The sequence below is a fragment of the Ascaphus truei genome, unplaced genomic scaffold, assembly GCF_040206685.1.
Source record: "Ascaphus truei isolate aAscTru1 unplaced genomic scaffold, aAscTru1.hap1 HAP1_SCAFFOLD_653, whole genome shotgun sequence".
Classification (NCBI taxonomy): domain Eukaryota; kingdom Metazoa; phylum Chordata; class Amphibia; order Anura; family Ascaphidae; genus Ascaphus; species Ascaphus truei.
In genome coordinates, this window is record NW_027456986.1 from 1 (window position 1) to 214,966 (window position 214,966).

General features: G+C 55.5%; 2 protein-coding genes across 2 annotated transcripts; one reads left to right on the forward strand and one right to left on the reverse strand.

Annotated features, from left to right (window-relative positions):
- The first annotated feature begins 12,661 nt into the window (after nt 1-12,661).
- On the forward strand, nt 12,662-86,164 carry LOC142485861 (uncharacterized). Its single transcript, XM_075584573.1, has 7 exons — nt 12,662-12,818; nt 31,982-32,131; nt 77,151-77,287; nt 79,071-79,189; nt 80,122-80,211; nt 83,439-83,559; nt 84,509-86,164. The coding sequence occupies exons 1-7, from the start codon at nt 12,785-12,787 to the stop codon at nt 84,764-84,766; spliced, it is 909 nt and encodes a 302-aa protein (XP_075440688.1). The 5' UTR covers nt 12,662-12,784; the 3' UTR covers nt 84,767-86,164.
- A 10,984-nt stretch (nt 86,165-97,148) lies between these two features.
- On the reverse strand, nt 97,149-211,070 carry LOC142485860 (cadherin-related family member 5-like). The gene is made up of 14 exons (XM_075584572.1): nt 211,014-211,070; nt 208,252-208,344; nt 175,246-175,332; nt 169,964-170,074; nt 132,901-133,071; nt 131,189-131,279; nt 129,113-129,219; nt 124,214-124,414; nt 121,714-121,845; nt 117,067-117,145; nt 115,898-116,091; nt 111,625-111,645; nt 109,018-109,282; nt 97,149-97,665 (listed from the first exon to the last, which is right to left on the reverse strand). Exons 1-14 carry the CDS (start codon nt 211,068-211,070, stop codon nt 97,274-97,276), a joined length of 2,001 nt encoding a protein of 666 aa, XP_075440687.1. The 3' UTR covers nt 97,149-97,273.
- Between the last annotated feature and the right edge of the window lie 3,896 nt (nt 211,071-214,966).

A 214,966-nucleotide genomic window follows, 5' to 3' on the forward strand; every position in this document is an offset into this window, starting at 1 on the left:
GCGTCGCTCTCTCTCTGTGTCCCCCGAAGCGTCGCTCTCTCCTGTGTCCCCCGAAGCGTCGCTCTCTCTGTGTCCCCCGAAGCGTCGCTCTCTCTGTGTCCCCGAAGCGTCGCTCTCTCTCTGTGTCCCCCGAAGCGTCGCTCTCTCCTGTGTCCCCCGAAGCGTCGCTCTCTCTGTGTCCCCCGAAGCGTCGCTCTCTCTGTGTCCCCCGAAGCGTCGCTCTCTCCTGTGTCCCCCGAAGCGTCGCTCTCTCTGTGTCCCCCGAAGCGTCGCTCTCTCCTGTGTCCCCCGAAGCGTCGCTCTCTCTGTGTCCCCCGAAGCGTCGCTCTCTCTGTGTCCCCCGAAGCGTCGCTCTCTCTCTGTGTCCCCCGAAGCGTCGCTCTCTCTGTGTCCCCCGAAGCGTCGCTCTCTCCTGTGTCCCCCGAAGCGTCGCTCTCTCTGTGTCCCCGAAGCGTCGCTCTCTCCTGTGTCCCCCGAAGCGTCGCTCTCTCTGTGTCCCCCGAAGCGTCGCTCTCTCTGTGTCCCCCGAAGCGTCGCTCTCTCTCTGTGTCCCCCGAAGCGTCGCTCTCTCTGTGTCCCCCGAAGCGTCGCTCTCTCCTGTGTCCCCCGAAGCGTCGCTCTCTCTGTGTCCCCCGAAGCGTCGCTCTCTCCTGTGTCCCCCGAAGCGTCGCTCTCTCTGTGTCCCCCGAAGCGTCGCTCTCTCCTGTGTCCCCCGAAGCGTCGCTCTCTCTCTGTGTCCCCCGAAGCGTCGCTCTCTCCTGTGTCCCCCGAAGCGTCGCTCTCTCTCTGTGTCCCCCGAAGCGTCGCTCTCTCTGTGTCCCCGAAGCGTCGCTCTCTCCCTGTGTCCCCCGAAGCGTCGCTCTCTCTGTGTCCCCCGAAGCGTCGCTCTCTCCTGTGTCCCCCGAAGCGTCGCTCTCTCTCTGTGTCCCCCGAAGCGTCGCTCTCTCCTGTGTCCCCCGAAGCGTCGCTCTCTCCTGTGTCCCCCGAAGCGTCGCTCTCTCTGTGTCCCCCGAAGCGTCGCTCTCTGGTCCCCGAAGCGTCGCTCTCCTGTGTCCCCCGAAGCGTCGCTCTCTCTGTGTCCCCCGAAGCGTCGCTCTCTCTCTGTGTCCCCCGAAGCGTCGCTCTCTCTGTGTCCCCCGAAGCGTCGCTCTCTCCTGTGTCCCCCGAAGCGTCGCTCTCTCCTGTGTCCCCCGAAGCGTCGCTCTCTCTGTGTCCCCCGAAGCGTCGCTCTCTCTGTGTCCCCCGAAGCGTCGCTCTCTCTGTGTCCCCGAGGTCGCTCTCCTGTGTCCCCCGAAGCGTCGCTCTCTCCTGTGTCCCCCGAAGCGTCGCTCTCTCTCTGTGTCCCCCGAAGCGTCGCTCTCTCTGTGTCCCCCGAAGCGTCGCTCTCTCTGTGTCCCCCGAAGCGTCGCTCTCTCTCTGTGTCCCCCGAAGCGTCGCTCTCTCTGTGTCCCCCGAAGCGTCGCTCTCTCTGTGTCCCCCGAAGCGTCGCTCTCTCTCTGTGTCCCCCGAAGCGTCGCTCTCTCTCTGTGTCCCCCGAAGCGTCGCTCTCTCTGTGTCCCCCGAAGCGTCGCTCTCTCTCTGTGTCCCCCGAAGCGTCGCTCTCTCTGTGTCCCCCGAAGCGTCGCTCTCATCTGTGTCCCCCGAAGCGTCGCTCTCTCTCTGTGTCCCCCGAAGCGTCGCTCTCTCTGTGTCCCCCGAAGCGTCGCTCTCTCTGTGTCCCCCGAAGCGTCGCTCTCTCTCTGTGTCCCCCGAAGCGTCGCTCTCTCTGTGTCCCCCGAAGCGTCGCTCTCTCCCTGTGTCCCCCGAAGCGTCGCTCTCTCTGTGTCCCCCGAAGCGTCGCTCTCTCTGTGTCCCCCGAAGCGTCGCTCTCTCTGTGTCCCCGAAGCGTCGCTCTCTCTCTGTGTCCCCCGAAGCGTCGCTCTCTCTGTGTCCCCCGAAGCGTCGCTCTCTCCTGTGTCCCCCGAAGCGTCGCTCTCTCTCTGTGTCCCCCGAAGCGTCGCTCTCTCTGTGTCCCCCGAAGCGTCGCTCTCTCTCTGTGTCCCCCGAAGCGTCGCTCTCTCCTGTGTCCCCCGAAGCGTCGCTCTCTCTGTGTCCCCCGAAGCGTCGCTCTCTCTGTGTCCCCCGAAGCGTCGCTCTCCTCTGTGTCCCCCGAAGCGTCGCTCTCTCTCTGTGTCCCCCGAAGCGTCGCTCTCTCTGTGTCCCCCGAAGCGTCGCTCTCTCTCTGTGTCCCCCGAAGCGTCGCTCTCCTCTGTGTCCCCCGAAGCGTCGCTCTCTCCCTGTGTCCCCCGAAGCGTCGCTCTCTCTCTGTGTCCCCCGAAGCGTCGCTCTCTCTGTGTCCCCCGAAGCGTCGCTCTCTCTGTGTCCCCCGAAGCGTCGCTCTCTCTGTGTCCCCCGAAGCGTCGCTCTCTCTGTGTCCCCCGAAGCGTCGCTCTCTCTGTGTCCCCCGAAGCGTCGCTCTCTCCTGTGTCCCCCGAAGCGTCGCTCTCCCTGTGTCCCCGAAGCGTCGCTCTCCTGTGTCCCCCGAAGCGTCGCTCTCTCTCTGTGTCCCCCGAAGCGTCGCTCTCTCTCTGTGTCCCCCGAAGCGTCGCTCTCTCTCTGTGTCCCCCGAAGCGTCGCTCTCTCTGTGTCCCCCGAAGCGTCGCTCTCTCCCTGTGTCCCCGAAGCGTCGCTCTCTCTCTGTGTCCCCCGAAGCGTCGCTCTCTCCTGTGTCCCCCGAAGCGTCGCTCTCTCCTGTGTCCCCCGAAGCGTCGCTCTCTCTCTGTGTCCCCCGAAGCGTCGCTCTCCTCTGTGTCCCCCGAAGCGTCGCTCTCTCCTGTGTCCCCCGAAGCGTCGCTCTCCTCTGTGTCCCCCGAAGCGTCGCTCTCTCTGTGTCCCCCGAAGCGTCGCTCTCTCCTGTGTCCCCCGAAGCGTCGCTCTCTCTGTGTCCCCCGAAGCGTCGCTCTCTCCTGTGTCCCCCGAAGCGTCGCTCTCTCCTGTGTCCCCCGAAGCGTCGCTCTCTCCTGTGTCCCCCGAAGCGTCGCTCTCTCTGTGTCCCCCGAAGCGTCGCTCTCTCTGTGTCCCCCGAAGCGTCGCTCTCTCTCTGTGTCCCCCGAAGCGTCGCTCTCTCTGTGTCCCCCGAAGCGTCGCTCTCTCTGTGTCCCCCGAAGCGTCGCTCTCTCCTGTGTCCCCCGAAGCGTCGCTCTCTCTGTGTCCCCCGAAGCGTCGCTCTCTCTCTGTGTCCCCCGAAGCGTCGCTCTCTCTGTGTCCCCCGAAGCGTCGCTCTCTCTGTGTCCCCCGAAGCGTCGCTCTCTCCCTGTGTCCCCCGAAGCGTCGCTCTCTCTCTGTGTCCCCCGAAGCGTCGCTCTCTCCTGTGTCCCCCGAAGCGTCGCTCTCTCTCTGTGTCCCCCGAAGCGTCGCTCTCTCTGTGTCCCCCGAAGCGTCGCTCTCTCTGTGTCCCCCGAAGCGTCGCTCTCTCTGTGTCCCCCGAAGCGTCGCTCTCTCTGTGTCCCCCGAAGCGTCGCTCTCCCTGTGTCCCCCGAAGCGTCGCTCTCTCTCTGTGTCCCCCGAAGCGTCGCTCTCTCCTGTGTCCCCCGAAGCGTCGCTCTCTCTCTGTGTCCCCCGAAGCGTCGCTCTCTCTGTGTCCCCCGAAGCGTCGCTCTCTCCCTGTGTCCCCCGAAGCGTCGCTCTCTCTCTGTGTCCCCCGAAGCGTCGCTCTCTCTCTGTGTCCCCCGAAGCGTCGCTCTCTCCTGTGTCCCCGAAGCGTCGCTCTCTCTGTGTCCCCCGAAGCGTCGCTCTCTCTGTGTCCCCCGAAGCGTCGCTCTCTCTCTGTGTCCCCCGAAGCGTCGCTCTCTCCCTGTGTCCCCCGAAGCGTCGCTCTCTCCCTGTGTCCCCCGAAGCGTCGCTCTCTCTGTGTCCCCCGAAGCGTCGCTCTCTCTGTGTCCCCGAAGCGTCGCTCTCTCTCTGTGTCCCCCGAAGCGTCGCTCTCTCTGTGTCCCCCGAAGCGTCGCTCTCTCTGTGTCCCCCGAAGCGTCGCTCTCTCTGTGTCCCCCGAAGCGTCGCTCTCTCTGTGTCCCCCGAAGCGTCGCTCTCTCCTGTGTCCCCCGAAGCGTCGCTCTCTCTGTGTCCCCCGAAGCGTCGCTCTCCTGTGTCCCCGAAGCGTCGCTCTCTCTGTGTCCCCCGAAGCGTCGCTCTCTCTGTGTCCCCGAAGCGTCGCTCTCCTGTGTCCCCCGAAGCGTCGCTCTCTCTGTGTCCCCCGAAGCGTCGCTCTCTCTGTGTCCCCCGAAGCGTCGCTCTCCCTGTGTCCCCGAAGCGTCGCTCTCTCTGTGTCCCCCGAAGCGTCGCTCTCCCTGTGTCCCCCGAAGCGTCGCTCTCTCTGTGTCCCCCGAAGCGTCGCTCTCTCTCTGTGTCCCCCGAAGCGTCGCTCTCTCCCTGTGTCCCCCGAAGCGTCGCTCTCTCTCTGTGTCCCCCGAAGCGTCGCTCTCTCTGTGTCCCCCGAAGCGTCGCTCTCTCCTGTGTCCCCCGAAGCGTCGCTCTCTCTCTGTGTCCCCCGAAGCGTCGCTCTCTCTCTGTGTCCCCCGAAGCGTCGCTCTCTCTGTGTCCCCCGAAGCGTCGCTCTCTCTGTGTCCCCCGAAGCGTCGCTCTCTCCCTGTGTCCCCCGAAGCGTCGCTCTCTCTCTGTGTCCCCGAAGCGTCGCTCTCTCTGTGTCCCCGAAGCGTCGCTCTCTCCTGTGTCCCCCGAAGCGTCGCTCTCTCCTGTGTCCCCGAAGCGTCGCTCTCTCTCTGTGTCCCCCGAAGCGTCGCTCTCTCTCTGTGTCCCCCGAAGCGTCGCTCTCTCCTGTGTCCCCCGAAGCGTCGCTCTCTCCTGTGTCCCCCGAAGCGTCGCTCTCTCTCTGTGTCCCCGAAGCGTCGCTCTCTCTGTGTCCCCCGAAGCGTCGCTCTCTCCCTGTGTCCCCCGAAGCGTCGCTCTCTCTCTGTGTCCCCCGAAGCGTCGCTCTCTCTGTGTCCCCCGAAGCGTCGCTCTCTCCTGTGTCCCCCGAAGCGTCGCTCTCTCCCTGTGTCCCCCGAAGCGTCGCTCTCTCCCTGTGTCCCCCGAAGCGTCGCTCTCTCTCTGTGTCCCCCGAAGCGTCGCTCTCTCTGTGTCCCCCGAAGCGTCGCTCTCTCCCTGTGTCCCCCGAAGCGTCGCTCTCTCTGTGTCCCCCGAAGCGTCGCTCTCTCTCTGTGTCCCCCGAAGCGTCGCTCTCTCTGTGTCCCCGAAGCGTCGCTCTCTCTGTGTCCCCCGAAGCGTCGCTCTCTCCTGTGTCCCCCGAAGCGTCGCTCTCTCTGTGTCCCCCGAAGCGTCGCTCTCTCTGTGTCCCCGAAGCGTCGCTCTCTCCCTGTGTCCCCCGAAGCGTCGCTCTCTCCCTGTGTCCCCCGAAGCGTCGCTCTCTCTGTGTCCCCCGAAGCGTCGCTCTCTCTCTGTGTCCCCCGAAGCGTCGCTCTCCCTGTGTCCCCCGAAGCGTCGCTCTCTCCTGTGTCCCCCGAAGCGTCGCTCTCTCTCTGTGTCCCCCGAAGCGTCGCTCTCTCTGTGTCCCCCGAAGCGTCGCTCTCTCTGTGTCCCCCGAAGCGTCGCTCTCTCTGTGTCCCCCGAAGCGTCGCTCTCTCCCTGTGTCCCCCGAAGCGTCGCTCTCTCTGTGTCCCCCGAAGCGTCGCTCTCTCTGTGTCCCCCGAAGCGTCGCTCTCTCCTGTGTCCCCCGAAGCGTCGCTCTCTCTGTGTCCCCCGAAGCGTCGCTCTCTCTGTGTCCCCCGAAGCGTCGCTCTCTCTGTGTCCCCCGAAGCGTCGCTCTCTCTCTGTGTCCCCCGAAGCGTCGCTCTCTCTGTGTCCCCCGAAGCGTCGCTCTCTCCTGTGTCCCCCGAAGCGTCGCTCTCTCTCTGTGTCCCCCGAAGCGTCGCTCTCCCTGTGTCCCCCGAAGCGTCGCTCTCTCTGTGTCCCCCGAAGCGTCGCTCTCTCTCTGTGTCCCCGAAGCGTCGCTCTCTCTGTGTCCCCCGAAGCGTCGCTCTCTCTGTGTCCCCCGAAGCGTCGCTCTCTCTCTGTGTCCCCCGAAGCGTCGCTCTCTCTCTGTGTCCCCCGAAGCGTCGCTCTCTCTGTGTCCCCCGAAGCGTCGCTCTCTCTCTGTGTCCCCGAAGCGTCGCTCTCTCTCTGTGTCCCCCGAAGCGTCGCTCTCTCCTGTGTCCCCCGAAGCGTCGCTCTCTCTGTGTCCCCCGAAGCGTCGCTCTCTCCTGTGTCCCCCGAAGCGTCGCTCTCTCTGTGTCCCCCGAAGCGTCGCTCTCTCCTGTGTCCCCCGAAGCGTCGCTCTCTCTGTGTCCCCCGAAGCGTCGCTCTCCCTGTGTCCCCCGAAGCGTCGCTCTCTCCTGTGTCCCCCGAAGCGTCGCTCTCTCCTGTGTCCCCCGAAGCGTCGCTCTCTCCTGTGTCCCCCGAAGCGTCGCTCTCTCTCTGTGTCCCCCGAAGCGTCGCTCTCTCTCTGTGTCCCCCGAAGCGTCGCTCTCTCTCTGTGTCCCCCGAAGCGTCGCTCTCTCCTGTGTCCCCCGAAGCGTCGCTCTCTCCTGTGTCCCCCGAAGCGTCGCTCTCTCTGTGTCCCCCGAAGCGTCGCTCTCTCTCTGTGTCCCCCGAAGCGTCGCTCTCTCTCTGTGTCCCCCGAAGCGTCGCTCTCTCTGTGTCCCCCGAAGCGTCGCTCTCTCCCTGTGTCCCCCGAAGCGTCGCTCTCTCTCTGTGTCCCCCGAAGCGTCGCTCTCTCTGTGTCCCCGAAGCGTCGCTCTCTCTCTGTGTCCCCCGAAGCGTCGCTCTCTCTGTGTCCCCCGAAGCGTCGCTCTCTCTGTGTCCCCCGAAGCGTCGCTCTCTCTGTGTCCCCCGAAGCGTCGCTCTCTCTGTGTCCCCCGAAGCGTCGCTCTCTCTCCCTGTGTCCCCCGAAGCGTCGCTCTCTCTGTGTCCCCGAAGCGTCGCTCTCTCTCTGTGTCCCCCGAAGCGTCGCTCTCTCTGTGTCCCCCGAAGCGTCGCTCTCCCTGTGTCCCCCGAAGCGTCGCTCTCTCTGTGTGTCCCCCGAAGCGTCGCTCTCTCTCTGTGTCCCCCGAAGCGTCGCTCTCTCTGTGTCCCCCGAAGCGTCGCTCTCTCTGTGTCCCCCGAAGCGTCGCTCTCTCTGTGTCCCCGAAGCGTCGCTCTCTCCTGTGTCCCCCGAAGCGTCGCTCTCTCTGTGTCCCCCGAAGCGTCGCTCTCTCTGTGTCCCCCGAAGCGTCGCTCTCTCCCTGTGTCCCCCGAAGCGTCGCTCTCTCTGTGTCCCCCGAAGCGTCGCTCTCTCTCTGTGTCCCCCGAAGCGTCGCTCTCTCTGTGTCCCCCGATGCGTCGCTCTCTCTGTGTCCCCCGAAGCGTCGCTCTCTCTGTGTCCCCCGAAGCGTCGCTCTCTCTGTGTCCCCCGAAGCGTCGCTCTCTCTGTGTCCCCCGAAGCGTCGCTCTCTCTGTGTCCCCCGAAGCGTCGCTCTCTCCCTGTGTCCCCCGAAGCGTCGCTCTCTCTCTGTGTCCCCCGAAGCGTCGCTCTCTCTGTGTCCCCCGAAGCGTCGCTCTCTCTGTGTCCCCCGAAGCGTCGCTCTCTCCTGTGTCCCCCGAAGCGTCGCTCTCTCTCTGTGTCCCCCGAAGCGTCGCTCTCTCCTGTGTCCCCCGAAGCGTCGCTCTCTCTGTGTCCCCCGAAGCGTCGCTCTCTCTCTGTGTCCCCCGAAGCGTCGCTCTCTCTGTGTCCCCCGAAGCGTCGCTCTCTCTGTGTCCCCGAAGCGTCGCTCTCTCCTGTGTCCCCCGAAGCGTCGCTCTCTCTCTGTGTCCCCCGAAGCGTCGCTCTCTCTGTGTCCCCCGAAGCGTCGCTCTCTCTGTGTCCCCCGAAGCGTCGCTCTCTCCCTGTGTCCCCCGAAGCGTCGCTCTCTCTGTGTCCCCCGAAGCGTCGCTCTCTCCCTGTGTCCCCCGAAGCGTCGCTCTCTCTGTGTCCCCCGAAGCGTCGCTCTCTCTCTGTGTCCCCCGAAGCGTCGCTCTCTCTGTGTCCCCCGAAGCGTCGCTCTCTCTCTGTGTCCCCCGAAGCGTCGCTCTCTCTGTGTCCCCCGAAGCGTCGCTCTCTCCTGTGTCCCCCGAAGCGTCGCTCTCTCCTGTGTCCCCCGAAGCGTCGCTCTCTCTCTGTGTCCCCCGAAGCGTCGCTCTCTCCTGTGTCCCCCGAAGCGTCGCTCTCTCTCTGTGTCCCCCGAAGCGTCGCTCTCTCCTGTGTCCCCCGAAGCGTCGCTCTCTCCCTGTGTCCCCCGAAGCGTCGCTCTCTCTCTGTGTCCCCCGAAGCGTCGCTCTCTCTGTGTCCCCCGAAGCGTCGCTCTCTCTCCTGTGTCCCCCGAAGCGTCGCTCTCTCTGTGTCCCCCGAAGCGTCGCTCTCTCTGTGTCCCCCGAAGCGTCGCTCTCTCTGTGTCCCCCGAAGCGTCGCTCTCCCTGTGTCCCCCGAAGCGTCGCTCTCTCTGTGTGTCCCCCGAAGCGTCGCTCTCTCTGTGTCCCCCGAAGCGTCGCTCTCTCTGTGTCCCCCGAAGCGTCGCTCTCTCTGTGTCCCCCGAAGCGTCGCTCTCTCCTGTGTCCCCCGAAGCGTCGCTCTCCCTGTGTCCCCCGAAGCGTCGCTCTCTCCCTGTGTCCCCCGAAGCGTCGCTCTCTCCTGTGTCCCCCGAAGCGTCGCTCTCTCTCTGTGTCCCCCGAAGCGTCGCTCTCTCCTGTGTCCCCCGAAGCGTCGCTCTCTCTGTGTCCCCCGAAGCGTCGCTCTCTCTGTGTCCCCCGAAGCGTCGCTCTCTCTGTGTCCCCCGAAGCGTCGCTCTCTCCCTGTGTCCCCCGAAGCGTCGCTCTCTCCCTGTGTCCCCCGAAGCGTCGCTCTCTCCTGTGTCCCCCGAAGCGTCGCTCTCTCTGTGTCCCCCGAAGCGTCGCTCTCTCCCTGTGTCCCCCGAAGCGTCGCTCTCCCTGTGTCCCCCGAAGCGTCGCTCTCTCCTGTGTCCCCCGAAGCGTCGCTCTCTCTGTGTCCCCCGAAGCGTCGCTCTCTCCTGTGTCCCCCGAAGCGTCGCTCTCTCTGTGTCCCCCGAAGCGTCGCTCTCTCTCTGTGTCCCCCGAAGCGTCGCTCTCTCTGTGTCCCCCGAAGCGTCGCTCTCTCTGTGTCCCCCGAAGCGTCGCTCTCTCTGTGTCCCCCGAAGCGTCGCTCTCTCTGTGTCCCCCGAAGCGTCGCTCTCTCTCCTGTGTCCCCCGAAGCGTCGCTCTCTCCCTGTGTCCCCCGAAGCGTCGCTCTCTCTCTGTGTCCCCCGAAGCGTCGCTCTCTCTCTGTGTCCCCCGAAGCGTCGCTCTCTCCCTGTGTCCCCCGAAGTGTCGCTCTCTCTGTGTCCCCCGAAGCGTCGCTCTCTCTCTGTGTCCCCCGAAGCGTCGCTCTCTCTGTGTCCCCCGAAGCGTCGCTCTCTCTCTGTGTCCCCCGAAGTGTCGCTCTCTCTGTGTCCCCCGAAGCGTCGCTCTCCCTGTGTCCCCCGAAGCGTCGCTCTCTCCCTGTGTCCCCCGAAGCGTCGCTCTCTCCCTGTGTCCCCCGAAGCGTCGCTCTCTCCCTGTGTCCCCCGAAGCGTCGCTCTCTCTCTGTGTCCCCCGAAGCGTCGCTCTCTCTCTGTGTCCCCCGAAGCGTCGCTCTCTCCTGTGTCCCCCGAAGCGTCGCTCTCCCTGTGTCCCCCGAAGCGTCGCTCTCTCCCTGTGTCCCCCGAAGCGTCGCTCTCTCTCTGTGTCCCCCGAAGCGTCGCTCTCTCTGTGTCCCCCGAAGCGTCGCTCTCTCCCTGTGTCCCCCGAAGCGTCGCTCTCTCTCTGTGTCCCCCGAAGCGTCGCTCTCCCTGTGTCCCCCGAAGCGTCGCTCTCTCCCTGTGTCCCCCGAAGCGTCGCTCTCCCTGTGTCCCCCGAAGCGTCGCTCTCTCTCTGTGTCCCCCGAAGCGTCGCTCTCTCTGTGTCCCCCGAAGCGTCGCTCTCTCTGTGTCCCCCGAAGCGTCGCTCTCTCCCTGTGTCCCCCGAAGCGTCGCGCTCTCCCTGTGTCCCCCGAAGCGTCGCTCTCCTGTGTCCCCCGAAGCGTCGCTCTCTCTCTGTGTCCCCCGAAGCGTCGCTCTCTCTGTGTCCCCCGAAGCGTCGCTCTCCCTGTGTCCCCCGAAGCGTCGCTCTCTCTCTGTGTCCCCGAAGCGTCGCTCTCTCTCTGTGTCCCCCGAAGCGTCGCTCTCTCTGTGTCCCCCGAAGCGTCGCTCTCTCCCTGTGTCCCCCGAAGCGTCGCTCTCTCTCTGTGTCCCCCGAAGCGTCGCTCTCTCTGTGTCCCCCGAAGCGTCGCTCTCTCTCTGTGTCCCCCGAAGCGTCGCTCTCTCTGTGTCCCCCGAAGCGTCGCTCTCTCTGTGTCCCCCGAAGCGTCGCTCTCTCTGTGTCCCCCGAAGCGTCGCTCTCCCTGTGTCCCCCGAAGCGTCGCTCTCCCTGTGTCCCCCGAAGCGTCGCTCTCTCTGTGTCCCCCGAAGCGTCGCGCTCTCTCTGTGTCCCCCGAAGCGTCGCTCTCTCTGTGTCCCCCGAAGCGTCGCTCTCTCTCTGTGTCCCCCGAAGCGTCGCTCTCTCTGTGTCCCCCGAAGCGTCGCTCTCTCTGTGTCCCCCGAAGCGTCGCTCTCTCTGTGTCCCCCGAAGCATCGCTCTCTCTGTGTCCCCCGAAGCGTCGCTCTCTCTCTGTGTCCCCCGAAGCGTCGCTCTCTCTGTGTCCCCCGAAGCGTCGCTCTCCCTGTGTCCCCCGAAGCGTCGCTCTCTCTCTGTGTCCCCCGAAGCGTCGCTCTCCCTGTGTGTCCCCCGAAGCGTCGCTCTCCCTGTGTGTCCCCCGAAGCGTCGCTCTCCCTGTGTGTCCCCCGAAGCGTCGCTCTCTCTGTGTGTCCCCCGAAGCGTCGCTCTCTCTGTGTGTCCCCCGAAGCGTCGCTCTCTCTGTGTGTCCCCCGAAGCGTCGCTCTCTCTGTGTCCCCCGATGCGTCGCTCTCTCTGTGTCCCCCGAAGCGTCGCTCTCTCCCTGTGTCCCCCGAAGCGTCGCTCTCTCCCTGTGTCCCCCGATGCGTCGCTCTCTCTCTGTGTCCCCCGAAGCGTCGCTCTCTCTGTGTCCCCCGAAGCGTCGCTCTCCCTGTGTCCCCCGAAGCGTCGCTCTCTCCCTGTGTCCCCCGAAGCGTCGCTCTCTCTGTGTCCCCCGAAGCGTCGCTCTCTCTGTGTCCCCCGAAGCGTCGCTCTCTCCCTGTGTCCCCCGAAGCGTCGCTCTCTCTGTGTCCCCCGAAGCGTCGCTCTCTCTCTGTGTCCCCCGAAGCGTCGCTCTCTCTCTGTGTCCCCCGAAGCGTCGCTCTCTCTCTGTGTCCCCCGATGCGTCGCTCTCCCTGTGTCCCCCGAAGCGTCGCTCTCTCTGTGTCCCCCGAAGCGTCGCTCTCTCCCTGTGTCCCCCGAAGCGTCGCTCTCTCCCTGTGTCCCCCGATGCGTCGCTCTCTCTGTGTCCCCCGAAGCGTCGCTCTCTCCCTGTGTCCCCCGAAGCATCGCTCTCTCCCTGTGTCCCCCGATGCGTCGCTCTCTCTCTGTGTCCCCCGAAGCGTCGCTCTCTCTGTGTCCCCCGAAGCGTCGCTCTCCCTGTGTCCCCCGATGCGTCGCTCTCTCTGTGTCCCCCGAAGCGTCGCTCTCTCTGTGTCCCCCGAAGCGTCGCTCTCTCTGTGTCCCCCGAAGTGTCGCTCTCTCTGTGTCCCCCGAAGCGTCGCTCTCTCTGTGTGTCCCCCGAAGCGTCGCTCTCTCTGTGTGTCCCCCGAAGCGTCGCTCTCTCTGTGTGTCCCCCGAAGCGTCGCTCTCTCCCTGTGTCCCCCGAAGCGTCGCTCTCTCTGTGTCCCCCGAAGCGTCGCTCTCTCTGTGTCCCCCGAAGCGTCGCTCTCCCTGTGTCCCCCGATGCGTCGCTCTCTCTGTGTCCCCCGAAGCGTCGCTCTCCCTGTGTCCCCCGAAGCGTCGCTCTCTCCCTGTGTCCCCCGAAGCGTCGCTCTCTCTCTGTGTCCCCCGAAGTGTCGCTCTCTCTGTGTCCCCCGAAGCGTCGCTCTCTCTGTGTGTCCCCCGAAGCGTCGCTCTCTCTGTGTCCCCCGAAGCGTCGCTCTCTCCCTGTGTCCCCCGAAGCGTCGCTCTCTCTGTGTCCCCCGAAGCGTCGCTCTCTCTCTGTGTCCCCCGAAGCGTCGCTCTCTCTGTGTCCCCCGAAGCGTCGCTCTCTCTGTGTCCCCCGAAGCGTCGCTCTCTCCCTGTGTCCCCCGAAGCGTCGCTCTCTCCCTGTGTCCCCCGAAGCGTCGCTCTCTCTGTGTCCCCCGAAGCGTCGCTCTCCCTGTGTCCCCCGAAGCGTCGCTCTCTCTGTGTCCCCCGAAGCGTCGCTCTCCCTGTGTCCCCCGATGCGTCGCTCTCTCTGTGTCCCCCGAAGCGTCGCTCTCTCTGTGTCCCCCGAAGCGTCGCTCTCCCTGTGTCCCCCGATGCGTCGCTCTCTCTGTGTCCCCCGAAGCGTCGCTCTCTCTCTGTGTCCCCCGAAGCGTCGCTCTCTCTGTGTCCCCCGAAGCGTCGCTCTCTCTGTGTCCCCCGAAGCGTCTCTCTGTGTCCCCCGATGCGTCGCTCTCTCTGTGTCCCCCGATGCGTCGCTCTCTTTTTGATTTCCCCAGACTGTCCCCCGACCGTATTCTCTTATTTTGCAGCTTCGCCTGAAAATGAAGGACCCGGAAAATCTGTGCGGAGCCTCGGGAGAGGATCCATGTACAAGATGAGTGAGCCAGAGCAGGGCCAGGGTGAGCAGCGTGACCGACACAGGGACTCTGCCACATGGCATGATACACACACACGCACACACACACACACGCGCGCACACGCACACGCGCACACACACGCGCGCGCACACACGCGCACACACGCACACACACGCACACACACGCGCACACACACACACACGCCTTCGAGTCTGACCCGATGATTAGGGGTGCCCAAACGGGTGGGGTACGAGATTTTCTGCAGGGGCGCGGCTTTGACAGGGCCCCTTGCGCTCTTCCCGGGGCCCCCGCGCTCTTCTCGGGGCCCCCGCGCTCTTCCCCAAGGCATTTTAAATGAAATGCCGGGGGACCGTGAGAGGCCTCTGTAACGCACCTTAATTCAGCCGGCTTCGGGCGACGTGTCGCCATGGCAACGCGGCGTCAAATGACGTCGCAGGGTCACTTCACGTGACATCATACGACCCTGCGGCATCATTTGACGCCGGCAGAAAGGTAAGGAGGTGGCGCGAGTGCTGGGGGAGAGCAGGCTGGGGGCGCAGCACCGAAAGTGTGCGCAACCGGCATTAGATGGTAGGGTGACACAAGGGAACTACGGTCTATTAAGTGCAGGGTGACAGTGAAGCAAAGGGAACCTTTAAAGACAGGCTACACCCCAAAAATGTAAGCGCGACATGGCTATCACACCCTGTGTCACTGCAGGGCCCCGGGACATGGCTATCACACACCGTGTCACTGCAGGGCCCCGGGACATGGCTATCACACACCGTGTCACTGCAGGGCCCCGGGACATGGCTATCACACCCTGTGTCACTGCAGGGCCCCCGGGACATAGCTATCACACCCTGTGTCACTGCAGGGCCCCCGGGACATAGCTATCACACCCTGTGTCACTGCAGGGGCCCCGGGACATGGCTATCACACCCTGTGTCACTTGCAGGGCCCCGGGACATGGCTATCACACCCTGTGTCACTGCAGGGCCCCCGGGACATGGCTATCACACCCTGTGTCACTGCAGGGCCGCGGGGACATGGCTATCACACCCTGTGTCACAGCAGGGCCCCGGGACATGGCTATCACACCCTGTGTCACTGCAGGGCCCCGGGACATAGCTATCACACCCTGTGTCACTGCAGGGCCCCGGGACATGGCTATCACACCCTGTGTCACTGCAGGGCCCCCGGGACATGGCTATCACACCCTGTGTCACTGCAGGGCCCCGGGACATGGCTATCACACCCTGTGTCACTGCAGGGCCCCCGGGACATGGCTATCACACCCTGTGTCACTGCAGGGCCGCGGGACATAGCTATCACACCCTGTGTCACTGCAGGGGCCCCGGGACATGGCTATCACACCCAGTGTCACTGCAGGGCCTCCGGGACATGGCTATCACACCCTGTGTCACTGCAGGGCCCCCGGGACATGGCTATCACACCCTGTGTCACTGCAGGGCCCCCGGGACATGGCTATCACACACTGTGTCACTGCAGGGCCCCCGGGACATGGCTATCACACCCTGTGTCACAGCAGGGGCCCCCGGGACATGGCTATCACACCCTGTGTCACTGCAGGGGCCCCGGGACATGGCTATCACACCTTGTGTGACTGCAGGGCCCCCGGGACATGGCTATCACACCCTGTGTCACTGCAGGGCCCGGGACATGGCTATCACACCCTGTGTCACTGCAGGGGCCCCGGGACATGGCTATCACACCCTGTGTCACAGCAGGGGCCCCGGGACATAGCTATCACACCCTGTGTCACAGCAGGGGCCCCCGGGACATAGCTATCACACCCTGTGTCACTGCAGGGGCCCCGGGACATGGCTATCACACCCTGTGTCACAGCAGGGGCCCCCGGGACATGGCTATCACACCCTGTGTCACTGCAGGGGCCCCGGGACATGGCTATCACACCCTGTGTCACTGCAGGGCCCCGGGACATGGCTATCACACCCTGTGTCACTGCAGGGCCCCGGGACAGAGCTATCACACCCTGTGTCACAGCAGGGGCCCCGGGACATGGCTATCACACCCTATGTCACTGCAGGGGCCCCGGGACATAGCTATCACACCCTGTGTCACAGCAGGGGCCCCGGGACATGGCTATCACACCCCTGTGTCACAGCAGGGGCCCCGGGACATGGCTATCACACCCTGTGTCACAGCAGGGGCCCCGGGACATGGCTATCACACCCTGTGTCACTGCAGGGGCCCCGGGACATAGCTATCACACCCTGTGTCACAGCAGGGGCCCCGGGACATGGCTATCACACCCTGTGTCACTGCAGGGCCCCCGGGACATAGCTATCACACCCTGTGTCACTGCAGGGGCCCCGGGACATGGCTATCACACCCTGTGTCACTGCAGGGGCCCCGGGACATGGCTATCACACCCTGTGTCACTGCAGGGGCCCCGGGACATAGCTATCACACCCTGTGTCACAGCAGGGGCCCCGGGACATGGCTATCACACCCTGTGTCACTGCAGGGGCCCCGGGACATAGCTATCACACCCTGTGTCACTGCAGGGCCCCGGGACATGGCTATCACACCCTGTGTCACTGCAGGGGCCCCGGGACATAGCTATCACACCCTGTGTCACTGCAGGGCCCCCGGGACATGGCTATCACACCCTGTGTCACTGCAGGGCCCCGGGACATGGCTATCACACCCTGTGTCACTGCAGGGCCCCGGGACATAGCTATCACACCCTGTGTCACTGCAGGGCCCCGGGACATAGCTATCACACCCTGTGTCACTGCAGGGCCCCGGGACATAGCTATCACACCCTGTGTCACTGCAGGGCCCCGGGACATAGCTATCACACCCTGTGTCACTGCAGGGCCCCGGGACATAGCTATCACACCCTGTGTCACTGCAGGGCCCCGGGACATAGCTATCACACCTTGTGTCACTGCAGGGCCACGGGACATGGCTATCACACCCTGTGTCACTGCAGGGCCCCGGGACATAGCTATCACACCTTGTGTCACTGCAGGGCCCCGGGACATGGCTATCACACCCTGTGTCACTGCAGGGCCCCGGGACATAGCTATCACACCCTGTGTCACTGCAGGGGCCCCGGGACATGGCTATCACACCCTGTGTCACTGCAGGGCCCCGGGACATGGCTATCACACCCTGTGTCACTGCAGGGGCCCCGGGACAGAGCTATCACACCCTGTGTCACTGCAGGGGCCCCGGGACAGAGCTATCACACCCTGTGTCACTGCAGGGCCCCGGGACATAGCTATCACACCCTGTGTCACTGCAGGGGCCCCGGGACATGGCTATCACACCCTGTGTCACTGCAGGGCCCCGGGACATAGCTATCACACCCTGTGTCACAGCAGGGGCCCCGGGACATGGCTATCACACCCTGTGTCACTGCAGGGCCCCCGGGACATAGCTATCACACCCTGTGTCACTGCAGGGGCCCCGGGACATGGCTATCACACCCTGTGTCTCTGCAGGGCCCCGGGACATGGCTATCACACCCTGTGTCACTGCAGGGCCCCGGGACACAGCAATCACACCCTGTGTCACTGCAGGGCCCCCGAGACATGGCTATCACACCCTGTATCACTGCAGGGCCCCGGGACATAGCTATCACACCCTGTGTCACTGCAGGGGCCCCGGGACATGGCTATCACACCCTGTGTCACTGCAGGGCCCCGGGACATAGCTATCACACCCTGTGTCACTGTAGGGCCCCCGGGACATGGCTATCACACCCTGTGTCACTGCAGGGCCCCGGGACATGGCTATCACACCCTGTGTCACTGCAGGGGCCCCGGGACATGGCTATCACACCCTGTGTCACTGCAGGGCCCCGGGACATGGCTATCACACCCTGTGTCACTGCAGGGCCCCGGGACATAGCTATCACACCCTGTGTCACTGCAGGGGCCCCGGGACATGGCTATCACACCCTGTGTCACTGCAGGGCCCCGGGACATGGCTATCACACCCTGTGTCACTGCAGGGGCCCCGGGACATGGCTATCACACCCTGTGTCACTGCAGGGGCCCCGGGACATGGCTATCACACCCTGTGTCACTGCAGGGCCCCGGGACATGGCTATCACACCCTGTGTCACTGTAGGGCCCCCGGGACATGGCTATCACACCCTGTGTCACTGCAGGGGCCCCGGGACATAGCTATCACACCCTGTGTCACTGCAGGGGCCCCGGGACATAGCTATCACACCCTGTGTCACTGCAGGGCCCCGGGACATGGCTATCACACCCTGTGTCACTGCAGGGGCCCCGGGACATGGCTATCACACCCTGTGTCACTGCAGGGGCCCCGGGACATGGCTATCACACCCTGTGTCACTGCAGGGCCACGGGACATGGCTATCACACCCTGTGTCACTGCAGGGGCCCCCGGGACATAGCTATCACACCCTGTGTCACTGCAGGGCCCCGGGACATAGCTATCACACCCTGTGTCACTGCAGGGCCCCGGGACATGGCTATCACACCCTGTGTCACTGCAGGGGCCCCAGGACATAGCTATCACACCCTGTGTCACTGCAGGGGCCCCGGGACATGGCTATCACACCCTGTGTCACTGCAGGGGCCCCGGGACATAGCTATCACACCCTGTGTCACTGCAGGGCCACGGGACATAGCTATCACACCCTGTGTCACTGCAGGGCCCCGGGACATGGCTATCACACACCGTGTCACTGCAGGGCCCCAGGACATGGCTATCACACCCTGTGTCACTGCAGGGGCCCCGGGACATAGCTATCACACCCTGTGTCACTGCAGGGGCCCCGGGACATAGCTATCACACCCTGTGTCACTGCAGGGGCCCGGGACATGGCTATCACACCCTGTGTCACTGCAGGGGCCCCGGGACATGGCTATCACACCCTGTGTCACTGCAGGGGCCCCGGGACATGGCTATCACACCCTGTGTCACTGCAGGGGCCCCGGGACATAGCTATCACACCCTGTGTCACTGCAGGGGCCCCGGGACATGGCTATCACACCCTGTGTCACTGCAGGGCCCCGGGACATGGCTATCACACCCTGTGTCACTGCAGGGCCCCGGGACATGGCTATCACACCCTGTGTCACTGCAGGGGCCCTGGGACATAGCTATCACACCCTGTGTCACTGCAGGGCCCCGGGACATAGCTATCACACCCTGTGTCACTGCAGGGGCCCCGGGACATAGCTATCACACCCTGTGTCACTGCAGGGCCCCGGGACATAGCTATCACACCCTGTGTCACTGCAGGGGCCCCGGGACATGGCTATCACACCCTGTGTCACTGCAGGGGCCCCGGGACATAGCTATCACACCCTGTGTCACTGCAGGGCCCCGGGACATGGCTATCACACCCTGTGTCACTGCAGGGCCCCGGGACATAGCTATCACACCCTGTGTCACAGCAGGGGCCCCGGGACATGGCTATCACACCCTATGTCACTGCAGGGGCCCCGGGACATAGCTATCACACCCTGTGTCACAGCAGGGGCCCCGGGACATGGCTATCACACCCTGTGTCACAGCAGGGGCCCCGGGACATGGCTATCACACCCTGTGTCACAGCAGGGGCCCCGGGACATGGCTATCACACCCTGTGTCACTGCAGGGGCCCCGGGACATAGCTATCACACCCTGTGTCACAGCAGGGGCCCCGGGACATGGCTATCACACCCTGTGTCACTGCAGGGCCCCCGGGACATAGCTATCACACCCTGTGTCACTGCAGGGGCCCCGGGACATGGCTATCACACCCTGTGTCACTGCAGGGGCCCCGGGACATGGCTATCACACCCTGTGTCACTGCAGGGGCCCCGGGACATAGCTATCACACCCTGTGTCACAGCAGGGGCCCCGGGACATGGCTATCACACCCTGTGTCACTGCAGGGGCCCCGGGACATAGCTATCACACCCTGTGTCACTGCAGGGCCCCGGGACATGGCTATCACACCCTGTGTCACTGCAGGGGCCCCGGGACATAGCTATCACACCCTGTGTCACTGCAGGGGCCCCCGGGACATGGCTATCACACCCTGTGTCACTGCAGGGGCCCCGGGACATGGCTATCACACCCTGTGTCACTGCAGGGCCCCGGGACATAGCTATCACACCCTGTGTCACTGCAGGGCCCCGGGACATAGCTATCACACCCTGTGTCACTGCAGGGCCCCGGGACATAGCTATCACACCCTGTGTCACTGCAGGGCCCCGGGACATAGCTATCACACCTTGTGTCACTGCAGGGCCACGGGACATGGCTATCACACCCTGTGTCACTGCAGGGCCCCGGGACATAGCTATCACACCTTGTGTCACTGCAGGGCCCCGGGACATGGCTATCACACCCTGTGTCACTGCAGGGCCCCGGGACATAGCTATCACACCCTGTGTCACTGCAGGGGCCCCGGGACATGGCTATCACACCCTGTGTCACTGCAGGGCCCCGGGACATGGCTATCACACCCTGTGTCACTGCAGGGGCCCCGGGACAGAGCTATCACACCCTGTGTCACTGCAGGGCCCCGGGACATAGCTATCACACCCTGTGTCACTGCAGGGGCCCCGGGACATGGCTATCACACCCTGTGTCACTGCAGGGCCCCGGGACATAGCTATCACACCCTGTGTCACAGCAGGGGCCCCGGGACATGGCTATCACACCCTGTGTCACTGCAGGGCCCCCGGGACATAGCTATCACACCCTGTGTCACTGCAGGGGCCCCGGGACATGGCTATCACACCCTGTGTCTCTGCAGGGCCCCGGGACATGGCTATCACACCCTGTGTCACTGCAGGGCCCCGGGACACAGCAATCACACCCTGTGTCACTGCAGGGCCCCCGAGACATGGCTATCACACCCTGTATCACTGCAGGGCCCCGGGACATAGCTATCACACCCTGTGTCACTGCAGGGGCCCCGGGACATGGCTATCACACCCTGTGTCACTGCAGGGCCCCGGGACATAGCTATCACACCCTGTGTCACTGTAGGGCCCCCGGGACATGGCTATCACACCCTGTGTCACTGCAGGGCCCCGGGACATGGCTATCACACCCTGTGTCACTGCAGGGGCCCCGGGACATGGCTATCACACCCTGTGTCACTGCAGGGCCCCGGGACATGGCTATCACACCCTGTGTCACTGCAGGGCCCCGGGACATAGCTATCACACCCTGTGTCACTGCAGGGGCCCCGGGACATGGCTATCACACCCTGTGTCACTGCAGGGCCCCGGGACATGGCTATCACACCCTGTGTCACTGCAGGGGCCCCGGGACATGGCTATCACACCCTGTGTCATTGCAGGGGCCCCGGGACATGGCTATCACACCCTGTGTCACTGCAGGGCCCCGGGACATGGCTATCACACCCTGTGTCACTGTAGGGCCCCCGGGACATGGCTATCACACCCTGTGTCACTGCAGGGGCCCCGGGACATAGCTATCACACCCTGTGTCACTGCAGGGGCCCCGGGACATAGCTATCACACCCTGTGTCACTGCAGGGCCCCGGGACATGGCTATCACACCCTGTGTCACTGCAGGGGCCCCGGGACATGGCTATCACACCCTGTGTCACTGCAGGGGCCCCGGGACATGGCTATCACACCCTGTGTCACTGCAGGGCCACGGGACATGGCTATCACACCCTGTGTCACTGCAGGGGCCCCCGGGACATAGCTATCACACCCTGTGTCACTGCAGGGCCCCGGGACATAGCTATCACACCCTGTGTCACTGCAGGGCCCCGGGACATGGCTATCACACCCTGTGTCACTGCAGGGGCCCCAGGACATAGCTATCACACCCTGTGTCACTGCAGGGGCCCCGGGACATGGCTATCACACCCTGTGTCACTGCAGGGGCCCCGGGACATAGCTATCACACCCTGTGTCACTGCAGGGCCCCCGGGACATAGCTATCACACCTTGTGTCACTGCAGGGGCCCCGGGACATGGCTATCACACCCTGTGTCACTGCAGGGCCCCCGGGACATGGCTATCACACCCTGTGTCACTGCAGGGGCCCCGGGACATGGCTATCACACCCTGTCACTGCAGGGACCCGGGACATAGCTATCACACCCTGTGTCATTGCAGGGCCCCCGGGACATGGCTCTGACACCCTGTGTCACTGCAGGGGCCCCGGGACATGGCTATCACACCCTGTCACTGCAGGGCCCCCGGGACATGGCTATCACACCCTGTGTCACTGCAGGGGCCCCGGGACATGGCTATCACACCCTGTGTCACTGCAGGGCCCCGGGACATAGCTATCACACCCTGTGTCACTGCAGGGGCCCCGGGACATGGCTATCACACCCTGTGTCACTGCAGGGCCCCGGGACATGGCTATCACACCCTGAGGCCTGGCGCTGCAGGGCCCCGGGACATGGCTATCACACCCTGTGTCACTGCAGGGCCCCGGGACATGGCTATCACACCCTGTGTCACTGCAGGGGCCCCGGGACATGGCTATCACACCCTGTGTCACTGCAGGGCCCCGGGACATGGCTATCACACCCTGTGTCACTGCAGGGGCCCCGGGACATGGCTATCACACCCTGTGTCACTGCAGGGCCCCGGGACATGGCTATCACACACTGTGTCACTGCAGGGCCCCGGGACATGGTTATCACACCCAGTGTCACTGCAGGGGCCCCAGTACATAGCTATCACACCCTGTGTCACTGCAGGGGCCCCGGGACATGGCTATCACACCCTGTGTCACTGCAGGGGCCCCGGGACATAGCTATCACACCCTGTGTCACTGCAGGGCCACCGGACATAGCTATCACACCCTGTGTCACTGCAGGGCCCCGGGACATGGCTATCACACACCGTGTCACTGCAGGGCCCCAGGACATGGCTATCACACCCTGTGTCACTGCAGGGGCCCCGGGACATAGCTATCACACCCTGTGTCACTGCAGGGGCCCCGGGACATAGCTATCACACCCTGTGTCACTGCAGGGGCCCGGGACATGGCTATCACACCCTGTGTCACTGCAGGGGCCCCGGGACATGGCTATCACACCCTGTGTCACTGCAGGGGCCCCGGGACATGGCTATCACACCCTGTGTCACTGCAGGGGCCCCGGGACATAGCTATCACACCCTGTGTCACTGCAGGGCCCCGGGACATGGCTATCACACCCTGTGTCACTGCAGGGGCCCCGGGACATGGCTATCACACCCTGTGTCACTGCAGGGCCCCGGGACATGGCTATCACACCCTGTGTCACTGCAGGGCCCCGGGACATGGCTATCACACCCTGTGTCACTGCAGGGGCCCCGGGACATAGCTATCACACCCTGTGTCACTGCAGGGCCCCGGGACATAGCTATCACACCCTGTGTCACTGCAGGGGCCCCGGGACATAGCTATCACACCCTGTGTCACTGCAGGGCCCCGGGACATAGCTATCACACCCTGTGTCACTGCAGGGGCCCCGGGACATAGCTATCACACCCTGTGTCACAGCAGGGGCCCCGGGACATGGCTATCACACCCTATGTCACTGCAGGGGCCCCGGGACATAGCTATCACACCCTGTGTCACAGCAGGGGCCCCGGGACATGGCTATCACACCCTGTGTCACAGCAGGGGCCCCGGGACATGGCTATCACACCCTGTGTCACAGCAGGGGCCCCGGGACATGGCTATCACACCCTGTGTCACTGCAGGGGCCCCGGGACATAGCTATCACACCCTGTGTCACAGCAGGGGCCCCGGGACATGGCTATCACACCCTGTGTCACTGCAGGGCCCCCGGGACATAGCTATCACACCCTGTGTCACTGCAGGGGCCCCGGGACATGGCTATCACACCCTGTGTCACTGCAGGGGCCCCGGGACATGGCTATCACACCCTGTGTCACTGCAGGGGCCCCGGGACATAGCTATCACACCCTGTGTCACAGCAGGGGCCCCGGGACATGGCTATCACACCCTGTGTCACTGCAGGGGCCCCGGGACATAGCTATCACACCCTGTGTCACTGCAGGGCCCCGGGACATGGCTATCACACCCTGTGTCACTGCAGGGGCCCCGGGACATAGCTATCACACCCTGTGTCACTGCAGGGCCCCCGGGACATGGCTATCACACCCTGTGTCACTGCAGGGCCCCGGGACATGGCTATCACACCCTGTGTCACTGCAGGGCCCCGGGACATAGCTATCACACCCTGTGTCACTGCAGGGCCCCGGGACATAGCTATCACACCCTGTGTCACTGCAGGGCCCCGGGACATAGCTATCACACCCTGTGTCACTGCAGGGCCCCGGGACATAGCTATCACACCTTGTGTCACTGCAGGGCCACGGGACATGGCTATCACACCCTGTGTCACTGCAGGGCCCCGGGACATAGCTATCACACCTTGTGTCACTGCAGGGCCCCGGGACATGGCTATCACACCCTGTGTCACTGCAGGGCCCCGGGACATAGCTATCACACCCTGTGTCACTGCAGGGGCCCCGGGACATGGCTATCACACCCTGTGTCACTGCAGGGCCCCGGGACATGGCTATCACACCCTGTGTCACTGCAGGGGCCCCGGGACAGAGCTATCACACCCTGTGTCACTGCAGGGCCCCGGGACATAGCTATCACACCCTGTGTCACTGCAGGGGCCCCGGGACATGGCTATCACACCCTGTGTCACTGCAGGGCCCCGGGACATAGCTATCACACCCTGTGTCACAGCAGGGGCCCCGGGACATGGCTATCACACCCTGTGTCACTGCAGGGCCCCCGGGACATAGCTATCACACCCTGTGTCACTGCAGGGGCCCCGGGACATGGCTATCACACCCTGTGTCTCTGCAGGGCCCCGGGACATGGCTATCACACCCTGTGTCACTGCAGGGCCCCGGGACACAGCAATCACACCCTGTGTCACTGCAGGGCCCCCGAGACATGGCTATCACACCCTGTATCACTGCAGGGCCCCGGGACATAGCTATCACACCCTGTGTCACTGCAGGGGCCCCGGGACATGGCTATCACACCCTGTGTCACTGCAGGGCCCCGGGACATAGCTATCACACCCTGTGTCACTGTAGGGCCCCCGGGACATGGCTATCACACCCTGTGTCACTGCAGGGCCCCGGGACATGGCTATCACACCCTGTGTCACTGCAGGGGCCCCGGGACATGGCTATCACACCCTGTGTCACTGCAGGGCCCCGGGACATGGCTATCACACCCTGTGTCACTGCAGGGCCCCGGGACATAGCTATCACACCCTGTGTCACTGCAGGGGCCCCGGGACATGGCTATCACACCCTGTGTCACTGCAGGGCCCCGGGACATGGCTATCACACCCTGTGTCACTGCAGGGGCCCCGGGACATGGCTATCACACCCTGTGTCATTGCAGGGGCCCCGGGACATGGCTATCACACCCTGTGTCACTGCAGGGCCCCGGGACATGGCTATCACACCCTGTGTCACTGTAGGGCCCCCGGGACATGGCTATCACACCCTGTGTCACTGCAGGGGCCCCGGGACATAGCTATCACACCCTGTGTCACTGCAGGGGCCCCGGGACATAGCTATCACACCCTGTGTCACTGCAGGGCCCCGGGACATGGCTATCACACCCTGTGTCACTGCAGGGGCCCCGGGACATGGCTATCACACCCTGTGTCACTGCAGGGGCCCCGGGACATGGCTATCACACCCTGTGTCACTGCAGGGCCACGGGACATGGCTATCACACCCTGTGTCACTGCAGGGGCCCCCGGGACATAGCTATCACACCCTGTGTCACTGCAGGGCCCCGGGACATAGCTATCACACCCTGTGTCACTGCAGGGCCCCGGGACATGGCTATCACACCCTGTGTCACTGCAGGGGCCCCAGGACATAGCTATCACACCCTGTGTCACTGCAGGGGCCCCGGGACATGGCTATCACACCCTGTGTCACTGCAGGGGCCCCGGGACATAGCTATCACACCCTGTGTCACTGCAGGGCCCCCGGGACATAGCTATCACACCTTGTGTCACTGCAGGGGCCCCGGGACATGGCTATCACACCCTGTGTCACTGCAGGGCCCCCGGGACATGGCTATCACACCCTGTGTCACTGCAGGGGCCCCGGGACATGGCTATCACACCCTGTCACTGCAGGGACCCGGGACATAGCTATCACACCCTGTGTCATTGCAGGGCCCCCGGGACATGGCTCTGACACCCTGTGTCACTGCAGGGGCCCCGGGACATGGCTATCACACCCTGTCACTGCAGGGCCCCCGGGACATGGCTATCACACCCTGTGTCACTGCAGGGGCCCCGGGACATGGCTATCACACCCTGTGTCACTGCAGGGCCCCGGGACATAGCTATCACACCCTGTGTCACTGCAGGGGCCCCGGGACATGGCTATCACACCCTGTGTCACTGCAGGGCCCCGGGACATGGCTATCACACCCTGAGGCCTGGCGCTGCAGGGCCCCGGGACATGGCTATCACACCCTGTGTCACTGCAGGGCCCCGGGACATGGCTATCACACCCTGTGTCACTGCAGGGGCCCCGGGACATGGCTATCACACCCTGTGTCACTGCAGGGCCCCGGGACATGGCTATCACACCCTGTGTCACTGCAGGGGCCCCGGGACATGGCTATCACACCCTGTGTCACTGCAGGGCCCCGGGACATGGCTATCACACACTGTGTCACTGCAGGGCCCCGGGACATGGTTATCACACCCAGTGTCACTGCAGGGGCCCCAGTACATAGCTATCACACCCTGTGTCACTGCAGGGGCCCCGGGACATGGCTATCACACCCTGTGTCACTGCAGGGGCCCCGGGACATAGCTATCACACCCTGTGTCACTGCAGGGCCACCGGACATAGCTATCACACCCTGTGTCACTGCAGGGCCCCGGGACATGGCTATCACACACCGTGTCACTGCAGGGCCCCAGGACATGGCTATCACACCCTGTGTCACTGCAGGGGCCCCGGGACATAGCTATCACACCCTGTGTCACTGCAGGGGCCCCGGGACATAGCTATCACACCCTGTGTCACTGCAGGGGCCCGGGACATGGCTATCACACCCTGTGTCACTGCAGGGGCCCCGGGACATGGCTATCACACCCTGTGTCACTGCAGGGGCCCCGGGACATGGCTATCACACCCTGTGTCACTGCAGGGGCCCCGGGACATAGCTATCACACCCTGTGTCACTGCAGGGCCCCGGGACATGGCTATCACACCCTGTGTCACTGCAGGGGCCCCGGGACATGGCTATCACACCCTGTGTCACTGCAGGGCCCCGGGACATGGCTATCACACCCTGTGTCACTGCAGGGCCCCGGGACATGGCTATCACACCCTGTGTCACTGCAGGGGCCCCGGGACATAGCTATCACACCCTGTGTCACTGCAGGGCCCCGGGACATAGCTATCACACCCTGTGTCACTGCAGGGGCCCCGGGACATAGCTATCACACCCTGTGTCACTGCAGGGCCCCGGGACATAGCTATCACACCCTGTGTCACTGCAGGGGCCCCGGGACATGGCTATCACACCCTGTGTCACTGCAGGGGCCCCGGGACATAGCTATCACACCCTGTGTCACTGCAGGGCCCCCGGGACATAGCTATCACACCCTGTGTCACTGCAGGGCCCCGGGACATGGCTATCACACCCTGTGTCACTGCAGGGCCCCGGGACATAGTTATCACACCCTGTGTCACTGCAGGGCCCCCGGGACATAGCTATCACACCTTGTGTCACTGCAGGGGCCCCGGGACATGGCTATCACACCCTGTGTCACTGCAGGGCCCCCGGGACATGGCTATCACACCCTGTGTCACTGCAGGGGCCCCGGGACATGGCTATCACACCCTGTCACTGCAGGGACCCGGGACATAGCTATCACACCCTGTGTCATTGCAGGGCCCCCGGGACATGGCTCTGACACCCTGTGTCACTGCAGGGGCCCCGGGACATGGCTATCACACCCTGTCACTGCAGGGCCCCCGGGACATGGCTATCACACCCTGTGTCACTGCAGGGGCCCCCGGACATGGCTATCACACCCTGTGTCACTGCAGGGCCCCGGGACATAGCTATCACACCCTGTGTCACTGCAGGGGCCCCGGGACATGGCTATCACACCCTGTGTCACTGCAGGGCCCCGGGACATGGCTATCACACCCTGAGGCCTGGCGCTGCAGGGCCCCGGGACATGGCTATCACACCCTGTGTCACTGCAGGGCCCCGGGACATGGCTATCACACCCTGTGTCACTGCAGGGCCCCGGGACATGGCTATCACACCCTGTGTCACTGCAGGGGCCCCGGGACATGGCTATCACACCCTGTGTCACTGCAGGGGCCCCAGGACATGGCTATCACACCCTGTGTCACTGCAGGGCCCCGGGACATAGCTATCACACCCTGTGTCACTGCAGGGGCCCCGGGACATGGCTATCACACCCTGTGTCACTGCAGGGCCCCGGGACATGGCTATCACACCCTGTGTCACTGCAGGGGCCCCGGGACATAGCTATCACACCCTGTGTCACTGCAGGGCCCCGGGACATGGCTATCACACCCTGTGTCACTGCAGGGCCCCGGGACATAGCTATCACACCCTGTGTCACTGCAGGGCCCCCGGGACATAGCTATCACACCCTGTGTCACTGCAGGGCCCCGGGACATGGCTATCACACCCTGTGTCACAGCAGGGCCCCGGGACATGGCTATCACACCCTGTGTCTCTGCAGGGCCCCGGGACATGGCTATCACACCCTGTGTCACTGCAGGGGCCCCGGGACATGGCTATCACACCCTGTGTCACTGCAGGGGCCCCGGGACATGGCTATCACACCCTGTGTCACTGCAGGGCCCCGGGACATGGCTATCACACACTGTGTCACTGCAGGGCCCCCGGGACATAGCTATCACACCCTGTGTCACTGCAGGGGCCCCGGGACATGGCTATCACACCCTGTGTCACTGCAGGGCCCCGGGACATGGCTATCACACCCTGAGGCCTGGCGCTGCAGGGCCCCGGGACATGGCTATCACACCCTGTGTCACTGCAGGGCCCCGGGACATGGCTATCACACCCTGTGTCACTGCAGGGGCCCCGGGACATGGCTATCACACCCTGTGTCACTGCAGGGCCCCGGGACATGGCTATCACACCCTGTGTCACTGCAGGGGCCCCGGGACATGGCTATCACACCCTGTGTCACTGCAGGGCCCCGGGACATGGCTATCACACACTGTGTCACTGCAGGGCCCCGGGACATGGTTATCACACCCAGTGTCACTGCAGGGGCCCCAGTACATAGCTATCACACCCTGTGTCACTGCAGGGGCCCCGGGACATGGCTATCACACCCTGTGTCACTGCAGGGGCCCCGGGACATAGCTATCACACCCTGTGTCACTGCAGGGCCACCGGACATAGCTATCACACCCTGTGTCACTGCAGGGCCCCGGGACATGGCTATCACACACCGTGTCACTGCAGGGCCCCAGGACATGGCTATCACACCCTGTGTCACTGCAGGGGCCCCGGGACATAGCTATCACACCCTGTGTCACTGCAGGGGCCCCGGGACATAGCTATCACACCCTGTGTCACTGCAGGGGCCCGGGACATGGCTATCACACCCTGTGTCACTGCAGGGGCCCCGGGACATGGCTATCACACCCTGTGTCACTGCAGGGGCCCCGGGACATGGCTATCACACCCTGTGTCACTGCAGGGGCCCCGGGACATAGCTATCACACCCTGTGTCACTGCAGGGCCCCGGGACATGGCTATCACACCCTGTGTCACTGCAGGGGCCCCGGGACATGGCTATCACACCCTGTGTCACTGCAGGGCCCCGGGACATGGCTATCACACCCTGTGTCACTGCAGGGCCCCGGGACATGGCTATCACACCCTGTGTCACTGCAGGGGCCCCGGGACATAGCTATCACACCCTGTGTCACTGCAGGGCCCCGGGACATAGCTATCACACCCTGTGTCACTGCAGGGGCCCCGGGACATAGCTATCACACCCTGTGTCACTGCAGGGCCCCGGGACATAGCTATCACACCCTGTGTCACTGCAGGGGCCCCGGGACATGGCTATCACACCCTGTGTCACTGCAGGGGCCCCGGGACATAGCTATCACACCCTGTGTCACTGCAGGGCCCCCGGGACATAGCTATCACACCCTGTGTCACTGCAGGGCCCCGGGACATGGCTATCACACCCTGTGTCACTGCAGGGCCCCGGGACATAGTTATCACACCCTGTGTCACTGCAGGGCCCCCGGGACATAGCTATCACACCTTGTGTCACTGCAGGGGCCCCGGGACATGGCTATCACACCCTGTGTCACTGCAGGGCCCCCGGGACATGGCTATCACACCCTGTGTCACTGCAGGGGCCCCGGGACATGGCTATCACACCCTGTCACTGCAGGGACCCGGGACATAGCTATCACACCCTGTGTCATTGCAGGGCCCCCGGGACATGGCTCTGACACCCTGTGTCACTGCAGGGGCCCCGGGACATGGCTATCACACCCTGTCACTGCAGGGCCCCCGGGACATGGCTATCACACCCTGTGTCACTGCAGGGGCCCCCGGACATGGCTATCACACCCTGTGTCACTGCAGGGCCCCGGGACATAGCTATCACACCCTGTGTCACTGCAGGGGCCCCGGGACATGGCTATCACACCCTGTGTCACTGCAGGGCCCCGGGACATGGCTATCACACCCTGAGGCCTGGCGCTGCAGGGCCCCGGGACATGGCTATCACACCCTGTGTCACTGCAGGGCCCCGGGACATGGCTATCACACCCTGTGTCACTGCAGGGCCCCGGGACATGGCTATCACACCCTGTGTCACTGCAGGGGCCCCGGGACATGGCTATCACACCCTGTGTCACTGCAGGGGCCCCAGGACATGGCTATCACACCCTGTGTCACTGCAGGGCCCCGGGACATAGCTATCACACCCTGTGTCACTGCAGGGGCCCCGGGACATGGCTATCACACCCTGTGTCACTGCAGGGCCCCGGGACATGGCTATCACACCCTGTGTCACTGCAGGGGCCCCGGGACATAGCTATCACACCCTGTGTCACTGCAGGGCCCCGGGACATGGCTATCACACCCTGTGTCACTGCAGGGCCCCGGGACATAGCTATCACACCCTGTGTCACTGCAGGGCCCCCGGGACATAGCTATCACACCCTGTGTCACTGCAGGGCCCCGGGACATGGCTATCACACCCTGTGTCACAGCAGGGCCCCGGGACATGGCTATCACACCCTGTGTCTCTGCAGGGCCCCGGGACATGGCTATCACACCCTGTGTCACTGCAGGGGCCCCGGGACATGGCTATCACACCCTGTGTCACTGCAGGGGCCCCGGGACATGGCTATCACACCCTGTGTCACTGCAGGGCCCCGGGACATGGCTATCACACACTGTGTCACTGCAGGGCCCCCGGGACATAGCTATCACACCCTGTGTCACTACAGGGCCCCCGGGACATGGCTATCACACCCTGTGTCACTGCAGGGCCCCGGGACATGGCTATCAAACCCTGTGTCACTGCAGGGCCCCGGGACATAGCTATCACACCCTGTGTCACTGCAGGGCCCCCAGGACATGGCTATCACACCCTGTGTCACTGCAGGGCCCCGGGACATGGCTATCACACCCTGTGTCACTGCAGGGCCCCGGGACATAGCTATCACACCATGTGTCACTGCAGGGCCCCGGGACATGGCTATCACACCCTGTGTCACTGCAGGGGCCCCGGGACATGGCTATCACACACTGTGTCACTGCAGGGGCCCCGGGACATGGCTATCACACCCTGTGTCACTGCAGGGGCCCCAGGACATGGCTATCACACCCTGTGTCACTGCAGGGCCCCGGGACATAGCTATCACACCCTGTGTCACTGCAGGGGCCCCGGGACATGGCTATCACACCCTGTGTCACTGCAGGGGCCCCGGGACATGGCTATCACACCCTGTGTCACTGCAGGGCCCCGGGACATGGCTATCACACCCTGTGTCACTGCAGGGGACCGGGACATAGCTATCACACCCTGTGTCACTGCAGGGGCCCCGGGACATAGCTATCACACCCTGTGTCACTGCAGGGCCCCGGGAATGGCTATCACACCCTGAGGCCTGGCGCTGCAGGGTCTGCGTGGCGTCACTATGAGGTTTCTTTCTGCGCTCTTGTGGAACGTAGTGCGTGATCTGACCTCACAAACCTCCTCCTTCCGTTCCCATCATCTGTGACATCACGATCATGTGACATCGCCCGAGGAGTGGTCACATGATCACAATATACTAGAGGGACTGTGGCACTCCGGTACTTAAAGTGTTAATTAGGCTGTAGCTGCCCCTCGTGTCACAGCGTGAGACAGACACAGACTGACCGATTTCCCCCCCCCCTGTCCCTCCCCCCCCCCCCCTTCTCCCCTCTCTCCCCCTGTCCCTGTCCCCCTCCCCCCCTCCATCCCCCTCCCTTCCCCTCCCCCCCTCCCTCCCCCTCCCCCTGTCCCCCTCCCTCCCCCTCCCCCTGTCCCCCTCCCTCCCCCTCCCCCTGTCCTCCTCCTTTGCAGAATTACATTGTGGCTGACGGGATCCCTCATGCCACGGTGAGACACTGACGGGATCCCTCATGCCACGGTGAGACACTGACGGGATCCCTCATGCCACGGTGAGACACTGACGGGATCCCTCATGCCACGGTGAGACACTGACGGGATCCCTCATGCCACGGTGAGACACTGACGGGATCCCTCATGCCACGGTGAGACACTGACGGGATCCCTCATGCCACGGTGAGACACTGACGGGATCCCTCATGCCACGGTGAGACACTGACGGGATCCCTCATGCCACGGTGAGACACTGACGGGATCCCTCATGCCACGGTGAGACACTGACGGGATCCCTCATGCCACGGTGAGACACTGACGGGATCCCTCATGCCACGGTGAGACACTGACGGGATCCCTCATGCCACGGTGAGACACTGACGGGATCCCTCATGCCACGGTGAGACCCTGACGCTGAGAGAGAGGGCCACTGGGGGGAGGCCTGGTGGCAACGAGTCTGAAGTAATGTACAGCCCATCACCTCCTCCCTCCATGTTTCTCATTGCAGATTTCTCGTCCTGGGGGAGGCCGGCTAAGGAAAAGGACAGCCCCCGGCGGGGTGTGCCGCCTCCTGCCAGCAGCATGGCGCTGTACGATAGTGTCTCTCCTCCGGACAGCGCACGGCTCGCCACAGGAAGCGGAGCCGGGAACAGAACGGGTACGTTCCTCGCTCCTGGGTGTGGGGGCGCAGCTTTGTAACGAGCTGCGCCAGGCGCAGGAGGCGGACATACATAGACCCCAATGAGTTACAGCTACAAAGTGACTCACGCTGTGAGTGCGCACTTACATGTCATTACCCAGAATCCTTCGCTGCAGTGGACGCAGTGTATGCTTGGAGATAATGGGGAAAGGCAGGTTTGCTGACGTGTCTGAAACATGTGACTGTGCTCACTCGTGGGGTTTGTGTTGCACACTGTACGGGGGAGGATGTGTGTCACTTTTGTTACCCACCGTAACATTTGTACTGTTTGCCTGGCAGGCAATGTATTACAGCCGCAGAGCGCAGCGCAGGAGGAAAGGGATCATTCGCACTGTATTTACGCTACGTTTGCCTGGCAGGCAATGTATTACAGCCGCAGAGCGCAGGAGGAAAGGGATCATTAGCACTGTATTTACGCTACGTTTGCCTGGCAGGCAATGTATTACAGCCGCAGAGCGCAGCGCAGGAGGAAAGGGATCATTCGCACTGTATTTACGCTACGTTTGCCTGGCAGGCAATGTATTACACCCGCAGAGCGCAGCGCAGGAGGAAAGGGATCATTCGCACTGTATTTACGCTACGTTTGCCTGGCAGGCAATGTATTACACCCGCAGAGCGCAGCGCAGGAGGAAAGGGATCATTAGCACTGTATTTATGCTACGTTTGCCTGGCAGGCAATGTATTACACCCGCAGAGCGCAGGAGGAAAGGGATCATTCGCACTGTATTTACACTACGTTTGCCTGGCAGGCAATGTATTACATCCGCAGAGCGCAGGAGGAAAGGGATCATTAGCACTGTATTTACACTACGTTTGCCTGGCAGGCAATGTATTACATCCGCAGAGCGCAGCGCAGGAGGAAAGGGATCATTAGCACTGTATTTACGCTACGTTTGCCTGGCAGGCAATGTATTACACCCGCAGAGCGCAGGAGGAAAGGGATCATTAGCACTGTATTTACACTACGTTTGCCTGGCAGGCAATGTATTACACCCGCAGAGCGCAGGAGGAAAGGGATCATTAGCACTGTATTTACACTACGTTTGCCTGGCAGGCAATGTATTACATCCTCAGAGCGCAGGAGGAAAGGGATCATTCGCACTGTATTTACGCTACGTTTGCCTGGCAGGCAATGTATTACAGCCGCAGAGCGCAGGAGGAAAGGGATCATTCGCACTGTATTTACGCTACGTTTGCCTGGCAGGCAATGTATTACACCCGCAGAGCGCAGCGCAGGAGGAAAGGGATCATTAGCACTGTATTTACGCTACGTTTGCCTGGCAGGCAATGTATTACTCCCGCAGAGCGCAGCGCAGGAGGAAAGGGATCACACGCACTGTATTTACGCTACGTTTGCCTGGCAGGCCATGTATTACATCCGCAGAGCGCAGCGCAGGAGGAAAGGGATCATTAGCACTGTATTTACGCTACGTTTGCCTGGCAGGCAATGTATTACACCCGCAGAGCGCAGGAGGAAAGGGATCATTAGCACTGTATTTACGCTACGTTTGCCTGGCAGGCAATGTATTACACCCGCAGAGCGCAGCGCAGGAGGAAAGGGATCATTAGCACTGTATTTACGCTACGTTTGCCTGGCAGGCAATGTATTACACCCGCAGAGCGCAGGAGGAAAGGGATCATTCGCACTGTATTTACGCTACGTTTGCCTGGCAGGCAATGTATTACAGCCGCAGAGCGCAGGAGGAAAGGGATCATTCGCACTGTATTTACGCTACGTTTGCCTGGCAGGCAATGTATTACACCCGCAGAGCGCAGCGCAGGAGGAAAGGGATCATTAGCACTGTATTTACACTACGTTTGCCTGGCAGGCAATGTATTACAGCCGCAGAGCGCAGGAGGAAAGGGATCATTCGCACTGTATTTACGCTACGTTTGCCTGGCAGGCAATGTATTACACCCGCAGAGCGCAGGAGGAAAGGGATCATTAGCACTGTATTTACGCTACGTTTGCCTGGCAGGCAATGTATTACACCCGCAGAGCGCAGCGCAGGAGGAAAGGGATCATTAGCACTGTATTTACGCTACGTTTGCCTGGCAGGCAATGTATTACACCCGCAGAGCGCAGCGCAGGAGGAAAGGGATCATTAGCACTGTATTTACGCTACGTTTGCCTGGCAGGCAATGTATTACATCCGCAGAGCGCAGCGCAGGAGGAAAGGGATCATTAGCACTGTATTTACGCTACGTTTGCCTGGCAGGCAATGTATTACATCCGCAGAGCGCAGAAGGAAAGGGATCATTAGCACTGTATTTACACTACGTTTGCCTGGCAGGCAATGTATTACACCCGCAGAGCGCAGCGCAGGAGGAAAGGGATCATTCTCACTGTATTTACACTACGTTTGCCTGGCAGGCAATGTATTACACCCGCAGAGCGCAGAAGGAAAGGGATCATTCGCACTGTATTTACACTACGTTTGCCTGGCTGGCAATGTATTACACCCGCAGAGCGCAGCGCAGGAGGAAAGGGATCATTAGCACTGTATTTACACTACGTTTGCCTGGCAGGCAATGTATTACATCCGCAGAGCGCAGAAGGAAAGGGATCATTAGCACTGTATTTACACTACGTTTGCCTGGCTGGCAATGTATTACACCCGCAGAGCGCAGCGCAGGAGGAAAGGGATCATTAGCACTGTATTTACACTACGTTTGCCTGGCAGGCAATGTATTACACCCGCAGAGCGCAGCGCAGGAGGAAAGGGATCATTAGCACTGTATTTACGCTACGTTTGCCTGGCAGGCAATGTATTACATCCGCAGAGCGCAGCGCAGGAGGAAAGGGATCATTAGCACTGTATTTACGCTACGTTTGCCTGGCAGGCAATGTATTACACCCGCAGAGCGCAGGAGGAAAGGGATCATTAGCACTGTATTTACGCTACGTTTGCCTGGCAGGCAATGTATTACATCCGAAGAGCGCAGCGCAGGAGGAAAGGGATCATTAGCACTGTATTTACGCTACGTTTGCCTGGCAGGCAATGTATTACATCCGCAGAGCGCAGCGCAGGAGGAAAGGGATCATTAGCACTGTATTTACACTACGTTTGCCTGGCAGGCAATGTATTACACCCGCAGAGCGCAGGAGGAAAGGGATCATTAGCACTGTATTTACGCTACGTTTGCCTGGCAGGCAATGTATTACACCCGCAGAGCGCAGCGCAGGAGGAAAGGGATCATTAGCACTGTATTAACGCTACGTTTGCCTGGCAGGCAATGTATTACACCCGCAGAGCGCAGCGCAGGAGGAAAGGGATCATTAGCACTGTATTTACGCTACGTTTGCCTGGCAGGCAATGTATTACACCCGCAGAGCGCAGCGCAGGAGGAAAGGGATCATTCGCACTGTATTTACACTACGTTTGCCTGGCAGGCAATGTATTACACCCGCAGAGCGCAGGAGGAAAGGGATCATTCGCACTGTATTTACACTACGTTTGCCTGGCAGGCAATGTATTACACCCGCAGAGCGCAGCGCGGGAGGAAAGGGATCATTAGCACTGTATTTACGCTACGTTTGCCTGGCAGGCAATGTATTACAGCCGCAGAGCGCAGGAGGAAAGGGATCATTCGCACTGTATTTACACTACGTTTGCCTGGCAGGCAATGTATTACACCCACAGAGCGCAGGAGGAAAGGGATCATTAGCACTGTATTTACGCTACGTTTGCCTGGCAGGCAATGTATTACATCCGCAGAGCGCAGAAGGAAAGGGATCATTAGCACTGTATTTACACTACGTTTGCCTGGCAGGCAATGTATTACACCCGCAGAGCGCAGGAGGAAAGGGATCATTAGCACTGTATTTACGCTACGTTTGCCTGGCAGGCAATGTATTACATCCGCAGAGCGCAGGAGGAAAGGGATCATTAGCACTGTATTTACACTACGTTTGCCTGGCTGGCAATGTATTACACCCGCAGAGCGCAGCGCAGGAGGAAAGGGATCATTAGCACTGTATTTACACTACGTTTGCCTGGCAGGCAATGTATTACATCCGCAGAGCGCAGCGCAGGAGGAAAGGGATCATTAGCACTGTATTTACGCTACGTTTGCCTGGCAGGCAATGTATTACACCCGCAGAGCGCAGGAGGAAAGGGATCATTCGCACTGTATTTACACTACGTTTGCCTGGCAGGCAATGTATTACAGCCGCAGAGCGCAGCGCAGGAGGAAAGGGATGATTCGCACTGTATTTACACTACGTTTGCCTGGCAGGCAATGTATTACATCCGCAGAGCGCAGCGCAGGAGGAAAGGGATCATTAGCACTGTATTTACGCTACGTTTGCCTGGCAGGCAATGTATTACACCCGCAGAGCGCAGCGCGGGAGGAAAGGGATCATTAGCACTGTATTTACACTACGTTTGCCTGGCAGGCAATGTATTACATCCGCAGAGCGCAGGAGGAAAGGGATCATTCGCACTGTATTTACGCTACGTTTGCCTGGCAGGCAATGTATTACACCCGCAGAGCGCAGGAGGAAAGGGATCATTAGCACTGTATTTACACTACGTTTGCCTGGCAGGCAATGTATTACACCCGCAGAGCGCAGCGCAGGAGGAAAGGGATCATTAGCACTGTATTTACACTACGTTTGCCTGGCAGGCAATGTATTACAGCCGCAGAGCGCAGCGCGGGAGGAAAGGGATCATTAGCACTGTATTTACACTACGTTTGCCTGGCAGGCAATGTATTACACCCGCAGAGCGCAGGAGGAAAGGGATCATTAGCACTGTATTTACGCTACGTTTGCCTGGCAGGCAATGTATTACATCCGCAGAGCGCAGCGCAGGAGGAAAGGGATCATTAGCACTGTATTTACGCTACGTTTGCCTGGCAGGCAATGTATTACATCCGCAGAGCGCAGGAGGAAAGGGATCATTAGCACTGTATTTACTCTACGTTTGCCTGGCAGGCAATGTATTACACCCGCAGAGCGCAGGAGGAAAGGGATCATTAGCACTGTATTTACGCTACGTTTGCCTGGCAGGCAATGTATTACACCCGCAGAGCGCAGCGCAGGAGGAAAGGGATCATTAGCACTGTATTTACACTACGTTTGCCTGGCAGGCAATGTATTACACCCGCAGAGCGCAGGAGGAAAGGGATCATTAGCACTGTATTTACACTACGTTTGCCTGGCAGGCAATGTATTACACCCGCAGAGCGCAGGAGGAAAGGGATCATTAGCACTGTATTTATGCTACGTTTGCCTGGCAGGCAATGTATTACACCCGCAGAGCGCAGCGCAGGAGGAAAGGGATCATTCGCACTGTATTTACGCTACGTTTGCCTGGCAGGCAATGTATTACAGCCGCAGAGCGCAGCGCAGGAGGAAAGGGATCATTAGCACTGTATTTACGCTACGTTTGCCTGGCAGGCAATGTATTACACCCGCAGAGCGCAGCGCAGGAGGAAAGGGATCATTAGCACTGTATTTACGCTACGTTTGCCTGGCAGGCAATGTATTACACCCGCAGAGCGCAGCGCAGGAGGAAAGGGATCATTAGCACTGTATTTACGCTACGTTTGCCTGGCAGGCCATGTATTACACCCGCAGAGCGCAGGAGGAAAGGGATCATTAGCACTGTATTTACGCTACGTTTGCCTGGCAGGCAATGTATTACACCCGCAGAGCGCAGCGCAGGAGGAAAGGGATCATTCGCACTGTATTTACGCTACGTTTGCCTGGCAGGCAATGTATTACACCCGCAGAGCGCAGGAGGAAAGGGATCATTAGCACTGTATTTACACTACGTTTGCCTGGCAGGCAATGTATTACACCCGCAGAGCGCAGGAGGAAAGGGATCATTAGCACTGTATTTACGCTACGTTTGCCTGGCAGGCAATGTATTACACCCGCAGAGCGCAGCGCAGGAGGAAAGGGATCATTCGCACTGTATTTACGCTACGTTTGCCTGGCAGGCAATGTATTACACCCGCAGAGCGCAGGAGGAAAGGGATCATTCGCACTGTATTTACGCTACGTTTGCCTGGCAGGCAATGTATTACACCCGCAGAGCGCAGGAGGAAAGGGATCATTAGCACTGTATTTATGCTACGTTTGCCTGGCAGGCAATGTATTACACCCGCAGAGCGCAGGAGGAAAGGGATCATTCGCACTGTATTTACGCTACGTTTGCCTGGCAGGCAATGTATTACACCCGCAGAGCGCAGCGCAGGAGGAAAGGGATCACACGCACTGTATTTACGCTACGTTTGCCTGGCAGGCAATGTATTACACCCGCAGAGCGCAGGAGGAAAGGGATCATTAGCACTGTATTTACACTATGTTTGCCTGGCAGGCAATGTATTACAGCCGCAGAGCGCAGCGCAGGAGGAAAGGGATCATTAGCACTGTATTTACGCTACGTTTGCCTGGCAGGCAATGTATTACACCCGCAGAGCGCAGCGCAGGAGGAAAGGGATCATTAGCACTGTATTTACACTACGTTTGCCTGGCTGGCAATGTATTACAGCCGCAGAGCGCAGGAGGAAAGGGATCATTAGCACTGTATTTACACTACGTTTGCCTGGAAGGCAATGTATTACACCCGCAGAGCGCAGCGCAGGAGGAAAGGGATCATTAGCACTGTATTTACACTACGTTTGCCTGGCTGGCAATGTATTACAGCCGCAGAGCGCAGGAGGAAAGGGATCATTAGCACTGTATTTACACTACGTTTGCCTGGAAGGCAATGTATTACACCCGCAGAGCGCAGCGCAGGAGGAAAGGGATCATTAGCACTGTATTTACACTACGTTTGCCTGGCTGGCAATGTATTACAGCCGCAGAGCGCAGGAGGAAAGGGATCATTAGCACTGTATTTACACTACGTTTGCCTGGCAGGCAATGTATTACAGCCGCAGAGCGCAGGAGGAAAGGGATCATTAGCACTGTATTTACACTACGTTTGCCTGGCTGGCAATGTATTACACCCGCAGAGCGCAGGAGTAAAGGGATCATTAGCACTGTATTTACACTATGTTTGCCTGGCAGGCAATGTATTACATCCGCAGAGCGCAGCGCAGGAGGAAAGGGATCATTAGCACTGTATTTACACTACGTTTGCCTGGCAGGCAATGTATTACACCCGCAGAGCGCAGCGCAGGAGGAAAGGGATCATTCGCACTGTATTTACGCTACGTTTGCCTGGCAGGCAATGTATTACACCCGCAGAGCGCAGCGCAGGAGGAAAGGGATCATTAGCACTGTATTTACACTACGTTTGCCTGGCAGGCAATGTATTACACCCGCAGAGCGCAGGAGGAAAGGGATCATTCGCACTGTATTTACACTACGTTTGCCTGGCAGGCAATGTATTACACCCGCAGAGCGCAGCGCAGGAGGAAAGGGATCATTAGCACTGTATTTACACTACGTTTGCCTGGCAGGCCATGTATTACACCCGCAGAGCGCAGCGCAGGAGGAAAGGGATCATTAGCACTGTATTTACGCTACGTTTGCATGGCAGGCAATGTATTACACCCGCAGAGCGCAGGAGGAAAGGGATCATTAGCACTGTATTTACACTACGTTTGCCTGGCAGGCAATGTATTACACCCGCAGAGCGCAGGAGGAAAGGGATCATTAGCACTGTATTTACGCTACGTTTGCCTGGCAGGCAATGTATTACACCCGCAGAGCGCAGGAGGAAAGGGATCATTAGCACTGTATTTACACTACGTTTGCCTGGCAGGCAATGTATTACACCCGCAGAGCGCAGCGCAGGAGGAAAGGGATGATTAGCACTGTATTTACGCTACGTTTGCCTGGCAGGCAATGTATTACATCCGCAGAGCGCAGCGCAGGAGGAAAGGGATCATTAGCACTGTATTTACGCTACGTTTGCCTGGCAGGCAATGTATTACACCCGCAGAGCGCAGCGCAGGAGGAAAGGGATCATTAGCACTGTATTTACGCTACGTTTGCCTGGCAGGCAATGTATTACACCCGCAGAGCGCAGCGCAGGAGGAAAGGGATCATTAGCACTGTATTTACACTACGTTTGCCTGGCAGGCAATGTATTACACCCGCAGAGCGCAGGAGGAAAGGGATCATTAGCACTGTATTTACACTACGTTTGCCTGGCAGGCAATGTATTACACCCGCAGAGCGCAGCGCAGGAGGAAAGGGATGATTAGCACTGTATTTACGCTACGTTTGCCTGGCAGGCAATGTATTACACCCGCAGAGCGCAGGAGGAAAGGGATCATTAGCACTGTATTTACACTATGTTTGCCTGGCAGGCAATGTATTACATCCGCAGAGCGCAGCGCAGGAGGAAAGGGATCATTAGCACTGTATTTACGCTACGTTTGCCTGGCAGGCCATGTATTACACCCGCAGAGCGCAGCGCAGGAGGAAAGGGATCATTAGCACTGTATTTACGCTACGTTTGCCTGGCAGGCAATGTATTACACCCGCAGAGCGCAGCGCAGGAGGAAAGGGATCATTAGCACTGTATTTACACTACGTTTGCCTGGCAGGCAATGTATTTCACCCGCAGAGCGCAGCGCAGGAGGAAAGGGATCATTAGCACTGTATTTACACTACGTTTGCCTGGCAGGCAATGTATTACACCCGCAGAGCGCAGGAGGAAAGGGATCATTAGCACTGTATTTACACTACGTTTGCCTGGCAGGCAATGTATTACAGCCGCAGAGCGCAGGAGGAAAGGGATCATTAGCACTGTATTTACGCTACGTTTGCCTGGCAGGCCATGTATTACACCCGCAGAGCGCAGGAGGAAAGGGATCATTAGCACTGTATTTACGCTACGTTTGCCTGGCAGGCAATGTATTACACCCGCAGAGCGCAGCGCAGGAGGAAAGGGATCATTAGCACTGTATTTACACTACGTTTGCCTGGCAGGCAATGTATTACATCCGCAGAGCGCAGCGCAGGAGGAAAGGGATCATTAGCACTGTATTTACGCTACGTTTGCCTGGCAGGCAATGTATTACACCCGCAGAGCGCAGCGCAGGAGGAAAGGGATCATTAGCACTGTATTTACACTACGTTTGCCTGGCAGGCAATGTATTTCACCCGCAGAGCGCAGCGCAGGAGGAAAGGGATCATTAGCACTGTATTTACGCTACGTTTGCCTGGCAGGCAATGTATTACATCCGCAGAGCGCAGGAGGAAAGGGATCATTAGCACTGTATTTACACTACGTTTGCCTGGCAGGCAATGTATTACACCCGCAGAGCGCAGGAGGAAAGGGATCATTAGCACTGTATTTACACTACGTTTGCCTGGCAGGCAATGTATTACATCCGCAGAGCGCAGCGCAGGAGGAAAGAGATCATTAGCACTGTATTTACGCTACGTTTGCCTGGCAGGCAATGTATTACATCCGCAGAGCGCAGCGCAGGAGGAAAGGGATCATTAGCACTGTATTTACACTACGTTTGCCTGGCAGGCCATGTATTACACCCGCAGAGCGCAGCGCAGGAGGAAAGGGATCATTAGCACTGTATTTACGCTACGTTTGCCTGGCAGGCCATGTATTACATCCGCAGAGCGCAGCGCAGGAGGAAAGGGATCATTAGCACTGTATTTACACTACGTTTGCCTGGCAGGCAATGTATTACACCCGCAGAGCGCAGGAGGAAAGGGATCATTAGCACTGTATTTACGCTACGTTTGCCTGGCAGGCAATGTATTACACCCGCAGAGCGCAGCGCGGGAGGAAAGGGATCATTCGCACTGTATTTACACTACGTTTGCCTGGCAGGCCATGTATTACACCCGCAGAGCGCAGGAGGAAAGGGTTCATTAGCACTGTATTTACGCTACGTTTGCCTGGCAGGCAATGTATTACACCCGCAGAGCGCAGCGCGGGAGGAAAGGGATCATTCGCACTGTATTTACACTACGTTTGCCTGGCAGGCAATGTATTACACCCGCAGAGCGCAGGAGGAAAGGGATCATTAGCACTGTATTTACACTACGTTTGCCTGGCAGGCAATGTATTACATCCGCAGAGCGCAGCGCAGGAGGAAAGGGATCATTAGCACTGTATTTACACTACGTTTGCCTGGCAGGCAATGTATTACACCCGCAGAGCGCAGGAGGAAAGGGATCATTCGCACTGTATTTACGCTACGTTTGCCTGGCAGGCAATGTATTACATCCGCAGAGCGCAGGAGGAAAGGGATCATTAGCACTGTATTTACGCTACGTTTGCCTGGCAGGCAATGTATTACACCCGCAGAGCGCAGGAGGAAAGGGATCATTAGCACTGTATTTACGCTACGTTTGCCTGGCAGGCAATGTATTACATCCGCAGAGCGCAGGAGGAAAGGGATCATTCGCACTGTATTTACGCTACGTTTGCCTGGCAGGCAATGTATTACACCCGCAGAGCGCAGGAGGAAAGGGATCATTAGCACTGTATTTACGCTACGTTTGCCTGGCAGGCAATGTATTACACCCGCAGAGCGCAGCGCAGGAGGAAAGGGATCATTAGCACTGTATTTACACTACGTTTGCCTGGCAGGCAATGTATTACACCCGCAGAGCGCAGGAGGAAAGGGATCATTCGCACTGTATTTACACTACGTTTGCCTGGCAGGCAATGTATTACATCCGCAGAGCGCAGCGCAGGAGGAAAGGGATCATTAGCACTGTATTTACGCTACGTTTGCCTGGCAGGCAATGTATTACACCCGCAGAGCGCAGGAGGAAAGGGATCATTAGCACTGTATTTACGCTACGTTTGCCTGGCAGGCAATGTATTACACCCGCAGAGCGCAGCGCAGGAGGAAAGGGATCATTCGCACTGTATTTACACTACGTTTGCCTGGCAGGCAATGTATTACACCCGCAGAGCGCAGGAGGAAAGGGATCATTCGCACTGTATTTACGCTACGTTTGCCTGGCAGGCAATGTATTACACCCGCAGAGCGCAGCGCAGGAGGAAAGGGATCATTAGCACTGTATTTACGCTACGTTTGCCTGGCAGGCAATGTATTACAGCCGCAGAGCGCAGGAGGAAAGGGATCATTCGCACTGTATTTACGCTACGTTTGCCTGGCAGGCAATGTATTACACCCGCAGAGCGCAGCGCAGGAGGAAAGGGATCATTAGCACTGTATTTACGCTACGTTTGCCTGGCAGGCAATGTATTACACCCGCAGAGCGCAGCGCAGGAGGAAAGGGATCATTCGCACTGTATTTACGCTACGTTTGCCTGGCAGGCAATGTATTACACCCGCAGAGCGCAGGAGGAAAGGGATCATTCGCACTGTATTTACACTACGTTTGCCTGGCAGGCAATGTATTACACCCGCAGAGCGCAGCGCAGGAGGAAAGGGATCATTAGCACTGTATTTACGCTACGTTTGCCTGGCAGGCAATGTATTACAGCCGCAGAGCGCAGCGCAGGAGGAAAGGGATCATTCGCACTGTATTTACGCTATGTTTGCCTGGCAGGCAATGTATTACACCCGCAGAGCGCAGGAGGAAAGGGATCATTCGCACTGTATTTACACTACGTTTGCCTGGCAGGCAATGTATTACAGCCGCAGAGCGCAGCGCAGGAGAAAAGGGATCATTAGCACTGTATTTACGCTACGTTTGCCTGGCAGGCAATGTATTACACCCGCAGAGCGCAGGAGGAAAGGGATCATTAGCACTGTATTTACGCTACGTTTGCCTGGCAGGCAATGTATTACACCCGCAGAGCGCAGCGCAGGAGGAAAGGGATCATTAGCACTGTATTTACGCTACGTTTGCCTGGCAGGCCATGTATTACACCCGCAGAGCCCAGGAGGAAAGGGATCATTAGCACTGTATTTACGCTACGTTTGCCTGGCAGGCAATGTATTACACCCGCAGAGCGCAGCGCAGGAGGAAAGGGATCATTCGCACTGTATTTACGCTACGTTTGCCTGGCAGGCAATGTATTACACCCGCAGAGCGCAGCGCAGGAGGAAAGGGATCATTAGCACTGTATTTACGCTACGTTTGCCTGGCAGGCAATGTATTACAGCCGCAGAGCGCAGGAGGAAAGGGATCATTAGCACTGTATTTACGCTACGTTTGCCTGGCAGGCAATGTATTACACCCGCAGAGCGCAGCGCAGGAGGAAAGGGATCATTAGCACTGTATTTACACTACGTTTGCCTGGCAGGCAATGTATTACACCCGCAGAGCGCAGGAGGAAAGGGATCATTAGCACTGTATTTACACTACGTTTGCCTGGCAGGCAATGTATTACACCCGCAGAGCGCAGCGCAGGAGGAAAGGGATCATTAGCACTGTATTTACGCTACGTTTGCCTGGCAGGCAATGTATTACACCCGCAGAGCGCAGCGCAGGAGGAAAGGGATCATTAGCACTGTATTTACGCTACGTTTGCCTGGCAGGCAATGTATTACACCCGCAGAGCGCAGCGCAGGAGGAAAGGGATCATTAGCACTGTATTTACGCTACGTTTGCCTGGCAGGCAATGTATTACACCCGCAGAGCGCAGCGCAGGAGGAAAGGGATCATTCGCACTGTATTTACGCTACGTTTGCCTGGCAGGCAATGTATTACACCCGCAGAGCGCAGGAGGAAAGGGATCATTCGCACTGTATTTACACTACGTTTGCCTGGCTGGCAATGTATTACACCCGCAGAGCGCAGGAGGAAAGGGATCATTCGCACTGTATTTACGCTACGTTTGCCTGGCAGGCAATGTATTACACCCGCAGAGCGCAGCGCAGGAGGAAAGGGATCAGACGCACTGTATTTACGCTACGTTTGCCTGGCAGGCAATGTATTACACCCACAGAGCGCAGGAGGAAAGGGATCATTAGCACTGTATTTACACTACGTTTGCCTGGCAGGCAATGTATTACACCCGCAGAGCGCAGCGCAGGAGGAAAGGGATCATTAGCACTGTATTTACACTACGTTTGCCTGGCAGGCAATGTATTACAGCCGCAGAGCGCAGCGCAGGAGAAAAGGGATCATTAGCACTGTATTTACGCTACGTTTGCCTGGCAGGCAATGTATTACACCCGCAGAGCGCAGGAGGAAAGGGATCATTAGCACTGTATTTACACTACGTTTGCCTGGCAGGCAATGTATTACAGCCGCAGAGCGCAGCGCAGGAGGAAAGGGATCATTAGCACTGTATTTCACTACGTTTGCCTGGCAGGCAATGTATTACACCCGCAGAGCGCAGGAGGAAAGGGATCATTAGCACTGTATTTACACTACGTTTGCCTGGCAGGCAATGTATTACATCCGCAGAGCGCAGCGCAGCGCAGGAGGAAAGGGATCATTAGCACTGTATTTACACTACGTTTGCCTGGCAGGCAATGTATTACACCCGCAGAGCGCAGCGCAGGAGGAAAGGGATCATTCGCACTGTATTTACGCTACGTTTGCCTGGCAGGCAATGTATTACACCCGCAGAGCGCAGCGCAGGAGGAAAGGGATGATTCGCACTGTATTTACACTACGTTTGCCTGGCAGGCCATGTATTACACCCGCAGAGCGCAGGAGGAAAGGGATCATTCGCACTGTATTTACGCTACGTTTGCCTGGCAGGCAATGTATTACACCCGCAGAGCGCAGCGCAGGAGGAAAGGGATCAGACGCACTGTATTTACGCTACGTTTGCCTGGCAGGCAATGTATTACAATCCGCAGAGCGCAGGAGGAAAGGGATCATTAGCACTGTATTTACGCTACGTTTGCCTGGCAGGCAATGTATTACATCCGCAGAGCGCAGCGCAGGAGGAAAGGGATCATTAGCACTGTATTTACGCTACGTTTGCCTGGCAGGCAATGTATTACACCCGCAGAGCGCAGCGCAGGAGGAAAGGGATCATTAGCACTGTATTTACACTACGTTTGCCTGGCAGGCAATGTATTACACCCGCAGAGCGCAGGAGGAAAGGGATCATTAGCACTGTATTTACGCTACGTTTGCCTGGCAGGCAATGTATTACATCCGCAGAGCGCAGCGCAGGAGGAAAGGGATCACACGCACTGTATTTACGCTACGTTTGCCTGGCAGGCAATGTATTACATCCGCAGAGCGCAGCGCAGGAGGAAAGGGATCACACGCACTGTATTTACGCTACGTTTGCCTGGCAGGCAATGTATTACATCCGCAGAGCGCAGCGCAGGAGGAAAGGGATCATTAGCACTGTATTTACACTACGTTTGCCTGGCAGGCAATGTATTACACCCGCAGAGCGCAGCGCAGGAGGAAAGGGATCATTAGCACTGTATTTACACTACGTTTGCCTGGCAGGCAATGTATTACACCCGCAGAGCGCAGGAGGAAAGGGATCATTCGCACTGTATTTACGCTACGTTTGCCTGGCAGGCAATGTATTACATCCGCAGAGCGCAGGAGGAAAGGGATCATTCGCACTGTATTTACGCTACGTTTGCCTGGCAGGCAATGTATTACACCCGCAGAGCGCAGCGCAGGAGGAAAGGGATCACGTGCACTGTATTTACGCTACGTTTGCCTGGCAGGCAATGTATTACATCCGCAGAGCGCAGCGCAGGAGGAAAGGGATCATTAGCACTGTATTTACGCTACGTTTGCCTCGCAGGCAATGTATTACATCCGCAGAGCGCAGCGCAGGAGGAAAGGGATCATTAGCACTGTATTTACGCTACGTTTGCCTGGCAGGCAATGTATTACATCCGCAGAGCGCAGGAGGAAAGGGATCATTAGCACTGTATTTACGCTACGTTTGCCTGGCAGGCAATGTATTACATCCGCAGAGCGCAGGAGGAAAGGGATCATTAGCACTGTATTTACGCTACGTTTGCCTGGCAGGCAATGTATTACACCCGCAGAGCGCAGGAGGAAAGGGATCATTAGCACTGTATTTACGCTACGTTTGCCTGGCAGGCAATGTATTACACCCGCAGAGCGCAGGAGGAAAGGGATCATTAGCACTGTATTTACGCTACGTTTGCCTGGCAGGCAATGTATTACACCCGCAGAGCGCAGCGCAGGAGGAAAGGGATCATTAGCACTGTATTTACGCTACGTTTGCCTGGCAGGCAATGTATTACACCCGCAGAGCGCAGCGCAGGAGGAAAGGGATCATTAGCACTGTATTTACGCTACGTTTGCCTGGCAGGCCATGTATTACACCCGCAGAGCGCAGGAGGAAAGGGATCATTAGCACTGTATTTACACTACGTTTGCCTGGCAGGCGATGTATTACACCCGCAGAGCGCAGGAGGAAAGGGATCATTAGCACTGTATTTACACTACGTTTGCCTGGCAGGCGATGTATTACACCCGCAGAGCGCAGGAGGAAAGGGATCATTCGCACTGTATTTACGCTACGTTTGCCTGGCAGGCCATGTATTACACCCGCAGAGCGCAGCGCAGGAGGAAAGGGATCACACGCACTGTATTTACGCTACGTTTGCCTGGCAGGCAATGTATTACACCCGCAGAGCGCAGCGCAGGAGGAAAGGGATCATTAGCACTGTATTTACACTATGTTTGCCTGGCAGGCAATGTATTACACCCGCAGAGCGCAGCGCAGGAGGAAAGGGATCATTAGCACTGTATTTACGCTACGTTTGCCTGGCAGGCAATGTATTACACCCGCAGAGCGCAGCGCAGGAGGAAAGGGATCATTCGCACTGTATTTACGCTACGTTTGCCTGGCTGGCAATGTATTACATCCGCAGAGCGCAGCGCAGGAGGAAAGGGATCATTAGCACTGTATTTACGCTACGTTTGCCTGGCAGGCAATGTATTACACCCGCAGAGCGCAGCGCAGGAGGAAAGGGATCATTAGCACTGTATTTACGCTACGTTTGCCTGGCAGGCAATGTATTACATCCGCAGAGCGCAGGAGGAAAGGGATGATTAGCACTGTATTTACGCTACGTTTGCCTGGCAGGCAATGTATTACACCCGCAGAGCGCAGCGCAGGAGGAAAGCGATCATTCGCACTGTATTTACACTACGTTTGCCTGGCAGGCAATGTATTACATCCGCAGAGCGCAGCGCAGGAGGAAAGGGATCATTAGCACTGTATTTACACTACGTTTGCCTGGCAGGCAATGTATTACACCCGCAGAGCGCAGCGCAGGAGGAAAGCGATCATTCGCACTGTATTTACACTACGTTTGCCTGGCAGGCAATGTATTACATCCGCAGAGCGCAGCGCAGGAGGAAAGGGATCATTAGCACTGTATTTACACTACGTTTGCCTGGCAGGCAATGTATTACATCCGCAGAGCGCAGGAGGAAAGGGATGATTAGCACTGTATTTACGCTACGTTTGCCTGGCAGGCCATGTATTACACCCGCAGAGCGCAGGAGGAAAGGGATCACACGCACTGTATTTACGCTACGTTTGCCTGGCAGGCCATGTATTACACCCGCAGAGCGCAGCGCAGGAGGAAAGGGATCATTAGCACTGTATTTACGCTACGTTTGCCTGGCAGGCAATGTATTACAGCCGCAGAGCGCAGGAGGAAAGGGATCATTCGCACTGTATTTACGCTACGTTTGCCTGGCAGGCAATGTATTACACCCGCAGAGCGCAGCGCAGGAGGAAAGGGATCATTAGCACTGTATTTACGCTACGTTTGCCTGGCAGGCAATGTATTACACCCGCAGAGCGCAGCGCAGGAGGAAAGGGATCATTCGCACTGTATTTACGCTACGTTTGCCTGGCAGGCCATGTATTACACCCGCAGAGCGCAGGAGGAAAGGGATCATTAGCACTGTATTTACGCTACGTTTGCCTGGCAGGCAATGTATTACATCCGCAGAGCGCAGCGCAGGAGGAAAGGGATCATTAGCACTGTATTTACGCTACGTTTGCCTGGCAGGCAATGTATTACAGCCGCAGAACGCAGCGCAGGAGGAAAGGGATCATTAGCACTGTATTTACACTATGTTTGCCTGGCAGGCAATGTATTACACCCGCAGAGCGCAGGAGGAAAGGGATCATTAGCACTGTATTTACGCTACGTTTGCCTGGCAGGCAATGTATTACACCCGCAGAGCGCAGCGCAGGAGGAAAGGGATCATTCGCACTGTATTTACACTACGTTTGCCTGGCAGGCAATGTATTACACCCGCAGAGCGCAGGAGGAAAGGGATCATTAGCACTGTATTTACGCTACGTTTGCCTGGCAGGCAATGTATTACACCCGCAGAGCGCAGCGCAGGAGGAAAGGGATCATTCGCACTGTATTTACGCTACGTTTGCCTGGCAGGCAATGTATTACACCCGCAGAGCGCAGGAGGAAAGGGATCATTAGCACTGTATTTACGCTACGTTTGCCTGGCAGGCAATGTATTACACCCGCAGAGCGCAGCGCAGGAGGAAAGGGATCACACGCACTGTATTTACGCTACGTTTGCCTGGCAGGCAATGTATTACACCCGCAGAGCGCAGGAGGAAAGGGATCATTAGCACTGTATTTACACTACGTTTGCCTGGCAGGCAATGTATTACACCCGCAGAGCGCAGCGCAGGAGGAAAGGGATAATTCGCACTGTATTTACGCTACGTTTGCCTGGCAGGCAATGTATTACACCCGCAGAGCGCAGGAGGAAAGGGATCATTCGCACTGTATTTACGCTACGTTTGCCTGGCAGGCGATGTATTACACCCGCAGAGCGCAGGAGGAAAGGATCAGTAGCACTGTATTTACGCTACGTTTGCCTGGCAGGCAATGTATTACACCCGCAGAGCGCAGCGCAGGAGGAAAGGGATCACACGCACTGTATTTACGCTACGTTTGCCTGGCAGGCAATGTATTACACCCGCAGAGCGCAGGAGGAAAGGGATCATTAGCACTGTATTTACGCTACGTTTGCCTGGCAGGCAATGTATTACATCCGCAGAGCGCAGGAGGAAAGGGATCATTAGCACTGTATTTACGCTACGTTTGCCTGGCAGGCAATGGTTTACATCCGCAGAGCGCAGGAGGAAAGGGATCATTAGCACTGTATTTACGCTACGTTTGCCTGGCAGGCAATGTATTACACCCGCAGAGCGCAGGAGGAAAGGGATCATTAGCACTGTATTTACACTACGTTTGCCTGGCAGGCAATGTATTACACCCGCAGAGCGCAGCGCAGGAGGAAAGGGATCATTCGCACTGTATTTACGCTACGTTTGCCTGGCAGGCAATGTATTACACCCGCAGAGCGCAGCGCAGGAGGAAAGGGATCATTAGCACTGTATTTACGCTACGTTTGCCTGGCAGGCAATGTATTACACCCGCAGAGCGCAGCGCAGGAGGAAAGGGATCATTCGCACTGTATTTACACTACGTTTGCCTGGCAGGCAATGTATTACACCCGCAGAGCGCAGGAGGAAAGGGATCATTAGCACTGTATTTACGCTACGTTTGCCTGGCAGGCAATGTATTACATCCGCAGAGCGCAGCGCAGGAGGAAAGGGATCACACGCACTGTATTTACACTACGTTTGCCTGGCAGGCAATGTATTACACCCGCAGAGCGCAGGAGGAAAGGGATCATTAGCACTGTATTTACGCTACGTTTGCCTGGCAGGCAATGTATTACATCCGCAGAGCGCAGCGCAGGAGGAAAGGGATCACACGCACTGTATTTACACTACGTTTGCCTGGCAGGCAATGTATTACATCCGCAGAGCGCAGCGCAGGAGGAAAGGGATCACACGCACTGTATTTACACTACGTTTGCCTGGCAGGCAATGTATTACACCCGCAGAGCGCAGGAGGAAAGGGATCATTAGCACTGTATTTACGCTACGTTTGCCTGGCAGGCAATGTATTACACCCGCAGAGCGCAGCGCAGGAGGAAAGGGATCATTCGTACTGTATTTACACTACGTTTGCCTGGCAGGCAATGTATTACACCCGCAGAGCGCAGGAGGAAAGGGATCATTAGCACTGTATTTACACTACGTTTGCCTGGCAGGCAATGTATTACATCCGCAGAGCGCAGGAGGAAAGGGATCATTAGCACTGTATTTACGCTACGTTTGCCTGGCAGGCCATGTATTACACCCACAGAGCGCAGGAGGAAAGGGATCATTAGCACTGTATTTACGCTACGTTTGCCTGGCAGGCAATGTATTACATCCGCAGAGCGCAGGAGGAAAGGGATCATTAGCACTGTATTTACACTACGTTTGCCTGGCAGGCAATGTATTACACCCGCAGAGCGCAGCGCAGGAGGAAAGGGATCATTAGCACTGTATTTACGCTACGTTTGCCTGGCAGGCAATGTATTACACCCGCAGAGCGCAGGAGGAAAGGGATCATTAGCACTGTATTTACGCTACGTTTGCCTGGCAGGCAATGTATTACACCCGCAGAGCGCAGCGCAGGAGGAAAGGGATCATTAGCACTGTATTTACGCTACGTTTGCCTGGCAGGCAATGTATTACAGCCGCAGAGCGCAGCGCAGGAGGAAAGGGATCATTAGCACTGTATTTACGCTACGTTTGCCTGGCAGGCAATGTATTACACCCGCAGAGCGCAGGAGGAAAGGGATCATTAGCACTGTATTTACGCTACGTTTGCCTGGCAGGCAATGTATTACACCCGCAGAGCGCAGCGCAGGAGGAAAGGGATCATTAGCACTGTATTTACGCTACGTTTGCCTGGCAGGCAATGTATTACAGCCGCAGAGCGCAGGAGGAAAGGGATCATTCGCACTGTATTTACGCTACGTTTGCCTGGCAGGCAATGTATTACACCCGCAGAGCGCAGCGCAGGAGGAAAGGGATCATTCGCACTGTATTTACACTACGTTTGCCTGGCAGGCAATGTATTACACCCGCAGAGCGCAGGAGGAAAGGGATCATTCGCACTGTATTTACACTACGTTTGCCTGGCAGGCAATGTATTACACCCGCAGAGCGCAGCGCAGGAGGAAAGGGATAATTCGCACTGTATTTACGCTACGTTTGCCTGGCAGGCAATGTATTACACCCGCAGAGCGCAGGAGGAAAGGGATCATTAGCACTGTATTTACGCTACGTTTGCCTGGCAGGCAATGTATTACACCCGCAGAGCGCAGGAGGAAAGGGATCATTAGCACTGTATTTACGCTACGTTTGCCTGGCAGGCAATGTATTACATCCTCAGAGCGCAGGAGGAAAGGGATCATTAGCACTGTATTTACGCTACGTTTGCCTGGCAGGCAATGTATTACATCCGCAGAGCGCAGCGCAGGAGGAAAGGGATCATTCGCACTGTATTTACGCTACGTTTGCCTGGCAGGCAATGTATTACACCCGCAGAGCGCAGCGCAGGAGGAAAGGGATCATTAGCACTGTATTTACACTACGTTTGCCTGGCAGGCAATGTATTACACCCGCAGAGCGCAGCGCAGGAGGAAAGGGATCATTAGCACTGTATTTACGCTACGTTTGCCTGGCAGGCAATGTATTACATCCGCAGAGCGCAGCGCAGGAGGAAAGGGATCATTAGCACTGTATTTACGCTACGTTTGCCTGGCAGGCAATGTATTACACCCGCAGAGCGCAGGAGGAAAGGGATCATTAGCACTGTATTTACGCTACGTTTGCCTGGCAGGCAATGTATTACACCCGCAGAGCGCAGCGCATGAGGAAAGGGATCATTAGCACTGTATTTACACTACGGTTGCCTGGCAGGCAATGTATTACATCCGCAGAGCGCAGGAGGAAAGGGATCATTCGCACTGTATTTACACTACGTTTGCCTGGCAGGCAATGTATTACATCCGCAGAGCGCAGGAGGAAAGGGATCATTCGCACTGTATTTACGCTACGTTTGCCTGGCAGGCAATGTATTACATCCGCAGAGCGCAGGAGGAAAGGGATCATTCGCACTGTATTTACACTACGTTTGCATGGCAGGCAATGTATTACATCCGCAGAGCGCAGGAGGAAAGGGATCATTCGCACTGTATTTACACTACGTTTGCCTGGCAGGCAATGTATTACATCCGCAGAGCGCAGGAGGAAAGGGATCATTCGCACTGTATTTACACTACGTTTGCCTGGCAGGCAATGTATTACACCCGCAGAGCGCAGCGCAGGAGGAAAGGGATCATTAGCACTGTATTTACACTACGTTTGCCTGGCAGGCAATGTATTACATCCGCAGAGCGCAGCGCAGGAGGAAAGGGATCATTAGCACTGTATTTACACTACGTTTGCCTGGCAGGCAATGTATTACACCCGCAGAGCGCAGGAGGAAAGGGATCATTAGCACTGTATTTACACTACGTTTGCCTGGCAGGCAATGTATTACAGCCGCAGAGCGCAGCGCAGGAGGAAAGGGATCATTCGCACTGTATTTACACTACGTTTGCCTGGCAGGCAATGTATTACATCCGCAGAGCGCAGCGCAGGAGGAAAGGGATCATTAGCACTGTATTTACGCTACGTTTGCCTGGCAGGCAATGTATTACACCCGCAGAGCGCAGCGCAGGAGGAAAGGGATCATTCGCACTGTATTTACGCTACGTTTGCCTGGCAGGCAATGTATTACACCCGCAGAGCGCAGGAGGAAAGGGATCATTAGCACTGTATTTACACTACGTTTGCCTGGCAGGCAATGTATTACACCCGCAGAGCGCAGGAGGAAAGGGATCATTAGCACTGTATTTACTCTACGTTTGCCTGGCAGGCAATGTATTACACCCGCAGAGCGCAGCGCAGGAGGAAAGGGATCATTCGCACTGTATTTACGCTACGTTTGCCTGGCAGGCAATGTATTACAGCCGCAGAGCGCAGGAGGAAAGGGATCATTAGCACTGTATTTACGCTACGTTTGCCTGGCAGGCAATGTATTACACCCGCAGAGCGCAGGAGGAAAGGGATCATTAGCACTGTATTTACGCTACGTTTGCCTGGCAGGCAATGTATTACATCCGCAGAGCGCAGCGCAGGAGGAAAGGGATCATTAGCACTGTATTTACGCTACGTTTGCCTGGCAGGCAATGTATTACACCCGCAGAGCGCAGCGCAGGAGGAAAGGGATCATTAGCACTGTATTTACACTACGTTTGCCTGGCAGGCAATGTATTACATCCGCAGAGCGCAGCGCAGGAGGAAAGGGATCATTAGCACTGTATTTACGCTACGTTTGCCTGGCAGGCAATGTATTACACCCGCAGAGCGCAGCGCAGGAGGAAAGGGATGATTAGCACTGTATTTATGCTACGTTTGCCTGGCAGGCAATGTATTACATCCGCAGAGCGCAGCGCAGGAGGAAAGGGATCATTAGCACTGTATTTACGCTACGTTTGCCTGGCAGGCAATGTATTACAGCCGCAGAGCGCAGGAGGAAAGGGATCATTAGCACTGTATTTACGCTACGTTTGCCTGGCAGGCAATGTATTACATCCGCAGAGCGCAGCGCAGGAGGAAAGGGATGATTAGCACTGTATTTATGCTACGTTTGCCTGGCAGGCAATGTATTACATCCGCAGAGCGCAGCGCAGGAGGAAAGGGATCATTAGCACTGTATTTACGCTACGTTTGCCTGGCAGGCAATGTATTACATCCGCAGAGCGCAGCGCAGGAGGAAAGGGATCATTAGCACTGTATTTACGCTACGTTTGCCTGGCAGGCAATGTATTACAGCCGCAGAGCGCAGGAGGAAAGGGATAATTAGCACTGTATTTACGCTACGTTTGCCTGGCAGGCAATGTATTACACCCGCAGAGCGCAGCGCAGGAGGAAAGGGATCATTCGCACTGTATTTACACTACGTTTGCCTGGCAGGCAATGTATTACATCCGCAGAGCGCAGCGCAGGAGGAAAGGGATCATTAGCACTGTATTTACGCTACGTTTGCCTGGCAGGCAATGTATTACATCCGCAGAGCGCAGCGCAGGAGGAAAGGGATCATTAGCACTGTATTTACGCTACGTTTGCCTGGCAGGCAATGTATTACAGCCGCAGAGCGCAGGAGGAAAGGGATCATTAGCACTGTATTTACGCTACGTTTGCCTGGCAGGCAATGTATTACACCCGCAGAGCGCAGGAGGAAAGGGATCATTCGCACTGTATTTACACTACGTTTGCCTGGCAGGCAATGTATTACATCCGCAGAGCGCAGCGCAGGAGGAAAGGGATCATTCGCACTGTATTTACACTACGTTTGCCTGGCAGGCAATGTATTACATCCGCAGAGCGCAGGAGGAAAGGGATAATTTGCACTGTATTTACGCTACGTTTGCCTGGCAGGCAATGTATTACACCCGCAGAGCGCAGCGCAGGAGGAAAGGGATCATTCGCACTGTATTTACACTACGTTTGCCTGGCAGGCAATGTATTACACCCGCAGAGCGCAGCGCAGGAGGAAAGGGATCATTAGCACTGTATTTACACTACGTTTGCCTGGCAGGCAATGTATTACACCCGCAGAGCGCAGCGCAGGAGGAAAGGGATCATTAGCACTGTATTTACACTACGTTTGCCTGGCAGGCAATGTATTACACCCGCAGAGCGCAGGAGGAAAGGGATCATTAGCACTGTATTTACACTACGTTTGCCTGGCAGGCAATGTATTACACCCGCAGAGCGCAGGAGGAAAGGGATCATTAGCACTGTATTTACGCTACGTTTGCCTGGCAGGCAATGTATTACATCCGCAGAGCGCAGCGCAGGAGGAAAGGGATCATTAGCACTGTATTTACGCTACGTTTGCCTGGCAGGCAATGTATTACAGCCGCAGAGCGCAGGAGGAAAGGGATAATTAGCACTGTATTTACGCTACGTTTGCCTGGCAGGCAATGTATTACACCCGCAGAGCGCAGCGCAGGAGGAAAGGGATCATTAGCACTGTATTTACACTACGTTTGCCTGGCAGGCAATGTATTACACCCGCAGAGCACAGCGCAGGAGGAAAGGGATCATTAGCACTGTATTTACGCTACGTTTGCCTGGCAGGCAATGTATTACATCCGCAGAGCGCAGCGCAGGAGGAAAGGGATCATTAGCACTGTATTTACGCTACGTTTGCCTGGCAGGCAATGTATTACAGCCGCAGAGCGCAGGAGGAAAGGGATCATTAGCACTGTATTTACGCTACGTTTGCCTGGCAGGCAATGTATTACACCCGCAGAGCGCAGCGCAGGAGGAAAGGGATCATTCGCACTGTATTTACACTACGTTTGCCTGGCAGGCAATGTGATACATCCGCAGAGCGCAGGAGGAAAGGGATCATTAGCACTGTATTTACACTACGTTTGCCTGGCAGGCAATGTATTACACCCGCAGAGCGCAGCGCAGGAGGAAAGGGATCATTAGCACTGTATTTACTCTACGTTTGCCTGGCAGGCAATGTATTACACCCGCAGAGCGCAGCGCAGGAGGAAAGGGATCATTCGCACTGTATTTACGCTACGTTTGCCTGGCAGGCAATGTATTACACCCGCAGAGCGCAGGAGGAAAGGGATCATTAGCACTGTATTTACGCTACGTTTGCCTGGCAGGCAATGTATTACACCCGCAGAGCGCAGCGCAGGAGGAAAGGGATCATTAGCACTGTATTTACGCTACGTTTGCCTGGCAGGCAATGTATTACACCCGCAGAGCGCAGGAGGAAAGGGATCATTAGCACTGTATTTACACTACGTTTGCCTGGCAGGCCATGTATTACACCCGCAGAGCGCAGCGCAGGAGGAAAGGGATCATTAGCACTGTATTTACGCTACGTTTGCCTGGCAGGCAATGTATTACACCCGCAGAGCGCAGCGCAGGAGGAAAGGGATCATTAGCACTGTATTTACACTACGGTTGCCTGGCAGGCAATGTATTACACCCGCAGAGCGCAGGAGGAAAGGGATCATTAGCACTGTATTTACACTACGTTTGCCTGGCAGGCAATGTATTACACCCGCAGAGCGCAGGAGGAAAGGGATCATTCGCACTGTATTTACACTACGTTTGCCTGGCAGGCAATGTATTACACCCGCAGAGCGCAGCGCAGGAGGAAAGGGATCATTAGCACTGTATTTATGCTACGTTTGCCTGGCAGGCAATGTATTACATCCGCAGAGCGCAGCGCAGGAGGAAAGAGATCATTAGCACTGTATTTACGCTACGTTTGCCTGGCAGGCAATGTATTACACCCGCAGAGCGCAGGAGGAAAGGGATCATTAGCACTGTATTTATGCTACGTTTGCCTGGCAGGCAATGTATTACACCCGCAGAGCGCAGCGCAGGAGGAAAGGGATCATTAGCACTGTATTTACGCTACGTTTGCCTGGCAGGCAATGTATTACACCCGCAGAGCGCAGGAGGAAAGGGATCATTCGCACTGTATTTACACTACGTTTGCCTGGCAGGCAATGTATTACACCCGCAGAGCGCAGGAGGAAAGGGATCATTAGCACTGTATTTACGCTACGTTTGCCTGGCAGGCAATGTATTACACCCGCAGAGCGCAGCGCAGGAGGAAAGGGATCATTAGCACTGTATTTACACTACGTTTGCCTGGCAGGCAATGTATTACACCCGCAGAGCGCAGGAGGAAAGGGATCATTCGCACTGTATTTACACTACGTTTGCCTGGCAGGCAATGTATTACACCCGCAGAGCGCAGGAGGAAAGGGATCATTAGCACTGTATTTACGCTACGTTTGCCTGGCAGGCAATGTATTACACCCGCAGAGCGCAGCGCAGGAGGAAAGGGATCATTAGCACTGTATTTACGCTACGTTTGCCTGGCAGGCAATGTATTACAGCCGCAGAGCGCAGGAGGAAAGGGATCATTCGCACTGTATTTACGCTACGTTTGCCTGGCAGGCAATGTATTACACCCGCAGAGCGCAGGTGGAAAGGGATCATTAGCACTGTATTTACGCTACGTTTGCCTGGCAGGCAATGTATTACACCCGCAGAGCGCAGCGCAGGAGGAAAGGGATCATTAGCACTGTATTTACGCTACGTTTGCCTGGCAGGCAATGTGATACATCCGCAGAGCGCAGCGCAGGAGGAAAGGGATCATTAGCACTGTATTTACGCTACGTTTGCCTGGCAGGCAATGTATTACACCCGCAGAGCGCAGCGCAGGAGGAAAGGGATCATTAGCACTGTATTTACGCTACGTTTGCCTGGCAGGCAATGTATTACACCCGCAGAGCGCAGCGCAGGAGGAAAGGGATCATTAGCACTGTATTTATGCTACGTTTGCCTGGCAGGCAATGTGATACATCCGCAGAGCGCAGCGCAGGAGGAAAGGGATCATTCGCACTGTATTTACACTACGTTTGCCTGGCAGGCAATGTATTACACCCGCAGAGCGCAGGAGGAAAGGGATCATTAGCACTGTATTTACACTACGTTTGCCTGGCAGGCAATGTATTACACCCGCAGAGCGCAGGAGGAAAGGGATCATTAGCACTGTATTTACGCTACGTTTGCCTGGCAGGCAATGTATTACACCCGCAGAGCGCAGCGCAGGAGGAAAGGGATCATTAGCACTGTATTTACGCTACGTTTGCCTGGCAGGCAATGTATTACACCCGCAGAGCGCAGGAGGAAAGGGATCATTAGCACTGTATTTACGCTACGTTTGCCTGGCAGGCAATGTATTACACCCGCAGAGCGCAGGAGGAAAGGGATCATTAGCACTGTATTTACGCTACGTTTGCCTGGCAGGCAATGTATTACAGCCGCAGAGCGCAGCGCAGGAGGAAAGGGATCATTAGCACTGTATTTACGCTACGTTTGCCTGGCAGGCAATGTATTACACCCGCAGAGCGCAGCGCAGGAGGAAAGGGATCATTAGCACTGTATTTACACTACGTTTGCCTGGCAGGCAATGTATTACACCCGCAGAGCGCAGGAGGAAAGGGATCATTAGCACTGTATTTACGCTACGTTTGCCTGGCAGGCAATGGTTTACATCCGCAGAGCGCAGGAGGAAAGGGATCATTAGCACTGTATTTACGCTACGTTTGCCTGGCAGGCAATGTATTACACCCGCAGAGCGCAGCGCAGGAGGAAAGGGATCATTAGCACTGTATTTACGCTACGTTTGCCTGGCAGGCAATGTATTACACCCGCAGAGCGCAGCGCAGGAGGAAAGGGATCATTCGCACTATATTTACACTACGTTTGCCTGGCAGGCAATGTATTACATCCGCAGAGCGCATCGCAGGAGGAAAGGGATCATTAGCACTGTATTTACACTACGTTTGCCTGGCAGGCAATGTATTACATCCGCAGAGCGCATCGCAGGAGGAAAGGGATCATTAGCACTGTATTTACGCTACGTTTGCCTGGCAGGCAATGTATTACATCCGCAGAGCGCATCGCAGGAGGAAAGGGATCATTAGCACTGTATTTACACTACGTTTGCCTGGCAGGCAATGTATTACACCCGCAGAGCGCAGGAGGAAAGGGATCATTAGCACTGTATTTACGCTACGTTTGCCTGGCAGGCAATGTATTACATCCGCAGAGCGCAGCGCAGGAGGAAAGGGATCATTCGCACTGTATTTACACTACGTTTGCCTGGCAGGCCATGTATTACATCCGCAGAGCGCAGGAGGAAAGGGATCATTAGCACTGTATTTATGCTACGTTTGCCTGGCAGGCAATGTATTACACCCGCAGAGCGCAGCGCAGGAGGAAAGGGATCATTAGCACTGTATTTACGCTACGTTTGCCTGGCAGGCAATGTATTACACCCGCAGAGCGCAGGAGGAAAGGGATCATTAGCACTGTATTTACGCTACGTTTGCCTGGCAGGCAATGTATTACACCCGCAGAGCGCAGGAGGAAAGGGATCATTCGCACTGTATTTACGCTACGTTTGCCTGGCAGGCAATGTATTACATCCGCAGAGCGCAGCGCAGGAGGAAAGGGATCATTAGCACTGTATTTACGCTACGTTTGCCTGGCAGGCAATGTATTACACCCGCAGAGCGCAGGAGGAAAGAGATCATTAGCACTGTATTTACGCTACGTTTGCCTGGCAGGCAATGTATTACATCCGCAGAGCGCAGCGCAGGAGGAAAGGGATCATTAGCACTGTATTTACACTACGTTTGCCTGGCAGGCAATGTATTACACCCGCAGAGCGCAGCGCATGAGGAAAGGGATCATTAGCACTGTATTTACGCTACGGTTGCCTGGCAGGCAATGTATTACATCCGCAGAGCGCAGGAGGAAAGGGATCATTCGCACTGTATTTACGCTACGTTTGCCTGGCAGGCAATGTATTACACCCGCAGAGCGCAGCGCAGGAGGAAAGGGATCATTAGCACTGTATTTACACTACGTTTGCCTGGCAGGCAATGTATTACACCCGCAGAGCGCAGCGCAGGAGGAAAGGGATCATTCTCACTGTATTTACACTATGTTTGCCTGGCAGGCAATGTATTACACCCGCAGAGCGCAGCGCAGGAGGAAAGGGATCATTCGCACTGTATTTACGCTACGTTTGCCTGGCAGGCAATGTATTACATCCGCAGAGCGCAGGAGGAAAGGGATCATTCGCACTGTATTTACGCTACGTTTGCCTGGCAGGCCATGTATTACATCCGCAGAGCGCAGGAGGAAAGGGATCATTAGCACTGTATTTACGCTACGTTTGCCTGGCAGGCAATGTATTACACCCGCAGAGCGCAGCGCAGGAGGAAAGGGATCATTAGCACTGTATTTACACTACGTTTGCCTGGCAGGCAATGTATTACACCCGCAGAGCGCAGCGCAGGAGGAAAGGGATCATTAGCACTGTATTTACGCTACGTTTGCCTGGCAGGCAATGTATTACATCCGCAGAGCGCAGCGCAGGAGGAAAGGGATCATTAGCACTGTATTTACGCTACGTTTGCCTGGCAGGCAATGTATTACAGCCGCAGAGCGCAGGAGGAAAGGGATAATTAGCACTGTATTTACGCTACGTTTGCCTGGCAGGCAATGTATTACACCCGCAGAGCGCAGCGCAGGAGGAAAGGGATCATTCGCACTGTATTTACACTACGTTTGCCTGGCAGGCAATGTATTACACCCGCAGAGCGCAGCGCAGGAGGAAAGGGATCATTAGCACTGTATTTACGCTACGTTTGCCTGGCAGGCAATGTATTACATCCGCAGAGCGCAGCGCAGGAGGAAAGGGATCATTAGCACTGTATTTACACTACGTTTGCCTGGCAGGCAATGTATTACAGGCGCAGAACGCAGCGCAGGAGGAAAGGGATCATTCGCACTGTATTTACGCTACGTTTGCCTGGCAGGCAATGTATTACAGCCGCAGAACGCAGCGCAGGAGGAAAGGGATCATTAGCACTGTATTTACGCTACGTTTGCCTGGCAGGCAATGTATTACACCCGCAGAGCGCAGCGCAGGAGGAAAGGGATCATTAGCACTGTATTTACACTACGTTTGCCTGGCAGGCAATGTATTACACCCGCAGAGCGCAGGAGGAAAGGGATAATTCGCACTGTATTTACACTACGTTTGCCTGGCAGGCAATGTATTACACCCGCAGAGCGCAGCGCAGGAGGAAAGGGATCATTCGCACTGTATTTACACTACGTTTGCCTGGCAGGCAATGTATTACATCCGCAGAGCGCAGGAGGAAAGGGATAATTCGCACTGTATTTACGCTACGTTTGCCTGGCAGGCAATGTATTACACCCGCAGAGCGCAGGAGGAAAGGGATCATTAGCACTGTATTTACACTACGTTTGCCTGGCAGGCAATGTATTACACCCGCAGAGCGCAGCGCAGAAGGAAAGGGATCATTCGCACTGTATTTACACTACGTTTGCCTGGCAGGCAATGTATTACACCCGCAGAGCGCAGCGCAGGAGGAAAGGGATCATTAGCACTGTATTTACGCTACGTTTGCCTGGCAGGCAATGTATTACACCCGCAGAGCGCAGCGCAGGAGGAAAGGGATCATTAGCACTGTATTTACACTACGTTTGCCTGGCAGGCAATGTATTACACCCGCAGAGCGCAGCGCAGGAGGAAAGGGATCATTAGCACTGTATTTACGCTACGTTTGCCTGGCAGGCCATGTATTACACCCGCAGAGCGCAGGAGGAAAGGGATCATTAGCACTGTATTTACACTACGTTTGCCTGGCAGGCAATGTATTACACCCGCAGAGCGCAGCGCAGGAGGAAAGGGATCATTAGCACTGTATTTACACTACGTTTGCCTGGCAGGCAATGTATTACACCCGCAGAGCGCAGCGCAGGAGGAAAGGGATCATTAGCACTGTATTTACGCTACGTTTGCCTGGCAGGCAATGTATTACACCCGCAGAGCGCAGGAGGAAAGGGATCATTAGCACTGTATTTACGCTACGTTTGCCTGGCAGGCAATGTATTACACCCGCAGAGCGCAGGAGGAAAGGGATCATTCGCACTGTATTTACACTACGTTTGCCTGGCAGGCAATGTATTACACCCGCAGAGCGCAGCGCAGGAGGAAAGGGATCATTCGCACTGTATTTACACTACGTTTGCCTGGCAGGCAATGTATTACACCCGCAGAGCGCAGCGCAGGAGGAAAGGGATCATTAGCACTGTATTTACACTACGTTTGCCTGGCAGGCAATGTATTACACCCGCAGAGCACAGCGCAGGAGGAAAGGGATCATTCGCACTGTATTTACACTACGTTTGCCTGGCAGGCAATGTATTACACCCGCAGAGCGCAGCGCAGGAGGAAAGGGATCATTAGCACTGTATTTACACTACGTTTGCATGGCAGGCAATGTATTACATCCGCAGAGCGCAGGAGGAAAGGGATCATTAGCACTGTATTTACGCTACGTTTGCATGGCAGGCAATGTATTACATCCGCAGAGCGCAGGAGGAAAGGGATCATTCGCACTGTATTTACACTACGTTTGCATGGCAGGCAATGTATTACATCCGCAGAGCGCAGGAGGAAAGGGATCATTCGCACTGTATTTACACTACGTTTGCATGGCAGGCAATGTATTACATCCGCAGAGCGCAGGAGGAAAGGGATCATTCGCACTGTATTTACACTACGTTTGCCTGGCAGGCAATGTATTACATCCGCAGAGCGCAGGAGGAAAGGGATAATTAGCACTGTATTTACGCTACGTTTGCCTGGCAGGCAATGTATTACACCCGCAGAGCGCAGCGCAGGAGGAAAGGGATCATTCGCACTGTATTTACACTACGTTTGCCTGGCAGGCAATGTATTACATCCGCAGAGCGCAGCGCAGGAGGAAAGGGATCATTAGCACTGTATTTACGCTACGTTTGCCTGGCAGGCAATGTATTACAGCCGCAGAGCGCAGGAGGAAAGGGATCATTAGCACTGTATTTACGCTACGTTTGCCTGGCAGGCAATGTATTACACCCGCAGAGCGCAGCGCAGGAGGAAAGGGATCATTCGCACTGTATTTACACTACGTTTGCCTGGCAGGCAATGTATTACACCCTCAGAGCGCAGGAGGAAAGGGATCATTAGCACTGTATTTACACTACGTTTGCCTGGCAGGCGATGTATTACATCCGCAGAGCGCAGGAGGAAAGGGATAATTCGCACTGTATTTACGCTACGTTTGCCTGGCAGGCCATGTATTACACCCGCAGAGCGCAGCGCAGGAGGAAAGGGATCATTCGCACTGTATTTACGCTACGTTTGCCTGGCAGGCAATGTATTACACCCGCAGAGCGCAGGAGGAAAGGGATCATTAGCACTGTATTTACGCTACGTTTGCCTGGCAGGCAATGTATTACACCCGCAGAGCGCAGCGCAGGAGGAAAGGGATCATTAGCACTGTATTTACGCTACGTTTGCCTGGCAGGCAATGTATTACATCCGCAGAGCGCAGCGCAGGAGGAAAGGGATCATTAGCACTGTATTTACACTACGTTTGCCTGGCAGGCAATGTATTACACCCGCAGAGCGCAGGAGGAAAGGGATCATTAGCACTGTATTTACACTACGTTTGCCTGGCAGGCAATGTATTACACCCGCAGAGCGCAGCGCAGGAGGAAAGGGATCATTAGCACTGTATTTACGCTACGTTTGCCTGGCAGGCAATGTATTACACCCGCAGAGCGCAGCGCAGGAGGAAAGGGATCATTAGCACTGTATTTACACTACGGTTGCCTGGCTGGCAATGTATTACACCCGCAGAGCGCAGCGCAGGAGGAAAGGGATCATTAGCACTGTATTTACACTACGTTTGCCTGGCAGGCAATGTATTACATCCGCAGAGCGCAGCGCAGGAGGAAAGGGATCATTAGCACTGTATTTACACTACGTTTGCCTGGCAGGCAATGTATTACACCCGCAGAGCGCAGGAGGAAAGGGATCATTCGCACTGTATTTACACTACGTTTGCCTGGCAGGCAATGTATTACACCCGCAGAGCGCAGCGCAGGAGGAAAGGGATCATTAGCACTGTATTTACACTACGTTTGCCTGGCAGGCAATGTATTACACCCGCAGAGCACAGCGCAGGAGGAAAGGGATCATTCGCACTGTATTTACACTACGTTTGCCTGGCAGGCAATGTATTACACCCGCAGAGCGCAGGAGGAAAGGGATCATTAGCACTGTATTTACACTACGTTTGCCTGGCAGGCAATGTATTACACCCGCAGAGCGCAGCGCAGGAGGAAAGGGATCATTCGCACTGTATTTACACTACGTTTGCCTGGCAGGCAATGTATTACACCCGCAGAGCGCAGGAGGAAAGGGATCATTAGCACTGTATTTACGCTACGTTTGCCTGGCAGGCAATGTATTACATCCGCAGAGCGCAGCGCAGGAGGAAAGGGATCATTAGCACTGTATTTACACTACGTTTGCCTGGCAGGCAATGTATTACACCCGCAGAGCGCAGCGCAGGAGGAAAGGGATCATTCGCACTGTATTTACGCTACGTTTGCCTGGCAGGCAATGTATTACACCCGCAGAGCGCAGCGCAGGAGGAAAGGGATCATTAGCACTGTATTTACACTACGTTTGCCTGGCAGGCCATGTATTACACCCGCAGAGCGCAGGAGGAAAGGGATCATTAGCACTGTATTTACACTACGTTTGCCTGGCAGGCAATGTATTACACCCGCAGAGCGCAGCGCAGGAGGAAAGGGATCATTAGCACTGTATTTACACTACGTTTGCCTGGCAGGCAATGTATTACATCCGCAGAGCGCAGCGCAGGAGGAAAGGGATCATTCGCACTGTATTTACACTACGTTTGCCTGGCAGGCAATGTATTACACCCGCAGAGCGCAGCGCAGGAGGAAAGGGATCATTAGCACTGTATTTACACTACGTTTGCATGGCAGGCAATGTATTACACCCGCAGAGCGCAGGAGGAAAGGGATCATTAGCACTGTATTTACACTACGTTTGCCTGGCAGGCAATGTATTACACCCGCAGAGCGCAGCGCAGGAGGAAAGGGATCATTAGCACTGTATTTACACTACGTTTGCATGGCAGGCAATGTATTACACCCGCAGAGCGCAGCGCAGGAGGAAAGGGATCATTCGCACTGTATTTACACTACGTTTGCCTGGCAGGCAATGTATTACACCCGCAGAGCGCAGCGCAGGAGGAAAGGGATCATTCGCACTGTATTTACACTACGTTTGCCTGGCAGGCAATGTATTACACCCGCAGAGCGCAGCGCAGGAGGAAAGGGATCATTCGCACTGTATTTACGCTACGTTTGCCTGGCAGGCAATGTATTACAGCCGCAGAGCGCAGCGCAGGAGGAAAGGGATCATTAGCACTGTATTTACGCTACGTTTGCCTGGCAGGCAATGTATTACACCCGCAGAGCGCAGGAGGAAAGGGATCATTAGCACTGTATTTACGCTACGTTTGCATGGCAGGCAATGTATTACACCCGCAGAGCGCAGCGCAGGAGGAAAGGGATCATTCGCACTGTATTTACACTACGTTTGCCTGGCAGGCAATGTATTACACCCGCAGAGCGCAGCGCAGGAGGAAAGGGATCATTCGCACTGTATTTACACTACGTTTGCCTGGCAGGCAATGTATTACACCCGCAGAGCGCAGCGCAGGAGGAAAGGGATCATTCGCACTGTATTTACGCTACGTTTGCCTGGCAGGCAATGTATTACACCCGCAGAGCGCAGGAGGAAAGGGATCATTAGCACTGTATTTACACTACGTTTGCCTGGCAGGCAATGTATTACACCCGCAGAGCGCAGGAGGAAAGGGATCATTAGCACTGTATTTACACTACGTTTGCCTGGCAGGCAATGTATTACACCCGCAGAGCGCAGGAGGAAAGGGATCATTAGCACTGTATTTACACTACGTTTGCCTGGCAGGCAATGTATTACACCCGCAGAGCGCAGCGCAGGAGGAAAGGGATCACACGCACTGTATTTACGCTACGTTTGCCTGGCAGGCAATGTATTACACCCGCAGAGCGCAGGAGGAAAGGGATGATTCGCACTGTATTTACACTACGTTTGCCTGGCAGGCAATGTATTACACCCGCAGAGCGCAGCGCAGGAGGAAAGGGATCATTAGCACTGTATTTACGCTACGTTTGCCTGGCAGGCAATGTATTACACCCGCAGAGCGCAGCGCAGGAGGAAAGGGATCATTAGCACTGTATTTACGCTACGTTTGCCTGGCAGGCAATGTATTACACCCGCAGAGCGCAGCGCAGGAGGAAAGGGATCATTAGCACTGTATTTACGCTACGTTTGCCTGGCAGGCGATGTATTACACCCGCAGAGCGCAGGAGGAAAGGGATCATTCGCACTGTATTTACACTACGTTTGCCTGGCAGGCAATGTATTACACCCGCAGAGCGCAGCGCAGGAGGAAAGGGATCATTAGCACTGTATTTACACTACGTTTGCCTGGCAGGCAATGTATTACACCCGCAGAGCGCAGCGCAGGAGGAAAGGGATCATTCTCACTGTATTTACGCTACGTTTGCCTGGCAGGCAATGTATTACACCCGCAGAGCGCAGGAGGAAAGGGATCATTAGCACTGTATTTACACTACGTTTGCCTGGCAGGCAATGTATTACACCCGCAGAGCGCAGGAGGAAAGGGATCATTAGCACTGTATTTACGCTACGTTTGCCTGGCAGGCAATGTATTACACCCGCAGAGCGCAGGAGGAAAGGGATCATTAGCACTGTATTTACACTACGTTTGCCTGGCAGGCAATGTATTACACCCGCAGAGCGCAGCGCAGGAGGAAAGGGATCATTAGCACTGTATTTACACTACGTTTGCCTGGCAGGCAATGTATTACACCCGCAGAGCGCAGGAGGAAAGGGATCATTAGCACTGTATTTACGCTACGTTTGCCTGGCAGGCAATGTATTACACCCGCAGAGCGCAGCGCAGGAGGAAAGGGATCATTAGCACTGTATTTACGCTACGTTTGCCTGGCAGGCAATGTATTACACCCGCAGAGCGCAGCGCAGGAGGAAAGGGATCATTAGCACTGTATTTACACTACGTTTGCCTGGCAGGCAATGTATTACACCCGCAGAGCGCAGCGCAGGAGGAAAGGGATCATTAGCACTGTATTTACACTACGTTTGCCTGGCAGGCAATGTATTACATCCGCAGAGCGCAGCGCAGGAGGAAAGGGATCATTAGCACTGTATTTACGCTACGTTTGCCTGGCAGGCCATGTATTACAGCCGCAGAGCGCAGGAGGAAAGGGATCATTAGCACTGTATTTACGCTACGTTTGCCTGGCAGGCAATGTATTACATCCGCAGAGCGCAGCGCAGGAGGAAAGGGATCATTCGCACTGTATTTACGCTACGTTTGCCTGGCAGGCAATGTATTACACCCGCAGAGCGCAGGAGGAAAGGGATCATTAGCACTGTATTTACGCTACGTTTGCCTGGCAGGCAATGTATTACATCCGCAGAGCGCAGCGCAGGAGGAAAGGGATCATTAGCACTGTATTTACACTACGTTTGCCTGGCAGGCAATGTATTACACCCGCAGAGCGCAGCGCAGGAGGAAAGGGATCATTAGCACTGTATTTACGCTACGTTTGCCTGGCAGGCAATGTATTACACCCGCAGAGCGCAGCGCAGGAGGAAAGGGATCATTCGCACTGTATTTACGCTACGTTTGCCTGGCAGGCAATGTATTACACCCGCAGAGCGCAGGAGGAAAGGGATCATTCGCACTGTATTTACGCTACGTTTGCCTGGCAGGCAATGTATTACACCCGCAGAGCGCAGGAGGAAAGGGATCATTAGCACTGTATTTACACTACGTTTGCCTGGCAGGCAATGTATTACATCCGCAGAGCGCAGGAGGAAAGGGATCATTAGCACTGTATTTACGCTACGTTTGCCTGGCAGGCAATGTATTACACCCGCAGAGCGCAGCGCAGGAGGAAAGGGATCACACGCACTGTATTTACGCTACGTTTGCCTGGCAGGCAATGTATTACACCCGCAGAGCGCAGGAGGAAAGGGATCATTAGCACTGTATTTACACTACGTTTGCCTGGCAGGCCATGTATTACACCCGCAGAGCGCAGGAGGAAAGGGATCATTAGCACTGTATTTACACTACGTTTGCCTGGCAGGCAATGTATTACATCCGCAGAGCGCAGCGCAGGAGGAAAGGGATCATTAGCACTGTATTTACGCTACGTTTGCCTGGCAGGCAATGTATTACACCCGCAGAGCGCAGGAGGAAAGGGATCATTCGCACTGTATTTACACTACGTTTGCCTGGCAGGCAATGTATTACACCCGCAGAGCGCAGGAGGAAAGGGATCATTCGCACTGTATTTACGCTACGTTTGCCTGGCAGGCAATGTATTACACCCGCAGAGCGCAGGAGGAAAGGGATCATTCGCACTGTATTTACGCTACGTTTGCCTGGCAGGCAATGTATTACACCCGCAGAGCGCAGTGCAGGAGGAAAGGGATCATTAGCACTGTATTTACGCTACGTTTGCCTGGCAGGCAATGTATTACACCCGCAGAGCGCAGGAGGAAAGGGATCATTAGCACTGTATTTACACTACGTTTGCCTGGCAGGCAATGTATTACACCCGCAGAGTGCAGCGCAGGAGGAAAGGGATCATTAGCACTGTATTTACGCTACGTTTGCCTGGCAGGCAATGTATTACATCCGCAGAGCGCAGCGCAGGAGGAAAGGGATCATTCGCACTGTATTTACGCTACGTTTGCCTGGCAGGCAATGTATTACACCCGCAGAGCGCAGCGCAGGAGGAAAGGGATCACACGCACTGTATTTACGCTACGTTTGCCTGGCAGGCCATGTATTACAGCCGCAGAGCGCAGCGCAGGAGGAAAGGGATCATTCGCACTGTATTTACACTACGTTTGCCTGGCAGGCAATGTATTACACCCGCAGAGCGCAGGAGGAAAGGGATCATTAGCACTGTATTTACGCTACGTTTGCCTGGCAGGCAATGTATTACATCCGCAGAGCACAGCGCAGGAGGAAAGGGATCATTCGCACTGTATTTACACTACGTTTGCCTGGCAGGCAATGTATTACACCCGCAGAGCGCAGGAGGAAAGGGATCATTCGCACTGTATTTACACTACGTTTGCCTGGCAGGCAATGTATTACACCCGCAGAGCGCAGCGCAGGAGGAAAGGGATCATTAGCACTGTATTTACGCTACGTTTGCCTGGCAGGCAATGTATTACATCCGCAGAGCGCAGCGCAGGAGGAAAGGGATCATTCGCACTGTATTTACACTATGTTTGCCTGGCAGGCAATGTATTACAGCCGCAGAGCGCAGGAGGAAAGGGATCACACGCACTGTATTTACGCTACGTTTGCCTGGCAGGCAATGTATTACACCCGCAGAGCGCAGCGCAGGAGGAAAGGGATCATTAGCACTGTATTTACACTACGTTTGCCTGGCAGGCAATGTATTACACCCGCAGAGCGCAGGAGGAAAGGGATCATTAGCACTGTATTTACACTACATTTGCCTGGCAGGCAATGTATTACACCCGCAGAGCGCAGGAGGAAAGGGATCATTAGCACTGTATTTACACTACGTTTGCCTGGCAGGCAATGTATTACACCCGCAGAGCGCAGCGCAGGAGGAAAGGGATCATTAGCACTGTATTTACACTACGTTTGCCTGGCAGGCCATGTATTACACCCGCAGAGCGCAGGAGGAAAGGGATCATTAGCACTGTATTTACGCTACGTTTGCCTGGCAGGCAATGTATTACATCCGCAGAGCGCATCGCAGGAGGAAAGGGATCATTAGCACTGTATTTACGCTACGTTTGCCTGGCAGGCAATGTATTACACCCGCAGAGCGCAGGAGGAAAGGGATCATTCGCACTGTACTGCACCGACACACTTTATTCGAGCAAATACCCAGTATGTACCTGGCAGATACCTGGAATGCGCCGCTCCTCACCTCAGACAAGCCCCGTTGCGTTTGCCTTCCCAGCCTGGGTTCATGCCTGGCTGATGGGCGGCTGATCTGTTAAATGATAATGATTAGGATTTAATAGGCTGCAATGCTTCGCGTGTCTACCAGATGGCATAAATTCATGAATTGTAATGCAGTATATATATATATATACTGTGCAGTATTGCAGCCAGCGGGAATAAAATGCTTCAATCCATGCTTGGAAAATACCTCAATGCACTCGGGCAGAAAACAGTCACAAACCTCAATACACCCGGGTATACCCGAATTCGTGGGACTAGCCGAGCTCGAATAAAGTGTGTCACCAGTGTATTTACACTACGTTTGCCTGGCAGGCAATGTATTACACCCGCAGAGCGCAGCGCAGGAGGAAAGGGATCATTAGCACTGTATTTACGCTACGTTTGCCTGGCAGGCAATGTATTACACCCGCAGAGCGCAGCGCAGGAGGAAAGGGATCATTCGCACTGTATTTACACTACGTTTGCCTGGCAGGCAATGTATTACACCCGCAGAGCGCAGGAGGAAAGGGATCATTCGCACTGTATTTACGCTACGTTTGCCTGGCAGGCAATGTATTACATCCGCAGAGCGCAGCGCAGGAGGAAAGGGATCACACGCACTGTATTTACGCTACGTTTGCCTGGCAGGCAATGTATTACACCCGCAGAGCGCAGGAGGAAAGGGATCATTAGCACTGTATTTACACTACGTTTGCCTGGCAGGCAATGTATTACACCCGCAGAGCGCAGCGCAGGAGGAAAGGGATCATTCGCACTGTATTTACACTACGTTTGCCTGGCAGGCAATGTATTACACCCGCAGAGCGCAGGAGGAAAGGGATCATTAGCACTGTATTTACACTACGTTTGCCTGGCAGGCAATGTATTACACCCGCAGAGCGCAGCGCAGGAGGAAAGGGATCATTCGCACTGTATTTACGCTACGTTTGCCTGGCAGGCAATGTATTACACCCGCAGAGCGCAGGAGGAAAGGGATCATTCGCACTGTATTTACACTACGTTTGCCTGGCAGGCAATGTATTACACCCGCAGAGCGCAGCGCGGGAGGAAAGGGATCATTAGCACTGTATTTACACTACGTTTGCCTGGCAGGCAATGTATTACACCCGCAGAGCGCAGGAGGAAAGGGATCATTAGCACTGTATTTACACTACGTTTGCCTGGCAGGCAATGTATTACACCCGCAGAGCGCAGGAGGAAAGGGATCATTAGCACTGTATTTACGCTACGTTTGCCTGGCAGGCAATGTATTACATCCGCAGACCGCAGCGCAGGAGGAAAGGGATCATTAGCACTGTATTTACGCTACGTTTGCCTGGCAGGCAATGTATTACACCCGCAGAGCGCAGCGCAGGAGTAAAGGGATCATTAGCACTGTATTTACACTACGTTTGCCTGGCAGGCAATGTATTCCATCCGCAGAACGCAGCGCAGGAGGAAAGGGATCATTAGCACTGTATTTACGCTACGTTTGCCTGGCAGGCAATGTATTACACCCGCAGAGCGCAGGAGGAAAGGGATCATTAGCACTGTATTTACGCTACGTTTGCCTGGCAGGCAATGTATTACACCCGCAGAGCGCAGCGCAGGAGGAAAGGGATCATTAACACTGTATTTACACTACGTTTGCCTGGCAGGCAATGTATTCCATCCGCAGAACGCAGCGCAGGAGGAAAGGGATCATTAGCACTGTATTTACACTACGTTTGCCTGGCAGGCAATGTATTACACCCGCAGAGCGCAGCGCAGGAGTAAAGGGATCATTAGCACTGTATTTACACTACGTTTGCCTGGCAGGCAATGTATTACACCCGCAGAGCGCAGGAGGAAAGGGATCATTCGCACTGTATTTACGCTACGTTTGCCTGGCAGGCAATGTATTACACCCGCAGAGCGCAGCGCAGGAGGAAAGGGATCATTAGCACTGTATTTACACTACGTTTGCCTGGCAGGCAATGTATTACACCCGCAGAGCGCAGGAGGAAAGGGATCATTAGCACTGTATTTACACTACGTTTGCCTGGCAGGCAATGTATTACACCCGCAGAGCGCAGCGCAGGAGGAAAGGGATCATTAGCACTGTATTTACACTACGTTTGCCTGGCAGGCAATGTATTACACCCGCAGAGCGCAGCGCAGGAGGAAAGGGATCATTCGCACTGTATTTACACTACGTTTGCCTGGCAGGCAATGTATTACACCCGCAGAGCGCAGCGCAGGAGGAAAGGGATCATTAGCACTGTATTTACGCTACGTTTGCCTGGCAGGCAATGTATTACACCCGCAGAGCGCAGGAGGAAAGGGATCATTAGCACTGTATTTACACTACGTTTGCCTGGCAGGCAATGTATTACACCCGCAGAGCGCAGCGCAGGAGGAAAGGGATCATTCGCACTGTATTTACGCTACGTTTGCCTGGCAGGCAATGTATTACAGCCGCAGAGCGCAGCGCAGGAGGAAAGGGATCATTAGCACTGTATTTACGCTACGTTTGCATGACAGGCAATGTATTACACCCGCAGAGCGCAGGAGGAAAGGGATCATTAGCACTGTATTTACGCTACGTTTGCCTGGCAGGCAATGTATTACACCCGCAGAGCGCAGGAGGAAAGGGATCATTCGCACTGTATTTACGCTACGTTTGCCTGGCAGGCCATGTATTACACCCGCAGAGCGCAGCGCAGGAGGAAAGGGATCATTAGCACTGTATTTACGCTACGTTTGCCTGGCAGGCAATGTATTACTCCCGCAGAGCGCAGCGCAGGAGGAAAGGGATCATTAGCACTGTATTTACGCTACGTTTGCCTGGCAGGCAATGTATTACATCCGCAGAGCGCAGAAGGAAAGGGATCATTCGCACTGTATTTACACTACGTTTGCCTGGCAGGCAATGTATTACACCCGCAGAGCGCAGCGCAGGAGGAAAGGGATCATTAGCACTGTATTTACACTACGTTTGCCTGGCAGGCAATGTATTACACCCGCAGAGCGCAGGAGGAAAGGGATCATTAGCACTGTATTTACACTACGTTTGCCTGGCAGGCAATGTATTACACCCGCAGAGCGCAGGAGGAAAGGGATCATTAGCACTGTATTTACACTACGTTTGCCTGGCAGGCAATGTATTACACCCGCAGAGCGCAGGAGGAAAGGGATCATTCGCACTGTATTTACACTACGTTTGCCTGGCAGGCAATGTATTACACCCGCAGAGCGCAGCGCAGGAGGAAAGGGATCATTAGCACTGTATTTACACTACGTTTGCCTGGCAGGCAATGTATTACACCCGCAGAGCGCAGGAGGAAAGGGATCATTAGCACTGTATTTACGCTACGTTTGCCTGGCAGGCAATGTATTACTCCCGCAGAGCGCAGCGCAGGAGGAAAGGGATCATTAGCACTGTATTTACGCTACGTTTGCCTGGCAGGCAATGTATTACACCCGCAGAGCGCAGGAGGAAAGGGATCATTAGCACTGTATTTACACTACGTTTGCCTGGCTGGCAATGTATTACACCCGCAGAGCGCAGCGCAGGAGGAAAGGGATCATTAGCACTGTATTTACACTACGTTTGCCTGGCAGGCAATGTATTACACCCGCAGAGCGCAGGAGGAAAGGGATCATTAGCACTGTATTTACACTACGTTTGCCTGGCAGGCAATGTATTACACCCGCAGAGCGCAGGAGGAAAGGGATCATTAGCACTGTATTTACACTACGTTTGCCTGGCAGGCAATGTATTACACCCGCAGAGCGCAGGAGGAAAGGGATCATTCGCACTGTATTTACACTACGTTTGCCTGGCAGGCAATGTATTACACCCGCAGAGCGCAGCGCAGGAGGAAAGGGATCATTAGCACTGTATTTACACTACGTTTGCCTGGCAGGCAATGTATTACACCCGCAGAGCGCAGGAGGAAAGGGATCATTAGCACTGTATTTACGCTACGTTTGCCTGGCAGGCAATGTATTACACCCGCAGAGCGCAGGAGGAAAGGGATCATTAGCACTGTATTTACGCTACGTTTGCCTGGCAGGCAATGTATTACACCCGCAGAGCGCAGGAGGAAAGGGATAATTCGCACTGTATTTACGCTACGTTTGCCTGGCAGGCAATGTATTACATCCGCAGAGCGCAGCGCAGGAGGAAAGGGATCATTAGCACTGTATTTATGCTACGTTTGCCTGGCAGGCAATGTATTACATCCGCAGAGCGCAGCGCAGGAGGAAAGGGATCATTCGCACTGTATTTACGCTACGTTTGCCTGGCAGGCAATGTATTACACCCGCAGAGCGCAGCGCAGGAGGAAAGGGATCATTCGCACTGTATTTACACTACGTTTGCCTGGCAGGCAATGTATTACATCCGCAGAGCGCAGCGCAGGAGGAAAGGGATCATTCGCACTGTATTTACACTATGTTTGCCTGGCAGGCAATGTATTACATCCGCAGAGCGCAGCGCAGGAGGAAAGGGATCATTAGCACTGTATTTACGCTACGTTTGCCTGGCAGGCAATGTATTACATCCGCAGAGCGCAGCGCAGGAGGAAAGGGATCATTAGCACTGTATTTACACTACGTTTGCCTGGCAGGCAATGTATTACACCCGCAGAGCGCAGCGCAGGAGGAAAGAGATCACGTGCACTGTATTTACGCTACGTTTGCCTGGATACATAGAACCTGTAGGGTTCGAGTTATTACCACTTTCCTCTCCACCTTCTCCCTGAATCTTTACCCCAAGAGTGCGCCCTCTTCCAGGCTCACCCGCTCCCGGGAAGGGGACGCCCTGATCCGACCCGCTCCCGGGAAGGGGACGCCCTGGTCCCACCCGCTCCCGGGAAGGGGACGTCCTGGTCCCACCCGCTCCCGGGAAGGGGACGCCCTGATCCCACCCGCTCCCGGGAAGAGGACGTCCTGATCCCAGCCGCTCCCGGGAAGGGGACGTCCTGATCCCACCCGCTCCCGGGAAGGGGACGTCCTGATCCCACCCGCTCCCGGGAAGGGGACGCCCTGATCCCACCCGCTCCCGGGAAGGGGACGCCCTGGTCCCACCCGCTTCTGGGAAGGGGACGTCCTGGTCCCACCCGCTCCCGGGAAGGGGACGCCCTGATCCCACCCGCTCCCGGGAAGGGGACGCCCTGATCCCAACCGCTCCCGGGAAGGGGACGCCCTGATCCCACCCGCTCCCGGGAAGGGGACGCCCTGATCCCACCCGCTCCCGGGAAGGGGACGCCCTGATCCCACCCGCTCCCGGGAAGGGGCCGCCCTTATCCCACCCGCTCCCGGGAAGGGGACGCCCTGATCCCACCCGCTCCCGGGAAGGGGACGCCCTGATCCCACCCGCTCCCGGGAAGGGGACGCCCTGATCCCACCCGCTCCCGGGAAGGGGACGCCCTGATCCCACCCGCTCCCGGGAAGGGGACGCCCTGATCCCACACGCTCCCGGGAAGGGGACGTCCTGATCCCACCCGCTCCCGGAATGGGGACGTCCTGATCCCACCCGCTCCCGGGAAGGGGACGTCCTGATCCCACCCGCTCCCGGGAAGTGGACGTCCTGATCCCACCCGCTCCCGGGAAGGGGACGTCCTGATCCCACCCGCTCCCGGGAAGGGGACGGCCTGATCCCACCCGCTCCCGGGAAGGGGACGCCCTGATCCCACCCGCTGCCAGGAAGGGGACGTCCTGGTTCCACCCGCTCCCGGGAAGGGGACGCCCTGATCCCACCCGCTCCCGGGAAGGGGACGCCCTAGTCCCACACGCTCCCGGGAAGGGGACGGCCTGGTCCCACCCGCTCCCGGGAAGGGGATGCCCTGGTCCCACCCGCTCCCGGGAAGGGGACGCCCTGGTCCCACCCGCTCCCGGGAAGGGGACGCTCTGATCCCACCCGCTCCCGGGTTGTACATGCCAACGTTTCCATTAATTCATCCAATTGTAGCCATCCGTCTCCCAGCAGAGGCGCCCTCCGTCTCCCAGCAGAGGCGCCCTCCGTCTCCCAGCAGAGGCGCCCTCCGTCTCCCAGCAGAGGCGCCCTCCGTCTCCCAGCAGAGGCGCCCTCCGTCTCCCAGCAGAGGCGCCCTCCGTCTCCCAGCAGAGGCGCCCTCCGTCTCCCAGCAGAGGCGCCCTCCGTCTCCCAGCAGAGGCGCCCTCCGTCTCCCAGCAGAGGCGCCCTCCGTCTCCCAGCAGAGGCGCCCTCCGTCTCCCAGCAGAGGCGCCCTCCGTCTCCCAGCAGAGGCGCCCTCCGTCTCACAGCAGAGGCGCCCTCCGTCTCCCAGCAGAGGCGCTCTCCGTCTCCCAGCAGAGGCGCCCTCCGTCTCACAGCAGAGGCGTCCTCCGTCTCCCAGCAGAGGCGCCCTCCGTCTCCCAGCAGAGGCGCCCTCCGTCTCCCAGCAGAGGCGCCCTCCGTCTCCCAGCAGAGGCGCCCTCCGTCTCCCAGCAGAGGCGCCCTCCGTCTCCCAGCAGAAGGGGTGTTTAAGTGGGTGTTTGTGGGAAACTTGCGGGGCACCCTTTGCTACTCTCTCCGAACTCCCTCTTTAGATCTCCTCTTGTCTCCTCCAGAGATGCAGAGCACAGAGAGGCAGCTCACAGGTCAGAGCGAGAGGCGGGCCGGCGGGTGTCCTCAGAGAGCACCGGGGGTGGGAAGAATAAAGACGGACCATGAACTGGCCGCGGAGCAGCAAGAGGAAGTGAAAGCGGTAAGTGCGACCCGTCGCCACGCCCATGTCAAGTGCATCTCCCATCCAAGAGACGGCAAGCAAGGCATTGTGGGTAGTTGTCACGGCCAGAGGCTGATGTAAAAGAATTATCTGATGTCATGCCACAAGGACCAAAGTCTCTGAGATTTGGGGATTCTGGTCTCGAAAATGGTTGGGGGGGGAGGGATGGGGTGGATACATAAAATAAAAGGGGGTAGCTGTGGGAGGGGAACAGCACAATAGTGAATCGACATTTCTTGATACTTTGCATAGTTTTAACTTGGTAAGCGTGAGCGTTTTGGGACACCTTCTAAGTTTGTAGTGGGAACCATGACTGGGGAATAATTGCATGAAAATGTTTTAGGGGACGTTACGGGGAGGAGCGAGGGAAACTCCTGGCCTGTCCCTAGCGAAGGCATATAATTGGTCCTAAGGGGCTACAGGCTCAGGATCTTCAACTGCATTGCCGCCCCTCTTTTGTACTCGTCACCTGGTGGCTGTTCCGGGATGGGGAATGGGGGTGGGGCGGAAGGAAAAAACAAAAACTGGGGGGGGGGGGGGGGGGGGTTACCGGAAAAGAAAAAAGAGTGAGAATGGGTGTGTCTTCAAAGAGACAGTCCTAATGCTCACCTGAGATAGTTAGGTGAATAAGTTAGACACAGAAAAAAACCAGGTGGGTATTAACCCCTCTGTTATCAACTGTGTCCACCGGCGCTCTTACTAGCAGAATTGATATATATATACATACATACATTAGCACATAAAAAGGAAGGGATTAACACAGTGAAATAAAAGGAGAACAATTACTAAAAAAGACAAATTAATACTTAATACTTCGAAGAATTTCACAAATTGTTTTCCCAAATATAGAGTCCAATCTTGATTGAAAAAAATGGGTATGCAGCTTCTTTACATCTGGAACCAACCTCGGGACCGGGAGAAACTAGAGACAGGGGAAACAAAAAAGAAAAAAGCGCAAGGCCCAATCTTAGTACCGAAGTGCCTGTACCAACTACATTTTTGTGAGTGTTTATAACCGTTTTTAATTGTTTATAAACATGACTATACTACTCTATGGGCCTTGCGCTTTTTTCTTTTTTGTTTCCCCTAATGCTCACCTGCCCTTGCAAACAAAATCTGGGGTGAGGGGTAACAAAAAAGAACAAGGGAAACTGTCTCCAAGGACACAGACATGGTTGGGGGTAGTGGCCAAGACTCAGATGGGCTGTCTCCCAAAGCTCCAACCCCGGGGCTTCTTTGGGCCCTGGGCTCATTGTAAAGATGAGGCTAAACTGTATCGTGGGGGTAAACTTCGCTAGTAAGCCATTAGTCACCTTATATTAACTCGAACCCGAAAACCTAAGTTAATATAACTTAATATAACAACAGATAGTACTTTCGCGTTTACGCTCGCAAAACCCAACTTTTGGGTACAACCTCAAATTAACTGAAGAGGGAGGGGGTGGTGTGAAGAGAGGGGGCGAGTGTGGTGTGAAGAGGGGGGGAGTGTGGTGTGAAGAGAGGGGGCGAGTGTGGTGTGAAGAGGGGGGGGGAGTGTGGTGTGAAGAGGGGGCGAGTGTGGTGTGAAGAGAGGGGGCGAGTGCGGGGAAGGGAGTGTGGTGTGAAGAGGGGGGGAGTGTGAAGGGAAGGGGAGCGGAAGGGATATGAAAGGAGGTGGGAATGCGGTTCGAGTCCAGCAGTATATCGGCCTCCTGCTAATGAGAAGGTTATTGTGTTAGTATTGTGTGTCTCTGCTATTCTCTCATTGTCACTTCTATAACAGCCCAAATACACTAATTATGGCGGGAACACGGACTCGGTGTACGTGGATATTGAACAAGTGTGGGAGAAAGACCCCAAAGTGAGCGTCGTCACTGAAGTGGCGTGCTATAAGGATGACCTGTAAGTAAGCCCAGTGTAAGCTCTGCTAGGGTGCTGTGTGCGTATCTATCTACAGTGTGTATATAAATAAGTGTGTGTGTGTGTGTGTGTGTGTGTGTGTGTGTACACAGATGAATTGCTCTTCCCTTACAAAGTGAGACAGACATTATGGCAATCTGTACGGGTCAGAGGCAATACATTATGGGAATCGGTTAGGGTGAGAGGCAATGCATTATGGGAATCGGTTTGGGTGAGAGGCAATGCATTATGGGAAATGATTAGGGTGAGAGCCAATGCTTTAGTGGAATTGGCTCGGGTGGGAGGCAATGCATTATGGGAATCTGTTAGGGTGGGAGGCAATGCATTATGGGAATCTGTTAGGGTGACAGCCAATGCATTATGGGAAACAGTTAAGGTGACAGCCAATGCATTAGAGGGAACGATTAGGGTGAGAACCAACTAATTATGGGAATTGGTTTGGGTCCGAGGCCGTGCATTATTGAAAACAGTTAAAACGAGAGCCAATGCATTATGGGAAATGGTTAAGGTAAAAGCCAATGCATTATGGGAAATGTTTAAGGTGAGCCAATGTATTATGGGAAATGGTTAAGGTGAGCCAATGTGTTATGGGAATCTGTTTGGGTCAGAGACAAGGAGGTGTATTTTTACGATGAGATCTAGTGATCCTAGTCTCAAAAACATGGTATTTTATAGGACGTGTGTGTGTGTGTGTGTGTACAGTATGTATGTATGTATGTATCCAAAAAAACAAATCAGAGAGGGGTGTGGCGTGAGGGACACGGAGCTTGGCGTGAGGGACACGGAGCTTGGCGTGAGGGATGCGGGGCTTGACATGACGGACGCGGTGCTTGGCGTGACATGCGCGGTGCTTGGCATGATGGACGCGGCGTTTTTGGCCTGACGACCCCCTGTGTTTGGCCTCTATCTTGCAGGCACATGTATCAGTTTGACTACGGGCACAAGCACTATTACCAGGCACGCAAGGATCTGAACAAAGCCTTCATGGAGAAACTGGCAGACAGGTGAGACTCTTACACCGACACTATGCCCGTCCCGCCAGGAGCAGGGGGCCACATCCTCCCCAAACCCCAGTGACTGCGGAGGCCCAGCAGCAGTGAGGTTAAGTGACAGGGACATCCACGTCTCTCCCAGCATCTCCCGAACCTCACAGCACCTCTTGCAGTAAGCTGAGAAGCTGCTCCCCCGGGGAGAGGTGGCTATCATTAGCGATGGGTAATGGCCGTTCAGTTTGCATGTGAGCAGCCATTATAATGCTGACACTACTGCCACTTAGCACATAACCCTATAAGGGTATCACAGATCCTCAATGAGGGTTTATTACACCATGCCTGGGATAGGGAAGTACAGAGCCAGAAACCCATTCAAGGACAACTTCTTTTTGTCCACCACATTCACGAAGAGCTCGTATAATCCTTACAAGGGAAAAGAAACGTGTCCCATCCCCCACTTCTAGTGAATGTATCCTTTCTTCCTTTGCTGGGGAGGATATAGAGACTCTGTGTGTGTGCATGTGTATATATGCATGTATGTATTTATTTATATAGCGCCATTAATGTGCATAGCGCGTCACAGCAGTAATACACGGGACAATCATATAAATAACAAATAATACAAATCACATAATGGGGAGAAGCACTTCAGGCATAAAAGTAACATTTATGAAAAGGAGTCCCTGCCCCGAAGAGCTTACAATCTATTTGGTTGGTAGGAGGAACATACAGAGACAGTAGGAGGGCGTTCTGGTAAGTGCGTCTGCAGGGGGCCAAGCTTTATGTATCGGGTGTATAGTATCAGCCATGGAGCTACTCATATGCTTCCTTAAGGAGGTGTGTTTTAAGGTGTGTTTTAAGGTGGATAGAGAGGGTGCAAGTCGGGTACTGAGGGGAAGGGCATTCCAGAGGTGTGGGGCAGTCAGTGAGAAAGGTTTAAGGCGGGAGAGAGCTTTAGATACAAAGGGGGAAGAGAGAAGACATCCTTGAGCAGAACCACCCATCCATACACAATATCCAGTAGATGGCAGTATTCCCATATGTGAATATACTGCACCTGACCCTACAGCAACCACACAGGATTTTATACACACTTTGTATATACATCACAGAGTTTGCATCATTGTTAAATAAAATGGTATTTTTTTCTATGAGTTCACTGGGAGTTGTGCTACTATTTGGTAGCCTGAGTAATATACTCGGAGATGTAATACATTCTCTACGTCCTATATTATATACACAAGCTGAATGACGGCATACAGTATATACGGGAATCTCGTGCGTCTCCCTAACTGGGGGAACATTTATGTGCTCTCAGTCTATTCATGTTCCGTTTGCACCTCAGTATCACTCCTGCCCTATATGATTATTAGGTTGAGCGCTAGGACACTTGTCTGTCTAATAGATTGTAGGGGAGACAGGTGAGAGGCAGGAAGGCCGGACAGCAGGAGGTTACAGTAATCAAGACGGGAGAGAATGAGGGCCCGAGTCAGAGTTTTAGCAGTCGAGTAACAGAGGAAAGGGCGTATCTTTGTTATATTGCGGAGGAAAAAGCGACAGGTTTTCAATATGTTTTGAATGTGAGGGGAGAGAGGAGTAGAGTGTGACCCCTAGGCAGCGTGCTTGGGCTACTGGGTGAATGATCGTAGTTCCAACAGTAATGTGGAAGGAGGCAGTGGGGCCAGGTTTGGGAGGCAGTATGAGGAGCTCTGTTTTTGCCATGTTAAGTTTAAGTCGGCGGATGGCCATCCAGGATGATATCGCAGAGAGACATTCAGAAACTTTGGTCTGTTCAGCAGGTGTGAGGTCAGGGGTAGAAAAGTAAATTTGTGTGTCGTCAGCATAGAGGTGATATCTAAACCCAAGAGATGTGATTAGGTCACCTAGAGAGAGTGTGTACAGAGAAAAGAGAAGAGGTCCCAGGACAGAGCCCTGGGGTACCCCCACAGAGAGATCAATAGAGGAGGAGGAGGTGTTAGCAGAAGAGACACTGAAAGTACGATGGGAGAGGTAGGATGAGATCCAGGATAGAGCTTTGTTATGGATACCAAGAGTATGGAGAATGTGAAGGAGAAGAGGGTGGTCCACTGTGTCAAATGCTGCAGAGAGGTCGAGTAATATGAGCAGAGTGTAGTGACCTCTGTCTTTGGCAGCATGGAGGTCATTAGATATTTTAGTGAGGGCTGTTTCAGCGGAGTGAGCAGTGCGGAAGCCAGATTCTAGAGGGTCCAGGAGAGAATAGGTGGTGAGAGAATGGAGCAAGCGAGAGAATAGAAGACGTTCAAGGAGTTTAGAGGCAAAAGGCAGGAGGGAGACAGGTCGATAGTTAGAAAGACAGGCAGGGTCAAGCTTGCTGTGTTTGAGTAATGGTATGACTGTTGCATGTTTGAAGGAGGAGGGAAAGGTTCCAGAGTAGAGGGAGTTGTTAAAAATGTGTGAGAGTGTAGGGATTATAGTAGGAGCAAGAGGTTTTAGGAGATGGGAGGGAATGGGGTCAAGAGGGCAAGTGGTAGAGGGAGAAGAGGCGATTAGCAGTGACACATCCTCCTCTGTGACAGGTGAAAAGGAGTTGAGGAAGGCAGGAGGAGAGTTAGGAAGTGGTGTGTGATGGGAGGAAGAAACAGAGGGGATGTCCTGACGTACGGATTCCACCTTTTCCTTGAAATAGTCGGCAAAGTCCTGAGGTGAGATGGAGTCCCTCTTGCAAAGAGCTTACAATCTAATGTTTGTGACTGAGCAATAAACCCATATTTACTAAGCAGTGCTATTCCACAAGACACATTACCGTCTATTGAAGTTATTGGGCTGTAAGTGTCTTCAGGTCACTTGCTCAAGGTCACGAGGAGAACGGACAATGGGCTTGGGACCGGCTTCACCTACTTCCCGGGCAGGTTTTCTTAGTACCACCGATCCGTGCTTCCCGTTACTGTATATGGTCCATGTTGTGAACTTTCTAAGCTTTAATCTCACCCCAAATCACTTCCCCTGTGGGCGCACCCTTACATTTACTGGTTAGGGATCTTCACCTAAGTGAGCTATGTGGGCGAGTTTACTACAACAAAACATATCTCACGTAACACGTTCATTGCTAAAATGGTGTCAGAGATGCTCCATGCCCCAGTGCAGCTGCCTCATTGCAAAGCCAGTATATGTTGGTAAGTGGCATTGAGGCTGTAACCCCTTCAGTGCCAGAGATGTATGCAGCATTGTGACGAGTCCGATCTCTGCCGTCCTCGCAGCGCGGAGAAGACGATTCTGCGTGGCTGGCGAGAAGTTTTCGGGGTTCTCCGTATCCTGGCCAGCCTGGTCACCATCTTCCTGGTGGAGCTGCTCTGCTTCCTCAGCAAACACATCTTCCAGGTGGGAGGGTGGGGGGAGTGGGGGAGGGTGGGTGGGGAGGGTAGAGCGAGTGGGGGAGGGTGGAGCGGGCACGCAACGGGTTTAATGAGGGTGAGGGACCTCACTGCGTGTCGTAACCCTTTTAAGCTGTTTGCCATGCGTTGCCCCGCCGCTCTGGCAGCGATGGATCAAGTAGAAGCAGACCTGAGTGAAGGGGAGACCTTACTGGGGGGGAGAGACCTGATGGGGGTGGGGAAACCAGATGCGGATAGACCTGATGAGAGACCTGACGGGTGGGTGGGGGAGACCAGATAGGGATAGACCTGACGAGAAGCCTGACTGGGGGGGAGAGACTAGACTGGGGGAAGAAACCTGACGGGGGGGAGGGGAGAGAGAGACCTGATGGGGGTGGGGAGAGACAGACCTGATCGGGATAGATGGGGGGAGAGACCTGGGGGGGGCGGGGGAGGTGGGAGAGAGACCTGACGGGGGGAGAGAGAGACCTGATGGGGGTGGGGGAGAGACAGACCTGACTCGGGGAGAGACCAGACTAGGGGGGAGAGACCTGACTGGGATAGATCGGGGGAGAGACCTGAGGGGGAGACAGACTTGACGGTGGGGGAGACCTGACAGGGGAGGGAGAGAGACCTGATTGGTGGGGAGGTAGGGAGTCTGGGAAAAGACCTGATGGGGCCAGATGGGGAGAGACCTTACAGGGAGAGATAGAGAAGCTGAAACCTATGACAATGAGACCGCTGACCAATAAGATTTGGCGGCCATGTTTCTCCCAGGAGGGAACTTTAAACCCGGTATTTTGGGAACCGGGTCCCCAGCGCTGAAAGTATCACGAGAACCCGTCGGTACCAAATATGTCACAAACCAAGACGTTCCCGGGCTGCCGCATTAAGAGTGAGGTGGTTCTCAGTAAGTACGTTCTCCCTGTGACGTGTGGTGTTGGCTTCTCTCGCAGGTGCTGGTGGTGGGCTTGCTGACCGTGACGGGGGACCACGTGGTGAAGCCTCTGCTGGTCGCCTTGTTTAACAGCTTCCTGCAGCCTCTGCTCATCTTCCTGCTCAACCTGTTGTCCAGCGTGCGCAGCCTGTGTCTCCCCCTGCTGGACATTCTGCGAGGGCTCACTCAACAGCTGGCCGCGGTTCTGGGCGCGCTCCGACTGGTGGAGGTGCACACGGGCCGAGCTTCCTCCGCTCCCCGCGCACAGGAAGTGTGAGGGAGGGTGGATCCCCCATCTACTGGAACCTCGCTGCCAGCCACAAGTCAATGCTCCGCAACATAAAGCAGTGACGAGTATGAAACGGTCTACCTTTCCAATGTCAAAAAAGAATGTAGGGTAATCAACGCCTCAACGGCACCAAGAACCGCACCTGATGTAGTACCTCTCACTTATTTGGAGACGGCACCAAGAACCGCACCTGGTGTGGTACCTCTCACTTATTTGGAGACGGCACCAAGAACCGCAGCTGGTGTGGTACCTCTCACTTATTTGGAGACGGCACCAAGAACCGCACCTGGTGTGGTACCTCTCACTTATTTGGAGACGGCACCATGAATCGCGGCTGATTTGGTAACTGACACTTGTTTGGCGTCCGTGTCACTGATTTCTAGGATCCGTCACCGACACAAAGCCGCGCTTTCCATTGAAATGTAACGGTTTTGGTCCTTGGAGGGAACGTGGTTTGTGTCCATCACTTTCTCCTAGGTATAGTAATCTAGTTCCGCGTGGCCAGGATAGAGAATAAGTCAGAGGGCCACATTTTAGAAAGACGTTATTCTGGGATTTGGTAAGTGGAACAGGCTCCTATAAAGGTGGAACCAATATTCTACTTACAAAAAGAATACTTTTGCTGAAACCTTTTCTCCGCGTCACAGGCTGTTTTCGGGGTTCTCCGTATCCTGGCCGGCCTGGTCACCATCTTCCTGGTGGAGCTGCTCTGCTTCCTCAGCGCGTGTATACTGCGCAGAACCTCACAGCGCTCCGTGCTGCTTTTAATGAACACGCAGGGTTATTTTCGCCCCTGCAGTGCTGGAGTGGTGTTATTTTCGCCCCTGCAGTGCTGGAGTGGTGTTATTTTCGCCCCTGCAGTGCTGGAGTGGTGTTATTTTCGCCCCTGCAGTGCTGGAGTGGTGTTATTTTCGCCCCTGCAGTGCTGGAGTGGTGTTATTTTCGCCCCTGCAGTGCTGGAGTGGTGTTATTTTCGCCCCTGCAGTGCTGGAGTGGTGTTATTTTCTCCCCTGCAGTGCTGGAGTGGTGTTATTTTTTATTCATTTAACTTGTTTTTTTATCAGATTTGTATTTTTTTAATTCTATTCCAATAAAGATCGTGTGAAAGTGTTTATTACAGACCCAGCTATAGCATGATAAATACAAGTATTTTATATACATCGTCTGACTTGTGGGTTTCAGTTATCTCGTCTCTCGTCTCTCTCCTCTGTTTAAGCTGAAATGGGATTGGTCAAACCAGGCTCCTATGTGGAACCTGTATGTCTTCGGCCCGTGGTTTCATAGGTGACCAGGGGATCCCTGAGACCATCTTTGTTTTACTTTTCAACACCAAATCGTTTTATTTTGTCATATATTTCTATTTTTACATAAAAAAAATATCATTAAAGGTTATACTAAGGTATCAATTGTATATTATCTAGAAAGACAAATGTATTGGGAAATATAAGCTCCATAGTGGCAATAGTATTTGTCCGTAAGTAGGAGGAAAGGGGTTGTCGTTAACAGCACATTTTGAAGGTGTTCCACAAAGTCGCCATATATTTGGGTAGGGTTCACGGGTCTTGGTAGGTTGAAAATCACAGGACATCCTGGCACAGTAATGGCTGCTAGACTCTGGTAACCGATCCAGTCACCTCTAGGGCTGGATATCTGGGTGCGGGACATGCATACCGAGCACAGCCCCACCCCCGAGTTTAATGGGGATTGGGAAGAGATATGGAGTCTGGCACCTCTAGGGTTGGATATCTGGGTGCCGGGACATGCATACAGAGCACAGCCCCACCCCCGAGTTTAATGGGGATTGGGAAGAGATATGGAGTCTGGCATTTCCTAGTGTTGGACAACTATGGGGAAGTGTGGAAATAAGATGAGTGTGACGGCGCCACTTGATCACTGTGTGATCAAGAACCAATTCAAACCATAAGGTGGTCTCTGTACTTATCCAATGCAGTGTGTGTGCAGCGCAATGCAGTGTGTGTGCAGCGCAATGCAGTGTGTGTGCAGCGCAATGCAGTGTGTGTGCAGCGCAATGCAGTGTGTGTGCAGCGCAATGCAGTGTGTGTGCAGCGCAATGCAGTGTGTGTGCAGCGCAATGCAGTGTGTGTGCAGCGCAATGCAGTGTGTGTGCAGTGTGTGCAGCGCAATGCAGCGTGTGTGCAGCGCAATGCAGTGCGTGTGCAGCGCAATGCAGTGTGTGTGCAGCGCAATGCAGTATGTGTGCAGCGCAATGCAGCGTGTGTGCATCGCAATGCAGTGTGTGTGCAGCGCACAGCAAAGAGAGAGAGAGGAGCAGGTCTGGCAAAAAAATAATCTCTTTAATGGGAGGCCATAAAATAGGGGGTTGCAGCCCTCCTACGCGTTTCGTGCAGGTTATGCACTTTATCAAGAAGTGTCACACATGATACACAGACCGTTTAAATACAGCTGACTGCCGTTTTGGCGCCAAAACGAATGATGTCACTAATCATCATAAACCAATGGGCTTCGCCTCCCCAGCATACGCGCCGCAAAATCCGGTCGCAGGGAGAGCCCCCGCCCACACAGCCCAAATAACTCTCAGCCCCAGGGAGCCCACACTCACCCGTCGCTTGTGGTGATCACAGCCATGTTCTGCAAGGGACTCCCCTCCGTCCCGTCGCAGCGCGCATGCGTGGACAGACGAGGCACTACCAGTAACCTCCCAAACTCATCAGCATGCGCGCACATATCCACACAGCACAACCGCATGGTAGCCTGATGAATGGAGAATGCGCGCGCAGCTCCCCAGCATCAGGAGCCAATAGGAAATAGCAATAGAAAACAGCCTCTAGGGAGGAAAGTGGAGCACAGCGCAGGGACAAACAGCAGGAACCAGCACACCATAGGTTAAAAAACTCCTTTAATGGTCGACAAGGGGAGACACCATAAGAAGAACCAACCACCCACTCTGACGCGTTTCGGGCAAAGCCCTTTGTCAAAGAGTATACCCCAATCGCAATAAACACACACTTATGTACCTATACTTTAATTACCTAAATTAATCGCATCCTCCGGTGTTGGTGACGTCAGCCGGACCAGCCGAACATCTCGCGAGACTACCTGTCTAGCCGGACCAGCCGAACATCTCGCGAGACTACCTGTCTAGCCGGACCAGCCGAACATCTCGCGAGACTACCTGTCTAGCCGGACCAGCCGAACATCTCGCGAGACTACCTGTCTAGCCGGACCAGCCGAACATCTCGCGAGAATACCTGTCTAGCCGGAGCCCCAGGAGACAAACCAAAATTAAATTCTTTCAAATATACAATGTCTAACGCATTTATCTAACGCATTTATCTAACGCATTAATCTAACGCATTAATCTAAAGCATTAATCTAAAGCATTAATCTAACGCATTTATCTAACGCATTTATCTAAAGCATTAATCTAACGCATTAATCTAAAGCATTTATCTTACGCATTAATCTAAAGCATTTATCTTACGCATTTATCTTACGCATTTATCTAACGCATTTATCTAACGCATTTATCTAACGCATTTATCTAACGCATTTATCTAACGCATTTATCTAAAGCATTTATCTAACGCATTTATCTAACGCATTTATCTAACGCATTTATCTAACGCATTTATCTAACGCATTTATCTAAAGCATTTATCTAACGCATTTATCTAACGCATTTATCTAACGCATTTATCTAACGCATTTATCTAGAGCATTTATCTAGAGCATTTATCTAGAGCATTTATCTAGAGCATTTATCTAACGCATTTATCTAACGCATTTATCTAACGCATTTATCTAGAGCATTTATCTAACGCATTTATCTAACGCATTTATCTAACGCATTTATCTAACGCATTTATCTAACGCATTTATCTAACGCATTTATCTAGAGCATTTATCTAGAGCATTTATCCAGAGCATTTATCTAGAGCATTTATCTAGAGCATTTATCTAGAGCATTTATCTAACGCATTTATCTAAAGCATTGTTGAATCCTTTGCTACATTCCTTCATGTGATACTAGGATGTGGAATCCTAATATATAAACCAATACTGATATGCCATATCCTAATAATTATACATCTTTGTTCTGAAGGATTCAACAATGCTTTAGATAAATGCTTTACTTTAGATAAATGCTTTACTTTAGATAAATGCTTTAGATTAATGCTTTACTTTAGATAAATGCTTTAGATTAATGCGTTAGATAAATGCTTTAGACATTGTATATTTGAAAGAATTTAATTTTGAAATCTAGTTATCAGGGTTTTGATTTCAGCTATTTCCATTTTCTTCATCTAAATGATAATGCTATGGACATTAATATTCCCTTTCCTTCTTTTAGGTTACATACTCATATTAACGTTTAGGAATATATCATGTCATGAGTATTATTGGGGTCATGTACTTCTGTATCGTTAAGAGGCTTGCGCATGTGTTTTTATGCGTATGTATAGCTATACATTTTTTAACATATATATTTTTAATGTATCTAAGTAGTTATTCACGCTATGTATTCTTTTGCTGACCGCTGTGTGTCTTGTTGTTTTATTATGGCTATTGCTATTTCCTATTGGCTCCTGATGCTGGGGAGCTGTGCGCGCATTTTCCATTCATCAGAACATGGCTGTGATAACCACAAGCGACGGGTGAGTGTGGGCTCCCTGGGGCTGTGAGTTTTTTGGGCTGTGTGGGCGGGGGCTCTCCCTGCGACCGGATTTTGCGGCGCGTATGCTGGGGAGGCGATGCCCATTGGTTTATGATGATTAGTGACATCATTCGTTTTGGTGCCAAAACGGCAGTCAGCTGTATTTAAACGATCTGTGTATCATGTGTGACACTTCTTGATAAAGTGCATAACCTGCACGAAACGCGTAGGAGGGCTGCAACCCCCTATTTTATGGCCTCCCATTAAAGAGATTATTTTTTTGCCAGACCTGCTCCTCTCTCTCTCTTTGCTGTGCGCTGCACACTCTGCATTGCGCTGCACACTCTGCATTGCGCTGCACACTCTGCATTGCGCTGCACACTCTGCATTGCGCTGCACACTCTGCATTGCGCTGCACACTGCATTGCGCTGCACACTCTGCATTGCGCTGCACACTGCATTGCGCTGCACACACTGCATTGCGCTGTACACACACACTGCATTGCGCTGCACACACTGCATTGCGCTGCACACACACACTGCATTGCGCTGCACACACGCTGCATTGCGCTGCACACACGCTGCATTGCGCTGCACACACGCTGCATTGCGCTGCACACACTTCATTGCGCTGCACACGCGCTGCATTGCGCTGCACACCCGCTGCACACCCGCTGCATTGCGCTGCACACGCGCTGCATTGCGCTGCACACGCTCTGCATTGCGCTGCACACGCGCTGCATTGCGCTGCACACCCGCTGCATTGCGCTGCACACGCGCTGCATAGCGCTGCACACGCGCTGCATTGCGCTGCACACGCGCTGCATTGTATTCTCCTGATCTGGACACAGCTGCACGCTTTGGGGAGAGCTGCTGGGGACTTGTGAGTACATATACCTGGGGCCAACCCAATGAGGAGGGGGGAAGTGTCTCTGCATGCTACCCCCACCTTCAGGGTGTTCTAGAGCCCGTCTATAGGTTTAGGACTGTGATTGCCATTATTACATTATTTACCCAGCATGCTCTTTCCCTTTCAATGAATGGACACATTTTAAATAGGTTCAGGTGCTTGAGCACCCCGACCCCCAATTCACATGGGTCTCTGTACATAGAACCAGTGTCCGGGGTCCAGAGAGCTCCGCAGGGTGTAGGATCAGGGAATCTGGAGAAAGGCAAAAAACCTACATAGTGTAATACTGTGTGACTAACATATATCTACTATACTGTAGAAATAAGTAGTATAAGCAGAGTCATAGATGGACAAATAGCCGAGCACAAATCTGCTATACTGATATAGACAGGTGAGTAAAAATATACTGTATATATATATATATATATTGCAGCTGCTGGCACTGCCGTCCGGTGACGTGTTGTGTCTTGGGACAGAATGCCTATCGGAGTGTCTGCTGCGCGGGACGTCTCGCGAACAAAGCGGATTTGGACTGACAATACTCAGTCCTGTTACCGTACCCACGGGCCCAAACCAGTTTCCTCGCGATGAAAACAGCCGCGATAAAGATTCCGTCCTCGGCTAGATTAAGACAGAACGGTGTCGCTAATCACACCCCTAAAGATGCAACTGTGGTTGCGCACTCATCTGTGCAAGGGAAAAAGGCACAAGACGACGCGTTCGCGAACTGCAAAGAGAAAACCACAAAACACTGGGGTATTGGAGTTTAGGGATCCTAAACCAGCCCCAAATGACCCCTCTACAAATAAGGGAGTCATACTTTTTGCGGGTAAGCCCCTGAGGGATAAGGAAGCCGAAGGCCGGGGTCCCCCGGGGCGGAAGAAGCTTCCAGACAACGCTACTGCAGTAGAGATACCCCCACCAGATATCACGGAGGACTTCCCCACTCATTGAAGGAATCGTCAGCTTAGAAAAGGTGATACGTCAAGAAACTGAGGCCCAAGACGACAAGTCTAACGACTACCAATCAGAGACGCCACGGGGGTCAATCAGAGACGCCACGGGGGTCAATCAGAGACGCCACGGGGGTCAATCAGAGACGCCACGGGGGTCAGAGACCGACTACCAATCAGAGACGCCACGGGGGTCAATCAGAGACGCCACGGGGGTCAGAGACCGACTACCAATCAGAGACGCCACGGGGGTCAGAGACCGACTACCAATCAGAGACGCCACGGGGGTCAGAGACCGACTACCAATCAGAGACGCCACGGGGGTCAGAGACCGACTACCAATCAGAGACACCACGGGGGTCAATCAGAGACGCCACGGGGGTCAGAGACCGACTACCAATCAGAGACGCCACGGGGGTCAATCAGAGACGCCACGGGGGTCAATCAGAGACCGACTGCCAATCAGAGACGCCACGGGGGTCAATCAGAGACCGACTACCAATCAGAGACGCCACGGGGGTCAATCAGAGACCGACTACCAATCAGAGACGCCACGGGGGTCAATCAGAGACCGACTACCAATCAGAGACGCCACGGGGGTCAATCAGAGACCGACTACCAATCAGAGACGCCACGGGGGTCAGAGACCGACTACCAATCAGAGACGCCACGGGGGTCAGAGACCGACTACCAATCAGAGACGCCACGGGGGGTCAATCAGAGACCGACTGCCAATCAGAGACGCCACGGGGGTCAGAGACCGACTACCAATCAGAGACGCCACGGGGGTCAATCAGAGACGCCACGGGGGTCAGAGACCGACTACCAATCAGAGTGGGCAAAAACTCTGCCCAGTTTGCACCACCCGCGGTCATTGATACTGAACCAGATGCAGGTGGTCTCAGGGAAGAAAGGAACACCTAATGCATGGAAATACTGGTGCCCCCCCCTCCCTCTTCCCCCCCCCTCCCTCTTCCCCCCCCTCCCTCTTCCCCCCCCCTCCCTCTTCCCACCCCCCTTCCTCTTCCCCCCCCCCTCCCTCTCCCCCCCTCCCTCTTCCCCCCCCCCTCTTCCCCCCCTCCCTCCCTCTTCCCCCCCTCCCTCTTCCCCCCCTCCCTCCCTCTTCCCCCCCCTCCCTCTTCCCCCTCCTCCCTCTTCCCCCCTCCCTCCCTCTTCCCCCCCCTCCCTCTTCCCCCTCTATTCCCTCCTCCCTCCCCTCAATCCTACCCCCCCCCCTCCCTGTATCCCGCGGGGACGGAATGCGGACGCAATAAAAACACATCAGTTCCTAGTAAGATCCAGCGGTCCCAATGAGGGAAATGCCGGGGCGCTGCTCCCAAACACGGGACGTTTTATTATTCTCGCCTCTGCGACGCGCCGGTTACATTCCCTGGACCTGCTGTGCGGGACGGAGACGGTAAATAACTCACCCGTGTTATCGGTTTACGTGGAATTATTCCGTGTCCTCGGTAAAGTAACTAATACCGGCTCCGTGGCATCCTGTGGGGAATGGCCGTTTCCCTTTTCCCCGGATCCGCCAAATTGAAACATAAATATCTCGGTGTATCGGTGGCCGCTACGTAATTACATCGCAAACCCTGGACAACACTTCACCGCTAGTTTTGGGGACTTACAAACAGATTGATCATCAAACGACACGAGGTAAAAGTTATAAAATCCCTCGAACGCTTTAGGTTGCTGCGGAAATGTTAAAAAACCATAACATGAAAACGGGTATCATTGAGCACCCTTTAACTCCATGTAACCTATTAAACATGTCACTGTCCCGCGGTGACGCTGCTCCCGGGAGGGACTGACCCTTTCTGAGTGAGGTGGGACAGCAGAGAGAGAGAGGCCACCAGGGCAACATTTAACTAAGCAGCTGCCCCAACCCAGGGAGCCCAGGACCCGAAACTGCCCCTCCCGTAGGATGTAGGGCCCTAGTTCAGGGCAGTTGGGGAATAATAAGTGTGACGTTATATTGGAGAAAGGAGGACACTTTCACCAATCAGCCCTCAGCGATCAAAACCCGCGCCCCCTCGTGCCTGAGCCCCCCGTATGTGAGGTGCAGACGTGGGCGCTGTGTGAGACCCTTTGACTATTTTTGCTAGCAAACTGGCATCAACCCTGGCCCCTGATTTTATAGGGGGAGGAAGTCTTAAAGTAGCACAACTCCTGGTGGGGAGGGGGGGGTGGCCAGTGTCAGTCTGTCTGTCCCGCTCTATCTCCAGTCCTCAAGGGCCACCAACAGGCCAGGTATTAGGGATATCCCTGCTTCAGCACAGGTGGCTCAATCGTTGACTGACCAGCACCAGCAGGTATATCCTGAATATCTGGCCTGCTGGTGGCCCTCGGGGACTGGAGTTGCCGACCGGGTTTGCACCCCATTCATGTTATACATCGCCGGGATCTTCTTCACCGGGACTCGCCGGGAAAATGATCGTATTTTCACATTTCTGTAATTTAACGGTTTATGTTTCTACGCTCCAATCACCGCGCCAGGCTTATTCCCTCACCGGGCCGTGCTTATTCCCTCACCGGGCCGTGCTTATTCCCTCGCCCATCACCAGGCCGTGCTTATTCCCTCACCGGGCCGTACTTATTCCTTCGCCCATCACCGGGCCGTGCTTCTTACCTCACCCATCACCGGGCCGTGCTTATTCCCTCACCCATCACTGGGCCGTGCTTATTCCCTCGCCCATCACTGGGCCTTGCTAATTGCCTCGCCCATCACCGGGCCGTGCTTATTCCATCACCGGGCCGTGCTTATTCCCTCACCGGGCCGTGCTTATTCCCTCACCGGGCCGTGCTTATTCCCTCGCCCATCACCAGGCCGTGCTTATTCCCTCACCGGGCCGGGCTTATTCCCTCACCGGGCCGGGCTTATTCCCTCGCCCATCACCAGGCCGTGCTTATTCCCTCACCAGGCCGTGCTTATTTCCTCACCCATCACCGGGCCGTGCTTATTTCCTCACCCATCACCAGGCCGTGCTTATTTCCTCACCCATCACCGGGCCGTGCTTATTCCCTCGCCCATCACCAGGCCGTGCTTATTCCCTGGCCTTACCGGGCCGTGCTTATTACCTCACCGGGCCGTGCTTATTCCCTCGCCCATCACCGGGCCGTGCTTATTCCCTGGCCTTACCGGGCCGTGCTTATTACCTCACCGGGCCGTGCTTATTCCCTGGCCTCACCGGGCCGTGCTTATTCCCTGGCCTCACCGGGCCGTGCTTATTCCCTCACCCATCACCGGGCCGTGCTTATTCCCTCACCCATCACCGGACCGTGCTTATTCCCTCACCATCACCGGGCCGTGCTTATTCCCTCGCCCATCACCACGCCGTGCTTATTCCCTCGCCCATCACCACGCCGTGCTTATTCCCTCGCCAATCACAGCGCCGTGCTTCTTCCCTCACCCATCACCGAGCCGTGCTTATTCCCTCGCCCATCACCGGGCTGTGCTTATTCCCTCGCCCATCACCGGGCCGTGCTTATTCCCTCACCCATCACCGGCCGTGTTTATTCCCTCACCATCACCGGGCTGTGCTTATTCCCTCGCCCATCACCGCGCAGTGCTTCTTCCCTCGCCCATCACCACGCCGTGCTTATTCCCTCACCATCACCGGGCCGTGCTTATTCCCTCACCCATCACCGGGCCGTGCTTATTCCCTCACCCATCACCGGGCCGTGCTTATTCCCTCGCCCATCACCACGCCGTGCTTATTCCCTCGCCCATCACCACGCCGTGCTTATTCCCTCGCCAATCACCGCGCCGTGCTTCTTCCCTCGCCCATCACCGCGCCGTGCTTATTCCCTCGCCCATCACCGGGCCGTGCTTATTCCCTCGCCCATCACCGGGCCGTGCTTATTCCCTCGCCCATCACCGGGCTGTGCTTATTCCCTCGCCCATCACCGGGCCGTGCTTATTCCCTCACCCATCACCGGCCGTGTTTATTCCCTCGCTATCACCGGCCGTGTTTATTCCCTCACCATCACCGGGCTGTGCTTATTCCCTCGCCCATCACCGCGCATTGCTTCTTCCCTCGCCCATCACCACGCCGTGCTTATTCCCTCACCATCACCGGGCCGTGCTTATTCCCTCGCCCATCACCGGGCCGTGCTTATTCCCTCACCCATCACCGGGCCGTGCTTATTCCCTCGCCCATCACCGGCCGTGTTTATTCCCTCACCATCACCGGGCTGTGCTTATTCCCTCGCCAATCACCGCGCCGTGCTTCTTCCCTCACCCATCACCGGGCCGTGCTTATTCCCTCGCCCATCACCGGGCCGTGCTTATTCCCTCGCTATTACCGGCCGTGCTTATTCCCTCACCCATCACCGGGCCGTGCTTATTCCCTCGCTATCACCGGCCGTGCTTCTTCCCTCGCCCATCACCGGCCGTGTTTATTCCCTCACCATCACCGGGCTGTGCTTATTCCCTCGCCCATCACCGCGCAGTGCTTCTTCCCTCGCCCATCACCACGCCGTGCTTATTCCCTCACCATCACCGGGCCGTGCTTATTCCCTCGCCCATCACCGGGCCGTGCTTATTCCCTCGCCCATCACCGGGCCGTGCTTATTCCCTCGCCCATCACCGGGCCGTGCTTATTCCCTCGCCCATCACCGGGCCGTGCTTATTCCCTCGCCCATCACCGGGCCGTGCTTATTCCCTCACCCATCACCGGCCGTGCTTATTCCCTCACCCATCACCGGGCCGTGTTTATTCCCTCACCCATCACCGCACAGTGCTTCTTCCCTCGCCCATCACCGGGCCGTGCGTATTCCCTCGCCCATCACCGGCCGTGCTTCTTCCCTCGCCCATCACCGGGCCGTGCTTATTCCCTGGCCTTACCAGGCCGTGCTTATTCCCTGGCCTCACCGGGCCGTGCTTATTCCCTGGCCTCACCGGGCCGTGCTTATTCCCTCACCCATCACCGGGCCGTGCTTATTCCCTCACCCATCACCGGGCCGTGCTTATTCCCTCGCCCATCACCGGGCCGTGCTTATTCCCTCGCCCATCACCACGCCGTGCTTATTCCCTCGCCCATCACCACGCCGTGCTTATTCCCTCGCCCATCACCACGCCGTGCTTATTCCCTCACCATCACCAGGCCGTGCTTATTCCCTCGCCCATCACCACGCCGTGCTTATTCCCTCGCCCATCACCACGCCGTGCTTATTCCCTCGCCCATCACCACGCCGTGCTTATTCCCTCACCATCACCGGGCCGTGCTTATTCCCTCGCCCATCACCGGGCCGTGCTTATTCCCTCACCCATCACCGGGCCGTGCTTATTCCCTCACCCATCACCGGCCGTGCTTATTCCCTCACCCATCACCGGCCGTGCTTCTTCCCTCGCCCATCACCGGGCCGTGCTTATTCCCTCGCCCATCACCGGGCCGGGCTTATTCCCTCGCCCATCACCGGGCCGTACTTCTTCCCTCGCCCATCACCGCGCCGTGCTTATTCCCTCGCCCAGTGCTTATTCCCTCGCCCACCCTCGGCCCGTGCTTATTCCCTCGCCCACCCTCGGCCCGTGCTTATTCCCTCACCATCATCGGCCCGTGCTTGTTCCAGCTCCCACCTCCTATAAATAACAGCAACGCTACAATAAAAAGCAGGTACCGCGCTTCATCACTAATAAATTCTACAAACGACAGGTTGCATCCGAAGTTAATATCCCTTGTGTCGATCTCGCGGGCCGCGCTAATCCAACACAGGCGGTGATTACCAGCAACGATATGGTGGGGAGGGGGGCGCGGGAAACCTGGAAGTAGTCCATCTCCTACATCAGTCCCTATACTGGTATGGAGGAAGGTTGAAGGGGAATAAAACTCACAATAGTCCAACTCCTGCAGTGCCTTATATCTGTGAGTAGGTTTGTACCATGAAGCTGGACACTGTCGGCAAATATTTAATAAATACACGTACAAGGACACATCAATCGTATAAACATGAATTGGGGGGGGGGGACTGAGTGCCAAGGCATGAAGGGGTTAACATTCTATGGAGTCCTCCAGTAGCTGCATGAGTGATCCAGGCGTGATAACCCCGCTTCCCATCGGAGGGCACTGCCCGTCCTGCTCGCCTTCTGGCTCCACCACCTCCTCATTCACCTCTACCACGATGGGCAACCTAGAGAGAAGAGGGGGGTCTGGCCACAGCCCCGGTCCGTCCTGTCTGTCTGCAGCCTCCCTGCTGGGGTCGGGGGTCAGGGGCTGGTCGCTGTCGGGTTGGGAGGTGCTGATCGCTGCCAGGGGGGGCCTCCCAGGGGGGCTGTCCCCTTCTTCTTTGGTTATTATGGCCTGGGTGAGCCCCCCCGTTGTTGACTGGAGCTCAGTAGCTGCTGCCTCCTCGTGGGGACGTGGCATGGGCTTCACAAGCTCCGCTACATGGAAGAGAAGAGGCAGGATGTATATGGTACAAACAGGGGGGGGGCTAGCCCCACTTCCACAGGAGACATGACAGACCTGTAACCCACCCACTGACCCTCCCATCGGTGGGGGAAATGGACAGGAAGGACCCAAGTCTGTCTCTCCCACTGCAGGGCGATCGGGTCACAGACGAGAGGAACCCACGGCCCTATTTAGTGCTGCAGGTGACGGATAGAAAGGACCGGTGACTAATGGTACTTGTTCCTCCCAGCGCGGTTATGGTTAGTGAAGTCCCTACCACCCCCTGGGCACAGAAGGGACATATAACACATCATGTCCACCTCACTACACACTGCCACCGGGAGTTGGACAGAAGGGACTTATACCACATCATGTCCACCTCACTACACAATGCCACCGGGAGTAGGACAGAAGGGACTTATACCACATCATGTCCACCTCACTACACAATGCCACCGGGAGTTGGACAGAAGGGACTTATACCACATCATGTCCACCTCACTACACAATGCCACCGGGAGTAGGACAGAAGGGACTTATACCACATCATGTCCACCTCACTACACAATGCCACCGGGAGTTGGACAGAAGGGACTTATACCACATCATGTCTGTCCACCTCACTACACAATGCCACCGGGAGTTGGACAGAAGGGACTTATACCACATCATGTCCACCTCACTAAACAATGCCACCGGGAGTTGGACAGAAGGGACTTATAACACATCATGTCCACCTCACTACACAATGCCACCGGGAGTAGGACAGAAAGGACTTATAACACATCATGTCCACCTCACTACACAATGCCACCGGGAGTAGGACAGAAGGGACTTATACCACATCATGTCCACCTCACTACACACTGCCACCGGGAGTAGGACAGAAGGGACTTATACCACATCATGTCCACCTCACTACACAATGCCACCGGGAGTAGGACAGAAGGGACTTATAACACATCATGTCCACCTCACTACACAATGCCACCGGGAGTTGGACAGAAGGGACTTATAACACATCATGTCCACCTCACTACACAATGCCACCGGGAGTTGGACAGAAGGGACTTATACCACATCATGTCCACCTCACTACACAATGCCACCGGGAGTAGGACAGAAGGGACTTATACCACATCATGTCCACCTCACTACACACTGCCACCGGGAGTAGGACAGAAGGGACTTATACCACATCATGTCCACCTCACTACACAATGCCACCGGGAGTTGGACAGAAGGGACTTATACCACATCATGTCCACCTCACTACACAATGCCACCGGGAGTAGGACAGAAGGGACTTATAACACATCATGTCCACCTCACTACACAATGCCACCGGGAGTAGGACAGAAGGGACTTATACCACATCATGTCCACCTCACTACACAATGCCACCGGGAGTTGGACAGAAGGGACCTTCCACCCATGGAGTCTGTCCCGGCCATTTCCTGACTATTTCTCCTGTACGGAGAGGAGAAGAACAGTGTTAAAGAGGGAAGATGGCCTGAAACCTTCAAGGGGTTAAATAATAAGGTTACCCGCCTCCTCCCTGCTGTTCCTGCACAGTAGTTACCTGCCCCCTCCCTGCTGTTCCTGCACAGTAGTTACCCGCCTCCTCCCTGCTGTTCCTGCACAGTAGTTACCTGCCCCCTCCCTACTGTTCCTGCACAGTAGTTACCTGCCCCCTCCCTGCTGTTCCTGCACAGTAGTTACCTGCCCCCTCCCTGCTGTTCCTGCACAGTAGTTACCTGCCTCCTCCCTGCTGTTCCTGCACAGTAGTTACCCGCCTCCTCCCTAATGTTCCTGCACAGTAGTTACCCGCCTCCTCGCTGCTGTTCCTGCACAGTAGTTACCTGCCCCCTCCCTGCTGTTCCTGCACAGTAGTTACCCGCCTCCTCCCTGTGTTCCTGCACAGTAGTTACCTCCCTCCTCCCTGCACAGTAGTTACCTGCCTCCTCCCTGCACAGTAGTTACCTGCCTCCTCCCTGCTGTTCCTGCACAGTAGTTACCTGCCTCCTCCCTGCTGTTCCTGCACAGTAGTTACCTGCCTCCTCCCTGCTGTTCCTGCACAGTAGTTACCTGCCTCCTCCCTGCTGTTCCTGCACAGTAGTTACCTGCCTCCTCCCTGCTGTTCCTGCACAGTAGTTACCTGCCCCCTCCCTGCTGTTCCTGCACAGTAGTTACCTGCCTCCTCCCTGCTGTTCCTGCACAGTAGTTACCTGCCCCCTCCCTGCTGTTCCTGCACAGTAGTTACCTGCCCCCTCCCTGCTGTTCCTGCACAGTAGTTACCTGCCTCCTCCCTACTGTTCCTGCACAGTAGTTACCCGCCTCCTCCCTAATGTTCCTGCACAGTAGTTACCTGCCTCCTCCCTGCTGTTCCTGCACAGTAGTTACCTGCCCCCTCCCTGCTGTTCCTGCACAGTAGTTACCCGCCTCCTCCCTGTGGTCCTGCACAGTAGTTACCTCCCTCCTCCCTGCACAGTAGTTACCTGCCTCCTCCCTGCACAGTAGTTACCTGCCTCCTCCCTGCACAGTAGTTACCTGCCTCCTCTCTGCTGTTCCTGCACAGTAGTTACCTGCCTCCTCCCTGCTGTTACTGCACAGTAGTTACCTGCCTCCTCCCTGCTGTTCCTGCACAGTAGTTACCTGCCTCCTCCCTGCTGTTCCTGCACAGTAGTTACCTGCCCCCTCCCTGCTGTTCCTGCACAGTAGTTACCCGCCCCCTCCCTGCGGTTCCTGCACAGTAGTTACCTGCCCCCTCTCTGCTGTTCCTGCACAGTAGTTACCTGCCTCCTCCCTGCTGTTCCTGCACAGTAATTACCCCCCTCCTCCCTGCTGTTCCTGCACAGTAGTTACCTTCCCCCTCCCTGCTGTTCCTGCACAGTAGTTACCTGCCTCCTCCCTGCTGTTCCTGCACAGTAGTTACCTGCCTCCTCCCTGCTGTTCCTGCACAGTAGTTACCTGCCCCCTCCCTGCTGTTCCTGCACAGTAGTTACCCGCCTCCTCCCTGTGTTCCTGCACAGTAGTTACCTCCCTCCTCCCTGCACAGTAGTTACCTGCCTCCTCCCTGCACAGTAGTTACCTGCCTCCTCCCTGCTGTTCCTGCACAGTAGTTACCTGCCTCCTCCCTGCTGTTCCTGCACAGTAGTTACCTGCCTCCTCCCTGCTGTTCCTGCACAGTAGTTACCTGCCTCCTCCCTGCTGTTCCTGCACAGTAGTTACCTGCCCCCTCCCTGCTGTTCCTGCACAATAATTACCCGCCCCCTCCCTGCGGTTCCTGCACAGTAGTTACCCGCCCCCTCCCTGCTGTTCATGCACAGTAGTTACCTGCCTCCTCCCTGCTGTTCCTGCACAGTAATTACCCCCCTCCTCCCTGCTGTTCCTGCACAGTAGTTACCTGCCCCCTCCCTGCTGTTCCTGCACAGTAGTTACCTGCCTCCTCCCTGCTGTTCCTGCACAGTAGTTACCTGCCCCCTCCCTGCTGTTCCTGCACAGTAGTTACCTGCCTCCTCCCTGCTTTTCCTGCACAGTAGTTACCTGCCCCCTCCCTGCTGTTCCTGCACAGTAGTTACCTGCCCCCTCCCTGCTGTTCCTGCACAGTAGTTACCTGCCTCCTCCCTGCTGTTCCTGCACAGTAGTTACCCGCCTCCTCCCTAATGTTCCTGCACAGTAGTTACCCGCCTCCTCCCTGCTGTTCCTGCACAGTAGTTACCTGCCCCCTCCCTGCTGTTCCTGCACAGTAGTTACCCGCCTCCTCCCTGTGTTCCTGCACAGTAGTTACCTCCCTCCTCCCTGCACAGTAGTTACCTGCCTCCTCCCTGCACAGTAGTTACCTGCCTCCTCCCTGCACAGTAGTTACCTGCCTCCTCCCTGCTGTTCCTGCACAGTAGTTACCTGCCTCCTCCCTGCTGTTACTGCACAGTAGTTACCTGCCTCCTCACTGCTGTTCCTGCACAGTAGTTACCTGCCTCCTCCCTGCTGTTCCTGCACAGTAGTTACCTGCCTCCTCCCTGCTGTTCCTGCACAGTAGTTACCTGCCCCCTCCCTGCTGTTCCTGCACAGTAGTTACCCGCCCCCTCCCTGCGGTTCCTGCACAGTAGTTACCTGCCCCCTCCCTGCTGTTCCTGCACAGTAGTTACCTGCCTCCTCCCTGCTGTTCCTGCACAGTAATTACCCCCCTCCTCCCTGCTGTTCCTGCACAATAGTTACCTGCCCCCTCCCTGCTGTTCCTGCACAGTAGTTACCTGCCTCCTCCCTGCTGTTCCTGCACAGTAGTTACCTGCCCCCTCCCTGCTGTTCCTGCACAGTAGTTACCTGCCTCCTCCCTGCTGTTCCTGCACAGTAGTTACCTGCCCCCTCCCTGCTGCTCCTGCACAGTAGTTACCTGCCTCCTCCCTGCTGTTCCTGCACAGTAGTTACCTGCCCCCTCCCTGCTGTTCCTGCACATTAGTTACCTGCCTCCTCCCTGCTGTTCCTGCACAGTAGTTACCTGCCTCCTCCCTGCTGTTCCTGCACAGTAGTTACCTGCCTCCTCCCTGCTGTTCCTGCACAGTAGTTACCTGCCCCCTCCCTGCTGTTCCTGCACAGTAGTTACCTGCCCCCTCCCTGCTGTTCCTGCACAGTAGTTACCTGCCTCCTCCCTGCTGTTCCTGCACAGTAGTTACCTGCCCCCTCCCTGCTGTTCCTGCACAGTAGTTACCTGCCTCCTCCCTGCTGTTCCTGCACAGTAGTTACCTGCCTCCTCCCTGCTGTTCCTGCACAGTAGTTACCTGCCTCCTCCCTGCTGTTCCTGCACAGTAGTTACCTGCCTCCTCCCTGCTGTTCCTGCACAGTAGTTACCTGCCCCCTCCCTGCTGTTCCTGCACAGTAGTTACCTGCCTCCTCCCTGCTGTTCCTGCACAGTAGTTACCCGCCTCCTCCCTAATGTTCCTGCACAGTAGTTACCCGCCTCCTCCCTGCTGTTCCTGCACAGTAGTTACCTGCCCCCTCCCTGCTGTTCCTGCACAGTAGTTACCCGCCTCCTCCCTGTGTTCCTGCACAGTAGTTACCTCCCTCCTCCCTGCACAGTAGTTACCTGCCTCCTCCCTGCACAGTAGTTACCTGCCTCCTCCCTGCTGTTCCTGCACAGTAGTTACCTGCCTCCTCCCTGCTGTTCCTGCACAGTAGTTACCTGCCTCCTCCCTGCTGTTCCTGCACAGTAGTTACCTGCCTCCTCCCTGCTGTTCCTGCACAGTAGTTACCTGCCTCCTCCCTGCTGTTCCTGCACAGTAGTTACCTGCCCCCTCCCTGCTGTTCCTGCACAGTAGTTACCTGCCTCCTCCCTGCTGTTCCTGCACAGTAGTTACCTGCCCCCTCCCTGCTGTTCCTGCACAGTAGTTACCTGCCCCCTCCCTGCTGTTCCTGCACAGTAGTTACCTGCCTCCTCCCTACTGTTCCTGCACAGTAGTTACCCGCCTCCTCCCTAATGTTCCTGCACAGTAGTTACCTGCCTCCTCCCTGCTGTTCCTGCACAGTAGTTACCTGCCCCCTCCCTGCTGTTCCTGCACAGTAGTTACCCGCCTCCTCCCTGTGGTCCTGCACAGTAGTTACCTCCCTCCTCCCTGCACAGTAGTTACCTGCCTCCTCCCTGCACAGTAGTTACCTGCCTCCTCCCTGCACAGTAGTTACCTGCCTCCTCTCTGCTGTTCCTGCACAGTAGTTACCTGCCTCCTCCCTGCTGTTACTGCACAGTAGTTACCTGCCTCCTCCCTGCTGTTCCTGCACAGTAGTTACCTGCCTCCTCCCTGCTGTTCCTGCACAGTAGTTACCTGCCCCCTCCCTGCTGTTCCTGCACAGTAGTTACCCGCCCCCTCCCTGCGGTTCCTGCACAGTAGTTACCTGCCCCCTCTCTGCTGTTCCTGCACAGTAGTTACCTGCCTCCTCCCTGCTGTTCCTGCACAGTAATTACCCCCCTCCTCCCTGCTGTTCCTGCACAGTAGTTACCTTCCCCCTCCCTGCTGTTCCTGCACAGTAGTTACCTGCCTCCTCCCTGCTGTTCCTGCACAGTAGTTACCTGCCTCCTCCCTGCTGTTCCTGCACAGTAGTTACCTGCCCCCTCCCTGCTGTTCCTGCACAGTAGTTACCCGCCTCCTCCCTGTGTTCCTGCACAGTAGTTACCTCCCTCCTCCCTGCACAGTAGTTACCTGCCTCCTCCCTGCACAGTAGTTACCTGCCTCCTCCCTGCTGTTCCTGCACAGTAGTTACCTGCCTCCTCCCTGCTGTTCCTGCACAGTAGTTACCTGCCTCCTCCCTGCTGTTCCTGCACAGTAGTTACCTGCCTCCTCCCTGCTGTTCCTGCACAGTAGTTACCTGCCCCCTCCCTGCTGTTCCTGCACAATAATTACCCGCCCCCTCCCTGCGGTTCCTGCACAGTAGTTACCCGCCCCCTCCCTGCTGTTCATGCACAGTAGTTACCTGCCTCCTCCCTGCTGTTCCTGCACAGTAATTACCCCCCTCCTCCCTGCTGTTCCTGCACAGTAGTTACCTGCCCCCTCCCTGCTGTTCCTGCACAGTAGTTACCTGCCTCCTCCCTGCTGTTCCTGCACAGTAGTTACCTGCCCCCTCCCTGCTGTTCCTGCACAGTAGTTACCTGCCTCCTCCCTGCTTTTCCTGCACAGTAGTTACCTGCCCCCTCCCTGCTGTTCCTGCACAGTAGTTACCTGCCCCCTCCCTGCTGTTCCTGCACAGTAGTTACCTGCCTCCTCCCTGCTGTTCCTGCACAGTAGTTACCCGCCTCCTCCCTAATGTTCCTGCACAGTAGTTACCCGCCTCCTCCCTGCTGTTCCTGCACAGTAGTTACCTGCCCCCTCCCTGCTGTTCCTGCACAGTAGTTACCCGCCTCCTCCCTGTGTTCCTGCACAGTAGTTACCTCCCTCCTCCCTGCACAGTAGTTACCTGCCTCCTCCCTGCACAGTAGTTACCTGCCTCCTCCCTGCACAGTAGTTACCTGCCTCCTCCCTGCTGTTCCTGCACAGTAGTTACCTGCCTCCTCCCTGCTGTTACTGCACAGTAGTTACCTGCCTCCTCCCTGCTGTTCCTGCACAGTAGTTACCTGCCTCCTCACTGCTGTTCCTGCACAGTAGTTACCTGCCTCCTCCCTGCTGTTCCTGCACAGTAGTTACCTGCCTCCTCCCTGCTGTTCCTGCACAGTAGTTACCTGCCCCCTCCCTGCTGTTCCTGCACAGTAGTTACCCGCCCCCTCCCTGCGGTTCCTGCACAGTAGTTACCTGCCCCCTCCCTGCTGTTCCTGCACAGTAGTTACCTGCCTCCTCCCTGCTGTTCCTGCACAGTAATTACCCCCCTCCTCCCTGCTGTTCCTGCACAATAGTTACCTGCCCCCTCCCTGCTGTTCCTGCACAGTAGTTACCTGCCTCCTCCCTGCTGTTCCTGCACAGTAGTTACCTGCCCCCTCCCTGCTGTTCCTGCACAGTAGTTACCTGCCTCCTCCCTGCTGTTCCTGCACAGTAGTTACCTGCCCCCTCCCTGCTGCTCCTGCACAGTAGTTACCTGCCTCCTCCCTGCTGTTCCTGCACAGTAGTTACCTGCCCCCTCCCTGCTGTTCCTGCACATTAGTTACCTGCCTCCTCCCTGCTGTTCCTGCACAGTAGTTACCTGCCTCCTCCCTGCTGTTCCTGCACAGTAGTTACCTGCCTCCTCCCTGCTGTTCCTGCACAGTAGTTACCTGCCCCCTCCCTGCTGTTCCTGCACAGTAGTTACCTGCCCCCTCCCTGCTGTTCCTGCACAGTAGTTACCTGCCTCCTCCCTGCTGTTCCTGCACAGTAGTTACCTGCCCCCTCCCTGCTGTTCCTGCACAGTAGTTACCTGCCTCCTCCCTGCTGTTCCTGCACAGTAGTTACCTGCCTCCTCCCTGCTGTTCCTGCACAGTAGTTACCTGCCTCCTCCCTGCTGTTCCTGCACAGTAGTTACCTGCCTCCTCCCTGCTGTTCCTGCACAGTAGTTACCTGCCCCCTCCCTGCTGTTCCTGCACAGTAGTTACCTGCCTCCTCCCTGCTGTTCCTGCACAGTAGTTACCCGCCTCCTCCCTAATGTTCCTGCACAGTAGTTACCCGCCTCCTCCCTGCTGTTCCTGCACAGTAGTTACCTGCCCCCTCCCTGCTGTTCCTGCACAGTAGTTACCCGCCTCCTCCCTGTGTTCCTGCACAGTAGTTACCTCCCTCCTCCCTGCACAGTAGTTACCTGCCTCCTCCCTGCACAGTAGTTACCTGCCTCCTCCCTGCTGTTCCTGCACAGTAGTTACCTGCCTCCTCCCTGCTGTTCCTGCACAGTAGTTACCTGCCTCCTCCCTGCTGTTCCTGCACAGTAGTTACCTGCCTCCTCCCTGCTGTTCCTGCACAGTAGTTACCTGCCTCCTCCCTGCTGTTCCTGCACAGTAGTTACCTGCCCCCTCCCTGCTGTTCCTGCACAGTAGTTACCTGCCTCCTCCCTGCTGTTCCTGCACAGTAGTTACCTGCCCCCTCCCTGCTGTTCCTGCACAGTAGTTACCTGCCCCCTCCCTGCTGTTCCTGCACAGTAGTTACCTGCCTCCTCCCTACTGTTCCTGCACAGTAGTTACCCGCCTCCTCCCTAATGTTCCTGCACAGTAGTTACCTGCCTCCTCCCTGCTGTTCCTGCACAGTAGTTACCTGCCCCCTCCCTGCTGTTCCTGCACAGTAGTTACCCGCCTCCTCCCTGTGGTCCTGCACAGTAGTTACCTCCCTCCTCCCTGCACAGTAGTTACCTGCCTCCTCCCTGCACAGTAGTTACCTGCCTCCTCCCTGCACAGTAGTTACCTGCCTCCTCTCTGCTGTTCCTGCACAGTAGTTACCTGCCTCCTCCCTGCTGTTACTGCACAGTAGTTACCTGCCTCCTCCCTGCTGTTCCTGCACAGTAGTTACCTGCCTCCTCCCTGCTGTTCCTGCACAGTAGTTACCTGCCCCCTCCCTGCTGTTCCTGCACAGTAGTTACCCGCCCCCTCCCTGCGGTTCCTGCACAGTAGTTACCTGCCCCCTCTCTGCTGTTCCTGCACAGTAGTTACCTGCCTCCTCCCTGCTGTTCCTGCACAGTAATTACCCCCCTCCTCCCTGCTGTTCCTGCACAGTAGTTACCTTCCCCCTCCCTGCTGTTCCTGCACAGTAGTTACCTGCCTCCTCCCTGCTGTTCCTGCACAGTAGTTACCTGCCTCCTCCCTGCTGTTCCTGCACAGTAGTTACCTGCCCCCTCCCTGCTGTTCCTGCACAGTAGTTACCCGCCTCCTCCCTGTGTTCCTGCACAGTAGTTACCTCCCTCCTCCCTGCACAGTAGTTACCTGCCTCCTCCCTGCACAGTAGTTACCTGCCTCCTCCCTGCTGTTCCTGCACAGTAGTTACCTGCCTCCTCCCTGCTGTTCCTGCACAGTAGTTACCTGCCTCCTCCCTGCTGTTCCTGCACAGTAGTTACCTGCCTCCTCCCTGCTGTTCCTGCACAGTAGTTACCTGCCCCCTCCCTGCTGTTCCTGCACAATAATTACCCGCCCCCTCCCTGCGGTTCCTGCACAGTAGTTACCCGCCCCCTCCCTGCTGTTCATGCACAGTAGTTACCTGCCTCCTCCCTGCTGTTCCTGCACAGTAATTACCCCCCTCCTCCCTGCTGTTCCTGCACAGTAGTTACCTGCCCCCTCCCTGCTGTTCCTGCACAGTAGTTACCTGCCTCCTCCCTGCTGTTCCTGCACAGTAGTTACCTGCCCCCTCCCTGCTGTTCCTGCACAGTAGTTACCTGCCTCCTCCCTGCTTTTCCTGCACAGTAGTTACCTGCCCCCTCCCTGCTGTTCCTGCACAGTAGTTACCTGCCCCCTCCCTGCTGTTCCTGCACAGTAGTTACCTGCCTCCTCCCTGCTGTTCCTGCACAGTAGTTACCCGCCTCCTCCCTAATGTTCCTGCACAGTAGTTACCCGCCTCCTCCCTGCTGTTCCTGCACAGTAGTTACCTGCCCCCTCCCTGCTGTTCCTGCACAGTAGTTACCCGCCTCCTCCCTGTGTTCCTGCACAGTAGTTACCTGCCTCCTCCCTGCACAGTAGTTACCTGCCTCCTCCCTGCACAGTAGTTACCTGCCTCCTCCCTGCACAGTAGTTACCTGCCTCCTCCCTGCTGTTCCTGCACAGTAGTTACCTGCCTCCTCCCTGCTGTTACTGCACAGTAGTTACCTGCCTCCTCACTGCTGTTCCTGCACAGTAGTTACCTGCCTCCTCCCTGCTGTTCCTGCACAGTAGTTACCTGCCTCCTCCCTGCTGTTCCTGCACAGTAGTTACCTGCCCCCTCCCTGCTGTTCCTGCACAGTAGTTACCCGCCCCCTCCCTGCGGTTCCTGCACAGTAGTTACCTGCCCCCTCCCTGCTGTTCCTGCACAGTAGTTACCTGCCTCCTCCCTGCTGTTCCTGCACAGTAATTACCCCCCTCCTCCCTGCTGTTCCTGCACAATAGTTACCTGCCCCCTCCCTGCTGTTCCTGCACAGTAGTTACCTGCCTCCTCCCTGCTGTTCCTGCACAGTAATTACCCCCCTCCTCCCTGCTGTTCCTGCACAATAGTTACCTGCCCCCTCCCTGCTGTTCCTGCACAGTAGTTACCTGCCTCCTCCCTGCTGTTCCTGCACAGTAGTTACCTGCCCCCTCCCTGCTGTTCCTGCACAGTAGTTACCTGCCTCCTCCCTGCTGTTCCTGCACAGTAGTTACCTGCCCCCTCCCTGCTGCTCCTGCACAGTAGTTACCTGCCTCCTCCCTGCTGTTCCTGCACAGTAGTTACCTGCCCCCTCCCTGCTGTTCCTGCACATTAGTTACCTGCCTCCTCCCTGCTGTTCCTGCACAGTAGTTACCTGCCTCCTCCCTGCTGTTCCTGCACAGTAGTTACCTGCCTCCTCCCTGCTGTTCCTGCACAGTAGTTACCTGCCCCCTCCCTGCTGTTCCTGCACAGTAGTTACCTGCCCCCTCCCTGCTGTTCCTGCACAGTAGTTACCTGCCTCCTCCCTGCTGTTCCTGCACAGTAGTTACCTGCCCCCTCCCTGCTGTTCCTGCACAGTAGTTACCTGCCTCCTCCCTGCTGTTCCTGCACAGTAGTTACCTGCCTCCTCCCTGCTGTTCCTGCACAGTAGTTACCTGCCCCCTCCCTGCTGTTCCTGCACAGTAGTTACCTGCCTCCTCCCTGCTGTTCCTGCACAGTAGTTACCTGCCTCCTCCCTGCTGTTCCTGCACAGTAGTTACCTGCCTCCTCCCTGCTGTTCCTGCACAGTAGTTACCTGCCTCCTCCTTGCTGTTCCTGCACAGTAGTTACCTGCCTCCTCCCTGCTGTTCCTGCACACAGACCTTCCTGCACATTGGTTCCCGGGGGAGATCACAGCCACCGCTGGCGCCTTCTTGTGCTGCTTCCCTGGCTGCCCGTCCACCTTGCTCGGCTCCTTGGCGCTGCTCTGTCCGCTGGGCGGGGGGGTTACAGCCCCCCTCTCCTGGCTGGCGCTCTCGTCTCCGGGGGTCTCACTGAACCCCGCGTTTTGGTAGCATTGCTCCTGCGGGTGCTGGGCAGGTTTGCCTGGGTTCACCTGGCAAGGAGAGGATATTTCCCATAACTGCCCCTTCCAGAGCCGAAGGAGGAGTACTGAGAGTACCAGGGGAGGAGTACGGAGAGTACCAGGAGGGGAGTACTGAGAGTACCAGGAGGGGAGTACTGAGAGTACCAGGGTAGGAGTACGGAGAGTACCAGGAGGGGAGTACTGAGAGTACCAGGAGGGGAGTACGGAGAGTACCAGGAGGGGAGTACTGAGAGTACCAGGGGAGGAGTACGGAGAGTACCAGGAGGGGAGTACTGAGAGTACCAGGAGGGGAGTACGGAGAGTACCAGGAGGGGAGTACTGAGAGTACCAGGAGGGGAGTACTGAGAGTACCAGGAGGGGAGTACTGAGAGTACCAGGAGGGACAGAGACACGGGGAAATATAGGACGTTTCACAGGGAGGTCGGCGACAGACGGACAGACAGACAGACAGACAGAACAGGGGGTTACGGGACACAGAAGTGATGGCGGTTTATGGGCCGGGTGGTTCTTCTCTGCCGCCAGGTTCTAAGGTTCTAGGTTTTTCTGCATGGAGAATCCGATCGGTAAATTCCAATAAGTGGAATCTTTATTCTTCAAAACAGGACTTTTTGGGGATCCAACCCCCAAAGCTTCAGCACATTTCCCTGGCACCGAGGGGCACAGTCCCAGCTTCAGCAAGGGGGGGGGGGGGGGGGCTCAACTCTAGTCTCCAAGCCGCACCCCCCGCCTCCAACAGGTCAGGTTTCCAGGATATCAATACCAGTCCCTGCTTCAGCACAGGTGGCCCAATCAGAGAATCGGTCATCGACTGAGCCTCTAATTGAGCCACCTGTGCTGAAGCTGGGATATCCTGAAACCTGACCTGTTGGGGGATACTGAAATCCAGTCCTCAAGCCCCCCATCTTCTACAGAGCCCCTCATACTATACTCCCCCCTACTCCCCCTCATACTATACTCCCCCCTACTCCCCCTCATACTATACTCCCCCCTACACTATACTCCCCCCTACTCCCCCTCATACTATACTCCCCCCTACTCCCCCTCATACTATACTCCCCCCTACTCCCCCTCATACTATACTCCCCCCTACTCCCCTCATACTATACTCCCCCCTACTCCCCCTCATACTATACTCCCCCCTACTCCCCCTCATACTATACTCCCCCCTACTCCCCCTCATACTATACTCCCCCCTACTCCCCCTCATACTATACTCCCCCCTACTCCCCCTCATATTATACTCCCCCCTACTCCCCCTCATACTATACTCCCCCTCATACTATACTCCCCCTCATACTATACTGCCCCCTACTCCCCTCATACTATACTCCCCCCTACTCCCCCTCATACTATACTCCCCCCTACTCCCCCTCATACTATACTCCCCCCTACTCCCCCTCATACTATACTCCCCCCTACTCCCCCTCATACTATACTCCCCCTCATACTATACCCCCCCTCATACTATACTCCCCCCTACTGCCCCTCATACTATACTCCCCCCTACTCCCCCTCATACTATACTCCCCCCTACTCCCCCTCATACTATACTCCCCCTACTCCCCCTCATACTATACTCCCCCTCATACTATACTCCCCCCTACTCCCCCTCATACTATACTCCCCCCTACTCCCCCTCATACTATACTCCCCCCTACACTATACTGCCCCCTACTCCCCCTCATACTATACTCCCCCCTACACTATACTCCCCCCTACTCCCCCTCATACTATACTCCCTCCTACTCCCCCTCATACTATACTCCCCCCTACTCCCCCTCATACTATACTCCCCCCTACTCCCCTCATACTGTACTCTCCCCTACTCCCCCTCATACTATACTCCCCCTACTCCCCCTCATACTATACTCCCCCCTACTCTCCCTCATACTATACTCCCCCCTACTCCCCCTCATACTATACTCCCCCCTACTCCCCCTCATACTATACTCCCCCTCATACTATACTCCCCCTCATACTATACTCCCCCCTACTCCCCCTCATACTATACTCCCCCCTACTCCCCCTCATACTATACTCCCCCTCATACTATACTCCCCCCTACTCCCCCTCATACTATACTCCCCCTCATACTATACTCCCCCCTACTCCCCCTCATACTATACTCCCCCTCATCTTTCTACATTATAAGGAAAAGAGCCATGGACTACCCCCAAACTGTCTTCTACCGACGTATTCCCAGATCGCTGTGCTTCCCTCTGCCCCCCCTCTTCTACCCCCTCTCCTCTCCTGTCCTTTACCCCCATCACCCCTCCCCCCCTCTCTTCTACCCCCTCTCCTCTCACCCCTTTACCCCCGTCACCCCTCCCCCATCTTCTCCTCCCACTCACCGGCTGGAACCACTTCAAACTCTGAGGCAGCAACAGGGGAAAGAAGAGTGAGAGGCAGAGTCAGCAGGGCGCGGGGTCAGCAGGGCGCGGGGTCAGCAGGGCGCGGGGTCAGCTGGGCGCGGGGTCAGCAGGGCGCGGGGTCAGCAGGGCGCGGGGTCAGCAGGGCGCGGGGTCAGCTGGGCGCGGGGTCAGCTGAGCGCGGGGTCAGCAGGGCGCGGGGTCAGCAGGGCGCGGGGTCAGCAGGGCGCGGGGTCAGCTGGGCGCGGGGTCAGCTGGGCGCGGGGTCAGCTGAGCGCGGGGTCAGCAGGGCGCGGGGTCAGCTGGGCACGGGGTCAGCTGGGGTCGGGGTCAGCAGGGCACGGGGTCAGCTGGGCGCGGGGTCAGCAGGGCGCGGGGTCAGCAGGGCGCGGGGTCAGCTGGGCGCGGGGTCAGCAGGGTGCGGGGTCAGCAGGGTGCGGGGTCAGCAGGGCACGGGGTCAGCAGGGCGCGGAGTCAGCTGGGCGCGGGGTCAGCAGGGTGCGGGGTTAGCAGGGCGCGGGGTCAGCTGAGCGCGGTCAGTGCATAACATGGAGACATTTCATGCAGTGAACTGACCCCAGATAACACGACGCCCACAGGAAACAAAGTGTTGCAGTGTTATATAGTTACATAGTTACGTAGTTACGTAGTTACGTAGTTACGTAGTTACATAGTAGATGAGGTTGAAAAAAGACGTACAGTACGTCCATCAAGTTCAACCGATGCTAAATTTAGACAACAAATACTTTATCCTATATCTATACTTACTTATTGATCCAGAGGAAGGCAAACAAAAAACCCCATTAAGGGGAAAAATTAATTCCTTCCTGACTCCAAGAATTGGCAATCGGATTAATCCCTGGATCAACATCCTTCCCATGTATACTTATTTGGTATATCCCTGTATACCTTTCCCATCTAAAAAGATATCCAACCTTTTTTTTTAACAAATCTATTGTATCTGCCATCAGTCTCCATGGGTAAGAGGGGGATGGAGAGAGAAATGGATAGAGAGACAGAGCAGAGAGGGGGAGTGTACACTGTGTGCGCAGGTAATGTGCAGAGAGCGTGCACTGCAGAAGTAATACTCGGGGGGGTATGCAGAGTGAGCACTGAGGGAGTAACACTCGGGGAGCGTGCAGAGTGAGCACTGTGGGAGTAATACTCGGGGAGCGTGCAGAGTGAGCACTGCAGAAGTAATACTCGGGGAATATGCAGAGTGAGCACTGTGGGAGTAACACTCGGGGAGCGTGCAGAGTGAGCACTGTGGGAGTAATACTCGGGGAATATGCAGAGTGAGCACTGTGGGAGTAATACTCGGGGAGCATGTAGAGTGAGCACTGTGGGAGTAATACTCGGGGAGCGTGTAGAGTGAGCACTGTGGGAGTAACACTCGGGAGCGTGCAGAGTGAGCACTGTGGGAGTAACACTCGGGGAGCGTGCAGAGTGAGCTCTGTGGGAGTAATACTCGGGGGTATGCAGAGTGAGCACTGTGGGAGTAACACTCGGGAGTATGCAGAGTGAGCACTGTGGGAGTAACACTAGGGGAGCATGCAGAGTGAGCACTGTGGGAGTAATAGTCGGGGAGTATGCAGAGTGAGCACTGTGGGAGTAACACTCGGGGAATATGCAGAGTGAGCACTGTGGGATTAACACTCGGGGAATATGCAGAGTGAGCACTGTGGGAGTAACACTCGGGGAGCATGCAGAGTGAGTACTGTGGGAGTAACACTCGGGGAGCATGTAGAGTGAGCACTTTGGGAGTAATACTCAGGGAATATGCAGAGTGCACTGTGGGAGTAATAGTCGGGAATATGTAGATTGAGCACTGTGGGAGTAACACTCGGGGATCGTGCAGAGTGAGCACTGTGGGAGTAACACTCGGGGAGCATGCAGAGGGAGCACTGTGGGAGTAACACTCGGGAGTATGCAGAGTGAGCACTGTGGGAGTAACACTAGGGGAGCATGCAGAGTGAGCACTGTGGAAGTAATAGTCGGGGAGTATGCAGAGTGAGCACTGTGGGAGTAATACTCGGGGAGCGTGTAGAGTGAGCACTGTGGGAGTAACACTCGGGAGCGTGCAGAGTGAGCACTGTGGGAGTAAAACTCGGGGAGCGTGCAGAGAGCTCTGTGGGAGTAATACTCGGGGGTATGCAGAGTGAGCACTGTGGGAGTAACACTCGGGAGTATGCAGAGTGAGCACTGTGGGAGTAACACTAGGGGAGCATGCAGAGTGAGCACTGTGGGAGTAATAGTCGGGGAGTATGCAGAGTGAGCACTGTGGGAGTAACACTCGGGGAATATGCAGAGTGAGCACTGTGGGATTAACACTCGGGGAATATGCAGAGTGAGCACTGTGGGAGTAACACTCGGGGGTGTGCAGAGTGAGCACTGTGGGAGTAACACTCGGGGAGTATGCTGCAGAGTGAGCACTGTGGGAGTAACACTCGGGGAGCATGCAGAGTGAGTACTGTGGGAGTAACACTCGGGGAGCATGCAGAGTGAGTACTGTGGGAGTAACACTCGGGGAGCATCTAGAGTGAGCACTTTGGGAGTAATACTCAGGGAATATGCAGAGTGTGCACTGTGGGAGTAATAGTCGGGAATATGTAGAGTGAGCACTGTGGGAGTAACACTCGGGGATCGTGCAGAGTGAGCACTGTGGGAGTAACACTCGGGGAGCATGCAGAGGGAGCACTGTGGGAGTAACACTCAGGGAATATGCAGAGTGTGCACTGTGGGAGTAACACTCGGGGAGCGTGCAGAGTGAGCACTGTGGGAGTAATACTTAGGGAATATGCAGAGTGAGCACTGTGGGAGTAACACTCGGGGATCGTGCAGAGTGAGCACTGTGGGAGTAATACTCGGGGAGCATGCAGAGTGAGCACTGTGGGAGTAAAACTCGGGGAGCGTGCAGAGTGAGCACTGTGGGAGTAACATTCGGGGAGTATGCAGAGTGAGCACTGTGGGAGTAACACTCGGGGAGCATGCAGAGTGAGCACTGTGGGATTAACACTCGGGGAGCGTGCAGAGTGAGCACTGTGGGAGTAATACTCGGGGAGCATGCAGAGTGAGCACTGTGGGAGTAAAACTCGGGGAGCGTGCAGAGTGAGCACTGTGGGAGTAATACTCGGGGAGCATGCAGAGTGAGCACTGTGGGAGTAAAACTCGGGGAGCGTGCAGAGTGAGCACTGTGGGAGTAACATTCGGGGAGTATGCAGAGTGAGCACTGTGGGAGTAACACTCGGGGAGCATGCAGAGTGAGCACAGTGGGAGTAACACTCGGGGAGTATGCAGAGTGAGCACTGTGGGAGTAACACTCGGGGAGCATGCAGAGTGAGCACTGTGGGAGTAATACTCGGGGAGAGTGCAGAGTGAGCACTGTGGGAGTAATACTCGGGGAGCGTGCAGAGTGAGCACTGTGGGAGTAATACTCAGGGAGCGTGCAGAGTGAGCACTGTGGGCGTAACACTGGGGGGAGCATGCAGAGTGAGCACTGTGGGAGTAACACTCGGGGAGTGTGTGGAGTGAGCACTGTGTGAGTAACACTCGGGGAGCATGCAGAGTGAGCACTGTGGGAGTAATACTCAGGGAGCGTGCAGAGTGAGCACTGTGGGCGTAACACTGGGGGGAGCATGCAGAGTGAGCACTGTGGGAGTAACACTCGGGGAGTGTGTGGAGTGAGCACTGTGGGAGTAACACTCGGGGAGCATGCAGAGTGAGCACTGTGGGAGTAACACTCGGGGAGCGTGCAGAGTGAGCACTGTGGGAGTAACTCTCAGGGAGCGTGCAGAGTGAGCACTGTGGGAGTAACACTCGGGGAGCATGTAGAGTGAGCACTGTGGGAGTAACACTCGGGGAGCGTGTGGAGTGAGCACTGTGGGAGTAACACTCGGGGAGCATGCAGAGTGAGCACTGTGGGAGTAACACTCGGGGAGCGTGCAGAGTGAGCACTGTGGGAGTAACACTCGGGGAGCGTGTGGAGTGAGCACTGTGGGAGTAACACTCGGGGAGCATGCAGAGTGAGCACTGTGGGAGTAACACTCGGGGAGCGTGCAGAGTGAGCACTGTGGGAGTAACTCTCGGGGAGCGTGTAGAGTGAGCACTGTGGGAGTAACACTCGGGGGGCGTGCAGAGTGAGCACTGTGGGAGTAACACTGGGGGAGCATGCAGAGTGAGCACTGTGGGAGTAACACTCAGGGAGCATGCAGAGTGAGCACTGTGGGAGTAACACTCGGGGAGCATGCAGCTTTACCACACTAGGATGCTTCTCAGTCATTAGTGATGTCTGACTCAGCTGTTGCTGCTGCTGACGATGACTCTTCACGGCTCGAATAAAGAGAAACAGCAGAACCCCCACCAAGAAAGAGAGGGCGCCCAGCCCCCCCACCACAACGGGGACATCTAGCAGAGTTAGCATGGCTCGCGGCTCGGAGGGGTCCAGAGGAGCTGAGAACACACAGGAGAGGAATAACCTGTGAGAGGAAGGGATGCATCCGAGTAACAATACAACAGCAGAGAGATGAGATACCCAGAGTCAGAGAGGAGGGTACAGCAGAGTATTGGAGATACCCAGAGTCAGAGAGGAGGGTACAGCAGAGAGAAGGAGACACCCAGAGTCAGAGAGGGGGGTACAGCAGAGAGATGGAGATACCCAGAGTCAGAGGGTACAGCAGAGAGATGGAGACACCCAGAGTCAGAGAGGGGGGTACAGCAGAGAGATGGAGATATCCAGAGTCAGAGAGGAGGGTACAGCAGAGAGATGGAGACACCCAGAGTCAGAGAGGGGGGTACAGCAGAGAGATGGAGATACCCAGAGTCAGAGAGGGGGGTACAGCAGAGAGATGGAGATACCCAGAGTCAGAGAGGAGGGTACAGCAGAGAGGAGATACCCAGAGGCAGAGAGGAGGGTACAGCAGAGAGATGGAGATACCCAGAGTCAGAGAGGAGGGTACAGCAGAGAGATGGAGATACCGAGGGTACAGCAGAGAGATGGAGATACCCAGAGTCAGAGAGGAGGGTACAGCAGAGAGATGGAGATACCCAGAGTCAGGGAGGAGGGTACAGCAGAGAGATGGAGATTCCGAGGGTACAGCAGAGAAAATGTAGAGAAAAATGATTGAGCTACACAGAGTGTGAGGAAGAAGGCAGTAGAGCTAGAAAGGGGATAATAAACTATATAAATTTCAGTGTTGGGGGAGGTAGGAGGTAGATATCTGGGGTGGGGCAGGTAGGGTGCTGGGTTGGAATACCTTCTATTTATGGGTGGGGAGGAGCCAGGTGGTAGGATTTTGGTTTCCAATAAGTAGGAAATAGGTTGGGAAGAGGCTGGAGGATGTTTGGCTTGTACATTACTCGGCTGAACATACCGATGATATATCCTCATACATTCTTGTTTAAAGGTTGACCCAACCCATTCCGTACCTGCTTGCCCAGGAGCCAGGACTTTCACACTCACTGTACAGTTTGCCGTTTCCCCAGATTCTTCGTCTCTTGCAATGACCTATGTCCAACACATCGAAAACAGGAACATAAATGGGACAGGGGATAAAGGCTGGAAACATACAAAGAGACATCCAGTTTGTCCCTTCCACTGGAGGGTGACAAAGATAGACCTTCCCAGTCTGTCCCTTCTACCATAGGGTGACAGAGACAGGTCCATCCACTCTGTCCCTCCACAACACTTCTCACCCCAAAGGCATCTCTCTAAGAAGAGAGGCTTCCCGATATGTCTTCACTGCCGCTGTCCACCAAGCCAGAGTGGAAGGGGTTATGAGGACAAGAGCCACTTCAGAAACCCTGGAGTCCATCAGTCGTTGCCCCTGCATGTCTGATTGAGGTACCGTGTGTTACCATGCTGCTTCTTTCATTTCCACAAAGAAACTCTGGGACATATTACCGGAGTCCCCCAAAGGCTTCAGCCAAAGGACAGCCAAAGGGTGTCACCGAATTCTGCCATTTGGTAATGTTATAGCTGCTCTATTGCCTCTGAAACTCACAAACCCGCTCATCCCCTGTACACAATGTTTGAACCTACCCTGCCTATAGATTGTAAGCTCCATGAGGCAGGACCTATTCTAACACATTGCAGGCCTATCCTACCTCTCCCAACACAGCACATTGCAGGCCTGTCCTATCTCTCCTAACACAGCACAGTGCAGCCTGTCCTACCTCTCCTAGCACAGCACATTGCAGGCCTATACTACCTTTAACATTGCACATTGCAGGTCTATCCTACCTCTCCTAACACAGCACATTACAGGCCTATCCTACCTCTTCTAACACAGCACATTGCAGGCCTATCCTACCTCTCCTAACACAACACATTGCAGGCCTATCCTACCTCTCCTAACACAGCACATTGCAGGCCTATCCTACCTCTCCTAACACAGCACATTGCAGGCCTATCCTACCTCTTATAACACAGCACATTGCAGGTCTATCCTACCTCTCCTAACACAGCACATTGCAGGCCTATCCTACCTCTCCTAACACAGCACATTACAGGCCTATCCTACCTCTCCTAACACAGCACATTGCAGGCCTGTCCTACCTCTCCTAACACAGCACATTGCAGGCCTATCCTACCTCTCCTAACACAGCACATTGCAGGCCTATCCTACCTCTCCTAACACAGCACATTGCAGGCCTATCCTACCTCTCCTAACACAGCACATTGCAGGCCTATCCTACCTCTCCTAACACAGCACATTGCAGGCCTATCCTACCTCTCCTAACACAGCACATTGCAGGCCTATCCTACCTCTCCTAACAGCACATTGCAGGCCTATCCTACCTCTTCTAACATAGCACATTGCAGGCCTGTCCTACCTCTCCTAACACAGCACATTGCAGGCCTATCCTACCTCTCCTAACACAGCACATTGCAGGCCTATCCTACCTCTCATAACACAGCACATTGCAGGCCTATCCTACCTCTCCTAACACAGCACATTGCAGGCCTATCCTACCTCTCATAACACAGCACATTGCAGGCCTATCCTACCTCTCCTAACACAGCACATTGCAGGCCTATCCTACCTCTTCTAACACAGCACTTTGCGGGCCTATCCTACCTCTCCTAACACAGCACTTTGCAGGCCTGTTCTACCTCTCCTAACACAGCACATTGCAGGCCTGTCCTACCTCTCCTAACACAGCACATTGCAGGCCTGTCCTACCTCTTCTAACACAGCACTTTGCAGGCCTATCCTACCTCTCCTAACAGCACATTGCAGTCCTATCCTACCTCTTCTAACATAGCACATTGCAGGCCTGTCCTACCTCTCCTAACACAGCACATTGCAGGCCTATCCTACCTCTCCTAACACAGCACATTGCAGGCCTATCCTACCTCTCATAACACAGCACATTGCAGGCCTATCCTACCTCTCCTAACACAGCACATTGCAGGCCTATCCTACCTCTCATAACACAGCACATTGCAGGCCTATCCTACCTCTCCTAACACAGCACATTGCAGGCCTATCCTACCTCTTCTAACACAGCACTTTGCGGGCCTATCCTACCTCTCCTAACACAGCACTTTGCAGGCCTGTTCTACCTCTCCTAACACAGCACATTGCAGGCCTATCCTACCTCTTCTAACATAGCACATTGCAGGCCTGTCCTACCTCTCCTAACACAGCACATTGCAGGCCTATCCTACCTCTCCTAACACAGCACATTGCAGGCCTGTCCTACCTCTTCTAACACAGCACTTTGCAGGCCTATCCTACCTCTCCTAACAGCACATTGCAGTCCTATCCTACCTCTTCTAACATAGCACATTGCAGGCCTGTCCTACCTCTCCTAACACAGCACATTGCAGGCCTATCCTACCTCTCCTAACACAGCACATTGCAGGCCTATCCTACCTCTCATAACACAGCACATTGCAGGCCTATCCTACCTCTCCTAACACAGCACATTGCAGGCCTATCCTACCTCTCCTAACACAGCACATTGCAGGCCTATCCTACCTCTCCTAACACAGCACATTGCAGGCCTATCCTACCTCTTCTAACACAGCACTTTGCGGGCCTATCCTACCTCTCCTAACACAGCACATTGCAGGCCTATCCTACCTCTCCTAACACAGCACATTGCAGGCCTATTCTACCTCTCCTAACACAACACATTGCAGGCCTATCCTACCTCTCCTAACACAGCACATTGCAGGCCTATCCTACCTCTCCTAACACAGCACATTGCAGGCCTCTCCTAACACAGCACATTGCAGGCCTATCCTACCTCCCCTAACACAGCACATTGCAGGCCTCTCCTAACACAGCACATTGCAGGCCTATCCTACCTCTCCTAACACAGCACATTGCAGGCCTATCCTACCTCTCATAACACAGCACTTTGCAGGCCTGTCCTACCTCTTCTAACACAGCACATTGCAGGCCTATCCTACCTCTCCTAACACAGCACATTGCAGGCCTATCCTACTGTACCTCTTCTAACATAGCACATTGCAGGCCTGTCCTAGCTCTCCTAACACAGCACATTGCAGGCCTATCCTACCTCTCCTAACACAGCACATTGCAGGCCTATCCTACCTCTCCTAACACAGCACATTGAAGGCCTATCCTACCTCTCATAACACAGCACATTGCAGGTCTATCCTACCTCTCTTAACATAGCACATTGCAGGCCTATCCTACCTCTCCTAACACAGCACATTGCAGGCCTATCCTACCTCTCCTAACACAGCACATTGCAGGCCTATCCTACCCCTCCTAACACAGCACATTGCAGGTCTATCCTACCTCTCCTAACACAGCACATTGCAGTCCTATCCTACCTCTCCTAACACAGCACATTGCAGGTCTATCCTACCTCTCCTAACACAGCACATTGCAGGCCTATCCTACCTCTCCTAACACAGCACATTGCAGGCCTATCCTACCTCTCATAACACAGCACATTGCAGGTCTATCCTACCTCTCTTAACATAGCACATTGCAGGCCTATCCTACCTCTCCTAACACAGCACATTGCAGGCCTATCCTACCTCTCCTAACACAGCACATTGCAGGCCTATCCTACCCCTCCTAACACAGCACATTGCAGGTCTATCCTACCTCTCCTAACACAGCACATTGCTGTCCTATCCTACCTCTCCTAACACAGCACATTGCAGGTCTATCCTACCTCTCCTAACACAGCACATTGCAGGCCTATCCTACCTCTCTTAACACAGCACATTGCAGGCCTATCCTACCCCTCCTAACACAGCACATTGCAGGTCTATCCTACCTCTCCTAACACAGCACATTGCAGTCCTATCCTACCTCTCCTAACACAGCACATTGCAGGTCTATCCTACCTCTCCTAACACAGCACATTGCAGGCCTATCCTACCTCTCCTAACACAGCACATTGCAGGCCTATCCTACCTCTCCTAACACAGGAGAGGTAGGATAGGCCTGCAATATGCTGTGTTAGGAGAGGTAGGATAGGCCTGCAATGTGCTGTGTTAGGAGAGGTAGGATAGCCCTGCAATATGCTAACACAGCACATTGCAGGCCTATCCTACCTCTCCTAACACAGCACATTGCAGGCCTGTCGTACCTCTCCTAACATAGCACATTGCAGCCTATCCTACCTCTCCTAACACAGCACATTGCAGCCTATCCTATCTCCTCTAACACAATGTTAAGCCTGTCTGTAAATGTTACTTTCGCCCACAATCATATCTCTGACGGTCCATGAAATGTCTGTAAACTGAATGTGTAACCTTTCCTCATTTAATGCTACCATTTATTATTATAACTCTGGCTTTTCCTGTCCGTTATGTAACAAAATAATTGTATTTAATGGTAGTTCTCAAACTGACTGTAAAGTATAGCGATGCCCGCTTACGTGGAGGCCTGTATTTACTTACAATACATAAATGATGATGATGATGATGAAGTGCAGGGTGACTGTGACTTATAAGAATTGCGCCATCACTGACAGCTGATTGGCTCTTACCTGCAGGAAGTAGTGTTCTAATGCCTGCAGCTGATTGGCTCTTACCTGCAGGAAGTAGTGTTCCAATGCCTGCAGCTGATTGGCTCTTACCTGCAGGAAGTAGTGTTCCAATGCCTGCAGCTGATTGGCTCTGGCTATGAGCAGACCGCTCTGCGTGATCTGGAAGAGTTGGCTGTGATTGGACAGGGAGTTCAGAATCAGGCGGATCTGGGGGTTGGAACTCTGAAACCAGCAAGAGAAAAAGAGAGCGCAGATAAAGGGGATGAGAGTGAGGGAGATACCAAGCGAAACAGAGAGAAGGAGAGAGACATACAGTACTCAGGAGAGAGAGCGACATACAGAACTCAGGAGAGAGAGAGAGAGACATACAGTACTCAGGAGAGAGAGAGACATACAAAACTCAGGAGAGAGAGAGAGAGACATACAGTACTCAGGAGAGAGATACATACAGTACTCAGGAGAGAGAGAGAGAGAGAGAGATAAATACAGTACTCAGGAGAGAGAGAGAGACATATAGTACTCAGAAGGAACGAGAGAGACATACAGTACTCTGAAGGAGAGAGCGACATACAGTACTCCGAAGGAGAGAGAGCGACATACAGTACTCCGAAGGAGAGAGAGCGACATACAGTACTCAGGAGAGAGAGAGACATACAGTACTTAGAAGAAGAGAGAGGGACACAGTACTCAGAAGGAGAGAGAGATAGACATACAGTACTCAGGAGAGAGCGACATAGAGTACTCAGGAGAGAGAGCAACATGCAGTACTCAGAAGGAGAGAGCGACATACAGTACTCCGAAGGAGAGAGCGACATACAGTACTCCGAAGGAGAGAGAGCGACATACAGTACTCCGAAGGAGAGAGAGCGACATACAGTACTCCGAAGGAGAGAGAGCGACATACAGTACTCAGGAGAGAGAGCGACATACAGTACTCAGAAGGAGAAAGCGACATCCAGTACTCAGAAGGAGAGAGAGCGACATACAGTACTCAGGAGAGAGAGCGACATCCAGTACTCAGAAGGAGAGAGAGCGACATACAATACTCAGAAGGAGAGAGAGCGACATCCAGTACTCAGGAGAGAGAGCGACATACAGTACTCAGAAGGAGAGAGAGCGACATACAGTACTCAGGAGAGAGTGACATACAGTACTCAGAAGGAGAGAGAGCGACATACAGTACTCAGAAGGAGAGAGAGCGACATACAGTACTCAGAAGGAGAGAGAGCGACATATAGTACTCAGAAGGAGAGAGAGCGACATCCAGTACTCAGGAGAGAGAGCGACATACAGTACTCAGAAGGAGAGAGAGCGACATACAATACTCAGAAGGAGAGAGAGCGACATACAGTACTCAGAAGGAGAGAGAGCGACATCCAGTACTCAGGAGAGAGAGCGACATACAGTACTCAGAAGGAGAGAGAGCGACATACAATACTCAGAAGGAGAGAGAGCGACATACAGTACTCAGAAGGAGAGAGAGCGACATCCAGTACTCAGGAGAGAGAGCGACATCCAGTACTCAGGAGAGAGAGCGACATACAGTACTCAGGAGAGAGTGACATACAGTACTCAGAAGGAGAGAGAGCGACATACAATACTCAGGAGAGAGAGCGACATCCAGTACTCAGAAGGAGAGTGAGCGACATACAGTACTCAGGAGAGAGAGCGACATCCAGTACTCAGAAGGAGAGAGAGCGACATCCAGTACTCAGAAGGAGAGAGAGCGACATACAGTACTCAGAAGGAGAGAGAGTGACATACAGTACTCAGAAGGAGAGAGAGCGACATCCAGTACTCAGAAGGAGAGAGAGCGACATACAGTACTCAGAAGGAGAGAGAGTGACATACAGTACTCAGAAGGAGAGAGAGCGACATCCAGTACTCAGAAGGAGAGAGCGACATATAGTACTCAGAAGGAGAGAGAGTGACATACAGTACTCAGGAGAGAGAGTGACATCCAGTACTCAGAAGGAGAGAGAGCGACATACAGTACTCAGGAGAGAGAGCGACATACAGTACTCAGGAGAGAGAGCGACATACAGTACTCAGGAGAGAGAGCGACATACAGTACTCAGAAGGAGAGAGAGCGACATACAGTACTCAGAAGGAGAGCGAGTGAATGAGAGAAAGAAAGAGACCTTTCAGATGTAGTAAGACTCGCCCCCCCGCAGCGCCCCGGGGGTCCATGCTTCCGAACGGGACCCCCGGCAGCGTTACGCCTCCGGTGCCCGACCACCGCGGTCACGTGACGGCAGGTAGCGGTGGCACCGGAGGAGACTGCAAGATTTGCTACATCTGTATGAAGAGACAGCGGTGACAGAGACATTCAGATCAGAGGATTAGTGAGCGGAGAGACACGGCAGCATGGCTCCAGTGCAGGGGCGGCCATCTGCAGTCCTCAAGGGCCACCACCTGGTCAAGTATTAGGGATATCCCTGCTTCAGCACAGCTGGTGCAGTCTGAGCCACTGTCTGAGCCACCTGTGCTGAAGCAGGGATATCCTGAAACCCTGACCCTGGGTTGGTGGCCCTTGAGGACAGGAGTTGCCCCAGAGTGACAAAGCGGAATGAGTAGGCATCTCCCTCACGTTCGGGAAGTCTCTGTCAGAAGGTGTGAGTGAGAGCACTCGGCCATTGTACGTGCTGACGAGGGCCGCAGGACTCGGATTTTCCTGCACAAAGGCCTGGTACTGGGCAGATCCAAAGTGTGGAGCGTGCTGATTGGCTGCCAGGACTCGGACACCGACCTCAGCTACGGAGAACTTCCTGGGGTCACCGACCTGCGAGGCCTGGGTTGGGGGGGACATAGCAGGGAGATATACCACGGTGCGATCCCAATGTCATATCAGAACCAACAACAGAACAAATCCAACATCTGGACCAAGACTAGGACCCAAACAATACCAGGATGGTCACCAGAACCAACCCAATATCATAATCGAACGCACACAACATTACAATCAAGATTAGGACCCACCCAATATCAAGATGGACAAGAGCAGAACCAACCCAACATTGGGACCAAGTCTAGAACCCCCCAATGTTAGTATCAGGACTGACCCCAGAATATATCAGAACTGATTCCACATCAATAAAAATAAATAAATAAAAAAACTGACCCCAGTCATATACTTACACCCCCAGTCATATACTGACCCCCAGTCATATACTGACACCCCCAGTCATATACTGACACCCGAGTCATATACTGACACCCCCAGTCATATACTGACCCCCCAGTCATATACTGACCCCCCAGTCATATACTGACCCCCAGTCATATATTAACACCCCCAGTCATATACTGACCCCCAGTCATCTACTGACCCCCCCAGTCATCTACTGACACCCCCAGTCATATACTGACACCCCCAGTCATATACTGACTCCCCCAGTCATATACTGAAACCCCCAGTCATATACTGACTCACCCAGTCATATACTGACACCCCAGTCATATACTGACCCCCCCAGTCATATACTGACCCCCCCAGTCATATACTGACTCCCCCCAGTCATATACTGACACCCCAGTCATATACTGACCCCCAGTCATATACTGACCCCCAGTCATATACTGACACCACCAGTCATATACTGACACCCCCAGTCATATACTCACACCCCCAGTCATATACTGACCCCCCAGTCATATACTGACACCCCATTCATATACTGACACTCAGTCATATACTGACACCACCAGTCATATACTGACACCCCCAGTCATATACTGACACCCCCAGTCATATACTGACCCCCCAGTCATATACTGACCCCCAGTCATATACTGACCCCCCAGTCATATACTGACCCCCCAGTCATATACTGACCCCCCCAGTCATATACTGACACCCCCAGTCATATACTGACCCCCCCAGTCATATACTGACCCCCAGTCATATACTAACACCCCCAGTCATATACTGACCCCCCAGTCCTATACTGACTCCCCCAGTCATATACTGACTCCCCCAGTCATATACTGACTCCCCCAGTCATATACTGACACCCCCAGTCATATACTGACCTCCAGTCATATACTGACCCCCAGTCATATACTGACACCCCAGTCATATACTGAAACCCCCAGTCATATACTGACACCCCCAGTCATATACTGACACCCCCAGTCATATACTGACCTCCAGTCATATACTGACACCCCCAGTCATATACTGATCCCCCCAGTCATATACTGACCCCCAGTCATATACTGACCCCCAGTCATATACTGACCCCCCAGCCATATACTGACCCCATCATATACTGACCCCCAGTCATATACTGACACCCCCAGTCATATACTGACTCCCCCAGTCATATACTGACACCCCAGTCATATACTGACACCCCCAGTCATATACTGACCCCCAGTCATATACTAACACCCCAGTCATATACTGACACCCCCAGCCATATACTGACCCCCCAGTCATATACTGACACCCCCAGTCATATACTGACACCCCCAGTCATATACTGACCTCCCCCAGTCATATACTGACACGCCCAGTCATACACTGACCCCCAGTCATATACTGACCCCCAGTCATATACTGACACCCCAGTCATATACTGACCCCTCCAGTCATATACTGACCCCCCCAGTCATATACTGACCCCCCAGTCATATACTGACCCCCCCAGTCATATACTGACACCCCAGTCATATACTGACTCCCCCAGTCATATACTGTCCCCCCAGTCATATACTGACACCCCAGTCATATACGGACACCCCCAGTCATATACTGACCCCCCCAGTCATATACTGACACCCCAGTCATATACTGACACCCCAGTCATATACTGTCACCCCAGTCATATACTGTCCCCCCAGTCATATACTGACACACCCAGTCATATACTGACACCCCCAGTAATATACTGTCCCCCAGTCATATACTGTCCCCCCAGTCATATACTGACACCCCCAGTCATATGCTGACCCCCAGTCATATACTGACACCCCCAGTCATATACTGACACCCCCACTCATATACTGACCCCCAGTCATACACTGACACCCCCAGTCATATACTGACACCCCCAGTCATATACTGTCCCCCCAGTCATATACTGACACTCAGTCATATACTGACCCCCAGTCATATACTGACTCACCCAGTCATATACTGACCCCCCAGTCATATACTGACCCCCAGTCATAAACTGACACCCCCAGTCATAAACTGACACCCCCAGTCATATACTGACTCCCCCAGTCATATACTGACCCCCCCAGTCATATACTGACGCCCCAGTCATATACTGACCCCCCAGTCATATACTGACCCCCCAGTCATATACTGACACCCCCAGTCATATACTGACCCCCCCAGTCATATACTGACACCCCCAGTCATATACTGTCCCCCAGTCATATACTGACTCCCCCAGTCATATACTGTCCCCCAGTCATATACTGACACCCCGTCATATACTGACACCCCCAGTCATATACTGACCCCCCAGTCATATACTGACCCCCAGTCATATACTGACACTCCAGTCATATACTGTCCCCCCAGTCATATACTGACTCCCCCAGTCATATACTGTCCCCCCAGTCATATACTGACACCCCGTCATATACTGACCCCCCAGTCATATACTGACCCCCCAGTCATACACTGACCCCGTCATATACTGACCCCCCCAGTCATATACTGACACCCCCAGTCATATACTGTCCCCCCAGTCATATACTGACTCCCCCAGTCATACACTGACACCCCCAGTCATATACTGACCCCCCAGTCATATACTGACTCCAAGTCATATACTGACACCCCGTCATATACTGACTCCCCCAGTCATATACTCTACTAGTCTCCAGTCATATACAGACCCCCAGTCATATACTGACCCCCCAGTCATATACTGACTCCCCCAGTCATATACTGACACCCCCAGTCATATACTGACACCCCAGTCATATACTGTCCCCCCAGTCATATACTGACTCCCAGTCATATACTGACCCCCCCAGTCATATACTGACACCCCGTCATATACTGACACCCCCAGTCATATACTGACACCCCCAGTCATATACTGACCCGTCATATACTGACCCCCAGTCATATACTGACTCCCCCAGTCATATACTGTCCCCCAGTCATTTACTGACACCCCGTCATTTACTGACACCCCAGTCATATACTGACCCCCCAGTCATATACTGACCCCCCAGTCATATACTGACACTCCAGTCATATACTGTCCCCCCAGTCATATACTGACTCCCCCAGTCATATACTGTCCCCCCAGTCATATACTGACACCCCGTCATATACTGACCCCCTAGTCATATACTGACACCCCAGTCATATACTGACCCCCAGTCATACACTGACCCCATCATATACTGCCCCCCCAGTCATATACTGACACCCCCAGTCATATACTGTCCCCCCAGTCATATACTGACTCCCCCAGTCATACACTGACACCCCCAGTCATACACTGACACCCCCAGTCATATACTGACCCCCCAGTCATATACTGACCCCGTCATATACTGACCCCCAGTCATATACTGACACCCCGTCATATACTGACTCCCCCAGTCATATACTCTACTAGTCTCCAGTCATATACAGACCCCCAGTCATATACTGACCCCCCAGTCATATACTGACTCCCCCAGTCATATACTGACACCCCCAGTCATATACTGACACCCCCAGTCATATACTGTCCCCCCAGTCATATACTGTCCCCCCAGTCATATACTGTCCCCCCAGTCATATACTAACTCCCAGTCATATACTGACACCCCCAGTCATATACTGACACCCCGTCATATACTGACTCCCAGTCATATACTGACAACCCCAGTCATATACTGACCCCGTCATATACTGACCCCCCAGTCATATACTGACACCCCCAGTCATATACTGACACCCCCAGTCATATACTGACTCCCAGTCATATACTGACCCCCCCAGTCATATACTGACACCCCCAGTCATATACTGACTCCCAGTCATATACTGACCCCCCCCAGTCATATACTGACACCCCCAGTCATATACTGACTCCCAGTCATATACTGACTCCCAGTCATATACTGACACCCCGTCATATACTGACTCCCAGTCATATACTGACAACCCCAGTCATATACTGACCCCAGTCATATACTGACCCCGTCATATACTGACCCCCCAGTCATATACTGACACCCCCAGTCATATACTGACACCCCCAGTCATATACTGACACCCCCAGTCATATACTGACTCCCAGTCATATACTGACCCCCCCAGTCATATACTGACACCCCCAGTCATATACTGACTCCCAGTCATATACTGACACCCCCAGTCATATATTGACCCCAGTCATATACTGACCCCCCAGTCATATACTGACCCCCCCAGTCATATACGCTACTAGTCTCCAGGCATATACTGACCCCTACAGGTTCCAGAACTGAAAGCAGCACTAATGATCTACCCAGTGTGAGTATTCACCATGACCCTGAGGGTGAGGATGGAGGCGCCGAGTCTGCTCCCCACGGACGGTGTCAGGGTGACACAGCCCGTCACATTGTCTATCTGGAACCGCTCACTGTCAGGACCTGAATAGAAGAAAAGGAAAGCTGAGGAACAACAACACAAACACACACACACACACACACATATATACAAACAAACACACAAACAAATATACAAATACACACACACACATACATACATACATACATACATATATACACTCACACACACACACACACACACACACACACACACACACACACACATATATACAAATACACACACACACACACACACACATATATACAAATACACACACACATACAGTACACATACATACATAAATATACACAAACACACACACACACACATATATACAAACAAACACACACGTGCGCATGCACGAACACACACACAAATATACAAATACACACACACATACATATACACACAAACACACACACACACACACACACACACACACACACACACACACACACACACACACACACACACACACACACACACACACACACACATATATGTAGCAGGCTCCCCCCACCCCCCCAACTACTATTCTGCCAATGGGCTGGCGGTAAACCCTTGTACTATCAGGTTGCCAGTAGTTGGTATGGGGTTTCCCCCTTCACTGGTGCTGCCCCTGAGTGTCAGAGGAGGCGGGTACAGCAGGTTTGAGATTGCCCAATCCTGGGACAGACCTGGTGCCCACCTCCTGGCTGTACTTAATGGCAGACACTGCCCAGCCTCTGCCGTGTCTTCCCCCACTTGAGGAAGGCAGGTCACACATTGGAGAGGCTGCATATTGGGCCTGCTCTATTCCTCTTCCCTGCGGGGAGGAGTGAGTGTGATCATACGTCTGCCTCCGCTAGGGAGGTGGGGAAGAGCTAGGACGGCTGCGGGTGCCCTTGGCCTGTAGTGACGGTCCAGGGACCATCATCCAGTGATAGCTGACCTGACAGACTGTATCCGGCAGAAGACTGCTGATTAACTGTTACTGCAGAGTGTAGTAATAAACCCGTTCCTGTTTTGCAATATACCTCCTGCCTGGTGCGTGACCTTACTGGGGGGAGAGGTAATAAGTTATAGCGCGGGAGATCACCTTCAGCTCCTGGAGCCCACGATTTATACATAATAATACCTATTACACATTTACATCCCGGGCAACGCCGGGTCTCTCAGCTAGTATATATATATATACAAACACATGCGCACACACACTCATACACACAGCTCTGTCACTGCACCACAACCCTACAATAGGAGTTATAGGGAGCGTTTATATGGGGTAATAGGAGGAGTTATAGGGAGCGTTTATATGGGGTAATAGGAGGAGTTATAGGGAGCGTTTATATGAGGTAATAGGAGGAGTTATAGGGAGTGGTTATATGAGGTAATAGGAGGAGTTATAGGGAGTGGTTACATGGGGTAATAGGAGGAGTTATAGGGAGTGGTTATATGGGGTAATAGGAGGAGTTATAGGGAGTGGTTATATGAGGAAATAGGAGGAGTTATAGGAGTGGTTATATGGGGAAATAGGAGGAGTTATAGGGAGAGGTTATATGGGGAAATAGGAGGAGTTATTGAGAGCCATTATTTGGTGTAATAGGAGGAGTTATAGGGAGGGGTTATATGGGGTAATGGGAGGAGTTATAGGGAGCAGTTATAATGGAGAAATAGGAGGAGTTAAAGGGAACAGTTATATGGGGAAATAGGAGGAGTTATATGGGATATATAGGTGGAGATATAGGGAGTAGGTATATGAGAGGTATAGGAGGAGCTATAGTGTGTGGGTATACTGGATGTATAGGAGGAGATATAGGGAGTGGGTATATGGGATATATAGGGGGTGGGTTTATGGGATACATAGGGAGGTCGTATATGGGATATATAAGGAGTGGGTATATGGGATATATATAGAGTGGGTATATGGGATATATAGGGAGTGGGTATATGGGTTATATAGAGAGTGGGTATATGGGTATATAGGTGCTGTGCAGTATCTCCTGGCTGTTAGTTTGCTTTTCCTTGTACCTGACAGTAGAGAGTAGGCGATTGGGGCCATTATTCCTCTGTCACCGTCCTCAGCAAAGATCGGCCCCGGAGAGAACACCAGATGCCCCATCTAGCAGAGGAGAGAGGAGCCAGGGGACGTGTCACCGTGAGAGGTATCAGAGGTGAGGGTGGCAGAGCCAGGTGATGTGTCACCGTGAGAGGTATCAGAGGTGAGGGTGGCAGAGCCAGGTGATGTGTCACCGTGAGAGGTATCAGAGGTGAGGGTGGCAGAGCCAGGTGATGTGTCACCGTGAGAGGTATCAGAGGTGAGGGTGGCAGAGCCAGGTGATGTGTCACCGTGAGAGGTATCAGAGGTGAGGGTGGCAGAGCCAGGTGATGTGTCACCGTGAGAGGTATCAGAGGTGAGGGTGGCAGAGCCAGGTGATGTGTCACCGTGAGAGATATCATAGGTGAGGGTGGCAGAGCCAGGTGATGTGTCACCGTGAGAGGTATCAGAGGTGAGGGTGGCAGAGCCATGTGACGTGTCACTAATTAGATAGGAGGCCGTTCAGCGAGTGCTGTAAGGAATGGGTTAATTTAAAATATTCGAACAAATAAGTCAGGACAATACCAGTGAACAGGTCCCAGTGTCACTCTGCGGCAGGGGGGACAGCGTGTGACATTAGTGTCTCTGTCCCTGAGTCTGTCATATCGATATGATGACCACAGCCGCTACCCATTACAGACTACTGGTAATTGCCCTGATATCCATCCTCCTGTAAGGGAGTCAAGGAGTTAAACTCCCTGTACAGGGCAGGAGTCTGTACTGGTGTCGGGTTTATTGCAGGTGAGGAGTTAAACTCCCTGTACAGGGCAGGAGTCTGTACTGGTGTCGGGTTTATTGCAGGTGAGGAGTTAAACTCCCTGTACAGGGCAGGAGACTGTACTGGTGTCGGGTTTATTGCAGGTGAGGAGTTAAACTCCCTTTACAGGGCAGGAGTCTGTACTGGTGTCGGGTTTATTGCAGGTGATGAGTAAAACTCCTGATTGAACAGGGGATAAAAGGCAGGAAGTAGCTGCTTTTCAGAGTCTGTTGAAGAACACAGATAACAGAGCTCCTGCCCGCAGGGATCCAGGCTTGTTCAGAGGGTTTTGCCTGGCAACAGTGGGGAACCAAAAGCCCCACACAGCAGAGAAGCCTGCGTGGATAGGGCAAAAGACTTACTGGGAGCAGTAGGACTTCACCGTCTGCATCTTAAAGTGCCTGGAGAAATCGGAGATGCCGGACCAGAACGCACAGATAAGACTTTCTATATTGTTCCCTGGTCTTTGTACTGTTATATATGTTATGGGGTTGGTAACCAGCTTAGCTAGCGGCCCAGTTAGAAAGGGCCGGAGTAATGTTTATTTAGTTTCCCTAAAGGGAATAGGTGTTTCATTTATGATTTATGTTTTGCCTTAAAGGGGCAGAAGCCCCAATGTTTTAGTTGTTTTTGTGGAGAATAAAACCTCATTATGGTTTACCCAGAAATGCATGTGTGGACTCTTATCTGGCCTCGCCTACAGGCCGCTCCGTCACACCTCCATATAACCAGGATATCACCCCTCTGACCCCTCACCTCACTCCCGTCCTGTTACGCCCTCTGCTGTATTATAGCGCCTCCCCCGCTGTATTATAGTGCCCCCCGCTGTATTATAATGCCCATGTTTTATTATCCCCTCCCCCACCCCCTGTGCTTTGGGATACCTACCTGCTCCTCGCCCTCTGTGATATTCGCCAGGTAAGTGGGACTCACGCAGACACGGAGACCGTCGTGTGACATGAAGTGACACGGAAGGAACTGCGGATATTGGTCATCGCCGTCCAGCACGCTGACCCGGACCCTCGCCGAGGTGCGCTGACGCTCCCTGGTGGTCATCTCCTAAGAGTCATACACAGCACTGACATATGAGGCAACCGTATATCCACATACAGTGCTGGGCGCAGTGTTATACTCAGTCACACTCACTGACCGTGACACGCAGCTAGGTAAAAGGTTTCTTTAATAAAGATTTTGTCCTCATACTGCACAGGAAAGCGGCTATTAACCCCGCTTGTTTTATCTCCGCTAACAGAGTACTTTATTAATAAGAAATGAGTCCAAAACCAATATTAATATGGCTGCCACCCCCTCCCATTCAGGCTGTGTGATCCCTTTTATTCCACACTGCTTCATTTGGGACAAGAATGGTTCAGTGGTGAAATTAGTAAACCTCAAAGACGAGATAATATTTCTGATAATACCCTTTGAAGTCCGCATGGAAAGTCTCTCTGTGCTGCTTGGTGGAGCGGAGGAAGTTAGAATAACTAGCAGGAGTCACCAGCTAATTTTTTTAATTAAAATGTAAACTGAAATGAAAGACGGCGAGGGAATAACGGCCTCCTCACCGCGAGGGAATAACGGCCTCCTCACCGCGAGGGAATAACGGCCTCCTCACCGCGAGGGAATAACGGCCTCCTCTCCGCGAGGGAATAACGGTCTCCTCCCCGCGAGGGAATAACGGTCTCCTCTCCGCGAGGGAATAACGGCCTCCTCTCCGCGAGGGAATAACGGCCTCCTCACCGCGAGGGAATAACGGCCTCCTCACCGCGAGGGAATAACGGTCTCCTCACCGCGAGGGAATAACGGCCTCCTCGCCGCGAGGGAATAACGGCCTCCTCGCCGCGAGGGAATAACGGTCTCCTCCCCGCGAGGGAATAACGGCCTCCTCACCGCGAGGGAATAACGGCCTCCTCGCCGCGAGGGAATAACGGCCTCCTCGCCGCGAGGGAATAACGGCCTCCTCGCCGCGAGGGAATAACGGCCTCCTCTCCGCGAGGGAATAACGGTCTCCTCCCCGCGAGGGAATAACGGTCTCCTCACCGCGAGGGAATAACGGCCTCCTCGCCGCGAGGGAATAACGGTCTCCTCACCGCGAGGGAATAACGGCCTCCTCACCGCGAGGGAATAACGGCCTCCTCACCGCGAGGGAATAACGGCCTCCTCTCCGCGAGGGAATAACAGTCTCCTCTCCGCGAGGGAATAACGGCCTCCTCACCGCGAGGGAATAACGGCCTCCTCACCGCGAGGGAATAACGGCCTCCTCTCCGCGAGGGAATAACGGTCTCCTCTCCGCGAGGGAATAACGGTCTCCTCCCCGCGAGGGAATAACGGCCTCCTCACCGCGAGGGAATAACGGTCTCCTCACCGCGAGGGAATAACGGCCTCCTCCCCGCGAGGGAATAACGGTCTCCTCTCCGCGAGGGAATAACGGCCTCCTCTCCGCGAGGGAATAACGGCCTCCTCACCGCGAGGGAATAACGGCCTCCTCACCGCGAGGGAATAACGGTCTCCTCCCCGCGAGGGAATAACGGTCTCCTCACCGCGAGGGAATAACGGTCTCCTCACCGCGAGGGAATAACGGCCTCCTCGCCGCGAGGGAATAACGGCCTCCTCACCGCGAGGGAATAACGGTCTCCTCACCGCGAGGGAATAACGGCCTCCTCCCCGCGAGGGAATAACGGTCTCCTCACCGCGAGGGAATAACGGCCTCCTCACCGCGAGGGAATAACGGTCTCCTCCCCGCGAGGGAATAACGGCCTCCTCGCCGCGAGGGAATAACGGCCTCCTCGCCGCGAGGGAATAACGGCCTCCTTCCCGCGAGGGAATAACGGCCTCCTCACTGCGAGGGAATAACGGCCTCCTCACCGCGAGGGAATAACGGCCTCCTCCCCGCGAGGGAATAACGGCCTCCTCGCCGCGAGGGAATAACGGCCTCCTCCCCGCGAGGGAATAACGGCCTCCTCACCGCGAGGGAATAACGGCCTCCTCCCCGCGAGGGAATAACGGCCTCCTCTCCGCGAGGGAATAACGGTCTCCTCTCCGCGAGGGAATAACGGTCTCCTCCCCGCGAGGGAATAACGGCCCGCTCACCGCGAGGGAATAACGGCCTCCTCACCGCGAGGGAATAACGGTCTCCTCACCGCGAGGGAATAACGGCCTCCTCTCCGCGAGGGAATAACGGTCTCCTCACCGCGAGGGAATAACGGTCTCCTCGCCGCGAGGGAATAACGGTCTCCTCCCCGCGAGGGAATAATGGTCTCCTCGCCGCGAGGGAATAACGGTCTCCTCCCCGCGAGGGAATAACGGCCCGCTCACCGCGAGGGAATAACGGCCTCCTCACCGCGAGGGAATAACGGTCTCCTCTCCGCGAGGGAATAACGGCCTCCTCGCCGCGAGGGAATAACGGCCTCCTCGCCGCGAGGGAATAACGGCCTCCTCACCGCGAGGGAATAACGGCCTCCTCTCCGCGAGGGAATAACGGCCTCCTCACCGCGAGGGAATAACGGTCTCCTCACCGCGAGGGAATAACGGCCTCCTCACCGCGAGGGAATAACGGCCTCCTCACCGCGAGGGAATAACGGTCTCCTCTCCGCGAGGGAATAACGGCCTCCTCCCCGCGAGGGAATAACGGTCTCCTCACCGCGAGGGAATAACGGCCTCCTCACCGCGAGGGAATAACGGTCTCCTCTCCGCGAGGGAATAACGGTCTCCTCCCCGCGAGGGAATAACGGCCCGCTCACCGCGAGGGAATAACGGCCTCCTCACCGCGAGGGAATAACGGTCTCCTCACCGCGAGGGAATAACGGCCTCCTCTCCGCGAGGGAATAACGGTCTCCTCACCGCGAGGGAATAACGGTCTCCTCGCCGCGAGGGAATAACGGTCTCCTCCCCGCGAGGGAATAACGGTCTCCTCGCCGCGAGGGAATAACGGTCTCCTCCCCGCGAGGGAATAACGGCCCGCTCACCGCGAGTGTATAACGGCCTCCTCACCGCGAGGGAATAACGGTCTCCTCTCCGCGAGGGAATAACGGCCTCCTCGCCGCGAGGGAATAACGGCCTCCTCACCGCGAGGGAATAACGGCCTCCTCTCCGCGAGGGAATAACGGCCTCCTCACCGTGAGGGAATAACGGTCTCCTCACCGCGAGGGAATAACGGCCTCCTCACCGCGAGGGAATAACGGCCTCCTCACCGCGAGGGAATAACGGTCTCCTCTCCGCGAGGGAATAACGGCCTCCTCCCCGCGAGGGAATAACGGTCTCCTCACCGCGAGGGAATAACGGCCTCCTCACCGCGAGGGAATAACGGTCTCCTCCCCGCGAGGGAATAACGGCCTCCTCTCCGCGAGGGAATAACGGCCTCCTCTCCGCGAGGGAATAACGGCCTCCTCTCCGCGAGGGAATAACGGCCTCCTCGCCGCGAGGGAATAACGGCCTCCTCTCCGCGAGGGAATAACGGCCTCCTCCCCGCGAGGGAATAACGGTCTCCTCACCGCGAGGGAATAACGGCCTCCTCACCGCGAGGGAATAACGGTCTCCTCCCCGCGAGGGAATAACGGCCTCCTCTCCGCGAGGGAATAACGGCCTCCTCGCCGCGAGGGAATAACGGCCTCCTCTCCGCGAGGGAATAACGGTCTCCTCACCGCGAGGGAATAACGGTCTCCTCCCCGCGAGGGAATAACGGCCTCCTCGCCGCGAGGGAATAACGGCCTCCTCGCCGCGAGGGAATAACGGCCTCCTCGCTGCGAGGGAATAACGGCCTCCTCCCCGCGAGGGAATAACGGCCTCCTCACCGCGAGGGAATAACGGCCTCCTCACCGCGAGGGAATAACGGCCTCCTCACCGCGAGGGAATAACGGCCTCCTCGCCGCGAGGGAATAACGGCCTTCTCACCGCGAGGGAATAACGGCCTCCTCCCCGCGAGGGAATAACGGCCTCCTCACCGCGAGGGAATAACGGCCTCCTCACCGCGAGGGAATAACGGCCTCCTCTCCGCGAGGGAATAACGGTCTCCTCGCCGCGAGGGAATAACGGCCTCCTCACCGCGAGGGAATAACGGCCTCCTCGCCGCGAGGGAATAACGGCCTCCTCACCGCGAGGGAATAACGGCCTCCTCACCGCGAGGGAATAACGGCCTCCTCACCGCGAGGGAATAACGGTCTCCTCTCCGCGAGGGAATAACGGCCTCCTCGCCGCGAGGGAATAACGGTCTCCTCTCCGCGAGGGAATAACGGCCTCCTCGCCGCGAGGGAATAACGGCCTCCTCACCGCGAGGGAATAACGGTCTCCTCCCCGCGAGGGAATAACGGCCTCCTCGCCGCGAGGGAATAACGGCCTCCTCCCCGCGAGGGAATAACGGCCTCCTCACCGCGAGGGAATAACGGCCTCCTCACCGCGAGGGAATAACGGCCTCCTCACCGCGAGGGAATAACGGCCTCCTCACCGCGAGGGAATAACGGCCTCCTCTCCGGGAGGGAATAACGGCCTCCTCACCGCGAGGGAATAACGGGCTCCTCACCGCGAGGGAATAACGGTCTCCTCTCCACGAGGAAATAACGGCCTCCTCGCCGCGAGGGAATAACGGCCTCCTCACCGCGAGGGAATAACGGCCTCCTCGCCGCGAGGGAATAACAGCCTCCTCACCGCGAGGGAATAACGGCCTCCTCGCCGCGAGGGAATAACGGCCTCCTCACCGCGAGGGAATAACGACCTCCTCACCGCGAGGGAATAACGGCCTCCTCACCGCGAGGGAATAACGGCCTCCTCGCCGCGAGGGAATAACGGCCTCCTCACCGCGAGGGAATAAGGGCCTCCTCTCCGCGAGGGAATAACGGCCTCCTCACCGCGAGGGAATAACGGTCTCCTCTCCGCGAGGGAATAACGGTCTCCTCGCCGCGAGGGAATAACGGCCTCCTCTCCGCGAGGGAATAACAGTCTCCTCACCGCGAGGGAATAACGGTCTCCTCACCGTGAGGGAATAACGGTCTCCTCTCCGCGAGGGAATAACGGCCCGCTCACCGCGAGGGAATAACGGCCTCCTCACCGCGAGGGAATAACGGTCTCCTCGCCGCGAGGGAATAACGGCCTCCTCTCCGCGAGGGAATAACGGTCTCCTCACCGCGAGGGAATAACGGTCTCCTCCCCGCGAGGGAATAACGGCCTCCTCGCCGCGAGGGAATAACGGCCTCCTCGCCGCGAGGGAATAACGGCCTCCTCGCCGCGAGGGAATAACGGCCTCCTCCCCGCGAGGGAATAACGGCCTCCTCACCGCGAGGGAATAACGGCCTCCTCACCGCGAGGGAATAACGGCCTCCTCACCGCGAGGGAATAACGGCCTCCTCGCCGCGAGGGAATAACGGCCTTCTCGCCGCGAGGGAATAACGGCCTCCTCCCCGCGAGGGAATAACGGCCTCCTCACCGCGAGGGAATAACGGCCTCCTCACCGCGAGGGAATAACGGCCTCCTCTCCGCGAGGGAATAACGGTCTCCTCGCCGCGAGGGAATAACGGCCTCCTCACCGCGAGGGAATAATGGTCTCCTCACCGCGAGGGAATAACGGTCTCCTCACCGCGAGGGAATAACGGCCTCCTCTCCGCGAGGGAATAACGGTCTCCTCACCGCGAGGGAATAACGGTCTCCTCACCGCGAGGGAATAACGGCCTCCTCACCGCGAGGGAATAACGGTCTCCTCACCGCGAGGGAATAACGGTCTCCTCCCCGCGAGGGAATAACGGCCTCCTCACCGCGAGGGAATAACGGTCTCCTCACCGCGAGGGAATAACAGTCTCCTCACCGCGAGGGAATAACGGTCTCCTCACCGCGAGGGAATAACGGTCTCCTCTCCGCGAGGGAATAACGGCCCCGCTCACCGCGAGGGAATAACGGCCTCCTCGCCGCGAGGGAATAACGGTCTCCTCTCCGCGAGGGAATAACGGCCTCCTCGCCGCGAGGGAATAACGGCCTCCTCACGGCGAGGGAATAACGGTCTCCTCCCCGCGAGGGAATAACGGCCTCCTCGCCGCGAGGGAATAACGGCCTCCTCCCCGCGAGGGAATAACGGCCTCCTCACCGCGAGGGAATAACGGCCTCCTCACCGCGAGGGAATAACGGCCTCCTCACCGCGAGGGAATAACGGCCTCCTCACCGCGAGGGAATAACGGCCTCCTCGCCGCGAGGGAATAACGGCCTCCTCTCCGGGAGGGAATAACGGCCTCCTCACCGCGAGGGAATAACGGGCTCCTCACCGCGAGGGAATAACGGTCTCCTCTCCACGAGGGAATAACGGCCTCCTCGCCGCGAGGGAATAACGGCCTCCTCACCGCGAGGGAATAACGGCCTCCTCGCCGCGAGGGAATAACAGCCTCCTCACCGCGAGGGAATAACGGCCTCCTCGCCGCGAGGGAATAACGGCCTCCTCACCGCGAGGGAATAACGGCCTCCTCACCGCGAGGGAATAACGGCCTCCTCACCGCGAGGGAATAACGGCCTCCTCGCCGCGAGGGAATAACGGCCTCCTCACCGCGAGGGAATAACGGCCTCCTCTCCGCGAGGGAATAACGGCCTCCTCACCGCGAGGGAATAACGGTCTCCTCTCCGCGAGGGAATAACGGTCTCCTCGCCGCGAGGGAATAACGGCCTCCTCACCGCGAGGGAATAACGGCCTCCTCTCCGCGAGGGAATAACAGTCTCCTCACCGCGAGGGAATAACGGTCTCCTCACCGCGAGGGAATAACGGTCTCCTCTCCGCGAGGGAATAACGGCCCCGCTCACCGCGAGGGAATAACGGCCTCCTCACCGCGAGGGAATAACGGTCTCCTCGCCGCGAGGGAATAACGGCCTCCTCTCCGCGAGGGAATAACGGTCTCCTCACCGCGAGGGAATAACGGTCTCCTCCCCGCGAGGGAATAACGGCCTCCTCGCCGCGAGGGAATAACGGCCTCCTCGCCGCGAGGGAATAACGGCCTCCTCGCCGCGAGGGAATAACGGCCTCCTCCCCGCGAGGGAATAACGGCCTCCTCACCGCGAGGGAATAACGGCCTCCTCACCGCGAGGGAATAACGGCCTCCTCACCGCGAGGGAATAACGGCCTCCTCGCCGCGAGGGAATAACGGCCTTCTCGCCGCGAGGGAATAACGGCCTCCTCCCCGCGAGGGAATAACGGCCTCCTCACCGCGAGGGAATAACGGCCTCCTCACCGCGAGGGAATAACGGCCTCCTCTCCGCGAGGGAATAACGGTCTCCTCGCCGCGAGGGAATAACGGCCTCCTCACCGCGAGGGAATAACGGTCTCCTCACCGCGAGGGAATAACGGTCTCCTCACCGCGAGGGAATAACGGCCTCCTCTCCGCGAGGGAATAACGGTCTCCTCACCGCGAGGGAATAACGGTCTCCTCACCGCGAGGGAATAACGGCCTCCTCACCGCGAGGGAATAACGGTCTCCTCACCGCGAGGGAATAACGGTCTCCTCCCCGCGAGGGAATAACGGTCTCCTCCCCGCGAGGGAATAACGGTCTCCTCGCCGCGAGGGAATAACGGCCTCCTCACCGCGAGGGAATAACGGTCTCCTCACCGCGAGGGAATAACGGCCTCCTCCCCGCGAGGGAATAACGGTCTCCTCACCGCGAGGGAATAACGGCCTCCTCTCCGCGAGGGAATAACGGCCTCCTCCCCGCGAGGGAATAACGGCCTCCTCTCCGCGAGGGAATAACGGCCTCCTCTCCGGGAGGGAATAACGGCCTCCTCACCGCGAGGGAATAACGGCCTCCTCACCGCGAGGTAATAACGGCCTCCTCACCGCGAGGGAATAACGGCCTCCTCTCCGCGAGGGAATAACGGCCTCCTCACCGCGAGGGAATAACGGCCTCCTCCCCGCGAGGGAATAACGGCCTCCTCACCGCGAGGGAATAACGGCCTCCTCACCGCGAGGGAATAACGGCCTCCTCCCCGCGAGGGAATAACGGCCTCCTCACCGCGAGGGAATAACGGCCTCCTCACCGCGAGGGAATAACGGCCTCCTCACCGCGAGGGAATAACGGACTCCTCTCCGCGAGGGAATAACGGCCTCCTCACCGCGAGGGAATAACGGCCTCCTCACCGCGAGGGAATAACGGCCTCCTCACCGCGAGGGAATAACGGCCTCCTCTCCGCGAGGGAATAACGGCCTCCTCGCCGCGAGGGAATAACGGTCTCCTCTCCGCGAGGGAATAACGGTCTCCTCTCCGCGAGGGAATAACGGCCTCCTCTCCGCGAGGGAATAACGGCCTCCTCGCCGCGAGGGAATAACGGCCTCCTCGCCGCGAGGGAATAACGGCCTCCTCGCCGCGAGGGAATAACGGTCTCCTCGCCGCGAGGGAATAACGGCCTCCTCACCGCGAGGGAATAACGGCCTCCTCGCCGCGAGGGAATCACGGCCTCCTCACCGCGAGGGAATAACGGCCTCCTCGCCGCGAGGGAATAACGGCCTCCTCGCCGCGAGGGAATAACGGTCTCCTCGCCGCGAGGGAATAACGGTCTCCTCTCCGCGAGGGAATAACGGCCTCCTCGCCGCGAGGGAATAACGGCCTCCTCGCCGCGAGGGAATAACGGCCTCCTCGCCGCGAGGGAATAACGGTCTCCTCACCGCGAGGGAATAACGGCCTCCTCACCGCGAGGGAATAACGGCCTCCTCACCGCGAGGGAATAACAGTCTCCTCTCCGGGAGGGAATAACGGCCTCCTCGCCGCGAGGGAATAACGGCCTCCTCGCCGCGAGGGAATAACGGCCTCCTCGCCGCGAGGGAATAACGGCCTCCTCGCCGCGAGGGAATAACGGCCTCCTCTCCGCGAGGGAATAACGGCCTCCTCTCCGGGAGGGAATAACGGCCTCCTCTCCGCGAGGGAATAACGGCCTCCTCGCCGCGAGGGAATAACGGCCTCCTCACCGCGAGGGAATAACGGCCTCCTCACCGCGAGGGAATAACAGTCTCCTCTCCGGGAGGGAATAACGGCCTCCTCGCCGCGAGGGAATAACGGCCTCCTCGCCGCGAGGGAATAACGGCCTCCTCGCCGCGAGGGAATAACGGCCCCCTCGCCGCGAGGGAATAACGGCCTCCTCGCCGCGAGGGAATAACGGCCTCCTCGCCGCGAGGGAATAACGGCCTCCTCGCCGCGAGGGAATAACGGTCTCCTCACCGCGAGGGAATAACGGCCTCCTCACCGCGAGGGAATAACGGCCTCCTCACCGCGAGGGAATAACAGTCTCCTCTCCGGGAGGGAATAACGGCCTCCTCGCCGCGAGGGAATAACGGCCTCCTCGCCGCGAGGGAATAACGGCCTCCTCGCCGCGAGGGAATAACGGCCTCCTCGCCGCGAGGGAATAACGGCCTCCTCTCCGCGAGGGAATAACGGCCTCCTCTCCGGGAGGGAATAACGGCCTCCTCTCCGCGAGGGAATAACGGCCTCCTCGCCGCGAGGGAATAACGGCCTCCTCACCGCGAGGGAATAACGGCCTCCTCACCGCGAGGGAATAACAGTCTCCTCTCCGGGAGGGAATAACGGCCTCCTCGCCGCGAGGGAATAACGGCCTCCTCGCCGCGAGGGAATAACGGCCTCCTCGCCGCGAGGGAATAACGGTCTCCTCACCGCGAGGGAATAACGGCCTCCTCACCGCGAGGGAATAACGGTCTCCTCTCCGCGAGGGAATAACGGTCTCCTCCCCGCGAGGGAATAACGGCCCGCTCACCGCGAGGGAATAACGGCCTCCTCACCGCGAGGGAATAACGGTCTCCTCACCGCGAGGGAATAACGGCCTCCTCTCCGCGAGGGAATAACGGTCTCCTCACCGCGAGGGAATAACGGTCTCCTCGCCGCGAGGGAATAACGGTCTCCTCCCCGCGAGGGAATAACGGTCTCCTCGCCGCGAGGGAATAACGGTCTCCTCCCCGCGAGGGAATAACGGCCCGCTCACCGCGAGTGTATAACGGCCTCCTCACCGCGAGGGAATAACGGTCTCCTCTCCGCGAGGGAATAACGGCCTCCTCGCCGCGAGGGAATAACGGCCTCCTCACCGCGAGGGAATAACGGCCTCCTCTCCGCGAGGGAATAACGGCCTCCTCACCGTGAGGGAATAACGGTCTCCTCACCGCGAGGGAATAACGGCCTCCTCACCGCGAGGGAATAACGGCCTCCTCACCGCGAGGGAATAACGGTCTCCTCTCCGCGAGGGAATAACGGCCTCCTCCCCGCGAGGGAATAACGGTCTCCTCACCGCGAGGGAATAACGGCCTCCTCACCGCGAGGGAATAACGGTCTCCTCCCCGCGAGGGAATAACGGCCTCCTCTCCGCGAGGGAATAACGGCCTCCTCTCCGCGAGGGAATAACGGCCTCCTCTCCGCGAGGGAATAACGGCCTCCTCGCCGCGAGGGAATAACGGCCTCCTCTCCGCGAGGGAATAACGGCCTCCTCCCCGCGAGGGAATAACGGTCTCCTCACCGCGAGGGAATAACGGCCTCCTCACCGCGAGGGAATAACGGTCTCCTCCCCGCGAGGGAATAACGGCCTCCTCTCCGCGAGGGAATAACGGCCTCCTCGCCGCGAGGGAATAACGGCCTCCTCTCCGCGAGGGAATAACGGTCTCCTCACCGCGAGGGAATAACGGTCTCCTCCCCGCGAGGGAATAACGGCCTCCTCGCCGCGAGGGAATAACGGCCTCCTCGCCGCGAGGGAATAACGGCCTCCTCGCTGCGAGGGAATAACGGCCTCCTCCCCGCGAGGGAATAACGGCCTCCTCACCGCGAGGGAATAACGGCCTCCTCACCGCGAGGGAATAACGGCCTCCTCACCGCGAGGGAATAACGGCCTCCTCGCCGCGAGGGAATAACGGCCTTCTCACCGCGAGGGAATAACGGCCTCCTCCCCGCGAGGGAATAACGGCCTCCTCACCGCGAGGGAATAACGGCCTCCTCACCGCGAGGGAATAACGGCCTCCTCTCCGCGAGGGAATAACGGTCTCCTCGTCGCGAGGGAATAACGGCCTCCTCACCGCGAGGGAATAACGGCCTCCTCGCCGCGAGGGAATAACGGCCTCCTCACCGCGAGGGAATAACGGCCTCCTCACCGCGAGGGAATAACGGCCTCCTCACCGCGAGGGAATAACGGTCTCCTCTCCGCGAGGGAATAACGGCCTCCTCGCCGCGAGGGAATAACGGTCTCCTCTCCGCGAGGGAATAACGGCCTCCTCGCCGCGAGGGAATAACGGCCTCCTCACCGCGAGGGAATAACGGTCTCCTCCCCGCGAGGGAATAACGGCCTCCTCGCCGCGAGGGAATAACGGCCTCCTCCCCGCGAGGGAATAACGGCCTCCTCACCGCGAGGGAATAACGGCCTCCTCACCGCGAGGGAATAACGGCCTCCTCACCGCGAGGGAATAACGGCCTCCTCACCGCGAGGGAATAACGGCCTCCTCTCCGGGAGGGAATAACGGCCTCCTCACCGCGAGGGAATAACGGGCTCCTCACCGCGAGGGAATAACGGTCTCCTCTCCACGAGGAAATAACGGCCTCCTCGCCGCGAGGGAATAACGGCCTCCTCACCGCGAGGGAATAACGGCCTCCTCGCCGCGAGGGAATAACAGCCTCCTCACCGCGAGGGAATAACGGCCTCCTCGCCGCGAGGGAATAACGGCCTCCTCACCGCGAGGGAATAACGACCTCCTCACCGCGAGGGAATAACGGCCTCCTCACCGCGAGGGAATAACGGCCTCCTCGCCGCGAGGGAATAACGGCCTCCTCACCGCGAGGGAATAAGGGCCTCCTCTCCGCGAGGGAATAACGGCCTCCTCACCGCGAGGGAATAACGGTCTCCTCTCCGCGAGGGAATAACGGTCTCCTCGCCGCGAGGGAATAACGGCCTCCTCACCGCGAGGGAATAACGGCCTCCTCTCCGCCAGGGAATAACAGTCTCCTCACCGCGAGGGAATAACGGTCTCCTCACCGCGAGGGAATAACGGTCTCCTCTCCGCGAGGGAATAACGGCCCGCTCACCGCGAGGGAATAACGGCCTCCTCACCGCGAGGGAATAACGGTCTCCTCGCCGCGAGGGAATAACGGCCTCCTCTCCGCGAGGGAATAACGGTCTCCTCACCGCGAGGGAATAACGGTCTCCTCCCCGCGAGGGAATAACGGCCTCCTCGCCGCGAGGGAATAACGGCCTCCTCGCCGCGAGGGAATAACGGCCTCCTCGCCGCGAGGGAATAACGGCCTCCTCCCCGCGAGGGAATAACGGCCTCCTCACCGCGAGGGAATAACGGCCTCCTCACCGCGAGGGAATAACGGCCTCCTCACCGCGAGGGAATAACGGCCTCCTCGCCGCGAGGGAATAACGGCCTTCTCGCCGCGAGGGAATAACGGCCTCCTCCCCGCGAGGGAATAACGGCCTCCTCACCGCGAGGGAATAACGGCCTCCTCACCGCGAGGGAATAACGGCCTCCTCTCCGCGAGGGAATAACGGTCTCCTCGCCGCGAGGGAATAACGGCCTCCTCACCGCGAGGGAATAATGGTCTCCTCACCGCGAGGGAATAACGGTCTCCTCACCGCGAGGGAATAACGGCCTCCTCTCCGCGAGGGAATAACGGTCTCCTCACCGCGAGGGAATAACGGTCTCCTCACCGCGAGGGAATAACGGCCTCCTCACCGCGAGGGAATAACGGTCTCCTCACCGCGAGGGAATAACGGTCTCCTCCCCGCGAGGGAATAACGGCCTCCTCACCGCGAGGGAATAACGGTCTCCTCACAGCGAGGGAATAACAGTCTCCTCACCGCGAGGGAATAACGGTCTCCTCACCGCGAGGGAATAACGGTCTCCTCTCCGCGAGGGAATAACGGCCCGCTCACCGCGAGGGAATAACGGCCTCCTCACCGCGAGGGAATAACGGTCTCCTCTCTGCGAGGGAATAACGGCCTCCTCGCCGCGAGGGAATAACGGTCTCCTCTCCGCGAGGGAATAACGGCCTCCTCGCCGCGAGGGAATAACGGCCTCCTCACCGCGAGGGAATAACGGTCTCCTCCCCGCGAGGGAATAACGGCCTCCTCGCCGCGAGGGAATAACGGCCTCCTCCCCGCGAGGGAATAACGGCCTCCTCACCGCGAGGGAATAACGGCCTCCTCACCGCGAGGGAATAACGGCCTCCTCACCGCGAGGGAATAACGGCCTCCTCACCGCGAGGGAATAACGGCCTCCTCGCCGCGAGGGAATAACGGCCTCCTCTCCGGGAGGGAATAACGGCCTCCTCACCGCGAGGGAATAACGGGCTCCTCACCGCGAGGGAATAACGGTCTCCTCTCCACGAGGGAATAACGGCCTCCTCGCCGCGAGGGAATAACGGCCTCCTCACCGCGAGGGAATAACGGCCTCCTCGCCGCGAGGGAATAACAGCCTCCTCACCGCGAGGGAATAACGGCCTCCTCGCCGCGAGGGAATAACGGCCTCCTCACCGCGAGGGAATAACGGCCTCCTCACCGCGAGGGAATAACGGCCTCCTCACCGCGAGGGAATAACGGCCTCCTCGCCGCGAGGGAATAACGGCCTCCTCACCGCGAGGGAATAACGGCCTCCTCTCCGCGAGGGAATAACGGCCTCCTCACCGCGAGGGAATAACGGTCTCCTCTCCGCGAGGGAATAACGGTCTCCTCGCCGCGAGGGAATAACGGCCTCCTCTCCGCGAGGGAATAACGGCCTCCTCTCCGCGAGGGAATAACAGTCTCCTCACCGCGAGGGAATAACGGTCTCCTCACCGCGAGGGAATAACGGTCTCCTCTCCGCGAGGGAATAACGGCCCGCTCACCGCGAGGGAATAACGGCCTCCTCACCGCGAGGGAATAACGGTCTCCTCGCCGCGAGGGAATAACGGCCTCCTCTCCGCGAGGGAATAACGGTCTCCTCACCGCGAGGGAATAACGGTCTCCTCCCCGCGAGGGAATAACGGCCTCCTCGCCGCGAGGGAATAACGGCCTCCTCGCCGCAAGGGAATAACGGCCTCCTCGCCGCGAGGGAATAACGGCCTCCTCCCCGCGAGGGAATAACGGCCTCCTCACCGCGAGGGAATAACGGCCTCCTCACCGCGAGGGAATAACGGCCTCCTCACCGCGAGGGAATAACGGCCTCCTCGCCGCGAGGGAATAACGGCCTTCTCGCCGCGAGGGAATAACGGCCTCCTCCCCGCGAGGGAATAACGGCCTCCTCACCGCGAGGGAATAACGGCCTCCTCACCGCGAGGGAATAACGGCCTCCTCTCCGCGAGGGAATAACGGTCTCCTCGCCGCGAGGGAATAACGGCCTCCTCACCGCGAGGGAATAACGGTCTCCTCACCGCGAGGGAATAACGGTCTCCTCACCGCGAGGGAATAACGGCCTCCTCTCCGCGAGGGAATAACGGTCTCCTCACCGCGAGGGAATAACGGTCTCCTCACCGCGAGGGAATAACGGCCTCCTCACCGCGAGGGAATAACGGTCTCCTCACCGCGAGGGAATAACGGTCTCCTCCCCGCGAGGGAATAACGGTCTCCTCCCCGCGAGGGAATAACGGTCTCCTCGCCGCGAGGGAATAACGGCCTCCTCACCGCGAGGGAATAACGGTCTCCTCACCGCGAGGGAATAACGGCCTCCTCCCCGCGAGGGAATAACGGTCTCCTCACCGCGAGGGAATAACGGCCTCCTCTCCGCGAGGGAATAACGGCCTCCTCCCCGCGAGGGAATAACGGCCTCCTCTCCGCGAGGGAATAACGGCCTCCTCACCGCGAGGGAATAACGGCCTCCTCACCGCGAGGGAATAACGGCCTCCTCACCGCGAGGGAATAACGGCCTCCTCACCGCGAGGGAATAACGGCCTCCTCTCCGGGAGGGAATAACGGCCTCCTCACCGCGAGGGAATAACGGGCTCCTCACCGCGAGGGAATAACGGTCTCCTCTCCACGAGGAAATAACGGCCTCCTCGCCGCGAGGGAATAACGGCCTCCTCACCGCGAGGGAATAACGGCCTCCTCGCCGCGAGGGAATAACAGCCTCCTCACCGCGAGGGAATAACGGCCTCCTCGCCGCGAGGGAATAACGGCCTCCTCACCGCGAGGGAATAACGACCTCCTCACCGCGAGGGAATAACGGCCTCCTCACCGCGAGGGAATAACGGCCTCCTCGCCGCGAGGGAATAACGGCCTCCTCACCGCGAGGGAATAAGGGCCTCCTCTCCGCGAGGGAATAACGGCCTCCTCACCGCGAGGGAATAACGGTCTCCTCTCCGCGAGGGAATAACGGTCTCCTCGCCGCGAGGGAATAACGGCCTCCTCACCGCGAGGGAATAACGGCCTCCTCTCCGCGAGGGAATAACAGTCTCCTCACCGCGAGGGAATAACGGTCTCCTCACCGCGAGGGAATAACGGTCTCCTCTCCGCGAGGGAATAACGGCCCGCTCACCGCGAGGGAATAACGGCCTCCTCACCGCGAGGGAATAACGGTCTCCTCGCCGCGAGGGAATAACGGCCTCCTCTCCGCGAGGGAATAACGGTCTCCTCACCGCGAGGGAATAACGGTCTCCTCCCCGCGAGGGAATAACGGCCTCCTCGCCGCGAGGGAATAACGGCCTCCTCGCCGCGAGGGAATAACGGCCTCCTCGCCGCGAGGGAATAACGGCCTCCTCCCCGCGAGGGAATAACGGCCTCCTCACCGCGAGGGAATAACGGCCTCCTCACCGCGAGGGAATAACGGCCTCCTCACCGCGAGGGAATAACGGCCTCCTCGCCGCGAGGGAATAACGGCCTTCTCGCCGCGAGGGAATAACGGCCTCCTCCCCGCGAGGGAATAACGGCCTCCTCACCGCGAGGGAATAACGGCCTCCTCACCGCGAGGGAATAACGGCCTCCTCTCCGCGAGGGAATAACGGTCTCCTCGCCGCGAGGGAATAACGGCCTCCTCACCGCGAGGGAATAATGGTCTCCTCACCGCGAGGGAATAACGGTCTCCTCACCGCGAGGGAATAACGGCCTCCTCTCCGCGAGGGAATAACGGTCTCCTCACCGCGAGGGAATAACGGTCTCCTCACCGCGAGGGAATAACGGCCTCCTCACCGCGAGGGAATAACGGTCTCCTCACCGCGAGGGAATAACGGTCTCCTCCCCGCGAGGGAATAACGGCCTCCTCACCGCGAGGGAATAACGGTCTCCTCACAGCGAGGGAATAACAGTCTCCTCACCGCGAGGGAATAACGGTCTCCTCACCGCGAGGGAATAACGGTCTCCTCTCCGCGAGGGAATAACGGCCCGCTCACCGCGAGGGAATAACGGCCTCCTCACCGCGAGGGAATAACGGTCTCCTCTCTGCGAGGGAATAACGGCCTCCTCGCCGCGAGGGAATAACGGTCTCCTCTCCGCGAGGGAATAACGGCCTCCTCGCCGCGAGGGAATAACGGCCTCCTCACCGCGAGGGAATAACGGTCTCCTCCCCGCGAGGGAATAACGGCCTCCTCGCCGCGAGGGAATAACGGCCTCCTCCCCGCGAGGGAATAACGGCCTCCTCACCGCGAGGGAATAACGGCCTCCTCACCGCGAGGGAATAACGGCCTCCTCACCGCGAGGGAATAACGGCCTCCTCACCGCGAGGGAATAACGGCCTCCTCGCCGCGAGGGAATAACGGCCTCCTCTCCGGGAGGGAATAACGGCCTCCTCACCGCGAGGGAATAACGGGCTCCTCACCGCGAGGGAATAACGGTCTCCTCTCCACGAGGGAATAACGGCCTCCTCGCCGCGAGGGAATAACGGCCTCCTCACCGCGAGGGAATAACGGCCTCCTCGCCGCGAGGGAATAACAGCCTCCTCACCGCGAGGGAATAACGGCCTCCTCGCCGCGAGGGAATAACGGCCTCCTCACCGCGAGGGAATAACGGCCTCCTCACCGCGAGGGAATAACGGCCTCCTCACCGCGAGGGAATAACGGCCTCCTCGCCGCGAGGGAATAACGGCCTCCTCACCGCGAGGGAATAACGGCCTCCTCTCCGCGAGGGAATAACGGCCTCCTCACCGCGAGGGAATAACGGTCTCCTCTCCGCGAGGGAATAACGGTCTCCTCGCCGCGAGGGAATAACGGCCTCCTCTCCGCGAGGGAATAACGGCCTCCTCTCCGCGAGGGAATAACAGTCTCCTCACCGCGAGGGAATAACGGTCTCCTCACCGCGAGGGAATAACGGTCTCCTCTCCGCGAGGGAATAACGGCCCGCTCACCGCGAGGGAATAACGGCCTCCTCACCGCGAGGGAATAACGGTCTCCTCGCCGCGAGGGAATAACGGCCTCCTCTCCGCGAGGGAATAACGGTCTCCTCACCGCGAGGGAATAACGGTCTCCTCCCCGCGAGGGAATAACGGCCTCCTCGCCGCGAGGGAATAACGGCCTCCTCGCCGCAAGGGAATAACGGCCTCCTCGCCGCGAGGGAATAACGGCCTCCTCCCCGCGAGGGAATAACGGCCTCCTCACCGCGAGGGAATAACGGCCTCCTCACCGCGAGGGAATAACGGCCTCCTCACCGCGAGGGAATAACGGCCTCCTCGCCGCGAGGGAATAACGGCCTTCTCGCCGCGAGGGAATAACGGCCTCCTCCCCGCGAGGGAATAACGGCCTCCTCACCGCGAGGGAATAACGGCCTCCTCACCGCGAGGGAATAACGGCCTCCTCTCCGCGAGGGAATAACGGTCTCCTCGCCGCGAGGGAATAACGGCCTCCTCACCGCGAGGGAATAACGGTCTCCTCACCGCGAGGGAATAACGGTCTCCTCACCGCGAGGGAATAACGGCCTCCTCTCCGCGAGGGAATAACGGTCTCCTCACCGCGAGGGAATAACGGTCTCCTCACCGCGAGGGAATAACGGCCTCCTCACCGCGAGGGAATAACGGTCTCCTCACCGCGAGGGAATAACGGTCTCCTCCCCGCGAGGGAATAACGGTCTCCTCCCCGCGAGGGAATAACGGTCTCCTCGCCGCGAGGGAATAACGGCCTCCTCACCGCGAGGGAATAACGGTCTCCTCACCGCGAGGGAATAACGGCCTCCTCCCCGCGAGGGAATAACGGTCTCCTCACCGCGAGGGAATAACGGCCTCCTCTCCGCGAGGGAATAACGGCCTCCTCCCCGCGAGGGAATAACGGCCTCCTCTCCGCGAGGGAATAACGGCCTCCTCTCCGGGAGGGAATAACGGCCTCCTCACCGCGAGGGAATAACGGCCTCCTCACCGCGAGGTAATAACGGCCTCCTCACCGCGAGGGAATAACGGCCTCCTCTCCGCGAGGGAATAACGGCCTCCTCACCGCGAGGGAATAACGGCCTCCTCCCCGCGAGGGAATAACGGCCTCCTCACCGCGAGGGAATAACGGCCTCCTCACCGCGAGGGAATAACGGCCTCCTCCCCGCGAGGGAATAACGGCCTCCTCACCGCGAGGGAATAACGGCCTCCTCACCGCGAGGGAATAACGGCCTCCTCACCGCGAGGGAATAACGGACTCCTCTCCGCGAGGGAATAACGGCCTCCTCACCGCGAGGGAATAACGGCCTCCTCACCGCGAGGGAATAACGGCCTCCTCACCGCGAGGGAATAACGGCCTCCTCTCCGCGAGGGAATAACGGCCTCCTCGCCGCGAGGGAATAACGGTCTCCTCTCCGCGAGGGAATAACGGTCTCCTCTCCGCGAGGGAATAACGGCCTCCTCTCCGCGAGGGAATAACGGCCTCCTCGCCGCGAGGGAATAACGGCCTCCTCGCCGCGAGGGAATAACGGCCTCCTCGCCGCGAGGGAATAACGGTCTCCTCGCCGCGAGGGAATAACGGCCTCCTCACCGCGAGGGAATAACGGCCTCCTCGCCGCGAGGGAATAACGGCCTCCTCGCCGCGAGGGAATAACGGCCTCCTCGCCGCGAGGGAATAACGGCCTCCTCGCCGCGAGGGAATAACGGTCTCCTCGCCGCGAGGGAATAACGGTCTCCTCTCCGCGAGGGAATAACGGCCTCCTCGCCGCGAGGGAATAACGGCCTCCTCGCCGCGAGGGAATAACGGCCTCCTCGCCGCGAGGGAATAACGGTCTCCTCACCGTGAGGGAATAACGGCCTCCTCACCGCGAGGGAATAACGGCCTCCTCACCGCGAGGGAATAACAGTCTCCTCTCCGGGAGGGAATAACGGCCTCCTCGCCGCGAGGGAATAACGGCCTCCTCGCCGCGAGGGAATAACGGCCTCCTCGCCGCGAGGGAATAACGGCCTCCTCGCCGCGAGGGAATAACGGCCTCCTCTCCGCGAGGGAATAACGGCCTCCTCTCCGGGAGGGAATAACGGCCTCCTCTCCGCGAGGGAATAACGGCCTCCTCGCCGCGAGGGAATAACGGCCTCCTCACCGCGAGGAAACCTACCCCTGTATATACATATCCATCAGTCTACCTACCCCTGTATATACATATAGTATACCTACCTACCCCTGTATAGACATATCCATCAGTATACCTACCTACCCCTGTATATACATATCTATAAGTATACCTACCTACCCCTGTATATACATATCCATCAGTCTACCTACCTACCCCTGTATATACATATCCATCAGTCTACCTACCCCTGTATATACATATCCATCAGTCTACCTACCCCTGTATATACATATCTATCAGTATACCTACCCCTGTATATACATTTCCATTAGTATACCTACCCCTGTATATACATATCCATCAGTATACCTACCCCTGTATATACATATCCATTAGTATACCTACCTACCCCTGTATATACATATCTATCAGTCTACCTACCCCTGTATATACATATCTATCAGTCTACCTATCCCTGTATATACATATCTATCAGTATACCTACCTACCCCTGTATATACAAATCTATCAGTATACCTAACTACCCCTGTATATACATATCCATTAGTATACCTACCTACCCCTGTATATACATATCCATCAGTATACCTACCTACCCCTGTATATACATATCCATCAGTATACCTACCTACCCCTGTATATACATATCCATCAGTCTACCTACCCCTGTATGTACATATCTATCAGTCTACCTACCCCTGTATATACATATCCATCATTCTACCTACCCCTGTATTTACATAGCCATCAGTATACCTACCTACCCCTGTATATACATATCTATCAGTATACCTAACTACCCCTGTATATACATATCTATCAGTCTACCTACCCCTGTATATACATATCCATCAGTCTACCTACCCCTGTATATACATATCCATCAGTATACCTACCTACCCCTGTATACAAGTACATACGTTTGCATAGTATTGTATGTTTTAGGGCTGGTAACTGGCTTAGCTTGCCAGCCAGGTAGAAAGGGCTGGAGTGATTAGTAAGTCTCCCAAAGGGAGTAGGGTTTTATTTCATTGTTTGTTTCTTAAAGGGACCGTGTGCCCATTTGCTGTGGGGCCTTCCTGCCACAATACATAGTTACACCCACGCCCAGCCTGCACCCACCCAGCACCCTGCAAAGGCCTGAGATACTGAGCCCTGCCAATGTATATACGTAGTAACACCCACAACCAGCCTGCACCCACCCAGCCTGCACCCACCCAGTACCCTGCACAGGCCTGAGATACTGAGCCCTGCCAATGTATATACGTAGTTACACCCACGCCCAGCCTGCACCCACCCAGCACCCTGCACAGGCCTGAGATACTGAGCCCTGCCAATGTATATATGTAGTTACACCCACATCCACCCAGCACCCACCCAGCACCCTGCACAGACCTGAGATACTGAGCCCTGCCAATGTATATACATAGTTACACCCACGCCCAGCCAGCACCCACCCAGCACCCTGCACAGGCCTGAGATACTGAGCCCTGCCAATGTATATACGTAGTTACACCCACGCCCAGCCTGCACCCACCCAGCACCCTGCAAAGGCCTGAGATACTGAGCCCTGCCAATGTATATACGTAGTAACACCCACAACCAGCCTGCACCCACCCAGCCTGCACCCACCCAGTACCCTGCACAGGCCTGAGATACTGAGCCCTGCCAATGTATATACGTAGTTACACCCACGCCCAGCCTGCACCCACCCAGCACCCTGCACAGGCCTGAGATACTGAGCCCTGCCAATGTATATATGTAGTTACACCCACATCCACCCAGCACCCACCCAGCACCCTGCACAGACCTGAGATACTGAGCCCTGCCAATGTATATACATAGTTACACCCACGCCCAGCCAGCACCCACCCAGCACCCTGCACAGGCCTGAGATACTGAGCCCTGCCAATGTATATACGTAGTTACACCCACGCCCAGCCTGCACCCACCCAGCACCCTGCAAAGGCCTGAGATACTGAGCCCTGATAATGTATATACGTAGTTACACCCACGCCCAGCCTGCACCCACCCAGCACCCTGCAAAGGCCTGAGATACTGAGCCCTGCCAATGTATATACGTAGTTACACTCACACCCAGCCTGCACCCACCCAGCACCCTGCACAGGCCTGAGATACTGAGCACTGCCAATGTATATACATAGTTACACCCACGCCCAGCCTGCACCCACCCAGCCTGCACCCACCCAGCCTGCACCCACCCAGCACCCTGCAAAGGCCTGAGATACTGAGCCCTGCCAATGTATATACGTAGTTACACCCACACCCAGCCTGCACCCACCCAGCACCCTGCACCCACCCAGCCTGCACCCACCCAGCCTGCACCCACCCAGCACCCTGCAAAGGCCTGAGATACTGAGCCCTGCCACTGTATATATACGTAGTTACACCCACACCCAGCCTGCACCCACCCAGCCTGCACCCACCCAGCACCCTGCACAGGCCTGAGATACTGAGCACTGCCAATGTATATACATAGTTACACCCACGCCCAGCCTGCACCCACCCAGCACCCTGCACCCACCCAGCCTGCACCCACCCAGCCTGCACCCACCCAGCACCCTGCAAAGGCCTGAGATACTGAGCCCTGCCAATGTATATACGTAGTTACACCCACGCCCAGCCTGCACCCACCCAGCACCCTGCACAGGCCTGAGATACTGAGCCCTGCCAATGTATATACGTAGTTACACCCACGCCCAGCCTGCACCCACCCAGCACCCTGCACAGGCCTGAGATACTGAGCACTGGCAATGTATATACGTAGTTACACCCACGCCCAGCCTGCACCCACCCAGCACCCTGCACAGGCCTGAGATACTGAGCCCTGCCAATGTATATACGTAGTTACACTCACACCCAGCCTGCACCCACCCAGCACCCTGCACAGGCCTGAGATACTGAGCACTGTCAATGTATATACGTAGTTACACCCACGCCCAGCCTGCACCCACCCAGCACCCTGCACAGGCCTGAGATACTGAGCCCTGCCAATGTATATACGTAGTTACACCCACTCCCAGCCTGCACCCACCCAGCACCCTGCACAGGCCTGAGATACTGAGCCCTGCCAATGTATATACGTAGTTACACCCACACCCAGCCTGCACCCACCCAGCACCCTGCACAGGCCTGAGATACTGAGCCCTGCCAATGTATATACGTAGTTACACCCACACCCAGCCTGCACCCACCCAGCACCCAGCACAGGCCTGAGATACTGAGCCCTGCCAATGTATATACATAGTTACACCCACGCACAGCCTGCACCCACCCAACACCCAGCACAGGCCTGAGATACTGAGCCCTGCCAATGTATATACATAGTTACACCCACGCACAGCCTGCACCCACCCAACACCCTGCACAGGCCTGAGATACGGAGCCCTGCCACTGTATATACATAGTTACACCCACACCCAGCCTGCACCCACCCAGCACCCTGCACAGGCCTGAGATACTGAGCACTGCCACTGTATATACGTAGTTACACCCACACCCAGCCTGCACCCACCCAGCACAGGCCTGAGATACGGAGCACTGCCAATGTATATACGTAGTTACACCCACGCACAGCCTGCACCCACCCAGCACCCTGCACAGGCCTGAGATACTGAGCACTGCCAATGTATATACGTAGTTACACCCACACCCAGCCTGCACCCACCCAGCACCCTGCACAGGCCTGAGATACTGAGCACTGCCAATGTATATACGTAGTTACACTCACACCCAGCCTGCACCCACCCAGCACCCTGCACAGGCCTGAGATACTGAGCACTGCCAATGTATATACGTAGTTACACCCACACCCAGCCTGCACCCACCCAGCACCCTGCACAGGCCTGAGATACTGAGCCCTGCCAATGTAAATACATAGTTACACCCTCGCCCAGCCTGCACCCACCCAGCACCCTGCACAGGCCTGAGATACTGAGCCCTGCCAATGTATATACGTAGTTACACCCACACCCAGCCTGCACCCACCCAGCACCCTGCACAGGCCTGAGATACTGAGCCCTGCCAATGTATATACGTAGTTACACCCACACCCAGCCTGCACCCACCCAGCACCCTGCACCCACCCAGCACCCTGCACAGGCCTGAGAGACTGAGCACTGCCAATGTATATACGTAGTTACACCCACACCCAGCCTGCACCCACCCTGCACCCTGCACAGGCCTGAGATACTGAGCACTGCCAATGTATATACATAGTTACACCCACACCCAGCCTGCACCCACCCAGCACCCTGCGCAGGCCTGAGATACTGAGCACTGCCAATGTATATACGTAGTTACACCCACACCCAGCCTGCACCCACCCAGCACCCTGCACAGGCCTGAGATACTGAGCCCTGCCAATGTAAATACATAGTTACACCCTCTCCCAGCCTGCACCCACCCAGCACCCTGCACAGGCCTGAGATACTGAGCCCTGCCAATGTATATACGTAGTTACACCCACACCCAGCCTGCACCCACCCAGCACCCTGCACCCACCCAGCACCCTGCACAGGCCTGAGAGACTGAGCACTGCCAATGTATATACGTAGTTACACCCACACCCAGCCTGCACCCACCCTGCACCCTGCACAGGCCTGAGATACTGAGCACTGCCAATGTATATACATAGTTACACCCACACCCAGCCTGCACCCACCCAGCACCCTGCGCAGGCCTGAGATACTGAGCACTGCCAATGTATATACGTAGTTACACCCACACTCAGCCTGCACCCACCCAGCACCCTGCACAGGCCTGAGATACTGAGCACTGCCAATGTATATACATAGTTACACCCACACCCAGCCTGCACCCACCCAGCACCCTGCGCAGGCCTGAGATACTGAGCACTGCCAATGTATATACGTAGTTACACCCACACTCAGCCTGCACCCACCCAGCACCCTGCACAGGCCTGAGATACTGAGCCCTGCCAATGTATATACGTAGTTACACCCACGCCCAGCCTGCACCCACCCAGCACCCTGCACAGGCCTGAGATACTGAGCCCTGCCAATGTATATACGTAGTTACACCCACACCCAGCCTGCACCCACCCAGCACCCTGCAGAGACCGGAGATACTGAGCCCTGCCAATGTATATACGTAGTTAGACCCACACCCAGCCTGCACCCACCCAGCACCCTGCAAAGGCCTGAGATACTGAGCACTGCCAATGTATATACGTAGTTACACCCACACTCATCCTGCACCCACCCAGCACCCTGCACAGGCCTGAGATACTGAGCCCTGCCAATGTATATACATAGTTACACCCACGCCCAGCCTGCACCCACCCAGCACCCTGCAAAGGCCTGAGATACTGAGCCCTGCCAATGTATATACATAGTTACACCCACACCCAGCCTGCACCCACCCAGCACCCTGCAAAGGCCTGAGATACTGAGCCCTGCCACTGTATATACGTAGTTACACCCACACCCAGCCAGCACCCTGCACAGGCCTGAGATACTGAGCACTGCCAATGTATATACGTAGTTACACCCACACCCAGCTTGCACCCACCCAGCACCCTGCACAGGCCTGAGATACTGAGCACTGCCAATGTATATACGTAGTTACACTCACACCCAGCCTGCACCCACCCAGCCTGCACCCACCCAGCCTGCACCCACCCAGCACCCTTCACCCACCCAGCACCCTGCACAGGCCTGAGATACTGAGCACTGCCAATGTATATACGTAGTTACACCCACACTCATCCTGCACCCACCCAGCACCCTGCACAGGCCTGAGATACTGAGCCCTGCCAATGTATATACGTAGTTACACCCACACCCAGCCTGCACCCACCCAGCACCCTGCACAGGCCTGAGATACTGAGCCCTGCCAATGTATATACGTAGTTACACCCACATCCAGCCTGCACCCACCCAGCACCCAGTATAGGGAGTTAGGAATCTCACAGTACGGCGGCGGCCCCCCCTTGCGGCATCCCCCCTCCCCCCCCCCCGTGCGGCGCTGCCGTCCCCTGAGACCCGTTGCCGGCGGTATTATCCCTCACTGAGCAGCTGTCGCAGGCGCAGCTTCAGCCCAATTACCGGGGCTGTGAGATTAAGAGGGAGGCTGACGAGATCACGTCAGGACTCGTTAGCAGAGGGTAATTAAACCCCAGGAGCCCTGTCCTAACGAGGGGCGCTCACAATCCTTTTAATGGGATTGGAGTCTGGGACGTGTAGGACCGGGCAGCTCAGGAGTAAGGGCGGCTACAGAGGCCGGAACCTCTAGGGCTATGTGTAACCAGGAAGTGATAGCCGCGCGTGTCACCGTGAGAGGGGCCGAGTGACAGATAGCCGCGCGTGTCACCGTGAGAGGGGCCGAGTGACAGATAGCCGCGCGTGTCACCGTGAGAGGGGCCGAGTGACAGATAGCCGTGCGTGTCACCGTGAGAGGGGCCGAGTGACAGACAGCCGTGCGTGTCACCGTGACAGGGGCCGAGTGACAGATAGCCGTGCGTGTCACCGTGAGAGGGGCAGAGTGACAGATAGCCGTGCGTGTCACCGTGAGAGGGGCCGAGTGACAGATAGCCGTGCGTGTCACCGTGAGAGGGGCCGAGTGACAGATAGCCGTGCGTGTCACCGTGAGAGGGGCCGAGTGACAGATAGCCGTGCGTGTCACCCTGAGAGGGGCCGAGTGACAGATAGCCGTGCGTGTCACCGTGAGAGGGGCAGAGTGACAGATAGCCGTGCGTGTCACCGTGAGAGGGGCCGAGTGACAGATAGCCGTGCGCGTCACCGTGAGAGGGGCCGAGTGACAGATAGCCGTGCGTGTCACCGTGAGAGGGGCCGAGTGACAGATAGCCGTGCGTGTCACCGTGAGAGGGGCAGAGTGACAGATAGCCGTGCGTGTCACCGTGAGAGGGGCCGAGTGACAGATAGCCGTGCGTGTCACCGTGAGAGGGGCCGAGTGACAGATAGCCGTGCGTGTCACCGTGAGAGGGGCCGAGTGACAGATAGCCGTGCGTGTCACCGTGACAGGGGCCGAGTGACAGATAGCCGTGCGTGTCACCGTGAGAGGGGCCGAGTGACAGATAGCCGTGCGTGTCACCGTGAGAGGGACCGAGTGACAGATAGCCGTGCGTGTCACCGTGAGAGGGGCCGAGTGACAGATAGCCGTGCGTGTCACCGTGACAGGGGCCGAGTGACAGATAGCCGTGCGTGTCACCGTGAGAGGGGCCGAGTGACAGATAGCCGTGCGTGTCACCGTGAGAGGGGCCGAGTGACAGATAGCCGTGCGCGTCACCGTGAGAGGGGCCGAGTGACAGATAGCCGTGCGTGTCACCGTGAGAGGGGCCGAGTGACAGATAGCCGTGCGTGTCACCGTGAGAGGGGCCGAGTGACAGATAGCCGTGCGTGTCAGCGTGAGAGGAGCCGAGTGACAGATAGCCGTGCGTGTCACCGTGAGAGGGGCCGAGTGACAGATAGCCGTGCGTGTCACCGTGAGAGGGGCCGAGTGACAGACAGCCGTGAGTGTCACCGTGAGAGGGGCCGAGTGACAGATAGCCGTGCGTGTCACCGTGAGAGGGGCAGAGTGACAGATAGCCGTGCGTGTCACCGTGAGAGGGGCAGAGTGACAGATAGCCGTGCGTGTCACCGTGAGAGGGGCCGAGTGACAGATAGCCGCGCGTGTCACCGTGAGAGGGGCCGAGTGACAGATAGCCGTGCGTGTCACTGTGAGAGGGGCCGAGTGACAGATAGCCGTGCGTGTCACCGTGAGAGGGGCCGAGTGACAGATAGCCGTGCGCGTCACCGTGAGAGGGGCCGAGTGACAGATAGCCGTGCGTGTCACCGTGAGAGGGGCAGAGTGACAGATAGCCGTGCGTGTCACCGTGAGAGGGGCCGAGTGACAGATAGCCGTGCGTGTCACCATGAGAGGGGGCGAGTGACAGATAGCCGTGCGTGTCACCGTGAGAGAGGCCGAGTGACAGATAGCCGTGCGTGTCACCGTGAGAGGGGCCGAGGGACAGATAGCCGTGCGCGTCACCGTGAGAGGGGCCGAGTGACAGATAGCCGTGCGCGTCACCGTGACAGGGGCCGAGTGACAGATAGCCGTGTGTGTCACCGTGAGAGGGGCCGAGTGACAGATAGCCGTGTGTGTCACCGTGAGAGGGGCCGAGTGACAGATAGCCGTGCGTGTCACCGTGAGAGGGGCCGAGTGACAGATAGCCGTGTGTGTCACCGTGAGAGGGGCAGAGTGACAGATAGCCGTGCGTGTCACCGTGAGAGGGGCCGAGTGACAGATAGCCGTGCGTGTCACCGTGAGAGGGGCCGAGTGACAGATAGCCGTGTGTGTCACCGTGAGAGGGGCAGAGTGACAGATAGCCGTGCGTGTCACCGTGAGAGGGGCCGAGTGACAGATAGCCGTGCGTGTCACCGTGAGAGGGGCCGAGTGACAGATAGCCGTGCGTGTCACCGTGAGAGGGGCCGAGTGACAGATAGCCGTGCGTGTCACCGTGAGAGGGGGCGAGTGACAGATAGCCGTGCGTGTCACCGTGAGAGAGGCCGAGTGACAGATAGCCGTGCGTGTCACCGTGAGAGGGGCCGAGGGACAGATAGCCGTGCGCGTCACCGTGAGAGGGGCCGAGTGACAGATAGCCGTGCGCGTCACCGTGAGAGGGGCCGAGTGACAGATAGCCGTGCGTGTCACCGTGAGAGGGGCCGAGTGACAGATAGCCGTGCGTGTCACCGTGAGAGGGGCCGAGTGACAGATAGCCGTGTGTGTCACCGTGAGAGGGGCCAAGTGACAGATAGCCGTGCGTGTCACCGTGAGAGGGGCCGAGTGACAGATAGCCGTGCGTGTCACCGTGAGAGGGGCCGAGTGACAGATAGCTGTGTGTGTCACCGTGAGAGGGGCCGAGTGACAGATAGCCGTGTGTGTCACCGTGAGAGGGGCCGAGTGACAGATAGCCGTGTGTGTCACCGTGAGAGGGGCCGAGTGACAGATAGCCGTGCGCGTCACCGTGAGAGGGGCCGAGTGACAGATAGCCGTGTGTGTCACCGTGAGAGGGGCCGAGTGACAGATAGCCGTGCATGTCACCGTGAGAGGGGCCGAGTGACAGATAGCCGTGCGTGTCACCGTGAGAGGGGCCGAGTGACAGATAGCCGTGCGTGTCACCGTGAGAGGGGCCGAGTGACAGATAGCCGTGCGTGTCACCGTGAGAGGGGCCGAGTGACAGATAGCCGTGCGTGTCACCGTGACAGGGGCCGAGTGACAGATAGCCGTGCGTGTCACCGTGAGAGGGGCCGAGTGACAGATAGCCGTGCGCGTCACCGTGAGAGGGGCCGAGTGACAGATAGCCGTGCGTGTTACCGTGAGAGGGGCCGAGTGACAGATAGCCGTGCGTGTCACCGTGAGAGGGGCCGAGTGACAGATAGCTGTGTGTATTAAAGGATGGGGGTGAGTGACAGATAGCTGTGTGTATAACAGGATGGGGGTGAGTGACAGATAGCTGTGTGTATAACATGATGGGGGTGAGTGACAGATAGCTGTGTGTATAACAGGATGGGGGTGATTGACAGATAGCTGTGTGTATAACAGGATGGGGGTGAGTGACAGATAGCTGTGTGTATAACATGATGGGGGTGAGTGACAGATAGCTGTGTGTATAACAGGATGGGGGTGATTGACAGATAGCTGTGTGTATAACAGGATGGGGGTGAGTGACAGATAGCTGTGTGTATAACAGGATGGGGGTGAGTGACAGATAGCTGTGTGTATAACAGGATGGGGGTGAGTGACAGATAGCTGTGTGTATAACAGGATGGGGGTGAGTGAGAGATAGCTGTGTGTATAACAGGATGGGGGTGAGTGAGAGATAGCTGTGTGTATAACAGGATGGGGGTGAGTGAGAGATAGCTGTGTGTATAACAGGATGGGGGTGAGTGAGAGATAGCTGTGTGTATAACAGGATGGGGGTGAGTGAGAGATAGCTGTGTGTATAACAGGATGGGGCTGAGTGAGAGATAGCTGTGTGTATAACAGGATGGGGCTGAGTGAGAGATAGCTGTGTGTAAAACAGGACTGGCATTTCTCGCACAGTTATATATTTGCTCCGAGCTCCCCACGTTCCTTTCTCCCATTATATGTGTAATTCCCATATCTCCATCTCTCCTCCCTTCTCCGCTCACAGGAACTCCTCTCTTACCTGCGCCCTCTCCCACCCCACAGCTATACCCCCTGCGCCCTCTCCCACCCCACAGCTATACCCCCTGCGCCCTCTCCCACCCCCACCGCTATACCCCCTGCACCCTCTCCCACCCCACAGCTATACCCCCTGCACCCTCTCCCACCCCACAGCTATACCCCCTGTGCCCTCTCCCACCCCACAGCTATACCCCCTGCACTAAATCACACCCCCACAGCTATACCCCCTGCACCCTCTCCCACCCCACAGCTATACCCCCTGCACCCTCTCCCACCCCACAGCTATACCCCCTGCGCCCTCTCCCACCCACAGCTATACCCCCTGCACTAAATCACACCCCCACAGCTATACCCCCTGCACCCTCTCCCACCCCACAGCTATACCCCCTGCGCCCTCTCCCACCCCACAGCTATACCCCCTGCGCCCTCTCCCACCCCCACCGCTATACCCCCTGCACCCTCTCCCACCCCACAGCTATACCCCCTGCACCCTCTCCCACCCCACAGCTATACCCCCTGTGCCCTCTCCCACCCCACAGCTATACCCCCTGCACTAAATCACACCCCCACAGCTATACCCCCTGCACCCTCTCCCACCCCACAGCTATACCCCCTGCACCCTCTCCCACCCCACAGCTATACCCCCTGCGCCCTCTCCCACCCACAGCTATACCCCCTGCACTAAATCACACCCCCACAGCTATACCCCCTGCACCCTCTCCCACCCCACAGCTATACCCCCTGCACCCTCTCCCACCCCACAGCTATACCCCCTGCGCCCTCTCCCACCCACAGCTATACCCCTGCACTAAATCACACCCCACAGCTATACCCCCTGCACCCTCTCCCACCCCACAGCTATACCCCTGCGCCCTCTCCCACCCCACAGCTATACCCCCTGCACCCTCTCCCACCCCAAAGCTATACCCCCTGCACTAAATCACACTCCCACAGCTATACCCCTGCACCCTCTCCCACCCCACAGCTATACCCCCTGCACCCTCTCCCACCCCACAGCTATAACCCCTGCACCCTCTCCCACCCCACAGCTATACCCCCTGCACTAAATCACACCCCCACAGCTATACCTCCTGCACCCTCTCCCACCCCACAGCTATACCCCCTGTGCCCTCTCCCACCCCACAGCTATACCCCCTGCACCCTCTCCCACCCCACAGCTATACCCCCTGCACTAAATCACACCCCCACAGCTATACCCCCTGCACCCTCTCCCACCCCACAGCTATACCCCCTGCACCCTCTCTCACCCCACAGCTATACCCCCTGCGCTCTCTCCCACCCACAGCTATACCCCATGCACCCTCTCCCACCCCACAGCTATACCCCCTACGCCCTCACTCACCCACAGCTATACCCCCTGCACCCTCTCCCACCCCACAGCTATACCCCCTGCACTAAATCACACCCCCACAGCTATACCCCCTGCACTAAATCACACCCCCACAGCTATACCCCCTGCACTAAATCACACCCCCACAGCTATACCCCCTGCACCCTCTCCCACCCCACAGCTATACCCCCTGCACCCTCTCCCACCCCACAGCTATACCCCCTGCGCCCTCTCCCACCCCACAGCTATACCCCCTGCACCCTCTCCCACCCCACAGCTATACCCCCTGCACCCTCTCCCACCCCACAGCTATACCCCCTGCGCCCTCTCCCACCCCACAGCTATACCCCCTGCACCCTATCCCACCCCACAGCTATACCCCCTGCACCCTCTCCCACCCCACAGCTATACCCCCTGCACCCTATCCCACCCCACAGCTATACCCCCTGCACCCTCTCCCACCCCACAGCTATACCCCCTGCACCCTCTCCCACCCCACAGCTATACCCCCTGCACCCTCTCCCACCCCACAGCTATACCCCCTGCACCCTCTCCCACCCCACAGCTATACCCCCTGCGCCCTCTCCCACCCCACAGCTATACCCCCTGCACCCTCTCCCACCCCACAGCTATACCCCCTGCACCCTCTCCCACCCCACAGCTATACCCCCTGCACCCTCTCCCACCCCACAGCTATACCCCCTGCACCCTCTCCCACCCCACAGCTATACCCCCTGCACCCTCTCCCACCCCACAGCTATACCCCCTGCACCCTCTCCCACCCCACAGCTATACACCCTGCACCCTCTCCCACCCACAGCTATACCCCCTGCACTAAATCACACCCCCACAGCTATACCCCCTGCACCCTTCCCACCCCACAGCTATACCCCCTGCGCCCTCTCCCACCCCACAGCTATACCCCCTGCACTAAATCACACCCCCACAGCTATACCCCTGCACCCTCTCCCACCCCACAGCTATACCCCCTGTGCCCTCTCCCACCCCACAGCTATACCCCCTGCACTAAATCACACCCCCACAGCTATACCCCCTGCACCCTCTCCCACCCCACAGCTATACCCCCTGCACCCTCTCCCACCCCACAGCTATACCCCCTGCGCCCTCTCCCACCCACAGCTATACCCCCTGCACTAAATCACACCCCCACAGCTATACCCCCTGCACCCTCTCCCACCCCACAGCTATACCCCCTGCACTAAATCACACCCCACAGCTATACCCCCTGCACCCTCTCCCACCCCACAGCTATACCCCCTGCGCCCTCTCCCACCCCACAGCTATAACCCCTGCACCCTCTCCCACCCCACAGCTATACCCCCTGCACTAAATCACACCCCCACAGCTATACCTCCTGCACCCTCTCCCACCCCACAGCTATACCCCCTGTGCCCTTTCCCACCCCACAGCTATACCCCCTGCACCCTCTCCCACCCCACAGCTATACCCCCTGCACTAAATCACACCCCCACAGCTATACCCCCTGCACCCTCTCCCACCCCACAGCTATACCCCCTGCACCCTCTCTCACCCCACAGCTATACCCCCTGCGCTCTCTCCCACCCACAGCTATACCCCCTGCACCCTCTCCCACCCCACAGCTATACCCCCTACGCCCTCACTCACCCACAGCTATACCCCCTGCACCCTCTCCCACCCCACAGCTATACCCCCTGCACTAAATCACACCCCCACAGCTATACCCCTGCACTAAATCACACCCCCACAGCTATACCCCCTGCACTAAATCACACCCCCACAGCTATACCCCCTGCACCCTCTCCCACCCCACAGCTATACCCCCTGCACCCTCTCCCACCCCACAGCTATACCCCCTGCGCCCTCTCCCACCCCACAGCTATACCTCTTGTGCCCTCTCCCACCCCACAGCTATACCCCCTGCACCCTCTCCCACCCCACAGCAATACCCCCTGCACCCTCTCCCACCCCACAGCTATACCCCCTGCACCCTCTCCCACCCCACAGCTATACCCCCTGCACTAAATCACACCCCCACAGCTATACCCCCTGCACTAAATCACACACCCACAGCTATACCCCCTGCACCCTCTCCCACCCCACAGCTATACCCCCTGCACCCTCTCCCACCCTACAGCTATACCCCCTGCGCCCTCTCCCACCCACAGCTATACCCCCTGCACCCTCTCCCACCCCACAGCTATACCCCCTGCACCCTCTCCCACCCCACAGCTATACCCCCTGCACTAAATCACACCCCCACAGCTATACCCCCTGCACTAAATCACACCCCCACAGCTATACCCCCTGCACTAAATCACACACCCACAGCTATACCCCCTGCACCCTCTCCCACCCCACAGCTATACCCCCTGCACCCTCTCCCACCCTACAGCTATACCCCCTGCGCCCTCTCCCACCCACAGCTATACCCCCTGCACCCTCTCCCACCCCACAGCTATACCCCCTGCACCCTCTCCCACCCCACAGCTATACCCCCTGCACTAAATCACACACCCACAGCTATACCCTCTGCACTAAATCACACCCCCACAGCTATACCCCCTGCACTAAATCACACCCCCACAGCTATACCCTGCACCCTCTCCCACCCCACAGCTATACCCCCTGCACCCTCTCACACCCCACAGCTATACCCCCTGCACTAAAACACACCCCCACAGCTATACCCCCTGCACTAAAACACACCCCTACAAATCCTCCTCACACATCCTCTTTCTATCCATGCTTCTCCTCCTTCCTTCTGGGGATATCTCTCCCAATCCTGGTCCCTGCCTTATTTCTACATGCGCTCGTCCTCGCCTCCCACATGCAACTTCTACTCCTTCTGGTGTCAACCCCTCCAACCTCATACCCATCCCCTGCCACCCTCCCTCCTCTCTCCCCATCCCCTGCCACCCTCCCTCCTCTCTCCCTTTCTCCTGTGCCCTTTGGAATGCTCGCTCCCTCTCTAACAAGTTCCTCTCTGTGCATGACTTCTTTCTCTCTCACTCCCTGCTTCTTTTTGCTATAACTGAGACCTGGCTCACTCAGTCTGACTCTGCTCTGGAAGCTGCCCTCTCTTATGGTGGCCTTTCCTTCTCCCACACTCCGCGCCCTGATGGCAGGGGTGGAGGCGTGGGGCTCCTGCTCTCCTCTCTCTGCCGTTACCGAACCCTTCCTATTCCCCCCTCTCTTGCTTTTCCCTCCTTTGAGGCTCACACTGTCCAGATCTTCTCTCCTCTCCCTGTCCACGTGGCGGTGATCTATCGCCCACCTACCTCTACTCATCCCCCTCTGCCTTTCTCTCTCACTTTGAATCCTGGCTCTCTTTCTTTCTCTCCTCAGACTCCCCTGTTCTTCTCCTTGGAGACTTCAACTGCCACATTGATGACCCCTCTCTCCCTTGGGCTTCCCGCTTTCTTTCTCTAACCTCTTCTTTTGGCCTTCAACAGTGGCCTGCAGCCAGCACCCACAAGGATGGCCACTACTTAGACCTGGTTTTCACTAAAAACTTTTCTCTCTCTGATTCTCCATTTCCCCTTTTCTTCTCTCTGACTATCACCTCAACTCATTTTCTCTCTCTCGCTTCTCCCCATCTCCATCTCGCCCTCGTTTCTGCAGAAACCTGCACTCTATTAACCTACCAGCTTTTGATTCCACTTTACGCTCCACCCTCTCCTCTCTCAGCTTTGCTACAGACCCTGACAACCTGGTCAGAAACTACAACTCTGCCTTATCTTCCTCTCTTGATCTACATGCCCCGCTTTCTCTCTGCCGTCCTCGCCCTTCTAACCCCAAACCCTGGCTAAATTCCCACACGCACATGCTACGTTCCTCCACTCGTTCCTCTGAATGCCTCTGGAGGAAATCTCACACTCTCGCGGACTTCCTTCACTACAAATTTATGCTGTCCTGTTCCAACTCTGCCCTCTCTCAGGCTAAACATACCTACTTTTCTTCTCTAATCAACACGCACAAGTCTAACCCACGCCGACTCTTCCCTCTCTTTGACTCTCTACTCAGACCACCTCAGGAGTTTGCCGACTATTTCAAGGTAAAGGTGGAATCCATACGTCAGGACATGCTCTCTGTTTCCTCCTCCCACCCTACACCTCTTCCTAACTCTCCTCCTGCCTTCCTTGACTCCTTTTCTGCTGTCTCAGGGGAGGATGTGTCACTGTTGATCTCCTCTTCTCCCTCTACCACTTGCCCTCTTGACCCCATTCCCTCCCATCTCCTAAAACCTCTTGCTCCTACTATAATCCCTACGCTCACACACATCCTCCTTCAAATATGCAACAGTTATACCATTACTCAAACAGCAAGCTTGACCCTACCTGTCTCTATAATTACTGCCCTGTCTCCCTCCTGCCTTTTGCCTCTAAACTCCTTGAACGTCTTGTATTCTCTCGCTTGCTCCATTTTCTCAACACCTATTCTCTCCTAGACCCTCTACAATCTGGCTTCCGCACTGCTCACTCCACGGAAACAGCCCTCACTAAAATAACTGACTACCTCCACGCTGCCAAAGACAGAGGTCATTACACTCTGCTCATATTACTGACCTCTCTGCAGCATTTGACACTGTGGACCACCCTCTTCTCCTTCACATTCTCCATACTCTTGGTATTCGTAACAAAGCTCTATCCTGGATCTCATCCTACCTCTCCCATCGTACTTTCAGTGTCTCTTCTGCTAACACCTCCTCCTCCTCTATCGATCTCTCTGTGGGGGTACCCCAGGGCTCTGTCCTGGGACCTCTTCTCTTCTCTCTGTACACACTCTCTCTAGGTGACCTAATCACATCTTTTGGGTTTAATTATCACCTCTATGCTAACAACACACAAATTTACCTTTCAACCCCTGACCTTACACCTGCTATACAGACCAAAGTTTCTGAATGTCTCTCTGCTATATCATCCTGGATGGCCATCCGCCGCCTTAAACTCAACATGGCTAAAACAGAGCTCCTTATACTTCCTCCCAAACCTGGCCCTACTACCTCCTTCCACATTACTATTGGAACTACCATCATTCACCCAGTAGCCCAAGCACGCTGCCTAGGGGTCACACTCGACTCCTCTCTCACATTCGCCCCTCACATTCAAAACATTTCTAAAACCTGTTGCTTTTTCCTCCGCAATATAACAAAGATACGCCCTTTCCTCTGTTGCTCGACTGCTAAAACGCTGACTCAGGCCCTCATTCTCTCCCGTCTTGATTACTGTAACCTCCTGCTGTCCGGCCTTCCTGTCTCTCCCCTGTCTCCCCTACAATCTATCCTAAACGCTGCTGCCAGAATCACTCTACTCTTTCCTAGATCTGTCTCAGCATCTCCCCTCATGAAATCCCTCTCCTGGCTTCCGATCAAATCCCGCATCTCACACTCCATTCTTCTCCTCACTTTTAAAGCTTTATACTCTTCTGCCCCTCCTTACATCTCAGCCCTAATTTCTCGCTATGCACCATCCAGACTCTTGCGTTCTGCTTAAGGATGTCTTCTTTCTACCCCCTTTGTATCTAAAGCTCTCTCCCGCCTTAAACCTCTCTCACTGACTGCCCCACACCTCTGGAATGCCCTTCCCCTCAGTACCCGACTAGCACCCTCTCTATCCACCTTTAAGACCCACCTTAAGACACACTTGCTTAAAGAAGCATATGCGTAGCTCTGTGGCTGATACTATACATGATACATAAAGCTTGGCCCCTGCAGACGCACTTACCAGAACTCCCTCCTACTGTCTCTGTACGTTCTCCCTACCTACCAATTAGACTGTAAGCTCCTCGGGGCAGGGACTCCTCTTCCGAAATGTTACTTTTATGTCTGAAGCGCTTATTCCCCTGATCTGTTATTTGTATTATTTGTTATTTATATGAAGGTCCCGTGTATTACTAATGTGAAGCGCTATGTACATTAATGGCGCTATATAAATAAAGACATACATGCATACAGTACACAGGCTGCCCCCACCCAATGACTTTAATGGGACCCCGTATTATGAGTAGGTATCCGCTCTCACCACAGCATGAATAACGACCTCCAGCTCCTGCCTGCTCTCGTAGTCCAGCGCCCGTGAGAGCAGCACCTTCCCGCTGTTTGGGAGATCGATGCGGAAATACCTGGAGTCAGCCTGGAATCCCAATGAGAATCAAGGTCAGAAGCGTCCCCAGGATTCCCGGCAAAGGTTTTACATTAGCGCCTGTGTCTGCAGCGTAACCGCCGAGTGTGACACGCCGAGTGTGTGTGTGTGTGTGCGTGAGACACGCCTTGTGTGTGTGTGGGACACGCCTCGTGTGTGTGGGACACGCCTCGTGTATGTGTGTGTGTGACACACTGTGTGTGTGTGACACGCCTCTTGTGTGTGTCTGACACGCCTCGTGTGTGTGTGTGTGACACACCTCGTGTGTGTGTCTGTGTGTGTGTGTGACACGCCTCGTATGTGTGTGTGTGTGTGTGACACGCCTCGTGTGTGTGTCTGTGTGTGTGTGTGTGTGTGTGTGTGTGTGACACGCCTCGTATGTGTGTGTGTGTGACACGCCTCGTGTGTGTGTGTGTGTGACACGCCTCGTATGTGTGTGTGTGTGACACGCCTCGTGTGTGTGTGTATGTGTGACACGCCTCGTGTGTGTGTGTGTGACACGCCTCATGTGTGTGTGTGTATGTGACACGCCTCGTGTGTGTGTGTGTGTGACACGCCTTGTGTGTGTGCGTGTGTGTGTGTGGGACACGCCGCGTGTGTGTGTGGGACACGCCGCGTGTGTGTGTGGGACACGCCGCGTGTGTGTGTGGGACACGCCGCGTGTGTGTGTGGGACACGCCGCGTGTGTGTGTGGGACACGCCGCGTGTGTGTGTGGGACACGCCGCGTGTGTGTGTGGGACACGCCGCGTGTGTGTGTGGGACACGCCGGAGAGACAGCCTGAGCAGAGCGCAAAAGAGACAGCCTGAGCTGAACGCAGGAGAGACAGCCTGAGCTGAACGCAGGAGAGACAGCCTGAGCTGAACACAGGAGAGACAGCCTGAGCTGAACACAGGAGAGACAGCCTGAGCAGAGCGCAGGGGAGACAGCCTGAGCAGAGCGCAGGAGAGACAGCCTGAGCTGAACGCAGGAGAGACAGCCTGAGCAGAGCGCAGGAGAGACAGCCTGAGCAGAGCGCAGGAGAGACAGCCTGAGCAGAGCGCAGGAGAGACAGCCTGAGCAGAGCGCAGGAGAGACAGCCTGAGCAGAGCGCAGGAGAGACAGCCTGAGCAGAGCGCAGGGGAGACAGCCTGAGCAGAGCGCAGGAGAGACAGCCTGAGCAGAGCGCAGGGGAGACAGCCTGAGCAGAGCGCAGGAGAGACAGCCTGCGCAGAGCGCAGGAGAGACAGCCTGAGCAGAGCGCAGGAGAGACAGCCTGAGCAGAGCGCAGGAGAGACAGCCTGAGCAGAGCGCAGGGGAGACAGCCTGAGCTGAACGCAGGAGAGAGCCTGAGCTGAACGCAGGAGAGACAGCCTGAGCTGAACGCAGGAGAGACAGCCTGAGCAGAGCGCAGGAGAGACAGCCTGAGCTGAACGCAGGAGAGACAGCCTGAGCAGAGCGCAGGAGAGACAGCCTGAGCAGAGCGCAGGAGAGACAGCCTGAGCAGAGCGCAGGAGAGACAGCCTGAGCAGAGCGCAGGGGAGACAGCCTGAGCAGAGCGCAGGGGAGACAGCCTGAGCAGAGCGCAGGAGAGACAGCCTGAGCAGAGCGCAGGGGAGACAGCCTGAGCAGAGCACAGGAGAGACAGCCTGAGCAGAGCGCAGGAGAGACAGCCTGAGCAGAGCGCAGGGGAGACAGCCTGAGCAGAGCGCAGGAGAGACAGCCTGAGCAGAGCGCAGGGGAGACAGCCTGAGCAGAGCGCAGGAGAGACAGCCTGAGCAGAGCGCAGGGGAGACAGCCTGAGCTAGAGCGCAGGAGAGACAGCCTGAGCAGAGCGCAGGGGAGACAGCCTGAGCAGAGCGCAGGGGAGACAGCCTGAGCAGAGCGCAGGGGAGACAGCCAGAGCAGAGCGCAGGAGAGACAGCCTGAGCAGAGCGCAGGAGAGACAGCCTGAGCAGAGCGCAGGGGAGACAGCCTGAGCAGAGCGCAGGAGAGACAGCCTGAGCAGAGCGCAGGGGAGACAGCCTGAGCAGAGCGCAGGGGAGACAGCCTGAGCAGAGCGCAGGAGAGACAGCCTGAGCAGAGCGCAGGAGAGACAGCCAGAGCAGAGCGCAGGAGAGACAGCCTGAGCAGAGCGCAGGAGAGACAGCCTGAGCAGAGCGCAGGGGAGACAGCCTGAGCAGAGCGCAGGAGAGACAGCCTGAGCAGAGCGCAGGGGAGACAGCCTGAGCAGAGCGCAGGGGAGACAGCCTGAGCAGAGCGCAGGGGAGACAGCCAGAGCAGAGCGCAGGAGAGACAGCCTGAGCAGAGCGCAGGAGAGACAGCCTGAGCAGAGCGCAGGGGAGACAGCCTGAGCAGAGCGCAGGAGAGACAGCCTGAGCAGAGCGCAGGGGAGACAGCCTGAGCAGAGCGCAGGGGAGACAGCCTGAGCAGAGCGCAGGGGAGACAGCCTGAGCAGAGCGCAGGGGAGACAGCCTGAGCAGAGCGCAGGGGAGACAGCCAGAGCAGAGCGCAGGAGAGACAGCCTGAGCTGAACGCAGGAGAGACAGCCTGAGCAGAGCGCAGGAGAGACAGCCTGAGCAGAGCGCAGGGGAGACAGCCTGAGCAGAGCGCAGGAGAGACAGCCTGAGCAGAGCGCAGGGGAGACAGCCTGAGCAGAGCGCAGGGGAGACAGCCAGAGCAGAGCGCAGGAGAGACAGCCTGAGCAGAGCGCAGGAGAGACAGCCTGAGCAGAGCGCAGGGGAGACAGCCAGAGCAGAGCGCAGGAGAGACAGCCTGAGCAGAGCGCAGGAGAGACAGTCTGAGCAGAGCGCAGGAGAGACAGCCTGAGCAGAGCGCAGGGGAGACAGCCTGAGCAGAGCGCAGGGGAGACAGTCTGAGCAGAGCGCAGGAGAGACAGCCTGAGCAGAGCGCAGGGAAGACAGTCTGAGCAGAGCGCAGGAGAGACAGCCTGAGCAGAGCGCAGGGGAGACAGTCTGAGCAGAGCGCAGGGGAGACAGCCTGAGCAGAGCGCAGGAGAGACAGCCTGAGCAGAGCGCAGGGGAGACAGTCTGAGCAGAGCGCAGGGGAGACAGCCTGAGCAGAGCGCAGGGGAGACAGTCTGAGCAGAGCGCAGGGGAGACAGTCTGAGCAGAGCGCAGGGGAGACAGTCTGAGCAGAGCGCAGGAGAGACAGCCTGAGCAGAGCGCAGGGGAGACAGTCTGAGCAGAGCGCAGGGGAGACAGCCTGAGCAGAGCGCAGGGGAGACAGTCTGAGCAGAGCGCAGGGGAGACAGTCTGAGCAGAGCGCAGGAGAGACAGCCTGAGCAGAGCGCAGGGGAGACAACCTGAGCAGAGCGCAGGGGAGACAGCCTGAGCAGAGCGCAGGGGAGACAGCCTGAGCAGAGCGCAGGAGAGACAGCCTGAGCAGAGCGCAGGGGAGACAGCCTGAGCAGAGCGCAGGAGAGACAGCCAGAGCAGAGCGCAGGAGAGACAGCCTGAGCAGAGCGCAGGAGAGACAGCCTGAGCAGAGCGCAGGGGAGACAGCCTGAGCAGAGCGCAGGAGAGACAGCCTGAGCAGAGCGCAGGGGAGACAGCCTGAGCAGAGCGCAGGGGAGACAGCCTGAGCAGAGCGCAGGGGAGACAGCCAGAGCAGAGCGCAGGAGAGACAGCCTGAGCAGAGCGCAGGAGAGACAGCCTGAGCAGAGCGCAGGGGAGACAGCCTGAGCAGAGCGCAGGAGAGACAGCCTGAGCAGAGCGCAGGGGAGACAGCCTGAGCAGAGCGCAGGGGAGACAGCCTGAGCAGAGCGCAGGGGAGACAGCCTGAGCAGAGCGCAGGGGAGACAGCCTGAGCAGAGCGCAGGGGAGACAGCCAGAGCAGAGCGCAGGAGAGACAGCCTGAGCTGAGACGCAGGAGAGACAGCCTGAGCAGAGCGCAGGAGAGACAGCCTGAGCAGAGCGCAGGGGAGACAGCCTGAGCAGAGCGCAGGAGAGACAGCCTGAGCAGAGCGCAGGAGAGACAGCCTGAGCAGAGCGCAGGAGAGACAGCCTGAGCAGAGCGCAGGAGAGACAGCCTGCGCAGAGCGCAGGAGAGACAGCCTGAGCAGAGCGCAGGGGAGACAGCCTGAGCAGAGCGCAGGAGAGACAGCCTGAGCAGAGCGCAGGAGAGACAGCCTGAGCAGAGCGCAGGAGAGACAGCCTGAGCAGAGCGCAGGAGAGACAGCCTGAGCAGAGCGCAGGGGAGACAGCCTGAGCAGAGCGCAGGGGAGACAGCCAGAGCAGAGCGCAGGAGAGACAGCCTGAGCAGAGCGCAGGAGAGACAGCCTGAGCAGAGCGCAGGAGAGAAAGCCTGAGCAGAGCGCAGGGAGACAGCCTGAGCAGAGCGCAGGAGAGACAGCCTGAGCAGAGCGCAGGAGAGACAGCCTGAGCAGAGCGCAGGGGAGACAGCCAGAGCAGAGCGCAGGAGAGACAGCCAGAGCAGAGCGCAGGAGAGACAGCCTGAGCAGAGCGCAGGAGAGACAGCCTGAGCAGAGCGCAGGAGAGACAGCCTGAGCAGAGCGCAGGAGAGACAGCCTGAGCAGAGCGCAGGAGAGACAGCCTGAGCAGAGCGCAGGAGAGACAGCCTGAGCAGAGCGCAGGAGAGACAGCCTGAGCAGAGCGCAGGAGAGACAGCCTGAGCAGAGCGCAGGAGAGACAGCCTGAGCAGAGCGCAGGGGAGACAGCCTGAGCAGAGCGCAGGAGAGACAGCCTGAGCAGAGTGCAGGAGAGACAGCCTGAGCAGAGCGCAGGGGAGACAGCCTGAGCAGAGCGCAGGGGAGACAGCCTGAGCAGAGCGCAGGAGAGACAGCCTGAGCAGAGCGCAGGAGAGACAGCCTGAGCAGAGCGCAGGAGAGACAGCCAGAGCAGAGCGCAGGAGAGACAGCCTGAGCAGAGCGCAGGAGAGACAGCCTGAGCAGAGCGCAGGAGAGACAGCCTGAGCAGAGCGCAGGAGAGACAGCCTGAGCAGAGCGCAGGAGAGACAGCCTGAGCAGAGCGCAGGAGAGACAGCCTGAGCAGAGCGCAGGGGAGACAGCCTGAGCAGAGCGCAGGAGAGACAGCCTGAGCAGAGCGCAGGAGAGACAGCCTGAGCAGAGCGCAGGAGAGACAGCCTGAGCAGAGCGCAGGAGAGACAGCCTGAGCAGAGCTCCCAATCCCGATGGGCACTCACCGTGCTGCGATCTATCACATACATCAGCGTATCGCCGTCCAAATCCAGCGCCTGAGCCGAGAATATCACTGAGTCAACCTCCGCCAGCTGGGGAGAGAGTCACACACACACAGTGTGATACAGCGGGAGAGAGTCACACACACACACAGTGTGATACAGCAGGAGAGAGTCACACACACACACCGTGTGATACAGCGGGAGAGAGTCACACACACACAGTGCGATACAGCGGGAGAGAGTCACACACACACACACACACACACAGTGTGATACAGCGGGAGAGAGTCACACACACACACAGTGTGATACAGCAGGAGAGAGTCACACACACACAGTGCGATACAGCGGGAGAGAGTCACACACACACACACACAGTGTGATACAGCAGGAGAGAGTCACACACACACAGTGCGATACAGCGGGAGAGAGTCACACACACACAGTGCGATACAGCGGGAGAGAGTCACACACACACACACACACAGTGTGATACAGCAGGAGAGAGTCACACACACACAGTGCGATACAGCGGGAGAGAGTCACACACACACACACACACAGTGTGATACAGCAGGAGAGAGTCACACACACACAGTGCGATACAGCGGGAGAGAGTCACACACACACACACACACAGTGTGATACAGCAGGAGAGAGTCACACACACACAGTGTGATACAGCGGGAGAGAGTCACACACACACACACACAGTGTGATACAGCAGGAGAGAGTCACACACACACAGTGTGATACAGCAGGAGAGAGTCACACACACACACACACACACAGTGTGATACAGCAGGAGAGAGTCACACACACACAGTGTGATACAGCAGGAGAGAGTCACACACACACAGTGCGATACAGCGGGAGAGAGTCACACACACACACACACAGTGTAATACAGCAGGAGAGAGTCACACACACACAGTGTGATACAGCGGGAGAGAGTCACACACACACACACAGTGTGATACAGCAGGAGAGAGTCACACACACACAGTGTGATACAGCAGGAGAGAGTCACACACACACACACACACACACAGTGTGATACAGCAGGAGAGAGTCACACACACACAGTGTGATACAGCAGGAGAGAGTCACACACACACAGTGTGATACAGCGGGAGAGAGTCACACACACACACACAGAGTGATACAGTGGGAGAGAGTCACACACACACACACACACACAGAGTGATACAGCGGGAGAGAGTCACACACACACACAGTGTGATACAGCGGGAGAGAGTCACACACACCGTGTGACACAGCGGGAGAGAGTCACACACACACACCGTGTGATACAGCGGGAGAGAGTCACACACACACACACAGTGTGATACAGCGGGAGAGTGTCACACACACACACACAGTGTGATACAGTGGGAGAGAGTCACACACACACAGTGTGATACAGCGGGAGAGAGTCACACACACACACAGTGTGATACAGCAGGAGAGAGTCACAAACACACAGTGTGATACAGCAGGAGAGAGTCACACACACACAGTGTGATACAGCAGGAGAGAGTCACACACACACAGTGCGATACAGCGGGAGAGAGTCACACACACACACACACACAGTGTAATACAGCAGGAGAGAGTCACACACACACAGTGTGATACAGCGGGAGAGAGTCACACACACACACACACACAGTGTGATACAGCAGGAGAGAGTCACACACACACAGTGTGATACAGCAGGAGAGAGTCACACACACACACACACACACACAGTGTGATACAGCAGGAGAGAGTCACACACACACAGTGTGATACAGCAGGAGAGAGTCACACACACACAGTGTGATACAGCGGGAGAGAGTCACACACACACACACAGAGTGATACAGTGGGAGAGAGTCACACACACACACACACACACAGAGTGATACAGCGGGAGAGAGTCACACACACACACAGTGTGATACAGCGGGAGAGAGTCACACACACCGTGTGACACAGCGGGAGAGAGTCACACACACACACCGTGTGATACAGCGGGAGAGAGTCACACACACACACAGTGTGATACAGCGGGAGAGTGTCACACACACACACAGTGTGATACAGTGGGAGAGAGTCACACACACACAGTGTGATACAGCGGGAGAGAGTCACACACACACACAGTGTGATACAGCAGGAGAGAGTCACAAACACACAGTGTGATACAGCAGGAGAGAGTCACACACACACACACACACACACACAGTGTGATACAGCAGGAGAGAGTCACACACACACAGTGTGATACAGCAGGAGAGAGTCACACACACACAGTGTGATACAGCGGGAGAGAGTCACACACACACAGTGTGATACAGGGGAGAGAGTCACACACACACACAGTGTGATACAGCGGGAGAGAGTCACACACAGTGTGATACAGCGGGAGAGAGTCACACACACACAGTGTGATACAGCGGGAGAGAGTCACACACACACAGTGTGATACAGCAGGAGAGAGTCACACACACACACAGTGTGATACAGCGGGAGAGAGTCACACACACAGTGTGATACAGCGGGAGAGTGTCACACACACACACACAGTGTGATACAGCGGGAGAGAGTCACACACACACAGTGTGATACAGCGGGAGAGAGTCACACACACAGTGTGATACAGCGGGAGAGAGTCACACACAGTATGATACAGCGGGAGAGAATCACACACACAGTGTGATACAGCAGGAGAGAGTCACACACACACAGTGTGATACAGCGGGAGAGAGTCACACACACACACACAGTGTGATACAGCGGGAGAGAGTCACACACACACACACAGTGTGATACAGCGGGAGAGAGTCACACACACACACACACAGTGTGATACAGCGGGAGAGAGTCACACACACACACACACACACACCGTGTGATACAGCGGGAGAGAGTCACACTCACACAGTGTGATACAGCGGGAGAGAGTCACACACACACACAGTGTGATACAGCGGGAGAGAGTCACACACACACAGTGTGATACAGCGGGAGAGAGTCACACACACACAGTGTGATACAGCGGGAGAGTCACACACACACACAGTGTGATACAGCGGGAGAGAGTCACACACACACAGTGTGATACAGCGGGAGAGAGTCACACACACACAGTGTGATACAGCGGGAGAGAGTCACACACACACAGTGTGATACAGCGGGAGAGAGTCACACACACACACAGTGTGATACAGCGGGAGAGAGTCACACACACACAGTGTGATACAGCGGGAGAGAATCACACACACACATCGTGATACAGCGGGAGAGAGTCACACACACACAGTGTGATACAGCGGGAGAGAGTCACACACACACAGTGTGATACAGCGGGAGAGTCACACACACACACAGTGTGATACAGCGGGAGAGAGTCACACACACACAGTGTGATACAGCGGGAGAGAGTTACACACACAGTGTGATACAGCAGGAGAGAGTCACACACACACAGTGTGATACAGCGGGAGAGAGTCACACACGCACACGCAATTGGTGGCTTGCTAGGACCCCTAAAAGTGACGCCGAGACTGCCGCTGCTCCCGTGAGTTGACCTGGAGGCGAATCAGCTGAAAACTCTGACAGACGAATCTGCTGCTGAGAAATCGCCAACACGCTGCACGGCATCCATCCCGCGAGCAGGCAGTGAGAGCACACACACACACACGCCGGCTGGCGTGCGCAGCGCCTCCTCTGCAGACCCGTTCCGGTGCAGTAGCTGTTTGAGCAGCTGAGAGGGGATACTCTCAAAATTATCCACTGCTCGTTACCATCCTCCGTCCGGTGAGTGGGCAGTTCACCCGGTGTCGCAGTGAGGTGGTCCTCACCATTAACCATTTGGTCATTTTTATCAGTCTGTGTATTTTTATTTTTTATTTTTCTTATGTCCATTGTCATAGTAATTGATTATATGTTTTATTAAATGTTTTTTGATAATTTTCACCTTGATCTCAGCTGTTAGTTTTTAGTATTGAATGTTGTTTGTCCCATATACCTACAGTATCACGCTATGTTTTGTATTTTTGTCTTCTTCTTTTTTAAGCACAACTCATCTATCCTGCGCCTCACCTTGGCCCTGCATTTGGTGTGAGATATCCTTTATCATATTGGCGCCTATAATACATCTGTTTCACACACACACAGTGTGATACAGCGGGAGAGAGTCACACACACAGTGTGATACAGCGGGAGAGTCACACACACACAGTGTGATACAGCGGAAGAGTCACACACACACAGTGTGATACAGCGGGAGAGTCACACACACACAGTGTGATACAGCGGGAGAGTCACACACACACAGTGTGATACAGCAGGAGAGAGTCTTACACACACACAGTGTGATACAGCGGAAGAGAGTCACACACACAGTGTGATACAGCGGGAGAGAGACACACACACAGTGTGATACAGTGGGAGAAAGTCACACACACAGAGTGATACAGCGGGAGAGTCACACACACACACACACAGTGTGATACAGCGGGAGAGTCACACACACAGACACACAAACACACAGTGTGATACAACGGGAGAGAGTCACACACACACAGTGTGATACAGCGGGAGAAAGTCACACACACAGAGTGATACAGCGGGAGAGAGTCACACACACACAGTGTGATACAGCAGGAGAGAGTCACACACAGTGTGATACAGCGGGAGAGAGTTACACACACACTGTGATACAGCGGGAGAGAGTCACACATACAGTGTGATACAGCGGGAGAGAGTCACACACACACAGTGTGATACAGCGGGAGAGAATCACACACACACATTGTGATACAGCGGGAGAGAGTCACACACACACACAGTGTGATACAGCGGGAGAGAGTCACACACAATGTGATACAGCGGGAGAGAGTCAGACACACTGTGTGATACAGCGGGAGAGAGACACACACACAGTGTGATACAGTGGGAGAAAGTCACACACACAGAGTGATACAGCGGGAGAGTCACACACACACACACAGTGTGATACAGCGGGAGAGTCACACACACAGACACACAAACACACAGTGTGATACAACGGGAGAGAGTCACACACACACAGTGTGATACAGCGGGAGAAAGTCACACACACAGAGTGATACAGCGGGAGAGAGTCACACACACACAGTGTGATACAGCAGGAGAGAGTCACACACAGTGTGATACAGCGGGAGAGAGTTACACACACACTGTGATACAGCGGGAGAGAGTCACACATACAGTGTGATACAGCGGGAGAGAGTCACACACACACAGTGTGATACAGCGGGAGAGAATCACACACACACATTGTGATACAGCGGGAGAGAGTCACACACACACAGTGTGATACAGCGGGAGAGAGTCACACACAATGTGATACAGCGGGAGAGAGTCAGACACACACACAGTGTGATACAGCGGGAGAGAGTCACACACACACACACACACAGTGTGATACAGCGGGAGAGAGTCACACACACAATGTGTGATACAGCGGGAGAGTCACACACACACACAGTGTGATACAGCGGGAGAGAATCACACACACAGTGTGATACAGCGGGAGAGTCACACACACACACACAGTGTGATACAGTGGGAGAGAGTCACACACACACACAGGGTTATCTGTGATACAGGGATACAGCGGGAGAGAGTCACACACTCACAGGGTTATCTGTGATACAGTGATACAGCGGGAGAGAGTTACACACACACACAGTGTGATACAGCGGGAGAGAGTCACACACACACACACACAGTGTGATACAGCGGGAGAGAGTCACACACACAGTGTGATACAGCAGGAGAGAGTCACACACACACACAGTGTGATACAGCGGGAGAGAGTCACACACACACACACAGTGTGATACAGCGGGAGAGAGTCACACACACACACAGTGTGATACAGCGGGAGAGAGTCACACACACAGTGTGATACAGCAGGAGAGAGTCACACACACACACGGTGTGATACAGCGGGAGAGAGTCACACACACACAGTGTGATACAGCGGGAGAGAGTCACACACACACACAGTGTGATACAGCGGGAGAGAGTCACACACACACAGTGTGATACAGCGGGAGAGAGTCACACACACACACACAGTGTGATACAGCGGGAGAGAGTCACACACACAGTGTGATACAGCGGGAGAGAGTCACACACACACAGTGTGATACAGCGGGAGAGAGTTACACACAGTGTGATACAGCAGGAGAGAGTCACACACACAGTGTGATACAGCAGGAGAGAGTCACACACACACAGTGTGATACAGCGGGAGAGAGTCACACACACACACACAGTGTGATACAGCGGGAGAGAGTCACACACACAGTGTGATACAGCGGGAGAGTCACACACACACAGTGTGATACAGCGGAAGAGTCACACACACACACAGTGTGATACAGCGGGAGAGTCACACACACACAGTGTGATACAGCAGGAGAGAGTCTTACACACACACAGTGTGATACAGCGGAAGAGAGTCACACACACAGTGTGATACAGCGGGAGAGAGACACACACACACAGTGTGATACAGTGGGAGAGTCACACACACACACAGTGTGATACAGCGGGAGAGTCACACACACACACACACAGTGTGAAACAGCGGGAGAGTCACACACACAGACACACAAACACACAGTGTGATACAACGGGAGAGAGTCACACACACACAGTGTGATACAGCGGGAGAAAGTCACACACACAGAGTGATACAGCGGGAGAGAGTCACACACACACAGTGTGATACAGCAGGAGAGAGTCACACACAGTGTGATACAGCGGGAGAGAGTTACACACACACTGTGATACAGCAGGAGAGAGTCACACATACAGTGTGATACAGCGGGAGAGAGTCACACACACACAGTGTGATACAGCGGGAGAGAATCACACACACACATCGTGATACAGCGGGAGAGAGTCACACACACACAGTGTGATACAGCGGGAGAGAGTCACACACACACAGTGTGATACAGCGGGAGAGTCACACACACACACAGTGTGATACAGCGGGAGAGAGTCACACACACACAGTGTGATACAGCGGGAGAGAGTCACACACACACAGTGTGATACAGCGGGAGAGAGTCACACACACACAGTGTGATACAGCGGGAGAGAGTCACACACACACACAGTGTGATACAGCGGGAGAGAGTCACACACACACAGTGTGATACAGCGGGAGAGAGTTACACACAGTGTGATACAGCATGAGAGAGTCACACACACAGTGTGATACAGCAGGAGAGAGTCACACACACACAGTGTGATACAGCGGGAGAGAGTCACACACGCACACGCAATTGGTGGCTTGCTAGGACCCCTAAAAGTGACGCCGAGACTGCCGCTGCTCCCGTGAGTTGACCTGGAGGCGAATCAGCTGAAAACTCTGACAGACGAATCTGCTGCTGAGAAATCGCCAACACGCTGCACGGCATCCATCCCGCGAGCAGGCAGTGAGAGCACACACACACACGCCGGCTGGCGTGCGCAGCGCCTCCTCTGCAGACCCGTTCCGGTGCAGTAGCTGTTTGAGCAGCTGAGAGGGGATACTCTCAAAATTATCCACTGCTCGTTACCATCCTCCGTCCGGTGAGTGGGCAGTTCACCCGGTGTCGCAGTGAGGTGGTCCTCACCATTAACCATTTGGTCATTTTTATCAGTCTGTGTATTTTTATTTTTTATTTTTCTTATGTCCATTGTCATAGTAATTGATTATATGTTTTATTAAATGTTTTTTGATAATTTTCACCTTGATCTCAGCTGTTAGTTTTTAGTATTGAATGTTGTTTGTCCCATATACCTACAGTATCACGCTATGTTTTGTATTTTTGTCTTCTTCTTTTTTAAGCACAACTCATCTATCCTGCGCCTCACCTTGGCCCTGCATTTGGTGTGAGATATCCTTTATCATATTGGCGCCTATAATACATCTGTTTCACACACACACAGTGTGATACAGTGGGAGAGAGTCACACACACAGTGTGATACAGCGGGAGAGTCACACACACACAGTGTGATACAGCGGAAGAGTCACACACACACAGTGTGATACAGCGGGAGAGTCACACACACACAGTGTGATACAGCAGGAGAGAGTCTTACACACACACAGTGTGATACAGCGGAAGAGAGTCACACACACAGTGTGATACAGCGGGAGAGAGACACACACACAGTGTGATACAGTGGGAGAAAGTCACACACACAGAGTGATACAGCGGGAGAGTCACACACACACACACAGTGTGACACAGCGGGAGAGTCACACACACAGACACACAAACACACAGTGTGATACAACGGGAGAGAGTCACACACACACAGTGTGATACAGCGGGAGAAAGTCACACACACAGAGTGATACAGCGGGAGAGAGTCACACACACACAGTGTGATACAGCAGGAGAGAGTCACACACAGTGTGATACAGCGGGAGAGAGTTACACACACACTGTGATACAGCGGGAGAGAGTCACACATACAGTGTGATACAGCGGGAGAGAGTCACACACACACAGTGTGATACAGCGGGAGAGAATCACACACACACATTGTGATACAGCGGGAGAGAGTCACACACACACAGTGTGATACAGCGGGAGAGAGTCACACACAATGTGATACAGCGGGAGAGAGTCAGACACACACACAGTGTGATACAGCGGGAGAGAGTCACACACACACACACACAGTGTGATACAGCGGGAGAGAGTCACACACACAATGTGTGATACAGCGGGAGAGTCACACACACAGTGTGATACAGCGGGAGAGAGTCACACACACAGTGTGATACAGCGGGAGAGTCACACACACACAGTGTGATACAGCGGAAGAGTCACACACACACAGTGTGATACAGCGGGAGAGTCACACACACACAGTGTGATACAGCAGGAGAGAGTCTTACACACACACAGTGTGATACAGCGGAAGAGAGTCACACACACAGTGTGATACAGCGGGAGAGAGACACACACACACAGTGTGATACAGTGGGAGAGTCACACACACACACAGTGTGATACAGCGGGAGAGTCACACACACACACACACACAGTGTGAAACAGCGGGAGAGTCACACACACAGACACACAAACACACAGTGTGATACAACGGGAGAGAGTCACACACACACAGTGTGATACAGCGGGAGAAAGTCACACACACAGAGTGATACAGCGGGAGAGAGTCACACACACACAGTGTGATACAGCAGGAGAGAGTCACACACAGTGTGATACAGCGGGAGAGAGTTACACACACACTGTGATACAGCAGGAGAGAGTCACACATACAGTGTGATACAGCGGGAGAGAGTCACACACACACAGTGTGATACAGCGGGAGAGAATCACACACACACATCGTGATACAGCGGGAGAGAGTCACACACACACAGTGTGATACAGCGGGAGAGAGTCACACGCAATGTGATACAGCGGGAGAGAGTCAGACACACACACAGTGTGATACAGCGGGAGAGAGTCACACACACACACACAGTGTGATACAGCGGGAGAGAGTCACACACACAATGTGTGATACAGCGGGAGAGTCACACACACAGTGTGATACAGCGGGAGAGTCACACACACACACACAGTGTGATACAGCGGGAGAGAGTCACACACACACACAGGGTTATCTGTGATACAGGGATACAGCGGGAGAGAGTCACACACTCACAGGGTTATCTGTGATACAGTGATACAGCGGGAGAGAGTTACACACACACAGGATTTTCTGTGATACAGTGACACAGCGGGAGAGAGTCACACACACACAGGGTTATCTGTGATACAGTGATACAGCGGGAGAGAGTCACACACACACAGGGTTATCTGTGATACAGTGACACAGCGGGAGAGAGTCACACACACACAGGGTTATCTGTGATACAGTGACACAGCGGGAGAGAGTCACACACACACAGGGTTATCTGTGATACAGTGATACAGCGGGAGAGAGTCACACACACACAGGGTTATCTGTGATACAGTGACACAGCGGGAGAGAGTCACACACACACACAGGGTTATCTGTGATACAGTGACACAGCGGGAGAGAGTCACACACACACAGGGTTATCTGTGATACAGGGATACAGCGGGAGAGAGTCACACACACACAGGGTTATCTGTGATACAGGGATACAGCGGGAGAGAGTCACACACACCGGGTTATTTGTGATACAGGGACACAGCGGGAGAGAGTCACACACACACAGTATTATCTGTGATACAGTGATGCTATCCATAAGAGGGGATACTCTTTGAATTATCCATTGCCTGATTACATCCTGTTTTCGGTAAGCAGGTACCCCCACCCGAGTTGGAGAATCTTGCCTGAACCTAATATATGTTTTTATGTACTATTTTATGTGTAATAAGTGTATTTTATGATATTAATGATATGCCATATTAAATGCTATTGTGAGTAGTTACCTGTTGTTCTCAGCGTTTGTTAAGTGTTGTTTGTTTATGTATGTGTATGTTTTACAGTATTATGCTATGATTTGATTTCTTTGTATATTTACATGTTTACCCTTACCACGTGGAGCATCCAATTGGACGGGCGATTTCCGTGGCTCTGGTTGTATATTTTATAATATATATTTTATAATATCTATTAGAATTGCTTTGATCATTACAGTGTTGAGCGCCACTGATATAACTTCTTTTCCACTTCTATAGCCTGACTAGGGGTCAGGGTTATATCACCGGCTGCCAGCTCACTGTGGGATATAGCGCTACCTATTTGTTTTTTCTATTATCTGTGATACAGTGATACAGCGGGAGAAAGTCACACACACAGGGTTATCTGTGATACAGTGATACAGCGGGAGAGTCACACACACACAGGGTTAATTGTGATACAGTGATACAGCGGGAGAGAGTCACACACACACAGGGTTATCTGTGATACAGTGACACAGCGGGAGAGAGTCACACACACACAGGGTTATCTGTGATACAGGGATACAGCGGGAGAGAGTCACACACACGCAGTATTATCTGTGATACAGTGATACAGCGGGAGAAAGTCACACACAGGGTTATCTGTGATACAGTGATACAGCGGGAGAGAGTCACACACACACAGGGTTAATTGTGATACAGTGATACAGCGGGAGAGAGTCACACACACACAGGAATATCTGTGATACAGGGATACAGCGGGAGAGAGTCACACACACACACAGGGTTATCTGTGATACAGTGATACAGCGGGAGAGAGTCACACACACAGGGTTATCTGTGATACAGGGATACAGCGGGAGAGTGTCACACACACAGGGTTATCTGTGATACAGGGATACAGCGGGAGAGAGTCACACACACACCGGGTTATCTGTGATACAGTGATACAGCGGGAGAGAGTCACACACACACACACACGGTTATCTGTGATACAGGTATACAGCGGGAGAGAGTCACACACACACACACACAGTGTGATACAGCGGGAGAGAGTCACACACACACACACAGTGTGATACAGCGGGAGAGAGTCACACACACACACACACACACACCGTGTGATACAGCGGGAGAGAGTCACACTCACACAGTGTGATACAGCGGGAGAGAGTCACACACACACACACAGTGTGATACAGCGGGAGAGAGTCACACACACACAGTGTGATACAGCGGGAGAGAGTCACACACAGTGTGATACAGCGGGAGAGAGTCACACACACACACACAGAGTGATACAGCGGGAGAGAGTCACACACACACACACACACACAGAGTGATACAGCGGGAGAGAGTCACACACACACACACAGAGTGATACAGCGGGAGAGAGTCACACACACACACACACAGTGTGATACAGCGGGAGAGAGTCACACACACACACACCATGTGATATAGCGGGAGAGAGTCACACACACACACACCGTGTGATACAGCGGGAGAGAGTCACACACACACACAGTGTGATACAGCGGGAGAGTGTCACACACACACACAGTGTGATACAGCGGAAGAGTCACACACACACAGTGTGATACAGCGGGAGAGTCACACACACACAGTGTGATACAGCAGGAGAGAGTCTTACACACACACAGTGTGATACAGCGGAAGAGAGTCACACACACAGTGTGATACAGCGGGAGAGAGACACACACACACAGTGTGATACAGTGGGAGAGTCACACACACACACAGTGTGATACAGCGGGAGTCACACACACACACACACAGTGTGAAACAGCGGGAGAGTCACACACACAGACACACAAACACACAGTGTGATACAACGGGAGAGAGTCACACACACACAGTGTGATACAGCGGGAGAAAGTCACACACACAGAGTGATACAGCGGGAGAGAGTCACACACACACAGTGTGATACAGCAGGAGAGAGTCACACACAGTGTGATACAGCGGGAGAGAGTTACACACACACTGTGATACAGCAGGAGAGAGTCACACATACAGTGTGATACAGCGGGAGAGAGTCACACACACACAGTGTGATACAGCGGGAGAGAGTTACACACAGTGTGATACAGCAGGAGAGAGTCACACACACAGTGTGATACAGCAGGAGAGAGTCACACAGACACAGTGTGATACAGCGGGAGAGAGTCACACACACACACACAGTGTGATACAGCGGGAGAGAGTCACACACACAGTGTGATACAGCGGGAGAGTCACACACACACAGTGTGATACAGCGGAAGAGTCACACACACACACAGTGTGATACAGCGGGAGAGTCACACACACACAGTGTGATACAGCAGGAGAGAGTCTTACACACACACAGTGTGATACAGCGGAAGAGAGTCACACACACAGTGTGATACAGCGGGAGAGAGACACACACACACAGTGTGATACAGTGGGAGAGTCACACACACACACAGTGTGATACAGCGGGAGAGTCACACACACACACACACAGTGTGAAACAGCGGGAGAGTCACACACACAGACACACAAACACACAGTGTGATACAACGGGAGAGAGTCACACACACACAGTGTGATACAGCGGGAGAAAGTCACACACACAGAGTGATACAGCGGGAGAGAGTCACACACACACAGTGTGATACAGCAGGAGAGAGTCACACACAGTGTGATACAGCGGGAGAGAGTTACACACACACTGTGATACAGCAGGAGAGAGTCACACATACAGTGTGATACAGCGGGAGAGAGTCACACACACACAGTGTGATACAGCGGGAGAGAATCACACACACACATCGTGATACAGCGGGAGAGAGTCACACACACACAGTGTGATACAGCGGGAGAGAGTCACACACACACAGTGTGATACAGCGGGAGAGTCACACACACACACAGTGTGATACAGCGGGAGAGAGTCACACACACACAGTGTGATACAGCGGGAGAGAGTCACACACACACAGTGTGATACAGCGGGAGAGAGTCACACACACACAGTGTGATACAGCGGGAGAGAGTCACACACACACACAGTGTGATACAGCGGGAGAGAGTCACACACACACAGTGTGATACAGCGGGAGAGAGTTACACACAGTGTGATACAGCATGAGAGAGTCACACACACAGTGTGATACAGCAGGAGAGAGTCACACACACACAGTGTGATACAGCGGGAGAGAGTCACACACGCACACGCAATTGGTGGCTTGCTAGGACCCCTAAAAGTGACGCCGAGACTGCCGCTGCTCCCGTGAGTTGACCTGGAGGCGAATCAGCTGAAAACTCTGACAGACGAATCTGCTGCTGAGAAATCGCCAACACGCTGCACGGCATCCATCCCGCGAGCAGGCAGTGAGAGCACACACACACACGCCGGCTGGCGTGCGCAGCGCCTCCTCTGCAGACCCGTTCCGGTGCAGTAGCTGTTTGAGCAGCTGAGAGGGGATACTCTCAAAATTATCCACTGCTCGTTACCATCCTCCGTCCGGTGAGTGGGCAGTTCACCCGGTGTCGCAGTGAGGTGGTCCTCACCATTAACCATTTGGTCATTTTTATCAGTCTGTGTATTTTTATTTTTTATTTTTCTTATGTCCATTGTCATAGTAATTGATTATATGTTTTATTAAATGTTTTTTGATAATTTTCACCTTGATCTCAGCTGTTAGTTTTTAGTATTGAATGTTGTTTGTCCCATATACCTACAGTATCACGCTATGTTTTGTATTTTTGTCTTCTTCTTTTTTAAGCACAACTCATCTATCCTGCGCCTCACCTTGGCCCTGCATTTGGTGTGAGATATCCTTTATCATATTGGCGCCTATAATACATCTGTTTCACACACACACAGTGTGATACAGTGGGAGAGAGTCACACACACAGTGTGATACAGCGGGAGAGTCACACACACACAGTGTGATACAGCGGAAGAGTCACACACACACAGTGTGATACAGCGGGAGAGTCACACACACACAGTGTGATACAGCAGGAGAGAGTCTTACACACACACAGTGTGATACAGCGGAAGAGAGTCACACACACAGTGTGATACAGCGGGAGAGAGACACACACACAGTGTGATACAGTGGGAGAAAGTCACACACACAGAGTGATACAGCGGGAGAGTCACACACACACACACAGTGTGACACAGCGGGAGAGTCACACACACAGACACACAAACACACAGTGTGATACAACGGGAGAGAGTCACACACACACAGTGTGATACAGCGGGAGAAAGTCACACACACAGAGTGATACAGCGGGAGAGAGTCACACACACACAGTGTGATACAGCAGGAGAGAGTCACACACAGTGTGATACAGCGGGAGAGAGTTACACACACACTGTGATACAGCGGGAGAGAGTCACACATACAGTGTGATACAGCGGGAGAGAGTCACACACACACAGTGTGATACAGCGGGAGAGAATCACACACACACATTGTGATACAGCGGGAGAGAGTCACACACACACAGTGTGATACAGCGGGAGAGAGTCACACACAATGTGATACAGCGGGAGAGAGTCAGACACACACACAGTGTGATACAGCGGGAGAGAGTCACACACACACACACACAGTGTGATACAGCGGGAGAGAGTCACACACACAATGTGTGATACAGCGGGAGAGTCACACACACAGTGTGATACAGCGGGAGAGAGTCACACACACAGTGTGATACAGCGGGAGAGTCACACACACACAGTGTGATACAGCGGAAGAGTCACACACACACAGTGTGATACAGCGGGAGAGTCACACACACACAGTGTGATACAGCAGGAGAGAGTCTTACACACACACAGTGTGATACAGCGGAAGAGAGTCACACACACAGTGTGATACAGCGGGAGAGAGACACACACACACAGTGTGATACAGTGGGAGAGTCACACACACACACAGTGTGATACAGCGGGAGAGTCACACACACACACACACACACAGTGTGAAACAGCGGGAGAGTCACACACACAGACACACAAACACACAGTGTGATACAACGGGAGAGAGTCACACACACACAGTGTGATACAGCGGGAGAAAGTCACACACACAGAGTGATACAGCGGGAGAGAGTCACACACACACAGTGTGATACAGCAGGAGAGAGTCACACACAGTGTGATACAGCGGGAGAGAGTTACACACACACTGTGATACAGCAGGAGAGAGTCACACATACAGTGTGATACAGCGGGAGAGAGTCACACACACACAGTGTGATACAGCGGGAGAGAATCACACACACACATCGTGATACAGCGGGAGAGAGTCACACACACACAGTGTGATACAGCGGGAGAGAGTCACACGCAATGTGATACAGCGGGAGAGAGTCAGACACACACACAGTGTGATACAGCGGGAGAGAGTCACACACACACACACAGTGTGATACAGCGGGAGAGAGTCACACACACAATGTGTGATACAGCGGGAGAGTCACACACACAGTGTGATACAGCGGGAGAGTCACACACACACACACAGTGTGATACAGCGGGAGAGAGTCACACACACACACAGGGTTATCTGTGATACAGGGATACAGCGGGAGAGAGTCACACACTCACAGGGTTATCTGTGATACAGTGATACAGCGGGAGAGAGTTACACACACACAGGATTTTCTGTGATACAGTGACACAGCGGGAGAGAGTCACACACACACAGGGTTATCTGTGATACAGTGATACAGCGGGAGAGAGTCACACACACACAGGGTTATCTGTGATACAGTGACACAGCGGGAGAGAGTCACACACACACAGGGTTATCTGTGATACAGTGACACAGCGGGAGAGAGTCACACACACACAGGGTTATCTGTGATACAGTGATACAGCGGGAGAGAGTCACACACACACAGGGTTATCTGTGATACAGTGACACAGCGGGAGAGAGTCACACACACACACAGGGTTATCTGTGATACAGTGACACAGCGGGAGAGAGTCACACACACACAGGGTTATCTGTGATACAGGGATACAGCGGGAGAGAGTCACACACACACAGGGTTATCTGTGATACAGGGATACAGCGGGAGAGAGTCACACACACCGGGTTATTTGTGATACAGGGACACAGCGGGAGAGAGTCACACACACACAGTATTATCTGTGATACAGTGATGCTATCCATAAGAGGGGATACTCTTTGAATTATCCATTGCCTGATTACATCCTGTTTTCGGTAAGCAGGTACCCCCACCCGAGTTGGAGAATCTTGCCTGAACCTAATATATGTTTTTATGTACTATTTTATGTGTAATAAGTGTATTTTATGATATTAATGATATGCCATATTAAATGCTATTGTGAGTAGTTACCTGTTGTTCTCAGCGTTTGTTAAGTGTTGTTTGTTTATGTATGAGTATGTTTTACAGTATTATGCTATGATTTGATTTCTTTGTATATTTACATGTTTACCCTTACCACGTGGAGCATCCAATTGGACGGGCGATTTCCGTGGCTCTGGTTGTATATTTTATAATATATATTTTATAATATCTATTAGAATTGCTTTGATCATTACAGTGTTGAGCGCCACTGATATAACTTCTTTTCCACTTCTATAGCCTGACTAGGGGTCAGGGTTATATCACCGGCTGCCAGCTCACTGTGGGATATAGCGCTACCTATTTGTTTTTTCTATTATCTGTGATACAGTGATACAGCGGGAGAAAGTCACACACACAGGGTTATCTGTGATACAGTGATACAGCGGGAGAGTCACACACACACAGGGTTAATTGTGATACAGTGATACAGCGGGAGAGAGTCACACACACACAGGGTTATCTGTGATACAGTGACACAGCGGGAGAGAGTCACACACACACAGGGTTATCTGTGATACAGGGATACAGCGGGAGAGAGTCACACACACGCAGTATTATCTGTGATACAGTGATACAGCGGGAGAAAGTCACACACAGGGTTATCTGTGATACAGTGATACAGCGGGAGAGAGTCACACACACACAGGGTTAATTGTGATACAGTGATACAGCGGGAGAGAGTCACACACACACAGGAATATCTGTGATACAGGGATACAGCGGGAGAGAGTCACACACACACACAGGGTTATCTGTGATACAGTGATACAGCGGGAGAGAGTCACACACACAGGGTTATCTGTGATACAGGGATACAGCGGGAGAGTGTCACACACACAGGGTTATCTGTGATACAGGGATACAGCGGGAGAGAGTCACACACACACCGGGTTATCTGTGATACAGTGATACAGCGGGAGAGAGTCACACACACACACACACGGTTATCTGTGATACAGGTATACAGCGGGAGAGAGTCACACACACACACACACAGTGTGATACAGCGGGAGAGAGTCACACACACACACACAGTGTGATACAGCGGGAGAGAGTCACACACACACACACACACACCGTGTGATACAGCGGGAGAGAGTCACACTCACACAGTGTGATACAGCGGGAGAGAGTCACACACACACACACAGTGTGATACAGCGGGAGAGAGTCACACACACACAGTGTGATACAGCGGGAGAGAGTCACACACAGTGTGATACAGCGGGAGAGAGTCACACACACACACACAGAGTGATACAGCGGGAGAGAGTCACACACACACACACACACACACAGAGTGATACAGCGGGAGAGAGTCACACACACACACACAGAGTGATACAGCGGGAGAGAGTCACACACACACACACACAGTGTGATACAGCGGGAGAGAGTCACACACACACACACCATGTGATATAGCGGGAGAGAGTCACACACACACACACCGTGTGATACAGCGGGAGAGAGTCACACACACACACAGTGTGATACAGCGGGAGAGTGTCACACACACACACAGTGTGATACAGCGGAAGAGTCACACACACACAGTGTGATACAGCGGGAGAGTCACACACACACAGTGTGATACAGCAGGAGAGAGTCTTACACACACACAGTGTGATACAGCGGAAGAGAGTCACACACACAGTGTGATACAGCGGGAGAGAGACACACACACACAGTGTGATACAGTGGGAGAGTCACACACACACACAGTGTGATACAGCGGGAGTCACACACACACACACACAGTGTGAAACAGCGGGAGAGTCACACACACAGACACACAAACACACAGTGTGATACAACGGGAGAGAGTCACACACACACAGTGTGATACAGCGGGAGAAAGTCACACACACAGAGTGATACAGCGGGAGAGAGTCACACACACACAGTGTGATACAGCAGGAGAGAGTCACACACAGTGTGATACAGCGGGAGAGAGTTACACACACACTGTGATACAGCAGGAGAGAGTCACACATACAGTGTGATACAGCGGGAGAGAGTCACACACACACAGTGTGATACAGCGGGAGAGAATCACACACACACATCGTGATACAGCGGGAGAGAGTCACACACACACAGTGTGATACAGCGGGAGAGAGTCACACGCAATGTGATACAGCGGGAGAGAGTCAGACACACACACAGTGTGATACAGCGGGAGAGAGTCACACACACACACACAGTGTGATACAGCGGGAGAGAGTCACACACACAATGTGTGATACAGCGGGAGAGTCACACACACACAGTGTGATACAGCGGGAGAGAATCACACACACAGTGTGATACAGCGGGAGAGTCACACACACACACACAGTGTGATACAGCGGGAGAGAGTCACACACACACACAGGGTTATCTGTGATACAGGGATACAGCGGGAGAGAGTCACACACTCACAGGGTTATCTGTGATACAGTGATACAGCAGGAGAGAGTTACACACACACAGGATTTTCTGTGATACAGTGACACAGCGGGAGAGAGTCACACACACACAGGGTTATCTGTGATACAGTGATACAGCGGGAGAGAGTCACACACACACAGGGTTATCTGTGATACAGTGACACAGCGGGAGAGAGTCACACACACACAGGGTTATCTGTGATACAGTGACACAGCGGGAGAGAGTCACACACACACAGGGTTATCTGTGATACAGTGATACAGCGGGAGAGAGTCACACACACACAGGGTTATCTGTGATACAGTGACACAGCGGGAGAGAGTCACACACACACACAGGGTTATCTGTGATACAGTGACACAGCGGGAGAGAGTCACACACACACAGGGTTATCTGTGATACAGGGATACAGCGGGAGAGAGTCACACACACACAGGGTTATCTGTGATACAGGGACACAGTGTGAGAGAGTCACACACACACAGGGTTATCTGTGATACAGTGATACAGCGGGAGAGAGTCACACACACCGGGTTATTTGTGATACAGGGACACAGCGGGAGAGAGTCACACACACGCAGTATTATCTGTGATACAGTGATGCTATCCATAAGAGGGGATACTCTTTGAATTATCCATTGCCTGATTACATCCTGTTTTCGGTAAGCAGGTACCCCCACCCGAGTTGGAGAATCTTGCCTGAACCTAATATATGTTTTTATGTACTATTTTATGTGTAATAAGTGTATTTTATGATATTAATGATATGCCATATTAAATGCTATTGTGAGTAGTTACCTGTTGTTCTCAGCGTTTGTTAAGTGTTGTTTGTTTATGTATGTGTATGTTTTACAGTATTATGCTATGATTTGATTTCTTTGTATATTTACATGTTTACCCTTACCACGTGGAGCATCCAATTGGACGGGCGATTTCCGTGGCTCTGGTTGTATATTTTATAATATATATTTTATAATATCTATTAGAATTGCTTTGATCATTACAGTGTTGAGCGCCACTGATATAACTTCTTTTCCACTTCTATAGCCTGACTAGGGGTCAGGGTTATATCACCGGCTGCCAGCTCACTGTGGGATATAGCGCTACCTATTTGTTTTTTCTATTATCTGTGATAGAGTGATACAGCGGGAGAAAGTCACACACACAGGGTTATCTGTGATACAGTGATACAGCGGGAGAGTCACACACACACAGGGTTAATTGTGATACAGTGATACAGCGGGAGAGAGTCACACACACACAGGGTTATCTGTGATACAGTGACACAGCGGGAGAGAGTCACACACACACAGGGTTATCTGTGATACAGGGATACAGCGGGAGAGAGTCACACACACGCAGTATTATCTGTGATACAGTGATACAGCGGGAGAAAGTCACACACAGGGTTATCTGTGATACAGTGATACAGCGGGAGAGAGTCACACACACACAGGGTTAATTGTGATACAGTGATACAGCGGGAGAGAGTCACACACACACAGGAATATCTGTGATACAGGGATACAGCGGGAGAGAGTCACACACACACACAGGGTTATCTGTGATACAGTGATACAGCGGGAGAGAGTCACACACACAGGGTTATCTGTGATACAGGGATACAGCGGGAGAGTGTCACACACACAGGGTTATCTGTGATACAGGGATACAGCGGGAGAGAGTCACACACACACCGGGTTATCTGTGATACAGTGATACAGCGGGAGAGAGTCACACACACACACACACGGTTATCTGTGATACAGGTATACAGCGGGAGAGAGTCACACACACACACACACACAGTGTGATACAGCGGGAGAGAGTCACACACACACACACAGTGTGATACAGCGGGAGAGAGTCACACACACACACACACACACCGTGTGATACAGCGGGAGAGAGTCACACTCACACAGTGTGATACAGCGGGAGAGAGTCACACACACACACAGTGTGATACAGCGGGAGAGAGTCACACACACACAGTGTGATACAGCGGGAGAGAGTCACACACAGTGTGATACAGCGGGAGAGAGTCACACACACACACACAGAGTGATACAGCGGGAGAGAGTCACACACACACACACACACACAGAGTGATACAGCGGGAGAGAGTCACACACACACACACACACACACACACACACACACACACACACACACAGAGTGATACAGCGGGAGAGAGTCACACACACACACACACAGTGTGATACAGCGGGAGAGAGTCACACACACACACACCATGTGATACAGCGGGAGAGAGTCACACACACACACACCGTGTGATACAGCGGGAGAGAGTCACACACACACACAGTGTGATACAGCGGGAGAGTGTCACACACACACACAGTGTGATACAGCGGGAGAGAGTCACACACACACAGTGTGATACAGCGGGAGAAAGTCACACACACACACACACAGTGTGATACAGCGGGAGAGAGTCACACACACACAGTATGATACAGCGGGAGAGAGTCACACACACACACACAAAAAGTGTGATACAGCGGGAGAGAGTCACACACACACACACAAACAGTGTGATACAGCAGGAGAGAGTCACACACACACACACACACACAGTGTGATACATCGGGAGAGAGTCACACACACACACAGTGTGATACAGCGGGAGAGAGTCACACACACACACACACACAGTGTGATACAGTGGGAGAGAGTCACACACACACACAGTGTGATACAGCGGGAGAGAGTCACACACACACACACAGTGTGATACAGCGGGAGAGAGTCACACACACAGTGTGATACAGCAGGAGAGAGTCACACACACACACAGTTATCTGGTTATCTGTGATACAGGGATACAGCGGGAGAGAGTCACACACACAGGGTTATCTGTGATACAGGGACACAGTGGGAGAGAGTCACACACACACCGGGTTATCTGTGATACAGGGACACAGCGGGAGAGAGTCACACACACGCAGTATTATCTGTGATACAGTGATACAGCGGGAGAAAGTCACACACACAGGGTTATCTGTGATACAGTGATACAGCGGGAGAGTCACACACACACAGGGTTAATTGTGATACAGTGATACAGCGGGAGAGAGTCACACACACACAGGGTTATCTGTGATACAGGGATACAGCGGGAGAGAGTCACACACACACAGGGTTATCTGTGATACAGTGATACAGCGGGAGAGAGTCACACACACAGGGTTATCTGTGATACAGGGATACAGCGGGAGAGAGTCACACACACAGGGTTATCTGTGATACAGGGATACAGCGGGAGAGAGTCACACACACAGGGTTATCTGTGATACAGGGATACAGCGGGAGAGAGTCACACACACAGGGTTATCTGTGATACAGGGACACAGCGGGAGAGAGTCACACACACATGGTTTTCTGTGATACAGGGACACAGTGTGAGAGAGTCACACACACACACCGGGTTATCTGTGATACAGGGACACAGCGGGAGAGAGTCACACACACACAGGGTTATCTGTGATACAGGGATACAGCGGGAGAGAGTCACACACACAGGGTTATCTGTGATACAGGGACACAGTGTGAGAGAGTCACACACACACACACCGGGTTATCTGTGATACAGGGACACAGCGGGAGAGAGTCACACACACGCAGTATTATCTGTGATACAGTGATACAGCGGGAGAAAGTCACACACAGGGTTATCTGTGATACAGTGATACAGCGGGAGAGTCACACACACACAGGGTTAATTGTGATACAGTGATACAGCGGGAGAGAGTCACACACACACAGGGATATCTGTGATACAGGGATACAGCGGGAGAGAGTCATACACACACCGGGTTATCTGTGATACAGGGATACAGCGGGAGAGAGTCATACACACACCGGGTTATCTGTGATACAGTGATACAGCGGGAGAGAGTCACACACACACACACACACACACACGGTTATCTGTGATACAGGTATACAGCGGGAGAGAGTCACACACACAGGGTTATCTGTGATACAGTGATACAGCGGGAGAGAGTCACACACACACAGGGATATCTGTGATACAGTGATACAGCGGGAGTCACACACACACAGGGTTATCTGTGATACAGTGATACAGCGGGAGAGAGTCACACACACACAGGGATATCTGTGATACAGTGATACAGCGGGAGAGTCACACACACACAGGGATATCTGTGATACAGGGATACAGCGGGAGAGAGTCACACACACACAGGGTTATCTGTGATACAGTGATACAGCGGGAGAGAGTCACACACACACACACACACACACAGGGTTATCTGTGATACAGTGATACAGCGGGAGAGAGTCACACACACACAGGGTTATCTGTGATACAGTGATACAGCGGGAGAGAGTCACACACACACAGGGATATCTGTGATACAGTGATACAGCGGGAGTCACACACACACAGGGTTATCTGTGATACAGTGATACAGCGGGAGAGAGTCACACACACACAGGGATATCTGTGATACAGTGATACAGCGGGAGAGTCACACACACACAGGGATATCTGTGATACAGGGATACAGCGGGAGAGAGTCACACACACACAGGGTTATCTGTGATACAGTGATACAGCGGGAGAGAGTCACACACACACACACACACACACACAGGGTTATCTGTGATACAGTGATACAGCGGGAGAGAGTCACACACACAGGGTTATCTGTGATACAGTGATACAGCGGGAGAGAGTCACACACACACACACACACACACACACAGGGTTATCTGTGATACAGTGATACAGCGGGAGAGAGTCACACACACCGGGTTATCTGTGATACAGTGATACAGCGGGAGAGTCACACACACACAGGGTTATCTGTGATACAGTGATACAGCGGGAGAGAGTTACACACACACAGGGTTATCTGTGTGTAAGGGGGTCACCCCCGGTTCCCCTGATCTTCCTTTGCCCCTGGTTTACCCCTGTGGCAGTGGGGGAAAGGGATGGCGAGCTTCACCCATGCGCAGTAAAGATCGCGCACGCGGTCCCCATAGGAAAGAGCTTTGCCAAGGACTACAATTCCCAGCAGCCTCTGGGGACTGCACTTTCACCCTGGTCACAGGCAGCATTGAAGCCAATAGAGCTGGCAGATTCTCATGCTGCAGAGTTGCAACAATGTTGTGGGCAGACAGGGTTTTTGTGAGTTGCAGCACGTTGGGCAGTCAGAGACCGGAGCAGCCCAGGGAAGGAGGTAGGGTGCAGGAGTCAGGGACTCCCTGTACTAGGCCAGCACCCCCAGGGCCCGAGATAGCTCAGCTCCCCAGTAAGGTGAGTGTTGCCAGGGGCAGCCCTCAGGTTAGGGACCCTGCCACTTACATTAGTGGGAGCTGGAAAAGAAAGGTTACAGAGAGTTGGAGTCAGGGAGCTGTGAGGGAAGGAAGGGTGCGGGGAGCGAGTGCAGCTCCTGCCCCATATAGGTACCTACACCCCAGGTAGGCCCCAACTCCCCACTAGTTTAGTGGGTAAATGCTTAGGGAGGCCCAAAATAGGGACGCTGCCCTTAGCATAGAGTGCTGCCTTGTCAGAGTCACGGCTGTTAGTGCTGTGAGGTCTGACAGGCAGGCACCTTGTTGTGCAGCACGTTGGCTGCAGCCTCCAGTGAGCTACAGCTTGCTGCTGTAGGCGCTGGGACTCGTTAGATAGTAGTGAGGTGAGGGACTTGGGTAGTTAGGGGAGTGGGACAGGTCATTACCCCTGCAGGCCTATAGGAGTTCCCCAAGCCACTACAGGTTGCTGCACTACAGGGACAGGCCCTAGGTTAAGATTCCTGTCACGTTAGTGCCACTTAGATTAGACAGGGACACAGCGGACGCTGCGGTTCCTGCTAAGAGGTAGGGACCCTCGTTGGGGTCCGCAGAGACTGTTCACCAGGTTCGGACCACCCCTGGTGGTTCGTGTGCAAGGAGTCCGGTGTAGGATCAGACGGAACCATCACACGACGGATCCTTTGTGAAGCCCGTTGGAGATCCGAGCACGGGAGTGCTCGGGCAGGTACTATCTGATACACAAGTGCACCAACGGGCCCTTAGTATAAATAGTGACTGCGCAGTCACCCATTGACTCTCTCTGCAAGAGTGCGGGACATTGGGTGGGGATCCTCGGGACACTGGGTGGGATCACCTGGTGTTGGGGAAGCGTCCTGCGTGACGCAGTAGGTGTCTCCTCGAGAGAGGGACACAGGTTATACTGTGGTACTGCCGTGATACGTTGTTTGCATCTTAGTAAAGTCCTTAGTTATTATACCTCACCGTGTATGTTATCATTGATTGTCCTGCGAGGAACCACTCCCCCTCTGGTGGGAGCCATCGCAGGTGGAGGCGCTGTACCGAGAAGATGTTGTAAGTGATCACCCCTAGTATAATTACCCCAGGTTCCCCGTGGCGGAAGCTCAGCCCTCCTGTGAGCCAACAGGTAACGCACCACAACCGAGTAACACTGTATGTTTCCTGCACCCCCACACTATAATCTGCGATTGGGGGGGGGGAAACCCGTTACATGTGATACAGGGATACAGCGGGAGAGAGTCACACACACACAGGGTTATCTGTGATACAGGGATACAGCAGGAGAGAGTCACACACACACACAGGGTTATCTGTGATACAGGGATACAGCGGGAGAGTCACACACACACAGGGTTATCTGTGATACAGGGATACAGCGGGAGAGTCACACACACACACAGGGTTATCTGTGATACAGTGTTACAGCGGGAGAGAGTCACACACACACAGGGTTATCTGTGATACAGTGATACAGTGGGAGTGAGTCACACACACACAGGGTTATCTGTGATACAGTGATACAGCGAGAGAGTCACACACACACAGGGTTATCTGTGATACAGTGATACAGCGGGAGAGAGTCACACACACACACACACAGGGTTATCTGTGATACAGGGACACAGCGGAGCGGGAGAGTCACACACACAAAGGGTTATCTGTGATACAGGGATACCGCGGGAGAGAGTCACACACACACAGGGTTATCGGTGATACAGGGATACAGCGGGAGAGTCACACACACACACACACCGGGTTATCTGTGATACACGGATACAGCAGGAGAGAGTCACACACACAGGGTTATCTGTGATACAGGGATACAGCGGGAGAGTCACACACACACAGGGTTATCTGTGATACAGGGATAAGCGGGAGTCACACACACACAGGGTTATCTGTGATACAGGGACACAGTGGGAGAGTCACACACACACCGGGTTATCTGTGATACAGGGATACAGCGGGAGAGTCACACACACGGGGTTATCTGTGATACAGGGATACAGCGGGAGAGTCACACACACACACAGGGTTATCTGTGATACAGTGTTACAGCGGGAGAGAGTCACACACACACAGGGTTATCTGTGATACAGTGATACAGTGGGAGTGAGTCACACACACACAGGGTTATCTGTGATACAGTGATACAGCGAGAGAGTCACACACACACAGGGTTATCTGTGATACAGTGATACAGCGGGAGAGAGTCACACACACACACACACAGGGTTATCTGTGATACAGGGACACAGCGGAGCGGGAGAGTCACACACAAAGGGTTATCTGTGATACAGGGATACCGCGGGAGAGAGTCACACACACACAGGGTTATCTGTGATACAGGGATACAGCGGGAGAGTCACACACACACACACACACAGGGTTATCTGTGATACAGTGTTACAGCGGGAGAGAGTCACACACACACAGGGTTATCTGTGATACAGTGATACAGTGGGAGTGAGTCACACACACACAGGGTTATCTGTGATACAGTGATACAGCGAGAGAGTCACACACACACAGGGTTATCTGTGATACAGTGATACAGCGGGAGAGAGTCACACACACACACACACACACAGGGTTATCTGTGATACAGGGACACAGCGGAGCGGGAGAGTCACAAACACAAAGGGTTATCTGTGATCCAGGGATACCGCTGGAGAGAGTCACACACACACAGGGTTATCTGTGATACAGGGATACAGCGGGAGAGTCACACACACACACACACCGGGTTATCTGTGATACACGGATACAGCAGGAGAGAGTCACACACACAGGGTTATCTGTGATACAGGGATACAGCGGGAGAGTCACACACACACAGGGTTATCTGTGATACAGGGATAAGCGGGAGTCACACACACACAGGGTTATCTGTGATACAGGGACACTGCGGGCAAGAGTCACACACACAGGGTTATCTGTGATACAGTGATACAGCGGGAGAGAGTCACACACACACAGGGATATCTGTGATACAGGGATACAGCGGGAGAGTCACACACACACACACACAGGGATATCTGTGATACAGGGATACAGCGGGAGAGAGTCACACACACACAGGGTTATCTGTGATACAGTAATACAGCGGGAGAGAGTCACACACACACTGGTTATCTGTGATACAGTAATACAGCGGGAGAGAGTCACACACACACAGGGATATCTGTGATACAGGGATACAGCAGGAGAGAGTCACACACACACACACAGGGATATCTGTGATACAGTGATACAGCGGGAGAGAGTCACACACACACACAGGGTTATCTGTGATACAGGGATACAGCGGGAGAGTCACACACACACACACAGGGTTATCTGTGATACAGGGATACAGCGGGAGAGTCACACACACACAGGGTTATCTGTGATACAGGGATACAGCAGGAGAGAGTCACACACACACAGGGTTATCTGTGATACAGGGATACAGCGGGAGAGTCACACACACACACACACAGGGATATCTGTGATACAGGGATACAGCGGGAGAGTCACACACACACACACACAGGGATATCTGTGATACAGGGATACAGCGGGAGAGAGTCACACACACACAGGGTTATCTGTGATACAGTAATACAGCGGGAGAGAGTCACACACACACTGGTTATCTGTGATACAGTAATACAGCGGGAGAGAGTCACACACACACAGGGATATCTGTGATACAGGGATACAGCAGGAGAGAGTCACACACACACACACAGGGATATCTGTGATACAGTGATACAGCGGGAGAGAGTCACACACACACACACACAGGGTTATCTGTGATACAGGGATACAGCGGGAGAGTCACACACACACACACAGGGTTATCTGTGATACAGGGATACAGCGGGAGAGTCACACACACACAGGGTTATCTGTGATACAGGGATACAGCAGGAGAGAGTCACACACACACAGGGTTATCTGTGATACAGGGATACAGCGGGAGAGTCACACACACACACACACACACACAGGGTTATCTGTGATACAGTGATACAGCGGGAGAGAGTCACACACACACATAGGGTTATCTGTGATACAGTGATACAGCAGGAGAGAGTCACACACACACACACAGGGTTATCTGTGATAAAGTGATACAGCGGGAGAGAGTCACACACACACAGGGTTATCTGTGATACAGGGATACAGCGGGAGAGAGTCACACACACACAGGGTTATCTGTGATACAGGGATACAGCGGGAGAGAGTCACACACACACAGGGTTATCTGTGATACAGGGACACAGCGGGAGAGTCACACACACACGCAGTATAATCTATGATACAATGATACAGCGGGAGAGAGTCACACACACAGGGTTATCTGTGATACAGGGATACAGCGGGAGAGATTCACACACACACAGGGTTATCTGTGATACAGGGATACAGCGGGAGAGAGTCTCACACACATGCAGTATTATCTATGATACAATGATACAGCGGGAGAGAGTCACACACACAGGGTTATCTGTGATACAGGGATACAGCGGGAGAGAGTCACACACACCGGGTTATCTGTGATACAGGGACACTGCGGGAGAGAGTCACACACACAGGGTTATCTGTGATACAGTGATACAGCGGGAGAGAGTCACACACACACAGGGATATCTGTGATACAGGGATACAGCGGGAGAGAGTCTCACACACATGCAGTATTATCTATGATACAATGATACAGCGGGAGAGAGTCACACACACAGGGTTATCTGTGATACAGGGATACAGCGGGAGAGAGTCACACACACCGGGTTATCTGTGATACAGTGACACAGCGGGAGAGAGTCACACACACAGGGTTATCTGTGATACAGTGATACAGCGGGAGAGAGTCACACACACACACAGGGATATCTGTGATACAGGGATACAGCGGGAGAGTCACACACACACACAGGGTTATCTGTGATACAGTGACACAGCGGGAGAGAGTCACACACACACAGGGTTATCTGTGATACAGTGATACAGCGGGAGAGAGTCACACACACACAGGGTTATCTGTGATACAGGGATACAGCGGGAGAGTCACACACACACACACACACACACACACACCGGGTTATCTGTGATACACGGATACAGCAGGAGAGAGTCACACACACAGGGTTATCTGTGATACAGGGACACAGCGGAGCGGGAGAGTCACACACACAAAGGGTTATCTGTGATACAGGGATACCGCGGGAGAGAGTCACACACACACAGGGTTATCTGTGATACAGGGATACAGCGGGAGAGTCACACACACACACACACACACCGGGTTATCTGTGATACACGGATACAGCAGGAGAGAGTCACACACACAGGGTTATCTGTGATACAGGGATACAGCGGGAGAGTCACACACACACAGGGTTATCTGTGATACAGGGATAAGCGGGAGTCACACACACACAGGGTTCTCTGTGATACAGGGACACTGCGGGCAAGAGTCACACACACAGGGTTATCTGTGATACAGTGATACAGCGGGAGAGAGTCACACACACACAGGGATATCTGTGATACAGTGATACAGCGAGAGAGTCACACACACACAGGGTTATCTGTGATACAGTGATACAGCGGGAGAGAGTCACACACACACACACACAGGGTTATCTGTGATACAGGGACACAGCGGAGCGGGAGAGTCACACACAAAGGGTTATCTGTGATACAGGGATACCGCGGGAGAGAGTCACACACACACAGGGTTATCTGTGATACAGGGATACAGCGGGAGAGTCACACACACACACACACACAGGGTTATCTGTGATACAGTGTTACAGCGGGAGAGAGTCACACACACACAGGGTTATCTGTGATACAGTGATACAGTGGGAGTGAGTCACACACACACAGGGTTATCTGTGATACAGTGATACAGCGAGAGAGTCACACACACACAGGGTTATCTGTGATACAGTGATACAGCGGGAGAGAGTCACACACACACACACACAGGGTTATCTGTGATACAGGGACACAGCGGAGCGGGAGAGTCACACACACAAAGGGTTATCTGTGATACAGGGATACCGCGGGAGAGAGTCACACACACACAGGGTTATCTGTGATACAGGGATACAGCGGGAGAGTCACACACACACACACACACACACACCGGGTTATCTGTGATACACGGATACAGCAGGAGAGAGTCACACACACAGGGTTATCTGTGATACAGGGATACAGCGGGAGAGTCACACACACACAGGGTTATCTGTGATACAGGGATAAGCGGGAGTCACACACACACAGGGTTATCTGTGATACAGGGACACTGCGGGCAAGAGTCACACACACAGGGTTATCTGTGATACAGTGATACAGCGGGAGAGAGTCACACACACACAGGGATATCTGTGATACAGGGATACAGCGGGAGAGAGTCACACACACACAGGGTTATCTGTGATACAGTAATACAGCGGGAGAGAGTCACACACACACTGGTTATCTGTGATACAGTAATACAGCGGGAGAGAGTCACACACACACAGGGATATCTGTGATACAGGGATACAGCAGGAGAGAGTCACACACACACACACAGGGATATCTGTGATACAGTGATACAGCGGGAGAGAGTCACACACACACACACACACAGGGTTATCTGTGATACAGGGATACAGCGGGAGAGTCACACACACACACACAGGGTTATCTGTGATACAGGGATACAGCGGGAGAGTCACACACACACAGGGTTATCTGTGATACAGGGATACAGCAGGAGAGAGTCACACACACACAGGGTTATCTGTGATACAGGGATACAGCGGGAGAGTCACACACACACACACACACAGGGTTATCTGTGATACAGTGATACAGCGGGAGAGAGTCACACACACACATAGGGTTATCTGTGATACAGTGATACAGCAGGAGAGAGTCACACACACACACACACAGGGTTATCTGTGATAAAGTGATACAGCGGGAGAGAGTCACACACACACAGGGTTATCTGTGATACAGGGATACAGCGGGAGAGAGTCACACACACCGGGTTATCTGTGATACAGGGATACAGCGGGAGAGAGTCACACACACACAGGGTTATCTGTGATACAGGGACACAGCGGGAGAGTCACACACACACGCAGTATAATCTATGATACAATGATACAGCGGGAGAGAGTCACACACACAGGGTTATCTGTGATACAGGGATACAGCGGGAGAGAGTCACACACACCGGGTTATCTGTGATACAGGGATACAGCGGGAGAGAGTCTCACACACATGCAGTATTATCTATGATACAATGATACAGCGGGAGAGAGTCACACACACAGGGTTATCTGTGATACAGGGATACAGCGGGAGAGAGTCACACACACCGGGTTATCTGTGATACAGGGACACAGCGGGAGAGAGTCTCACACACATGCAGTATTATCTATGATACAATGATACAGCGGGAGAGAGTCACACACACAGGGTTATCTGTGATACAGGGATACAGCGGGAGAGAGTCACACACACACAGGGATATCTGTGATACAGGGACACTGCGGGAGAGAGTCACACACACAGGGTTATCTGTGATACAGTGATACAGCGGGAGAGAGTCACACACACACAGGGATATCTGTGATACAGGGATACAGCGGGAGAGTCACACACACACACAGGGTTATCTGTGATACAGTGACACAGCGGGAGAGAGTCACACACACACAGGGTTATCTGTGATACAGTGATACAGCGGGAGAGAGTCACACACACACAGGGTTATCTGTGATACAGGTATACAGCGGGAGAGAGTCACACACACACAGGGTTATCTGTGATACAGGGATACAGCGAGAGAGTCACACACACAGGGTTATCTGTGATACAGTGATACAGCGGGAGAGAGTCACACGCACACAGGGATATCTGTGATACAGGGATACAGCGGGAGAGAGTCACACACACACAGGGTTATCTGTGATACAGTGACACAGCGGGAGAGAGTCACACACACACAGGGTTATCTGTGATACAGGGATACAGCGGGAGAGTCACACACACCAGGTTATCTGTGATACAGTGGGAGTTAGTCACACACACACACCGGGTTATCTGTGATAAAGGGAGTGAGTAACACACACACCGGGTTATCTGTGATACAGGGGGAGAGTCACACACACACACCGGGTTATCTGTGATACAGTGGGAGTTAGTCACACACACACAGGGTTATCTGTGATACAGGGAGAGAGTCACACACACACAGGTTTATCTGTGATACAGTGGGAGTTAGTCACACACACACAGGGTTATCTGTGATACAGGGAGTGAGTAACACACACACTGAGTATTACTGTAGCTATGACTAACACTCACAGGAGGGCCCCTCTCTCATTGGTGCACACTCACACTCACCTCGCTGATGTTCTGAGCCACCACTGACTCCTCCAGGAATCTCGGCTTATTGTCATTTTCATTCAGTACCTGGACAATGATCCTGTACTGAACCTGGGAAGAGGGGTATGGGAGAGACAGAGGGAGAGACGTGGGGGGGGGGGGAGAAGAGAGAGACGGAGAAAGGGGGAGGGGAGAAACAGAGGAGGGGAGAGGGGAAGAGAAGGGAGAGAGGGGAGAGACAGAGGTGGAGAGAGAGGGAGACAGAGGAGGTGAGAGGAGAGACAGAGGAGGAGAGAGAGGAGAGGGGGAGAAACAGGAGGGGAGAGGGGGGAGACAAAAGGGGGAGACAGAAAAAGAAGAGGGGAGAGAGAGATAAAGAATAGTAATACAAAAAGGATTATAGATGGCACACCACTGTTTAAAGAAATTTAACAAGGTGTTTGCTTTTGGTGCTCACCTTCCATTGATCCTGGCGTCCCAAATCTGGATCCTAAATACTGGCAAGGTAGGCGAAAAAAGGAGCACACAAAATATGGTGGTATCAAAAGATTACCAAATGTATTAATGCATCAGAGCGTTATGTGGTAACGTTTCAGGACACAAAGTCCCTTCCTCAGACCAAACACCTTTTGGTAATCTTTTGATACCACCATATTTTGTGTGCTCCTTCTTTTTTCTCCTACCTTGCCATTATAACGAATAGTATCACACTTACATTTGAACACAAGGGCATGTACACATAAGAATTATAGGTGGCCCGATTCCTCTAGGCTCCCGGACTGCGTCGCGTCACTTCCGGCGGTTGGCTGCGCCACTTCCGGCGGTTGGCTGCGTCACTTCCGGCGGTTGGCTGCGTCACTTCCGGCGGTTGGCTGCGTCACTTCCGGCGGTTGGCTGCGTCACTTCCGGCGGTTGGCTGCGCCACTTCCGGCGGTTGGCTGCGTCACTTCCGGCAGTTGGCTGCGTCACTTCCGGCGGTTGGCTGCGTCACTTCCGGCAGTTGGCTGCATCACTTCCGGCGGTTGGCTGCGTCACTTCCGGCGGTTGGCTGCGTCACTTCCGGCAGTTGGCCGCGTCACTTCCGGCGGTTGGCCGCGTCACTTCCGGCGGTTGGCCGCGTCACTTCCGGCGATTGGCCGCGTCACTTCCGGCGGTTGGCCGCGTCACTTCCGGCGGTTGGCCGCGTCACTTCCTGCGGTTGGCTGCGTCACTTCCTGCGGTTGACCGCGTCACTTCCGGCGGTTGGCCGCGTCACTTCCGGCGGTTGGCCGCGTCACTTCCGGCGGTTGGCCGCGTCACTTCCGGCGGTTGGCCGCGTCACTTCCGGCGGTTGGCCGCGTCACTTCCGGCGGTTGGCCGCGTCACTTCCGGCGGTTGGCCGCGTCACTTCCGGCGGTTGGCCGCGTCACTTCCGGCGGTTGGCCGCGTCACTTCCGGCGGTTGGCCGCGTCACTTCCGGCGGTTGGCCGCGTCACTTCCGGCGGTTGGCCGCGTCACTTCCGGCGGTTGGCCGCGTCACTTCCGGCGGTTGGCCGCGTCACTTCCGGCGGTTGGCCGCGTCACTTTCGGCGGTTGGCCGCGTCACTTCCGGCGGTTGGCCGCGTCACTTCCGGCGGTTGGCTGCGTCACTTCCTGCGGTTGGCTGCGTCACTTCCTGCGGTTGACCGCGTCACTTCCGGCGGTTGGCCGCGTCACTTCCGGCGGTTGGCCGCGTCACTTCCGGCAGTTGGCTGCATCACTTCCGGCGGTTGGCTGCGTCACTTCCGGCGGTTGGCTGCGTCACTTCCGGCGGTTGGCCGCGTCACTTCCGGCGGTTGGCCGCGTCACTTCCTGCGGTTGGCCGCGTCACTTCCGGCGGTTGGCCGCGTCACTTTCGGCGGTTGGCCGCGTCACTTCCGGCGGTTGGCTGCGTCACTTCCGGCGGTTGGCTGCGTCACTTCCGGCGGTTGGCTGCGTCACTTCCGGCGGTTGGCTGCGTCACTTCCGGTTTGAGATAATTCCGTTTTTCGGAGCCGTGGGTGTGGGGCGGTCTCACAGGGCCTATCAGTCTCAAAGAGACATGCCATTGTGTTCAAATGTAAGTGCGATACTATTCGTTATAATATAACTTATATTGAACTAGCAATGTTGCACTAAGAGTGTGTTCTTCTTATATTGAGGACAAACGCGCTGTGTCCATCTGAGATGACCATCCATCCGGTTAAACCATTGCTGTTGATTCACTGGGAAAGTGTGAGTCCCCATTTCTGTTTTTACCAAAGATGTCTCCTATCTAAGAAAATACTACACTATACAGTATATTGTTTACAGTATATCTTTTTCATATCCGGGGGTATCTGCGCTCCCCAATAACCTACCTTTGAAGATCTGTCTAAGGAGAATTTGACCGTCTCTACAAAAGGGTTGAGCTGCGATTTCATATCACTAAATAACTTTAACAAACACATTTGCACGGATATATTTTTATTGAGCACTATATATATATATTTATTTTTCCATTGATTAATACAGTATAATTGCACTTGATTTTCTCTCAGAAAGGAGCGCCCACAATCACACTTTTTTTCTTTGATAACACTGTGCTGATCTCAGTGTGTCAGGTGACATTGTGTAGTGTCACAGTGTGACTTATAAAAACAAACATGATACAATGTTATAAATATAACACTTGTGTATAACTGACAGGACACAATCTATCTATATATATATAACTGTGACAGGACACAATAACATTATAATATAGTAATAAATCAGAAATAAAACTGCTGAGAATCTGTTACCGTGGGAAATCCTTCCTCAGAACAGGATAACGTGACCAAGAGAACGGAGGAGTCCATGGCCTGCAGAGATAAGAGCGCACACTCACTATCGGCAGAGATAAGAGCGCACACTCACTATCAGCAGAGATAAGCACGCACACTCACCATCAGCAGAGATAAGAGCGTACACTCACTATCAGCAGAGATAAGCACGCACACTCACTACCGGCAGAGATAAGAGCGCACACTCACTATCAGCAGAGATAAGCACGCACACTCACTATCAGCAGAGATAAGAGCGCACACTCACTATCAGCAGAGATAAGCACGCATACTCACCATCAGCAGAGATAAGAGCGTACACTCACTATCAGCAGAGATAAGCGCGCACACTCACCATCAGCAGAGATAAGAGCGCACACTCACTATCAGCAGAGATAAGCACGCACACTCACCATCAGCAGCGATAAGCACGCACACTCACTATCAGCAGAGATAAGAGTGCACATTCACTATCAGCAGAGATAAGAGCGCACACTCACTATCAGCAGAGATAAGAGCGCACACTCACTATCAGCAGAGATAAGCGCGCACACTCAATATCAGCAGAGACAAGCGTGCACACTCACTATCAGCAGAGCTAAGAGCGCACACTCACTATCATCAGAGATAAGAGCGCACACTCACTATCAGCAGAGAGCGCACACACACACTATCAGCAGAGATAAGAGCGCACACTCACTGTTAGCAGAGATAAGCACGCACGCTCACTGTCAGCAGAGATACGAGCGCACACTCACTATCAGCAGATAAGAGCACACACTCACTATCAGCAGAGATGAGTGCACACCCAATATCAGCAGACATACGAGCGCACACTCACTATCAGCAAAGATAAGAGTGCACACTCACTATCAGCAGAGATATGAGTGCACACTCACTATCAGCAGAGATAAGATTGCACACTCACCATCAGCAGAAATAAGACAGCACACTCACTATCAGCAGAGATAAGAGAGCACACTCACTATCAGCAGAGAGATAAGGCAGCATGCTCACTATCAGCAGAGATAAGACAGCCCACTCACTATCCGCAGAGATAGAACAGCACACTCACTATCAGCAGAGAAGACAGCAAGCACACTCACTATCACAGAAAAAAGACAGGACACTTACTATCAGCAGAGATAAGAGCGCACACACACTATCAGCAGAGGAGACTGCACGCTCACTATCAGCAGAGAGAAGACAGCACACTCACTATCAGCAGAGAGAAGACAGCACACTCACAATTAGCAGAGAGACAAGACAGCACTCTCACTATCAGCAGAAGGATAAGACAGCACACTCACTATCAGCAGAGATACTGTAAGAGAGCACTCACTATCAGCAGTAATAAGACAGCACACTCACTATCAGCAGAAATAACACAGCACACTCACTATCCGCAGAGATAACACAGCACACTCACTATCTGCAGAGATAAAACAGCACACTCATTATCAGCAGAGATAAAACAGCACACTCATTATCAGCAGAGATAAAACAGCACACTCACTATCAGCAGAGATAAAATAACATACTCACTATTAGCAGAGAGATAAGACAGCACGCTCACTATCAGCAGGAAAATATAGCACACTCACTATCAGCAGAGAGGACAGCACACTCACTATCAGCAGAGAGGACAGCACACTCGCTATCAGCAGAGAGAAAACAGCACACTCACTATCAGCAGAGAGATAAGACAGTACACTCACTATCAGCAGAGATAACAAAGCACACTCACTATCAGCAGAGATAACACAGCACACTCACTATTAGCAGCGATAGGACAGCACACTCACTATTAGCAGAGACAAGACAGCACACTTACAGAAAAAAGAGAACACCCTCACTATCAGCAGAGAGATAAGACAGCACACTCCTATCACAGAGATAAGAGAGCACGCTAACTATTAGCTGAGATAAGAGAGCACGCTAACTATTAGCTGAGATAAGACCACACACTCACTATTAGCAAAGATGACACTAAACATCCCTTCCTTCCTTTGCCTGTAACCTTCATCCACTCTCTCCCCTTGTCCCACTCCCTCCCTCTTTCTGACTATCTCTCCTCCCTTCCTCTCCCCCTCACCTCCCTCCCCTGCCTCGCCCCCTCACCTCTCTCCCCTGCTTCGCCCTCTCACCTCTCCCCCTTCCTATCTCCCACCTTCCTATCTCCCCCACCTTGCCCCCTCACCTCTCCCCCCTTCCAATCTCCCCTGCCTCGCCCCCCTCACCTCTCCCCCCTTCCTATCTCCCCCCGCCTTGCCCCCTCACCTCTCCCATTCCTATCTTCCCTGCTGCTCCCCCTCGCCTCTCTCCCTCACCTCTCTCCTCCCTGCCCCCTCACCTCTCCCCCCTTCCAATCTACCCTGCCCCGCCCCCTCACCTCTCCCCCTTCCAATCTCCCCTGTCCCGCCCCCTCACCTCTCCCCCCTTCCAATCTCCCCTGCCTCGCCCCCTCACCTCTCCCCCCCTTCCTAACTTCCCTGCTTCTCCCCCTCACCTCTCTCCAGGGCCGCCAACAGGGGGGTTCTGCCGGGGTTGGCGTTCCGGGCCCCCTGCGCGGCCGAGCCCGTTATATATTAAAAAAAAAAAGTTACAAAAATAAAAGAATGGCGGCGATTCCCCATGCGCAGAGCCGGGGGTCCCAGCGCGCATGCGCAGGGCAAGCAGGGTGTCCGGCGCCTGCCTGTGGGACCGTTCCTCCCCGCTCCCCACGTGGGACGGAGGGGAAGCCCGTTGCCAGCCCGCGCCCGTCAACCCAGCTTCCCCCGCGCGCGCCAATTCAGCTCCCCCTGCGTCCACCAACTCAGCTTCCCCCGCGCCCGCCTCCTGACCTGGGCAGCAGCCGCGGAACTAGCCCACCTGTCTTACCCCCTCCCAGTCGCCTACCTCCCCCCCCCCCCCCCCACGCCTCCCAAGCCTACCTCCCGCCCCGGGCAGCTGCTGCGGGGATATCGGGGGCAGCGTCTGGTGAGGCAAGGAAGCAGGAAGCAGCACCCACCCCGTCAAGGTCAGTCACCCACCCAGGCACTCACTCACCCAGGCACTCACTCACCCACCCAGTCACTCACTCATTCACCCACCCAGCCTCACTCACCCGCCCACCCAGTCACTCACCCAGTCACCCATCCACTCAGTCACCCACCCAGTCACTCAGTCACCCACCCACCAAGTCACTCAGTCACCCACCCACCCACCAGTCACCCACCTACTCAGTCACTCAGTCAACCACCTACCTAGTCACTCACCCACCCACCCAGTCACTCAGTCACCCACCCAGTCACCCACCCACCCAGTCACTCACGCAATCACCCACCCAGTCACCCACCCACTCAGTCACTCACTCACCCACCCAGTCACCCACCCACGTAGTCACTCACGCAATCACCCACCCAGTCACTCAGTCACCCACCTCACCCAGTCACTCAGTCAAGTCACTCACTCACCCACCAGCCCAGTCACTAAGTTACCCACGCGTCCAGACACTCAGTCACCTACCCACCCAGTCACCCCCACACCCAGTCACTCACCCACCCATTCACTCAGTCACTCACCCAGTCACACAATCACTCACCCACCAGTCACTCAATCACCCAGTCACCCCACCCAGTCAAGTCACTCAGTAAACCCAGTCACTCAACCCACCCACCCAGGCAGTCACCCAGGCAGTCAGTCACCCACCGAGGCAGTCAGTCACCCACCCACTCAATCACTCTGTCACCCACCCACACAGTCACTGTCAAGTCACTGTCACCCACTCACCCACCCAGGCAGTCACATGTCTTTTGTTGAAAATATAAAAATGAACAGGTTGCATTGTGATGTTTTGTTCTGTATCACAACAAGAAAACAGTTAAGTAAAAGTTGGCGCGCTAAAAAATATTTTTTCCGTGGTAGGTGCACTATGGGGCGGGGGGAGGGGA

What these genes read in the sequence shown, in the direction of transcription:
- LOC142485861 (XM_075584573.1), top strand. Translation starts at nt 12,785, where the DNA reads ATGTACAAGATGAGTGAGCCAGAGCAGGGCCAGG. An exon ending in TGAGCCAGAGCAGGGCCAGG is followed by an intron (nt 12,819 to 31,981) that starts GTGAGCAGCGTG and finishes TTCTCATTGCAG; the next exon opens with ATTTCTCGTCCTGGGGGAGG. An exon ending in AGCAAGAGGAAGTGAAAGCG is followed by an intron (nt 77,288 to 79,070) that starts GTAAGTGCGACC and finishes CTTCTATAACAG; the next exon opens with CCCAAATACACTAATTATGG.
- LOC142485860 (XM_075584572.1), bottom strand. Translation starts at nt 211,070, where the DNA reads ATGGACTCCTCCGTTCTCTTGGTCACGTTATCCTGTTCTGAGGAAGGA. An exon ending in CGCCTACTCTCTACTGTCAG is followed by an intron (nt 129,220 to 131,188) that starts GTACAAGGAAAA and finishes TCTTCTATTCAG; the next exon opens with GTCCTGACAGTGAGCGGTTC. An exon ending in TGGAACACTACTTCCTGCAG is followed by an intron (nt 117,146 to 121,713) that starts GTAAGAGCCAAT and finishes TGTTGGACATAG; the next exon opens with GTCATTGCAAGAGACGAAGA.